Source organism: Barbus barbus (assembly GCF_936440315.1).
Source record: "Barbus barbus genome assembly, chromosome: 10".
In the NCBI taxonomy this organism is placed as follows: domain Eukaryota; kingdom Metazoa; phylum Chordata; class Actinopteri; order Cypriniformes; family Cyprinidae; genus Barbus; species Barbus barbus.
Genome location: NC_136738.1, coordinates 26,772,745 through 27,016,537, shown reverse-complemented (window position 1 = coordinate 27,016,537; position 243,793 = coordinate 26,772,745). Strand labels below are relative to the sequence as shown.

Genomic DNA, 243,793 nt, shown 5'->3' with positions numbered 1-243,793 from the left:
TGTGACCGAATAAAAAAAATAATATTTAGTCATACAAATATCCAATCTCATACCAATACTGTACTGGAGTCCGTGAACTTTTGACCAAAAGTCGGACAGTAAATAGATCTTTCTTTTGTCTTTTATTTAATTTATGGTTAATAATGATCACAATGAAAAATGCTAAGAAATTTTTATTATTATGATTGTTTTTAATAGCTTGTAATATTTGGCTCAAGTTTAGGGAAAGTTAATTAAACACTAATGTATTTTTTTTCTTCCATTTTAGAACCACCAACTTTCCACAAAGTGCCAACACTGCAATGCTCACCTTTTGCAACAATCTGGTAAATGGTAAAAGTATCAAAATAGTTAAAGCAAGATGTATATATTGATGATTGAGAGGTGGTCTCTTGGTTTAGCTTGTAATGTGATTGTGATGAAATGCCCACTCCTCCTTGGCACACATTATCAGTTCTTTCCTACTCTAACTGCAAGCTTATGTTAGCCTGATGCTAATGCTTTCAGTTTTCATTGCCTTCTGTGTCTCATCACCCAGCTTTATAATATAATCAGGTTTATTCATGTTTAAGGTTTAATAATCAGGCTGGATCATTGGCTTATCAGTATTTCACTATCATGGATAAATGAGGCCAGGTCAGGAAAATATAAAAGTTATATTGCTTTCTGCTTGCTTATTTACCCTGTTTTAATGAGCTACGTTTAGCATGAGAGTTATTCATATTGTAAAGACATGTATTTTAGAGTCAGCTATGATTAATTTATGTAAAAAAAATATTCTTAATATTCTGTTCCAGAATAGCATTAATATGCTAAGATAAAGATTAAAAGCCACCAATTGTTTTGGAACTGAAGACATAAAATATTTTAAAGTATAATGAGTAGCTTTTAGTGGTGTTGAATTTTACACTGAAAACAGTGGCTACAAACTCTTGTTGTTGCAAAAGCAGTGCATTTTAGAGCTTAAATGTACTTTTTTTCTTTAAACGTCAACAGGACCATTGAAACAAAGTTGTGAAATGTGATGTTTTGTTCATCAAGACTCCTGCAAATTTGGATGATTGTAACAAATTTCAAAAATAGTCAAGTTAGAAAGCATTCTGTAACCAGTATATCCGTCCCTTACAGTGGGGGTTGCCTTGCCCTTCCTTTGAGTGACAGGGACAGCCAGTCTCTCCTTTTGGTCATCAACAGGTTAATGCCTGCCATAAGGGTTTTCAGCATTGCATGTCATTGAATGGGGCATGAGCAAAATCATTTACTTGCATGAACAATGAATCCACAAACCCAATGTAGGAAAGAGACTCCAGAGTGAGACGTATATCAAGCTTGCATTAACTTCTCGGAGGGGGACCACTGAGTAACAGGTGGGAAGTTGCATAAAATGCATCGCTTTCCCATGATGCTTTGAGACCAATTGGGAGTGGCTTGGTAGTGATGATGCAGTCTATGCTCGAGGTATATAAACTAAAACAACTATGTTAGCAGTTCTGAGCAGTTGGAGCATTCCCAGCCTTGCCTCGGGTGTAGGGATTGCAAGGGAAAAGCAAAACTACATGGTCTAGACCCTGTGTAGTTTTGTTTTTTGGTTTATAACGGGGCCCAACCGTTCTCACCTTGGATTTTCTGGAAACATTTTGGATAAGAGGATTGTTGCTGAGGCACTAGCCACCTGGGCACAGTCCCATCAAGTGTAGGCAACCTTGTGATACAAGTAAGTGGCATTTACTCTGTAGAACACAGTCATTAAAGCAAGTCTTTTTATAAGCTACAATGATACATGCTTACACACCTTTTTAAAGCAAAATAAAAGTGCTGTTGCTTACAATGTGCTATTTGATTGATGTTTTACAAGTATGAGATAGTCAGTCAGTCATTCAGTCTGTCTGACTTTTATAAAACATAATAATGCTCAAGGTTAATAAATGGTGCAGTGATTTCAGAATAGCCAAGAATAGCCTGTGATAGCATTAGAGTGGTGTCCTAGCTGGGCCATGATGTCTTTTTAAGGGAATCAGCAGCAGAGATATCAGTTGCACCTCCAACTATGTGCCACATGGTGACTGTCAATCAAAGAAGAGACAGATTATTTTTGGAGACTGCCATTTCTGTCATAGTGAATATCAGCCTTCCCACATGATGCCATTTAGTCAGAATTAAATTTGTATTGGCATTTTTTTTAATCTATTGATATTTATTACACAAAGAGTTTGACTGTGTGATTGTGAGTCATGTTATGGACAATTCTTGTCGGCTCTCACCTGTTGGTTTCTTCCATATGGCTAATGATGCAGATGGTTTAACTACAAGTGAATTCTTTCTTTCTTTCTTTCTCTCTTTCTTTCTTTCTTTCTTTCTTTCTTTCTTTCTTTCTTTCTTTCTTTCTTTCTCTTTCTTTCTTTATTTGTTTTTTCTGTCTTTATTTCTATCTTTCTTTTTCTCTTTCTTTCTTTTTTTCTTCTCATTCTTTCTGTCTTTCTTTCTTTTAAAAAAGAAATATCTGTATGATACACATGTGAAGCCTTTTGTAATGCTGGTATGTTTTTTTTTTGTCCAGTGGAAACTTTGTGTCACTGAGATTAAGACCATTGTGGATTATTAAACTTTTGGAGTGAAGTGCTTGTAACCATGTCAAAATGCTCATTTTCAGGTTATTTTGGATACCCTAAACATTTTCAGTTATATCACTTTAAATTACATTACTGAGAAATGCATTTTTAAGATGACTAAATTATTTTATAGTACCAGTAATAATACAAACTATTTTGCTACTGAATTACTAACTTAGTTTTTGGGGGCTTCATCTGAAGCTCACATTTTGAGCACTATGTTCTTTTGTAAGCCACTGGACTTTTTAGTTAAGTTAGTTATGTGTTTAGGCGTTTCATAGCCTTATCTTAAAGCTCAACGTTGCTGTTCACACATTTCTAATGTTAAATTGGGTGCTTGACTTGACACTCAACAGCTCTGCCATTCACAGTTCTCACAAATGACAGGCTGCTGATGGCCAGGTGCGGGTGGGGGCAGGGAGTGTTAGTGATTAGTCAGTTCATTTCTTTTACAGCTAAAAATAGCCCACCTAGTTTGTCAAGTAACATACACTGTAATGCTGTTGTATTTATACTTGATTCAGTTGGCAATTATCTGGCTGTAATGTGGTATTCACTACATGATTCTTTTTTTTTCCTAGGGTGCCTTCTACCATGTCAACACAAGCGCCAACATTTACACAGCCGCTTCAGAGCGTTGTGGCACTTGAGGGTAGTGCTGCAACGTTCGAGGCTCAAGTTAGTGGTAAGGACAGAAGAAATAAGTACAATCATACTGCATTTTTTGCTATTGATATAGGGGTACCTGAGCTTTACTAATTGGGCTGTGGGGGTATATAAGACAAAGAGCTTGGAAAACACTGGTCTAAAATCGATTCCACTATTATTCCACTATTTTTTCTGTAGGTAATCCAGTTCCAGAGGTGAGCTGGTTTCGTGATGGCCAGGTTCTTACTGCTGCGGCTCTGCCCGGCGTTCAGATCTCGTTCAGCGATGGCCGCGCTGTTCTGATGATCCCCGCTGTGACAGCCGCACATAGTGGAAGATTTTCTGTGAGAGCCACCAATGGTGCTGGACAAGCCACTAGCACTGCTGAACTGCTGGTTACAGGTAAGCAGTCATAGAAACAGCTGTGTACATTTCTGTCATTTACTTTTTGTGCCAAACAAACACTTTTTTTTTTTTGCCTCAAAGCGGAAACTGCGCCACCAAACTTCATTCAGAGACTACAGAGTGTGACTGTTAGACAAGGAAGCCAAGTGAGACTGGATGTTCGAGTTGCAGGAATCCCTACACCTGTGGTGAAGTTCTACAGAGAGGGAGCTGAGATTCAGAGCTCAGCTGACTTTCAGATTGTTCAAGATGGAGACCTTTACAGTTTGTTGATTGCTGAGGCCTTCCCAGAAGATTCTGGAACTTATTCTGTCAGTGCTTCTAACAGCAGCGGACGTACTACCTCTACAGCTGAACTTCTGGTTCAAGGTTTGATTTGATTTCCAAATTAACTTTTTTGATATAGGGTAGGCCTATACTACGTACATATATATGTGTGTGTGTATGTATGTATGTTTATATATATATATATTTTTTTTTCATTTCAGGTGAGGAAGTGGCAGTGCCTGCAAAGAAGACCAAGACATTTGTTTCAACTTCTCAGATTTCACAGACTCGCCAGGCTAGATTTGAAAAGGTAGATAACATCCTGACAAAATCCCATCTGAAGCTAAAGAACGTTAACTCAGTGTTACATGTTCTTCACAGAGAATGGAGGCCTCCTTTGGGTCCGAAGCCATGTTGGAAATGCAAATAGAGGATGGTGATTTGGCTCACAAGGCACCACCCCGTGTGCCTCCTAAGCTGACCTCCAAGTCCCCAACTCCACCAACAGGAGTGTCAAAGATCGCAGCTACGCGCCATCAGTCACCTTCCCCTGTGAGGCCTGTTAAAGCCCCCATTCACACACCTCACAGGTGAAGTATATTTTCATCATCATTAGTACGTTTTAGTAGATGCCTATACACATACCAATACCTTGTATGAGTGCACATATTCCAAATATATTACCTAAGATCAATAGTGACATTTAATGTTCCATTACCCACACTTATGAAAAAGTAAATGCAATGATGATGTATTAAAATTTGTGTTCTGTGTAACCAATGTTAACATGTTTACAATACATTAAACCTCTTTCTTATGTAGCATTTGTCCTTTGTTAATTCCCCCCCTTGTATTATTTGTAGGCCTGCTTCCCCTTCAAGACTGTCCGTGTCCCCTATCAGACCAGTCAAGTCCCCAGTGACTACACTCAAACAAGTCGCACAGGCTGCAGATGTACTGCCTCCATGGAAGCAGGAGGGTTACGTAGGAGAATCCAGTTATACCAGCATGACTACTGGGGCCTCGTATGTCCAGACCTCCTCAACATTTGTCCACAAGGAGCAGCATTGGGAAGGTTCTTTTGCTATGCAACAACAAGCTGGTGGCGTTGCTGTCAAAGAAGTAGGTCTATTTTTTGCAACTATGACCTCTAGTGGGTAAAAAGTGGCATTTTGTCTTTGTGATCATATGAAAGGGAAAATATTCATTACTAGAAGTTTTTAAGTAATGAATAACTACATTTTAATTAAGAAATACAAAAATGCATTGAATAGAAATGTACCAAAAAACGTGACAATGCTGCATTGTGTGTGGTCACTGACAAAGTGTCATTTGAAGCTATTTCAGATCATTTGTCTTCTACTGCAAACAGATTGAGATTAAAAGGAGACCACACACAAATTATTAAGACTACTGTTAACCTGAAGTGTAAATGAAACCACGTCTGAGCCAGTGGGGGCAGGAACAATTGTTTTCACACCTCATTGTCACACTATAAATAGTCACGCTTCATTTTGCATGGTAGCCCAGCAAGTTCCACCAACTTGCCATTTTGTAGTTTTGTGCATCATCACAGATAGTATTTGCTCTATGTGCACCCTTTTAATTACAGCTTGATTAACAACTCTTGAAGTGGGAAAAATGTGTATGCCTACAGTTGTTTCTTTTCTTGGTTGGACAGAAGTCTGTGCCTAGAGTATATGTAGACTGAGGGTGTAAATTTAAGAGTTTCTGGAAGTTGATTAGTTGTATTTTTAGAAAATACAACTACAAATACAAATAGATTTAGTACTTACAGAATTTAATCAGTCATGGTTGTTTTGAATCTCCTGAATAGAGGCAGACATGAATAGTGACGATAATAAATAAATTACTGCACCAACCTATTTGTTTTTTTTTTTTTTTTATATTTTACCCCTTTGGGAAGTTTTAGCAAAAAAATGTGCATGAATGTGTAACTGATAACTGAAAATGTCCTGTTTTGTCAATAAAAGAATAGCAGCTAAAAGTGAGACTGATTTAACTGGTGTATTTAAGCTGACTGTGATGGCTGTGGACAGATGCTTAGCTCTAGAGATAGCTTGTGTCATGTCATGGTCTTATAATAGAATGATAATTTAAGGGTGCCAATAATCGGTCACTGTTTGCCTGCCATGAAACTATTTTTCCAGTGTACAAACTAAATATACTTTGACTTTAATCCTAGGATTCAACCTTACATTGATCATTTGTGTATATTTTATGTATTATTATTATTATTATTATTATTACTATTATTATAAATATTAATCAATTACAATTCAACTTTAAATATATATTTTAATTATGTATAACAGCATAGTTTATGGTAGTTGCAAAAAGATGCTGACACATTTAAAGGGGCATCGCACAAACTTATGCTGGTTTTTTGTGTAGATTCATGAAGTTAATCTGACTGAAATCACTCTGAATGAATGCAACTACAATATCGCCCCCTGCTTTTTGTCCATTGTAAACACAAGCTGTTCTGTACAGATCTCACCTGCTTCACTGAGGAATCATGCTCTTTCACCATCTTTTCTTTTTTATCCATCAATCACTGTCAAATAACTGTTATGTACTGCTGATTTGTATTTGCTCTTCTATTTCAACCCCACAAGCCTGAAAAGGCATAATAATAATACTTTAATAATTTATACATTCGATGATTTCTTTTTGCAATCCAGATTGTTGAGACTGCAGCAATCCCATCCCTCACAAAAGAGCAAGTGATGCCTCCAACTATTGTGGCTGTGAGTTAATGAGCACTCAGTAATTTTTCCTCATTAAAAACTTATGTACACATGAAAGTATTAAAGTGTAAGTCCAACATGACTACTACTTTGGCTAGTATAAATTATAGAGTACACCTTCAATTTAAGATATTTTAATGTGTCGAAGGTGTATTAATACACCTTCAATTTTAGATATTGTAATATGTGTCAGATATTTAATTCTGTTTTTACTTTGTCCAGGGTTTGAAGAATGTGACTGTCACAGAGGGAGAGTCTGTTACGCTGGAGTGCCAGATTTCAGGCCACCCTACTCCAGCCATTATGTGGTTCAGAGAGGATTACAGAATCGAGAACTCAATTGACTTCCAGATCACTTATGAAAACAGCTATGCCCGCTTGGTGATCCGTGAGGCCTTTGCTGAAGATAGTGGCCGCTTCACTTGCACTGCTACCAGTGAGGCTGGAACTATCAGCACCTCTTGCTACCTGCTTGTCAAAGGTAACAGATCATGAAATTTGACTTGTCTTAAAATTATATGACCTGTGTGATTGCAACCTGATTTTTACTGTTCAATTTTCATCTTCAGTGTCAGAAGACATTGAAAGTCGGGAGGATTTTTCTACTGTCTCTGAACACACTGAAATGTCTGCTCAGGAAAGACAGTAAGTTAGTGGAAGTCTTTGTGGTGTTGTACTATATAAAACAGTATAATATTTGCAGTCTGAATCCTTGGTGTTTAAAAACAGGGTTACAGTTGAAGCCAAAGAGGACACCATGTCTGAAATAAGTGCTGTCTCAGCGTCTGTGGAGGCTGGAGCAGGTGTTGCCCCATTCTTTGTGAAGAAACCCACAGTACAAAAGCTTGTGGAGGGAGACAGCATAGTCTTTGAGTGCCAAGTCGGAGGAAGCCCCAAACCTCATATTTACTGGAAGAAGAGTGGAATTCCACTTACTACTGGATACAGGTATGTTTTACACTGTACATATATACACTTTGTCATGTTAATATTTTGTAACTCATCTTTACCATGCTTTTTCATTTCTGTGAGTAAAAAAGACTTGTTTATAATAAGTGGATAAACATTGAGAAATGATATTATGTGCTAGTTTTATGTCTATTGTGACTAGGTTTTTATGTATTTTCTTCTGCTTTAATTCAGTTTCTATGAAGCAAATATGTTAATATGAAATAAACTCATGCATCCTCTAGGTACAGAGTGGCATACAATAAAGACACAGGAGCATGCAAGCTTGAGATCTCCATGACATTTGCTGATGATGCAGGAGAGTACACCATCTTTGCTAGAAACCCACTTGGAGAGATGTCTGCTTCAGCCATGCTGCTTGATGAAGGTTAGTTTTCTGGGTGGCTTTATTATAAATGGCAATAGTATGTTAGTTCCAATGTTAATAGTGATTTTCTGCATTATACAGAGGCATATGAGCTGTATATGAAGAAACAGGAAGAGACATTCAAGACCGAAGTAACTACTATAATAGAGGAACCAAAAGTGGCTGACATACCTGCTGTTGTTGAGACTGTAACCGAGAGAGAGCAGATGCTCATGCAGAGACGAATGGCTCAACAAACCCAGATGATGCAATCCTTCATTTCAGAGCAGGTATGAAAGATTGTAAACTGTTAAATCCTATTTTAAAATCATACCTCTTGAAAGCCAACTTCTGAATTCACAAAGTGTGAGAATGAATCTTACAATTACATTTTTTACAGGAGTTACAAATATCTACCTTGGAGCAGAGATTCATCCAAGAAATTGAGTTCCACCTGCTGAAGATTACTTACCAGGAGCTGGTGACTGAGGATGGGGAGCAGTTGGATATGAGTGTTTCTGAACATGATGCTATTTATCCAGTCTTTAATACTCCTGTTAAAAGCTACAGACTCAGGGAGGGAATGAGTGCAACCTTTCATTGCAGGATGACAGGAACCCCTCTCCCTAAGGTAAGATTAAATTGTTATCTTTAAACATATTCAATATTCATTCAACTAAGTAAAACTGCTATTGTACTGAATATCATCAATACGTGGCCTGTCGAAATAGAGGACTGGAATGAACTTTCGTATTATTTGAACTATAGATCGTCTGGTATAAAGATGGCAAGCGTATCACACATGGAGGCCGTTATCAAATGGAGGTTCTGCAGGATGGTAGAGCCAGTCTGCGCCTTCCTACGGTGCTGTCAGAAGATGAGGGCATTTATACTGCTTTGGTCAGTAACATAAAGGGTAATGCTGTCAGCTCTGGAAAGCTGTATGTGGAGCCAACTGGTATAGCACAAACACAGCTTCCTCAGCCAGGGGCAGTTCAAAGAATCAGGTAGGTTTTGACTTCACAGTTTGTAATATTACTACAGAAAATTACATGATATTACAATAAGAGTTCTTATCAGATATCAGGTATTAAAAATACTTAATTTTTCAGGTCCACATCACCACGCTCCACAAGTCGTTCTCCTGGTCGATCACCTGCTCGTAGACTTGATGAGACAGATGAGGCCCAGCTAGAAAGACTCTACAAGCCTGTGTTTGTACTGAAGCCATCATCCTTCAAGTGCTCTGAGGGACAGACTGCAAGATTTGATCTGAAAGTAGTTGGGAGACCCATGCCTGAAACTTACTGGTTCCACAATGGTTAGTGATAGCTGCATATTCCAGTTGTGTAGGAGTTTTTAAAACAATGGACAGTCTCTTATTACCATGGCATGACAACTGTACTTTTTCATCACAGGTCAACAAGTGGTCAATGACTATACCCACAAGATTGTGGTAAAGGAGGATGGAACTCAGTCAATGATTGTGGTTCCTGCCATGCCTCAGGACTCTGGAGAGTGGACAGTTGTTGCTCAGAACAGAGCTGGAAAGACAACCGTATCTATGACTCTCACTGTTGAAGGTACGATGCTACATACACTAGAGTTTCATCTAAAGAATGACTTTCTGTAAAACAGTCACTTCAGGCCAACTGCATTCTAAAGCATTCTAACGGCATTTCTTCAATTTTACATTTTTATCATGTTTAGCCAAGGAAAACTTGGTGAGACCACAATTTGTGGAAAAGCTAAGAAACATCAGTGTTAAAGAGGGTACTTTGGTTGAGTTAGCTGTTAAAGCTATTGGCAACCCCCTTCCTGACATTGTTTGGCTGAAGAACAGTGACATAGTCTCCCCACATAAACACCCACATATTAGGTAAGTTTTCAATACTGAAAATATACAGGTGTAAGTAATCAAAATGTTACTCTCTGTGATGATGTGTATGCTGTAAAAAATAAATTTCTGTATTACAGTTAACTGAATTTACTTGTTTATTAGGATTGAGGGTGGTAAAGGCGAAGCTCATTTCAAGATTCCATCATGTACAGGATCTGATAGCGCATGGTACACTGCTACTGCTATCAACAAAGCTGGCAGAGATACCACACGCTGCAAAGTTAACATTGAGGTAGATGCAGTAATGCCTCAGCCTGAGAAAAAGCTTGTCATTCCCAAGGGAACTTACAAGGCCAAAGAAATTGCTGCACCAGAGTTAGAGCCACTGCATCTTCGCTATGGTCAGGAACAGTGGGAAGATGGTGACCTCTATGATAAGGAGAAGCAACAGAAGCCTCACTTCAAAAAGAAGCTTACCTCAGTCAGGCTTAAGCGATTTGGACCTGCGCACTTTGAGTGTAGACTGACCCCTATTGGTGACCCGACCATGATTGTTGAGTGGCTGCATGATGGCAAGCCATTAGCAGCTGCTAACAGACTACGCATGGTCAATGAGTTTGGCTATTGCAGTCTTGACTACGAAGCTGCTTATTCCAGAGATAGCGGTGTCATTACTTGCAGAGCAACCAATAAGTTTGGAGTTGACCAGACCTCTGCTACACTAATTGTTAAAGATGAGAAAAGCCTTGTTGAGGAAACTCAGTTGCCAGAGGGAAGGCGAGGACAAAGAATAGATGAAATCGAGCGTATTGCACATGAGGGTGGCCCTTCTGGAGTTACTGGAGATGACAATCTTGAAAAGACTAAGCCAGAGATTGTGTTACTTCCAGAGCCAGTAAGAGTTTTGGAGGGAGAAACAGCTAAATTCCGCTGTAGGGTGACCGGCTACCCTACCCCAAAAGTTAACTGGTACCTCAATGGACTACTCATCCGCAAGAGTAAAAGATTCAGACTTCACTTTGATGGTATTCACTACTTGGAAATTGTAGATGCCAAGCCCTATGATTTAGGAGCTGTCAAAGTTTTGGCTGAAAACCCTGAAGGTGTTGCTGAGCATCTTGTAAAATTTGAGATTCAGCAGAAGGAGGACTTCAGGTCAATCTTGCGTCGTGCACCTGAGGTTAAGGCTCCTGCTCCTGTACCAACACAAGAGCATGGTAGAGTCTCGTTTGAGGTTGTCAAAGCTGAGAAACCATCTGAGACCACTAAAGAACCCAAGGAGGTGGTTAAACTGAGGAAAACTGAGAGAGTAATCCATGAGAAATTAACAGAAGAAACAGAGGAGCTCAGAAGCAAATTTAAGCGTAGGACCCAGGAGGGCTACTATGAAGCAATAACTGCCGTAGAACTGAAGTCCCGCAAGAGGAATGAGTCCTATGAGGATATGCTGAAGAAGAGGAAAGAAGAACTTCTTCATCATGCAAAAGAACTAGCGCTTGATGCTGAGAAGAAGAAAGAAGAGGAGAGTAAACTCACCATTCCCAAAGTCAAACCAGAGAAAATTGTGCTCTCTCCAAGCATGGAGGCTCCTAAGATCATAGAACGGATCCAGAGCCAGACAGTTTGCCTGGGAGATGAAGTACACTTCCGCTGTAGAGTCACCGGTAAACCAGATCCAGAATGTCAGTGGTTCAAGAATGGTGTCTTATTGGAGAAATCAGACCGGGTTTACTGGTATTGGCCAGAGGACCATGTCTGTGAATTAGTGATCAAAAATGTCTTAGCTGAGGACTCAGCAAGTATTATGATCAAAGCGATGAACATTGCTGGGGAGACCTCAAGCCATGCTTTCCTACTAGTTCAAGGTAAAACATTTTACCAACTTGTTGCTGTTTGCATGTTATCAATCCCATAAATGGTAAAGGTAATCTTCAGTCATTGTTCTTTGGCTTTGCTTTTAGGCAAACAAGTTGTTTCATTTACTCAACTTCTGGAAGATCAGAATGCTAAAGAGAAGGACACCATGGTGACATTTGAATGTGAGACGAACGAGCCATTTGTGAAGGTCAAATGGATGAAGAACAATGCAGAAATTTTCTCAGGTGACAAATACAGGATGCACTCTGACAGAAAGGTGCACTTCCTGTCAGTGCTGATGATTTCTATGAATGACGAAGCAGAGTACAGTTGTGTGGTTATTGACGATGACCACATAAGAACCAGTGCCTCACTTTATGTTGAAGGTCAGTACAACACAGTTTAATCTTCTTATACATCAGTGTTTAACAGTTTTGTGCAGTTAACTATTTGGTCAAATTAAAAATTTTATGTCTTACACAGGTGCACCACTTGAAATTGTAAAGAATCTTGAGAATACAGAAGTACCTGAGACATACTCTGGAGAGTTTGAGTGTGTTTTGTCCCGTGAGGATGCTGAAGGCACCTGGTATTTTGAGAACAAAGAAATCACTCCTAGCCTCAAATATGTTGTGTCTGCTCGTCGTGGCCGTCATAGTCTTTCTGTGAAAGATGTTAAGAAGGAGGACCAAGGAAAATACACTTTCAAAGTGGGAGATCTTAAGACAAGTGCCTCCCTTAAGATGAAATGTGAGTATGAGGCAACCAAGATTAAAGTATTTAAAAGCATTTTTAGGCTACCACATGTTCTAGCAATGAACATAGGACACATGCATGTTCACAGTTCTGTCTATGGTCATGTCTCTTTTCTGTATATTTTTATTTTTATTACTATTGTTATTCTTAATTATTGTATGTTCTCTTCATTAGTGTTCACCTTAATTATATGTTGTCTGCACTATGTTTGTACTTTCTGTACTGGAAGCTCATAACACCAAGACAAATTCCTTGTGTGTGCAAACACACTTGGCAATAAAGCTCTTTCTGATTCTGATTCTGAATATTTTTTGGTTCACTCTAGTGCGCCCTGTGACTCTGATGCAAGGTCTTTCTGACCTGACAATCTGTGAGGGTGATATTGCCCAACTTGAGGTGCGATTCTCTCAGGAAAATGTTGAGGGCTCATGGATGAAGAACGGCCAAGCCATTTCTGCTTCCGATAAGATTCACATGGTCATTGACAAAGTCACCCATAAGCTTCTCATTGAGGACGCTAGTAAGGATGATGCAGGAATGTACTCATTTGTTGTTCCTGCTCAGGACATTTCTACAAATGGAAAGCTAACAATTCAAAGTAAGCCACCTTTTAACTCTAAATTAATGTTCAATGGGTTCTCAAACATTGATTTCCACTTTCCTGAGGATAATGAGTGTTTTATTAATCATTTTGTTTTGCTCACAGCTATTGGCTTCTTGGCCCCACTAAAGGATGTCTCCACAGTGGAAGGCACTAAAGCTGTTCTTGAGGCTAAAATCTCTGCTACTGATATAACTTCAGTGAAATGGTTCCACAACGACAAGCTGGTGACAGCAAGTGATAGAGTCCAGATGGTTGTCAAAGGATCTAAACAGAGACTGGCTATTAACAGGAGCTATGCATCAGATGAAGGACAGTATAAACTAATTGCTGGCAAAGTAGACTCAACCTGTAAACTTTCTGTCCAGCGTGAGTGTCACTCAAAATTTGTTTTATTATGTATTAATTTTCTTGATTAAATTATTTTTTAAATAATTGGTAATGATGTCATTCTTCGTTGTGTTTTATAGCTGTATCCATTGTTAAGCACATGGAAGAGTGCGTTTGCACTGAGACCCAGAATGTCACCTTTGAAGTGGAGGTATCTCATCCTGGCATTGATGCTCTCTGGACTTTCAAGGGTCAACCTTTAAAGGCAGGTCCAAAGTACAAGATTGAGAGCAAAGGTACACACTATAGCCTCACTGTTTTGAATGCCATGAAGGATGAGGAAGGAGAGTACATGTTTATGGCTGGTGAGAAGGAATCTAGAGCAAGACTTATTGTATCAGGTATGTAGACTTTCCAAATTGCTTTTTTAAAAGTACATACTTTTTTTGCCACCACAATATAGGATTCATGTCAAGTGTCTTGTTGTGATGTTTTATTTTCTATCTCTCCACTAGGTGGTGCTATAAATAGGCCACTCCATGATGTGACTGTAGCAGAATCCCAGACTGCTGTGCTGGAGTGTGAAGTTGCTAATCCTACTACAGAAGGCAAATGGCTTAAAGATGGTCACCTTATTGACTTCAGCGATAATGTCATAAGTGAAAATAATGGTGCTGTCAGACAGCTTGTCATCGTCATCACCAGGCCACAGGATGTTGGAGAGTACACCTACCAGGTGGCAAACTCCAAGACATCTGGCAACTTGAAAGTTGAAGGTAAACTGTGTGTCACAGAATAGTTTATTGCACATTATGTTTTCTCATCTGTTATTATTTATATGCAATTTCTTTTTTTTTAATTCAAGCTGTTAAAATCAGGAAGACAATGAAGAACCAAACTGTTACTGAAACCCAGGAGGCAGTTTTCAGTATTGAACTCACCCATTTAGATGTGAAAGGATCCCAGTGGATCAAGAATGGTGTTGAGATTCATCCAAGTGATAAATTTGAGATAACTGTCCAAGGCATGGTTCACACCATGAAGATCAAGAACTGTAACACCCAAGATGAATCGGTCTATGGGTTCAAACTTGGAAAACTCTCTGCTAATGCCAGACTTAATGTTGAAAGTATGTTTTTTTTTTTTCTTAAATATCTTTCAAGTAATAATTAATTAAACCTGTCTGCTGTTGCTAGATGTATTTCAATACACTTTAACCTCTTTTTAGCCATCAAAATTGTGAAAAAACCAAAGGATGTGACGTCACTGCTGGATGCCACTGCTTCATTTGAGCTGAGTTTGTCCCATGATGACATTCCAGTTCAGTGGATGTTCAATAATCAGGAGCTTGCACCAAGTTCAAATATTAAAATACTGTCTGAGAGGAAAGCCCACAAACTTATCATTCAGAGTGTTGAAGGTCACATGGCAGGTGAATACATTGCTGTGGTCGGGCATCTGCAGTGCAGTGCACATCTTCAAGTTGAATGTAAGTGTTTTGAGATTTTTTTATTTTTTTAAAATAGTGTTCACCTTAACTGTGAAATTTGGCATTCTAAATATGTTTTGTCTTTCTTGTATGTATTCAGATTTGAGAGTCACCAAACCTTTGAAGAACCTTGAGGTTCCAGAGACCCATGTGGCAACATTTGAATGTGAGGTTTCTCATTTCAATGTTCCATCGATCTGGCTGAAAAATGGAGTTGAAATTGAGATGAGCGAGAAGTTTGGCATTGTGGTGCAAGGCAAACTTCATCAGCTGAAAGTCGTGAATGCCAGTCAGGAGGATGCTTCAGAATACACATTTGTGTGTGGAAATGACAAAGTGTCTGGTAACTTGACTGTAAAACGTGAGTAATACGTTGTTTGTAAACTTGAAATAAATATAAAATTACTATATACAGCATATTCACAAATGCATCTTAAAATCCTTCAGCAATTCTGATCACATCCATGCTTCAAGACCTCAATGCTAAGGAAAAAGACACTGTTACATTTGAGGTGACCGTCAACTATGAAGGCATCACCTACAAATGGCTGAAGAATGGAGTAGAAATCCGATCCAGTGATAGATGCCAAACTCGCTGCAAACAGTTCACTCACTCCCTCACTATTCGAAATGTTCACTTTGGGGATGGGGGAGACTACAAGTTTTTGGCTGGATCTACTGAAACATCTGCAAAACTCTTTGTTGATGGTTAGTTTTGTTGTTATATTTACAGCTGCCTTTATGTAACTTAACAGATTGGCTAACAAAAATATGTTTTCCAGCTCGCGTGATTGAATTCACCAAGCACATTAAAGATATCAAGGTAACTGAGAAGAAGAAGGCTATATTTGAATGTGAGCTCTCTGAACCCAGCGTCCCTGTGATGTGGATGAAGGATGGGCAGGAACTTGAGATGTCTGAGAGGTATATCTTCACTTTTAATGTCATATACACAGTAGATTTATAATTTATAAATTATAAAAAAGAAAAAAAAATGATTAATGCTTAAAATAAGAGATGTCTATGCAAGAAACATCTCATGGATGTACTGGGACGCATCCTCAGTGATGTCTCCCGGGATCATTGGGTGTTTCGGGTCTCGCAACATCATACAGTACACCCTCACCCAGGCGACCCAGCCAGGGTTGATCAAGCCCCGACTTGCGTCCCAGTAGCAGTCCACGGATCAGCCCTCTTAATCCAAAGCCACCTTGTGGCCTTCTCTGCGGCTTCGCTTGCGGATTGAATGGCCCTCTTCTTGGCCACCCCATCAGCTGTTTTCCCAGGTCAACCTGCAGCTGCCAGTCCGAGGCTTTATGGAGGAGGCCTGTTGTTAATTGTGGGTGTGGCCGGGGTTTGTCTCCAGCTTTGATGAAGAGAACTGCCTTCTTTGGAGCATGGGTTTTAGGCCAAGATTTATTTACCGCTTGCGCCAGGTTATCTGCATCAGATTATCATCTGCTCTGCTTCATCCCACGCTAATTTGCGCTGCTCTTGGTAGATCGTGTTGGTCATTCTGAAAATGATCTGTCTGTGTTCTTTAATTTGTGCATTGTCAGTAGATCAGCCGCAGAACTTTCCACTCCCCTCTACACTGTTATGAATTTGTGGTCTCATGCCAATTTGCCCTGTATTGTAATTCTGGCCTTTAGTATACTATGCACTTTTGATTCTTAAGTAAATTCTTGTTTTAAGGATATATCTATTGTTTCACTCCAAAAAAAAAAAGTGATTTTTTTTTTTTTGCAGTTTTAAGATGTCAATTCTGTCCATAACTTCCCTATTATTGTAGATTCAAAGCCACCACTGACAAATTCCTGCAGCGTTTGATGATCCAGACAGTGCGCATGTCTGATGCTGGAGAATACTCTGTGGTTGCTGGTGCAAGCGTTTCCAAGGCAAACCTCATAGTGGAGGGCAAGGATGTCCGCATCTCTGAGCCTGCTGAGAAGGATATCACTGTAACTATCCTTTGTCTTGTACAGTCAGTTGTTAAATATTATCTATGTTCCACTTTTTTTTCAAATTTTTCATGCTTTCCAGGTGGTTGAAAAACAGAGGGCTACATTTGAATTTGAAGTAAATGAGGATGACATTGAAGGCCGCTGGCTGAAAAATGGTGTTGAAATTCCATCTTTTGATGAGCGCTTCAACTATGTGACCGTTAGAAAGACGCATCGCTTGACAGTCACTGAAACTTACAGAAGTGATGCTGGAGAATACACTTTCATTGCAGGAAAGAACAGGAGCACAGTCAATCTGCATGTCCAGAGTGAGTGTACAGTTCAGATATCTATAAATATATATAAATAAATGTTCAGATTATTTATTATATGCGCTGCTGTTCAAAAGTTTGAGGTTGGTAACATTCTTCAAATCTTTTTGTTTTTGCATTTATTTAATCAGAAATACAATGAACATAAAGATTATGAAATATTAAATTTAAACTGTTTTCTATTTTAACATGTTTTAAAATGTATTTTATTAATGTGGATAGCAAAGCTATTTTCAGCCGTTACTCCAGCCTTCAGTGCTGCACGTTCCTTCAGAAATTATTCTAATATGTTGATTTAGTGCTCAAGTAACATTATCACAGTTGAAAACAGTTGTACTGCTTAATGCTTTTGTGGAAACCATCTTGCATATTTTCAAGATGCTTTGATAAATATGAAATTGTAAAGACATCTGTCTATAAAAAATTATCCAATAAAAAAAAACACATTGTAGTGATGGAAAAGGCTTTTATGTCACTTTTGATCATTTAAATGTACCCTGACCTCAAAACAAATTAATGGTAGTATGTACATAAAATACATAATCTGATATATGTCTTTAACTCCTTCTGTCAATGGCATACCAGTATATTCCAATTGCAATGTATCATTGTATCAAATTGGAGTTTTATTTATAGCCCATAAAATTTCAGCTGTGAAGTTAATTGATTTGGTCTAATATGTGTCTTAATTTAATTCAGTCCCCGAGCCTCCTCAGATCATCAGGGACATGGAGCCCCTGTCTGTCGAGGCTGGCAAACCTGCACGTTTCTCTGTGGAAGTGACAGGAATTCCTCAGCCTCAGGTATCCTGGTATAAGAACTCACAGGCACTGTCCTCTGGGTTCAAGTGTAAGTTCCTGAGGGAGGGAAATGAGCACATATTGTTGCTCATTGAGGTCTTCCCAGAGGATGCAGCTCAGTACAACTGTGAAGCTAAGAATGACTATGGAGTAGCCACAAGCTCTGCTTCACTTAATGTGGAAGGTGAGATCATTATCAAACTGTTGTTTAAAACCAGTATTAGGTGCTAGTTTACATTCTTTCATATTGCCAGCAGTTTAACACAAATATGATTTTTGCTAACAGTTTCAGAAGTGGTTTCTCCAGACACGGTGGCTCCAGTTTCTCCACCAGTAATTATTACCTCTTTGCAAGCGACCTCTGCTGAAGAGGGAGAATCAGCCAGATTCCAGTGCCGTGTCTCTGGAGATGGTAAGGCTCAACCCTGTGAATTAAACAATTATGGAAAATAGAATATATTGTGAAGTTAACAAGCTTTTGTTTGATTTATGCAGATCTGAAGATTACCTGGTACTTCAGAGATAAGGAAATTGTGCAGTCAGACAACTTCAGAATCTCTCAGTTTGGTGATAGCTGCCAGCTTGAGATCCCCAGAGCATATGTTGCAGATGCAGGAGAATACACATGTGTTGCACGCAATTCTGGGGGAATGGTCTCTTGCTCTGCTGTTTTGAACGTCAATGGTATGTGCAAACTTTTAGGTTCCTTCTCTCCAAACAATCTTTTTCTTGTTGAATAACCAGATTTGTTTCTTTCTTTAGTTTCTTTTTTTAGCATGTTCCATTGCTTAATGCGGGTTTTAGATTTCATGCATGATCAGGTCATTAACTTGAAATACACTTTGGACAAACCGTTTTTCATAGGGATTTCATTATCATTATGGATTTCACGAGACAGGTGTTTAGTTCCACTACCATCTATGATCTTACCAAGACCAGGACCCCATGATTCACTGTGCATGTCAAAGCCATTGTCTTCCATCAATATTCATCGACCATTCAACCACAATGTAGTTGTGTTAAAAGATAAAAACGGCCTCACCTCTCTTTCAATATAGAGAGAAATACCACAGACTATTAATAAAAAAGCTTTATTTTTCAATGAATAGGGTTTTTCCTCACAAAACGTTGATGTAAATAACAGTTTACATGGAAGCCTCATTTTGCTTGTCATCATCCTAATGAATTTTGAAAACTCATCTATGAAATTCTGCCATCTCTCACTCCCTTCCCCTACATTGATAATCTATTATTTTTAAACTTAAATGGCAATTTGACATTTACAAATGTCTAATGCTATTTTTTTTATCGCTCAGATCTCAGTGTGAGAACAGTAGATAGGCAAAGTGTTTCGAGCACTGGAATGACTCGTTCGGAGATGGTCACCTCCCAGACCATGAGTGAAACTTATTCTTCCACTATGCAAACTTTTGAAAGTGTCTCTACGATGATGTCCACAACGTCTGTTAAAAGCATTGAGGTCCAACAAGTTACCTCTGTGGAAGAATATTCTACAAGCCCCACTTTGACCCTGAAAATGAGTGATGTCATTGTCAATCTGGGTGATGTGGCTCAGTTCAACTGTTCTTTCAGTGGACAACCATTTACTGAAATTAAATGGGATCATAATGGAAGGACAATAACAAATACAGAAAGGGTGCGTTATGTACATCAAGGCGGGCTCATTTCTCTCATCATACTCAATGTCCATCTTGGGGACCAGGGAAGTTACTGCTGTACTGTTAAAAATAGAAATGGTGAAAATCGAACGTCTGCACAGCTCACAGTGGAAGGTGGATATAGATTTTTTTTGTCCTTGATGCTCATTTCATCCCATCTGCTTCCTGCTGGTGTTTTGTTATTCTAAAATATGTTTTATGTGATTATAACCAACTTAAATTTTTAATTAAATTTACAATGTAATATCCCATGTAATCAATTTTAATACTTTAAATAGTTTAATCCTTCACATGCTTGGCCTAACATCATCCTCCATCTTACTAACCTTTTTGTTCTTATTAATGCTAAAACATCCTGCTGAATTACTGAATAATCCCTAATAAATTTCCCTAACTTTATTCTCACTCAGCTAAAGAAGCGAACCCCAAAGAAACCCTCATACCCTCTGATTCTATCAGTAAATCTTCTAAAACTGAAAATGAGTCAAGTAAAAAGGCCACAGACCAAGAAAAGCAGGAGTCCTTACAGAATGTTGGAGCCCTAACAACAAAGTGGCAGATAAACCGACATTACAATCCTGATGTTATCCCTTTGTTGGAGCGTGACATTTATGATGCAATTCAGCCAGAGTTCCTTGTGAAACTGTCCCCAGAATTCCTTGCCAAACAAAGTGAGAGTGTTTCTCTTTATTATGAAATCAAAAGAAGCCCCTCTCCATTCGTTGTATGGCTACACAACCAGTTGAATGTTGAAGAGCCAAGGTCATACTCCTTGAAACATGATGGGCCCTTGTGCTGCTTAAATGTAAAGAATATTGGTTCTGAGCAAGGGGGCACACACTCTTGCAAAGTTATCAATGCTGCAGGAGACAAAACATGCAGCACTCATCTCAGAGTGAAGACAGGTTTGCATTTGCATGCTTTGGTCTTTACCACCTTTTATGTTAGCCCTGGGCGCACATTATTATTTTCTTTTACTCGTATATCCACTCTTTTAAGTAGATAGAGGAAAAAAAGAAAAGAATGTGACATCTCTCAAAAAAGGAAAAAAAAATCACAACATGCAAATGTTGTCTCTGTAGGAGACTGACAGTGACTGCAGTGGACACCTGTCATGGGTGTTCTACAAGGGAGATGTGGTCCATTTTCATTATGCTTGAAGGAGAAAATGGGTTTATAATAAGAATGCACAGATACTAAAATACTGCCCAGAAACCTTGCTGTCACATATGTAATATGTGTTTTTGTTTTTCCAGTGTCTAAAGTGGATGAGGAGGCCAGCTATGAAGAGGAAGCCAAAGGTAAATGAATAAATACGAATTATGATGACTTCTCTTTTGTTTAGTTCTTTTCATTTTATTGTGAGGCTTTTTTTCTGCATACATGTCTTTAAAAAATAATTTTCCATTATTATGAATCTACAGGTTTTTCAGTCATAAACAGAGTATCTTGATGTATAATATTTAGTATATATTATGCATTATGTATCGATTGTTATGATATTATGTTATTTATTGTATTGAACCATTGCATCATTTTTTTTATTTAGTGTTTTCTGCCTCGACTATATCAACTGAGGAGGATTCTTGTGCAACAAGTCTTCATCTAAAAGAAAAAAGCAAAACATTTGAACTCCAGCCAGAGTGTAAATTATTTTCAGAACCATTAGAGAAAAAGCCAGAAAAGCCAGTTTTTGTAACTAAATTCTCATCAGCAATTACAACTCTTGGTAACACAGCTAAGTTTACTGTGATAGTTTCTGGATTTCCTAGGCCAGTTATTCAGTGGTATCACAATGACCAATTGATACAGTCCTCATATTTTTATACATTTGTCCAAGAGAAGGAAGAACATAGTCTTGTCATAACTAACATTACCAAAGAGTTGGAAGGAGAGTACTCTTGCACTGCGAGCAACCGATTTGGCAAGTCAACATGTACATCGTATCTTCATGTAAAGGTGAAGGACATAAAGGAGCAAGAAAAGACATTTGGGCAGCCTCCATATTTCATAAAAGCAATTGAGCATGTGAAGTGTGCAGCCGGTAGCCATGCTCTCTTTGAATACACCGTAGGAGGGGTTCCACTTCCTGATGTTCAGTGGTACAGGGGTAGCAATCATATGCTGCCTAGTAAGTACTGCATCATTGTGAACAACACAGATGGGTCTGGCTACTTAAATATATTAGGCATTCAGCAAAGCGACAGTGGTCTTTACTCTTGTAGAGCATCTAATCATCTTGGAGAAACCTCTTGCAGTGCAGAACTCATTGTATTTTTGGAGACATCTTCTGAAGCCACCGAATCACGTTTGTATAGTGTCAGTCTTCCAGAACAAGTCAGGACTAGCCTTCAGCAGGGACACCAGATGGTTTATACCACTAGCACTGAAGACAGGCAAACTGTTACAAGTGAGCAGATCGATACCTTGCATGCTTTAGAAATATCTGCAGCCACTGTGCACATGGAGCAGGTAACTCGCCAAGCTACAGTGATTCAATCTCATGATGTGCAGGAGAGAGTAAAAGTTGCCCCTGCCCAGCCAAAGCCAGTGGTGGTAACTCCTCTGAAACAGCTGCATGTGGCTGCAATAACCTCTGCTGTTCAAGAAAAACAAGGCTTTACTGAGCAGCACTGTGATCAAATTGTTAGTCCAGAAGTACAAGAGCTTGAATTGAGTGTTGAGGAGCCCTCAAAATTGATGTCTGCCATTTCAGAAAGTTGTACACCTCTTAGCATAGTGAAAGCTGAGGATTTGATAAAAAGTGAAACAGAAAAGATACAAACAACTTCAGAGCCAAAGGTTATTGTTAGTGGTCCTCAAGTTGAAATTAAGTTACCAATTCTACAAGAGGAATGCACAAAAATTAAAAGTCCTGAAGAGGAGAAAAGCTACAGTGTTGCAGCAGGGGTTAAGTTATTGTATACAGCAATATCGTCAGAGAATGTAGCACTTACAGAAGGTCATATTTCAGAGATGGCAACTGTTGAGTCTATTGAATGTTTAGCTGAAAAAGAACAAGCCAAACCAGTGCTTGCATCAATCAGTGAGACTAAGCACACACTCTTAAAAGAAAACAAATTTGAAATGCATAGACCAGTCAAGGAAACCGCTCAGCTCTCTAAAGAACCAATGTTAAAATCAGCCCTGATTACTGAAGAAAAGAACAAGCTTCAAGCTGACAAAACCACTGGAATACCTATCCTGGAGCATCCGTTTTCAGTCCATTCCCAAAAAGAAGAGGATCAGGTGCTTCATTTACAGCTTATCAGTGATCAAGATACTCTTCTGTCTGAGGGCAGATTTACTACTGAGAAGCCAGGCTTCGAGCAGGCGGATGTTAAACAAATGCCAATTCTTTTGCACACAGTTTCTTCTGATGACCAGAAAACAGTTTTTTATGAACAGGCAACACAGTTAGCATCCAAGGATACCACAATTGTTGTAAAGCCTAGAGAAGAGGTTCCTGCCCGATTACATCTTCACTCAGTGCAGTTGAAAACCACTTTATGTAAAGAAGGGTTACTTTCAGTCGAAAAGCCAGATGAACAGAAAGTCATCCAGAGACAAGAAAAAGAACGTAAATTGGTTGCCACTAAAGAAGAACGTGTAGAACTAACTTCGGATTATGCCAAAAGTCTTGATGTGATGGTAGAAGGTCTTAAGATTGAGCACAAAACAGAACCCAGACCCTTGAGTGTTCTTCAGGTAGTCTCACAGACTGTTCCGCTTTCGAAGGAAAGGCCTCTGGTCAGTGAAGTCAAGCCTCATAGTGCAATTGTGCAGAAAGAGGATTGGTGGAATAACATGCACGCAGCATCTGTGTCAGAATCTCATTCAATAGAAGAGGGTCTCACAGACAGTTTCAAAGCAGTTGAGGAATTCACTTGTAAGACAGATGTAGAAACTAAAGTACCGGTTCAGTCTCTTCATGTAGAAGAAAAAGCCATATCAATAGAAACTTGTGTTTCTCTTGAGGCTGCAGAGGAAGACTTTGCAGTTCAGATTCAAGAAGGTCAGTCTGTAAGGCAGTCAATACTCATAGAGGAAAAACATACTCTGACAGCTGAAATGTCTCAGGGATTTACTAGTTCAGAGGCAACTAAAATAAACATTACAACTCAGCCTCTCGAACCTCTTTTAGTAAGTGAATCGCAGGAAAGCAAAACTCTTCCAAAGGAATTTACCTTTGTAATTCCTGTACCAAAATCACACAGCTTGGACATAAAACAACAGTTGGAAATGTCACTTCGATGTGCTGTGGCTTGTGAGCAGTCTTTGCTTTTTGCAGATGTAGTGAAAAAATTAGAAGTCATAGAAGTAAAGGAGGTCAAGGTGCGTATGGAACCGAAATACATGATGTTCACTTACCTTATAACAACAGCTGGTCCACCCATAGAAATTACAATTGCCTTCGAAGGTGAATATCCTCAGACAGCAACTCTTAAAAATGAGCTTCAAGCAGCTTTCTACTCTTTGCTTAATCAGGAGAAACCTGTCTTGACCTCTGAACAGTCAAACATCTTAAAACTTGATAAAACTGAGAGATTACAGGTTAGCAAAGCTTCTCCATATCCATTGTCCTCATCAGTTTTAACAGAAAATGTTGAAGTGTTTGCAACACCCAAAATTGAGTCTGCTGCTCTGCAAACAGAATCAGAAGTCTCTTTCCAGTCTGCAATGTCTCAAAAGAAAACTGCTATCCAGGAGTCAACGCACCATGTGACTCAGAAGACTGTTGAATCCAAAATGGACATTTATAGTTCCGCTGAGACTGAACACAGGGAAATTAAAACTGTTTCAGCTGAACATTATGAGAGAGATGTGTGTGTTTCAGATATTACAGTTGATGCCCCTCACAGGCAAGTCACTGTGGAAGAGCCTATGGATGTTCCTATTCAAGAAGACAAACGCGAGGAGGTTTTAACAGAGGACATTTTGACAAAGCATTTGACAGAAAAGCTCTTTTTTGAAATACCATTAAAAGACATTACTGCAGAGGAGAATTCCAAGGTTACATTGTCTGTGAGAGTAAAAGGTGTAAAATGTGTAAACTGGCTTTTCAATGGAGCATTGATCAAATCTGGCAAAGAGTTCAAATGTTTAAAGGATCATGACTCTTACACACTAGTAATCAACAAAGTTATCAAGATAAAACATGAAGGTGAATATACCTGTGAGGCTGTGAGTGAAGCTGGCAAGATCTCATCATCATCATCATCAAGGCTCACTGTTGTCTCAAGAGGTTGGATTGTGTGGATTTTGTCATTTTACAAGAGATACATCATTCTTAACAATTCAAATCAGACCATCACTAATTAACTAGTAGTCAGCTGCTACATCATCTTCCCATTAGTTCACCATTTCTTTAAGAATTCTTTTCAAGAATACATTGTGTGCTAAACATCTTTCCACCCTCTTTCAAAATAATGGCACATTTTTCATCTTCTGAGTTCTTCAAGCATGACCATGTCATGTGTGACTCTTCATCTCCCTTTTGCTAACGCTCACATCACTTTTTTTCATGTCATCCCAGGATTACTGTCATCCCTTCCTTTCCATCTGTTATATTGCTCAAATCAAACCAAAAATCAAATAATGTTGCCAATGTAGTAATATTTAGTACTTTTTTTCTCGTTGCATGTTTGCAGTGCCTCCAGTTTTCAAGAAGAAGATTTGTGACATGCAGATCAACATTGGCAGCCCAGTGAAGTTTGAATGTGAAATTGAAGAGACACCCAATGTGACCTTCAAGTGGTTCAAGTCTGGCTCAGAGATTAGACAGAGTGACAAATTAAGAATCATCAGCAGGCAAAGTACATCATCTCTAGAGATCCTCAACCCAACAAAGGATGACGTTGGTGAATACAGCTGTCGCGCTTCCAACAAGCACGGTAGTGACACCTGTTCTGCTAACCTGAACATCACCGGTGAGTAGCTGGTTTTGAATTTATATGCTTTGCTTTAGCTGCTGGCTGAAGGTTACTGAGTTTCGAGGTTTCAGAGTTTTTTTTCTCTATCCTTTAGATCCAATCTGCACTCTTCTGTATGGCAGAGTTGTGTACGTTTTGTAATGTTATATAAATATATGTTGCATCTTATATTGTGTGTAGTGATTATGAAATTACTGAAGACAGAAATGTCAAATCTTTTAAGAGATATATATATATATATATGTATGTCCTGTCAATGATTGTTAGATTTAGTTGGGTCTGTCCTAACTTGAGATCTGTAAAAATTTGTTCTGGGATCTGTGTATGGATCAAATCCAGTAATTGTTGTATTGACTGCCGTAACTTCTCTCTCTGGCTGGTCATAAATAAGGAAAAAGTCACATGTCTGAAAAAGATGAATAGGGTCACTATGACTAAGGGCAGAAGGAAGATTCATAACATAGTTGGCTTTCAAAAATGGCAAGACTAATCTAGAAGATAGTGAATCTGCTTTGCTTATAAGGTAGGGAGCAAACCACTATTCTTTGGTGACAGAATATGGTAAGTCCTTTTTAGAGAACGTGTCCTAAGTGATAAATGTTCTGTGTTACCTGATTTATGATGTGCTTTAGTGTATGTGTATGGGTACGGATGATAAAAATGCTGGTTATTCAGCACTTACCACCTACCCTCAAAAGTATGTCCACACACCTTGCATTTCTTAGAATTGTGATGGTTTGTTTATGAATTGTCAAGGTCTTTGGTTAAATGGTTAAAGCAGGCATATCTGTACAACCACGCTGCAATAATGTGCACTTATCTGTACAACTACACTATATATAAAGGAGGCATAGTGAGGGATGCCCCCCCCAAAAATAATATATATATTTCTATCAGACAGTGGAAATGAAGCTGGTCTAGTGTACCATTACTAGGTTGGCTAAGAAAGGTTGTTATGGTTATTGTTACCAAAACGATCAATACTATTGAGTTCATGACTATGGTTATGCTGAAATCCATTTAATTTTTATTCTCAGAAACCCCACCCATCACAAAAGAATTACCAATGCTGGATGTAGTGAAGGTGACCGGTGCTTTATTTGGGAGTGAGCTCATTGGTACTGTCCCATTTGAAATAAACTTGTTGAAGAATAAGAGACATGCCAATTCTGACACAAATATTTTTGAAGATTTAATTGAATATTTGGATACACATGCATTTGAAAGTTCAGATGTTGGGGAGTACCAATGTTGCTTATCAAACGAAGTTGGAAAAATCACCTCAAAATCAATTGGTATGATAAGAGGTTAGTATGCTTGAGAGAGACAAGAAAAGAATAATACCTGCAGGTTCCCAGCACTAACAGGTGTGTTACTAACAGGCAGCGTGGGCTACAATGGCTAGCTAAAACTGTTAACAATGCTTTCAAAATTAAGCAGTTGCTGTTGCCATGACTTATATGATTCAGTTCTAATCTTTCAAGGTTGACCTGCAATATCAACATTTTTAAAAGACTTTAATCAAAAAAAAAAAAACACCAGTGCAATACAATTACAGGTAAAAGTACAGTACAACTTCTACAATTTCTGAATTTTTACATAGCTTTACGTCGTATCAGGAAATACTGATCACTCATACAACCTTCAAGTTTATTCTTGAGAACACAAACACACCAAATAATATAATTAACTCTCACTAGTTTTATTAAACTTTTTTTTTATGTTCATAAAAATGGATGATCAAGAACTGACTGCATTAAGGTTTTTTTTTTTTTCACTGGATTATACGGGATTATTCTCTTCACTTCTTGATTGTTCTTATGGCTTTGAACTTCCTAAAAGACCGGTGGGTTTCCATACACCGATTCTTTGTCCTAGAATCCACTCTTTACATACCTTACGATGAGACCGTGTGTTGGTATTGAATTATGCTGGAATAATTGGTTGTTCCGCTTCTCTTATTGTTAAAATTTGTCAAAAGGATGCAGGATCTTGAGATAGTTGAACATGTTTTTTGCTATCTTTTAGATTGGACTGTGTTTTGCATACCTTTTCTATATTGGACAAAAATGCATTTTGAAGATCAAATTTTATATTTTTTGATCCATGTTTGCTGTTGTCGAGTGATAGTGCCTTCACATTTGCTGTGTTTGTTATATAATTGTAACTAAGGTTGTTTGGTTTGTTAGTTTTCTCTTCATCCGATGTATTTGCCCTGCTTCTTCATCTTGTTGTGGATGTCAGAAACTAAGGATTTTTTTTTACTGGTTAAAGCATAATGAATCTCTTGACAATGGTCGCTGGTAAAATTGAATGCAAAATCATCACTCTTGGAAAATGGTACAGCAACTCTGCATCGTCTTAAAATGTTCTTATTTGAATCAGAACCACATGCCTTTCTGAGGAATATACCCAATTTCTTTGAAAAGGTGGTTCAAGAGAAATCGTGTGTTTGGAATAAATTGAAAAAGGAGAGCAACTGCAACATTCTTCAAAAAGGACACATTCCATTCCATTTTTAGTCAATATTTAAAGGATGAACGAGTGAAGGACAATTTTTGGCATTTTTACTGGAATACTGAAATGTCTTGTTTCTTGGATTCTTGGATTTTGCAATGAAATAAGTAGTCTAATAACTCTTGTTGGTCCTCAGCGTTTTACCTCTTACATGGAATGCAGAATTATGCAACAATCAAATGGTTGAGGAATGGAAAACAATTTTTTCCTTTTTTTAGGAAAACTATTTTTGCTGAAAATTCCGCTGTCTTGCAATTTCTACAAGAACAATACAGATATGGATGTCAGTGTTCTTGCAAAAATGTGTGATTCTTTAAATCAGATGCTGTTTACTGTGCTCTATATGGATTTCAGTTATTACTGCTATAACTTAGAATCTTAGAACTTAGAACTGGAAATGACACTTCTCTAATATATAGGCCTATATATATATTATCTCGGACTAAAGCTTTTCAATCCTCTTCACCTCAGAGCCTGCCCGCTTTGTGAAGAAGTTGACAGACCTATCTATTCCAATGAGCAAAAAACTAAGACTTGAATGCACAATCACTGGAGCTCCAAAAATGTTTGTCACTTGGTACAAGGATGGCAAACAGCTCTATGCTTCATATCGATACAACACCAAAGTTACATCAAACTCTTGTATCCTGGAGTGCCTGCATGAGTGCAACAATGAGACCACAGGAAGATACTCATGTGAAGTTTCAAACGTTTATGGGACGGATATATGTCATGCACAAGTAGTAGCAGTTACAGGTTTGTTATTTTAATCGTCTCTTGCCTGCCCATTTTTCAAAGTTCCATACCCATGGATTTTGCCCATGGATATAAAAGGAATAGTTTGGTTTTGCATCTTTGGACCGCATGTCACCTGGAATGGTCTAATTTTTGTTCATTACGAAGTTTTTTTTTTTTTTTCCCCATTATTCTATTTGGGCTTTTCAGTTTAAATGAAAGATTCCAGTAACTGTAAATGCAGAACTGGAATAGGTACTTCTCTAATATAAAGGCCTATATATATGTACATTTCCTGGACTAAAGCTTTCCAGTCCTCTTCATCTCAGAACCTGCCTGCTTTGTGAAGATGTTGACAGAGCTCTTTATTCCAGTAATCAAAAAACTAAGACTTGAATACACATTTACTGGAGCTTCAAAAATGTTTGTCACTTGGTACAAGGATGGCAAACAGCTCAATGCTTCATATCGATGCAACACCAAGGTTACATCAAATTTCTGTATTCTGGAGTTTAGTGCAGCATGAGTGTAGCAATGAGACTACAGGAAAATACTCATGTGAAGTTTCAAACATTTATGGAATGGATTCATGCACAAGTAGTGGCAGTTACAGGTTTGTACAGGTACTGGAATCTTGCCTGCCTGTCTGCTAAAGTTCCATACCCAGGGATATAAACGAAACAGTTTGATATTGCAGCGTTGGACCGCATTTCAACTGGAATCGTGAAATCATGGTTTTTGGTCATGTTTTTATTAAAAATTTTTTGGTTGGCAACAATATGGTGTGCTGCTGTGACATTTTGCACGTTCATTGAAGTGACTCGAGCATCTTAAATGAAATCTATTTGGTTCTATATCAAGGATGCGATGGGAGCTGGCATGTTTTTGAGTCCTTGTTGTTGTGGGATATTGATCAACTTGAGTTTGCATCTGCAAGTTTCCTGAGGCACGCTTGGAAGATACTGCATACTTCAACAGATTTGAAGAGTTGTTTCTATAAGAACAGTCCGCATGTTTTTAAGGTTGTTGCCTAGATATGTTGCCTGTTTGTATAGTTTTTGTCGTTGATAAGAAAATCATTTAAATGGATCTGATGATGTTCTTCTTAGAGCCTGCCCGCTTTGTGAAGAGGTTGACAGACATGGCTATCCCACTCAGTCAGAAACTTAGACTTCAGTGTACATTCACTGGAGCACCGAAGATGTTTGTTACATGGTACAAAGATGGAAAGCAACTGTACGCCTCATACAGATACAACACAAGGATCGTTGAAAACACTTGCATCTTGGAATGCCTCCACAAATCTAATAATGAAACACCTGGAAAATACTCTTGTGAAGTATCAAATTCCTTTGGCACTGATATCTGTCATGCCCATATAACTACAGTTACAGGTTCGTATGCCATCCTAGTTGACTTAATTACAGACATTTTAAATGTTTAGGCAGACGTAGCTTAAAAATAATTTAATTAATTTCTTGTTCTCAGAACCTGCCCGTTTTGAACGGAAGCTCAAGGACAAAAAAGTTGCCATAAGCAAAAAACTGAAACTTGAGTGCACATTTACTGGAGCTCCTAAAATCTTTGTCACCTGGTACAAGGACGGCAAACAAATATATGCCTCTTACAGATACAATACTCAAGTTGTTGGAAACGCCTGCACTCTAGAATGTCTACATGAATGCACAAAAGACACTCCTGGTATATACTCCTGTGAGGTGTCCAATTCCTATGGAAGTGATATCTGTCATGCTGAAGTGACCACCGTTTCTGGTTAGTAAAGGCTCTTTTTCCTGAACTTAGTGTTGGATGGAATTCTAGTTGATTCTCTAGCTGAAGCCAGTGGTTTGCAAGCATATTGATGATGCTCATCCAGTATTGTTCCTCTTAGGACCTGCTCGTTTTGTGAAGATGCTCACAGACCAGACTGTTCAGTGGGGACAAAAGTTGAGACTTGAATGCTCCTTCACAGGAATTGAAAAACTGTTTGTCACATGGTACAAGGATGACAAACAGGTCTATGCTTCATATAGATGCAATACAAAAGTAATTGGAAACACTTGCATTTTGGAATATCTCCATGAGTGTGATGAGGATACTCCTGGAAAATATTCTTGTGAGGTTACAAATGAAGATGGATCAGATATTTGTCATGCGCTGGTCACCCTTGCGACAGGTTAGTTAAATGATGTAGCCAGCTAATTTGAGTGAATTTGCAGATCATCCAACATTTCCATTCTTTCCATACGTTCCATACTTTTTTTCTTTAATCTTAAAGAGATAATCTTTCTCTAGATAAACTGCTAGAATTCAACATGAAACACTGCCGGCATTTAAAAAGGAAATATCATTCCAAATTAACAACAAACAAACAAATAAAACAATTAGAATATTTATTTAAAAAAACACAAAAATAAGCTCAAACTTAAAATTCAACAGAGTACATAGCGACTTTTCAACAATAGCACTGGTGTAAAATAGCCAAATGCAAAATATTGTTGTTTTTTAATAGTGTTATTATTTGATTATAATGTTTAGCAATGTTCATAATTAGCTTTTATTTTTACTTTTTAATATTGATTTTAATTTTAGTAGTTTTTTTTTTTTTTTCTTTTAGTGTTTTGTGTTTGTTAGTTTTTGTTTATTTAAAAGTTATTTTAGACTGTTTTTAGGTTTACCTCTTATGTTCATAATTCAAATTTCATATAAGATTTATATTTTATTTTAGCTTGATTTCAATTAACAAAACTATTTTAATCATTGTAGTTTTGGTTAACAGTAACAACGCTAATGCAAGAAACATAGCAAAAATGCATTAAATACAGTTGTGGCTGCTTCATGTAGTACACAGCTTACACTTCAGGCTTAAATTACATGTCAACTCTATAATATCACATTTAACAGACCTTGAGTAGTCTAATAAAACACTTTAATCTCATATACTACTATAGAATTAATCTGCTTCTCTACTATACATTTAAATGGTATTTAGTATTGGATTAAAAGCTTTTTATTTCTAGAAGTTAGATTGGAAGGTTAGATTGGAAGTACCATGGCAGGGGCATTGCAGAAATGAATCGTTTGGTCAAAGGATTGAGAAGACTAATATGAGAGACTGCAAAATTGGAAGTGTGGAAAAAACTGCACGCCTAGCTATTCTGAAAGCCGAAAAGACAGATGCTTGTCTTGCCATGCAAACAAAGAACTTGATTTTTCTAAAAAGAAAACAGCAACACACGAGTTTCATTAAACCATTTATGATATGTATTTTGATTAAATATGTGACCTTGTGTGTGTGTAATGTGTTTTGTTTGCAGAGCGCAAAATTCCACCAACTTTCACTAAGAAACCCTCTGAGCACATTGACGATGCCGAGGGAAAATTGGTGAAGCTTGAGGGTCGAGTATCTGGGTCACAGCCTCTATCTGTAAGCTGGTATAAAGATAACAGAGAAATCAACACTTCTGACATCTATGACATTTCCTTCAAGAGCAACACGGCTGTGATGTGTCTCAAGAAAGCCACAGTCACAGACAGTGGGGTTTATGCATGCAGCGCTTCTAATGAAGCCGGGACTGCCTCCTTCCAGGTGGTGGTTAACATCGCAGGTAGTCAATATTATCTTACTGCATGATTTCTTGTTTCTCACTTCTTGTAAAATTCCCTTTTCTTCTTTGCATGTTAGATTCTGGTAATTCTGTTTCTGTGATGCGTATTACATTCCACTTTCTGTTGTACTGCATAAACATGACCTCCCCTACTTTTCACTGAAAAGCACAGGTAAAAATAATGTAATTGTTCACTTTTTTAATATCTAGAGCACAAAAGGCCACCGACTTTTGACATTCCCCTTAAACCAGTGACAGTGAGTGAGGGAGAAAGGCTAAACCTTAGCTGCCATGTCTCTGGGTCTTCACCAATGAAGATTCAATGGATGAAGGACAGAAGGGAGGTCACATCCTCTGCTAACACCAAGATGATATTTGTGGATGGCACAGCCACCCTGGAAATAAACCAGACATCCAAAACTGATGCAGGAGATTATCTGTGCAAGGCAACCAACAGTGCTGGTAGTGAATTCTCCAAGACCAAAGTCACAATCAAAGGTAATTAGAATACTATTGTAAATCTAACTTTTCTGTAATAATGATAGTCAGTGTATATTTCAATGCAGCTAAAATAAAAATGTAGCATGTGAAAACCAAACGTATTCTTGGTTTGAACTCACATTTAATTAGTTTCTTTGATTAATGTTCTGCTTTTGGGTGTAATATTTTTTTAGCTTTGCTAAGAGTATAAAGTAGAGTTTAAGCTAATGTCTGAATTTCTTATTTCATTTTCATGTGTTTCAACATCTTTACCATCTTGATGATTTCCACATCTTGTTTTGTTTGCTCCTTCCGTGTTTTTGATCCATCTGATCTTGCTGTTTCTTACAAAGTTTTACATTTTTCATAGCGCACCACTAAGCTGCAATGTTTTGCTGTGATCTTGATTGTATTTTAAAAACATTTGTTTTCACATGCATATTTATTCTTGATTCACCAAGGATCTTTTTAGACATGCATTTCATTTGAATAGCAAAGCTTAAGGCACCAATGCTTAGACCTACATAAATTGCTAACTAAGGTGCCCGAGTTTGACCTGTGAGCTTTATTATTTTTGTTAGTGCAGAGTTTTTGATAATCTAAAAGCATATGCACTAAATTTGTTAAAACGCTGAGATGTGCCTAGTATTCTTATCTAGATTTCAGTCTATTTTTATGTTACTTAATATGTTGTTACATTGTCGGTATTACTCAGATAAAGCAGGTGCAGCACCTGCAACAGCAGCAGCAGCCCCCACAGCACCTCAAACAGTTAAAAAACTGGATAACTTGTTATTCATTGAGGAGCCCAAGAGCATTCATGTTGTTGAGAGTAAGTTGATGCTTTCTGCTATATGTCTTTTTATGATTGGTGTTAAAATTACATGATGGAATCACATCATATTCTGGATTACAGAGGGTACAGCTACCTTCATTGCTAAAGTTGGTGGTGATCCCATTCCCAATGTGAAATGGATGAAGGGCAAATGGAGGCAGATGACCCATGGTGGTCGCGTCAACATTCAACAAAAAGGCCAAGAGGCCAAGTTGGAGATCAAAGAGGTGACCAAATCTGACTCTGGTCAGTACAGATGTGTTGCTTCAAACAAACATGGAGAAATTGAGTGCAGCACAGACTTGAATGTTGATGAGAAGAAAGAGTCCGGACCAGAGGTGGTCAAACTGAAGAAGTGAGTCAGAAATTGTGGTTTTCCTTGGCAGAAAAGCTCAAAATCACAATTCTGTCATGATTATAACCTTGCACTCTTTTTTGTTACGTTCAGGACTCCATCAAAGCAGAAAAGTCCTAAGGAAGACAAAGACATTGACATTGTTGAGTTGCTAAGAAATGTAGATCCAAAAGAGTATGAGAAATATGCTCGCATGTATGGAATCACAGACTTCCGTGGTCTCCTTCAAGCTATTGAGTTTCTGAAGAAGGAGAAGGGTGAAGAAAGTGGAAGACCGGTAGATAAATCTATATTGTTTTGTCTTAATAGCTGATCAAAGTATTACGTTTTCCTACACCTTATTGAGGTAGAAATCTACAACAAATAGCTTTAATCAGTGCCCTTGTTTTCTGAATCAGGAAGGTGAACATGAAAGAGAATATGATGAGGATTTGGCTAAGCTTGTGTCGGATTTGCAGAGGCGAATGGAACACAGTGAAGTATGTTCCTTCTTTGGGAAGCTGAAGAACCACTGCTTTAATTTTCAGACATATTTTCATTTTGATGCATATGCTAATCAGATGCATGTTGATGACCTAAATGTATGAATATTTTGTTTTTGCAGCCTGTAACCCTGCTTAAAGACATCACAGATCAGACAACGCAAGTTAACAAAGAGACAGTGTTTGAGTGTGAGATTAAAATCAACTATCCAGAAATTACACTGTCTTGGTATAAAGATACACAGAAGCTAGAAACTAGTGATAAATACGACATTAAACTCGTGGGCGACCGTCAGATATTGAAGATCAAGAACTGTCAGACCAGTGACCAGGGAAATTACCGTGTCGTTTGTGGGCCACATATATCCAGTGCCAGACTGACAGTGTTGGGTAAGTGGATTTTAAAGACCTTGTATTCTGCATTCAAATACCATTTTTGTGCCTATAATAAATTGCGGCACATTACCTCAATATTCTACAGAGAGTCAAGATCATGTGCAAAAACCATCACCTGGTAAGAGGGTAGAATTGCATTGTAGTGGAGTGCTTACTGACACATATTATTGATTTATGCCTTATACCATATTCACTTCAATTAAATGAACAGAATGAGAAGGAGGGCCACATAAATTGCCCAACCAAGGAAATCACTAACCTCTTCTTGTTTCTCTACCTACTTGCAAATGCTAAGCATCTTTTTATTTTTCCTCTTAGTTCTTTAAAATTGCTTGGCTATAGTAATGTTGATTGTGTACCAACAAAGTGTTGGATTAAACAAAAAGTGTGTGCGTTTGAAAGCACATTTACATTTATTTCTTTCCTCTTTTCCTTTTATTAATCATTTTTTATTTATTAATTTAGTTATTTTTATTTTATTTCAAAACTGACATTTTGAGAGAATTAACCATTTCAAAACTTGTTATTTCTAGCTGATCAAATTCAATTCACCAAGCGCATTCAAAATATCGTGGTGAATGAGCGTCAGTCTGCCACTTTTGAGTGCGAGTTGTCTTTTGACAATGCGGTCGTCACCTGGTATAAAGATGCTTGGGAGCTTAAAGAAAGCCTGAAATATACCTTCAGGTGTGAGGGACGAAGGCACTTTATGATCATCCGTAACGTAACATCTGATGATGAAGGTGTGTGCATTAATCCTAATGTACTGCATAGTGGCTCATTATAAATATCGAATTAAGCAGATTTAAACTAAATTAACTTCACTGGAAATCTTTTAGGCGTGTACTCTGTGATTGCGCGCCTGGAGCCTGTTGGTGAAACTAAAAGTACAGCTGAGCTTTATCTGTCAGGAAAAGGTAAAATCTACAGCAGCATCACTTTGTGGCTTGTTCACTAGAGTTTAGTTAACAGCAATTATATTTGACCTTTTTTTTTTGCAGAATTTGAAATAAGAACACGTTCTTTTGGTAAGTGGTTTGTTATGCACTAAATCATTTCTGAGAATTGACCATCTCTAATTTACTCCTCAGTCCCCTACCTCAACTAATTTCTTTACAAATTCTGCAAAATGTAAAAGAAAGGTTTATTCAATGAAACCATTAAATAATAATAAATTAATAAATAAAATTCATCTCAACCTGTCCAGATGTTCCAGATACATCGATACACGTGCCAGATGTGTCATCTGTGATTAGTTTTAAAGGTAAGACTAAAACAAGTAAAGAAATGTATAAATAGAATACCAAAATGTCCTATAGTTTCATTTTAACTTACCTGTTACCTTTTGATTAAAAGAAGAATCCTCAGAATTTCATTATGAAGAGAAGTTTGAAATAACAGGTACTATTTCAAATTAAAATTCATGTTTAATGTTTCTTAACATTTAATACATAAACGTGGTGAGTACATTAAAAACACTAAAAGACTAAACACTAAATGTTTTCATCATGTCAACCCCTGAATGCATCAGTTAACTAATATTACCATATCATTAGCACATTACCATTTAATCTCACCCTGGTATCATCTAAAGTGGATGTTTAATTAAAATACAGCTAATGTAATATGATCATGTTCTAAAGTTGATATTTCGGTCTTATTTTCTTTTTGTTGTCTTTGCATCTGCACTAACATCTGAGCTGAACGAGATTTTGTCCTTTTGTCACTGTTGTTACAGAATTGTATTTTTTTTTTATTAAAACATAAAACAATGTTATTATCTTATGGTAGAGTGTCAGAACTGGACAGTTCAAGAGGAGAGTGTTACTTATGAATTCTCTTCACTGCAAGGTACACTGTAGTTAACAGTCTTAGAGTCTTTAACTAAGAGCATAACACTTTGCTCGTCTTATTTCTACAGTATGTGTGTGGACTTTCTTTACTCATCTTCATGATAATTCTTTTTTTTACATATCATATTTTTCTCAAGTCCTTCATATGTATTCCTTGTCTTTTTAATATAACTGACTATTAAACATCATCCCTGCCTATCCCTTTCAATAATCATCACCTCCATCATTTTCAATTCAGCATCATTAACATTTTTAATCCACAGGTATTGTGCTGCAAACCTTGTGTGTATGTATGTTTGAAACTGAATTGGTGTCAATGTTCATGCCTAAGAATGTTCTTGTTTTTCATCAGAATCGAAGAAACCCGTTGAGGAGACTGTAACAAAACATGTAGTGGAAAGGAGAGAGGAGGTCCCTATGAAAGGTATTGGATGAAGAAAAATGCTTTGCTTATGGCTGTCCCTGATGATCTCTTAACATTTATACATGTAAAGCCAACCGCCTTTTTTATTTTATTTTATTTTTTACTCTAAGACTTACAACATGTCTATACTGAATCAAAGACATTTAACATTTTTGGTTCTTTTCTTGTCTGGGTGTTGTGTTTGTATATTATTATTATTATTATTATTATTATTACTGTCACTGTGCAGTTGTTCATTGTATAATTGCTTTTTATGATTGGTCTTGGTTGTACGTCCATGAATATGTTCTTCTAATGCTTGTGCAATCATGCTAAAAGCATGGACGCTTTGGCTACTTAAACTCTGCTTAAGCTTTGCAGTTGTATTTTAACAAAGCTGATGTCTTTTATGTACCTGAAGTTATGAAGCTACCAGAGGAGAAAACTGAAACATCCTTTGTACAGCCTCCAGTTCCTGAGAAAGGTATTATGTCTTTGCTTGAGTGTTATATTGTTATACTGATTCTTCCCTCTGTGTTCGTTTTTTTTCTACCAAAATTTAAACCAATTTCCTGTTTGTGAGATGTCTGTTTCTTACTGTATAAACAGTTTGTGTACTTACTGTATATGTAGCTCTTTGGTGTAAAGATTCATAATTTGCTAATTAATTTTATTTCTATGATGCCATGATATTTTTAAGAACCTGAAGTGAAGAAACCTGTTGAGGAAAAAGTCACATCTGTCAAGGTGACAGAGCAAAAAGAACAACCTACACGCAAAGGTATTACCAGCAGTATGTGTTTTCAGTGTGTATCCTATTTTATATATGTTCTGTGTATGTTGATTGTATGTATAAATGTTTCTTTTTTCAGTTTAAATTTATATATGTTATGTGTATATTTTGACGTGTGTAACTGTAATTTGCAGTTTCTTCTTGTCATTTTCTTATTATTATGTAAAGTATTCTTAATGTCTTGGGATTCAAAATATCTTACACACAGAAATTAAATATCTAAAGCTGCTGTTGTATAATTTCTGTTTGTGGTGTTAGTTTCCTTTGAGAATTTATAGCAATAGCAATATCAGTGTTACTTAAAGATGTTCTCAAACCTATACCCTCAGAGCCCACACCTCAGGTACCAGCAGAACCAAAGGCTACAGTGGCTGAACCAAAACCTGAGCCTAAGTCTGAGCCAAAAGCTCTACCAAAACCTGAGCCCAAGCCTGAGCCAAGAGCTCTACCAAAACCTGAGCCCAAGCCTGAGCCAAAAGCTCTACCAAAACCTGAGCCCAAGCCTGAGCCAAAAGCTCTACCAAAACCTGAGCCCAAGCCTGAGCCAAAAGCTCTACCAAAACCTGAGCCCAAGCCTGAGCCAAAAGCTCTACTAAAACCTGAGCCCAAGACTGAGCCAAAAGCTCTACTAAAACCTGAGCCCAAGACTGAGCCAAAAGCTCTACTAAAACCTGAGCCCAAGACTGAGCCAAAAGCTCTACTAAAACCTGAGCCCAAGCCTGAGCCAAAAGCTACACCTAAGCCTGCAGTTTCAAAGAAAGTTGAGGAACCTTCTGTCAAAGGTATTGTGTGTAAATGAATCATCTGTGCTATTGTGTGTGTGTGTGTTGTGAGTCAGCATGTCTGTCTGTGTCAAGTACTGTATGTACGAGTGCCTTACTAAATTTGTTGCATGTTCAGTCCTTAGAATCTTAGAATCAACCTCTTGTTCAACTTAAGAATATAAAGTTCTCTGCTCTGCTTTATATTTTTGGGTTTACAGTATGCTTCTTTGTTTTTGGTGTTCTTTTAAAGCACCCGAAGCTCCAAAAAAGCCAGAAGCTGCACCTCAACCATCCTTAGATATTAAAAAAGATGAGGCTTTAACTCCAAAGCCAGACACTACTCAAATAAAAGGTAACTTTAAAACTCAATAGCTAGGAAAATTACTGAGCATAAGTCTTGCAAGGGATCTTAAAACAATTCAATTTTTGTTTGTTGTCTGTACAAAACTTTGCCACCAAAAATGGTGCTCTTGGAATACATGTAAAACTCTTTATCTTGATCTTTTAATTGATTCTTTTCATTGTATGGGCTTCTGCATTCTAGTGTGAATGCCTGTCTTTTTGTTTTATGACACTGTTTAATACGTGTGTTCTTTTGAAGCTTTTGTAGAGATCAAGGAAATAGAAGCACCAAAAGTAAAGCTAGATAGAAAACCAGAGCCTGCACGTGCTGCCGCTGAGCCACCAAAGAAAGATGTTTCTACACTACTACCAGATGAATCTATCAAAGATCATTTGCCTGTTCACTCTGAGCCATCAAGTGTAGAGCCATCTAGTCAGCTTAAAACTACACAAAGCCAGCCTTCTGAACCAGTTAGAAAACAAGTAGTCACAGCTTCACCAGAAGTTATAGTTGAACAAACAAGAAAACAACCTCCCAAAGAAGTTTTCAAAGCAGAGCCAGAGTCTCCAGCCAAAACTTCAGAGCCACCTCAAACAGATCAAGCTAAAAAGCAAGTGCCATCAAAGAGTGAGCCAACCCCTAAAATCAGTGAGCCAGCACTTGCTCTCAAAAAGGAGGGTCGTCCACAGAAAGGTATTCTTAAGTCTTCATATTAAGCTCTTTATAATGTCTTGCATTAATGGGGTAGAAATCATTACAAACTCTCTTTAAAGGTGTCTTGTTATCTCATTTACTCTTCTTAATGTGCTGTTCTTTGTCTGGTATTATTTTTATATTTACAAAGTGGTTGAAGTAAAGGCTCCAGAACTGCCATCTGAGAAAAAGCCTGTGACTAAAGCTAAAATGGAGACTGAGATTCCCTCAGCCAAAGGTATCTCTGCATTAATAGATCTGTTTGTGATACAAAAACAGATCTCCCACTATTTATAGCATAACCATTATTAACATTTTTAATCATAGATAGCTGAAGAATTATTTGTAATATTATTAATATATTAATCTACTCTGGGTTAAATAAGTTTTACCTTCAATAACCCAAGCCAGAGAAAATATTGCATTCTGGCAATGCTGGCAAATTAAAGATTATCCCTACAGTCATGAACGCCACTACATAAGATGTTATTTTCACTTTTATTTTGCATTAACAAATTATCCTTTCTAGGTTAATGTGGGAAAACTTAGAGATTTAAATGTGGAATATACTTTTTGATGTTGGTATGCATGTTTTATTGAAAATTCTTCTGCCACCATTGCATGGTGCAATCTTGAAAATCTTTCATCTTTAAAGTCTTTGCAGCTTCTGAGACGAAAACTGACCAATTTCCTCATACAGTGGAAGTAACTCAGAAGATTTCCATGGAGGAAATGTTTTTGAATGAGGAAATTGTGGAAGAGAGTGAAAGCGTGCCTCATCAACCTGAGGAAATTTTGTCTTATCAAGAGCATATTATAAGGATGGATGTGAGTCATCACAGTAGAGAGTCAGCTGCTGAAGATGTGAAGATAATTAAAACAGAGGTTTCCCAGAGGCCAGAACCCTCTTTTGAGCTGAAAAAAACAAAGGAGATACCTGAGATGAAATGGTCAAAACAAGAAATGCACACTAAGAAAAAGGAAAGGAAATTAGATGTGTCCAATGTTGAAACATTTCCAGAAGCAGTGGTGGTACTTGGCATTGAGACACCTCAGAAAAGGCAAGACATTATGCCTGATAAAAAGAAAACATCTGAAGATATACCTCTACAAAAGAGAGATGACACCCCTAGAAAAGAGATGGCCATTCAGAGAGAAACAGATGTTCACAAGAAGGAGTCTATTCACTTACAGCAGTCTGTTCATGAAAACAAGACATCACATGAGGAAACCCATCAGAAATTACCAGAGACAACACCAATAGTAAAACCAGAAGAAAAGGGAACTATGTTAAAAGAAATGCGTAAAGCACTTGAAAGAGGTAAACCTTACAGTCTTCAGCAAATGCCTTGATTGGTATATTGCAATCTTTACTTGAATTTTTTGTCTTCAGGTATTTGCCGAAAAGGCAATTGTGATTTACTTTTCTTTGTCTTATATGTAATGTGCCTGCATGTTCCTCTTTAGTTTCTTGTATCTTGAATATGTTATAATTCTTAAATAGACAAGAAGACCCAGGCTGTTACAACTCTTGTGTCAGAAGTTGTTTCTCCTGCAAAAGGTACTCAATGGAAGGCTGGGAGATTTGGTGCTATTATTCTTCAGTTCTCAGTTTAGTGTGTGATAATGTGTCCATATGCTCATCTGTATATGCTCATGGTCTATATCTTCATTGGCTTACTTTTCATGGCTTACTTTTATTTAAAGAACCAGAATTAGTGAGGAAACCTGAACCAGAAGTCCTAAAGCCAATTGTGGCTCCAGCTGAACAGAAAATATCGCCTCCATCAAAAGGTATACAGCAAACCTGGAAGAACCATTTTCTGGTATAAAAGTCAGTCTTTGATATCATGTTTGTTTTGTATCTTCTGTTGTCATCATGTTTAGTCCAAATTCACTTTATTCCACATGTGGCTTTATTATTTTTAAATGTGATTATGGTATTGTTTTAATTAAAGAGCCAACTGTTGAAAGGAAAATATCACCTGAGGCACCAAAGCCAATTGTGGCCCCGGTTGAACAGAAAATATTGCCTCCTTCAAAAGGTATTCAAAGTCACATTGTGGTAGAATTCTTTTCTGGTCTGTTTGTTAGTCTTTTGTATGTGGTTGCTTGTTTTGTTAGTCTAATCTTTTTCTGTGTTCATTTCACATTTCTTTTTCTGTGTTAATTTTTCCAGGCAAATAATGTCTTGGTCACATTTTTTATTTGTTATTCTTGCTTGTGATTTATGGCATTGTTTTATTTAAAGAGCCAACTGTTGAAAAGAAACCAGTTCCTGAAGTACCAAAGCCAACTGTGGCTCCAGTAGAACAGAAAATTGTATCTCCTCCAAAAGGTATATAAAGCAAACATGTTTGGCTGGTCTATAGTCTTTGGAATTAAGTGTGATTGTTTGTTCTTATTTGTGTTCATCTTTAAATGTTCCATGTCCAGTCAAATTACATCTTTTTCCAGTTGTTCTTCCAAATAATGAGTTGTCCTCATTATTTTTGGTTGTGATTATGTATTGTTTTATTTAAAGAGCCAACTGTTGAAAAGAAACCGGTTCCTGAAGTACCAAAGCCAACTGTGGCTCCAGTAGAACAGAAAAGTGTATCTCCTCCAAAAGGTATATAAAGCAAACATTTTTTGCTGTTCTGTAGTCTTTGGAATGAAGTGTGATTGTTTGTTCTTATTTGTGTTCATCTTTAAATGTCCCATGTCCAGACAAATTACATCTTTTTCCACATTTGTCCTAATTATTTTTGGTTGTTATTATGGTATTGTTTTATTTAAAGAGCCAACTGTTGAAAAGAAACCAGTTCCTGAAGTACCAAAGCCAACTGTGGCTCCAGTAGAACAGAAAATTGTATCTCCTCCAAAAGGTATATAAAGCAAACATTTTTTGCTGGTCTGTAGTCTTTGGAATGAAGTGTGATTGTTTGTTCTTATTTGTGTTCTTCTTTAAATGTTTCTTGTCCAGTCAAATAACATCTTATTCCGCATTTTACACCACTATTTTTGGTTGTGATTATGGTATTGTTTTATTTAAAGAGCCAACTGTTGAAAAGACACCATCTCCTGTGGCACCAGAGCCAACAGCAACTCCAATTGAAAAGAAAGTCTCTCCTCCCACAGGTAGAGTCTCTGTTTTCATGTCTTCTGTGTCAGTTGTTATTGTTGGTGTTCCTTTTTGGGTTTTTAATGTGTCTGAGGTCTTGTGAATTCTACTTTTTAAAGTATCTTTTGAATCTTGTCATGTGATTTTCATGTTTGTCTTAAAATACTTACTAACCAGTTTGACATTGTTTTTATGTTTCTTAACCAAAATTATGGATGAGAGGTGTGTACTTTTGTATTACACTTTATTTAAACATTTACCTTTGGTTAGTATGCACATTCATAATGAGAAAATTATTTAAGCAAACATTCACACATTTTCTTAGCTTCATAGAATGTCTGAGCAACTTCTTTTATACAATGAGAGTGGACACAGACCAGGTACTTTACACCAAGGTGAAAAATGCAGTCTATATGTAGTCTATAGTCTATATTCAGAGTTTTATGAAGACCTATAATCTCAGGAACAGATTGAAATTTAAGTTAATTACTGCAAATTTAACAGCCATGGTCATCAGTCACTTTCACTGAATAAAAAAGAACAGCTTGGACATAATGCTATATAAAGCATTTTGAAGGATAAAAGGGGAGTAAATGATGACAAAAGTCAATTTTTAAGTGAATTCCATCTTACTTGTGTGTGTATTGGTACCTGTTTAATCTGAAATGATCTCTGAAACAGATGCAGAAAAGGGCCCTGTTACAGCTCCTGGACCTGCTGGCAAAGGTATGTTGATGTGCAAGTTACATGCCACAAATGATATTTGATTATTATACGTATTACAAATGAGTTATTCAGGCAACACATTTCACATGTCTGCTTGTTGTTCTGTTTGTTTTGTCTCATTTTTGTTCGCTTATTGTTTTGTTTTATTGTTCTTTTTTCTTTCTTTATTATTATTACAGTTCTGTTCACTACTATCGGGGGTTGAAGTTTATTTCACTTTTATTCCAACACAGATGACTTAGCTTCAACCCTGCTGTGTGATATGTGTCCAGGTGTCTTATGTCATGCTGCTGTACTGTCTGTGTTATGTGATATTGTGACCTTTATCACCTCAGAAACAACTAGCACCACACAAGCACTTCTTAAACAAAAGAGTAAAATTCACGTCAAGGAAGAGAAAAAACTGGACATGCCAACCGTAAAGAAAGTAACCAGAAGATCAAAAGAACATCAGGAAGATCATGAAGTTGTATCACTTAAGAAAGCTGGCAAGATTCTGTGTGAAGAACCACCAACAGAAGAGGGACCAGTTCTCCAGAAATTTGAGAAAACTGAAATAGGTGGAGAGGAGATGGTATATTCAAAGGCTGTTACTGAAATCAAACTCACCAGCAGCTATGAAGTCACAGAAGATACTTGGTCATATGAAACTGCTACAAAAACAGAGAAAATATCTAAAGGGGAGGAAAAGAAGACAGAACAATACAAGGATGTGAGGGAGAAGAAAGGGATTGTTCCTGAAATTGTTGGAAGAGAAGTAGAAAATAAGAGTAAACAAGGAAGTAAAACTCTAATGGAAGATGAACCTAAGATACCTCTGAAAAAGTCAATATCAACTGAGAAAGAACAGGAAACTGTAAAATTAAAACCTGTCGAGAAATTAGGCAAGGTTGTTGTAGATCCCCAGAAAGACAGCAACATAGAAAGGAGCAAAGATAGTATTGGTGTCCAAAAACATGAAAGGCTTATAATGGATGAACCTGTTTCAGAGAAGGAAATAAATGTGACGCCTACAGATAAAAAAACTAAAGAACCCATAATTCCAAAACCTGTTGTAGCTAAAGATGAACTCTCCAAAGAAGCTGAGAAATTTCCAAAGAAAGCAAAGAGAATTCTACCACATAATGAGAAGCCAGAAACTGTTACTCTGGAACCATTTTCCAAAGAATCTCATGCTGATGTAGCCGCTGACATGGTTCCTCAAGAGCAAACTGAGAAAAAGCCTGTAGACATTAAGCATCCAGAGAGACCGGAAACAACACATATCCTGAAGGAGCCTCACATCCAGGTAAAAGAACCAGGAAAAATGGAAAAAACATATGAAGAGGCTGAAAAGATCAAAAAGCTAGAGTCACCCCATGAGTATCAGCCTATGAAGAGTACTACTTCTCCAGAGAAGACACGGGAAGTTTCCAAAGAAGAGGGGAAGGGAATAACCAAAAAACATGGAATTATTCCAACGGATGAAATGAGAAAAGAAGAGATATCATTGAAACCTGTAGAAGGAAAAATAATTGCAAAGAAAGCTCCTTCACCAAAGGTAGATAAACCTAGTCCTCAAGTCACTCCACCGACTAAAAAGAGTCCAAAAGAGGAAGATAAACCAGCAATGGCAAAAACAATTGGTCTTTCACCAAAGGAAATGGAGAGAGAAGAGGAAATATCATTGAAGCCTATAGAACCTGCAGAGTTGAAAAAGACTCCTTCACCAAAAGTGGACATACAAAAACTTAAACCCACTGAATCCAGTCCAGTGGAAAGAAAGTCTAGTGCAAAATCACCCAAGAAGATTTCACCAAAAGATTCACTTGAGTCTGTGATTCTGAAGAAGGTCTCAAAGACAGTCTCCCCCAAAGAAGAAAAGACTAGTCTGGAACCTCCCTTAAAAACGACTGAAGACAAACTGCCAATGGTAAAGGAGTTGTCTCCTAGTGTTTTGCATCTACAAAAGATGCCTACACAGCAAGAGGAGGTAGTATATGAGCAAGAGCAGGAGGTGCTGGATGGTGAAGAAGAAGAAACTTGGGGATGGGAACTTGCTCCTAGGGAAAGTTATGGATCTGAAACCTTTGATGATACCTCGGAGGATGGAGCTGTTGAAACCCCAGGAATGGGTGACAAGAAAGGTGAGATGGTGGCACCTAAAGCTCACCGCTGGTATCTTGTGGCTCCCTACAATTGTTCTAAATAATATAAACTCAACTCAACTCATCATCCGTTTTTACCCCTTAACAAGTGTCTTAATTTTTAAGTGTTTAGTTGTCTTTAATGTTGTGTATCCTTCCTTTTGATTTATTAATTCTTTCATTCTTGGTTCATCAAACCCTCTTGATAAAATGTTGTGTGTCAGTGAAGTCCTGTTCTGTCATGTAACTGTTTGTCAATCTCATTGTCATTCTTCCGTCTATATTTGTCATTTTTGTTGTGGGTGTCATTTGTCCTGGGCTGTTTTTCAAACTTGTTTTATTGTCCTTGTCATCAGAATGCTCACATATGATATCCTGTGTATATAATTTATTAACCAATCATTTCAGGTCCTTTGCAGTTTTACCATTTCAAGCCTTGCTTAATAGTATAACAATATTTCAAACAGATGGAAAACCAAAGGAGGAGCCAGCTCCAGGCAGAGGCAGAGGACTAAGACGTACGTTCGTAATATACAGTACATGTGTAATATGCATTTATAATGATACAGTCCATATGTTCATTTTAAAGTTACAAACAAATCATTTAAAATGGTGAAACTTTTGTGTGATCAGAAATGTAACGTTTTTTCTTTTTTACTGTAGCAAGACAAACTCCATCTCCTGGTGACGCTGGAAGGGGTAGAGGGCTGAAACCTGGTGGTGGAGGTGACAAGCCTCCAGGAGAATCACCATTTGCTTTCCAGCTCAAAGCTGTCCCCTTGAAGTTTGTGAAGGAGCTCCAAGACATTGTATTACAGGAGGCTGAGTCCATTGGCTCCTCTGCTGTATTTGAGTGCCAGATCTCTCCATCTACTGCTATCACCACCTGGATGAAAGATGGAAGCAATCTAAGGGAGAGTCCAAAGCACAAATTCACATCTGATGGCAAAGACCGCAAACTGCAAATCATTGATGTACAGCTTTCAGACACTGGGGAGTACACATGTGTTGGAAAGCTTGGCAACAAGGAGAAGACCTCAACAGCAAAACTTGTTGTAGAAGGTATTCATGACTGCTCAAAGCATCCTTTCTATTCGTATAAATCGCCTCTAAAGACCATTAATATTAATGTTGGTACTAATAATGCATGAGTGATACAAGTGGCATTTCTTCTATTGTTTCATTTAGAATTACCTGTGAAATTCACAAAGAATCTGGAAGAAGAGACCTCTGTGATTAAGGGCCAGCCAATGTATTTGAACTGTGAGTTGAGCAAGGACAGAGATGTGGTCTGGAAGAAGAATGGACAAGAGATAAAGGAAATTCCTGGCAAAATTCAAATCAATATAATTGGGCTACAGCGTACCATCACAATCCAGGATGCGAACGATGATGATGCTGGTGTTTACACATGCGAGTGTGAAAACATCAAAACTCAAACTAATGTCAAGGTTATTGGTATGTATTTGATCTTTTTAACCATCACAGCTTCCTAAATAGTTTGATAGATGTTTCTGTCTTCTTTGGTGAATTTAGAGCCGGTGTGTGAATTTACCCATGTACGTATTCAACAGAAATTGTTAGAGACTGGTTAGTGAAACCTTTGCGGGACCAGCATGTGAAACCCAAGGCCACTGTTACATTCAAAGGCGAGCTCTTCAAGGACACCCCTAACTGGAAATGGTATAAGGGTAATGATGAAATCCCTAATGAGCCTACAGATAAGACTGAGGTGAAGAAGGAGGGTAAAGATATCACTCTTACAATTAAAAATGCCCAGCCTGATGACGTCGCTGAGTACGCTGTGGAAGTTGAAGGCCGCAGATATGCAGCAAAACTAACACTCGGAGGTTTGTTTAAAAACAGCATCGCCACCTGAGGACTGTTGATTTCTGCTTATATGACCATCTGAAAATGTGTATAAACAATTTAATCTCTATTCAGAGCGTGAAGCTGAGATCTTGAAGCCTCTTGCTAGTGTGGAGGTGGTTGAGAAAACGGAGGCCAACTTTGATACTGAAATTTCAGAGGATGATGTGCCTGGAGAATGGAAACTTGGAGGACAGGTTCTGACAAGATCACCGGTAAGAACCTATTCAAACCCCTCAGGTGTCCTAAAACATTAATCATTCTCAGTGTTGGGGAAGCAACTTTGAAACTGTGGCTTCCCAAGCTACAAACTAGTCATAATTTAAGTAGTTAAATAACCACTCTAACCATTTGGAGATCTAATTAAAAATAGCTATCCATTTAAAGCTATTTAAGAGGGTGATATCTTTTTAGATGATATTTAGATTAATTTTCAGTAACACTTTATTTTGATGGGTCCACGACCACGACATACAACATACTGACTATAAGAACTTTACAAGTATATGTCAACTTATTCTACTAACCCTAAACCTACCCTAACAGTCTACTCTGAGAGTTAGTTAACATGTAGTTGCAAATTAATGAGAATTAGTTGACATGTAGTTACAAATTTACTTCTAGTTAGTAGAATGTCTGAAGTGGACTATCAAAATAAAGTGTAACCCAGTTTTCTACTGAACAGTATTAATATCTCTATGTAATATATTTATACCACATCGTTCAAAAAAAAAACTTTGCTGATTCATAATTTTCTTCTATTTTAGACATGTGACATCAGATCTGAGGGAACAAAACGATTCCTTACTATCAAAAATGTTCAGCTTGATCAAGCTGGTGAAGTGACATACCAAGCTCTGAATGCTGTGACAAGTGCTATGCTAACGGTAAAAGGTAAGAGAAGAACGAATGTCTTTTCTTTTTAAAAGCATAAGAAAATGTAAATTCAAATCTATAAATGCAGATGAGTGACTATATGGACAATGTTCATTCATGCCTACCAGAGTTGGAAATGGAGTTCACAGTCCCTTTGAAGGACGTTACTGTGCATGAAAAGAAACAGGCAAAGTTTGAGTGCTCCATCAATAAGGATGTGCCTAAAGTGATTTGGTTTAAGGGTTCTGATATTGTTACACAAGGAAATAAGTATGAAATCATTGATGACGGAAAGAAACACATACTCATTATAAATAACTGTGGCTTTGAGGATGAGGGTGAATACAGTATTGAGGTCTTGGGCAAATCATCAAAAGCAAATCTGATTGTAGAGGGTAAGTCGGTTATTATCTTGGTTAGTTAAGTGTTGGTCAAAATACTTTCTGACAAAATTTAACAAGGTTGTTTATTAATGAGTAGTCTAACAAATAGCAAATAGAAAACAACACAGTTGCTAATAAATTAACTTTTTCTAATAAATTCACTGGTTTTCAAGTTTGTAGTATATTAATTTACTGCGCCCATAGTCATTTGTTATCCACTGAACAAATGTCATAGGTATGAGGCTGAACTTCACCTCAACATTAAAGGACCTAACTGTGAAGGAAGGTAAAACGGCTTTATTTGAGCTTGAACTCTCTCATGAGAATGTCGCCGTGACATGGTACAAAAATGAAATAAAAGTGCACCCGAGCAGAACCGTGTTCACCAGTGTGGTGGGAAGGAAACATACACTAGAAATTAAGGAAGTATCACTAGATGATACTTGCCTAATAAAAGCAGAGGCTAAAGGAATATCCACAATGGCTAAGCTGCTCGTAATAGGTAATTTTACCTTTATTTCACTGTTACATTTATTTGACCAGCTGCACCAATTCTTGTTTCCCCCCCTCATTGTCTCATGTTTGCATTACAACAAAACCTTTTATGCAGATTACTACTCATATTTTAGTTTCTGAATATTATTAACACAGCAACCTGTTTTTACAGAGGGTGATGCATTTTTCACCACCAAGTTACAAGATTACACCGCAGTTGAAAAAGATGAAGTCACATTTGACTGCGAGCTCAGTAGAGATGTTCCTGTGAAATGGTTCAAGAATGAAATTGAAATTAAAGCCTCAAAGATAGTGACCATTAAAGTTGAAGGCAAACGAAGAATCCTCAGTCTTAAGAAAGTTGAGACCAAAGACAAAGGATTATATGTTTGCGACTGTGGAACAGACAAAACTTCGGCCAACTTGAACATTGAAGGTCAGTAATAAAATGCAATAACATTTCAATATTTCAGGGGAGCAAGTGGGTTTTATTTGTTAATTTTTTTCTTAAAAAAATATTTTTATTTCCAGCTCGTGACATCAAAGTGGTGCGACCCATGTATGGCATTGAGCTCTTTGATGGTGAGACGGCTCGTTTTGAGGTGGAAATCTCTGAAGATGATGTCCATGGCCAATGGAAACTGAATGGCGAAGTCTTGACCTCTTCACCTGTGAGCACAGCTGCATCAGTATATTCAGTAAACATCTTGCATAAACGTAGCAACATAATTAATATTTTTTTTCTCATGTGTTTTTTTTTTGCTAACAGGATGTTGAGATTATTGAGGATGGTGCAAAACACACATTAACACTCTACAACTGCAAAGTTTCCCGATCTGGAGAGGTGGTCTTCCAGGGAGCGAATGCTAAGTGTTCTGCAAATCTTAAAGTGAAAGGTAGTTTAAAAAATAAATAAATAAATATATATTGGTGCTGTCAATCGATTATAAAAACTTAACTAATTAATCACACATTTTTCTAAAATTAATCGCAAACATTAAAGTTTTTAAATATACTTTTATATTGCAATAACTTCAAATTCAATCTACTCATCCGTGGTGATGCTAGTTGCATTATCGCTGTCATATCTGACGTTAATTGCGTTAAATATTTTTAGTTATATTAAACCATATTGGCCCAGTTTCACAGACAGGGCTTAGACTAAACCAGGATTAGGCCATTGTTCAATTAGGAAATTTAAGTAATTTTTATAAACATGCCTTAGAAAGAAACATTACTGGTGTGCATCTTGAGACAAAACATATGCACTGATATATTTTAAGATCAGTCAGTGCAAGTTTCTATCAGTTAAAACAGCTCAGACTTACACTTTAGTCTGGGACTAGGTTTAAGCCTTGTCTGTGAAACCGGGGGATATAGTTATACATATAACTATATATTTAGTTATATGTTAATCTGAAAAAATTAATCGCTAATTTTGACACTAATTTATATATATATATAAATAAACGTCAACGTTAACGTGTTAACACATGAGATTAATCTAATCTAAAAATTTTAACGCGTTAATATTTTTTTAACGCAAATTAATTGTTTGATAAGGTTTGATCCCAACTTCTTGCTGTCATCGCAGTGCGGAAGGTAATCTATCATTGCCTGCGTCCCAATGTGCACACTATCCATCCTAAATTCTGTGATTATTAGTAATTTTCAATACTATTTAGGGCAGATAGGGTGGATAGTATGCACATTGGGACGCAGGGATTGTGTAATTATGAGTCGCAGGGCTAGACGAAAGTGAAGCGAACGCGGAGAGAGAGAGCAACAGTGCTCGAGAGATATGTATACTCATATGTGACAAGGGTACAGTGAACCAGTGTTGCCAGGGTCGCGGTTTTCCCGCACAATTGGGCTATTTTAAAATACAGTCACAGGAAAAATTACAGAGCCGTGGGTTTCATTTTTTTGGGCTACTTTTATAATGTACCGCGGCCGCCCAAAGTGTATATATACACATGTGATCGCTAAAGGAAGTTTTTACAAAAACTCTCGACGGTGCTTTTAAAGTGAGTTCTGAGTAAAAGTGCACTATCAATCTCATAAGTTGTCTTATGTAGCATGATGCTAATGTTAGCCTCTAATAAAGTTTGTCATGCGTTTCTTTATTTCAACACATTTACAGGTAAATCCTAGTATTTTAAATTTGCGATTAATCGTGATTAATCACAGTTCATGATTAATTAACGCAATTAATTTTTTAATCGATTGATATATATAAAATCTATTAATGAAAAGTCATCAAGGTAATTCTTCCTGTCCAATCGATTCTTTCTGTTCACCTTTGTCATAGATTTGCCCATTTCTTTTGTCATGCCTTTGAACGATGCACAAGTCTATGAGAAAGATGATGCAAGATTTGAAATTGAACTGTCAAGAGAGGCTAAGGTCATCCGTTGGCTAAAGGGATCTCAGGAGTTGAAGGCTGATGAAAAGTTTGAAATCCTCACAGAAGGGAAAAGACACATTTTAGTGGTCAAATCTGCTGCCTACGAGGATGAGGCTAAGTACATGTTTGAGGCTGAGGACAAGAGGACATCTGCCAAACTTGTTATTCAGGGTAATGAAAAAATTTGTGATTGCACAGTAATCGCATTTGCTTCAGATTTTTTTTCTGATCAATTTTTTTCCGATCTGCATTAATTGTTCTATTTAGGTATCCGTCTCGAGTTTGTCAAACCCATTAAAGATGTCACCGTTAAAGAGCGTGAGACTGCAGAATTCAAGATTGAACTCTCTCATGAGAAGATTCAAGTCACCTGGTACAAGAATGATGTGCGTTTGCATCCAAGCAAAGTGGTGCACATGTCCGAGGATGGCAAGATCCATACTCTGTCCTTCAAAGAGGTGTCTATTGATGACACTTCTCTAATTAAAGCTGAGGCCCTTGGTAAAAGCTCTGAAGCAATGCTCACTGTACTTGGTAAGTGTTTAAAATGTTTTCTAATACATTTTATAATGACTTCATTATAATTTACTACTGTTCTTGACAGTACATTGGTGCTGCTTTCATGTTTGTGTCACTCTGCAGTCTCTCTGTTTTATACCAATACAAGTTACAATAGCTAATTGGTATCATCTAGTAACTTTATTTGTTCCAAAACTTCTATCAGGGTTCCTACGGGGTTTGGAAAAGTATGGAATTTGATTTTGAGTTTTTTTTAAGGGCTAGAAAAGTATAGAAAAAAAAGCATAGTTTTTAAAAAATATTTGTGTTTCCAGACTTTTGTTGCTATTTAGTTTTTTATTATAAAAAATTAAGAATTTAATGAAAATTAATTTATTTTACAAGAACGGAGATTTCATGGCAACTGTTTAGTGATTCTTTTGTGATTGTCAAATATGCACTTTTTGATTATACAAAACAGTTTATAAGCATTTTGGGTTTCTTCTCACAATATTCTTAGCACTGTATTACATAACCTTAAAAAATATATATATATACATATGACTTTTATTTGTGCACGAGAAACCATTAAACTTAGCATATAAAACAATGTGCAATATTTTGGGTACAATACTGTGCCACCTATTGTGCCATCAGCCCATTTCGCAGTGTGGTTTCTTGGCCTCTACAAAGTATGCGTTAAAGAGACCTAAGACCTTTTTATTTTAGGGACTTTGTGTGTTGTCACGAGAAAATCATTGGAAAAACCAAACAAACAGAAAAATATTTACAGATGACCGTACTATATACCAAATATAAATCTGAAAATAATGCTCTATGGACCATTTGTGTTAAATATTGTATGAAAATCTACTGAGAAATTTGAGTCTGGAAAAGTATTTAATTTTGAAATGGAAAATGGATAGGAACCATGTTCTACTTACGAACTTCTGTGAAAATTGCCATCTGAGTTTCAGAATTAATTTTATGGTGAGCATAAATAATTTGATAGATGACTAAATGCTCGAGAGTAAGAAAATGAAAACCTCACTCATTCATCCACTCAACAAGGAACAAGAAATATAAGGTGGATGACAGCTCTTTGAATAGAGGAAGCTAAATATATAGGCTAACTAGTCCACAGAGAAAATAACTTTGTGTCAAGGTCTTTATCACCCTATGTGGGTTCAATTTTTTTGTGTATTACATACAGGGCGTTTTGTGCAGGGGCGTAACTATCATCAGAAGTGACGGGGACAGAAATGCTATATATATATATATATATATATATATATATATATATATATATATATATATATATATATATATATGTATATATGTGTATATATATGTATATATGTATATATATACATGTGTGTATGTGTATATATATATGTGTGTATATGTGTATATATATATGTATATGTGTGTATATATATATATGTATGTATGTATATGTGCATGTATGTGTGTGTGTATATAATGTTTTTTTTTTATAAGTTTCTTCTGCTCACCAAGCCTGCATTTATTTAATCCAAAATACAGTTTTACTATGAACATCTGCTTTCTATTTGAATATATAGGAAAATGGAATTTATTTCTGTGATGCGCAGCTGAATATTCAGCATCATTGCTCCAGGCTTCAGGGTCACATGATCCTTCAGAAATCATTCTAACATGCTGATGTGCTGCTCAAGAAACCTTTTTTTTATTATTATTATTATTTAAAACAGTTGAGTAATTATTTTCAGGATTCTTTGATGAATAGAAAAATCCAAAGATCAGCATTTATCTGAAATAAAAAGCTTTTGTAACATTATACAGTATACCATTCAAAAGTGTGGAGTCAGTATTATTATTATTTTTATTTTATTTGGAAAATAAATGATAGAAATTAATAGTTTTATTTAGCAAGGATGGTTTAAATTGATCAAAATGATGATAAAGACATTTATAATGTTACAAAATAGTATTTCAGATAAATGTTGTTCTTCTGAACTTTCTATTCATCAAAGAAACCTGGAAAAAATTATTCTCAGCTGTCTTCAACATCATCATAATAATAAATGTTTTTTTTTAGCAGCAAATCAGAATATTAGAATGATTTCTGAAAGATCGTGTGACTGGAGTATTTTACATTTTTAAAATATATTCAAATAGAAAAGTTATTTTAAATAGTGAAAATATTTCAAAATTGTACTGTTTTGCTGAAGGCCTACTTTGGATCAAATAAATCCAGGCTTTCTGAGCAGAAGAGACTTCTTTAAAAAACATTAAAAATCTTAATGTTCAAAAACTTTTGACTGGGCTTAATGTTTTTCTCTTATTTCTAGCTTTTAATTGGCTTAGAAATCAGATACACTGCTGGACAATAACCAATAATAATAATTTGCTTATATAATAAATATATAAAATAGCAAATAGTCCCCCATGTAATCTATGCCCCTGGTTTTGTGGTAAATCTTGTTAAAAAACTTCATGTCCTCTATATCAACAGAGGGAGAAGCTTACTTCACCACCAAGTTACAGGACTACACTGCAGTTGAGAAGGATGAGGTTACCCTAATGTGTGAATTGAGCAAATCAGGTGCTCAGGTGAAATGGTTGAAAGACGGCATTGAAATCACTCCCTCTAAGAACGTCCTCATCAAGGCTGATGGAAAGAAACGTATCCTGACAGTGAAGAAGGCAGAGAAGGCCAACACTGGTGAATATGTTTGTGACTGTGGCTCTGACAAAACAGCAGCCAAGCTTAACATTGAAGGTATGTATTTTTTATGTATTTTGTTTCTTTTATTAATCCATATATAGATTAATAGATTCAAATTGATAAAATTATGAACTCCTGTAACTTTGCCTCTCCTCTCCTGTTCTTTGCAGAACGTGACATTAAGATTGTCCGTCCACTGTACAGTGTGGAGGTCACAGAGACAGAGACTGCTCGCTTTGAGACAGAAATCTCTGAGGAGGATGTTCATGGTCACTGGAAACTCAAAGGAGATGCCCTGCACCAGTCTGCCGTAAGGGTTTCCTGAAATTAATGTTTTCACTCACACACACACACACACACACACACACACACACACACATATATATATATATATATATATGAGTCATTCTATATTTAGGGGTACATTTCAGGTCAGCCAAGAAGTCGAAATTGAGTATTCTTTTTTGATAAATAAACTAGGTGGTTGAATAATATATCCCCTTAATGTGCTAAATTAATTATTTGGCAAGCTTAGCTCTAATGACTTTTTAAATATGTTAATGAAATTTAACGTTTTATTCATTATTTTGTCAACTGTGTTACGGACAAATTCTGTGTCAAATGAAACATGAAGTACCACATGATTGTTTGAAGGTTTTTGAGTCTATTCACCAGAGTTTTTGATGTTATCTGTCTAACTGATTTGAAAATATGAATTTGGGGCATCATAATGGGAGTTCTGTGAGGTGCTATCATGAAGGATGACACTTTCTTCAACATAAATCCAACGTATGCTGAAGTTAGCGTTATTCGCCATCCTTACCAAAGAAATCCATCTCCAGAGATATCCCCATCTTTTTGTCTGACGGTTTAGTTCACATTTTAACACAGTTGACAGGTATGAACTTAGTATCCATAAAGCAATTTAAACACACACACATTATAATAACTTACATTATAAAGTTAATGACTATATTACATTATTATAAAGTTAAATGAAGTTTTATAATGCATCATGACACTTCAAGTTGTAAGGACTTGTTAAATAACATCATAACACTTTATCAGTCATGACTATGTGGAAATTAGGGTGACAACACATGCCATTCTTCCCGGACATGTCCTGGCCAGGATTTCTATATTGCTTTGATTCAAAGAACCTCGAGAGCTTTTCAAAAACATAAGGAACCGATGTCATACACAACACGCAAACCTAGATATTTTAAGCAATGTCTGGGAAAAATGGCACGTATGGTCACCCTACAGAAACAGATATATGCCAAATCTATAATATTATATAGGTTTAAGTCAATCATGAGGAATTCTGAATGCTTTATAACCCTTGACAAATATGAATATAATGTGCATATAATATTATGGATAGGCCTACTGAGTTCATAGAAAGTGTGGCCGTGATTAGATCAGTTAAGTCTATCCATTGTAATGCAAATCAAGGCATTCCTATGTAATTTCCGTGTAATGACAATAGTTTGTGAATATTTTCTTTTTTTATCAACAGCACTCAGTGGGAGCATAAATTGACCAACAAAAGTTGTTTGCACCACACTCTTTCGTCGCTTGATATTTTGATTAGGTGCGTTGATCCATTAAATCACTTATTATACAAAACCATGATCCGCACTCACACGAAATAGTCTTTTCTTTTCGTTTTATTCTACATTTTATCACCAATAGGACAAGGACACATACGTTTAGGCTCAAAGGGCTTCCTCAGTGTGTATAAACTGCATAAATTGACCCTGAATTGCCAACAATGTCAACCGTGTTAATCCTTATCTACTGTATGTAACTGTGTTACAGCTGATGGGTAACACAGTTGACAGATAACACAGTCGACATTTCGGCCATTTTAGGGCCTTGTGCAAACTGCTGACCTTGGACTAGTTAGTACATGACCTTGATTAACTTATATTTATAAATATGTAGAGAAAGAATATAAAAACATAACGTGACGCAAGTTCACCAGAACATGTTGATAACACTGTTGACGGTCAATTAATCTACTCTACGTGTAGACAATAATATAGATAAAATATTGAAGAGGAGAAGTTATGACTTTCCACACCGTCTTCAAACTTCCCTCCAAAAAAGGAAAATACATCAAGTGATGTTGGACATGTGACTTTGGAACAAACCACTGCTGATTTATAGGGGGTTTTATAGTGAGTAACACAGTTGACACTGGTTTCTCGGATGTACACAAAATGGATGATTTAATGTAGATGCATGACCAAAATATTTTTTAAAACCCCTTTCTCATAATTTAATGATTATTTTGCACAAATAATTATAAGAAATATATGCAGAATTTATTTTAGAGCTAATCCGAAGAGCAAAACCTCACATTTACCTAATCGGACAGCAAAAAAACAGCAACTTCCAGTATAGAATAAACCATTTTTGCAAGCTAAAAGATGGATATTTGTTGGATTTTTGTATTAAATTAATTAGAAATGTCCCCTGATATAAAAGTGATCATTGTTTGAAGTGAAAAGTTAATAAAATGAGTAAAATTGATAATAGAGTCCATGGAAATGACCTATACCCCTAATTATAGAATCACTCATATACATACATGCATGCATACATACAGTCATGGCCAAAAATATTGGCACCCCTAGAAATTATGAACAAAATATCTCTGAAGTATACTCCCATTCATATTCACAATTTTGAGCACTTCAGGGTGATTATGAACATGAAATTATCCAGCCATGGCTTCCTGTTTCATAGAAATATAAATAGGAGAGAAGACAAAGCCCAAATTCCCTTAATCGTTTATCACAATGAGAAAAACCAAAGAATATATTTCTGATGTGCAGCAAAAGATAACTGAGCTTCACAAATTAGTGAAGTTGCTTTAAGAAAAGAGCTAGAGCAGTGAAAATTCCCATTTCCATCATCAGGGCAATAATTAAGAATTTCTAATCAACATAAAATGTTACAAAACTGCCTGGAAGAGGATGTGTGTCTATATCACCCTAATGCATGGTGAGGAGGAGAGTTTGAGTGGCCAAAGACTCTCCAAGGACCACAGATGGAGAATTACAGAAAATAGTCTAGGGGCCAGAAATCCTTTAAAAAAAATGGTCAAACAGCACCTACATCACCACATGTTGTTTGGGAGGGTTTCAAGAAAACTTCTCCTAGCTCATCCAAAAACAATCAGTTATCAGACACGACTGGCTTCTATGGTCAGATGAAACTAAAAAATTAGCTTTTTAGCAGCAAACACTCAAGATGGGTTTGGTGAACACAGGGATAAAAAGTACCCCATGTGTACAATGAAATATACTGCTGTATTTTTGATGATGTGGGCCTATATTTATGCTGGAGGTCCTGGACATTTTGTTTGGACACATGGCATCATGGATTCTATCAAATACCAACAGACAAAAAATCAATAAGTGACTGACTCTGTTAGATATCTTATAATGGGCCATGTTTGGATCTTCCAACCGTACAATAATCCAAACACAAACCTCAAAAACAACACAAAAATGGGTCACTGAGCACAAAACCAAGCTTCTGCTGGCCATTCCAGTCCTCTGACCTGAACCCTATAGAAATGAGTGAGGTGAACTGAAGAGAAGAAGCACCAACATGGAGCTGGAAATCTAAAGGGTCTGGAGTGATTCTGGATGAAGGAATGGTATCTAATCTCTTGTCAGGTGTTCTCTAAGATCATCAGACATTATAGGAGAAACTTTACAGCTGTTTAACTGGCAAAAAGTTAAACAGTATTGAATAAAAGGGTGCCGTTAATTGTGGCCAATGTGTAATAGAGAAAAACATTTATTTCATAATGATATTCACCCCATTTTAAATTCATATTATCCAATGAAAGGTTAGATTTTTGTGATTTGTTTTTTTTTTTTAAATAAAAGATCAAAAGGATTAACACGCAGATAATTTTCACAGACGCCTTTGATCATATTTACCAATGGCCATGACTGTATATAATAATAATTATTATTATTATTATTTTTATATTCTTTTCATATTATGGCAATATTTATAAATAAATAAATACAGTAAAATTTATATTTACCCCAAATAAATGTGTTGGTGTGTTTGTTTCACTCAGGACTGTGAAATTAAGGAGGAAGGCACCAAGCACATGCTTATCCTTTACAATGTTCACATGGCTATGGCTGGTGGTGTGGACTTCAGTGCTGCTAACGCTAAATCAACTGCTCAGCTCAGAGTTAAAGGTGAGAATCCTCATAAGTGAATAAAAAAAATAAGTATTAAGAGCCATTATTATTGTATGTAATCAATTAGTCTTTCACATACTTCATAACTTAGGCTTGTGATAGAGCATTTTTTTCAAAACAAAAATAACCTACTGAAAAAAAATGTTGGGTGACAGTAACAGATAACTTGGGATTAGTCAACAGCCAATCAGGGCTCAAGTCTATTTTAGAAGCCCCATACCTTATCAGGAGAGGGTGGGGGTTACTGGCAGAGCTGAAACATGCCTCCTAGTTTATCTGACCACAGGCAATGCATGGAATCTCAATATGCTAATGATATAGGATCCTGCCTGCCTTCAGATTGCAAATTGTGACCTAGTGATAGAGAACAATGACAAATTGCAGTAGTAGGACAGTCTCTTGTTATTATTAAGGATGTCAATTTCCTCTTCTAAAGCACGCACAATTGGCCTCCTGCGACCTCTGCGGGATGTCACTGTCACTGCTGGAGAGACTGCTACCTTTGACTGTGAGCTCTCATATGAAGATATTCCGGTTGAATGGTTCGTTGGCGCAACAAAAATGGAGCTAAGTGACCGGGTGAGATTCTTTGCTTTATATTTTGTTAGATTTAATTGTTAATTTAAGCATCATAAATTTGATTAAGTTTTGTTCCTGTCTGGATTTTTACTGATTTCATTGTGATTCACTATGATGCTATACTTTTACAACAGACTATTGGTCAACTATACAGTACACACACATAGTATGTATATTTTGTTGTCTTAGGGTGACAATTGCAAGTGAAAAGTCTTTATATATAAATATTTTCTGCATAAAAGGACTTCCAGCAGTACTTGCTCAAGGTTTTGAGATAACGCTGGGCCATTCTGCCCTGCAGGTGCCCTTCTGGTTATTTTTAACTGCTTCAAGAGTGTTGTTGAAGAGTTGGTATAGTGAACCTCATAATCATTTAGACATTTTATAAAATATATAGCTCTTTAATTGTAATGTTTGATTCAAAGAAAATATGCTCCTTATGCAACCCTCTACGGACACATTGGCAATTGAATCGCCTTTGGCTAGTAATTTTTTTTAGTTGACTTGCCAGACTGATAATACTAGGCCTATTATATATATATTACTGTATATGTTTGTAAAATGGTACAGCTTTTTAAATATCTGAAAGTACAGTCAAGCATTATAATATGACATTATGATAATCAAGTATTGTTTAATGATATAACTTTAGTAATTATAATTAAAACTTAGTAACCATGTATGAATGCATAGACATTTTAACTGAATTTAGGACTGGTGGCGCTTCTTTGGTCATTCAGTGTTTCTGTTAAAAAAAATGGGAAAAAACTAACAATAATACTTATAAGATGAAAATAATAATACGAATTCTGATCATAAGAACAGTATAAAACGCACTAAGGATTAACGAGCTGCTGGATTCATGAATATTAATCAGGTTGTGTGCGTTCACTCGAACTGATTCGCTGAAATCAAAACAGGGAGATAATAGGTGAGCGCCAGCCAATGAGATTAGTTCCGCCCACTACCGGAGAAACGGCAGTTCTTAAATGCTGAAAAAATACAATTCATCCATTCAGATGAACTGAAAAACAACTCTGAAGCGCTCAGTCAGTGTGTTCAGAGAGTGAAACTATATCTGTGCTAAACTCATACTCAGCCTCCAACTCACACACTGGCGAGTAAAATATGAGAATTTATTAGCCATTGGCTAATATTAGACATAATTTAGTCGCCCAGAGTGAAGATTAGTCGCATATGCGAGTGATTTACTCACATTGTAGAGGGTTATGTAATTATTTTTCACACACACACACACACATATATATATATATATATATATATAACTAAGAAAGAGGTTATTTTGTTTTATTATTTAAAGGCGCTTAATTATTTTTGTTGATTTTGCCATTTACTTCATTTTTCCTTTGCTTTCAGAGTTTATATAGTAGAAATGTGAAAATAAAGCATTTGATAAAAGCCTAAAAAACTATCCCACACTGTTTTATACAGGTGGTCACCAGAGCAGAAGGAAGACTGCATTCTCTTACTCTAAGAGATGTAAAGCTGGCCGAGGCTGGGGAAGTAAAACTTACTGCAAAGGACTTTGTGACCCAGGTCACGCTTACTGTGAACGGTATGTTTTTTATTTGTTTTGTTTTTTTATAAATAAATAAACACCCCATTGTTATTGTAGTATCATTGACATAATATTATATTTTTTATTAATATTTTGAATTAGTTTTTATTTTAATATTTTTCATTAAAAAAATTTGTTTTAGTCATTTTGTTGCGTATTCCCAGCTAGTTTTTAATTTGTCTATATAGTTTTTATGAAATATTATTGTAGTTTTAGTTATTTTTATAATTTTTTATATTTAATCTTATTTATATTAACATTCATTTTTATTTATTTTTATTTTTTTATGATTGTAGTTTAAGTGTACTGTAATAACCCTAGAACACCTGTATTCCTATCAAATAGAATATATAGGCATATATAGGGATTGCTTAGGATTTCACATTAACACATTACATATCACAGAGCCACCAGTTGAGTTCACCAAGCCCTTGGAGGACCAGACTGTTGAGGAGGAGGCCACAGCCATTCTGGAGTGTGAACTATCCAGGGAGAAGGCTGATGTGAAGTGGTTCAGAGACGGACAGGAAATCCGTAAAACCAAGAAGTACGAGATGGTGGCTGAGGGACGCATAAGGAGACTGATCATCAAGGACTGTAGCCTTGATGATTCCAAGACATATACCTGTGATGCAAAGGAGTTCAAGACATCTGCTTTCTTAAATGTTGAACGTAAGTTAAAAAACTTGAATAAGGCCAAATAAAGACATAAAATAACACAAATCATTTGTATAAAGCAAATGTATTTTTTTTTTTTTCAGCTCCATTTGTTGAATTCGCAAAGCCTCTTCATGATGTTGAGGTTAAGGAGAAGGAATCTGCTAAGTTTGAATGTGAAGTGTCCCGTGAAAGTGCCAAGGTATTTTTTTACAGTAACCGAGTTAAGAGTTTTTATAGAGTTTTACAGAGTCCAGAGGTCTGAGACTACTAGCGAAGCTGTGGATGATTTATATTTTAAATTGAATGCACTTGTTTTAATTACAAAATATATTATTAGCATAGCAATGTTAGTGAAAACTGAACTAAAATATTTGCATGATTTTCAGAATTTCGTAGTATTTAAAATGTCTTTCTTTTAAAAACAGTATGCACACAAATCTGACGAAAAAAGAGTGGATTGATTCATAACTGTTTGTTGCATAGGTTCGCTGGTTCAAAGATGGCGCTGAGATCAGAAAAGGCAAAAAGTACGAGATTATTGCCAAGGGATTACAGCGTATTCTCATCATCAGCAAGGCAGTATTTGATGATGAAGCAGAATATGAATGTGATGCAAGGACATCCAAATCCTCTGGAATGCTGACAGTTGTCGGTAAGTTTTGTTTCAGCCATTGTTCTAAAATCAAACTAAAAATAAAGACATTAATGATAATTCCTTTTGCCTTACAGAGGAGGAAGCTAGATTCACAAAGAACCTGTCCAATGTTGAGGGCACAGAAACCGACAGCATTAAGATGATTTGTGAGGTATCCAAACCCAGTGCAGAGGTTACATGGTACAAGGGTGACCAGGAGATCCCGGAGAGTGGTAGATATGAACATGTTGCAGATGGGAGAAAGAGAATTCTCATCATACAGGACCTCCGTATGGATGATGCTGGCGAGTACCAGTGCAAACTGCCTGCTTCGGAAACAAAAGGAACTCTAAAGATCAGTGGTAAGTTTAAAGCTTATGTTCTTTAAAAGAACACGCTGTTCTATTAAAGTCCTACTAGCTCGGGTCCCCATGATCATGTGAAACCTAGAAAAGCAAGAAATTTTAAAATTGTGATTTCCAGACCTGGAAAAATATATTTTTCTAGCTATTAAATATTTAGTTTGATCTTTGTGAGTGCAATTTCATTAAAATTGTTATCAAAAGTCCATATCCAGTAATCTCGAATGACTTGAAAAATCTATTTGTCAAAAGGTATTGATGGACTTAAAATTTACTTTCTTTATTGCTTTAGAATTGGCAGCTGAGTTCATTGCCAGGCCCCAAAACCAAGATGCTGTTGAGGGTGAAAAGGCTGAGTTTGTTTGCTCAGTGTCTAAGGAAAATTATGAAGTCAAATGGTTCAAAGGAGACAAAGAAATTACAACTGATGATAAGTATGAAATTGTTGTTGATGGCAAGAGGAGGGCACTCATTGTCAAAAACTGCGAGCTTAAAGATGAGGGTGCATTCATTGCACACATTGGCTCTGTAAAGGCATCAGCAGACTTGTCGGTGATTGGTAAGTTTTTCTTTATTTAGTCCATTTTGCTTTAATATGTTTGTGTAAAGGTCTGCAAATGTTTCATTTTGAATTGTTGTATTAAATTGGAGTAAAAATGGGTACCATTATTTGTCTCATTAGAAAAACTGAGGATAATCACTCCCATCAAGGATATCCAAGTAAAGGAAGGACAAGAGATTGTTCTTAACTGCGAGGTGAACTCAGAGGGAGCTAAAGCCAAATGGCTGAAGAACAATGAGACAATGTTTGAGAGCAGCAAGTTTGTCATGGTTCAGAGAGACAATGTGTTCTCTCTTAGAATAAAAGCTGCAGACAAGTCAGATGAAGCCAGCTACACCATTACACTGACTAACCAACGCGGAGAGCAGGCCAAGTGCTCTGCTAATGTCAATGTACTAGGTGCGTTGTTATTATATATCTGTTTTTTATACCTTGTGTATTGTGTATTGTGTTTTTTATACCATGTGTACAATGCTGAAAGATATTTTTTTGCATCTCAGAGGAAGCCCTCAAGATCATTGAGCCACTAGAGGACTGTGAAATAGAGGAAAAGAAGACCATGAGTTTCGCTTGCAAAGTGAACAGACCTAATGTGACAGTCCAGTGGATGAAGGCTGGTCAAGAGATCACTTTCAGCAAACACATTCTGTATCGAGTGGACAAGGACAAGCACACTCTGACCATTAAAGACTGCAGCCTTGCAGACGAGGGTGAATACAGTGTAGTTGCTGGCACGGATAAGTCCACAGCAGAACTGATCATCAGTGAGGCACCCACTGACTTCACCGCTCAGCTCAGAGACCAAACCATCACTGAATTTGAGGATGCCGAGTTCACTTGCAAATTATCTAAGGAAAAAGCCCATGCTAAATGGTACAGGAACGGACGTGAAATTAGAGAAGGACCAAGGTGAGTTTTGAACCATGAAACAAAGTACTCTGTAATAATGTAAAAAATGTTTGCTAATGATCATAATCTCTTTTTTTCAGATATCATATGGAAAAAGATGGAAAAGAATGCAAGCTTGTAATCAAAGAGTGCAGACCAGATGATGAATGTGAATATGCCTGTGGAGTGGAAGACAAAAGGACAAGGGCACGTCTCTTCGTTGAAGGTATTTTTTTCCCAGCCTGTTCCTGTTATTTTTATAGCCTGATAATTTGATTTGCTAATGTCGTCTTTCTTCTCTTCCTTCAACAGAGATTCCAGTGGAAATTGTCAGGCCACCCACAGATGTATTTGAGCCTCCGGGATCAGATATTGTGTTTGAGGCTGAACTAAATAAGGACAGAGTTGAGGTCAAATGGATGAGGAACAACATGATCATTGTCCAGGGTGACAAATACCAGATGATCAGTGAGGGCAAAGTTCATAGATTGCAGATCTGTGAGATCAGGCCCCGTGATCAGGGAGAATACAGAATTGTTGCCAAGGAGAAGGATGCCAGAGCCAAACTTGAGCTTGCAGGTATGATACAGTGTTTCCATACTATTACCGCAGCTTTGTTTTCGTATAAAGGGATATTTTTGTTAATGTCTTATACCTTTCTTTACAGCTATTCCAAAGATCAGGACTACAGATCAGAACCTTGTAACAGATGCTGGAAAGCCTTTTGTCATGACGGTACCTTATGATGCTTATCCTCGTGCTGAGGCAGAATGGTTTTACAATGACATCAGCCTACCTGGGCAAAACATTGACACATCCAATGAAAGGACAGAATACAGGCTAAAGGACCCTAAGAAGTCAGACCAGGGTCGTTACAAGATTGTCATCAAGAACAAACATGGAACAGGAGAGGCTTTCATTAATCTTGATGTCATTGGTAAGAAGGAAAACAAACTAGATGATTTACAGACAATTTAACTGTTCTAGATGTCTAATAAAAGTGTTGTTGTAGATGTTCCGGGACCTGTGAAGAACCTGCATGTTGTTGACACCGCTGATGGTGAGGTCAGCCTTGCTTGGGAAGAACCTGAAAGTGATGGTGGAAGCAAGATATTGGCTTATGTGGTTGAGAGACGAGATGTTAAACGCAAGACCTGGACAATGGCCACAGACCGTGCCGACATTCCAGAGTACTGTGTTGGTGGATTGCAGAGAGACAACATGTATTTCTTCCGTGTATGTGCTCGCAATAGAGTTGGAAATGGAGAACCCGTCACTACTGATGAGGCTGTTCAAGCCAAAAACAAATTTGGTGAGCTATGCTTCAGTTTATTGCTTTATTTTCTGGTACGAGTTGAGAATGTAACAACTAATTTTATATTGTCTTAAAAAATTGTTTTTATTATTCTTCTGCTTCTAACAGAGGTGCCCGATGCACCTCAGAAGGTTATGGTTGGAGTCGTCAATAGGTTTGGTGCCACAGTTTCCTGGGAACCACCACTTTTTGATGGAGGATCTGAGATCACATCTTATATCATTGAACTACGCGACAGAACCTCTGTGAAATGGGAGCCTGCTATGGTGGTCAAAGCTGAGGATCGCACAGCTACACTCAATGATGTTGTTGAAAACAAGGAGTACATCTTTAGGGTCAGAGCTGAGAACAAAGCTGGAATTGGCCAGCCAAGCGCTGCCACAGATCCAGTGAAGATCATGGATCCCATTGGTTAGTAGGGTTTATATTTTTCTCGCTGTATCTTGAAGTGTTGCAAAAGTCAGTGTCAAACATTCAATTTTGTCTCCTATTTCAGAGAGGCCAAGTCCACCTCTGAACTTCAACTACACAAATCAGGCCAAAGACTCAGTTCAGCTATCATGGGAAACGCCCATCAGCAATGGAGGCAGTATGATTACGGGCTACATCATTGAGAAGTGTGAGGACGGTTCAGATAAGTGGCTGAGATGTAACGCTAGGCTTTGCCCTGACCTTTACTACAGGGTATGTCATAGTGTTTAATTCTGTGTTTTGGATTTAACAAAATATATCATCTTATGAAAATATTATTTTGTTTTGTAATGTCTTTATGTATGTTTCCTACATTAAGGTTTCTGGACTGAAGTTTGGTCAGAAGTATCACTACAGAGTATGTGCAGAAAATGCTGCTGGCGTTTCTGATCCAGCTGATGCAATTGGGCCACTTTTGGCTGACGATCCTCATGGTAAGCCATTTTAAATTTTCCTTAAAGACAGGTAAAAATATGCACGCACATCATTTTTAATTTTTCCACCTTTAGTGGGTCCCACCATGGACCTCAGTGGGTTCAAGAATGGTCTGGAGGTCATTGTTCCCAATGCTCTTGTCATCCGAGTTCCCATTACGGGATATCCTGTGCCTAAACCCAAGTGGACATTTGGTGACAAAGAGCTCACTGCAGGTGACCGTGTTTCCATGCTTACAAAGCCTACATACACCGAACTGGTTGTTGCTCCAAGTGTACGTCCAGACAAAGGAACATACACATTACAATTGGAGAATGATGTGACATCTGTCTCTGGAGAGATCGAAGTCAATGTTATTGGTAGGCAAATTTTCTTTCTACTATTTTCTCCAACTATGTTGTTGTTTTTGCACTGCAATTAATGTACAACCCCATTTTTGCATCTTTCAGCATGTCCAAGTGCACCCAAAGACTTCAAAGTTGCAGAGGTGACAAGACAGCATGTGCATCTAATGTGGGAAGCACCAGATCATGATGGAGGCAGCCCAGTAAGTGGGTACAATATCGAAAAAAGAGAGGTTTCCCGCAAGACCTGGGTCAAGGTGAGTTGTTTTTAAGTTACTTGTTTACAGTAAATATACATTGTACATACTGAAACATTTAGGTTCCAACACATCTACTCTTCAGGTGATGTCAGGCGTACAGGACCTCGAGTACACTGTCACAGATGTCATTGAGGGCAAGGAGTACCTATTCAGTGTTATTGCTTGCAACAAATGTGGACCAGGAGAGCCAGCATACATTGATGAACCCGTGAATGTGTCCTCCCCAGCTAGTAAGTCTTAAAAAGTATTAAGTTCTTTTAGTTTGAGGGATATGAATAAAAAGAACAGTTTGACACTAAGTGAAACTTCTTTGAAATACAGCTGTGCCTGACCCTCCTGAGAACCTGAAATGGAGAGACAAATCAGCAAAGAGCATCTTCCTGCTCTGGGAACCTCCCAGATATGATGGTGGTGCTGCTGTCAAGGGCTACATTGTTGATAAATGCCAGCGTGGCACTGACAAATGGGAAGCCTGTGGAGATCCCATACCTGCGCTTAAGTGAGTGGTGTTTCTTCATGAGCATCCCTGTAATGGAACATAGTGTGTTTAATAATTATTCAGATATATCTTTAATCGGTATCATTATACGTATCCCAGGTTCCAGGTTACTGGTCTTACTGAAGGTCAGTGGTATGCCTACCGTGTAAGAGCAGTGAACAGACTTGGAGCCAGCCGACCATGCAAGGCTACAGATGAGATCCTGGCTGTGGATCCTAAAGGTTAGAGATCTAGGTCCACCAATATAATAGTTAAATAATAGTTAGAATTCACTATATATTAATGTTTTTATTATATTATAGAGCCACCAGAAATTCAGCTGGATGTAAAGCTTCTAGCAGGCTTAACGGCTAGGGCTGGCACTAAAATTGACCTGCCTGCTGATGTGCTTGGCAAGCCAGAGCCAAGAGTAAAATGGACAAAGGCTGACCTTGTCCTGAAACCAGATGATAGGATTACCATCGACACAAAACCTAGCCATTCAACACTTTCCATTGCAAAGACAACCAGATCTGACACAGCCACCTATATCATTGAGGCAGTCAACACTAGTGGCCGTGCCACTGCAACTGTTGATGTCAACATTCTTGGTATGGTGTTTTCTGTAATTTCGGCATAATCAAATTAAAGAAATCAGTGGTGATTATAAATATAATGTTAATGTCTTGTCATTGTTGAAAACCAGACAAACCTGGCCCTCCAGCTGCTTTTGATATCACTGAAATCACCAATGAATCCTGCTGTCTGGCCTGGAATGCCCCCAGAGATGATGGTGGCTCACCAGTAACCAATTATATTGTGGAGATGAGACCCACAGATAAAGAAGAGTGGCAGAAACTGTCTGCTACAATCAAACAAACTGCTTTCAAAGCCTCCAAACTCATTCCCATGAAGGAGTATGTCTTTAGAGTATCTGCTGAGAACCAGTATGGCATTGGGACACCTGCAGAGCATGTGCCTATTGTTGCAAAGTATTCATTTGGTAAGCATACAGCTCACTATATAATGTATGTATGTATGTATGTATGTACTTATTTACAAAATGTATTATCTTTCTCTGTCACTCAGATACTCCTGAGGCACCAACCAGGGTTCAGCCTTCTGATATCACAAAGGATGCTGTAACTCTGACTTGGTATGAGCCTGATGAAGACGGTGGAAGCCCCATCACTGGTTACTGGGTTGAGAGGTTTGATCCGGAGACTGACAAATGGATCCGGTGTAACAAGCTGCCAGTTAAGGACATAACGTTCAGGTAGGATTCTCCTTTTCATTGTGTCTGAATTTAAATGGTGACGGAAGTTCAAAACTCTAGAAAGTCTCAAATTAATGTCACCTTTTCAGGGTGAAAGGTTTGCCAACAAAGAAGAAGTACAGGTTCCGTGTTTTGGCTGAGAATCTTGCAGGACCAGGAAAGCCAAGTGCAGAGACTGACCCAGTTTTGATTAAAGACCCAATTGGTATGTTATGGTTTTATCTTTCAATGTTAAGGCAATTAAGTAATTCAAATTTGAAGTCATGAATCTCAATTGTTGTTATTTTAGATCCTCCTTGGGCTCCTGGGAAACCATTTATCAAAGACATTGCCAAGACTTCAGCAGACCTGCAGTGGACCAGACCTGAGCATGATGGCGGCGCTAAGATTGAGTCCTACATAATTGAGCTTCAAAAGAGCGGAACTGAGGAATGGGTTCGTGTAGCTGAGGATGTGCCAACAACAGAGCATTTATTGAAGGGTCTGATGGAGAAGCAGGAGTATTCTTTCAGAGTCAAGGCTGTCAATGTTGCTGGAGAGAGCGAACCCAGTGACCCAAGTGACCCTGTTGTCTGCAAAGAGAGACTCTGTGAGTGTTTACAGCAGATTCGATAAGTGATTTGTTTAATAATTATGGTCATTACAAGCAACTATTTTATATACAGTATATATATACATCTCAAGAGCATATCAAGAATGTATCTAGATATTAGTATCTAGATGTCAAAAAGCAAGACATTTAATTGTATTTATACGAACTGAAGCATGCAATTTTTTATAATGGTTTAACCAGAATACTATCATAAACCCCAATTTTTAACACATTCTCTGATTTTTATATTCAACCTGCAATGATCTGTAAACAATAATATTATTTTTGTTATTCTCATTCCAACAGATCCTCCAAATGCCCCACGCTGGCTTGAGGTGGTTAACATTACTAAAATCAACTGTGACCTGAAATGGACTGAACCAGACAGTGATGGTGGATCTCCAATTACCAACTATGTTGTTGAGAAGAGAGACGTCAGACGCAGAGCCTGGCAGGCTGTGGATACCACAGTGAAGGATACCAAGTATACTGTCACTCCACTGAATGAAGGCTCTCTTTATGTGTTCCGTGTTGCTGCTGAGAATGCATCTGGTGTAAGCGAGTTCTGTGAACTAGAGGACTCTGTTTTGGCCAAGGATACTTTCAGTAAGTTGAACATCTGTATCTTTAGCTATTTTATATATGTGTGTGTGTGTGTGTGTGTGTGTGTCTGTGAGAGAGAGAAAAGAGAGAGTTTTCATTAAAATACATTGTTGTCCTTTCTAGCAACCCCTGGACCACCCTACGCTTTGACTGTAGTTGAGGTGTCCAAGAGACATGTTGATCTGAAATGGGAGCCACCTAGCAGTGATGGTGGAAGACCCATAACCAAGTATGCACATTTTTATGTATAAAACACTTGTGTAAACTTCAAATAAAATAATGTGTACGCTTGTGGTGTTCAAGGCAAATAAAAAAAGTCTTATGAATAATTATTTTCATAGGTATGTTATCGAGAAAAAAGAGAAGGTAGGCACACGCTGGGTAAAGTCTGGAAAGACATCTGGCCCTGAATGCAAGTACAAGGTGACTGATGTTGATGAAGGCTCTGAGGTGCAGTTCCAGGTTCGTGCTGAGAATGAAGCTGGAGTTGGTGACCCAAGTGAACCTACTGTTATCATGACCATTGAGGATCCCATAAGTATGTTAATTTAATGCATAATTACATATCATGCAATTTACAACACTAACAATAGTGATAGAAGATTATGTGCACAGCATAATCTGGATTGATGCATGTGGATTTTTAGGTCCACCTTCTCCTCCGCTTGAAGTCAAGATTGTTGATGCCAGCAGAGAGCACATCAACATTACATGGAAAGCTCCAGAAAAGAATGGCGGAAATCCAGTCACAGGCTACCATATTGAACTGTCGGAAGCTGGAACTGAGAAGTGGATGAGGATTAATGCTCGTCCTGTCAAAGAGCTCAGATTTAAGGCTGAGGACGGCATCATTCCTGAGAAAAAATATGTCCTGAGAGTTCGTGCTATCAATGCTGTTGGAGTCAGTGATCCCTCTGAAATTTCAGATGGTGTCTTTGCCAAAGACCCTGACTGTAAGGACTATTCAGTTATTCATTGTGAATGAATGTATATAAGAATCTATCTATCTATCTATCTATCTATCTATCTATCTATCTCTCTCTCTCTCTCTCTCTCTCTCTCTCTCTCTCTATCTCTATCTCTATCTCTATCTCTATATATATATATATATATATCTATATATATATATATATATACATATATATATATATATATATATATATATATATATACATACATATATATATATATATATATATATATATATATATATATATAAGCTTTATTGTTCTAGTACTGGTATATATATATATATATATATATATTAGCTTTATTGTTTTAGTACTGGTATTTAATACATATTTCTATATTTACAGGTGCACCAACCATGGATCTCCAGACCCAAGACATTGTAATTGTTGAGGGTGAGAAGATGGACATAAAAATCCCATACAGAGCAATACCAAAACCATCAATGGTCTGGAAAAAGGGTGACACTGAATTAAAGACTGAAGACAGACTGACATTGACATGTGAACTCAATCGTGTTCACCTGGAGCTTCTCAAGTGTAAACCCGAAGATGCTGGTGTGTACACTGTTACTCTTGAGAACAGTCTGGGTTCAATAACTGGCACAATCAACGTAAAAGTGATCGGTAAGAAACTGTATAGTTAAACTGATTCCATTTGTCACACTTATAAAGCCTACTGCTCAAAAATACCTAAATGACTCATATTTTCCATTAAAAGGCCTGCCTGGACAATGTAAGGACATTTCTTCCAGTGAGGTCACCAAGAACTCTTGCAAGATCTCTTGGGAGCCTCCAGAAAGTGATGGTGGTAGCCCAATCTTGCACTATGTTCTAGAGCGCAGGGAAGCACAGAAGAAAACATTTTTGCCTGCGATGTCTGGAGACAATGTTTTAAGTTTTGTGGTCAAAGATCTTATGCTTAATGGTGAATACTACTTTAGAGTGAAGGCTGTTAACAAGATTGGTAGTGGTGAATTGCTTGAACTCCGTAATCCTGTCATAACAGAAGAACAAAAACGTGAGTAGAATTCATTTTTATTCAATATCTTTTATATATATTTTTATTTTCTATTATTATTATTATTATTATTAATTAATTAATTACAGAACACCCAGACCCACCAATTGAGGTTGAAGGGCACAATCCCACCTCAAATTCGATCATGGTTACTTGGATGGCACCACCATATGATGGTGGATGCCCAATCACAGGGTACATTCTTGAGAAGATTGAAAAAGATGGTGACAGATTTGAAAGATGCGTTCCAAATCTGGTACCTGGTTTCTCCTACACTGTCACTGGCTTGACAGAAGGAAAGGAATACCAGTTCCGTGTCCGTGCAGAGAACATTGCAGGAGCAAGTGACCCATCTCGCAGTACACCATTGATTAAGGCTGCTGATCCTGTTGGTATGTTAAAAAACAAAATCTATTACAGTTTCATTTCAAATATGCAAACTTTTTGAACTCTTCTGTGTCAAATAAAACATTATATATAACATTATACATTTTGTGGTTTTTGTTTGTTTGTTGTTGTTTTTTAATTCTACATTTTTTCTACTTTAGAACCACCAAAGGTATCACTCCATGCCCGTATTGCATCTGGCCTCAGTATCAAAAAGGGCGAAGAGATTAGATTGGATGCTTGCATATCTGGATCTCCCTACCCAACTGTTACATGGCTCAGAAATGATGAGAATGTGAAGCAGCCGCCAGCTAAGAAGAAACCAGAAATTGTAAAAAAGAAAAAGAAGTCCGTTCAGCCCGAACCTGAAGAAGAATTCCATCCACCACTTTTAGATCGCTTGTCATTCGACCAGAGCAAAACGAGTGAAACTGCTCTGATGGTGCGTGATGCCATCAGAACAGACCATGGAATGTTCACTATTAGAGTTGAGAATCCCCATGGTGTTGCAACAGCATCGTGTGAAGTCAATGTTCTTGGTGAGTTTCTTTTGGAACTTCTTGGGAACTTTGAAATCTTCCGAAGCATTTATTTAATGAAAAAATGTATGAACATTTCTGCTTGTTGTAACTTATAGATAAGCCTGGCCCCCCTGTTAACTTTGGATTTGATGAGATCAGGAACACCTCTGTTGTTTGCATGTGGGATGCACCTCTTGATGATGGTGGAAGTGAGATCATCAACTACATACTGGAAAAGAAGGACAATGCTACTGATGAGATTGGTTGGGTAACTGTGACCTCGACCCACAAGGGTTACAATTACCCTGTAACCAAGCTTATTGAAGGAAAGGAGTACATCTTCAGAGTCACAGCTGAAAACAAGTTTGGCTGTGGACATCCATGCTACTCTGAACCACTTATTGCAAAGAATCAATTTGGTAAAATTATATTTTATTTATACTTTGTACGTTAGTTGTCTTTATATTATGGTTTATTTTAAATTATTTGAAATATTGTTTTTCAGAACCACCTGATGCTCCCAACATGCCAAGAATTGGAGAGGTCACCTCCAGCACAGTTGCTCTCAGCTGGCATGAGCCAAAGGACAATGGTAGCCCTATCTTGGGCTATTGGGTTGAGAGACGTGAAGTCAACAGCAAATATTGGACCAGAGTGAACAACAATCTTCTTAATTCACTGTCGGTTAAGGCTGAGGGTCTTATGGAAGGCCTTGTTTACATCTTCAGGGTCTGTGCCGAAAATCTTGCTGGCCCGGGAGAATTCAGTCCACCAACTGACCCTCAGACTGCAATGGATGCAATCTGTAAGTGAAAAATGAAAACTAAACATTAAAAATATGGCTTTAAATTGGCTTAAATGTTTTTTGTTTGTTTTGTTTTGTTTTTTAATCAGTATAAAACTTATGGTAACACTTTAGTTTATTGAGGCAAAGGTTGTAGTTAATAGTTAGTTAATAGTGAGAAATGGTCCCCAAACTACAGTGTGACCAAACTAGATGTATACTAACTAGATCCAAATGATTTTATAATTTGATTAAATGTAACTATATTTGCAGTGCCTCCTGGTCCTCCTGTACCAAAAATTGTTGATGTCACAAATACAACTATCGATATCAGTTGGGTACCTCCATTGTACAATGGTGGTGGAGAAATTCTTGGATATCATGTTGAGCGCTGTCTGGTTGGAGAGAAGGACTGGGTCCGTTGTACTGAGTTTAGATGCAAAGACCGCAAATACACAGTGACTGGACTGACTGAGGGAGCTGACTATTACCTTCGTGTATACGCTGTAAATGAAGCAGGTCATGGAGCACCAGGCATGACTGAACCTGTTCAGGCCAAAGAGCCAGAAGGTATGTTAAAAAACTTGTGGCACTTTCGCCTTTCTACAAACAGTGAGTGCAACAGAGGACCTAAAACTATTTAAACAATAAGCCCGGTTTAGATGTGTATCAGCATTACTTTGCACCTATTAGAGAAATTATGATCAAATTTTAAATTTGTACTTGAATTTACAGAGGCCCCAGGGGTTGAGTTTGATGTCTCTGTAAGGAATGGAATCATCATTAGAGCTGGAGAAACATTGCGTCTCCCTGCTGTTGTTACTGGACGCCCTGTACCAGAAGTTAAGTGGACAAAAGATGATGCAGAGCCAGACAAGGAACACACAGTTATTGAGAAAGAAGGAAAAAACAGCACTTTAACCATCAAAAATGCTTTGAGAACTGACCATGGCATATACCAGATCACAGGCACCAACCCCAGCGGAACCAAGTCTGCCTCCGTTAAGGTGGATGTGATGGGTAAGTCAAATTATTTTCTTCAAATATTTTTTTTGCTATTAAAACATGAAATGTAACTTCTGATTGGGATGTTTCCTTGTTCTTTTTTTTGTACAAAAGATGTTCCCGGGCCGGTGGTTGATCTTAAGACAGTTCATGTGACCAAGAAAATGATTTCACTCACCTGGTCAGATCCTCTGGATAATGGTGGAAGTGACATCATGGGCTACGTTGTTGAAAGAAAAGATGCAAAAATGCACATTTACAGACAACCCTTAGAAGTTGCTGCTTGCAAATGTGACATTGTTGGTCTTCTTGATGGAGAAGAATATATGTTCCGTGTAGTTGCAAGGAACAAGTATGGCCTTGGTGCTCCTGTTGAACTTGGACCTGTTTTAGCAGTGGATCCTAAAGGTAAATAAAACTGAATAATACATTCACGAGAACGATTAATTTAATCTCATATATGAAATAGGGCTGGGCAAGTTAACAAGTTATGGCTTTAACACATTAATTGATTAACGCTGACAATTATTTTATCGTGCATTAACACAGTTTTTTTATTATTATGAAAGTCCATTGCTCACTGGCTCTGAATACGCATACAGACAAACCATGGGTCACAGGAGGGGTGGGATGTTGATCAGTACTGGTTTGGGATGGGCGTTATCACGCATCTCAACCAATGAGTGCATTTGGGGTGGGCCTAAGACTGCAGCACTGCTCACATAAAGCACTCACGACTTCATAAGTGGGAAAAAAGAAGTTTCCGATAGCATGAGAAGACAGCAGAGAAGCACTCTCACTCAGCACAGTGGAGTGCATAGTTTTGTTAACTTTGTGGTTTATTATTTTGAGCCGTTTGTGACGCAGTAACACACAACCCTCTCACAATATATTGCTTTACAGATCTATCACTTTAGCCGCTTAGAATTGTTAACGCAATTATGTTGCACGTATCAGTAGTTACACACTCCGACACTACATGCGTACCATGCCCCGGCCCAACTGAACGGCGCTTTGGCCCACCTCTTCCAACCGAGCCAGGGATGGCTAAACGAACTGCGCTCGAGCGCGGCAAGGAGCGATCACACTAGTCAAACGAACCGGGCTTTGGGGTCAAACGCGCTCGGGCATGAAAAGATTGCCTGGTGTGAGTACACCTTTATTCTCCAGCATCCCGCAAACACGAGTCTCTACTCGCCCGCACCCACATTAGCCCATCAAGTGTTGTCCAGCGCTGCACTCTGTTGCGTTGGGTCCCGCGATAGTGTAGGTCTCTACTCGGAAGGTGCCTGTTATAATGCTATGATCGAGGCTCTGGACTCTGTTTTTCTATAACAAACTATATAGCAGAAATTGTGTGCGCTCAGGAAAAACAAAATAAAGGTTCTCAGGTGCGTAGAACAAAAAAAAGCAAGTGTTTAGTCCAATAAATTTGTCCGCACACTGAAAAAAAACAATTGCAAATATCCAATTATTTATTTTTCATATGCAAAAGTGAAAAAGTGACAAAAGTGCAAAATGTATTAAAAACAGACCAGAGAGCAGACGTTTCAGCCCATGCTTTCTGAGCACTGAAGCAAGCATGGGCTGAAACGTCTGCTCTCTGGTCTGTTTTTAATACATTTTGCACTTTTGTCATTTTTCAGAAAAATAAATAAGTGGATTTTTGCTTGACCTTTTTTGGTCTTTTTTTTTTTTTTTTTTTTTTTTGCAGTGTACCGACAAATTTAGCTACCAATTGGTCTATAAAAAACTATAAAATATTTTCTATAAAAATGTTAATGCCCTGGCAGTTGCAAATAGCTTTGGTTTTATGTTTAATTTGATTACATTAATGTTATAAGTTGAGATTTACAAGAAATATTTGAACTGCTACTATGTAAAAGGAATACTGCTGTAAAAAAAAGCACCTTATTTGTTTAAAGTGTTTGCAAACCAAATGTTATTGCACTTTTGTTCATATAGCAGTACTTTTAAATGAAAAAAGTATTGATTATTGATTTTTGTGCATAATGTGATTAATCGCAGAAAATAATGCGATTTAATTGATTCAAAATTTAGTTTCGTTGCCCAGCACTAGAAACATTTGAATTATGTTCAGTTTATAATCTGCATTACTTGTTTTCATACAAAATCATAATCATAAACAATGTTGACTTTATTACAATTTTAGGAGTTCCATCTGCCCCAGAGAAATTGCACTATAAGGAAAGAACCAAGAGCACAATTACTTTGACTTGGGAACCTCCTCGTAGCGATGGTGGTTCTCCAATCGGAGGCTACTATGTTGAAAAGATGAGACAAGATAGCAATGAATATGATGTTGCCAATCGCCAAGTCTGCAAAGACCTCACCATCACTCTGGAAAATCTGTCTGAGAATATGATGTATGACTTCAGAGTCAAAGCTGTCAATGAGGTTGGCGATGGAGAACCATCCAAACCAATCAGTGTCAATATTCAGGATGATGAACGTATGTATCATTCCATATAACATAAATCACTGACAACTTTTTAACACATTTAGTATTAGTTTTTAATTAAATTGAAGCCTTACTATTTACATTTTTCCTCTATTTTAGTTATACCAACTGTTAAGTGGTTGAAATTCTTTAAGAGCGATGCTATTATTGTCAAGAAGGGAGCAGCTATTGAAATTCCTGCTGAAATTGTTGGCCTACCCTTGCCTACATTTGAGTGGACAAAGAATGGAGTAGTTATCGGCCAGCCTACTGAGACAATGACATTGGAATCAGAGGAGATTAACAGGCAAACTATCAATACCAAAATTGGTATTCCTGAAACTGTAAGAAAAGACACAGGCATTTACAAGTTAACTGCCACAAATACCCGTGGAGTAGGTCAACGCACAATTCGAGTGGATATCTTGGGTAAGTATTTGATTCAGTATTTGATTTTACTTAAGCTTTTAGAATTTTCACCAAATGGGAGTAGTATTGGGTGTTACAAGTTAAACAGTGTTTTTTCTTGTAATTAAATGATGTCAGACGTAACTATTTATTTTCAGCAATACTGCTACAAGATTACGTTTATCATGCATTGAGGGGATGTCCTAACTGTGGTGTTGTTGTTTCCCTAGATCGCCCATTGCCACCAAGAAACATTGTGGTGTCTGACATCAAAGCTGAGTCCTGTTCCCTTACCTGGGATGCTCCAGAGGACAATGGTGGAAGCGACCTCACTAACTACATCATTGAGAAGAGAGATGCTAGCAAAAAGAAGTCTGACTGGGAACAGTTGACATGCTGCATCATAGACAGACGTTATGGGGTTAATATATATTATTAATACATATTACTATGAGACAGTTCTTTTTAGAATGAGACTGTGATATGTGCTTTTAAATGCTCTAAATGTGTTTTAATCTTTCTGCAGGTGTACAAGTTGGAGGCCTATGGTACCTACCAGTTCCAGATCAAAGCTGAGAACAAGTACGGGGTCAGTGATGGTTGTGAATCAGAAAAGGTTGTACTCAAAGATCCATTTGGTCTTCCCGGGCCACCCCGGAGGCCAAGGATTATTAGTCACACTTGCTCATCCATGTTGGTCACTTGGGATCCTCCAAAAGACAATGGTGGCTCAACCATTCAAGGCTACTGGCTTGAAAAGAGAGAGAGAGGAGCTGTATACTGGAGTCGTGTTAATAGAGCTCCAGTAACAAAACCAGCAGTCAAAGGCCTGGAATACAATGTGCTCCACCTTATTGAGGGTTCCGAGTACCAGTTCCGTGTGATGGCTCAGAATGCAGCTGGCGTTGGACCTCCAAGTGAAGCAACAGAGTGTGTGCTTGCGATTGATCCAAGAAGTAAGTAATATTTCTTATGTTGATAGGATCATGAATTCCAGTTTCTAATGAATAAAATTTTGCATTTGTAAATGTTAATTGTAGAACCACCAAGTCAACCACCAGCACCTGAAGTAACAGACAAAACCACAAGCAGCGTGAGTCTTTCCTGGACCCCACCAGAAAAAGATGGAGGAAGTCCAATAAAGGGTTACATTGTTGAAGTTCAGGATGAAGGTTCACTTGAGTGGAGAAGGATCAATACACCAGATAAGCTGATCCTGACCAATTCATACACTGTGTCGGGGCTTAAAGAGAATAAGAAATGCAGGTTCAGGATTGTTGCTGTCAATGCTGCTGGTGAATCTGAGCCAAGTCCCAGAACTGCCGATACCATTGTGCAAGATATTCTGGGTAAACCTTATTTTGTATAGATGTGTTGCAATAATATAGAGTAATAGTTGATACATACATGTAGAAAGGCATCTATGATTAAAGATATGCGTCACTTGACATGTTCACAGAGGAACCTGTCATTACCATGGAGGTCACAGCTCATGAGCTTCTCAATTGTCGAGCTGGAACAACCATCAAGATTCCAGCCACCATCTCTGGCAAACCTATTCCGAATGTTACATGGGACTTTGATGGAACTGCCCCAACAGAGAAAAAGAATGAGCGTCATACTTTGCCAGAGGATTCAGAAGTAGGATTGCTTTTCCCCCAAAATACTCGGTTTGTTAAGTCCAAACAAACAGGCATTATTCAATTAATACATTTTACATTTAAACTTTGCAGATATCATCCAGTGATACAACATCAGTTGTGAAAATCCCTGAATGTAAATTAAACCATTCTGGGCGATACATCATCACTGCCAACAACCAGGCTGGCACCAAAATCGTTAAAGTGCAGGTGAATGTACTTGGTAAGCAACACGATCATCTAAAATACAAAACATCACAACCTGAAGCAGTAGTAGCTTCATTAAAATATAAGTTTAGATGTATGTATTATATCACATATATAATATCATATCTCATTATGTCATGTCTCTTTTGCCTAGATTTGCCTGGAGCTCCTAAAGATCTCAAAATCAGTGACATCACACGTGGAACATGTAGACTAAGCTGGAAGCCACCAGACTGTGATGGAGGTGACAGAATCAAGAGCTACTTTGTTGAGAAAAAGACTGTTGAAGGAAAGGCTTGGACAAAGGTCAACCCAGCTTGCGCAACACAGTCCTTAGTTGTGCCAGACCTCATTGAAGGACAAGAATACTTGTTCCGTGTAAGAGCTGAGAATCGATTTGGTTTGGGACCTCATATCACAACCATTCAGCGGACTAAAGCTAGAGATCCTATTCGTAAGTGTATTTTGTAAATGAGTCTGACTTTAGAAATGTTTAAATTAGTGCTGTCAAATAATTAATCGTGATTAATTGCATCCAAAATAAAAGTTTTGGTTTACATAATATATGTGTGTACTAAGGCTGGGCGATATGACGATATTATCGTATATCGACGATGTCTTGTAAGTATCACGATGTCGATGTCAACAGTCAGGTAAAAGACGATTATCGATTTTATTGAGAAAAAAAAAAAAGAAAAGACAAATGATAAACCTAGTAAAAAACTAAATTTTTACATTTTTACCCCATAGTCACCATAGGCCTTTTTGCATTCATGAATTAAATAATTTAGTAGGAGGATTGGGAATCGAAGCTGTTCCAATTTTTTTTAAATCAGATCAGATGGAAGGTCAGGAACCGAATTACTTGTTATAAAATTAAATTTCGATTCTGCTTCTCGATTCCTGTATGCACATATAGTTTTCTGTGCTGCGCACACACACGAAAGTCCACGCACAAAGGCCACCTCTTGTATACGCGAACACTGGACTCAGCTCTCTTTCTCGCATTCTTACACATTCGAATGGACAAATACACACAGAATTATATCAAAATATCCCATAAATACAATCGGTTATGTCTTAAGTGAACTTAAAGAGTTGAGAAAGAATACAAGTGTGTATGGACATGCATTGACAGCAGCCGCTGCCGCCAGTCATTAATGTTAATCAAAGAACAAAAGAAAAGAAAATCCCTCACTGATCTTGACTGAAACACTTTTGTAACCTCGGTTTATATTTTATTTGCCTGTTTTTCGGCGCTGACTACCATAATGGCAACGTGCATCTGTGTATGCGATTATTTTGGAGATGCGTTCCAATCCTATTCATCTTTATTTAGGGTATAGACCTGTTCTATTTTGATCTGCAGTTTAATAAAAGTTAAACAGAAAAAATAAAAATAGTAGCACTGCATGTGTTTCTGAATATTTCTTTAAACAGAATGTATAATGATGAAAAACCAAAAACATGACGGTTATAATTAAAATGCACAAATTCCTTCACAGCCTATTCATACAGCGCACATAGTGCCCTATTTTTACAGATTTTTTTAAACAGTGTATACAGTATAATTATGTTTAATTAAGCTGCGATATAGCACTATAAATTCTTAATTCGTTTGCAACAAAACTATAAAGTTTTGTAGCAAACAGATTAAGGCATTATAGTACTAGCCTAGGCCTATCTCAGCTCGCCCTTCAACATGCACGCGTTCGGAGTTTCGGCAGCCCAACACTGAAAATTATATTGTGGGCGTTGTATTTTGATTTAATAAAATAAAAACTATAAAAATTCAAATACAAAAAATGAAATTTAAATCATCCCGCTTCTAAATAAAAAGCAGTTATTTTTATTTAGTTAAAAACTGGCCAAAAGAGACTTCTGAACTAGGTTACCAGAAAAGAAAAAAAAAGTTTTTGCTCAGAATTCGTTTTTAATCCCTGCATTATTTTAGTCATACATGATAAATATCAAATAGCCTACGTTATAGCTTGACTACAAGTTTAAAAACAACGCAACAATTGTTATATTCAAGGAAATAACCATCATGAAATGTCTACACAGGCGATAATGCCAAAAAAGAAAGAGAAACATCGGAAAATAGATGTTTGAATAAAACATTTTATTCAAGATATTAAATGAATGAATGAGGCATTTATTAATGACATCAACATGCATTTATCATTCTTACAATCACCGCCAGAATGTATAACTTCACCATGATGAACTTAAAATTGGGTTCTATTATTTTTCCTCAACAGTTCTCCTCACAAAACGAAATTCATTTCAAACACAAATTTGATAAGAACAGAATGGAAATTATTAGCAACACCAACATAACAGTAAAGCCAATATTTTCTGTTAGTTTAAACACAAACTAAGAAAAAGTAAAACTGAAACTTTAATGTGGCAATAATTAGGACCAAACTGAACGTGTGTTCATGGTGCATGTCGGCAATGTTGTCTCGGACGGGGCGGGATAATCATAATCGCAAAACATTAAATATAATAATCGCAATATTTTTTACGCCGATTATCGATAAGATATTTTTTACATATCACTCAGCCCTAGTGTGTACTGTGTATATTTATTAGGTATATATAAATACAAACACATAGCATATCTTTCTTAAATATATACATGCATGCAGTGTTGGGGAAGCTACTCTGAAACTGTAGTTTGACAAGCTACAAGCTACTCGTAAGTTAAAGTAGTTAAACTACAGTCAAGCTACCCTTTTGGAAAAGTAGTTAGCTACACTACAAGTTACTATCAAAAAGTAGCTAGCTACATTGAAACTACTTTTGATTTTTTTGAACAACGTATATTATAAATAACTGAATAAGTGTCTGAGGAATGTTTTAAGTAAAATATTTAGTGTTTAAAACGATGCAATACAATTATGATTTCAAAGAGTATTGTTTTATTACACACAACACTCAAATATCTCAGACTGTTACAAAAAGTGTAACCTTTACTTGTCGTTTCTTTGAGAGACATGAACTTGGACAAATAAGGCCATGGGTAATTAACGTTAGTTGTTTCTCCATCCTCCAAATCTGCCGCCACGTCTTGCTCCATCATGGATAATATGGGTGTGTCAACCCACTTCTGTACGTCAGTGAACCGTTAGCCGCAAGATGCGTGATTAAACAACAGGTGGCGGTAATGGCAAAAAATGAGTTTGTAATCAAACAAGAAGAACATCCTTGCATCGCGCGCGCAGGCTCGACAAAACGCAATGTAGCTTTTGCTCGCGCTACACCGCTACTTGCTGCAAAAAGTAGTTAGCTACTGGAAAAGCTACACTGTTTAAAAAGCAACTGAGCTACTGCCAAGCTACTGAAAAATGTAGTTAAGTTAGTAGCGTCGCTACTTGTAGTTAACTACTCCCCAACACTGCATGCATGTTTATATATTAAATATATTTATATGTGATATAAATATGAATATAAATATATACATGTAAATACATGTTATTATTTTCAAAATATATGCTGTATGTGTGTGCATTTATATATACACAACACACACATATATTATGTAAACAAAAACTTTTATTTGGATGCGAATAATTGCGATTGCGATCGTATGGCAGCACTAGTTTAAATACAGATTATCCTGATTATTCAAAACATTAATTTTTTGCAGATCCTCCTGATCCTCCCACAAGAGTCAAAATCGTTGATGTGTCCAAGGGCATTGTGACTCTGACATGGAAGCCACCAAAGAATGATGGTGGTGCACCTGTAACTCACTACAATGTTGAGCGTCTATGGTGGGATAGCAGTGGAAACCAGCAAGAGTCCTGGAGACAGTGTAACCGCCGTGATATTGATACCACCATATTCAAAGTGGAGGATCTCCACCAGGGTGCTGAATATGAATTCCGTGTAAAGGCTGTGAATGAGGTTGGTGCCAGTAGACCATCCTCTACAGCAGGACCCATCATTATTAAGGACCAGAACAGTGCGTACAAAGCAGCACACAATAAAGGAATTCAATGAATTAGGGTTGCATGGTTTACAAATTCATCTTTCTTCCTTTCACTTTTAGGGTCACCTTCCATTGAGCTTCCAGAATTCATGGAGGTTGAACAGGGTGCAGATATTCATATTGTTGCTAAGATTAAGGGCTGTCCATTTCCAACACTCACATGGCAGAAGGCTCCTCCTCACAAAAGTGAAAACAAGGTTGATGTTGAGTATGATGAGCACATCAACAAACTTGTTTCTGATGATAGCTGCACACTGCTGATCCAGCAGGGCAAACGCTCAGATACTGGCCTCTACACTCTTACTGCCAGCAACAGCCTTGGCACCGTTTCCAAGGAAATGAGGCTTAATGTTCTAGGTAAATTTCAACAACATTTTTTTTCCCATATGAAGCGATGTAGGTGTTGTTGTTAGAAGTAACATAATTCTTCTTTTAAACAGGGCGTCCTGGTGCTCCATCTGCACCCATCAAATTTGAGGAAATTCATGCTGAACAGATAACGCTGTCATGGCTGCCTCCTAAGGATGATGGTGGATCCAAAATTACAAACTACACTATTGAGAGACGTGTTGCCAACAGGAAGAGTTGGATACCTGTCACTAGTGAACCCAAAGAGAGAATATTCACGGTCGAGAATCTAATGCCAGGCCATGAGTACATTTTCAGGATTAGGGCTCAAAACAAATATGGCGTTGGTGATCCTCTTGATAGTGAACCTGAAGTAGCCAGAGATGTGTTCAGTAAGTATTCATTCACATATTTAAAGTTTATCTAATTAGAGACATGTTGTATGTTTAGATTACATTTATTTCACTTTATAACACTAATGTTATTTTATGTCTATTTTTAGTGCCACCTGGCCAATGTGAGAAGCCAACACTTTCTAGCGTCACAATAGACTCCATGACTGTGAATTGGGAAGAGCCAGACTCAGATGGAGGCACTCCAATTACAGGCTACTGGCTTGAGCGTAAAGAAACCACATCTAAACGCTGGAGCAGAGTAACCCGTGATCCAGTCAGGCCCATGCCACTTGGTATATCACACAGAGTCACGGGTCTCATTGAGGGATCTCAGTATTTGTTCCGTGTGATAGCAATAAATGCAGCAGGATGTGGACCTCCAAGTGAGCCATCTGATCCAACATTTGCTAGAGATCCAATAGGTAGGAAAACAATACAGTGTGAGATACAATTTCATATCATTTTTTATTAATAGAGACTCAAACTATGACAAATCCATTTTCTTGTAGCTCCTCCTTCGCCACCAACCCCGAAAGTCACGGACTGGACTAAGACTACAGCAGACTTGGAATGGATTCCACCATTGAAGGATGGAGGTTCAAAGATAATGGGCTACCATGTTGAATACAAAGAGGAGGGCACAGAAGCATGGATCAAGGTTTGTATAAGATTTATGTATACCCAAATTTATGTAAACCTAAATATTTTAATTACAGCAAAACGTGTTCATACATTCTTTATACATTACAAAAAAATCTTCCTTCTGTTCCAGGCCAAAGACAAGGAAGTTAGAGGAACTAAATTTGTGGTCACTGGATTGAAAGAGAATGCATTTTATAAGTTTAGAGTTTTGGCATTCAATGCTGCAGGTCTGAGTGAACCAGGTGAAGTTGCTGATGCTCTTGAAATGAAGGACCGGATAAGTAAGTCTCAGTGATTCTACATTCTCCATGGGGGGGGATTTATGTGCTGTATGAATTTAATGAAAAATTGTTTTGCCATTTCAGTTTTGCCAGTCCTTGAGCTGGACATTTCAGTTAAGGAGAAGATGGTTATTCATGCAGGAGGTGTTATTCGTATCATCGCGTATGTGTCTGGCCAACCTCCACCTGTGATAACATGGAGCAGAGATGGGTATCCAGTCCCATCAGAAGCTGTTATTGAAACCACATCAATCAGCTGTTCCATGGTAATTAAAGATTGCACTAGGGCTCAACGTGGTGTTTATACAATAACAGCCAAGAATGATGGAGGAGAAGTGAAGAAGTCTGTTATTGTTGATGTTCTTGGTAAGTGAGAATTGTCAGGCACAAATAATATACACATCACTATAAAATGGCTACATTAGGGAAAATACGGTTTCTTATCTTATTTTGTTACTTCAGATATCCCTGGTCCAGTGGGGGCACCATTTACAGCAGAAAACCTTACAAGTGATTCATGCAAACTGAACTGGTTTTTCCCTGATGATGATGGTGGATCTGCCATCTCCAACTACATAATTGAGAAACGTGAACTTGATCGCAAGGCTTGGACATCTTGCTCCTATACAGCTGGCAGACAAAATGCTATAGTAAATAATCTGGTGCTTAGAAAGGCATATTTTTTCAGAGTTGCAGCTGAAAATGCAATTGGAGTAGGTCCTTTCTGCCAAACAGCATGTGAAATTGTGATTAAAGATCGTATTAGTAAGTATTTTTCTTTTTTCCTGCTTTAAAAATAGCTTGAAACTGTTAAATGCAACTATAAAATAAAATTCTGTATTGATGGTAGCTAATCATCATTTGACCTCATTTTTACTAGATGTTCCAGACCGTCCAGAAGATCTTGAGGTGACTGCCATCACCAAAGACTATATCAGTGTGACTTGGAAGCCACCTAAGTATGATGGAGGGTCTGAAGTGATATCCTACATTCTTGAGGCTCGCATGATTGGTAAAGACAAGTTTGTCAGACTGACCAAAGAGACACTGATGGATAGGAAATACACTTACGATGGTCTTCGTGAAGGCGACACATATGAATTCCGTGTCAGTGCAGTGAATGAAGTTGGTCCAGGCAAACCATCCTTCTCCACTAAGCCAATTACATGTAAAGATGAACTTGGTGAGTGTTTTTTAGCTCTTCAAACTGTTCTTCATTTGGTACACCACATTACACTATTATCTAAGTGTTAATGATGTGATTTATTTTTATTTTTTCTTTATCCCATTTTAGAGCCCCCTACAATTGAGCTGGACTTCCGTGATAAGGTTGTCGTTCGTGTTGGTGAAAGCTTTGCACTCCAGGGACGGTATACTGGAAAACCAGCACCATCTGTCACCTGGTCAAGAGATGACAAGGAACTAAAAGCAGATGACCACATCAAGTTCAAAAACACTACTACCACAATGTGCCTGGGTATCATTAAAGCTCAGCGTGGACACAGTGGCAAATACTGTGTGACAATTGAAAACTGTAATGGTTCTCGTAAAGGCATTTGTAATGTCACAGTTGCAGGTAAGTCTCATGAAACAAGACAAAAGTTCACCAAATATAAATTGATACATGAATATAAATACATCTTTTGGACCCATCTTACATATGTATATTTTGTGCACTTTTAGATCGACCATCGCCTCCAGAGGGCCCAGTTGTTTTTGAGGAAGTTCACAGAGATCATATGGTTATTTCCTGGAAGCCCCCTCTTGATGATGGTGGATGTGAAATTTCTAACTACATCATTGAGAAAAGAGATGTAAACAGGGACATGTGGACAACTGTAACATCTGCCACTACAAAAACCCACTGCAAAGTACCTAAACTTGTAGAGGGTCGTGAATACATCATGAGAATTAGTGCTGAGAACATGTATGGCATAAGTGACCCACTGGAATCAGAGGAGATGAAAGCTAAAGATCTATTCAGTATGTAAAAACACAAAAAATATTGTCCATTAAAGCTGTAAAAATTGTATGTTTTGTTCCTGATATCGTTCACACCTTATTACAGGGGTACCTGAGGCACCTGAGCCACCCACTGTAAAAGACGTCTTCCATGATTCAGCACTGGTACTTTGGAACCGTCCTCGTGATGGTGGGAAGCCCATCACAAACTATATTTTGGAGAGGAAGGAGCCCTCAGCTAAGAGATGGTCTCGTGCAACCAGAGATCCAATCTACCCTGCTACACAGTATAGGGTACAAGATCTTGTTGAAGGCTGTGAATATGAATTCCGTGTAATGGCAGAAAATGAAATTGGCACTGGAGATCCTAGCCTTCCTAGTAAACCTATTCTTGCTAAGGATCCCATTGGTAAGCCTTAATGATTTGATGGATTCTTTTTCTTAATGCATATCAAGAAATGCATTTGATAATTCTTTATTCACTTATTCTTTAATAGTTAAGCCAAGCCCACCTGTTTTACCTGAAGCTGTTGACAAGACTAAAGATTCTGTAAGTCTGTCATGGCGTGTTCCTCGCCATGATGGTAAAGGAAAAATATTTGGTTACTTGATTGAGTATCAGAAGCCTGGTGCAATCGAATGGATCCAGGCAAATGAAGCTCCTGAATCATGCCCAGACACCAAGTTTGTTGTGACAAATCTGCCAGAAGGTGGAGACTTTCTATTCAGAATTATGGCTGTGAATGCAGCTGGAAAATCTGAGCCTGCTTATGTCAAGGAACCAGTAAAGGTTCATGACAGACTTGGTAATTTCTTCCTTTTTTCTTTACATATTCAGAAAACAGTAGTGTTGAATGGTTGCTGTTGTTTTATCATTAAACTTATTTAACTGAAGGTATGTTATTCACATATTGGAAGGTAAAATAATGTTAGTAATTGCTATCCTTCTAATCTCAATTCTCACGCAGAGGAGCCAGAGTTGCTGTTAGATGCCAATATGGCACGTGACCACCTTGCCATGGTTGGGACAAATATCACACTTAGTGCCAAATTTAAGGGCATGCCAATTCCCACTGTCTCTTGGAAAAAGAATGATGGTGAAGTTCCTGCTCATTGTCTTATTGAGGTCACAGCAAGTGGAAGCAAACTTCACATTAAGAAGTGTACCCGTGCTGACTGTGGCAATTATACCATCACTGTTCAAAATGCAGCTGGAACGAAATCTGCTACATGCACTGTTCTTACTCTTGGTATGAATGTTTTAAGAACAACAGTAAACACATTGTATATAATCAACTAGTTATCTAGATAAACATATATATATATATATATACATATACAATTATTTTATATTTTATTTTTCATTCAGATAAACCTGGACCACCAAGGAATTTTAAAATCTCTGAAGTCACAAGTGAGTCAGCTTACCTGACATGGCAAAAGCCAGAAGATGATGGTGGTGCCGTGATCTCCCACTATATTGTGCAAAAGAAAGACGTAGCAGCTGAGAATTGGGTTCCAGTTTCTGCTGCATCTAAAAAGCTTAGCCTAATGGCTCAATATCTGATGGAGGGAATTCAGTATCTCTTCAGAGTTGCAGCTGAGAATCAGTTTGGCAGGAGTGCATTTGTTGAAACCACCAAGCCCATCAAGGCAGTTGATCCACTTTGTAAGTATTAAATACTGTATAATGTTACTTTTAAAAGCTTGACTATTTTATGCCAGTTTGTTAAGTTAATTTGTATATTTTTACCTAAAGATCCTCCTGGTCCACCCAAGAATCTGCATCATGTGGATGCAGACAAAACTGAAGTATGGCTTCAATGGGAGTGGCCTGATCGCACAGGTGGAAGTGAGATCACTGGATTCATTGTTGAGCATCAAGAAGAAGGCTCCACCGACTGGGTGGCATACAAGACTGTCAGCAATCCTCAGTGCCATGTTACTGGACTTGTGGAGGGCAAAACATACAGATTCCGTGTAAAATCACAAAATGCAATTGGCATTAGCCGACCAGACACCAGTGTGCCAATTACTTGCCAGGAAAAAACCTGTAAGGCTTACACAATATATTATATTATATTATATAAAAAAAGACTGACAACATATTACATTTTATTATGCTCAATGTTAATTAAAATATTTTTTTCAGTGGCTCCAACAATTGAAGTTGATGTGAAGCTTATTGAGGGTCTTGTTGTGAAAGCTGGCACTACAATTGTCCTCCCAGCGGTCATGCAAGGAATTCCAACTCCAACAGCCAAGTGGCAAAGTGAAGGAAATGAGCTTAAAACTGAGGGCAAATTTAAGATCGTTACTGAAGGAAATTCAACTTCCTTGACTATTAGTGAATGTGTCAGATCTGACAGCGGAGAGTATGGTCTTACTGTGGCAAACCCTGCTGGAAGCAAGTCTGTTGCTCTACATGTTACAGTCCTCGATGTTCCATCTGCTCCAGTTGGTCCCGTAAATATCCTTGAGGTTACCCCTGATCATATGATAATCCAGTGGCGTCCACCAAAAGATGATGGTGGCACACCTTTGATGAACTATATTGTAGAGAAGAAGGATGTCAAGAAGCCTTGGGAGCCGTGGTCAGTTGTGAGTTCTGGAAGCACAAGCACAAAGGCCAAAATCCCACGTTTGGAGAAGGGACGTGAATATATTGTACGTGTACGTGCTGAGAATAAAATTGGCTTTGGTGCTGGCCTTGAAAGTCCTCCCACTGTTGCCAAGCATATGTTTGATCCACCAGGTCCTCCTGGCCAACCAACATGTTCTGACATAACAGAAAATGCTGTAACAGTGTCATGGACTGAACCAGAAACTGATGGTGGAAGCCCTGTGAGTGGCTACATTGTTGAGCGCAGGGAGATGACTGGTAAATGGATTCGTGTCAATAAAACACCCGTCTTGGATGTAAGATACAGGGCCTGTGGTTTGTTTGAGGGTAATAGCTATGAATTCAGAATCTTTGCTGAAAATGTTGCTGGAGTAAGTGAACCTTCATATCCATCAGACCCAGTGAAGGCTAAACGTCCAATTACTCCTCCGGGGCCTCCAAGTAACATTAAGCTGAAGGACTGGAGCAAGTCATATGCAGATTTAGTATGGACCAAACCTTCCAGAGATGGTGGCAGCCCCATCCTTGGCTATGTTGTTGAATGCCAGAAATCAGGTTCTGCACAGTGGGATAGAATAAACAAGGATCTAATCAAGTTTTGTGTATTTAGAGTGCCTGGACTTAGTGAAGGCACAGAGTACAGATTTCGTATTAGAGCCTCAAACAAGGTTGGAGATGGTGAGCCAAGAGAACTCACAGAAACTGTGCTTGCCAAAGACATTCTTGTTCCCCCTGATGTAACCGTTGATGTTGCTTGCCGTGACCTCCTAACAGTTAGAGCAGGGCAAATCATTAACCTTGTAACCCGTGTTAAGGGCAGACCGGACCCTGAAATCACTTGGACTAAAGATGCAAGAGTTTTAGGGAGAGATAAACGCACTGAGATGAACAATAACTTCCCTCTTGTTGAGCTGGTAATTCAGGAAGCTGTTAGAGCTGATTATGGAAAATATGCAATTCAAGCAAAGAATAGCAGTGGTCAAGCACAAGCTACAATTATTGTCAATGTACTTGATATTCCAGGAGCTTGTCAGAATTTGAAGGTTGCTTATGTGACTAAAGACTCGTGTATGGTTTCTTGGGAAAATCCAGAGGATAACGGTGGCACTGAAATTACTAATTATATAATTGAGTGCAGACAACCAAGTCAAAGAGGATGGACAGTTGTTTCTTCTGACTGCACCAAACGACTTTTCAAAGCTCCACTTGTTGCGAATTGTGAATATTTCTTCCGTGTGAGTGCAGAGAATAAAATTGGAGCTGGACCACAAACAGAAACAAAAGCACCAGTCCTTGCTGTTGATCCAGTTGAGAAACCTGGTGAGCCAGAGAACTTCCAAATCGCTGAAATAGGCAAGACATTTGTCTTTCTCAAGTGGAAGAAACCAGATTATGATGGTGGTAGTCGTAACCTTGCTTACCATATTGAAAAGAAGCCTAAAGAGGCAGATGAATGGGAACGATTACACAAAGGTGCTATAAAGGAAACCTATTTCATGGCTGACAGATGCATTGAGAACCAAATTTATCAATTTAGAGTTCAAACAAAGAATGAGGGAGGAGAGAGTAACTGGGTGACAACAGCTGAAGTTCTTGTAAAGGAGGAACTTGTACAGCCACAGCTCAAAGTCAAACTGGTGGGTGTTCTTGTTGTTAAAGCTGGAGATGCCATTGCAATTGAGGCAGAGCTCATAGGTAAACCTCAGCCTGATGTAAAATGGTCTAAAGAAGGTGACACTGCAGATATCACCAAAAGCCCAAGGATACAAGTTGAAACTTGTACTAACTTCACAAAATTCCTGCTCACAAATTCAAGGCGTGGAGATACTGGAAAATACATAATTACTGCAACAAATACGGCTGGAACCTGCTCTGCTGAGGCCAAGGTGAATGTTCTTGACAGACCAGGTCCTATTAGGGACCTGAAAGTGTCAGACATTTCTGTGGACAGATGTAAGCTTACATGGGAGATACCAGAAGATGATGGTGGTTGTGAGATTTATAACTACATCATAGAAAAATGTGAGACAAAGAGAGGGGTATGGTCAATACATTCAGCAGCTATTATTACCAATTCAGCTAAAGTTACTCGCCTTATCGAAGGAAATGAATACATCTTCCGAGTGAGAGCTGAGAACAAGATGGGTGCTGGCCCTGCTGTTGAAACTGAATCCATTGTTGCAAGAACCCAATTCAGCAGACCAGGTGCACCTGATGCTCCAGAAGTTACCAAAATTACAAAAAATGAAATGGTTGTTATGTGGTGCTCTCCTGATAATGATGGTGGAAAACCAATAACTGGTTATATTCTTGAGAAAAAAGAAGAGCATGCCATTCGCTGGGCCCCTGTTGTTAAATCCCCAATTGCAGGGACACAGATGACTGTTACAGGCTTACTGCCTAATCATGAATACCAGTTCCGTGTCAGGGCTGAAAATGAAATTGGAGTTGGAGATGCAAGCAAGGCATCCAGATCATTCACTGCAAGAGATCCAGTTGGTATGTCCAGTTACAGTAAAATAATTGGTAAAATGTTTGTTGGTGTATTTACAGCAAAATTTGTTTTTCAATTTGCAGAGCCTCCTGGTCCTGTTAGTAGCTTAAAGGTGGCTGACAGCTCAAAGACATCAATTACTCTTGCATGGACAAAGCCTACATATGATGGAGGTGCTCCTCTTATTGGATACGTCGTTGAGCTAAGATGCAAGGGAACAGGCAAGAAGGGGGATGAAGGCTGGAAAAGGTGCAATGTTGCTGCCCAGTTGATCGGTACAGAATTCACAGTCTCAAGCCTAGATGAGAAGCTTGAATATGAATTCCGCGTTTCTGCCCAAAATCAGGTTGGCTTGAGTCAGCCAACTAATCTAGGGGAAGCTGTGACACCGAGAGAAGTCTTGGGTGAGTTTCCAAAGACTACTATTAAACTTTATCAGCAACATTCCTTCCGAATTCCTTGTGTTTTTATCAATTTTTTTCACAATCTTCAGAGGCCCCTGAGATTGATTTGGATGCAGAACTGAAGAAAGGCGTGACTGTTAGAGCTGGCTGCCCAATTAGATTAGTTGCCACAATCAGAGGCAGACCCGCTCCCAAGGTCTTATGGAGAAGAATGGGAAAAGATAATGTTGTTCAGAAGGGCCATGTTGATCTCATTGACACTATGACATTCCTTGTTATCTCTGAAACCACTCGTGATGATTCAGGCAAATATTCATTGACTGTGTCCAGTCCAGCTGGAGAGAAGGCAGTGTTTGTGAATGTCAAAGTACTTGGTAAGTACAAAAAAAAAACAACCTCACATTTTTTTTCATCTGTTTCAGTCACATGATTTTACCTGCTCATCTGCCATATTTTTAAATATGGCAAATGAGTGGGAAAAAAAAAATCACATGACTGAAACTGAAAATATATTAATGTATCAAAATACATACATTATCTAACTTTTCAATCAAATATATATAAATGTATATTTTTATTTTCAAAACAGATACACCTGGACCTGTTGTTGGTCTTGAAGTTGCTGACATCACAATGTCATCTTGCAACCTCACATGGTCTCCACCTGAAATTGATGGTGGCAGTAACGTCACTCATTACATTGTAGAAAAACGAGAAATCGATCGCAAGACTTGGGCAACAGTGAAAGCTAATGTTGATAACACCACATTTAAAGTTACCAATCTCGTCCCAGGAATAGAGTATTACTTCAGGATCATTGCTGTAAATGAGTATGGTTCTGGGGTCCCAAGGGTTACAGCAAAATCCTATCTGGCCTCAGATCCTATCAGTAAGTTTATTCTTAGTTAGAACAATTTTAAAGGCTTTTAGAATTCTTGTTAAAAGGGTATTACTATAACGATTGTGTCTTTTTCCCTCAAGGCAAGCCTGACCCACCACAAAAGATTGATGTTCTGGAGATTACCAAGAACAGTGCAACTGTGGGATGGGTGAAACCAATGCGTGATGGTGGGGCTAAAATTGATGGCTACATTATTGATTATCTTGAGCTTCCAATGCCTAAACCTCCCAAGATACCAGTGGTGGCTGAAGGTGAGGTGGAGCCTGGTGTAGAGCCAGTAGCTCCACCCCCACCTGAACCTGTGGTGGAGGAAGAGAAGGAGGAGAAAAAGGAGGAATGGACGCAGTATACAGTCGTAAAAGATTTAAGCATCTCTGTTGCTGGATTAAAGGAGGGAAGAAAATATCGCTTCAGAGTGGCAGCAAGAAATGCCATGGGATCCAGTCTTCCCACAGAGACCAGAGAAGCTTATGAGATCAAGGAGCAGATGTGTAAGTTATTAAATCGTATATTACTCAAACATATTTTGAACTACACTTCCACTAAAAACCTGTTCAATCTTATTATTTCTTCCCAGTGGAGCCCAAAATCATCATGCCTGAGCTTGTCACTGCAAAGGCAGGAGCAAAACTGAGGGTTGAGGCTCTTGTATCTGGAAAGCCAGCACCAGCGTGCCAATGGAAACGGGGAGAAAATAATGTAGTCTCATCAAGTCGTCTTGCTGTGCACAAATCTCAGAACATGTGTGTGCTCATCATTAAGGATGTTTCAAGACAAGACAGTGGTGAATACACCCTTGTTGCTGAGAACAGCACTGGAAAAGTTGACCAGACTTTGAAAATCATCATCAGAGGTTAGAACTTGTCATTTTCACCATGACCACCTTCAGTAATAATGCGCTATGTGAACATGCAGTTAATTTTTCTACAAACATTCTTATGTCTCAGATATTCCTGGACCACCTGAGCCACCATTTGAGATCAGTGACATAGATTCTGATGCCTGCACACTCTCTTGGAACAAACCAACTGAAGATGGTGGTAGTAATATCACTAATTATGTGGTTGAGAAGTGTGATGTAAGCAGAGGTGACTGGGTTACAGCTCTTTCCAGCTGTGGCAAAGCTGGATGCAGAATCGGAAAGCTTATTCCTGGAAAGGAATATGTTTTCCGTGTTCGTGCTGAGAACAGATTTGGTATTTCAGACCCCCTTACATCTGAAAGGATGGTTGCTAAGTTTCCCTTCGGTGAGTTGAAACAAGCATTGGCATCAGCATCATTTGTCAACATGCAACGGATGATAAAATGATGGGGCCTATTTGTTAGTGTTTAACAATTTAATCTTTTTTTAGATGTTCCTGGTGAACCTTTGAACTGCCGCATCAACAAGGTGAACAAGGACTGCATGTTTGTGGCATGGGATAAGCCTGAGTCTGATGGTGGCAGTCCAGTTACTGGATACTACATTGAACGCAAAGAGAGGAACAGTCTTCTTTGGGTTAAGGCTAATGATTCTGTTGTTCGCACAACTGAATATCCTTGTGCTGGCCTAATTGAGGGTTTGGAATACACTTTCAGAGTGTCAGCTATAAACCGAGCTGGTCAGGGCAAACCAAGCAAGAAAACTGATTTTATAACAGCAAGAACATCTGTTGGTATGTGCATCTAAAATTAAATGAATTCTTAGATATAAATGTCTGCATATTAGATGATTATGCACCATGTTTTTTTGTTATTGTATTTTTATTTTATTCTAGATGCTCCTGGAAAACCAGAGGTGCTTGACGTTACTAAGAACTCAGTTACATTGGTTTGGACCAAACCAAAGAATGATGGTGGAAGCAAGATAATTGGATACTATGTTGAAGCGACAAGGCTTCCAGGAGACACTTGGGTGCGTTGCAATACAAGTAGTCAAAATGTGCCTCGTGAGGAGTACACTACAACTGGGTTAGAAGAGGGTGCTAAGTATCAGTTTAGGGTAATTGCCAAGACTGCAATTAACATTAGCAGGCCGTCTGAAATCACTGACCCCATTCTGGTGTCTGCAGAAAATGGTAAGCATTTTTATGTTTTTAATGTTTTCTAAATGGCTGTCAATTGCTATTTGTCTTATTGATTTTCTCTCATGTTTGTTTATCCATAGTACCACCAAGAATAGAGCTTTCAATACAAATGAAAAAGATGTTGCCAGTAAAGGCTGGATCAGATGTTTGCCTTGAAGCAGAAGTTTTTGGCAAACCAATGCCCAAGGTTACATGGAGCAAGAATGGAGAAGTATTGAAAGCTGACAAAGAATTCAAGATCTCTCAAAAGAGACACCTCTTTTCTCTGAGCCTTGACGCAGTTACTAAACTTCAAACGGGAAGTTATGGAATTCTTGCAGTAAATGCAAGTGGTTCTACAACTGCAGAAATACAACTCAAAGTTTTAGGTGAGTAAAATTATCATTTTATTCCTTAGCTAAATTGTCACTAAGATGAGATATAGCATATTTGTGTCTCCTTTTGGCAAAATAATAATCATATATTCCCCTTACACAGATATACCTGGCCCACCAGCCTCTATGAAGTTTGATGAGGTACTTTCAGAGAAGATCAAGTTGAGCTGGGAGGCTCCACTTGCAGATGGTGGTTCTCCAATTACAAATTATGTTGTTGATAAACGTGAGACAAGCAGGGCTAACTGGGCCCAAGTTTCTGCTAAAATCAGTGGTGATACAAAAGAATGTTTAGTGGAGAAACTGATTGAGGGGCACGAATATCAGTTCCGCATTCGTGCCGAGAACCGCTATGGTACTGGTGATGGCATCGTATCGGACCCTGTTGTTGCAAGGAATCCTTTCAGTAAGACCTTGCTATTGGTCTATGTATTTTATTTCTTGGATATACTGTAAATACTGTAAAGCTGCTTTGACAAAATCTGCATTGTAAAAAGAAGTATATAAATAATGGTGACTTGACTTAACATAATTTCAGTGTTGTGATGTACTGTTGTAATGTGCTTGTCATTTACAGCTGTTCCTGGAGCATGTGACCCACCGGTACTTACAAACATCACAAAGGAGCGTATTACTGTAAGCTGGAAGGAACCATCTGATGATGGAAAATCCCCTATCCTTGGATACATGGTTGAGAAACGTGAGACCAAGGAAATTAACTGGACCAAACTGAACAGAAAACCCTTGCTGGAGAGAACACTTCAGGTTGGAGGTCTCTCTGAGGGAGCTCAGTATGAGTTTAGAGTCATTGCTGTTAATAAAGCTGGCCTTGGAAAACCCAGTGAACCATCTAATGCCGCCTCTGCTCTTGATCCTTTGTGTGAGTATCAGAAGCTGCTTCCAGTACAGTATCTTGTATATCTAGGAATATGCGCAAGCATATATGAATCCCTCTTAATATTTATTTACAGATCCTCCAGGCCCACCCATTTCTCCCAAAGTTATAGACACGACCAACAGCTCAATTAGACTAACTTGGACTAAGCCTGCAAATGATGGTGGTAGTGAAATTTTGGGATACCTTGTCGAATGCAAGAGAACTAATACAACAGACTGGATAAGATGCAACGTGCCCAAGAACCTTCAGGATACAAATTATGTTGTGACTGGAGTCTTAGAGAACTCAGAGTACCAACTACGTGTTACTGCTGTAAATAAAGTTGGATTCAGCCAGCCTTGTGAAGTTCCTGAAAAACATGTTGCCAAGGATGTTTTTGGTAAAAATAATTTACTAACTTTTAAATCATTAATTATTGTGTAAGAAATGCCTGCAATATATAAATGTATTTTTTTCTGTTATTCTAGCTGCTCCTGAGGCTGAGCTTGATGCAGAGCTGAAGGACACAGTGGTGCTCATGGCTGGCAGTAAAATGAAACTTCATGCAACAATTAAGGGTCGACCAATCCCCAGGGTGACCTGGGCCAAGATGAACACCAACATTAAGGACAGACATGGAATCATAATCAAGACAACAGACACTGATACATTGGTTTATGTTGATAAAGTCAATAGATATGATGCAGGGAAATACATTCTGAATCTTGATAGTGTAAGCGGGATGAAGATGTACACTGTTATTGTCAAGGTCCTTGGTGAGTCCTAAGAGGTTTATATATATATATATATATATATATATATATATATATATATATATATATATATATATATATATATATATATATTAGTTTAATATTTATTTACTATAGTTTCTAGTATTCATATTTTATATTAACTAAAGTAATTGTATCTCTTTTAACACTAAACAGATACTCCCGGACCTCCACTGAATCTGATGGTAAAAGAGACATCAAAGGACAGTGCCTCCATCCTATGGGATACACCTCTAATTGATGGTGGAAGTGAGATTACAGGTTACATTGTTGACAAAAGAGATGCAGAAAGGAAAGCATGGTCAAATGTTTCAACCACTTGTACTAAAACATCTTTCAAGATTGATGGTTTAGAGGCTGGAAGATCTTATTGTTTCAGGGTTCTGGCTCAAAATCAGTATGGCATTGGTGAGCCATGTGAAACTGTGGATGCTGTTAGAGCTTCTGGTGAGTGAAGATCATTTTTGATTTTGTAATCTTAAACTGCAGAAATAATTTCAATGTATATTTTATAATTACAATGCTAATATTTATTGTTGAATAAACTTAATATATTCCAGAACAACCTGGACCAGTTATGGACTTTAAGACCTTGCTGGTAACCAAGGAGTCTTGTACACTTTCCTGGAAAAAGCCCATCAGTGATGGCGGAAGCCGCATAATTGCATATGTGCTAGAGGTCCTTAATGGTGAAGACAAATGGAAGGAACTTCTTAGATCAAAGAACATGCAATATAGTGCAAAGGACCTTATTGAAGGAAGGGAATACAAATACAGAGTTAAAGCAACAAATGATTCTGGTGATGGTCCTGTGAAAGAACTCTCTGTGATTGCTAAAGATGTCAATGGTGAGATTTCTAATTTTGCATTTGTATAAAATACCCTTGAGCTGTATATTGTGTTTTAAATCTGTTCCTTGTTAATTATTTTTCTATATTATTATAGTTTCTCCAAGCTGTGACTTGCGAGAGTTGCCTAACTTGAACTATATTGCAAAAGAAGGAAGTACCGTTCGTCTCAAGATTCCTATTAGTGGAAAGCCTGTCCCTGTTGTCACATGGAAGAAGGGAGAGGATGAAAATCTCACAGACACAGGAAGAGTGTGTGTAGAATCAACGGCAGTAAACACAACTCTTATGATACGTGACTGCCAAAGGACAGATGCCTCAAAATACACCATCACTCTTCGCAATGCTGCTGGAACAAAAGAGTCCACAATTTTTGTCAGAGTTGTTGGCAAACCAGGAATTCCAGCTGCACCAGTAAAGTTCAAGGAAGTGACTGCTGATGGTGCAACCTTAAAATGGGGTGTTCCTAAAGATGATGGTGGATCAGAAATTACCAACTACATTCTTGAGAAACGTGATTCCATTACTAACATGTGGGTTACTGTGTCTTCATCTGTGGACACAAACACTTTCAGGGTGACTGGTCTCCATGAGGGAACTGAGTACATCTTTAGGGTTAGTGCAGAAAACAAATATGGCATTGGTGAGGGCCTCAAATCAGAACCTATGGTTGCCAAGCATCCATTCAGTGAGTGGATTTTTAATCATTTATTGTCAATATAGTTTAGATGCTATAGGCAATATCAAAGTGTGAAAATCTCACTTTCTTACTCATGATTACGTCATCAGATGTTCCAGATTCACCTCCACCCCCTAAAGTCATGAGTATGTGTCATGATTCAGCAACACTTACATGGTTTGATCCAAGGAAAACCGGAGGCTCACCAATCACAGGTACAGAAATAATTACATAATAAAATATAAGACAATAACCTTTTCATCAAGACAATGCTTTTTCATTGAAATATAGTTAGGAGTGAAAAAATACCACAATTGGATATCAAAATTATTTTCATTTATTTATTTTCATCATTTATTATTATTATTATCAATATTATTATTTTATTTGTTTATTTTTTTGGTTACAGGTTATCATGTTGAATTCAAGGAAAGAAACAGCATGTTATGGAAAAGAGCAAACCCAGCTGCTTTGAAGATGAGAGATTTCAAAGTTACAGGCTTCACGGAGGGGCTAGAATATGAGTTCAGAGTTATGGCTATTAATCTGGCTGGTGTTGGTAGACCAAGTCCTGCCACTGAACCAATGGTTGCCTTGGATGCAATTGGTAAGTAAAGCTTATTTCAAATGCTTGAGTCCTATATAATCCCCCATTATACACCCTTCTTTGAGTAAAGTTAATTTTTAATAAATGAACATTGTTCATTATAGATGCACCTGGCAAACCCGATGTTATTAGCATCACTAGAAGCACTGTAACACTTCAGTGGACTGAGCCTCAGTATGATGGTGGACACAGGCTTACAGGCTACATTGTTGAGAGACGTGATCTCCCAGCCAAGGTCTGGGTAAAAGCTAATACAATAAATGTTGTGGACTGTGCATATACTGTAGCAGACTTGCAGGAGGGTTGCAAGTATGAATTCAGAATCAGGGCAAAGAATGCAGCGGGAGCAATAAGTCCACCCTCTGAACAAACTGATACCCTTGTGTGCATGGATGAATATGGTAAGACTAAATTACTCTTTCTAGTTAATACATCTTGATTAAATGATGTACCATGTCATCTAACCTAGGAAATTGTTGTGCTGATTAGTTTGTTATTATTTTGCAGCGGCACCAACCATTATAATTGATCCAACGGTCAAGGAGGGGCTAACTGTCAAAGCTGGAGATATTATTGTAATTACTGCAACAAGCATTCTGGGCAAACCTCAGCCAACCTCTGTGTGGTCAAAGGGTGGAAAGTATTTCAAGCCATCAGATGTGTGCCAAATAGAAACTACACCTTCTTCTTCTACTCTTTATATCAAGTATGCAAGTAGGAAGGATTCAGGAGAGTACACAATTACAGCAAGTAACCCATTTGGTGTGAAAGAAGAAAATGTGAAAGTAACAATTTTAGATGTTCCTGGTCCACCAGGGCCAGTTGAAGCAAGTGGAATTTCATCTGAAAAGGTCACTTTGACATGGACACCACCTCATGAGGATGGGGGATCTCCAATTAAATACTACACTTTGGAGAAAAGAGAAACAAGCCGTCTCCTTTGGACCATTCTTGCTGAAAAGGTTATTGACTGCCACTTTGTTGCCAATAAGCTTATCCAGGGAAATGAGTACATCTTCAGAGTTTCTGCTGTCAACAGTTCTGGAACTGGTGATGCTTCTCTTTCTGAACCAGTGAAAATGGTGGATAGCTATGGTATGTTAAAAAAAAAAACTCACTCTCTCATATTATTTCCATAATGTTCTTTTGTGTGATGCTGCATAGCTGGATATGTATATGCAATAAGATTCTCAAGAGACATACTACTTATTTCAGGTCCCCCTGGTCCGCCAGCTAAACCAGAAGTTGAAAATGTTGGAGGAAATTCTGTTACCATTGCTTGGAAAAGACCAGCTGATGATGGTGGAAGTGATATAATAGGCTACATGGTTGAGAGGAAAGAAAAGAAGGGCATGAGATGGACACGAGCATCAAAGAAAACAATTGCTGAACTCCATTTTGAAGTGAAAGGGCTAAAAGAGGGAGTTGAATATGAATTCAGAGTAACTGCTGAGAATAAGGCTGGTTTTGGTGAGCCAAGTGAACCTTCAATGCCAGTGAGGACAAAGCTTGTTGCAGGTAAGTAAAGTGATTATTTAATATTTGATATGATCGCAAAGATGGTCCTAACATATATGTTAACAATTTTCAGATGTACCTAGTCCTCCAGTCAACCCAAGAGTCACTGACACAACAAAAACCACAGCTGAATTGCGCTGGGGCAAACCACTTAGTGATGGTGGCATGGAAGTCACAGGATACCTTGTTGAGCACAAAAAGGAGGGAGAAGAAGAATGGGTGAAAGATACAGCTACACCTTTGAGGATCACTGAATTTGTTGTCCCCAATTTACAAGCTGGAGTGAAGTATCATTTCAGAATTTGTGCAATGAATGCAATGGGTGTTAGTGAACCAGCACAAACAGAGGATCTTGTTGAAATTGTGGAACGTGAAGAAATCCCTGATTTAGAGCTAGATGTAGAACTCAGAAGAACATTAGTTGTTAGGGCGGGTGCCTCTATTCGTATATTTATTCCTGTTAAAGGACGCCCAACCCCTACAGTAACTTGGACAATAGAGGACTCGCCATTGAAAACTCACGCAATCATCGACAATACGGAATCCTATACCCTGTTGGTCATTCCTGACTGTAATAGACGCGATGCAGGGAAATATGATTTAACATTAGAGAATCCTGCTGGAAAGAAGACTGCTTCTGTGGTTGTAAGGGTTTTGGACTCTCCAGGTCCTCCTCTTAATCTTAAACCCAAAGCAATTGACAAAGAGAGCATCACATTGGAATGGGAAATGCCTCTTATTGATGGAGGTGCTAAAATTACTAATTATATTATTGAGAAAAGAGAGTCTACTCGCAAGGCATATGCTGCTGTGATCACACAATGTGATACATGCGCCGTCAAAGTTTCTGATCTGGGAGAGGGTTTGGAATATTATTTCAGAGTTTCTGCTGAAAATGAGTATGGCATTGGTGAAGCAGTTGAAACCCCAGACCCAATAAGAGTATCTCAAGCACCAACTCCACCAGAAAATGTCACTTTTACTGATGTCACAAAGAACTCCGTTAGTCTTGCATGGACTAAACCAAAACATGATGGTGGAAGTAGGGTTACTGGGTATGTAATTGAAGCACAAAAGAAAGGAACAGACCAGTGGGCCCATGTGACAACTGTGAAAACTTTGGACTTTACTGTTAAAAATCTTAATGAAAACGAAGAGTACATATTCCGTATAATGGCAGTGAACAGTTCTGGGCGAAGTCCTCCTCGTGTAAGCAAGCCTGTAGTTATCAAAGAACAAAGTTCAGAACCAGAATTTGATCTCCGTGGTGTGTGTCAGAAGACTGTTATTGCCAAGGCTGGCGATGATATAAAGGTTGAGGTGCCCATTTCTGGACGTCCTAAGCCTACAGTTTCTTGGCAGAAAGACAATCAAGCCATCAAATTAACACAAAGGACAATGATTGAAAATACCTCTACCTCAACTATCTTGATCATAAATGAATGTTTAAGGAGTGACCGTGGAATATACTCAATGACAGGAAAGAACATCGTTGGCTCGGTTACAGATAGCATCACAGTAAAAGTGCATGATGTGCCTGGACCACCAAAAGGACCAATTAAACTGGACAAAATATCTCGTACTTTTATTGAGTTCTCATGGGAAGCTCCTGAAAATGATGGAGGTGTACCAATCAATAACTATATAGTAGAAATAAGGGAAACTACTAGCCAGACATGGGTAGAACTCTCCTCACTGATTATTCGTACAACATTTAAAGCAACTCGTTTAACAACAGGAACTGAATATCAATTCCGTGTCAAGGCCAAAAACAGATATGGGACAGGGCCTCCATTAACATCAGAGGCAGTGGTTGCTGCATATCCATTTAAGGTACCTGGGCCACCTGGAACACCCAAAGTTGTCACTTTCACTAAGGATACAATGACAATTGGTTGGAATGAGCCTGTTTCTGATGGTGGAAGCGAGGTCATTGGTTACCATGTTGAAAGGAAAGAGAGGAGCAGTATTATTTGGCACAGAAATAGCAAGGCACTTGTGGTCGGAAATCTGTTCAAATCCACAGGACTAGAGGGTGGTTCGGCATATGAGTTCCGTGTGATTGCTGAAAACATAGCTGGAATTGGAAAACCAAGCAAAGCTTCTGAACCAATGCTTGCTCTTGATCCAGTGGATCCACCTGGTCAACCAGTCCCAATCCATGTGTCCAAAAATGCCATCACTATTCACTGGACAAAGCCAGAGTATGATGGTGGATTCAAGATTACTGGCTATACTGTGGAAAAGAGAGATCTTCAAGCTGGGCGCTGGATAAGAGCTAACTTTACAAATATCATTGAAACCACATTCACTATCAGTGGTCTAACTCAAGATGAATCTTATGAATTCCGTGTACTTGCAAGAAATTCAGCTGGTGCTGTTAGTAACCCATCAGACCCATCAGATCCAATTATTTGCAAAGATGACATTGAAGAACCAAGGATTATGGTTGATGCTAAATTTAAAGATACTGTCCTTGTCAAAGCTGGAGAGGTGTTCAAACTTGAAGCAGATGTTGCAGGCCAGCCATTACCATCAATGGTTTGGACAAAAGATGGAAAAGATGTTGAAAACACATCCAAACTACAGATCAAATTGACAGAACTTACAGCAGTCTTGATCAACAAGGATTCTGTCAGAAGGGATGGTGGTGAAATAATTTTGACAGCAACAAATATTGGTGGCTTTGCTAAGCATGTTTTCAATGTAAAGGTTCTTGATAGACCAGGACCACCTAAGGGACCTTTGGCAGTTTCTGATATTACAGCTGAAAAATGTGTGCTAACATGGAATCCACCTGCAGATGATGGCGGTGCAAACATCGAACATTACATTATTGAAAAACGTGAGTCAAGCAGACTTGCTTGGACAAATGTGGCATCGGAATTGCTGGTTAATCAGTACCAAGTGACAAAGTTGCTCAAAGGAAATGAATACATTTTCAGAGTAATGGCTGTTAACAAGTATGGTGTTGGAGAACCTCTGGAGTCTGAAGCAACTATTGCAGAAAATCCATATGTACGACCAGATCCTCCACAAACACCTGAGATAACAGCGGTCACTAAGGATTCAGCAGTCCTCTGTTGGGGTGCACCTGCTAGCAATGGTGGAAGTGAAATCACCAACTATCGTATTGAGAAAAGAGACAGGATTAGTTTGCGTTGGGTAAAATGCAATAAGAGGAATGTTACTGACTTGCATTTCAAGGTTACTGCTCTTGTTCCAGGCCATGAATATGAGTTCAGGGTTTTTGCTGAAAATGCAGCAGGAACAAGTGAACCAAGTTCTTCATCACCATTTGTCAAGGCCACAGATACACTTTTCAAACCAGGTCCCCCTGGCAACCCAAGAATCCTGGACACAACAAATTCTTCAATCACGCTTGCATGGAACAAACCAGTGTATGATGGTGGTTCTGAAATTACTGGCTATATTCTTGAGACTTGTCTCCCTGGAACTGAAGAGGAAGAATGGACAATTGTCTCCCCTAAAGATGGTGTAAAGAGGACATCATTTACAATTACAAATCTTAAAGAAAATCAGGAATACAAAATTAATGTGTCAGCTGTAAATTGCGAGGGTATTGGAGAAGCAGTACCTGTGCCAGGTTCACCTAAAGCAGAGGAACGACTCATACCACCAGAGGCTGACCTTGATGCTGAACTTCGTAAGATTGTGAACATCAGAGCATGCAATACACTAAGACTTTTTGTGCCAATTAGAGGTAGACCAACACCAGAGGTCAAATGGTCAAGAGAGAATGATGAACCTATAGACAGAGCTACAATTGAAACAACTTCATCTTTTACATCACTGGTTATTGCCAATGTGAATAGATTTGACAGTGGCAAATACAATTTGACTGTAGAAAACAGCTCTGGAACAAAGACGGTCTCTGTAATAGTTAGAGTTCTAGATACACCTGGAGCACCACAAAACTTAAAAATAAGCCAGATCACTAAAGAATCTGTTTCACTTGTTTGGGATCCTCCACTTAATGATGGTGGCACACAAATTAAGAATTATATTGTTGAGAAGCGTGAGGCTACAAGAAAGGCATATGCTACAGTAAAAGCCAACTGTCACAAAACTTCTTACACAGTTGACCAGCTCCAAGAAGGATGCAACTACTATTTCAGAGTTCTGGCAGAAAATGAATATGGCATTGGTCTCCCTATGGAGACTGGTGAATCCGTTAAAGTGTCTGAGAAGCCACTTCCCCCTGGCAAGATTACACTTCAGGATGTCACAAAGACAAGTGTGACATTATCATGGGAAAAGCCTGAACATGATGGAGGAAGCAGAGTGGTTGCATATGTTGTAGAGATGCAGAGCAAAGGAATTGAAAAATGGACACAAGCTGTGATTGTCAAGGTACCTGAAGCAGTTATTACTGGGCTTGTACCTGGTGAAGAGTATATGTTCCGTGTTTCTGCAAGGAATGAAAAGGGAACCAGTGATCCTCGTCAAATTGGTGTACCTGTGATTGCCAAGGACCTTGTAATTGCTCCATCTGTTAAGATGTTGTTCTCCACATTCAGCGTCCTGGCAGGAGAAGATTTGACAATTGATATTCCATATAATGCTCGCCCCAAATCTACCATTTCATGGCTAAAGGAAGCAGTTCCACTTAAACGAACAACCAGAGTTAACTTTTCCTCTACAGATACACAGCTGAATTTAGTAATCAAAGAGGCCTGTAGAGATGATGTTGGTCAGTATAGTATTAAACTGTCAAATACAGCTGGTGAGACAAAAGTAGACATTAGAATTGTTGTTCTTGACAAACCTGGTCCACCAACAGGCCCTGTTAAAATAGATGAAGTAACATCTGACAGTGTTACCATTTCTTGGAAGCCACCAGAGTATGATGGAGGCTGCACCATTAATAACTATATAGTAGAAAAGAGGGACACATCCACAACTAATTGGCAGATTGTAGCAGCAAATCTAGCAAGAACTCAAATTAAAGCAGGAAGACTGAAGACAGGCTCTGAATATCAATTCAGAATTGCATCAGAGAACAGATATGGCAAAAGCCCTCTGCTTTTGTCTGAATGTGTGGTTGCACAGTACCCGTACAAACTACCAGGCCCTCCTGGAACACCTTTCTTGCAATCTTCCACAAAAGATAGTATGGTGATAGTGTGGAATGAACCTGTCATCGATGGTGGAAGCACAATTGTAGGGTATCACCTTGAGCGAAAAGAGAGAAATAGCATTCTTTGGATGAAACTAAACAAAAGCATAATCCAAGACACAACTTTCAAGACGACAGGTCTTGATGAAGGCATGGAATATGAATTCAGAGTTTATGCTGAAAACATTGTTGGCATTGGGAAGGCAAGTAAGATCTCAGAGGGCTATACTGCCAGAGATCCTTGTGATCCTCCTGGAACACCAGAGGCAGTTAGAATCACAAAGAATTCTATTACAATTGCATGGACTAAGCCAGAGTATGATGGTGGAAGCAAAGTCACTGGATATATTGTAGAAAAGAAGGAATTGCCTGCAGGACGCTGGATGAAAGTAAACTTCACCAACATAATAGAGACTGAGTATACTGCAACAGGTCTTACTGAGGATGAGAAATATGAGTTCCGTGTCATTGCAAGAAATGCTGCTGGAGTTTTCAGTGATCCTTCATATAGTACTGGACCTATTGCGGCAAAGGATGAGATTGAACCACCACGTATCAGCATAGATCCAGAGTACACACAAACAATTGTTGTAAATGCAGGGGACAACTTCAAGATTGATGCAGATATTCATGGAAAACCAACACCATCAATCTGTTGGATGAAGGGTGAGCAGGAACTTGGAAACACCATATCTCGTGAAATTAAATGCACCGATAGCTATACCTGTTTGACTGTAAAAGAGGCCAAACTTGCTGATGGAGGTCAATATACTCTACTGTTGCAAAATCCAGGAGGCGAGAAGACTGTTCAAGTCAATATTTGTGTCCTTGATAAGCCTGGGCCACCAGAGGGACCCATCTCTATTACAGGTGTAACCAGTGAACAATGCTGCCTTTCTTGGAAACCACCTAAACAAGACGGTGGCAGCAAGATCACTCATTATATTGTTGAAAAAAGAGAGACTAGCAGACTACTTTGGACAGTTGTTGAAGCCAAAGTCCAAGATGTAAACCTTAAAATAATGAAACTATTAGAAGGAAATGAATATATTTTCAGAGTTTTACCAGTAAACAAATTTGGTGTTGGTGAGCCCCTCCAATCAAGTGCAGTTGTTATCAAGAATCCGTTTACACCTCCTGATGCACCAAAAGGAGTGGAAGTCTCTAATGTCAAGAAAGATTCAATGGTCATAACCTGGGAGGCCCCAACAAATGATGGAGGTACTCCTATCACTGGATATATTATTGAGAAACATGACAAGGAAGGCATTAGATGGACCAGATGCAACATGAAAACAGTTACTAACATCACTTTTAAAGTTACTGGACTCCTGGAGAACCACCTCTACGAATTCAGAGTTTCTGCTGAGAATGCTGCTGGAGTTAGTGAGGCAAGTTCTGCAACTGTATTCTATAAAGCCCTGGATCCTGTATTCAAGCCTGGTCCACCACATAATCCAAAAGTGTTAGACATGACCAAATCATCTGTTGTACTTGCATGGGGAAAGCCTATTTATGATGGTGGCTGTGAGATCCAAGGATATATTGTTGAAGCATGTGAAACAAAAGCAGCCATAGAGGAGATACAGACTCCAGGAGAAGAAGGAAAGGCAGCTGCAGATGAATGGACAATCTGCACTCCACCAACAGGTGTTAAACTGACACGATTTAATGTGGAAAATCTGAAAGAAAAGCAGCAATATACATTCAGGGTTTGTGCAGTTAACAAGGTTGGTGTTGGGGAGCATGCTGATGTTGCAGGGACCATACTGCCAGAGGACAAAACTGAGGAACCGGATCTTGATATTGATGCTGAATTTAGAAAGCTTGTACGTATTAAAGCTGGAGGTTCTCTTAGAATGTTTGTCCCTTTCAAAGGAAGACCAACACCACAAATCAAATGGGAAAAAGATGGTGGACAGATTAAGGAAACAGCACAGACTGAGACCACCAGCAGTCACACTTCTCTTGTGATTGATAAAGTCAATAGGGCAGACAGTGGTAAATATACTGTAACTGCAGAAAACTCTGCTGGTGCAAAATCTGAAACAATTATTGTGAAAGTCCTTGACACACCAAGCGCTCCTCTCAACTTCAAAGTTAAAGAAATTACAAAAGAATCTGTTACTCTTACATGGGAGCCTCCAATTTTAGATGGTGGAGCAAAGATCAAAAATTACATTGTTGAAAAACGTGAGAGCACAAGAAAAACATTCTCTGCTGTTGTCACAAACTGCCACAAACTCTCTTGGAAAGTTGAACCACTCCAAGAAGGCTGTAGTTACTATTTTAGAGTGCTTGCAGAAAATGAACATGGTATTGGGCTACCTGCTGATATCATAGATCCTTTGAAGGTTTCAGAGGTGCCACAATGTCCTGGAAAATTAAGTGTTGTAGATGTTACTAAAACAAGTGTGTCTCTTTCTTGGGAAAAGCCAATTCACGATGGTGGCAGTAGAATTATTCAATACCTTGTTGAAATGCAGGTCAAGGGTAATGATAAATGGTCTGGATGTGCCAATGTAAAAACACTGGAAGCTGTAATCAGTAATTTGAACCCTGGTGAAGAGTACACTTTCAGAGTAATTGCTATCAATGAAAAAGGAAAGAGTGACCCAAGAACACTTGCTGTCCCTGTGCAAGCAAAGGACCTTGTCTTTGGGCCTGACGTAAGACCTGTATTTAGCAACTACAGTGTTCTTGTTGGAAAGGACCTTCAGGTTGAAATCCCAGTTTCTGGTCGTCCAAAGCCAAAGGTTACATGGACAAAGGATGGTGCAGCCCTCAAGTTCACAACAAGGGTTAACATTTCTAATACAGCACACAGCACTGTTCTTAGCATCAAAGAAGCAGCAAGAGAAGATGGTGGAATGTATGGAATAAACGTGTCCAATGTTGTTGGACAAAAGGATGCAACCATTGAAATCATCACTCTTGATAAGCCTGGCCCACCAACTGGCCCTGTGCGATTTGATGAGATAACTGTTTCAAGTGTTACATTGTCTTGGGATCCTCCAAAGTATACTGGTGGTTGCCCAATTTCAAATTATATTGTGCAAAAGAGAGATACAACTTCTACAACATGGGAGAATGTTGCAATTTCATTAGCAAGAACAACACTTAAAGTCTTACGACTGAAGACCGGTGCTGAATATCAATTCAGAATCATTGCTCAGAACAGGTATGGCAAGAGCTATGCTCTGGACTCTTCAAGTGTTGTTGCTCAGTATCCATATAGAGAACCAGGACCACCAGGAACTCCATTTGTGTCATGTCTATCTAAGGACCATATGGTTGTTGAGTGGAATGAGCCAGTTTCAGATGGAGGCAGCGCAATTATAGGATATCATCTCGAAAGGAAGGAGAGAAACAGCATTCTTTGGACAAAGATAAATAAGACACTGATTCAAGAAACAAGATTCAAAACCAGTCCTTTAGAGGAAGGTGTTGAATATGAGTTTAGAGTATATGCTGAAAATATCGTTGGCATTGGAAGATGCAGCAAAATCTCAGAGGGCTTTGTTGCTCGTGATCAATGTGATCCTCCTGGAACCCCAGAAGCTGTCCATGTGACTAAAAATTCAATAACTATCGAGTGGCTAAAGCCAGAGTATGATGGTGGAAGTGTTATCACTGGTTATACTGTTGAGAAACGTGATCTTCCTGAAGGACGCTGGATGAAAGCAAGTTTCACAAATGTTATTGAAACCAGTTTTACTGTCACTGGGCTGACAGAAGGTGCCAAGTATGACTTCAGGGTAATTGCAAAAAATGCAGTTGGCACTATCAGCAAACCATCATACAACAGTGGACCTATTGCTGCATTGGATGAGGTAGAGCCACCAAAGTTCTCTATTGATCCAGAATACACTCAGACTCTGATTGTGAATGCAGGAGATACATTCAAACTTGATGCTGATGTTCATGGTAAGCCACTTCCTGCAATCCAGTGGTTTAAAAATGACAAGGAGCTTGAAAACACAATTAGATGTGACATCAAGAACACTGACAACAGAGCATTGATTATAGTAAAAGATGCAGTCAGACAAGATGGTGGAAACTACACTCTTCAGCTCACTAATGTTGCTGGATCTCAGACCGTTCAATTCCATGTGAAAGTACTTGATAAACCAGGTCCACCAGAAGGCCCTCTTTATGTCACAGGCGTGTCCAGTGATAAATGTACACTGATATGGCGTGCTCCACTAGATGATGGAGGAAACACTATCACTCATTACATTATTGAGAGACGTGAGACAAGTCGACTTGCTTGGACTGTGGTCTGTAATGATTGCAAAACTACAACATACAAAGTGACAAAGCTCCTGGAAGGTAACGAATATATATTCCGTGTCATGGCTGCGAACAGTTACGGTGTTGGTGAGCCAATTGAAGCACCATCCGTAATAATGAAAGATCCATTTAGTCACCCTGGATCACCACAAATTATCGAGGTAACAAATATTGCAAAGGACTCTATGACTATTTGCTGGAGTGCACCATATACTGATGGTGGAAGTGAAATTCTTGGTTACATCATTGAGAAGAGAGACAGATCTGGAATTAGATGGACAAGGTGCAACAGACAAAAAGTAACTGATGTATGCTTCAGAGTGCATGGCCTAATTGAGGATCATGAGTATGAATTCAGAGTGTCAGCTGAAAATGCAGCTGGAACTGGAGAACCAAGCTTGCCAACTTCATACTACAAGGCTTGTGATCCCAAATACAAACCTGGCCCTCCCATGCATGTACATGTTGTTGATACCACCAATACGTCAATTACAGTGGCATGGGGAAAACCCCTTAATGATGGAGGATGTGCAATTCAAGGATATATTGTAGAGATCTGCAAAGCAGAAGAGGAAGAATGGACTATGTGCACTCCCCCTACTGGCTTACGTGTCAACAAATTTGAAATCACTAAGCTAACAGAACAACAAGAATATAAGATTCAAATATGTGCCATCAATAAATTAGGTGTTGGAGAACCTGCAGTTATTCCAGGAACTGCCAAGCCTGAGGACAAGCTGGAGACCCCTGAAATTCACCTCGATTCAGAGCTAAGGAAAGGCATTGTTGTTCGTGCAGGAGGATCAGTAAGAATCAATGTACCATTCAGAGGTAGACCAATACCAGATATCAAATGGACTAAAGACGAAGGTGTACTGTCAGAAAAAACAGTGCTTGAAAAGGGTCTTAACTTCACCCAGCTTTCAATTGACTCCTGTGATAGAAGAGACTCTGGAAAATACACTGTGACTCTACAGAACAGCAGTGGCTCTGTATCTGAATTTGTGGCCGTTAAAGTGTTAGATACACCTGGAGCACCACTAAACCTCGTAGTTAAGGATATCAAGAAGGACTCTGTTACACTTGTTTGGGAACCACCAATTATTGATGGAGGTGCTAAGATCAAGAATTATATTGTTGACAAGCGTGAATCCACAAGAAAAGCTTATGCAAATATAACAACCAAGTGCAGCAAAACAACTTATAAGGTGGAAAATCTTGCAGAGGGGGCCATGTATTATTTCAGAGTTATGGCTGAAAATGAATATGGTGTTGGTTTGCCGGTTGAAACAAAAAATGCTTCAAAGGCATCTGAAGTACCTCAGCCAGTTGGAAAGGTGATGCTGACTGATGTGACAAAAGTAAGTGCATCTCTGGCCTGGGAAAAGCCAGAGCATGATGGCGGTAGTAGGATTGCGGGCTACTTGATTGAAATGCAGCCAAAAGGAACTGACAAATGGGGTGTAGCAGCAAATGTAAAAACATGTGAAGGAACAGTCACTGGACTGACTGGCGGTCAGGAATATTTGTTCCGTGTTTTGGCATACAATGAGAAAGGTAAAAGTGAGCCAAAGCCCCTTGCTGCTCCAGTTATTGCCAACGACCTCACAATTGAACCAAGTCTAAAATTGCAATTCAATACATATAGTGTCAAATCTGGAAAGGATTTCAAACTTGAAATACCTATTTTTGGACGTCCAAAACCAAAGATCACTTGGTCAAAGGATGGACAGTCACTTAAAGTAACATCCAGAGTCTCTACTTCCTTCACACCAACATCCACAATCCTTCAGATTACTGAAGCCTGTAAAGATGACTTTGGAAAGTATACAGTTACCGCAACAAACAGTGTTTGTGCAGTTACAGAAGATATCAGTATCATAATCCTGGATAAACCTGGTCCACCCACAGGACCAATAAAAGTGAATGAAGTGAGCAACAATTCCGTTTCCATCTCATGGGAACCTCCGGAGTATACAGGAGGCTGCCAAGTAAAGCATTATATTGTTGAAAAGCGAGATACCACTGAAACTACTTGGCAAGTTGTTGCTGGATCAGTTGCCAGGACATCCCTCAAAATTACCAAGCTGAAAAAAGGTGCTGAGTATCAGTTTAGAGTCGTTGCTGAGAACAGATACGGTAAGGGTGCTCCTTTGGATTCAAAGTCCATTGTTGTGCAGTATCCTTACAAACCACCTGGTCCACCTGGTACTCCATATGTGAAATCTGCCACCAAGGATCAAATGATAATTGAGTGGAATGAACCAGTCATTGATGGTGGCAGTTCAGTGATTGGATACCACCTCGAGAGCAAAGAAAGAACAAGTATTCTATGGACAAAACTAAACAAAACACTTATTACTGATACTGTTTTCAAAATATGCAATCTTGAAGAAGGCATTGGTTATGAATTCAGGGTATATGCTGAAAACATTGTTGGTATTGGCAGAGCAAGCAAAGTTTCAGAGAGTTTCGTTGCCCGTGACCCATGTGATCCACCTGGAACGCCTGAGGCTGTTGCAATATCAAAGGACCACATTAAGATTCAGTGGACAAAGCCTCAATATGATGGTGGCAGCAAAGTAACTGGATATATTGTTGAGAGAAGAGATTTGCCTGAAGGTCGATGGATGAGGGCAAATTTTACCAATGTAATTGAGACTGAATTTACAATCACAGGCTTAACGGTAAACAATCAATATGAATTTAGAGTAATTGCAAGAAATGCAGTGGGTGTCTTCAGTGAGCCTTCAGACAGCACTGGACCAATTACTGCTACAGATGAAATTGAACCTCCTAGTGTTTCAATGGATCCCAAGTACAAGGATGTCATTGTTGTCAATGCTGGAGACAACATAGTTTTGGATGCAGATATACACGGTAAACCAACACCTGATATTCAGTGGCTAAAAGAAGGAAAGGAAATGGATAAGAAATTGCGTATTGAAGTAAGAAGTACACAAAAATATGCTTCTATTACAATAAAAGATTGTACAAGATTGGATGGTGGACACTATGACCTTGTATTAAGTAACAGTGGTGGAACAAAAACAATTCCAATAACAGTAAAAGTTCTTGACAGACCAGGTCCACCAGCTGGACCACTACGAGTGACTGGCATCATGTCTGACAAATGTCATCTGTCCTGGTCTGAGCCCTTGCAGAATGGTGGAGCTAATATTTCTCATTATATCCTTGAGAAAAGGGAAACTAGCAGACTATCATGGAGTGTTGTTGATTCTAACATACCTAGTGTAAATTATAAAGTGACCAAGCTCCTGCCAGGTGATGAGTACATCTTTAGAGTTATGGCTGTCAACAAATATGGCATTGGTGAACCTCTAGAATCTGAGGCGATTATTGCCCGCAATCCATACAAGCCACCAAGTGCGCCATCAACACCAGAAGCAAGTGAGATAACAAAGGATTCAATAACTCTATCATGGAATGCGCCAGAGAGTGATGGTGGAGCAGAAATTAAGTGTTATCACTTAGAGAAGCGTGACAAAGATGGTGTAAGGTGGACAAAATGCAACCGACAGAAGCTGGCCGATCTGCATTTCAAAGTAACTGGTCTGTCCGATGGACATTTCTATGAGTTCCGTGTGTCTGCTGAAAATGAAGCTGGTGTGGGAGAATTTAGTGACCTATCTCTGTTTTATAGAGCAATAAATGCCACAACTCCCCCAGGTCCACCTCATCATCCCAAAGTGACAGATCACACAAGCTCATCTGTCTCTCTGTCTTGGGGAAAACCTGCTACTGATGGTGGTGCATATATTAAAGGTTATATTGTTGAGATGAAAGAGGTTTCTTCAGAGGAATGGATCATATGCACACCCCCAGCTGGTATTCAAGCAACACGGCTCACAGTTGAAAAACTGAAGGAAAATGCTGAATATAACTTCCGTGTTTGTGCAATTAACTCTGAAGGAGTTGGCGAGCCTGCTGATGTTCATGGATCGGTGACTGCATCTGAAAAGATTGACGCACCTGAGATTGAACTTGATGCTGACCTCAGGAAAGTTGTCTCTGTTCGTGCAGGAGGATCCCTTCGTCTTTTCATTACAATTAGAGGTCGACCTGAGCCATCCATCAAATGGGAAAAGGAGGATGGGACTCTAACTGAGCGTGCTCAGATTGAGTCCACCAGTTCATACACCATGCTTGTAATTGACAATGTCAATAGATTTGACAGTGGAAAATATAACTTGACTCTTGAGAACAAGAGCGGAATAAAATCTGCATTTGTGAATGTGAGGGTGCTTGATACACCAAGTTCTCCTCAGAAGTTTGAAGTGAAAGATGTAAAGAAAGATTCAGTAACTCTCTGTTGGGACCCACCCCTTACAGATGGTGGGGCTAAAATAACCAATTATGTGGTTGAGAAGCGAGAATCTACAAGAAAAGCTTATACAACTGTCACAAGCAACTGCACACAGACTTCCTTTAAAGTTGATGAACTTCAGGAAGGAGGAATTTTCTACTTCCGTGCATGTGCTGTCAATGAGTATGGCTTTGGTGTGATGGCAGAAACAAAGAATCCTATTAAGGTTGCACAGGTACCTATGCCTCCAGGAAAAGTAACTCTTCTGGATGTCACAAAGAATAGTGTGACACTTACTTGGGTTAAGCCTGTCCACGATGGAGGGAGCAAAATCATCTGCTACAATCTAGAGATGCAACCCAAGAGTAGTGACAAATGGGGTGTAAGCTGCACAGTTAAAGTTCCAGAGGCTACTGTGAGCAACCTCACGCCTGGTGAAACATATTCATTCAGGGTTATTGCATTGAATGAGAAGGGCAAGAGTGAGCCTCAAGAACTTGGTGTACCTGTTGTAGCTAAAGATATTGAGATTGAACCCTCTGTTCACCTGCTGTTCAATACATACAATGTTAAGGCTGGAGGTGATCTTACTGTGGAAGTCCCTGTGAGAGGCAGGCCTAAGCCAGTTGTCTCTTGGAAGAAGGATGGCCTTCCTTTGAGACAAACAACCTCTCTTTCAATTGTCAACACAATGGTGTCAAGCAAAATCGTCATCAAAGAAGCTGCTATTGAGCATGTTGGTAAATATGAAATCACTCTTGCTAATACAGCAGGCACCAAGTCCACAGACATTGGCATTGTTGTTCTTGATAAACCTGGGCCACCAGCTTCAGTGAAGGTTGATGCTGTGACTTCTGACAGTATTACATTGTCATGGGCCCCTCCAGAATATGATGGTGGATGCTCCATAAACAATTACATTGTTGAGAAGAGAGATACTAACACAACAGAGTGGCAGATTGTTTCAACAAATGTTGCCAGAACCTCAGTCAAAGTACCTCGATTGACACAGGGTTCTGAGTACCAGTTTCGCATCTATGCAGTGAATCGTTATGGAAAGGGTAAGCCAATTGACTCTCCTGGAATTACAGCAGAGTACACATTTAAACAGCCTGGCCCACCTTCTACGCCTCGTGTTGCTCATGCCACCAAGGTTTTCATGCTCGTCACATGGAATGAGCCAGTTAATGATGGTGGTAGCACAGTCCTTGGCTATCATTTAGAACGCAAGGAGAGAAGCAGTATTCTTTGGACAAAGGTGAACAGGACAATAATCAAGGATACTGAATTCAAAGTAACTGGTATTGAGGAAGGTATGATGTATGAATTCCGTGTCTATGCTGAAAATATTGCTGGAATTGGCAAAGCAAGCAAAGCCAGTGAACCCATAGCTGCACGAGATCCCTGTGATTCTCCTGGTCAGCCTGTGGTAACTAGCATTACCAAATCCTCTGTATCTCTTTCTTGGACCAAGCCTGAGTATGATGGTGGAGCCAAAGTTACTGGCTACATAATTGAACGTAGAGATCTCCCAGAGGGTCGCTGGATAAGATGCAATTTTACCAATGTTGTAGAGACTTATTTTGATGTTACTAGCCTAACATTGGATGAGAAATATGATTTCCGTGTTATCGCAAAGAATGCTGCTGGACTATTCAGTGAGCCATCCGACAACACTGGTCCTATTACAGTTAAAGATAATGTAGATCCACCACGCATTATGATAGATGTCAAGTTCAAGGATGTTGTGGTAGTGAAAGCTGGGGAAACCCTGAAGATTAATGCTGACATTGCAGGGCGCCCTCTTCCAGTTGCATCTTGGTCAAAGGATGGACATGAAATTGAACAGAAGGCAAGAATTCAGATAACTGGAACAGATACTAGTACTATGATAGTTGTTAAAGACTGCAAAAGGAGTGATTCTGGACAATACACTTTGACTTTAAAGAATGTTGCAGGAACTGTCACAACACCAGTAAACTGTGTTATTATGGATAAACCAGGACCTTCAGCAGGACCACTATCAGTAACAGGCCTCACAGCAGAGGAGTGCAGATTGTCATGGGGACCGCCACAAGAAATTGGTGGCTCTGAAATAACACATTATGTTGTTCAGAAACGAGAGACCAGTCGATTGGCATGGACACTTGTACATGGAGAGGTCAAAACTACAACATTCAAGGTCATTAAGCTCCTAAAAGGAAATGAGTACATATTCAGAGTATTAGCTGTCAACAAGTTTGGACTTGGTGAAGCCCTTGAAAGTGAAATGGTCAAGGTTACTGAACCATACACTATCCCAGGAGCTCCAACAAATGTTGAAATTACAAGTGTGACCAGTGAGGAAATGAGGCTAATTTGGGCAAAACCTGCATCTGATGGAGGCAGCGAGATCCTTGGATATATAATTGAAAGGCGAGAGAAATCTGGTCTTCACTGGGTCCGTGTGAACAGGGACCTTGTGAAAGACCTAACAGCTGTAATATCAAAAGTAAGAAGAGGATGCGAGTATGAGTTTAGGGTTTATGCTGAAAATTCAGCAGGCTTGAGTCCAGCCAGTGACCCATCTCCTTCAGCAAGGGCAGAGGATGAACTTTTGGTACCATCCCCACCAACTAAACCTAAGATTCTGGATCATACAAAGAATTCTATTACTATTGCATGGAAAAAGCCATTATCTGATGGTGGTGCACAGATCATTGGATACAGTGTAGAATATAAGAAATCTGAGGATGAAGAATGGATTGTGGCTATTCAAATGGCAAAAAGCAATGAATTCACAGTTTCTGGTCTTACAACTGATGTGGAGTATGTATTTGCTGTTAAAGCAATCAACAAAGTTGGAGTCAGTGAACATTCGCCTGTCTCTGAGGCACAGTCAGCAACGGAGAGAAAGGAGGAACCTGTATTTGACATTGACATTGAGATGCGAAAAACTTTAATTGTCAAGCATGGCAATTCATTTACTTTGATGTCTTCATTTAAAGGAAAGCCAGTACCTTCAGTTACATGGAATAAAGAGGATGTCGATCTCAGAGCAAGGGCAAGCATAGAAACAACAGAAACATGCACATCTGTTACTATTGAGAAAGCAACACGAAATGACTCTGGACAATACGTTGTTACTTTGGACAATGGTGTTGGAACAGCATCTTTGCCAATGATGGTCAAAGTCCTTGATACCCCTGGACCACCAACTAGTGTGAAAATTACTGAAGTCACAAACGATTCTGCTACAGTTACTTGGGAACCTCCAGAGAATGATGGAGGAGATGCTGTTAAGGCTTATCATGTTGAGAAACGTGAAGCAAGCAAAAAGGCCTGGGTATGCGTAACAAGCAACTGTCACAGTCTGATATACAGGGTTGAAGACTTACAAGAAGGTGCGATCTACTACTTTAGAGTCACTGGAGAAAATGAGTTTGGAATAGGAGTCCCTGCTGAAACTAAAGACGGAACCAAGATAACAGGTACAATCATATCCATGGTTATTTGTCTGAAAATTAGAAAATAATAGGCTTCAGAAAAACATTATTCATTTTGTGTTTTAAATATGATTTCAACTTTGCACCAACAGAAAAACCAAGTCCACCTGCTAGGCTTGGCGTTACTGCAGTAACAAAGAATAGCGTCACCATTGCATGGTCAAAACCAGAGTATGATGGTGGAAGCCGAATTACCAGCTACCTCATTGATGCCCTTGAAAAGGGCCAACAGAAGTGGGTTAAATGTGCCACTGTTAAAGCCAACACCCACATTATTAAGAACCTAAGGGAAAATGCAGAATACTTTTTCAGAGTTCGTGCTGAGAATCACGCTGGACTTAGTGAAGCAAAAGAAATGATTATTCCTGTGGTTGTGAAAGATCAACTTGGTGAGTCTTAATTCATTCAATTCATTCCATGTTTATCTTAGTTAAATAATATATTAATGTTCTACATCCATTTCTTTTGACTGTTATTTACAGATGCACCAGAGTTTGATATGAAGAATTTCCCACATAACACTGTTTATGTGAGAGCAGGATCAAATCTTAAATTTGAGCTTCCTCTCTCGGGTAAACCAATGCCAAAAGTCTCTATGTCAAGAGGCAATGCTCCAGTTAAGTGCGGCAAGAGATTTAGCTTTGAAGTAACCCCTGAAAGTCTTAATATCAACCTCAAGGAAAGTATTGCAAGTGATGCTGGAAGATATGACATTGTTGCCTCAAACACAAGTGGAACCACCAAGATGTTTGTAAACATACTGGTCCTGGATAGACCAGGTCCTCCAGTCGGTCCTGTTGAAGTTAGTGATGTGAGGGAGACAAGCTTGTGTCTCAAATGGCTCCCACCTGTGTATGATGGTGGCTGTCCTGTTACAAACTATGTTGTTCTTAAACGTGAAACAAGTACTCCAGCCTGGACAGAAGTGTCATCCACAATTGCAAGAAGCACTGTTAAAGTCACCAAACTTACAAAGGGAGAAGCATACCAGTTCAGGGTTAAAGCTGAGAATCGCTTTGGCATCAGTGATCACATTGATTCTCAGTCAGTTACAGTGAAGCTTCCTTACAGTGAGTACCTAGATAATGTACATTTGCAATTGTTTCTAGTTATATCTGAATTTCTGTTAAACCCCTGCTGGTTAATTGTATTTTTAGCTATCCCTGGACCACCATCAACACCTTGGCTGGGTTATGTGTCAAGGGAGAGCCTCACTGTTTGCTGGAATGAGCCAGTAGTAGATGGAGGAAGCCCAGTGGTTGGATACCATGTCCAAATGAAAGAAAGAAGCAGCATTCTTTGGCAGACAGTGAACAAAACAGCGATCCCTGCGACTCAAATTAGAGTGACAAATATATGTCCTGGAATGATTTACGAATTCAAGGTAGCTGCAGAAAATGCAGCTGGTATTGGAAAGCTCAGCAAGACATCAGAAGAAGTGCTAGCAATTGATGCTTGTGGTAAGCTTTAATATAAAAAAAATAATAATATATAAATTAAGTTGCTACATTGTCAAGTTTATCTGAATTTCTTTGCCAAATAACAAATCATTGTTTTGTTTTAGAACCACCAGCAAATGTGAGGATTTCTGAGGTTACAAAAAATTCAGTTAGCCTTGTATGGCAGAAGCCTCCATTTGATGGTGGAAGCAAAATCACTGGCTACATGGTTGAGCGAAGAGATGCTCCAAATGGCAGATGGACGAAGGCAAACTTTACCAATGTCATTGATACTAACTTCACTGTATCAGGCTTGACTCAGGATCAGGCATATGAATTCAGGATTTTTGCCAAGAATACAGTTGGCTCGATTAGCAATCCATCTCTAATTGCAGGACCAGTAACTTGTGTCGACATTTCTGGTAAGTTTATTGCTGCTACTTTGCTGGTTATCTCATGTTATCATGCCCAGCAATACTATTCACACTTAATTACACACTTTTCTGTTTCCTCACATTCCTAGGTGCGCCAGTAATTGACCTACCCCCAGAGTATTTGGATGTTGTGCAATACAAAGCTGGTACATCATTCAAAATCAAAGTGGGAATATTTGCTAAACCCTTGCCAACTATTGAATGGCTTAAAGACGAAAAAGAACTAGTGTCAAGTGCACAGCTGTCAGTTGAGAACACAACTGACTCATCTGCCATCCTCATTAAGGATACTACTCGTCATAATACTGGAACCTATGAGCTCAAAATCAAAAATGCGTTTGGCACAGCATCTGCTTCTATCAGAATACAGATTTTGGGTATGTAATCATTTGTGTCAAAAAATGTATAAATGTCATTTCAATGTCTTTTTCACCTCTTTATTTCCTCGTTGTAAATTTATAAACATTTTCATTCTGTAAATAGACAAACCTGGACCTCCAGCTGGACACATTGAATTCAAATCAGTCTCTGCTGACAAGATAATAATTGCATGGGAATCAGTGGCTGATGAAGGAGGTGCCAAAGTAACCCATTACATTGTAGAAAAACGAGAGACAAGTAGAGTAGTGTGGTCTCCAGTTTCTGAAGCAATGGAAGCACGTACTGTCACTGTCCAAAAGTTGGCCAGAGGAAATGAATATGTATTCCGTGTCAGAGGTGTTAACAAATTTGGAGCTGGAGATCCTCTGGAGTCTGAGCCTGTAATTGCCAAAAATACATTCGGTAAGGAGACATAACTGAAAATCTAAATTATTAAATTCTATAATGTATAGTTTTGGTAAACCAGATAATATTACAAATACACTATTTATTAAGTCAATTATTACTATTATTTTTAGTTACTCCTGGACAGACTTCTACACCTGAAGCAACGGATATCACCAGAACAACAATGCAGGTTGTTTGGGATAAACCTAGTGTGGATGGTGGTAGCATGGTTACAGGATACTATCTGGAGAGACGTGACAAGAAGAGCCTGCGCTGGGTAAAAGTGTACAAGGACCCCATTGGTGACACCAAAGCAAAGGTCCATCATCTCACAGAAGGAAATGAATATCAGTATCGTGTATGTGCAATCAATAAAGCTGGGGAAGGTCCATACTCTGACGTTTCTGACTTATACAAAGCTGCTGATCCAGTTGGTATGTATTACTGCATCATTTTACTAAATTCAGAATCTAACTGCCTTGACAAAGTTCTAACCAAGTTTTGTAAATTCTCCTAAGACCCACCATGTGAACCAACTAAGCTCAAGTTAGTGGACTCAACTAAAACATCAATCACACTTGGATGGTCAAAGCCAGAGTATGATGGAGGCAGTGAGATCACCAGCTATGTTGTAGAAAAAAGAGTTGGTGAGGAAGGGGAGTGGACAGTGATTAGCCATAAGGGAGAAGTGAGAACCACAGAGTATGTTGCTTCAGATCTTAAACCAGATATTGACTACTACTTCCGTGTATCTGCTGTTAATTGTGCTGGACGTGGAGACCCAATAGAAATGGAAGAGCCAGTACAAGCCAAGGATATTCTTGGTATGTACTCATGTTGAAATGCTTGTTATATGAATGCATTGTGAATTTCATAAAAATATTATCTGCTTGTAACAACAGCATAAATAATTTGAATTATTATTTTGCAGAGGAAGCCCAGGTTGATACGGATGTTGCAATGAGAACTCACTACATTGTGAAAGCTGGTAAAGATGTTGAAATCATGGTGCCCCTGAAAGGCAGACCTGCTCCAAGTGTCTCTTGGAAGAAGGAAGACCAAAACATTGACAGTGATCCTAAATATGACATTCACAACACAGACACGTCATCGTGTCTCATAATTACACAAGTAACACGAAATGACACTGGTAGATACACCATTAATATATCAAATGGTGTAGGAGAACCAAAGTCCTTAACTGTGTCTGTTAAAGTACAGGACACTCCAGCTGCTTGTAGGAATTTGATTTTGAAAGATGTCACTCGTGGGAAAGTTACACTTTGCTGGGAGCCTCCTCTACTGGATGGTGGCGCTGAAATTACCAATTATGTTGTTGAGAAAAGAGACTCTTCTAAGCGTACATATGCCTGTGTAACAAATAAGTGCAAGGAAACCACATGCGTAATTGAAGAACTCTCTGAGAAAGCATCATTCTTCTTCCGTGTATTAGCAGAAAATGAGAATGGAGTTGGAGATCCATGCGAAATAGCAGATCCAGTTAAAGCCACAGAGACACCAGGACCAGTCAAAGACCTTTCTATGAAAGACTCCACAAAGACTTCAGTAACACTACAATGGAACAAACCAGATTATGATGGTGGTAGCATTATTACAGATTATATAATTGAAAAGAAACTCCAAGGTCAAGAAGAATGGGCCCCTGCTGGCACAAATAAGCACTGTGAACATGAAGTTACAAAGCTTAAGGAACTCACTGAAATGTTTTTCAGAGTTTGTTCCAAGAATGAAAAGGGTACTAGTGACTTCACTGAAATCGGACCAGTTAAAGTAAAGGACTACATTATCCCACCAGAAGCAAACCTTGAAGAGTATCCTGATGGACAAATAAATGTACGTTTGGGACACAATGTCCACATTGAATTGCCATACAAGGGTAAACCAAGACCAACCATTCTTTGGTTAAAGGACAATTTACCACTGAAAGAGAGTGAAAGAATACGCTTTAAGAAGACTGAAAACAAAGCCACCCTTATGATAAAAAATGTGGAGAAAGAGAATGGAGGCAAATACACACTTACTCTTGACAACTCATTCTTCAGAAAATCTTTTCATATACAGGTTATTACCCTTGGACCACCCTCTAAACCTGTTGGACCCATCCGCTTGGATGAGGTCAGAGCAGAAAGTATAGCTATATCTTGGGATGAGCCAAATGATAATGGAGGTGGAGAAATCACTTGTTACACTGTTGAGAAACGTGACACCTCTCAGACAGACTGGAAAATGGCTTGTTCAAGTGTGATTGGAACATCATTTAAGGTACCCAATCTGATCAAGGGAATTCAATATCAGTTCAGAGTCTGTGCAGAGAATAGATATGGTGCAAGTGAACCTTTAATTTCACAAAATGTCATTGCCAAGCATGAGTTCAGACCACCTGGCCCACCAGGCATGCCAATTGTTTACAATGTTACAAATGATGGCATGTCTATTCAGTGGGATGCACCTATTTTTGATGGAGGTTGTCCAATCCTTGGTTTCCATGTTGAAAAGAAGGAGAAGAACAGCATAATGTGGCAAAAGGTCAACATAGTCTTGGTCAAAGAAAGGGAGTATAGGATTATTGGTCTTATTGAAGGCTTGGAATATCAGTTCAGAGTCTACGCCCAGAATGATGCTGGGTACAGTCGCATGAGTGATGCAAGCAAACCTGTTATGGCTGTTTCTCCAGTTGGTAAGTTAAACTTTTAGGCTTATTTTTTCACATAGATAAGTGTCAACTGTAATATATTTAACATATGAAATGTCTAAATAGTAAATAACATATGTATTTTAATTTCAGATCCTCCTGGTACCCCTGACTACGTTGATGTAACAAGTGAATCAGTTAAACTGAAATGGGAAGCACCCAAGCGTGATGGTGGAAGCAAAATTGTTGCCTATAATGTGGAGAAACGACAGGGCAAGGGACGGTGGTTAAAGACCAATTTTTCAAATGTGATTGACACAGAATTTACGGTGACTGGTCTTGCTTGCGGTGAACGCTATGAATTTAGAGTCATAGCAAGAAATGCTATCGGCACAGTGAGCCCACCTTCTCAGTCTTCTGGATATGTCTTAATCAGAGATGAGAGCTGTAAGTACATTCAGATTATATTGTGTTTGTTGTTGTTCAGTGGTCAGCATTTTTTATATGGAATTTTTATGCTGGTCTATATATGTTAAATTCATAATCTTATCTCTTTCAGTTCCTCCAAACATTGAGTTTGGACAGGAATACTTTGAGGGAGTCTCTATTAAAGCTGGAGAAAACATCAGGCTAAAAGTAACAATCATAGGAAGACCAACACCAAAGGTTACCTGGTACAGAGATAATATTGAATTAACCAAGAAAATGGTTGATATCACAACAATTTCTGGATCAAGTACCCTTTTTATCAGAGATGCTGACCGTAGTCATCGCGGTCTTTATACTGTAGAAGCCATAAATCCCTCAGGATCTAAAAAGGAATCAGTGAAAGTTGAAGTCTTTGGTATGAATAATTTTTGTACCTTATCCCTCTTATTTATTCATTCCACTCTTTAATCACCATATTTTCTTAAGATTCACATTTTTAACCTATATGCTTCTATAATTTCTATCTTTTAGATACACCTGGTGAACCTGTTGGACCAATCACATTCTCAAATATCTCTGAGGGCAAAGCAACACTTTCATGGAATCCACCTGAGAATGATGGTTGTTCTGAGGTCACTCATTACATTGTTGAGAAACGTGAAACCTCTAAAATTTCATGGGCACTTGTTACGGACGAGTGCTTGGAAAGCACATACAATGCCACCAAACTGATCAAGACAAATGAGTATCAGTTCCGTGTTTCTGCAGTCAATAGGTTTGGTGTTAGCAGACCACTGGATTCAGTTCCCGTGATTGCACAGATGCAATACAGTAAGATAATAAAAATCTTATATTGAAATATATATTTTTCTCAAAGTTTATGTAAACACCATAAAATATCTTTCTGTAATTTCTTCCTTTTTCATCCCTGCAGCTGTCCCAGATTCTCCTGGAACTCCAGATGCAACAGATGTTGACGGAGAGAGTATCACAATCAACTGGGCTCCACCAACACATGATGGTGGAAACCCAATAAAATATTACATTGTGGAAAGACGTGAAAAGAAGTCTGGTCGCTGGCTGAAAGTCCTAACAAGGAAACCCATTGTAGAGGCTGCACACAGAGTGACTCATCTCACTGAGAATGTGGAGTATGAATTCCGTGTGTATGCTGTAAATGATGCTGGAATTGGAGCACCAAGCAACATTTCAATGCCAATTAAATGTGCAGAGCCAACGGAAGAACCTGATGCCCCATCTATTGTCAATGTGACTGACACTACCAATACATCTGTCAGCTTGGAATGGACCAGACCTGCCTATGATGGTGGTATGGAAATCCATGGCTACATTATTGAGATGTGCAAGGGATCTGAAGCGGAATGGCACAGAGTCAATGAGGATTTTTGTGCTGTTACAAGATACAATGTCACTGGTTTGGAAACTGGTTCAGAGTACAAGTTCCGTATTTGTGCAGTCAATTCTGTTGGAAAGGGCAAAGCCAAAGAAATACCCGAGTCTGCACAGGCAGTAGACAGGCTCTTGGCACCAGAAATTGACATAGATGCATCCTTCAAACAGACACATATTGTGAAAAATGGTGGAAGTGTATGTATACGTATTGCATTTAAGGGAAAGCCAACACCTACAGCTTCCTGGACAAAAGTAGATGGAGAACTTAGTGTTATGACAGACATCACCACCACTGAGACATTCACAGCCTTGGCACTGGAAAACTGCACTAGAAATGATACTGGAAAATATACTCTCACTCTTGAGAACAGTAGTGGCAATAAATCTATCACTGTTGCAGTCAAAGTGTTGGACACACCTGGTGTACCAGGGGCTCTCTCCATCAAGGAAGTCACAAGAGGAGCTCTCACAATTGCTTGGGAACCTCCTACCAATGATGGTGGTGCACGTGTTCATCATTACATTGTTGAGAAGCGTGAGGCAAGCCGTCGTACATGGACAGAGGCAGCACCCAAGACCACTCAAACAAGTTTGAGAGTTTCTGATCTCCTGGAAGGTGTACCTTATTTCTTCAGAGTTATGGCTGAGAATCAGTATGGTCTTGGTGAAGCAAATGAAATGCCTGATCCAGTTATTGCCACAGCTGAACCTGCTCCACCAAAGAGAGTTGATATCATTGATACAACTGACACATCAGCAACCCTGGCCTGGCTCAAGCCAGAGCATGATGGAGGAAGCCGTATCACAGGCTATTGTGTGGAATCCAAGGCAAAAGATGCAGATAAATGGGTTGTTTGTGGTACAACAAAAAACCTAAGCCTTGTAATTGAAGGACTTATAGAGAATAGTGAGTATGAGTTCCGTGTCAAGGCAAAGAATGATTCTGGGTTCAGTGTACCAAGAGAAACTTTCTCCTCAGTCATCATTAAAGAGCCACGAATCGAACCTACTGCTGATATCAGTGGTATCACCAACCAACTCATTACTAGCAGGATTGGAGAATCTTTTGAGATTGATGTTCCAATTAGTGGAAGACCAGCTCCGAAGGTATCCTGGAAGCTTGAGGAAATGAGACTGAAAGAAACTGACAGGGTTTCAATTAAGACTACCAAAAACAGGACCACTCTCATAGTTAAAGACTGCATGAGAGGTGATGGAGGCAGATATTTCCTCACCCTTGAGAATGTCACTGGGTCAAAGACTTTTACTGTCACTGTCAATGTTATTGGCAGACCAAGTCCTCCAGAGGGCCCCATTGAGATTTCCTCAATTACATCAGAGTCATGTGTACTGTCATGGAATCCACCTGAGGATGACGGTGGAACAGACATCACAAACTACATTGTTGAGAAGCGTGAATCTGGCTCCACTGCTTGGCAGCTTATTAATTCAAGTGTAAAACATACTTCTTTCCATGTTTCGCATCTAACTAAATACATGCAGTATACTTTCCGTATCTGTGCTGAAAACCGTTTTGGTGTAAGCAAATCAACAGAATCTGAGACAATTGTTGCAGAGCATCCATTTGGTATGTAATAGCTAATAAGAAATTATAATTTTTGATATACTGTATAAATGATCAAATATCAAATATTTAATTACATGTTTTCATTTTCACAGTTCCTCCAGGCCCTCCAACAAGGCCAGAAGTGTTTGCTGTAACTGCCAACAGCATGAGCATTCGTTGGGAGGAACCGTACCATGATGGTGGCAGCAAAGTTTCTGGATACTGGATTGAAAAGAAGGAGCGTAACATAATTCTCTGGGTGAGAGAAAACAAGATTCCCTGCTTTGATTGCTACTACAAGGTGGAAGGTCTTGTTGAGGGTCTTGAGTACCAGTTCAGAGTGTATGCAATGAATAGCGCTGGCCTCAGCAAAGGAAGTGAAGCATCAAAGAGAGCTGTGGCACAAAATCCAGTTGGTAAGTACATCACAATCAAAAAGTAATTAATTCCAGTCTAGATCACCAAAAACAATACTTATATGTATTCTTTGATGATACAAATTTATAGATCCTCCAGGAAAACCAGAAGTTACAAATGTATCAAGATCAACAGTCTCAATCAAATGGTCTGTGCCCCGAAACGATGGTGGAAGCCCAATCACAGGCTACATTGTTGAGCGCAAGCCATATACTGTCACTGGAGAAGGTCGCTGGCTTAAGTGTAACTACACTAATGTTACTGACACAAATTTCACTATCACTGCACTGGGAGAAGGAGAAGAATATGAATTCCGTGTAATTGCCAAAAATGCAAATGGAGTGTTGAGCCTGCCATCAGTTTCAACAGGACCAGTGACCTGCAAAGCAGAATACAGTATGTATCATACATAGTTCTTTCACTAAACATGTAAGACTAATACTTTTTATTAAGGAGAACCAAAATACTCATGACACATAAATTATTTTGCAGTTCCTCCTAAAGCAGAGCTGGACAGCAAACTCCTTGTGGACACAGTTGTAATTAGAGCTGGATCTGATCTGGTGCTGGATGCTGCTGTTGGTGGTAAACCTGAGCCTAAAGTCAGCTGGGCCAAGGGTACAAAAGAGCTAGAGCTTTGTGAAAAATATGCTCTCCAGTATTCAAGTACTCGTGCTCTGGCAATCATCAAGTTCTGTGACAGAGATGACACTGGGAAGTATGTTCTGACAGTTAAAAATGCAAGTGGAACAAAAACCGCTGAGGTCAATGTTAAAGTGCTTGGTAAGTGTGCTAAACATACAGCAATAACATATATGAATGGCACCTTCAAGTCCCAAATAAATGGTATCTCCAGTCCCAGATATGTTGTCACTTCATTCATACGATAATCTTTCTTCTTTTCCAAGATACACCTGGTCCCTGTCAGGAGATTACAGTCAGCAATGTATCTGAGGAAAAATGCACAGTGTCTTGGAAAGAGACACTGGAGGATGGTGGTGACCCCATCACACATTACATTGTTGAAAGAAGGGATACCAATAGGCTTAACTGGGTTATCATGGAGGCTGAATGCAAAGCCCTAACTTGTGAAATTAAAAGACTTTTCAAGAACAACGAATATATCTTCCGTGTGAGAGGTGTGAACAAGTATGGATCTGGTGTGGCAGTACAGTCTACCCCTATCTTTGCCCGAAACTCATTCAGTAAGTGCCATGATTAATATAAAAAACATTAGCTTAGGTATTATGTAGTGTTGAAAGTTACAATATTCCACTTTCATTTCCAATTACAGCTGTTCCATCACCTCCTGGAGCTCCAGAAATCCTTGCAGTTGGAAAAGACTATGCAACAATCGAGTGGCTGAAGCCTGAGAGCGATGGTGGCAGTGAAGTCACAAACTACTTGATTGAGTTCCGTGAAAGAAAGAGTGTTCGATGGATCAAGGTTAATAGAGATTCTGTTCTCAAGGACACATCCTTCAAAGTCACTGGCCTACATGAAGGCAACATTTACCAGTTCCGCGTTACAGCCATGAATGCAGCTGGTGATAGTGAACCTAGTGAAATGTCAATGTATGCAGTATGTAGGGTACCAACAGGTATGTTTTTCTGAAACAATCTGATTGTTAACATTTAAATGTGTATTTTACTATTGTAACAACTGCTTACCTTATTATGCTAAATCCCCCATTTTAGGCACTCCAGATCCACCTTCAATTCCACGGGTTACAGACACACACAAAGATAGTATTTGCCTAGCTTGGACACGACCAGTTGAAGATGGAGGTGCTGATGTTATTGGTTACGTTCTTGAGATGCAAGAAGCTGGGGCAGAGGAATGGACAAAAGTGCATGAAAAGAATCTTAGGGTGACAGAACACACAGTTACAGGTCTTTCTGCTGGCAAAAAATACTGTTTCAGAGTTGCAGCGGTCAATGTAAATGGAATGGGTGACTTCAGTGATCCTTGTGCAGAGACTGAGCCTGTGGAAAGAATTGGTACGTTCACACAAATTTAAAATTTTTGTATGCTGTCAATTTTTGATATGTACAAATGAAAGAAAGAAGTAATGTCCAATATCTTTGTAAATATCTTCTCTACTAAACTCTCTTGTTTTGTTTATTCTTTATCCCAGAAATTCCTGACCTTGAGCTGCCTGATGAGCTGACAAAGACAATTTGTCTGAGAGCAGGAAGTTCTCTTCGCCTCCATGTTGCTGTTACTGGTAGACCAATCCCAACTGTAACCTGGACCAAACCTGGCACAGACCTTCAAAATCGTGGCTTTATTGAAGTAACCAATACTGCTACAACTCTCATCATTGACAAGGTGCACCGCTATGATGCTGGTAGATATACAATTGAAGCTTCAAATTCAGCTGGGAAGAAGGATGCAAGCATTCTTGTGAAAATCTATGGTATATATTTATTTATTTATTTTTCTTATATTACATCATGGAAATTATATATAGTGCATATATTAACATACCGTGAAATGATGTCTAACCAGTATGTTTGTGAATTCTTTCTCAGATACACCTGGTCCGACTGGTCCAATTAAGATGAAAGAGCTTACAAAAGATTCTGCTCATATTACTTGGGATGCTCCTGAGGTTGATGGTGGAGCACCTGTCAATAATTACATCATTGAAAGACGAGAGGCATCAATGAGAGCATACAAAACTGTCACATCCAAATGCAGCAAGACATCATACAAAATAACTGGTCTGACAGAAGGAATGCTATATTATTTCAGAGTCTTACCAGAGAATATCTATGGTGTTGGTGAACCCTGTGAGACAGGCGATGTTGTATTAGTGTGTGAAGTTCCACTGCCACCAGCCAAGTTTGAAGTTGTAGATGTAACCAAATCTAGTGTGTCACTTGCCTGGGAGAAACCTTTACATGATGGAGGCAGCAGAATCACCGGCTACATTGTTGAAGCTTGTAAAGCTGGTACAGACAAGTGGATGAAGGTGGCAACTTTGAAACTTACAGACTTTGAGTTCACTATCACGTCACTTAATGAGAATGAGCAGTACCTCTTCAGGGTGCGTGCTGTCAACAGCAGAGGAGCTGGTGAGCCAAAAGAAATTGTAACCGCTGTGACAGTTCAAGAACAAAGAGGTATGTATTAGGATAATTACAAAAATAACAAGATGCTGTCATTTGTTTGTCATGTCTCTCTGTTATTGCTTTTTTTTCCTCTTTCAGTTTTGCCAAAGATTGATCTAACAGCTATTCCACAGAAGACAATAAGTGTTTTGTCAGGCAAACCCCTTGAGCTTGACTTGCCAATTATAGGACGACCACCACCAGTTTGTTCTTGGTTCTTTAATGACAGTAGGGTAAAGATTATGGAGCGTGTGAAGATAAAGTCAACTGGAAAATTCTCTAAATTAACTATTCTTGACACTACCATTGATGACAGTGGTGTGTATACACTTGAGGTGAAAAACATAACTGGAGTAACGACTGAAAACATCAAAGTCATCATTCTTTGTAAGTACCGGCCCCCTGCATGAAAACAGATATTTTAAAATGGTTGAGTTTCAATATTAATCATAAACCTCTTCTCTCTCTGTAGCCAAACCTGATGAGCCTCAAGGACCTATCCGATTTGATGAAATTGATGCAACATCAGTCACAATAAGCTGGGATCCACCTACGAGAGATGGTGGTGCACCAATTAGCAACTATGTGGTTGAACAACGTGATGCTCATCGCCCAGGATGGGTATCTGTGTCGGAATCAGTTTCTAGACCAACATTCAAATTTGACAGATTGACGGAGGGCGATGAATATGTGTTCCGTGTTGCAGCAACCAATCGTTATGGCACTGGGGATTACTTGCAGTCAGAAATCGTAATGTGCAAAAGCTCCAAATGTAAGAAAAACAGGTTTAAAAAAATACCATATGTATGAAATTTTTGATATAGGTATATATTCTAGACCTACTTGATCACAATTTCGTATTGTTGTTACAGCCATTCCCGGACCGCCTGGAAGACCCATTGTATTTGATGCATCACGTGATGGCATGACTGTTGCATGGGAGCCACCTGATGAGGATGGAGGCTTAGATGTGTCTGGCTACATTATTGAACGCAAGGAGGTCAGATCAGATAGATGGATCCGTGCTAATAAAAATCCAGTGACAATGACAAGATACAGATCCACTGGATTAATTGAAGGCCTGGAATATGAACACAGAGTGACAGCCATCAATGCTCGTGGTGTTGGCAAACCTAGCCTTCTTTCTAAACCGGCAGTAGCAACTGATCCTGTTGGTAAGCAAATTTTCAGTATTAATACATTTGTGTGTGTACAAACTGACACACAATTTTGGTAAATTAAATTATCGCTTATTAAACAATTTCATAACCCCTACAGATCCACCTGGGTCACCTCAAAACCCACGAGTCACAGATACCACAAAATCTTCTGTGTCTTTGGCCTGGAGTCCCCCAGATGAGGAGGGTGGTGCTAAGGTTACAGGCTATCTAATTGAGATGCAAAAGGTTGGTTCAGTAACCTGGATGAAGTGTAATGCTACACCTTCACTGATCTGTGAATATACTTTGACACAAATGCCACAAGGAGAAGAATTCAAATTCCGTATTATGGCTTGCAATGCTGGTGGACCAGGTGAACCAGCTGAAGTACCAGGAGTTGTGACTATAATAGAGATGCTTGGTAAGATCTTATGACCCTGTCATTAACTCCCTGTAGTTATATGTGTGAAATGTTTTGTCCAGAATAATATAATCATTTGAAATGTGCTGTTTCAGATCCTCCAAGTTATGATCTTGAGGCAAAATACAAAGATGTCCTTGTGGTCAGATCCAGAGGAGTAATCAAACTTTCAGTGCCCATCAAGGGCAAACCTACTCCCACCTGCAAATGGACCAAGGATGGATCAGAGGTGACCAACCGTGCAATGATTGCCTCCAGTGAAGACGTATCAGAGCTTGTAATCAAATTAGCTGAAAGGTCAGATTCTGGCGTTTACTATCTACATCTGGAAAACAAGTGTGGCAAAAAGATGCTTCCTATAAAGGTCAAGGTTATTGGCCGCCCATCTGCACCTGAAGGCCCTCTTAGATTTGATGATATACAAGCACATTCTGTAAAAGTTAGCTGGAAACCACCAACAGAAGATGGTGGTTCTGATATTGTTGGCTACATTGTGGAGAGACGTGAAGTAACAAAAGCAGCTTGGTACACGGTTGATTCGCGAGTGGTTGACACATCCCTTGTGGTTAAGGGATTACAAGAAAATGTTGAATACCACTTCAAGGTGACAGCAGAGAACCAGTTTGGAATAAGCAACTCCCTGAAATCAGAGACAACTGTTGTACCAAAGACTCCCATTTGTAAGTGCTCATCAGTGATCTAATTTCTAGGCAATGGGTGCTTGTTATTAAACATAAAAACATTTTCTTTCTTTTTATGTTATTAATATTTAGGTGTCCCAGAGGCTTCAGGCACTCCACCAGAAATTATGGATGTTACTAAGAATTCTGCTGCTTTGGCTTGGTCTAAACCCAAAGATGATGGTGGATCTCGCATTACTGGTTACTTCATTGAGTACAAAGAAGTGTCGTCTGATAAGTGGATTCGTCATGAGACAAAGATTACCTCAACAATGTATACTCTTAGTCAGCTCACTACTGATTCCGAGTATCAGTTCCGTGTTATTGCTGTGAATGACATTGGAGAGAGTGAACCAGGACCTGCATCAGATTCAGTAATATCCAAAGATCCATTTGGTATGACCTCATTCTTAATTTGCCTGGTTATTCATAACGGTCCTCTGTTCATTAATTGATTCAAAATTGTCTTGATTTAATTTTAAAAAAATAACAACATTTTATTGCACTCTTGATTTATTTAGATAAACCAAGCCAGCCTGGAGAAATTGACACTATGACTGTTACCAAAGACTACATTACAATTAAATGGGAAGCTCCAGCATGTGACGGTGGAAAACCAGTCCTTGGCTACTGGATTGAATACCGAAAGTCTGGAGAGAGTGCTTGGAAGAAATGCAATAAGGAGCGCACAAAGGACAAACAGTACACTCAGGGTGGTCTACAAGAGGCAACTGAATATGAATTCAGATTATTTGCAGAAAATGAAACCGGAATTAGCAGACCACGCAGAACAGCAACTGGCATCAAAACTAAACTGGGTGGTAAGTATGGTTTGAAATTGTTGTATGCAAGTATGTATGTTAGTTATAACAGTAATATTATCAAATATTTATTCCAATGCATTTTTAGAGGAGAAATTGATTTGACTAAAAATAAATATTTTATTTATTTTAGTTGGAAATAAACCAGCTCTCAGGAAAGAGATGGATGAAGTCACTGCCAAACTAGGACAAACTGCAACTCTCAAATGTCAAATTATTGGAAGACCTGTTCCAGAAATTAAATGGTACAAGGGTGGAAAGGAAATCAAAGAAGGTCATAAATATGCAGCGACTTCTGATGGCCGCAATCATACACTGACCATTTCAACCGATCAACAGGAAGATGAGGGTCTGTACACATGCAAGGCTGTGAATGAAGCTGGGGAGTGTGAGACCAGTGGATCTCTGGTCCTTGAAGCATTACCACAGTTCCCAGTGCCACTGAAAGACAAATTCTTTGCGACATGTGGTAGCACAGTGCGCATACATGTTGTTTACATTGGTCGACCCCAGCCTAAGATCATGTGGCTTTATGGAGCCAAGGCTTTGGAGCCCTCTGAGAATGTAGTAATTGAAAATACAGAGCACTATACTCATTTGATTCTCAAAAACGTACAGCGCAGAGTAAATGGAGGAAAATACAGAATCAGGATCAACAACCATTTCGGGGCTGCAGATACTGTAACTCAAGTTGAAATCTTAGGTATATGCTTAATAATCCTTAATAAATTGTTTTAAAAATGTTCTGGGTATTAATGGAAATAAGACCAATTAACATTTTCTTTTGTGTTTTCAGATAAACCTGCTATGCCAGAAGGTCCTCTTGTTCTTGATGCACTATTGAAGAATTCTGTGATTATTAGCTGGAAAGCACCAAAAGATGATGGAGGATCTATGATCACAAATTATATTGTGGAAAAGCGTGAAGACAAGGAAGGAGCAGAGTGGGAACTTGTATCTTCATCTATCACTGGCACTTCATGCAGAATTCCTAACCTTGTTGAAAATGAGGGATACTACTTCCGTGTTTCAGCACAAAATCGTTACGGCAATAGTGAATCACTGGAGACTCCTTCTGCTATCCTCATCAAGAGTCAGTTAGGTAAGTAATAACGAAACATGATTAAAGAAGTAACTACAAATTTGACGTTAATTTTTTACTGTTACTCAAATTAAAATGTCTGTTTTACAGAGAGACCAGGAGCACCATTAAAACCAGTTGCTTCTGCACTTACCAAAAACTCCTGTGTTGTGTCTTGGAAGCCACCTCTCAGTGATGGAGGCTCTAAAATTAAGAACTACTGTCTTGAAAAACAAGATAAGAAGAAAGGTGAATGGGTTGCAGTTACAACAGATGAAATCCACCAGACTGTTTATTCTGTCAAGGGTCTGACAGAAGGTGTTGAGTATGAATTCCGGGTGAAATGTGAAAACCTTGGTGGAGAAAGTGATTACAGTGAAGTATCCGACCCTGCCATTCCAAAGACTGATGTTGAAGTGCGTGCTCCTGCCTTCAAGGAAGACCTTAGAAACATGAGTGTAAAATTCAAAAGCAATGCAACATTTGTCTGCAAGATAACAGGACAGCCCAAGCCAGTAATAAAATGGTTTAAGCGTGGTAAGGAAATTCAAGCTGATGGCACCAAAATCAAGATCCAAGAATTCAAGGGAGGCTACCATCAGCTTGTCATTGCTGACTGTGATGCAGAAGACTCAACTGTATATCAGATCAGAGCAACAAACCAGGGTGGATCCATTTCTGCTACTGTTTCTCTAGATGTTGAAGGTAAGCTTTAAAATATTTTATATACGTTATCTGACTATACATACAATTCTGTCTGTAGGAAAACGTGATGCATTAAATTTGTTTTTTCTTTTTTTCAGTCCCTGCTAAGATTCATCTACCTAAGAATCTGCAAGGAAAGGAAGCTATCCCTGCCCTTCGTGGTGAAATGGTTAACATCAAAATTCCATTCAGTGGAAAACCAGATCCAGTTATCACTTGGCAGAAGGGACAAGACCTTCTTGATAATAATGGACACTATCAAGTCATTGTCACACGATCCTTCACATCTCTTGTATTCCAGAATGGAGTAGAAAGGAATGACGCTGGTTTCTATATTGTATGTGCCAAAAACAGATTTGGAATTGACCAGCAAACAGTTGAGCTTGATGTTGCAGATGTGCCTGATCCACCACGTGGCATCAAAGCCAGTGATGTTTCGAGAGATTCTGTAACACTCCACTGGGTAGCACCTGCCAATGATGGTGGAAGTAGAGTCACAAACTATATCATAGAAAAGTGTGCCACCACAGCAGAAAGATGGATTCGTGTTGGCCAGTCTCGTGACACTCACTATACTGTTGTCAATCTGTTTGGAAAGACAAGTTACCAATTCCGTGTCATTGCTGAAAATAAATTTGGTCAGAGTGCACCGTCTGAGACAAGTGGACCTGTTGTAACGAAGGAAGACAAATCAAGAGTTCTCAACTATGATGAAGAGGTTGATGACGACAGGCCAGTTTACAAAACCAAAGCTCCTCATTCAGAGGCTAAGAATGTTCACAACAAGTACATGATTGCTGAAGAGCTTGGCCGTGGACAGTTTGGTATTGTTCACCGGTGCATTGAAACCAGCTCTGAGAAAACTTACATGGCTAAATTTGTCAAAGTTAGAGGTGCAGATCAGGCACTAGTGAAGAAAGAAATTGCAACACTGAATCTGGCACGCCACAAGAACTTCCTGTTACTGCATGAGTCATTTGACTGTCCTGAAGAACTTGTCATGATTTATGAGTTCATTTCTGGTGTGGACATATTTGAGCGCCTTGGTACAGCCCATTTTGAGCTCAATGAGCGTGAAATTGTTAACTATATCAGACAAGTATGTGAAGCTCTTGAATTCCTTCACAGCAAGAGTTATGGCCACTTTGATATCAGGCCTGAAAATATAGTGTACACCACAAGAAAGGGAACTAATGTCAAGATCATTGAGCTTGGACAGTCTAGACACCTTACACCTGGGGAACAATTTAAGATTCAGTACACGACAGCTGAGTTTGCGGCACCAGAAATTCATCAAAATGAGATGGTTAGCACTGTGACAGATATGTGGTCTGTCGGTGTCCTTGTGTATGTTCTTCTCAGTGGACTTAATCCATTTGCCGCTGAAACTAATCAGCAAATGATTGAGAGCATTTGCAATGCTGAGTACAGTTTTGATGATGAAGCCTTCAAGCATGTAAGTGTTGAGGCATTAGACTTTGTGGACCGGCTACTAACCAAAGAGCGCAAACATCGTATGACCGCTGCTGAGGCTTTGAATCATCCTTGGCTGACAATGAACTCAGAGCAGCTAAGCACTAGGTCGATCAAGATTACTCGCCATAAGAGATATTACCAAGCCATGGTTAAGAAAGAATGGAACACTGTTGTCTCATCTGCTCGTGTTGCCAGTGGTGGTGCTATCAGAAGTCAGCGGGGAGTAACAGTCTCTAAAGTGAAGATTGCACCATTTGAACATGGACCAGTTGCAGGACAAATTAAACACAGTGTTGCTGATGAAGGTGATGTTATCAAGCTCATTTGCAACATTGATAACTACGATAGCAGCACCGAAGTAACATGGTACTGTGGAGTAAGACAACTAGAAGAAGGTGCTAAATGTGAAATTACTTATGAAGATGGGCTTGCTACCATAACTATCAAGGGAATCACAAGAACTGATGATGGAACATATAGATGTAAAGTTGTCAATGAGTATGGTGAGGACAGTGCCTATTCTGAGCTCTTTGTCAAAGGAGTAAGATCCTATCGTGAGTTCTACACTACACGTGTTGTAAAGAAAGTAAAACGCAGAGTTGACACAGCAAGACTACTCCAAAGACCTCCTGAATTTACTTTGCCATTGTGTAACCGCACTGCTTACATTGGCGAGGATGTGCGCTTTGGTGTCACAATCACAGTGCATCCTGAACCACGTGTAATGTGGTTGAAAACTGGTCAAAAGATTATGCCAGGAGATGATGACAAGAAATACACTTTTATTAGTGATAAGGGCCTGTATCAGTTAGTTATTCACCATCTTGACCCAGATGATGATGCGGAATACTCTGTTGTGGCACGGAACAGATTTGGTGATGACAGTTGCAAGGCTCGTCTCGCAGTGATCCCTCGTCCTGCTCCTGCTGATACCACCTTGAGACCGATGTTCAAACGTGTTCTTGCTAACATGGAATGCAGAGAAGGCCAGAGTGTACGTTTTGAAATGAGAGTGTCAGGGCATCCTTCATTGAAATGGGAGAAAGATGGCATGCCTTTGGCATTTGGTCCTCAAATTGAAGTTGTGCATGAAGGCTTAGATTACTATGTCTTACATGTAAGAGATACTCTTGCAGAGGATTCTGGCATATACAGAGTCATTGCAACTAACTCAGCTGGGTCTGCAAGTTGCCAAGCCACACTCAAGGTTGAACGTGTGACACGCATCAAGAAGGAAGAGAGTGAGGAAGTAAAGAAGAAGAAACATGATCTTGATCAGGAAGAGATGGACAAGAAAGTAAGACTAAATCAGATACTAGCAGGTGCAGATCTTACCCCACTTACTCCAGTCGCACAGCAAGCACTAAGAGAAGCTGCAACTATGTTCAAGCCAGCAGTCACTACCAAGAAAGTCAAGAGTGAAGCTGAGGAAGCCAAAGAAAAAGAGGAGAAAAAGAAGAGAGCAGAAGAAAAGAGGCTGAGAATGCCATATGTTATTCCTCCACCTCGTGTTGTTGCTCCTACTGCTCTTGAGGAGGATATGGAAATCAAACACTTTGTGCCTTTCTCTGATATGAAGTGGTACAAGAAACTCCGTGATCAATATGAGTTCCCAGAGCCAATGGAAAAGTTCCCCCAGAAAAGACTTAAGCGCATCCGGCTGTCAAGATGGGATCAGTTCTATGAAGTACCCCTGCCAAGAATTAAAGACCAATACAAGCCAAAATGGCATATTCCTGTTTCACAGGATGACCTTGAGACTGTAAGGCCTGCAAGACACCGCACACCTTCTCCAGAGATGGAGGCTTACTACAGAATCAGGAGACGCTCTCTTGGTGATCTTTCTGATGAGGAACTGCTTCTGCCTGTTAGAGAATACTTGTCAATGAAGAGAACAGAAGAAGAAAGACTTAAACTTGAGGATGAACTTGAGTTAGGCTATTCTGCTTCTCCACCAAGTCTTAGCCCTGTACGCTTTGAACTCTCTGCACTGCGTCACCCATCACCTAAGAGAGCTCCATATGATGAGGAGGAAGGGGAGGAAGTTCCTACATATGACTCCTACCGTATTCCATCTAAATATGAGGCTGGTCCAAGCTATATTGACTTACGTCAGCGTCACGATAGGGCAACATACAGACCTCCAAGGCAAAAGCAAAGGTTATATGAGGAAAAAGAGGATCAGGAAGTGCTTAGGTCAGTAACGACAACCACAAAATTAAGTTCCTACAAGAGCCAACTGCAGCGCATTGAGTTTGAGGAGAAAACAAAGGTCAAAAGAAAGGAGAAAACACGAGTTTCTGTGTCAGCAGTAACTGAGGCAGCAGTCATAACTGATATATCTACAACATCATTCTCTCCTGGTTATACTACAGTAACTCGTCCTAAGAAACCTTCTGCAGCTTTGGCAGAAAAAGAAGAGGTTAGAAAAACTTCACCTGAAAAGACACGCCCACGTTCCCCCAGCCTAGATTCTACTGAGAAAGCAGACACTACACCAGACTTATCAACAAAAATTGATTATATGTCAAGGTATGAGTCAAGAAAGAAAGCCTTGAAAACTGAGAGGAAGTTTGAAATTGTGACCCAGCAGCCTTTTACCCTCGACCATGCACCCAGAGTGACTGTAAGAATGCGCTCTCACCGGGTCCCAATTGGTCAAAACACTAAATTCACACTGAATGTCCAATCTAAGCCAGAAGCACAGATTAAATGGTACCACAATGGACTGCAGATTGAAGAAAGCAGAAAATACCGTATGTTTAACATGAGTGGCGTTTTGTCTCTTCAAATCATTGATTGTCAGGAAGAGGACAGTGGCACCTACCGTGTGGTCTGCACAAATGTAAAGGGAGAGGCCTCTGATTATGCCACTCTCGATGTTGCTGGTGGAGGATTTTCTGCATATGCCTCACAACGTAAGGATGAGGAGCCACCAACTCCCTTTGTCCCTGAGATGACAAAAACGGATGTTTATCACATTTCATCTACAAAAGCAGCATCTGTATCAGAAACACACATGGAAGTATCCGAAACTAAAAGACAATTGATAGAAGAGACAATTGAGACTGTTGTTCAGGAGGAGAAGGTGAAATCTGAAATCAAACTTGAAACTATGGAAGTGACAGCAATTGAGGAAGTTGTGGTTGAGAAAACTTCAGAGACTAAACTTGAAGCTACAGAAGTGACAACAGTAGTGGAAGTGGTTGAGGAAAAGAAGCCAACTCTACCAGCTACAATTCTGTCTAAGCCACAGTCACTCACAGTATCTGAGGGAGAATCTGTTAAATTCACATGTGATGTTGATGGTGAGCCTGCACCCACTGTAACATGGATGCGAGAGGCACAAGTAATTGTGTCATCTCATCGTCACCATATTACCTCAATTGAATATAAATCTACCTTTGAGATAACCCAAGTAGAAACGTCAGATGGAGGTAATTACACTGTAGTAGTGGAGAACTCTGAAGGTAAACAGGAGGCACAGTTCAGTCTAACGGTTCGTAAACCAACACCTGTACAGAAAGTTGTTGCTTCTCCTCCAAGAGTGAAATCTCCAGAGTCCCCCCGTATAAAGTCACCATTTGGAATTAGGTCTCCACAGAGAATTAAATCACCTGAACCAATTAAATCTCCACCAAGAGTTAAATCCCCACCCATGGTAAAATCACCTACTCCTAAAGAAAAAACATACAAGCCAACGTTCTCAGCAGAGCTAAAAGACATCTCAGCCTCTGCAGATACTATTATTAAGCTTACAGTGAAAGTGTCCGGTGAGCCTAAGCCATCGATCTCTTGGATGAAGGATAGAAAAGTAAGAGATTTTGTTTGTTTTACTTTTAATTAAAAATATATATATTATAATGAATGGATTTACTAAATTGAATTTTGACATTTTTCTCACAGACCCTCTCTCAAGGTGGAAAATATGAAATCTTTGAAGAACATGGTTCAGCACATCTTGAAATCTACGAAGCTGATGTCTCTGATAGTGGAGTATACACATGTACAGCCAAAAACAATGCTGGATCTGTTACTACAAACTGCACTGTTACCGTTCAAGGTATTGTAATGCTCAATTTAGCACTCAAAATACATTATGATTTTAGTAAGTATAATTTTGTGTAATTTTGCACATACAGTTGTACTTTAATAAAAATGAACTACTCTTTCTGCTACAGCACGGACAACGACAGTTGCCGTGGAGCAGAAAGCAGAGATGACAGAGCAATTAGTGAAAAAGGAGATTGCCTATGAGGAAGTGCAGTCATTTACAGAAATCAAAGCATCAAAAACCCAAATGACGATGAGTCAAGGTCAGACTGTTACACTGCGAGCAAACATCCCTGAAGCCTCTGATGTGAAATGGATCCTGAATGGAGCCCACCTATCAAATTCAGAGAACTACAGATACGGTGTATCAGGAAATGATCACACCCTGACAATTAAAAGCATCAGCCACCATGACCAGGGAATTCTCACATGTGAGGCCAAAACTGAACATGGTGTAGTCAAGTGCCAGTTTGACATGACTGTCAGTGCAATGCGCTCAAATGCACCAAGTTTCCTTGTGCAACCACACTCAATGAATGTAAATGAGGGACAAAATGTCACATTTACATGCGAAATCACTGGCGAACCTTCTCCTGAAATTGAGTGGCTCAAGGATAATTCAGTAGTGAGTAGCTTGTCATTATATTTCTGGGGAAGAAAAAAAAAACCTGTTTATTTGTGTTTTCCCTCATAGCAGTCTGTTAACGTTATTTGAATTTCCCTTCATATTTGCAGATATCTATTACATCGAACATGAAATTGAGCCGGTCTAAGAATGAGTACACACTTGAGATTCACAACGCTACCATTGAAGACAGCGGAAAATACACAGTGAAAGCAAAGAACAAATTTGGACAGTGCTCTGCAACAGCATCACTGAATGTACTCAGTAAGTGATCTCTTTCTGAAAAAAAAAACTAACACTCTATAGTAACCTAGTATGAGCATCCTGTCCATTGCATAACATGCATCATCAAAACAAACATGTATGTCCATGAAGAACACGCATCTAATTATAACCGATTATCACTGCTCACCACTCAAGCTAACAAAATCTAACAATTCCTTCTACAAATGGGACTATGTTCTTTTGATCTCTTTGATCTTTGTTGGACTGCATTTTGACCTACTGAATTTAATTACCACAGTACAAAATAAAAAGGCACCAAATAACAAATTAAGTTGTAGTTGGCATAGTGATAACATGTTAACAGCATGAATTTACAATGATATAAATATCCAAACCATTTTTACCACCCATTAGCCATGCATCACATAGTTTGATCCATTTAACAAAAATGTTTGAGAATGAAGTCAAAATAATCAAAAGACTGTATTTTTTTTTATTTGTATTACCAAATGAATTTCCTTAAAGGTACGATCTGGAAGTGGTGCAACTGGAGCATTATTTATTTTAGTAATACCAATGCTCAAAAATGTTCCAGTATACCATACATTAAATATGCCCAAATGTTTCAAACTGGAAACAGAGACCAGTTGCACCATTTGAATTGCCTCTTGCACCTTTTTATGAAATAAAATGCATCAGTGACATGGTATGTGCTGTACTCTCACAGCTCTGGTTGAGGAACCTGCCAAAATGATAATTGTGGAGAAAGCCTCTGATGCTACGAGCATGCAGGGCAGTTATTCTGCCAAGCATGTGGTTTCACAAATGCAAGAGACATCCATCAGCAGTTCCAGCATGGCAGAGGTTAAATTTGAGAGCATGTCAGCGTCTAGCATGAGCTCCATGACTTCTGAAAGAATGATAGCTATGAGCTCCAGCAGTATGATGGCAATGTCCAGTCACTCGCATGTCGAGGGGTCATCCATCAAAGCCATTTCTCATGGCCGCAAAGGTGAGATGGAAAGTCTGTGCATCTTCGCCAAAAAACATTTACAGTTCAAACAAACCCAATATCAGCAGAGCTATATCAGCATAATAACAGATTCATTTGTTTGTCCTCTCACCAGGTATACCACCAAAGATTGAGGCTGCTCCTCAAGATATCAGTATTGAGTCAGGGAAGGTCCTGACTGTAGCCTGTGCTTTTACTGGAGACCCAAGCCCTTGCATAGAATGGTCACATTCAGGGAAGACACTGTCCAGCAAGGAGGAGAGTGGACGATTGCAGATTGAGACTTCTCAAGATGTCACCACTCTTGTTATAAGTGGAGTGAAAGAGACTGACGCTGGTGCCTACACCTTAAAACTTTTTAACGAGTTTGGATTTGATACCACTACTGTCAATGTCAGCATTCGATCGATGTAAAAACAAACAAACAAAAAAAAATCATTATATAATAGCAATACAATCCTCACCCCATTTCCCTCATTCAAACCCTTATTTATAGAATGAGAAAAAAAATACTCTGTTCTTGATAAAGACCTGGATTTCTGTTCTTGTAAATATGAACGTTTTTTTTTTTTTACCAAACTTGACATTAATTTATGCCAAACTAGACTAAAGTCTAAAATTGTTATAAAATGTGCCATATTGGATAATTATGATCAGAAGTTCAGCACCATTTTGTGACATGTACATAATGTATATAGCCGAATTTACCGGTTATGGAAAATGTATGAATTGTTATTTATGACAATATTAACAAATGGAACTAAATGTTTAACAGGAGAAAGTTTCACATGGAACGAATACCCTGTTAAACCTGAAACTAAACAAAACTATGTGCCTCAACAATAAGTTGAAGTCTTAAGATTGCCTCAGCAGGTAGAGAGGCTCCCTGTTGACGTTAACTAAAATCAGAGAGACAAAGTTATGCACTGTACAATTGTGCATGCAGTAATGCAGTACACACGAATTTATGACTTAAACATAAGACCTTGAGTGCTGTTTGCATTACCCTCATGTAAGCAGGGCGACTAGGCCTTGTGTTCAGACTGAAGAAGTCATACCGCCATTATAATGACAAGCTCAATGTGCGAGCGGCCTGGACAATGAGTTAATGATAATGTTTGTGCACAGTTTCTGGCAACGGACTGTTTGAATTTTGATTTTATGAAAGTAACATCACCTGGCCATTAATTGTAAAATCAATTCAAATGCTTCTTTGCAGAAGCTGTGCCAACTCTTGGAGGATTGCTAGGTTATATTTTGTGTGTTTGTGTGTGTGTGTTAGGATTAGAATCTCACTTTGTCAACAGCCAGGGTATCCATCAAGTAATGTACCACAGAGACTTCATGTGCTGTGCAAAGAAAAGAAAATATACATGGATTTAATACCCTGCACATTGATTTATTAGAACTAATTTATGTAGTTTTACCCATATATTCAGCCTCCTTGAGTTTTATGAATTACTGATTTAATAAAGCATGTTTTCAGCAACATAAAATGTTTGTTTGTTTTCCATAAATTAATGCTATTTCATTTCATATTTGATGTATGCATTATGGTTACTCGGTCTTTGAATAATATCTTCATGTCTTCATAGTTGATTTAAACAACAAATTTTGTTTTCATTGAAAGCAGGTTCAGTTTTATCTGATTTCAGGAAATATTGTTGAAGAGGACAACCTGCTTGAATCAGTAACATATTATTCGTTCTGATTTGAAATAGAAGAGCAGCATCACTGCCAAGTTTCATGCACTCTTTAAAATGCATTTTAAAGGGTAAATAAACCCATAAAATAATGTTCACCTGATGTCTAGCAACAACTAAAGGGAATTTATCTTTCTCTTATTTTACCCTTCACACAAAATACTTGTAAAATTGACATCCTGCAGCATAACAGCTCTATTTAAAACAACATCTTATGTCATGATTATTCCTACAGTAATTCTAGAATTGCTATAATTCCTACTTGCTGTGAGGCGACTGATTATATATACACATACCATTTGTACAGTTTAGCCTTCATCCATCTGAATCTATTCTAAATCTAGAAATATATCTATCTGATAGATAGAAATAGATTCATTTCTGATCACAATTTTCTTTTCAAATGTTTCTTCCTCAAAAGTAGGGTAGAGTGGGGGAAAATGCCCCCCTATTGTTCTAAAATAAAATAACCTCTAGATGAAGTCAGGATACCTTTCTATGGACTACGTTGACAAAAGTGATGAAGTATTCAATACGCGACGTGCACACTGGCAACGTACCTATAAGAGAAAAGAATATCAAGTTAAGTGATCTCATTAACAGCAATACGAAAAAAAAAAAAGTTTTAAAGCTTATTGTTTTGCAGAACTTCATAATTATGTATTATATGAGTATAGTTTAAAGTTAAGAAAAATGTAATTATATTTTCAGAATGACATTTAATTTTTTTCAAAACTAGTCTGTGGGGTAAAATGCCCCCCAGCCACTTGGGGTAAAATATGCGCATGGAGCATTGCTTCCCCGTGTAGTTTACCATGTTCTGAACATCATATCCTTTGTTTTCCATAAAAACATAATCTAACAAGGTGGTTCAATAAATATATTTGGACTTTGGACAAGCACCAACTATTTAGTTAACTAGCCAGTTGGCATCAGCTAAAAATAGGCTGATTTTCAGCATGCTTCATTAATAAATATTCATAACTATCTACTGCTTTTACTGTTATTTTAGCTTGTCTTGTTCATTTTAAACTGCTTGTAACACTCCCTTGGTACAAATATGTTTAAAAATCTAATAACATGAACTAAATATTTTTCATAATTGCTTTATAATTTATGCCATTGTCACAAAAACCAGGATAGTTAACTATTCTAGACACATTTAACTTTTGTTTCACAAAAATTATACAGTCCCTTGTAAATATGCAAATTTAGGGTGTTTGCCCTACCTTGTAATGTAGTACCTTTTTTTTTTTTTTGGTCTAATTGACAGGTTTTATTTATCTTATCTGTTACATTTATTTGTCTAAGAAGTCAAATACACTGCTGGACAATAACTAATATTTTTTTTTTAATAATGTTTATATCATCAATTTTCTATAATGTTTATAATATAATGTCAATTTTATGATTTATATGATTTTATGACTAACACTTTTTTTCACAAAAGGCGGCAGAAGATATATTTTATAGTTTCTATAAGCTACTGTAAGAAATTATGTCAATTAGCACTGCATTATTCATATATTACCTGGAGATGACTAGAAACACACATAAACAAAGGAAAGGAAAGGAAAGGAAAGGAAAGGGAAGTGGTGTGTGGCCAAGCATGGTGACCCATACTCGGAATTTGTGCTTTACATTTAACCCATCCAAGTGTACACACAGTAGTGAACATACACCCGGAGCAGTGGGCAGCCAATGATGCGGTGTCAGGGAAGCAGTTGGGGGTTCGCTGCCTTGTGCGAAATTTGAGTCCTGGGCGGCCCTGCCGCGTCAGCTGTCCGGCCCCCTTCGCCACGCCGACAGATGTGCAAAATGGCCCAGCGGTTTACATTTTACTTTTGTTTGATTTTGTCTCTGCAAACCTTCATCGTAGTGATTCGGGCAAATGAATCAAATCAAGATGTTAAAATTGAGGTTACGTTTCTACCAGAAAACTGCAGCCAGAAAGCCAAGAGAGGAGACATGCTAAATGCTCATTATGATGGGTATCTAGCTAAAGATGGATCTCAGTTCTATTGCAGGTAAGCGCATTTTTACGAATGAAGTTGTTGTATTCAACAACAAATAGGCTGTTTAATGCAGGTTATATTTATCTTCTCTGAGTTGTAAATAGTGTATTTAGTACTTAATCGCGTTGTAGATACAAACTGAAGTTCTTTTATTTCCAGTCAATGCCAAGTAAAGCTGTTCGTATTCATTTTCTAGTCGTTCGACAAACACGGGTTACCCACACTGGTTTGTGTTAGGCGTTGGAGAAGTCATTAAGGGCCTCGATTTAGGGCTGGACGGCATGTGTCCCGGTGAGAAGAGAAAAGTCACAGTTCCTCCATCCCTGGCATATGGCGAGAAAGGAAAAGGTATGCGTTTTCGCTTCAAACACGTAGAGAAAATAATACCTACAACAGGTGGCGCTGTTTTGCTTTTTTGTTTTTTAATTTGAGCAATGTTTGTTGTTGGTATTGTTTTTAATTCCATTGATTTGGATAATATTTTAAATAAATGTTCTTGTTTTGTTTTTTTCCCTATAAATGGAATTATTTTTTAAGATTATATATTAAAAGTTTGAATAAAATTATTTGTCATCGTGCTAATAAATTACGTCCTAGATAATTAACATCACATTGCATTATGCTTAACAGTAAAATATTTTTTTTCTACCCAATATTATAGGATATTACAATAACAATTAAGTTTTTAACAATTGTCAATTAATTTCACATTTACTTGTTTAAAGGTGATTCCAAAGGAGCTTAATGAAAATATCACCACACAACAATACAACATTAAAAAAAAGAAAGAAAATAAAGTTTTCTCTTCCACAGATCCATAATTTAAATCTCAGTAAATTCAAAAAAGAAGTTTTAAGATTTAAACCATTAACAAATCACCTTTCTGTGATGGAATAGGTCCTGTACCACCTAATTCAACAGTGATCTTTGAGGTGGAGCTGTTGCACATAACCAGAGGACCACGCAGCATAGAAGCCTTCAAAGAAATTGACATTGACAACGACAAGGCCCTGACAAAAGAAGAGGTAATAGACATCAGTTAATTGTTGTATAAGGAATTTTCTTCTGCATACCTAATTTTTAATTTATTCATTATTATTATTATTTTTTTAATTTACATATTGTCATTTTGGATTTACAGATTAAGGAATACTTGAAAATGGAAGCAAAGAAGTTAAATACACAGAAAGATGAATCCTATTTTGATGATGTTGTGGCAGATGTGTTCCATAAGAATGATCACAATGCTGATGGGACCTTATCACTAAAGGAGTACAATGTTTATGGCCATGATGAACTATAAACACTAATAGAAAGACATATTTATGCAGCAGGTGCATTGGATATTGTCTATACAAGACTTCAAATTGTAGTTGATAAAGGATTTTGCTTTGATGAACACCACTAAATTTTGAATAAAGTTGACTTAAATACTAACTTGTACTAATGCAAAAAAAAAAAAAAAACTTTTTTCAAAATGCTAAAATGTTCTTTTAAGAACTGTTCAAAGATAGGTTCTTTGGGGGACCAAAAATGGGTTTTCTATGACATCTACTTTATTTTGAAGAGTGTAAGCAACCTTGTTTTTTGAACACAGCACACAGTGGTAAACTTTACACACATTTGCAATTATTAATAGACCGATATAATCCATATCGGTCATTTGAAATCAAGGATTGCATTTACAGCTCTGTTTAAATCATTATCTTATTAAATGCTGCCTTTACATTGTATAATGTTGAAAAATACTACTTAATTACTTGAACAGAATTTTCGAAACAAAACAAACACGGCATTTGCCATGTGTTTGCCTAAGTAAAAATATAGTCACCCGTTGTGAAATAATAAAGAAGGTTACATGACACATGGTTCACATGATTCCTTAAAATTGGAAATTAGTTTAACCATAGCCATTCAAATCTTGCTATACCCATTAAGAACACCAGGTGGCTCTCTAATACAACTTTTTAAAGTGGTTGAATGCAATTTTCTTAAACCTACTTTAAAAAATTAGATGTGATTTAGTTTAATACAGATTTAAAAAAAACAAATAAAAAGAAGTGGACTGATTTTTTTGATTGGTGAACTTGTAATAGAAATAAGGAAGAATCAATAGGGTGGGGAGAATTACAGTGTTTTATGATTTATAGGCAAACATTATATGCTAAGAACATGTACAGTAAGCATGCATTTGAACCATTACACATGCATTTCCCAAACAACCAGAGATCAAAAAAAGTATTAAATGAGACTCTATCATGCAGAGAGCTGACATTTTTGAGCACAGACTCAAAACTTGGTTTTCGTGTAAAACTCTTGACTCCCTCAACTCCCCCGCATGCCAAAAGTGACGTAAACCATGTCCGTGCCAATATTCAGAGCAGATCCAGACAGTGGAGGGAGAGGTTGAAATGACTGTTTTACTTTCAATGTAAATTGTACAATTTCAGGCAAGTCATAGCGGTTTTGCCCAAGCGTTCAAACAAATCACCACTGGAGCATGCATTGAATTTTAGCTAAAATCTGAAGAGAGAAAAAAGAACAACTCATCCTTTCCTGAAACAGCAGTTTCAACACTGGCATTCTAGTATTCTTTATGCCTTTGACTGTTAAAGTTGGGCTTTGACAGACAGATGTCTTATGTGACGTAAGTACTAGCTAGGCTTAGAATGGGATGGATGTCCAGTGGTTTTGCCTTTAGGGCTTGGTGATTACAGGTCTACCAGAAGGAGTGCTGTTTACAGACCACTAGGTGTGTTACACTGTACTTGTCCCATGTCAAGTTCCTATCACTTTGTTAGCTGATGGTTGATTGCTGCAAGAGTTTATATCATCGCTATACATTTAATTCTGTGTATATGTGTCTGCAGTGCCTGACTTCTGACTTATAAATTATCCCACAAAATGGCAATAAAATGACTGTTGCATGAATTTTAACAAAGCTCCTTTGTCTGAAACTGAAATGCATTTATTGTGCTCTTGATAAAGCAGTCTCAGCATTAAGAGAAAATGAAGCTCTTTATGAAATCTGATGCTTGTCCCTGCCCTCCTATATACGAAAAAAAAAAAAAAAAAAAACATGAGGGCATTTTCCCATGATGAAATCAATGGTGGACAATGGTGGACTCCCTTACATCCCCAGTCATTTATAATATTAAAACACTGCATAAGTTACACAATATTATAGGATATCATGGATCAACAAGGGTACTAAAACATAAATGAACAAAGTCTGTTGTGAAGGCTGTTTTGCTCCCCTTTATTGGAAAAAAGAAACAGAAGGTGAGTTATTGCTGCAAATCATCCCCCATTCTGTATGCATTTAATTAATTATTATTATTTTTAATTTTTTTTATTGTCAGCCTATGCGACAACCAAAAAAAAAAAAGTTCCAAAAATCCAGAGAGCAACTGACAGACACATATAATGTTTTTGTGCAGAAGTGTGATCACAAAAGAGAAATAAAATGCTGAAAAAGCTCGAACATAGAACATAGAGTTGAATTGGGAATAAGAAGGCAAAGCATACGGAATAGGAAGAGAAACAGTGACACAACAGCACAAACAACATCTGCATAAAGTCAAGCCAAATTCCAATCCCAAGAGTTCACATACTGCAGCACTCTTGAACAGCAAATGGCAATACCACAACACTGAAGAGAACATTTAATCCATTCAGCCTCTTCAGAATGTATAATACACCATAAATCCATTTCCAACTTTTTCTAGTAACTGGTTCAATCTCCATCTGTCCTCTATGTTTGCTGTGTTTATTCTGGTCTTAAAGCATTTCTCTCCTTTTTTGGCACGTTCAGTTTCGATCACCAAAGTTGTTCTACAACAATGTTATAGCATGCGCTCAAGATTTGTCTGCATCCTGTTGTTTCCATAAACAACAGCAGCATGTTTGATAGTTTACGCGTGTTTTATTTTTACACATGTAAGCCGTATATCAAGTCGGCACATTTAGACTTGACAGGTCTGCATTTTATGAGGATGGCAACAGAAAGAACCCCTGAATAAACACCTAACCAGACATGTTTACATGGGAGGACGGCCTAGAGAGATGTAAGATGATCTGAATAATTATAACATTTTGTTCTGCAGTGATACAAATGTGTCTCCTCTTTCATTATCCTTGTTTGTTATGGGTAAATATAATTGGAGAGTGAAAATATAAATTATTTGAAAATGATTCATTATAAATGTTGGAAATATTTTTACAAGTCCTGTAAAGAAATCCTCTATGTATTTTCGCATGCAAAACAGCATTTCAATTACATACATTCCTCTGTGGAGATTTCACAGAATGGAAGTCAAACGAGGTTTGGAACATGACCTCAATCTGTATTGTTAAAAGCGCTATATAAATAAAGGGGACTTGACTTGACATGAGAATTCTATTTCAGAATGACACAGAATTGTTTTTTTTGTTTTTTTAACTAATCTTATAACATTTCTAAAAAGCTTAAAACAAAATCTATCCACATCACATAGGTGCAAAACGACTACTTTAAGATATATATACATATATACAGTCATGGCCAAAAATATCGGCACCCTTGGTAAATATGATCAAAGAAGGCTGTGAAAATTAATCTGCATTGTTAATCCTTTTGATTTTATATTTAAAAAAATTCACAAAAATTTAACCTTTCATTGGATAATAAGAATTTAAAATGGGGGAAAATATCATTATGAAATAAATGTTTTTTTCAAATACACGTTGGACACAATTATTGGCACCCTTAGAAATTCTGAAGTATATTCCATTCATAATCACAATTTTTGAGCACTCCAGGGTGATTATGAACATGAAATTATCCATCCTTGACTTCCTGTTTCACAGAAATATAAATAGGAGGGAAAACAAAGCCCTAAATTCCCTTAATCATCCATCACAATGAGAAAAACCAAAGAATATATTTCTGATGTGCAGCAAAAGCTTCACACATTAGTGAAGTGGCTTTAAGAAAAGAGCTAGAGCAGTGAAAATTCCCATTTCCACCATCAGGGCAATAATTAAGAATTTCCAATCAACATAAACTGTTACAATCTGCCTGGAAGAGGACGTGTGTCTATATCGTCCTAATGCACGGTGAGGAGGAGAGTTTGACTGGCTAAAGACTCTCTAAAGACCACAGCTGGAGAATTGCAGAAAATAGATGCGTTTCGGGGTCAGAAAACCTTTAAAAAAAAATGTCAAACTGCGCCTACATCAACACTTGTTGTTTGGGAGGGTTTCAAGAAAAATTCTCCTGTGTCATCCAAAAACAAACTCCAGCATATTCAGTTATTAGACACGACTGGAACTTCAAATGGGACTGGCTTCTATGTTCAGATGAAACTAAGATGGGTTTGGGGAACACAGGGATAAAAAGCACCCCATGTGTACAATGAAATATACTGCTATATTTTTTATGTTGTGGCCATTCCAGTCTTCTGACCTGAATCCTATAGAAAATGAGTGGGTTGAACTGAAGAGAAGAAGAACCAACATGGAGCTGTGAATCTGAAGGATCCAGTGAGATTCTGGATGAAGGAATGGTCTCTGATCTCTTGTCAGGTGTTCTCTAACCTCATCAGGTATTATAGGAGAAATATAGAGCTGATAAACTGGCAAATGGAGGTTTCAAAAAGTATTGAATAAAAGGGTGCCGTTAATTGTGGCCAATGTGTATTAGAGAAAAACATTTACTTCATGATGATATTTAACTCATTTTAAATTCTTATTATCCAATGAAAGGTTAGATTTTTGAGAATTTTTTTAATAAAATATCAAAAGGATTAACAACGCAGATTCATTTTCACAGCCTTCTTTGACCATATTTGCCAAGGGTGCCGATATTTTTGGCCATGACTGTATGTCTGATTTAGCATTTAAACAGCATTCTCAAGCCAACAGCAAGTCCTCACTTCTTCTAGAAAACAGTTCAATTAGACAAGCAGCACATAGCCAATGTGGAGAACAGATCTGAGCACTGAGGTCATACATATCCTATTCATCATGGCTTTAGAATTTCCCTTTCACACACAAAAGCCCCAACTCCCTTTACAGCAACCCCCCAGAGTCACTGCTTTACATCTGCATTTCTCACTTTGCTTCTCAAACCATGAAAAAACAGTTGCTTGATTTGTATAAAAAGCTTCAAGATCCTTCAAAAAGAAAAGGATGCAAAACAAATATATTTTGTGAACACTGAACAAGTACTTGACATGAGGATGGGATATTTTGAGTAGATTTTGTTACTTTAGTGAAGAAAATGAACTTGTGCCAAGTACAGGCAGTTTTGAGAGAAACTAGAAACATGTGTCTCTTCTCAATTTTGCAATGGTTTCCACTAACCAATGGTGCTTTTTATTGGAGGAGGAGCAGGAGGAGGAGGAGAAGGAGAGCAATACATGATCCCAGTATTAGAAATGGCGGCTTAGATCCATAAACACAAACATTGAAACATGTAATTTCTTGATATGCCACGTAACAACTTTTCTCTCATGAAAGTTAATTGAATTGTGAGGGAGTAAAGCAAAAAGAAGAAATGCAAATGTATGTTATTTTATATGCAATGAAGTTAGACATTTCCAGGCTCCCTGAATTGAGGGAACATAACATGCAGAGCTGCAAGTAGCAACACACATATGCTAACAGCGGGCCAAAAAAATAAAAATAATAATGCTATGCTTGGCTGTGATTACTCAGCTAACAGCTATTTGAAAGAAAACTTGCTTGGGGCTATCTTTTATCCTCGTTCTGCCATCAATCAGCCACATAAAGAATAATATACACACATTTTTGAATGAATCAACTTTCTCTGCAGAGACATGCAATGTGTTTAAGCATGCAATCATCAATTTCAAGAGCTGTAATAAAAAAATCAGCTGTCAGAATAACGTAGTGTAACATCAGACTGACATCAACATTTTCCCCAACAATCTATTGTTTAAAGATGTCAAAATTCTTTTCTTTTTTTTCTCCATGTGCGTTTTCTTAAGATAAAACGGCAAATGCCAGTGTTCACCCAGGAATGTTTACATAAGGCTATCATAGGTTTTGTGCTTTTTAAGTTTTTAGCAGCACTGAAGTTATCAATCACACCCCCACAATGGGACAGGCAAGAGACCATCTACACTAACCACACATTCCTGTGACGGAGGTGGGGGTGGGGGTGGAGTTGGGAGGAGGGGGGTGGGTGGTGAACACTGGTACAAGTCTTTTAACATGACATCAGCAGCATGACTAGGAGTTTTATAAAAGATTTAATTTTTTGACCGTTTGTCTGTAGCAATGTGACCCTGAAATCTGAATCTCACCTTGTCGGGTGTTTAATTTTGTTCAAATGCCATTGTTTAGTTTTTACAAAAATCTGAGCCCAGGATTTTCTCAAAACAAAAAAAGGAAAGTAAAAATACGAATTGCTTTATGTACTGCATATAACACATTTTTGGAAACATAAAACAAGAATAATCACAGCATACATTTATTGTAAAAGCCAAGCTGATTTATTCCGTCACAAAATTATTTTATCATTGGAAACTCTTTGTTCTATAAAATGATTACATAAAATTATAACAGTAAATCAAGTAAAATAATTAAATATCCTCAAGATAATAGACCGCTTTTAAATAAAGCTTTGGCTTGGTGACCTTTTTGGTAGGTCCACATGGAAATGCCATAAATTACTTTTGCTCATGAGCAAACCAGCAAACTCAGGTTCAGAAAATATGGTTTATGCTCTGAGACTGACCTGTTAGTCATAACTCTTGTGAGCATTTAAGTGCACTAAATGCTATTTTGACATACTATTTTGTCTACCTTGAAAAGCATGCATACTTCCAAAACCACCTGTGTGCACTTCTATTATTGACCTAGATAAACCTGCAGGAAGGCACAATGTGAATTTGAATATTGTTCATTTGAGTCTTTCATCCCCCCAGGAGAATTTCTATACTAAAACCATTTTGAAGCATCACCCCTGACTTTTGCGCTCCCCTGTTTTACGAAGCTCTGGAATATCATGCTCTCCATAGTGGTCCCCTTTTGGAGCCTCCAGCCAAACTGTCTGGAAAGTAAACAAATGTTTCAGCTCCACATTCAAGTAGATGACCACCATCCTCCCCCCCAAGATATCCCAGCAGTGAGTCATATATCCAGCCGTCTTGCATTTGCTAACATTTTCCAGTAGGTGCAAATAATTTCCCCTGACCAAGAAAAAACAATTTCATTTGTGGTTCCTGAGTTAGAAGCACAAACCTCAAAAGAGTCCTCCCCCTATTTTTCCTTTCTAATAGCACTGCATGTCTACAACAAAAAGTATGGGTACCTTATGTTTTACCAAATTTATTCTACAGCTTTTTCACTTTAAGTGACTTTTAATTTTTAGTTATCGTTGACAATCCAAACTAGGTTAATTAATAACACCCTGTAGCTGACTTTAGCTTATCCTTGTTTTATTGAAGACAACTTTTGTTAGATATCTATTTAAGGCCCACATGTTTTAGTGCAGTGGTAATTTGTTCTGGAGGTAGTCATCATTAAAACATGGCTGAAGGGCAAAAGCAAATGGAGGGAGCAAGATGGTCAAGACTGATACAGCTTTGGGTTGGGCAGGCATATCATGCTTAAAGATATTATTTGACTTTATTCTATCTGAGGCTGTAGGCCTATGTGTAATATATGTCCTCTCACATTTATGAACTCCAAAACATTATAATGTGGAAGAATCAAGATTAATCTGACAGTCCATAGATGAGTTCACCCACAAAATGAACATGCTAGAAATGTACTCACCCTCAGGCATCCAAGATGTAGAGTTTGTTACTTCATCAGAACAGATTTGGAGAAAATTAGCATTACATCACTTGCTCATCAATGGATCCTATGCAGAGATTTTTTTATTTTTTTGTACACACATGACTTCAGTCAATAAATGTCTTGTCAAGTCAAAATCTGTTTGTGTAAGAAAAAAAACTTAATTGAGGCATAAAAGTGATTTAGAGTGTGCTGAGCACTATTGGTTTAAACACTTATCCACTAACTTTTATATCAGCCCAAAAAGAAGTGTATTTTGGGGGGATTGACTTTGAAAAAACACCCTTTTCATATTAAGTGTGTAATTAATTTGTTACTGTTTTACATTCATTCAGGTTTTGAAGATATCTTGAATTTTTTAAAGAGCAGTTTATTGTAAGCACTTTATGGTGTAATTGTTTTTTGTATTTATGTTTGTAAATGTTATTTACAAGCATTAAAACTTTGGACTGGATCACCAAAGATGCATCTAACACCATGTTAGAGTAAGTGTTTATATACTGTATACACAGTTGCTGTATTTTCTATAAATGCTAAAAAAAAAACTTCAGTTTAGAGGAATAAACTGAAGAATACATTATGTGAATTATACATACACAAGACATTAAAGGCCACTCTACGTGGAAACCTTCTCACATGCCATGCAGAAAGTTCATCAATGGAAAATACAGACAACCATATATAACAGGAACTTCCTCAACTACATGTGGTGGCAACATGTTTCTGGAAACAAACTGTCCCAGGAGACCTGGCAGACTGCAGATCATAGGATCAAAGTTATCAGTTATTTAGTAATCAGTAATGAGACCAATGTCATGAAATTTGCCTTTTCGTGACCTATTCAAAAATGTTTTGTACTTAAATTGTACAAATCTACAAATTCATGATTTTTTTTTTTTTGTCCATAAAACATGTTTGGTAAGCATTTGTACCTTGAATGGACAATCTGCATGTTTTGTGTTTCCGTTGCTTACTTGTGTTTTGATTGGATGCAGACCTATCTAGTGAAGAAGATTTTAGCAGGAAAACATGGCTCAAGGTTTAACATTGTAAGGATCATCACAGCTTTGCCTGGGGATCTCCACCATGTGCAGAAATAGTTAGTGCTGGCTAGCAGAGCATCGTATGTGGGAGGTTTTAAGCAGGAAGAAGTCTTTGTTCAACTTATATTTCAGTTGCAGAGATCCTCTGACAATAGTGCATTCCCCCTGCTTGGGTAAAAGCGATTGGTACAAATCAGAAAAACATATCCAAGCAAAGAAAGGGAAAATTAGAAATGGGCATTAAGGTTAGGGCTTTGTTCAGTCCTTAAATGTAAGCAATTTATGTCAGAAAGTCCAAAAAAAAAAAAGAGATTATTTATATAACGTATGATTAAATGATACAGAGTGTGTTTTCCTTTGAATTATTTATCTTAATTTCTTTCTTTCTTTTGTACACAAATACTTTCATGAGAAAACTATGGAGGTTTTGGGAAATATGAGATGTGGTGCAGCAGTCTAAGAAGACAACTTCATTTTATACTGGAGTATAAGCACTGGCTGGAAAATTTGTTTATAGCTGTATTTGGCAGCTGTTTCCTTGGAGATCTAAACCATACTAATTATTTCCATTCTCTGTGATCCTTTGCAGTGGGTCAAAAGCTACCTTGATTAAAGTTGATCAAACAGCACCACCAGCATGTGTCTGCAAGCTTATGTTATTTTATTTCATGTGCATTAACATTTTGAAAACAAAAATCTGGAAAGCTGATTTTTATTCTATCATATTCTTCTTCACAAGCCTTAATTTTCCCTCATAGAACAACATACCAATATCACATTCAGTGCTTCTATGTTCTATCTATTTACTTGAGGAAAGTGAACACAAAAACAAGCCAGTACAAGTCAGTATCTGGCCATTCTCCAGACAAGACATTCCTTTGAATAAATCAGTCATTGTATTTGAGTGGGTGGTGCAATAAAGAGTTCAGCATTTGTCACCATTTCAATGCCTTTCATCACAGTCACTAAAGCATGCATGTATACTACCATTCAAAAGTTTGAGGTTTCTTATTTAAATGTCTCCAATGCTCACCAAAGCTGCATGCATTTGACCAAAAATACGGTAAAAACAGTAATACTGTGAAATATTATCACAAATTAAAATAAGTGTTTTCTATTTTAATGTATTTTAAAATGTAATATATTCCTGTGTTGGCAGCTATATTTTCAGCAGTCATTACTCCAGTCTTCAATGTAGGGCTGCAACTAACGATTATTTTGATAATCGATTAGTTGGCCGATTATTCTTTCGATTAATCGGATTAAAAAATATTGCCCAAAAAAAAACACTTCCACATTCTGCCCAATGTTCTACAAACAAACGTGACAACTGAATGCTATGAAAACATACCGTGCTTAATTTATTAGACCACTTATCATAATAAAGAGAAAACATATTTTAGAAATTTGTCAAAAATTTGTTTAAATTTAAAAATGTTATTGTAATTTATTGGACATAATAAAAAATGGCCTCATAAAACAGCTTGCATTCTTGCTGGTATTGTTTATGTACTTTTTGACTGCAATTGGGTATCGCGAAAAAAAAATACTCAAATAAAAAAATAAATAAATAATAAGTGCTCTGGTTTTCTTTCATAGATAACAGCAATAATGATATTATAGCATTAAAAATAGCCTACTACTGTTACTAAAGAGCTTACACATATTGGAGTACTAACCAGTACAGAAAGCCGAAAAATGATTTTGGTTATCACCAATACTGTTACTTTAGAGCAGCAGTGGCACAAACCTTACATAAACACATTGTTAAACTTACATAAATTTGTTAAACATTGTAAAAATTGAATATAGTTTAAACCTCTATTAAAAATTTAAATAATAAAGATAATAATAAAGACGAATAAAAACACAAACTCAGTGTTAACCAACAGGTAAGAGTAATGTTCTGCAGGAACTACTTTGATCACAGTCACCTCGTCATTTCTTTATCCTGTAAAAGGCCGTTATGGAGCGTCTCATGTTTATATTCAGACAGACAATTACACGCTGTTATCCCTTTAAAGTTCCTACTCTCATAAAATATTCGCACTGCATGTTGACTTTTAAACCTTAAATTAACTTTCAACAACAGATAATTCAGCACAGTGGATATGTTTGCGCTGAAAAGCCTATTAATTGGCTCCCTCTCTACTGTGTTCTGTCCGTCTGACGCGCGTGCGCGCTCATTCGGTATTTTAAACTTAACACAGACTGTCAGGACGGACCTTTATGCAAAAATGGAAATGCTCGCGTGAATTTGTGGCATTTATAGATAAGGATATGACCGTAAACTGAACGTTTTTGCGCTGAGGACGCACACGCATCTGTCAAAGCGCCTGACAGGGCAAGCCATTACTCTTATGCATTAACTTAAAGCTTAAAATAAAGAATTATCATGTTTTGGGCAGCATGGATCACGTGCTTCTCCGGCAGAATCTCATTCTGTTTCCTCCACTATTTTTAGACGCATTTTGTCCATAGAAATGCATTATTCAGTGCCGTAATTTGACTAACCAGCTGAAGTTGGACGTGCACTGTGGGCAGACCCGATTAATCGATAATGAGAATCGTTGTCGATGATTTTCATAATCGATAATAATCGATTTTATCGATTAGTTGTTGCAGCCCTACTTCAATCCACATGATCCTTCAGAAATCATTCTAATATAGCAATTTGGTGCTCAAGAAAAAAATTATTAATGTTCTAAAATGTGAAAAGCAGTTGTGCTGCTTAATATTGTTGTTTATAGATTTTTTTCAGCATTTTGATGAATAGAAAGTTCAAACATTTATTTGAAATAGTATATTGAGACAAGTATCTTGCCAGACATGAGCACAAGCAAGCAATGAAAGCACTATAACTCATTGCAATGTCTGCCCTACAGCTTTTACCTTCCTCTGGGCTACATTCTCTTATGACCCAATACTTGGCGGCCTATTGTAACAGTGTGGAAAAAGGCCTCCCATTCCTGTTTTTGGTACTGCTTCTTGCAAGCAATGTTACAGTGGTTTGGAAAGGCTATTGGCCACTCCATTAGGCTGGGCTACATGAGGAGAGCTGCCTTGCGACTCAGTGCCGTACAAGCATTGGAGACGGAGAGTAAATCAAGTGCCTGAAGAACATGGCTCACAGTTGTTTCCTCCCCTTTCCCTCAGAAGTTCTTAAAAGACTGAAGAGGATTCAAACACAACATTAGTCAAGCATTATTTTGAATACCTTAAGTCCTCTGGTTCACCTTATGCGAGATATTCTCATATTTAGAGTATCAGAGCTGATTTTTCTCCCAAAAGGTGGAACATATTTCCAGTACACATGAACAGCTTTTGTTTTACATCAAGAAAACCTTTCAAGTTGGATTTTCATTGCAAACCACTTGACATTTAGAATCAATTTCCTCATGAATGCTAGTTAGCTAGAAGCTTAGTTTGGCAATGAGTTCAAATTAGTCATAACATGACTAATTCAAATACAACTTCAACTGCGTCCCAGAACTGCACCGTCTGCCAAAATGGCTCAGATGAGACGAGGGAGTCAAAATAAGGAGCTAATCAGTAGTTAAAACACTTATTTTTTCATAAAATGCATTTCAGCAAATTACTGTCTGCTTTTCTGACAACTTGAAATAATAGGCATTTTTAGTAAATAGCCATAGTTTATCGCAAATAGCGCTAGCATATCCATGTTTATGCATGATCCATATATACCAGGTATACAGTACCTGAATATTTGATATTTGTATATAGTGGGAACTTGCTATCGTGATAGTTGTAAGCAATTTCAGCTGTCTTGCTAACTTCCTCTAGAATTAGACCACCGTACCCCAATCCCACACGCCTCTTCACTAAAACCCTGCCCTCCAAAGACATGTCAGCCAACCCGACGTCAGACCAGTAAAAAGCAGAGTGAATTTTCTGATTGGCTAAAATGCACATGCCACTTATCTGACACCTGTTGTAGTCTAAAGGTGTCACAGCTACAGGTGAGATTCCTCAGGACATCTAAATCAGTGACATCTCCAGGTAGTAGAGACCATTTAAAACACTTTAAGAACATTCAAGTTGATGAATTACAATATATAAAGCATGGCTACAGAAATTGCCAATTGTGGCACGAAGCAGTAAATAAATTAATTCATACTTTAACTTACATTTATTATAGCTCTTCACATTGTGACACAATTTAATCAAATACCCCCAGACAACCTTAAGTAGTACATTATACTAAAAATGACAGTTTTGTTTCTACTTTATAGCACTTTATACAATTTTATTGAATTTAGAATCAAATAAAATACTTTTTTTCTTGCAATAATTACAGAACAGAGCAAAACCTGACACTATACAGACAAATAAAAGGATTCAGCCAAACCACATGTAAGATCTTGATCATCTTTTACATAAATGTTTGTGTTCATGAGGGAATTCATAGTAACATACCCATGTGTGGAGCATGTGAAATATGTTTGAAAACTGAAACTGGACAAGTCAGTGGAACTGGAAGATTTCTGACCAGCAATTGGAATGTGTAGCTTGTCCCATTGTCTAGTATTTACCACTGAACAGGCAACAATGAATTTAAACTCCTTCAGAACAGCAGAAAATTAGTTGCTCTTTAACCAAAGTATACCCTTCACCATTGTCTTTCCTTCTTGTTTTCCTACTAGGGGTTTAAATCTGTCATCTGCAACCCAAGACAAATGGGACACAAACTCTTTTCTTGTTCCCTTGTAAAAAAGAGCCTATGAACAACAGCAGTAAAGTCAGTGCAGTTAAGACTGTCATAAAGCCAGTTTACCGTCCTTGTTAGCAACTAAACCAAGCCAAACAGACTTTATCAGTGAATGATAACCAAAAACAAAGAATTACTGTCACAATATACAATATTAGCAAAGAACAAACTATCTTTAAAGAATAGTAATGAAGAACATGCAGTGTAATTCAACAGAGCCATAGTGGATGCTTCTAAGAGAGCACCGACAAAAGGGGGAGGAAAATTAGGGTTGGCAGCATTCTTCTTTCTTAAGGCAGTTAAAAAAAAAAGAGGCAGCAGAGAGTGGGGCTGGGTCTGATTGCTGCTCTGAGCAGGAAAACCCTCAGTCTGTCTTCATGGTGAAGCGATAACCTGGACTCTTGTTTCCCTTCTCTTCCCGGTTACTTTGCACACAAGAACAGCTCATGTCTTTGATATGGGCATGATGATCTTTCAGCCTTATAGGACTGTCCTTTTTCTGGCTTTATCTGTGACTTTTTTACAATTTGTGAAATGCCAAGACGAAGGTGGTAAGTTGCTGTTTATTCATGAAGCTAATTGTTCTGATGCTAAAGCTGATGCTTTTGATGTTGAGGGAAAGACTTGTCCTATTATTATTATTGTTGTTATTTTTAACAAAGAGGTTTACTTAGGTTTACTAAAGATGATTTGAAAGGCTTGAATATAAAAATGTAAAGTTAATTGTAAAAAATTGGAGCTTAATTGGAGCTTAATTTTAAAGGATGTTGCATGCATCTGTATGAGAATTGGTTGTACTTTTGACCAGAAAGTATATCTAATTATGCCATAAGTTTGGGACTTGACTGTACTTTTTACCAGCAAGTTTTTACTAGTTATGCCATGTGGTAACCATACTGTGACATGATTAACGCTGATGTCACTTGGAGGTTTGTGGCATATGAGTATGGTCAAAGGGCACAGTTTAACTCTTCAACATGCATGATTAGATTTGTTGTCTACCTACATCAGTATCCTCCTCTCACATCTGCTGAATCGATTTCAACTCTAGCACTGCACTCACATGTCTCTAAAGGAACACATCTTGCATTTTAATGCAGAGCAGATGTTTGAGGATATTATGAGGGAGGCATTGACTCTGAACATGCAGGGAAAGGGGAAAAAAAACACCCTGCCGCGAAAACACCTGAGTGCTATTAACTCAGTCATTCCCCGGTTTAGATCATTTCAAACATGTGATGTAATTTTTTCCCTAAATGATGTCACCAGACAAAACAATCCTGGGGGGTGTTCGCTCAAGTTCTGTTGATCTTAATGTTTAGCAGATTTTGATATATGCATATCTGAACATGTTTTACGTGTGCCTCTTGGATTCAAAGCCCATTGTTGAGGTTTTACAGAGAGTGCGCCACCTTGCGGTAAATGATCTTTACAACTGAAAAATAAAAAAATAATAATTGTTGTATCTTCCTTCATAATAGAGCAAAAAATATACAATTATAATATTTCTCCATTATAAAGAGATTTCTTTCTTTTCTCACTCCAGTCTGTGCACTTTTGCAAGGAGTAATAATGTTCTTTAGGTGAAAATTACTTTATAACTTTATTCTCTTTTGGAAGTATTTCTCTTAAACTATGTATTTTGGGAGGCATTATCACATTCCCATTGCCTGCTGAACTGCATGTTCACATTTGAATAGGCCCTATAAACAAGTCATAACTTATCTCATTAATATGATAATCAATACACTGAAAGTATAATTAATACGTTTTGCAGAATTTTTTTTTTTGACCAAATCCAGATTGTGTGCTATTTCTCACTTGAAGAAAATGGCTGATGTTAAATTGGTTTGGTTTCAAGCTAGTTGAAGTCAATAACTGAAAGCAGCTGCTTCTTTCTAAATAGTTTAGTTACAATGGTAATATTTATGCAACGTAAAGAGAAAATTACTCTAGAAAAACAAAACATCAAAAAAAGTTAAATGTGCTTTTGGGCAAAATTGGTTAGGTTGGTAGTATTTAATACGTAATGCAAAAACAAAACAAAAAAAAGCTGCATTTTTTTTTCTCTCTCTGTCCTTTCACACAAACATATGCCAGTAAGCACCACATAAAGTCCAAATTAAGTTGTTCTGTTCTTCATCTGCTCCATGTGACGCATCTTTTCATCTGAACATTGTCACATGGAACAGTTTAAATACCCATAATCTTTTGAATAATGTGTAATTTTACGTTAACTTTGTTAAACAAGCCAACAGAAATTACTTCTCACAGCAACGTGAGAAACACTGTAATTTCTTTCTGGGTTAAACAGAAGATTGTCTTTCTAACATTAAACCGTTAGTTGTATTTTTTATTATTACGTTGTGGAGCCTCTATACTAGACCTATTCCACTCTTTTTTAGACTGAATGGTATTTTTTTGTTTAAAAACTGGTTTCAGTCATTGTTGCCACAAAAATTATATTACAACAAATAGGGTGTTTTCACTTTACAGCTAAATTTCCAAATATGTGCATTCGACCAAGTCCACAGCTTATGTGCTGATGGAAAACATGTGCTGCATTTTTGAGCTATGACTCGATTACATGCCTCTTTGGTCCTGAAAGAGGGAGGGAAAAGAGAATAAGAAAGGGGGACAAGGAGAGAGAGAGAGAGAGAGAGAGAGAGAGAGAATCCTATTCTTTGACACCAACTATATAACCTTTACTGTACAGTCCATAGCATCTTTGATCACTGAGCGTCTCTATGGAATAAACAATTTAGAGGATGGGGTTTTAATGATGAGCACGCTCTCGAGCCTCCTTCATGGGAACTACTTATAAAGTAAATTATGGCAGTCAGCAAATGCAAGCCCGGAGGATGACTTCCAGATGTTAAACTGGTTGCTTTGGCAGTATTTGTAAAATATTAAAACAAATGCTGGCTAAAACGTGGTTGCGGAGGAAGTCATGTAGCTGAGGTCAAGAACACAGTGTCTTCGAACAGCAAAGGCTGGAGGACAATTGGGGTTGGAAAATGTGAGCAAATGCATAGAAGGCATTTTACCACTATATAGCTCAGCAAAGTGCAATGTGCAAACTAAAAAAAACATCCACTAAAAGCAAGCCTTCAACCTCATGTACAGCAGACGTAGTGAATAACATTAAAATATTATTTTGGCAGTCTTACAGGATCAGGAAGCAAGGAGGATGAGACGTATGCCAAACATGACTGTGTAGAGAATGCAGAGGTTGGCAGTGGAGAAAATGACAAGAACTCCCCTCGGAGACGGTTTATAAGCTTTATAAGTTTACACAGCTGTTCAAAATAGTCTGGAGATCATCTGGATTTGGCCTATATAAAATTTTAGTCCTATCTGTTTGTCTGTGCTACACTGGTCCCCAAAGCCCCATCTTGATGGATTATAGTAGAAGCTGAGTTTTGTATCGATTAACCCGTTTAGAGCAGTGTCAATAGGGTTAATGGATTATTCACCTAAAAATGAAAATTATGTCATTTACTCACACTCTTGTCTTTCCAAATCTGTACGACTTTCTAGTTTCTGTGGAACACAAATGAAGAAACATTTGTGAAAATGTTTGTGCACATTTGTGAAAATGTTTGTGCACATTTGTGAAAATACGCAAGTTGCCAATAAATCATTCAAACTGGTTTTGAGAACAGAATCTAACTATCAAAAATTTCTTGAAAAGATCTCAAAAGAATGATTTATCACAAATTAGACTTGCAAATTCTCTCATAAACTCTTAGGGAAACAAAAATAATGTATCATTTAAATTTCTTTAGAAATCATATTGTTGTAGTACTTTTACAATGTAGTTTTTTCCTTACTAAAAATTTTGGAGCTAGGCATTCCCACTTCTCATTCACCTTCCTTACTCTATATGGCCAGAATAAACTTTAAAAAAAAATCACCCTTTGTGTGAGTAAATGGGGTGTCTAACCGGTCTCATTTTTATTAGCTCACCCTGCCAATGGCCTCCCACCAGTCAGAGACAGGTATCTGGAAAAATTCAACCCAATTCTCTGCAATACTAAAAGAGTGACTAAATATTAACAAACCTCAATTTCTCGACTGGTTAACTATAACATATAGGCACACCATTGACAAGATTCTCATGTTCTACATCAAATCGAACAGTATCTGGTGCTGTTAATACTGATACTTAAAACATTTGTACATAAAGTCCTCTGTGGCTGGCCAGCTTGAAAATACATCATGAGCAATTTTGGATTTCATGAGGAAAATGTGGGTTTCTGGTCTATTAGAGCTCTTTTGTGTCCAGGGTCCAGGCAGGATAGTTAATATTGTTCTCAAGAAACCAAAGCCTGTAAGAAGAATGCGATGGCATGTAGACTTCAATATAACGACAAGATGAAATGATACAGGTTTTGGATTCAGTCCATCAGATCCATGCAAAGTAGAACAAACTATTCAATATAAATATTCCACATTACTTTTGACTTTTGCCAGTGACTAATAGAACACAGTTCTATAATTATAACTACAGTGCATTGAAAATGAAACAGATGTCATAAAGTCTAGAAAAGGGATTGAGGGCTAAGCCCGTTTTCAATTCAAATGGAGTTTGAATGTATATCAACATATTTGTGGGATATGAGTTTTTTTCTGAATAGTTTTTTGTTTGAGAGATCCCTAACAAATCCACATTTACTAATATGTGTATTGCAGTATTTTTTATTCCGCTTCAGTTGTGTAAAACTGCATCTTGATACAACTGATCCCACAACTCACAACATGAGAACACGCTGTACTTTTCAACACAAGCAACTATCCTGCAATTCACACACTCTAGCATATATCATAACTAGGACATCTGGTTTATATGGAAACATCTGCACAGTTTATTGAGTCATGGACGCAGCAATATTAGATTCTAGTAGCGTGTGAGAAAGACACTGGGATCCTGAGATGCCATGTGGCAGTCACATTTCAGTTTCTAAATGCCAAGGATCTATTAGAAAATTTGTCTTTATTTATTTGTTTGGAATATCCATTAGTTACAAAAGAATAATTGGAGTTTGACGTAGGCTAGTTCTCAAAATGAGAATCAAGGGCCAAATTACTGTTCCGGAGTTTGGTACATTACTTCATCTATTACTTGCTAAGCCATTTATATATCCAGTGTACACTAAATTATTATAAATAATAGGCCATTTACTCCCTCATGCTATCTATTTATTCAAGATATATCTGCACTTTTTACATTAAAAAGATGTTAAACATCGTCCATGGTATTGAACTATAGCAATAAACTTTATTTAACCAATAGATCGGTACTGCTGAAACATTTCAAATATCAAACTAAAGAAAATGTGATCCAGGCACAAAACTCCACTCTGGCAGGAGCTTTAAAAACACATTCACGAGAGAGACATTTTTCCACCTTGTAAGTCAGTTCATTTTCGTATCTTCACAGCAGGAACTCTCTCACACTGGCATTTCCTCTGGAGAGAACGCTGAGTAATGTCTAATTAAGAATTCAAGGTGACATATAATGAAAATCAGACTTTTTCCACCTTTAAGCGCTATAATCAGGTCCCCGGGTGCATTTACCAACCCAGAAAACGTGAAAAAGAACAACCCACCATTTATTTTAAATTTTTTAAGCCTGTCAGAGCAAGCTTGTGAAAAAATTAGCTGCTCAGATTTCGCTCCCCCTGTGACGTAGAAAGGGGATCTTTATAATATTATAATATATTGCCGTTGAATCTGCAAGTTTCCTCTTACGGCACTGCCATTGTGTTTTTGCAAGCGACAACGGTGTACCAGTTCTAAAGCCATGGCGAAGATTCGAGCAAAGCATGCTAACGGTTCTGTCTTTGGCTGCACTGATGAGCACAGAACACTATTTAGAGTACCAGCCTCAGTGGAAACAAGAAAGCAGTATTGATTTATTTACTGTTATTTACTATTTTTGATTGCTTACATTGTCCTCTTTTGTAAGTCGCTTTGGATAAAAGTGTCTGGTAAATTACTATATTACGCTGCTGCCACACAGATCTAATATAAACATGAAACATCTTTCCCAGCTGCTTACCTTCACAAACACAACTTTGTACCTGTTACAATTGTTTTTGTAACCCGTGTTTTTAACATAAACTTGTGTGTATTTGACAGCTTAAGCGCAATAAGACTTGAAAGAGAATTTAGTTTAGTACTCACATGCCATGTGACATCCGTTTTCTGTGCATGTGTGTCAGTTGTGTGCACATTCTGGAAAAGGGGGCGGGGAGCAGCAGCTAATTTGCATTTAAAGAGACATGCACAAAAACAGCGTGTTCTGCTTCTCAAAATAGGCATTTTCAAAATGAAATAATAGATGATCTATGGGGCTTTTTTTGAGCTGAAACTTCACAGATTCATTCTGTAGACACCTGAGACTCATTATATTACATATTGTAAAAAGGGGCATAATAGGTCTCCTTTAAATATGATTTTGTGTTGTATTTCTCGGTACAGTAAATTACCAGTCAAATGATTAGGAGTACTGAAATTACTGTGATGATAATCCCTTAGATTCAGACCAGTGTTCTCACAAAACACTGCAGTCAAACCAGCTGCTGATGACTCATCAGACATTTTCAAAACCTTTAAGGAGAAGAACCGTATACATCCGGAACTCAGCCAAATCATGAAAAAGAGATACAGTATTGACTCTCCCATCTATTTCTCATCTAATCAATGATGAGTCTATTGTTTGCTATTTGATCATTTGAGTTTGGAAATATTAATTTTGTTTCTCTGTTTGTTTTCTTTAATTTATAAAGCCAGACAAGTAAAATCTATTTTCATAATGGAGTATGTTATAGAACACTAGTCAGGAACTGTGTATCACTATTATTTGTTTGATATTATTGCACATGCTGGATGAGTTTGCAATACATTATCAAGTACATATGTTAAAGCTCTATAATACACAACCAAGAGTCAGTAAGATTTATCACCTTTGGAAGAACTGACCTTTAAACTGACCTTTTGACCATTATAAATGTCATGCATTAAGAAGATATAAGGCTCTATAAACTTAAAAGGTTTTCTCAGAACAAGAAGGACGTTTTCTAGGGGAACAGGCTGAAGTCTTGCAAGATTATGTCCATTACAACTGATTTAAAGAATCTAAAACAGACATATGTGGATTTATTCATCTGAAGAAAGGTTTTTTTTTTTTTTTTTTGGTTCTCGATTTTATACCCATAAAGAAACTTTAAAATGAAGGATAGAAAAAGAGAAAAACGCAAGAGGATAATCTGAAATGTATCACAGTGTGGGGTCACATGAAGTAAATGTTTATATAAATCCTCTCCGCTCATGCCTCAAGGTTCTCCATCCAAAATAGTGTAATATAAGATAGAATCATGACAGACCAGCTGTGGAAGCTCTGCAAGCTCTCACAACATCCAAACAAAGCAAAAGAGGAGGAAACACGCTACAAAGAGAAACATAAGGGAGGGATGTTTCCAATCCCTGGAAAGAGTGAGTGGGGTTGTTCCACAGGATGCAGATAAAAAAAAAAAAAAAAAAAGTTAAGATCCACAGCCTGAAAAAATAAATAAATAAATAAAATAAATAAATAAATATATGTTTTTTTTCAGCATTCCTACGAGATAATGTATATGTGTGTATATATATATATATATATATATATATATATATATATATATATATTTATTTATTATGTTATCTCGTAGGAATGCTGAATCATTAATATCTTCCATTTACTTTTTGTTACAAGTTAAAATTTAATTTATGTTTTAGCTGAAGATGTTTTCCTCCTGAATATCCATGAAAGGAGGTCGGGAAAGCAATGAGTAGACCTATGTCAGGTCATGAGGTTTTGTTGATCTTAGCCAAGAATGTAACTGGAAATGACCTGCATATCTTGCCTGACACTCACACAGAGAAACATTTACCTGTCAACATCTAAATGCATGTTAAGTTTGTATAAAAGTGCAGGAGTTCAAGTTATGTAAATATTAAAAAGCAAGCAAATTAATTCTGGAACATCACTTTGTTAAGGATAGACAGCTGTCTACATGATAAACAGAATTCTAAAAATAACATTTACAGTTTAAATTGTTTAAAGAGATATTGGAAGTACATGTGAATGGGAAAAAAACACATTAAGCATGCATTAAGCATGCATTTGAAGTTCTTGTTTTAATTCTGCACACCCACCTATATATACATAGATGTGGTAGACACTAGCTGTGCCTTATTACATATGTCTGAACATATCTAAATGCAAACACAGAACTATTACTAAAGATGGCTTTTTCTTTCCTTTTTTTAGCTAAATAACACAATATGGCATTTTGACACCACAGGCCGCCATACTAAAAACACAAAGTTCTCTGTCTAGCCAAGTGTATTATAGCACCATGAATTAAATGATATCTCAGACATGTGGTGAAAGATTTGTTTAAAGGGGGGGTACAATGCTGTTTCATGCATTCAGAGTTGTTTACACTGTTAAAGAGTTGGATTCTCATGCTAAGCATGGACAAAGTTTCAAAAAACAATTTGGACAGAGTATTTCTGTGCCAAAAATACAAGTACAAGTTTCGGAGAGTTTTTTCGATCTTGGCTCTTGCTGACGTAAAAACGGTGGAACTCCTTATATGGGCATTTTTCCCGGAAGAACGCGCCCGTGCACTCATAGACCAGAGCAAGATAGGCAAGAGTGCGCCCATCAATGAGCTTCATTCGGCTGCACTGCACAGGACTCGCTCAGGAAGAATATCTGAAGAAGTGTGTTTTTGGTTGTGAGGGAAAGAGAACCTTGTTCAGCTTCCCAAAAGTTACGTGAACAGTGGATACAGTTTGTATTTCCGGGGAGTTTCTCAAGTGTTTTGTTGACAAACGTTTTATAAACAAGGCCCAGTTCGATGCTGGATTTGCACATCGTTTAATACTGAAAGATGGAGCAATCCCAGCTATAAAAGATCACGGTCATGATCAGGAGCTGCAGATAGTAGTAAGTGAAACGGTATCAAATGTCTCTGTTTTGTTGGCGATCGGCGAAAGTGCTCGTCACTCTTTAGCTCCGCCGACACGGCACGCCTGATAGAACTAATATGATCAAACTAAAGACTTTTTGGAGATATGAAGGATGCGGTACTACTCTATAGGTACTCAAGGTTAACATGAGATTGGGTAAAACTGTGTGTGTTAGGTCCCCTTTTTAAAAAAAAGTTTAAAAAGACTTGTAAATAATGTGCACATTCAAGCATTTCTTTTTGCAATTGATCTAGGAAAACTTTTTAAAGATGGTTTTCGATAGCTTTTAGAATTATAAATGTAAGAATATGTCTACTTAGAAATCGTGTTAATCAAGCATACAACTATAGATTAGTCAGGTTATTCAGTTGTATATAGTCAGGTTAAGTATTAAAAAAAGTTGATTAAGAACTGGTGGAAAGAGATTTAGAGCAGTGTGATGAATAAAATTACGCAGTCTAAAAAAACCCCCACGTTTTTTTTTAACCAAGTTTTCAACACACATCATCGAAAGCACAAAATATGAAACAAGGGACATATCCAAACCAGAGGAAAATATGTTTCCTTGTACAAACTAAGTCATTTTCCCTTGACCGAAATCAGTGTGACTCTTCATTTGAAGATCCTCATTTGTGTCTCAGCAAAGAGTAGCCACAAGGACATCGAGGAGAGTCAAGGCTTGAATAATCATAGGTTTCAGAGTCACTTTGAGGTCTGTTTGTCTGGAGTGACAGTCTGAATTACAATGTGGACATCCCATTTTCACACAGATTCACAAGAGGGAGTTGTTTGTGAACTGTGGAGAACTCTATCAGTTAATTACAAGAGAGGTCAGAGGTCTGTGAGACACATGATTTATTTGTGTCCTTGACTTTTAAAAAGCAAGACTGGAGCCCCTTTTAAAGTTTCCCTGGAGTTTGAATGCAACTTATCGTGTTTAACTCTAAAACCAGATGCTTCGTTTATGGATTTTTTCCCCCTATATAGTGTGTGATTCCTGGATATCAGCAATAAGCAATAAAGTTCTCAAAATATATAGATAGATATAAGATAAATATAAGATATAATCAAATGAGCATTTCACATTGTTTGGTGTTCAGATGAAAATCTTACATTTATTGAATTACAGGCTACTCTCTCACACACAAACACATATACTTCATGTTGGAAAGACAGACTCAGATGAGTCACTGTTTCCATAAGGCCATTTTCTAACCCATACAGCCTTGTTCCAACAACAAAGTCCCTGAACACAGCAAGTTATGAGTATTTCCACATAAACCAAAGGAAAATACGTGTGATTTACATTACAGTTAATCTCCCACAATGCAGCATCTTAGTGGAGATGTAAATTGTAGACCGTTATCCTATATTGCTATCCTAGACCGTTCCTACAGAAGTCTGAGCATTTGGGAGGGAACCACAGACTTTAGCTGACATGGAGTAATGCTGAGCATGTTCAGTGTGGTCAGCTCAGGCCAGACTGGAAGACTGGTGGAAAATGTACGTCAGAAGTCCACAAAGGACCATGCTTTTGCTATCATCATCACTAGGGGATTTGAACCGTTGCTGTAAAAAGTGCCGAGTCTGCAATGAATTAGCAAACTGAGGGAAAGAGTGAGCTTTCTCTTCACCTTTAATGGTAAGGTTTTCATGGGTGGCTTGCGAACGATAGTTCCCCTCCCATAAATTTATAATGGCTCATACACATTCTCTATTATTCAAGGGAACAGACAGTTCCAGTTGTATTGTCTAAAATTCTGACCACTGACCCATTTTATTACCCCACATGTGAATTCTATCTGGATTACATCTGTTTATGCATGTGTTGTAGTTTCATTTGTTTTCTGTAAATTGCACAGAATACTATGGACTGTGGAAAATGAAAGTGTTTTTTTATATATATATATTGCTAGCATATGCTGCTGTAACTATTCACACCAACAGCACAAACGCGAGTATAACATTGCTTTTATGCAACAAATCTATAAATAAGATATGCATGTTGACATGCATTTCAAATAAAAATTGGCCAGCTAGGGGGAAAAAAGCCAAAGCATGAAAGCTTGCATCATGCCTCATTTAAACAGGAACATAACTGTAAAATCAAGTCCCCTCCCATGTTCAATGCGTTCAGTAGCTAATTATTTCACTTCTGCTCCACTCCAGATTTTCCCGATTCTCATTTGTTCATCATTAGCTAGTGAGAGAAACCCTATTCGGAACAAACTAAAAGAAAAAAAACATTTGTCCAACTTTCAGAAATTCTGTTCCTTGCTCAATAAAAAAAAAGGAGATAACAAAGTGAAATGTAGGCTACTAAATATAAACAATCCTGAAAAAGCTATTATACTTGCATGTTTGCTGGTGTTCTCTGAGGTCGTCAGCAACCATGTGTTCAGGAAAAGATCTCTCTTTTCTTTGGCATCCTTCCCTGACACATTCATTCCATCAGGTCAAAAAGCCAAACAATTTCCAATCAACACCCTCTTAATGCACCCGTTTCATTAATTTATGCCATATTTATTAATTAGCTTGAATACTCAGAATTTAATGGTTGTATCTCCCCGTTTGCTATAAGGTGTAGCCACATTTGATCTGCATCCCAGAATCAATGGGTGATGAACATTCCTTATGAGCACAGTGCAAAAAAATGCTATGAGGGGCCAATGTTTAGATCTTTACCTACTGTGTTGCTCTTTTCCTGCGTTGTTGCTAGTGCTGCTAAGTGTTAGACTTTCTCAAATAGACGGGTACAAAAACATCCTTTTCAGGGTGAACATTTCAGGTGAGCACAAAAACCACAAGGTTTCACTTGAAGGCAGCCGGATGAAGCTCAAGGGTGCCATCTGGTGTACTGGTACTACAGGAGCGAACCATATTGTTGAGACATGAACATTTGAATGTTTGTCACAGCTGTTCATTATTCTGCAAAGTTCTTGTACGTCATAGCTTGACAATGTTATTAAGAAATATTTTATTATAAATAGTTTAACTTTGTTTTAAAGATGGACTGAATAGCACATTACAGTAGAGGTCTGTTGGAAACAATCTGTATGAATCAGACTTCCTGAAGAGCATTAGCTCATGTCTTCCCACCAGAGCCTTTCCAAAAGGCAAGGGATCACCATTTCCAGTAATTCTCAGCCACTTTCTCAGGGTATACCAGCACTTTTGCACATCTGTCTTGCCTTCCGGTCTAGTTGCAAGGCATGACACACATAATCGGGTGACTCCATGAGTGCTTTTTCCATTTTTAAAAGTAAGATTTAAAAAAAATTATCAAATAAAGAATGAAAAATATGAAGAATAAATATAAAAGAATAAATATGGGGGGGGGGGGGGGGGGGGCATTTAAAGGGATAGTTCATCAAAAAAAAAAAAAAATGGTCTATTTAAAATAAAGAAGTTATTGTATTGTATGTTATTGAAGAATGTGGGTAACCAAATAGTTACTGGCCCCTATTAACTTTTGTGGTATGGAAAAAATATGGAAGTCAATGGGGACCAGAAACTTAATACAACTTGTAATGCAGTTACTGTATTTTGTGTCTGTATTTTAATATTTTGTTGATGCATTTAGAAAAATACCTATACTAATACATGTTAAATCTATTTAAATTAATTGTTTACCCATATGCTTATGATACCTTTTTCATTCAGTGGTCAAAAGTGCCTTTTTTATGCAATGGTCTAATCACGACCAACACCACAAACACACCCACTTACAGCACAACTATATAGGACAGTTTTTTTATTAACAAGGAGTTGTTGATAAAAAAAAATGTGTGTATATGTGCATGTGTGTGTACACAATATTTATATGGCATTTGCCTTTTTTTGCCCATAGAGGATGAGTTGAGCTGTTCAGAGAACGGACAGGTGTACACAAACAGAGATATCTGGAAACCTGAGCCATGCAGGATCTGTGTTTGTGACAGCGGGACCATCTTGTGCGATGAGGTGCAATGCGATGAAGTGTCTAACTGTGCAAAGGTAGTAATCCCAGAAGGAGAGTGCTGTCCTGTTTGCCAGAGTGACACAACACACAGCAGTGGCAATGGCAGACCAGGTGAGGATGAGCACCACAAAAATCTTCAAAAAGAAATTCAGATTTATCTTAATGCAAAACTGTAGTTTTTTTTAATTTTAGATTGGATAAACAGCAAATATTTTGTCTATTTCTTTTTTATTCTCAGAGGCCAGAATTGCCAAGGTATGCTATAAAGTTACACTCAGTACTGCCAATATGTAGTTACTTAATATAAATGTAAATAAATAAATACATTTGTTAGTCCAGTGACTTCTGCTCTGTGTTTTACTCTTCTTGCTTTCAGGGTCAGAAAGGAGAACCTGGAGATGTCCCAACTGTATGTTTTAATGAACATGAATCTTGCATTTGAAGATAAGAATGGATATATAATAATATTTGTACAGTTTGAAAATAATACAAAAATTCCATCTTAATTTTAGGTTATTGGAATAAGAGGTCGTCCTGGACCAATGGTGAGATTTTTTTATTTACTTTCATAGGGACCTGATCAGTATAAATAAACAGATTTATTATATGGTTCCAATTATACAACTGAACATATAATAAAATAAGTTAACTTTTTCATGCTCTGCTTTGTGCAGTTTAGCATTTCTATCACATATACAGTATCTAGTAGATCCTGATATCTGGACACTAGATGGGGACAGAGCACAGCTCAATTTATATGCCTTAAGCTAGTTTGGTCTTTATTTGAACTTTTCATGTAACCATGCTAGTAAAATATTTTGAAACTTTCTACACTGGCAATTCATAAATTATTCAGTCTTCTTGCAACTAGCCCTTTGTGTGAAAACTATGACAATGACTTTATCAGACTAATGCAATATTGCTAATGCTATATCATGCTTTTAATTTACCTTAAGTTTTATGTGATTTTATGCGTATTATACAGGGGCCTCCAGGAGCTGCGGGGTACAGAGGAGACAGCGGACCCAAAGGTCGACCTGTAAGGAACAGCAAATTAATTTCAAAATGTGATTAAAGATGTGAAATATTGTGTAATATTATTGTAATATTATTTTAGCCTGATTTTAATGTCTCTTGTAGGGTCTCAGGGGTCCCCCAGGATATGACGGAGAGCCCGGTGTTCCAGGACAGCCAGGAGAGCCAGGGCCCCCAGGACATACCCCAGGAGTGAGTTTAGAGTTTATAGCTTTGTTAATCGTAACAGGCCCTTTCAAAGTAGGACTACAAGACAGAATATAAAAAACAGTGTCGAAGGGGAAAAAAAACAGTTATAATATATATAGTTCCATTTAATAAAGCCCTATGTGCTCTCTTACTTAGGGTGAGTTGTCTTCACATATGGCTGGAGGATTTGCTGACAAAACAGGAGCCCAGCATGCCATGATGCCTGGAGTTCGGGTAAGTGGAGATTCTGTAATTTTAAACAAAACTATAAGCCACACATTCACACATTCAATCACCTCTGTGATTATTCTAGTAACAAAGCTATTTTTCAATAGGGAGAGGCAGGAACAAGGGGACCGCCTGGGCCAAATGGAGCACCAGTAAGTATTTATTTGATAAGAAATCTTTGTTAAATATATCAGGTCAAAAGAATATGGCTTCCAGCAGTAGCATGTTTTTTCAATTTCCTTTAGGGGGTGCCAGGACAACAAGGACCTCCTGGTGATGTAGGAGATCCAGGGCCAATGGTGAGGAAACATGATTAATTGTCTACCTTCTCTGAAGACTTCATAATTTACTGGGGAAGTCTGCCCCACACTCTTTATTTTAAAGCAAACATCAGCCAGGATAAACTCAAAAAGTGCTTGCTGTATAAATATCGCAGGCAATTTTCATGGCTCATTTATTAAAGGCAACCACAACTTTGGCTATTCTCAAAAAAAAAAAAAAAAAAAAAAAAAAAAGGTAATTGTTGCAGTGGTTTTATACATGTACTTAGCATTCTTTTCCTACCATTCATTGGTGAAATTTATCTAGTTATCATATGCAACTTGAAACTGTAACCTTTGGGAATACTGGTACATTTTACAATAAGGTTGTTAACTACAGTAGTTAACATGAAAACAATGTACAACACTTCTATAGCATTTATTAATCTTAGTTAACATTCATCTCAGCATACAATAACAATTTATACTTTAATATTTTATACTTTATTGTAAAGTGTTACTAGAAAACATTTCTTTTTATCACAAAACCAGCAAATGATCTGATGTTACATATGCTTATGAGTCACAGAATATGGCAGGATCTGTTAGCAAATTCTTTTTAAGTGACTTATTAGACAGGTGTTATAGTTTGAGAATTAAATATACAACAGTACTTTAAGGGTGTGAGATTGACTAATAGCTGAATTACCCCTTTCAGTTCTGCAGAATCAGCCTTTCTAATAAATTCCATGATCATGCTACTTAAGTCATATATTCTGGTAGTAACGCATTGTTTTGTTACTAAATGAGCACTCCATGTGTACAATGTACCATTTTTATGTTTAATCAACTTTTAGTAATTACTGTTCTGCATTGTATAGGGTGGAGCTGGCCAGAGAGGACCAGAGGGTCCTCCGGGGAAGCCTGGTGAAGATGTGAGTACTCTATGCTGTCATCACAACAATGTGGAAAAATTAAACAGGATCTGAAATGGAATTCTTTTGCTGCCATAGGGAGAATCAGGGACTTCAGGAAGTGCAGGAGAAATGGGATTTCCAGGATCTATGGTAAAAATTGTCATTCATTATTCATTAATTATTTGCAGCTTTTATAATTGGATGGTGTTTGCTTGCATTTAGATTTATGTTTGAATAACTTTTCTGCTCAGGGAGCAAGAGGGTTTCCAGGGACACCAGGGCTACCAGGCATAAAGGGCCTCAGAGTGAGTAAACTCTTAATCTCTAGGCCTCGTTTCAGATTTACACATGCATACAGTGTTTTCCAAAAGTCTGAGACTATACTGAAAATCCTTCAAAGACAGTATGACTAAGACATTTTGAATAAGAAATATTTACGATTCTGCAGGTCACTGATCAAATAAGTTAATTTGTGACATTGACCTTGTGAACTCACTTTGCTTTGAATTTCAATACAAAGTAGAAGCATTGTCAGTCACCTTGGATTTTTGAACTTCACTGTTTTATATGCTCTCTCGATGTTACCTTCCACATTTGTCAAGTGTGAGAATTTCATTCTCTTGGTCTGGGGTTCTTTTCAATGTGCTATTTTCATGGTATTGAGAGCACTTCAATTTTCAAAGCACCATTGTTTTGGAATTACTTACAGATCACCCACCAGGCCACCAGTTTTGTCTAGAATGCATCACAATTCACCATATAAAATACCTGTAAGCCAGAGAAGAAGCCAAGTCAGACTTCACACACAAAATATAAAAGAACAAAATATACAATCGTCATGTTTGACAATAATAATTGCAGTTTATTTTGCACAAGCACAAACCATATTCAGCAGTAAGTTATCTTGGTTGAATATTCAATTTATATGAATACTAGAATTGAATGTTCAATGTACACAAATGATTTTCAAGTTACTAGTGCAAAATTGCATTCTTATGGATATGTTTAGGTTTCTAGATGGAGTCTACCAAAATAATAATCCTGTTATGTGCTTTTATAATTCAGGGTCACCAAGGTCCAGCTGGTCTTAAAGGAGAACACGGAGCTGTGGGATCAAAGGTTCATCTTTTGCAAATTTACTTCGTTATTAAGTAGCTACTCACTATAAACCCTAACTACACTGAACAAAATTATAAATGCAACACTTTTGTTTTTGCCCCCATTTTTCATGAGTTGAACCCAAAAATCTAAGACTTTTTCTATGTACACAAAAGGACTATTTCTCTCAAATATTGTTCACAAATCTGTCTAAATCGGTGTTAGTGAGCACTTCTCCTTTGCCGAGATATGCCACACCTGTGAGGTGGATGGATTATCAAGATGCTGATTAGACAGCATGATTATTGCACAGGTGTGCCTTAAGCTGGTCACAATAAAAGGCCACTCTAAAATGTGCAGTTTTATCACACAACACAATGCCACAGAAAGTCTTGAGGGAGCATGCAATTGGCATGCTGACTGCAGGAATGTCCACCAGAGCTGTTGCCCGTGAAATGAATGTTCATTTCTCTACCACATGCCGTCTCCAAAGGCGTTTCAGAGAATATGGCAGTACATCCAACCAGCTTCACAACCGCAGACCACATGTAATCACACCAGCCCAGGACCTCCACATCCAGCATCTTCACCTCCAAGATCGTCTGAGACCAGCCACCAAGACAGCTGCTGCAACAATCAGTTTGCGTAACCAAAGAATTTCTGCACAAACTGTCAGAAACTGTCTCAGGGAAGCTCATCTGCGTGCTCGTGATCCTCATCGGGTTCTCGACCTGACTGCAGTTCGTCGTCATAACTGACTTGAGTGGGGCAAATACTCACATTCGATGGCGTCTGGCACTTTGGACAGGTGTTCTCTTCACGGATGAATCCCGGTTTTCACTGTACAGGGCAGATGGCAGACAGCGTGTATGGCGTCATGTGGGTGGCGGTTTTCTGATGTCAAAGTTGTGGATCGAGTGGCCCATGGTGGCGGTGGGGTTATGGTATGGGCAGGTGTATGTTATGGACAACGAACACAGGTGCATTTTACTGATGTCATTTTGAATGCAAAGAGATACCGTGACGAGATCCCGAGGCCCATTGTTGTGCCATTCATCCACGACCATCACCTCATGTTGCAGCATCATAATGCAAGGCCCCATGTTGCAAGAATCTGTACACAATTCCTGGAAGCTGAAAACATCCCAGTTCTTGCATGGCCAACATACTCACCAGACATGTCACCCATTGAGCATGTTTGGGATGCTCTGGATCGGCGTATACAACAGCGTGTTCCAGTTCCTGCCAATATCCAGCAACTTCGCACAGCCATTGAAGAGGAGTGGATAACCTGATCAACTCTATGCGAAGGAGATGTGTTGCACTGCGTGAGGAAAATGGTGGTCACATCAGATACTGACTGGCTTTCGGACACCCCCCGGACACCCCCATTACAGTAAAACTGCACATTTTAGAGTGGCCTTTTATTGTGGCCAGCCTAAGGCACACCTGTGCAATAATCATGCTGTCTAATCAGCATCTTGATATGCCACACCTGTGAGGTGGATGGATTATCTCGGCAAAGGAGACGTGCTCACTAACACAGATTTAAACAGATTTGTGAACAATATTTGAGAGAAATAGGCCTTTTGTGTAGAAAAAGTCTTAGATCTTTGAGTTCAGCTCATGAAAAATAGGGGCAAAAACAAAAGTGTTGCGTTTATAATTTTGGTCAGTGTATTTATATTGACATTATATTGAAGCTGTAAGACTTCATATTTGTTTGTTTGTATATACACATAATAATTTCATGTTTCTAAGTATATTTGCATCATATATTATTTATTATTTTAGGGTGAGTCTGGTGGACCTGGTGCAATGGGTGCCCCTGGTCCTATGGTAAGAAGACCACATCCCAATACATTGCAAACTTCGATTAAAATAGTATTACTGATGTGAATCCCATGAATAAAAACAGATGCTCATCATGCTTACACTGCCACAAATGCTTCTAGCCTTATTTCCAATGAAATTAAATTGGCCTGTTGCTAAATGCAGGGTCCCAGGGGAATGCCAGGAGAAAGAGGACGCCCAGGACCGAGTGGCACACCGGTGAGAGCAAAAATAAATAAGAGTGATAGCATTGTTCTGATAACTTTAATAAGAGCTTTTGAGTAGAAGATGATTCATTTATTTATTTATTTTGTATTTCAGGGCATGCGTGGTGCTCAAGGAAATGTTGGAAAACCAGGTCCAATGGTAAGGAATTTTAATAAACCAAAGAATAATATGTAACATACGAAGCAACTACAAATGACATGATGCCAATCTCTAATGGTTTAATTGTTTTAAGGGTCCTTTGGGAATTAATGGTGCCCCAGGGTATCCTGGAGCCCCAGGCATGAAGGTGGGTAATGATAACAAGAATTTATTCATAGGTTTTGTATCATTTTTCGCTATATAGCTATTAATTCTATATATCATAATAGTTCAGCTGAACCTTCACTACCTTAAATCGTTGTTACATCTAGTAATAAAAAGGAATTTTACTTTACAGGGTCAACCAGGACCTACAGGTGTGAGGGGTCCAGAGGGACCACAGGGACAAAGAGGAGAGACAGGCCATCAAGGCAGATCTGGACCACAAGGACAACAAGTACGTTTGTAATTGTCATTTTGTACAGTAGAACATGATTGCAAATACTAAGTCAATTATTTATTAATCTGTGATGCAAACTGAGCGTCATTCCGAATTTTTCAGGGGCCTATGGGCACTGACGGCGGTCCAGGTTCCAAAGGCCCAGTGGTATGTTAAAGAAAAAATAATTATGCAATACATTAATGAAAGAGTTAGCAAAAACATTAGGAGTTTTTATTACGCAGATATTGGCAACTAATACAACATCATTTTCTCCAGGGAGCTCCTGGTCCTCAGGGCCCTGTTGGTCTGCTGGGCCCAAATGGCCCACCAGGACCTCAGGGAAGCACTGGACAGCCTGGGATCAAAGGTCAAGGGGTAAGGCATTCGTTGCTCACGTTGTGGCGTATGCATTTATGGACTGAACATTTGTTGTGTTCATGTGATGTAAAATAGCGTACAATATATGTACTATTGTGCCTGAAAATGTGACAACAACGAACAATTAAGAACACTGAATCTCAAACCAGTCTTGTTGCGTTTAGGGAGATGTAGGCGTTCCTGGATTTAAAGGAGAGGCTGGACCTAAAGGAGAACTTGTAAGTTTTGATCGAATAATACTGTAGGCCTATATTTTTTTTTCTCAAAGGTGAAGCATGCGATTTTTATACCACGTCATCAGACAAATTTACAGAATTAGTAACTGTTTTCTAACAGGTAAAAAACTATTAGAAGACAAAGAACACACAAATTACCTTTAAGTGTAATGTATTTCTTTGTCATAGGGTCCACCAGGATCACAGGGAGTAATTGGACCTCAGGGAGAAGAGGGAAAACGCGGGCCCAGAGGAGATCCAGGTTCTGTTGGCCCACACGGACCTGTTGGTGAGAGAGTGAGTCTAGTTGTCCTTTTATTGCCTTTACAAACGCAGACTGGCAGGAATGTAATTATGAAAAAAAAAAAACAACTTTCATGGGGTTTTTATTGTCTGATATAGGGAACACCTGGAAACAGAGGCTTCCCTGGTCAAGATGGCTTACCGGGTCCAAAGGTAATAAAAGAGTTCAGTTAAATCCAAAGTATTAACAAGTTGAATATAATTAGCTGAATACTGAAATAATACTTTTGTTTATAATTATCTAAGGGTGCACAAGGTGACCGTGGAATTACAGGAACTCATGGTCCTAAAGGCTCGACTGGAGATCCAGGGAGAACAGGGGAACCAGGTCTTCCAGGCGCAAGAGTAAGTGAAATTATTCATGCGTTGTGTCTTTATAACAGAAAAGTCAGAGCAACAATGCACCAACTCCTTCAAAAACTTCACTAATTAATTTTTGCATCCTCTTTTTCTCAGGGTTTGACAGGTACACCTGGAGTTCAGGGTGCTGAAGGAAAGCCAGGACCACTGGTACATATATCTGATGTTTTACATTCATGACTGGAATAAAATATCCACATTTTTCAACAGAAAATAAAGAAATGTTACTATTCACCTTCTACAGGGTGCTCCAGGTGAGGACGGGCGCCCAGGGCCTGCGGGGTCAACTGGAACAAAAGGCCCTCCTGGAACTATGGGATCATTAGGCCCAAAGGGTTTTAGTGTGAGTGGAATTTTTATTCATTTATTCATTTATTCTCTGTAAGTATGTGACTTATCATTTGAACAATAATTTAGGGGGATCCAGGAAAGGCAGGTGAGCAGGGATCTGCAGGAGTTTCTGGGCAAAGGGTGAGTAACAGCATTTAAATATATTAACTACTTTTGACACAAAACACCAGAGCATAACTGCATAGCAACATGCCAAAAAAAAAAAACAACTTTGAACATCTGAGCAACCATATTGTGATGCCCTGATTGCAACATCGTGGCACTTAGTTCTTATGTTCAAGCTCAATAACATTTTCTTCAGAGAATATAAATCTTGTTCTAAATGGAAATGAACTGTACCCTTCAACTTTGACTTTCTCATAGGGCTCACCAGGCAAAGATGGAGAAGTAGGCCCAGCTGGTCCACCAGGTCCACATGTAAGTGTGCCATTTTGGTTCTGTATTACCCAACCACCTGCTTTTGCTATTGTGTTGTATGGCTATTAAACTCACAATTAGACAAGTGTATTTAGAGTACAATCTATGATTTTATTTCTTGATTTTTAGGGTGCAGCCGGTGAGAGAGGCGAACAGGGACCTCCTGGAATGCATGGCTTCCAGGTGCTTGATTTATGACTATTTAATAATTCAAAATGATTTATTTTCTTTGTTGTTATCTGGCTCTTTAATAAGATCAATCTTCTTATCTGTTTCTCAGGGTTTGCCGGGACCAGCAGGTGCTCCTGGAGAGGCAGGAAAACCTGGTGATCAGGTAAATACAGTACATCGCTAATTCCTGGGAAAATGGATGAAAAAGAAGGGACAAATGGCAAAATTGAAGGGACAAAACAATGCTAATCAGACATTTGTCTCTCTCTCAAGGGTATTCATGGTGAAGGCGGCCCAATAGGCCAAATTGGACCAAGGGTGAGTTCTAGTTTTACATTAAAATGCTTCTGTAAACACATGTTGTTGAGGTCAAGACATGCCCTTATTGGTCAGTCATTTCATTGAACAGGGTGAACGTGGAATCCCAGGAGAAAGAGGAGAGCTTGGATCTCCTGGCTTGCATGGAGCCAAAGGTATCCCAGGGGCACCTGGTCCTGATGGCCCAAAGGTAAAATTAAGTATCTATTATTGGTACTGAGACACAGGAATAATGTTTTAAATTATTTCAAAATTTCATTTTACTGTAGATTGAGCACAGAATACACTCCGAAATAAGCACACTGCCTCAGTTTCACTATGCAGCTACTTCATAATCCTGACATATTTAGTGAAGTGTTGTAATTAATGCTTTTATAATGTTAATTTATCATTCTACTGAATTATTTGTAGGGTAGCCCTGGGCCTCCTGGTACGGTAGGTGATCTAGGCCCTCCCGGTCTGCAGGGAATGCCAGGTGAAAGAGGGATCTCTGGCCCATCTGGTCCAAAAGGAGAGAGAGTGAGTAGCAATGCAATTAGATTTACAGTGTTCACATAGATATTTGTACATTTTTAGTTCTATAATTAACCTTTTCTCGCATTCAGGGAGCTATTGGTGAGAAGGGGTCAGAGGGCACTCCTGGAAGTGACGGTGCAAGGGTAAGTATTTGTATTTTTAAAACATCTTAACTGAATGGTTATCAACTGGTGCATTGCAAATCATTCTGAGAGTGCCAATGACAAAAATGAAAATGAAATAAATAATATAACACTATTTGTGTTTTTGTTTTGATTTGAACTTAGATTTGAAAGAAGCATTTCAAATTGGCAATAGTTGAGAGAAAGTAATCTTAATATCAAGCATAAACAAATATAACAGACATGTTATTAATAAAACAGAGGGTGCCGGTGAACTATACAAGACTAGTTCAAGCAGGCCCGATCATAGATGTGCACAAAAGTCTCTGTAGATGATGCTTAATATGCATGAAAAAAAGAATCTCATGCTGATTATTGTCTTTCACATGTAGGGTTTGACAGGCCCAATTGGCCCTGCAGGACCCGCTGGTCCAAGTGGTGAAAAAGTACACCCACATAACATATTATTATCTATATTTTACTTTAATACTGTTTTCTTTTACAACATACTTCTAACGCAGTGTTTTAACAGGGAGAACCAGGCCCCAAAGGACCACCTGGACCTCCAGGATCAAGAGCAATGCCAGTGAGTTAATATTTCACACTCAAATACAAAATGCAACAATGTTTCAAATTAGTTAAATGTTTTGATTTAATAACAAATATTTGTGTTAAAACCAAGGGATCCCGTGGTGAACCTGGGCCAATAGGTGCTGTAGGCTTTGTTGGACCAGCTGTAAGTATAATTTTTTTAATCTGAATGAAAACTCATTGTTGTTTGATATTGTACGCATTACATGCAAAAGGTTTGTGTCAGAACATTGAGTAAACCAATTCTGAATCTGGAACACTTTCAAAATCACAGGGTGTTGATGGTCAGCCTGGTGTGAAAGGACCACCAGGGGAGCCTGGACAAAAGGGTGATGCTGGATCTCCTGGCCCTCAAGGGTTGGCTGGTCCTCCAGGGCCACAAGTAATAAAACATTTGCATAAAAATGGTTTTCAAAAGGTCCTGTGAAAATGCTAGTGAATTAATGATCCCTTTCTTAATATGTGTGACTACAGGGTAATATTGGTGTGGCTGGACCAAAGGGTGGTAGAGGAACACAGGGGGCACCTGTAAGTATAGATGTGATCACAAATACTGTATCATGCAGTTTGAATGGCTAGTCACTTAACATACCTCAATGTTTAGGGCCCAACAGGTTTCCCTGGATCTGCTGGAAGAGTTGGCCCACCTGGTCCGACGGTATGTTGCATGGACTACAGAGGTTCACAATCAAAAATCAGAAATGATGACAATTCAAAACATTTTTTCAAACCTGTAGGAATTTATTTTCTTAGGGTCCTATTGGTGAGCCAGGTCCAATTGGTCTTCCTGGGAAAGAGGGTCCTCCTGGTCTTCGAGGAGATCATGGACCGCCAGGGCGCCAAGGAGAGAGAGGTCCCCCAGGGCCTGCTGGAAGCTCTGGAGACAAAGGAGATTCTGGAGAAGATGGACCACCAGTAAGTGCGCCAGATGTTTCTCAGGTGAAACACAGTGTAAAAACTGAATCTTAACGGTTATTTCCTTTAGGGACCTGATGGTCCACCAGGTCCTGCTGGAACAACAGGGCAAAGAGGAATTGTAGGCCTTCCTGGTCAAAGAGGAGAACGTGGAATGCCGGGACTCCCTGGGCCAGCTGTTAGTATTGTTGTTACATGATAAAATATTAAAATAGAGTCTAAGAGAACTTTTTTATAAGACCTCTGCTAATATGATTCTTCATGATGGTCTCATGTAGGGTCCTCCAGGAAAACAGGGTACATCAGGAGCCCCAGGAGACAAAGGACCTCCTGGCCCAGTTGGGATGCCTGGTGCTAATGGACCTCGGGGGGATTCTGGACCTGATGTAAAATATATTTAATATAATTGTTACATTACATTTGTACTGACTAGAGTTACTTAGCACAATAAATAAATATGTAATTTTTGGTTGTGATTATTAGGGACCTGCTGGATCTGATGGTTCACCAGGAAAGGAAGGTGTCATAGGAGCCCAGGTGAGACCCAAAAACATTAAAATGTCCAAATCATAATTTCAAGCTGTGCCAATCTTACAAAGCAATTTCATTTTTAAAGGGTGATCGAGGAGATCCAGGCCCAGAGGGTGCAACTGGGTCTACAGGACCACCTGGATCCCCCGGTCCTGTTGGTGCAACTGGAGGAATTGGAAGGAGAGGAGAGCCTGTAAGTCTCACATTTTCTTATTTAATATATAGTAGAATGCCATTTCTAAAGCATTTTGGCTCACTTTGTCCTCACACTGTCTTTCTTGGCAGGGTTCAAAAGGACCCTCTGGCCCTCCAGGTCCTGCTGGAAAACGAGGACTCATAGTAGGAAACCTATGACATAACGCAATATGGAATTATTAGAATGGCTCCAATTACCTTAAAGTTGCAAATAAGTAAAACTAAACAACTGCTCCATTCCTAACTATCTATTTAAGGGACCACAAGGACCAAGAGGAGATAAGGGAGATGTGGGTGACCATGGAGAGAGAGGACAGAAAGGTCATAGAGGATTTGCAGGCTTACAAGGTCTTCCTGGACCACCTGTAAGTTATAACAAAGATCCTCGCTCGATTCAAAGAGAAAGGATATTCCAAAGCCTACATAATTCACTTGAGTCGCATAATTAATTAAATATTGTCAAGCAATATATTATCAGTGAAGCATTTTTTCATCATAACATTTTACATTCACTTCATTTTTAGGGCACAACTGGAGAACAGGGAGCTCCAGGCATCTTTGGTCCAAGTGGACAAAGGGTATGCATTTAACTTGTTAAATGTGAATGATTTACAATTAGACAAATGGTGACTGACATGAAATAAATAATTTGTCTCACAGGGACCTCCTGGGCCCTTTGGACCACCAGGAAAGGAAGGGTACATTGGACAGCCTGGACCTATGGGTCCTCCTGGTTCAAGAGGAGTTAGTGGCGATATTGGACCAGAGGCAAGTTAAACTTTCCTACCACTTCACATAGCATTTCAACTTAAGACACCCACTAATTTGTGTCTCATCATGATTAGGGACCTCCTGGAGAACCTGGCCCACCTGGCCCTCCCGGATCTCCTGGACCTCCCACTGCAGCTATGGAAGATATGTTTGGTGGGCCTCAAGATTATGATGCTGGTCCTCCTCCCCCAGAGTTCAGTGAGGATGAGGCTCTTCCCAATAGTAACTCAACAAGCATGTTCCAGGCTGATCCTGGAGTTCAGGCAACTTTGAAAGCTCTGAGCAGCCAGATTGATAGCATGCGTAGCCCTGATGGTAGTAGAAAGCATCCTGCCAGAACTTGTGAGGACTTGAAACAATGCTACCCTCAAAAAAAGAGTGGTAAGTTAATTTTGGAGTATTTTACAAGCAGGTGAATCAATATGACCAACTTTTCTAAGTAGGCCATTGACTTGCTATATCAGTATCCTACATATACCAACTCAGGCTCATTGGAAAAACGTGCCTGTGGCAACATGAAAAATTATATTACAATAATATCTTGCAAGTTTTGTGACAATTTTAAAGTGCAAAGTCCAGTGAGTGGATCCAAATCACATGAACAGAGACTTCTGAAATGAAATCTCTGGGGAGTGGCACTAAAAGGTTAATGAAATAACATACCACTTCTATAATCCTTACCCTAAACCTTAACCAATAGTGTTGCAACTGCATTCCAAGTTCAGTGTACCTGCTGAGCTACTAAGCAAGTTTACTACATCAAAAAAGCCATACATACGGAGCTTATTTAATGCAAACATGAAAATGTATTAGTTTACAACTCATGCACTATGGTAAATTAATTCTGAGGTCATAACATAACATTGTGCAAGAATACAACTAATCAGAATTTGTTAACAGGATTAAAAGTTGTTTTACTAGTCATTTCAGCTGGAAACTGCAATGCAGTATATGGGTACTTGGAGTTTTGCAAAACAATCTAGGTAGAGGAACGGCTTTTCAATGAGCTCAGGTTGACATACAATCAGACATATTGAATTACACTTATACACTTACAGTTGAGGTCAAAAGTTTACATCCCCCTTTCAGAATCATAATTAAAGTTAATTATTTTACCAAAGTAAGAGGGATCATACAAAATGCATGCTATTGTTTATTTAGTACTGACCTAAGATATTTCACATAAAAGAGGTTTACATATAGTCCACAAGAGAAAAGAATAGTTGAATTTATAAAAATGAACCGGTTCAAAAGTTTACACCCCCTTGATTCTTAATACTGTGTTGTTACCTGAATGATCCACAGCTGTGGTTTTTTTTTTGTTTAGTGATATTTTCTCATGAGTCCCTTGTTTGTGCTGGACAGTTAAACTACCCACTGTTTTTCAGAAAAATCTTTCAGGTCCCTCAAATTCTTTGGTTTTCCAGCATTTTTGTGTATTTGAACTCTTTCCAACAATGACTGTATGATTTTGAGATCCATCTTTTCTCACTGAGGACAACTGAGGGACTCGTATGCAACTATTACAGAGGGTTCAAACGCTCACTGATGCTCCAGAAGGAAAAACCATGCATTAAGAGCTTGGGGTGAAAACTTTTGAACAGAATGGAGGTGTACATTTTTCTTATTTTGCCCGAATATCATATTTTTTTCATTTAGATAGTTAGATAGATAGTTACATGTTTCCCCAGAAGACAAAATAAGTTAAATTTACCCTGATCTTCAAATTGAAAAAGTTTTCACCCCTGGCCTTTAATAGTGTTTCCTTCTGGAGAATCAGTGAGCATTTGAACATTCTGTAATAGTTACATATGACTATGAGTCCCTCAGTTATCCTCAGTGTGAAAAGATGGATCTCAAAATCATACAGTCATTGCTGGAAAGAGTTCAAATAAACAAAAATGCTGGAAAACCAAAGAATTTGTGGGAGCTGAAGGATTTTTCTGAAGAACAGCCAGTTTAACTGTTCAGAACAAACAAGGGACTCATAAACAAAAAAACAAAACAAACAAAAAAAACAGCTGTGGAACATTTAGGTAACATCACAGTATTAAGAATCAAGGGGATGTCAACTTTTGAACCTGTTCAATTTGATAAATTCAACTATTATTTTCTGCTGTGGACTATTTGTAAACATCTTTTATGTGAAATATCTTACTCAGGTCAGTATGAATCCTCTTCTTTCTGTAAAATAATTAACATTTTTGAAAGGGGGTACGTAAACTTTTGTCCTCAACTGTGTGCGTGTGTATAGAGAGAGAGAGAGAGAGAGGACACAAATACTAAACAGCAGTTTTTACAATATGCTTACAGTATTACTAATCTAAAATTGTCATTGTAAATTTGCACCTTAGTACCTCTGTAGCTGCTATTTTTTAATAAGAAATAAAACTATTTTCCATAATTACCAGAATATTAACAGTTGAAACTAAACTAACTTAAATGTTTCATCCCTACATCGTAGGTGAATACTGGGTGGATCCAAACCAGGGCAGTGCAGAGGATGCCATTAAAGTTGATTGCAATATGGACACCGGAGAGACCTGCATCTCCGCAATACCTGCAAGCATCCCCAAGAAGTCATGGTGGAGCTCCCCAGGAACTAAACCTGTGTGGTTTGGAGCCAATATGAATAGAGGAACATATGTAAGCATGTTGAGCCACTCTTACGAAAATTATTTTATATTTTATTCAATCGTGTAAATTGTGTGAGCTCAGTTACTACTGTACTTAGAATACAAAATAACTTAGTATTGCATGACTTATCTATCATATAAAACTATGTGCCTATTATTTACCTCTTTTTATGTCTTTATGAAGTTCACTTATGGGAATAAAGACCAGCCGGCCAACACTGTCACAGTTCAGATGACTTTCATCCGTCTGCTCTCCAAAGAGGCATCACAAACCATCACTTACCACTGCAAGAACACTGTGGGCTACAAGGATGAATCGACTGGAAATCTCAAGAAAGCAGTCATCCTCAAAGCTTCAAATGATCTAGAGCTCAAAGCTGAGGGAAATAACCGCTTTAGATACACTGTCCTTGAGGACAGCTGCTCAGTAAGTACCCTGCAGTACATCATTTATATAAAGGCACAAGCCTTGTTTCAGACGCTAGTGATCTGTCTTGCTTTCTACTACTGCCTACATTTTATAAGGCAGCCTAACTCAGAATAGAACCTTGCAAGTGAAGATAGGATTTGGAACACTCTGCATGGAAAGCAACCTTGTGCATCAACACAAATAGCACTAGTTTATTTTAGCATGTTGTTAAGCTAACAAAAATGACTATGGATAAAAATACACAGTTCATTCTTTTGTGATTCAACAAATTATATTTATTATCTATGCATTAGTGGCATCTCAGAGTGATTCGGCTTACCTTCTGGAACAACCTTCATATGGGAGTGCACATTTGATGCAGTGCAGACGGCTACTTTTAGAACATAGCTAAATGGGGGAAATATGAGTTGGATTTAACAAACATACACATACAGTATCAGTAGTCCATAAGACATCACAACCGCCCCATACAAACCTAAATGAATGTCTTTTTCTTCACAGCGAGCAAATGGTAAGTGGGGCAAGACGGTGTTTGAATACAGAACCCAAAAAACAGCAAGACTACCTATTGTGGATATTGCACCTGTGGACATTGGAGGTTCAGATCAGGAGTTTGGCATTGATGTTGGGCCTGTGTGCTTCTTGTGAATCAAGGAGTAGAGATGCATTGAAGAGATTTCCCGAGACTCTTAAAGTGACTGCTGACAAGATCAGCCTTGTACATACAGAGCACTGGACTTTTCTGGCCCTGTAGCGAGATATTTATTGTGCCTTCCAAGCGTTTCAAGAAAACAACCGCTCCATACGATTTTTACAGATTGTTCCCTTGAAATTAGAAATTCAAATTAACTGAAGTTTTATTCTACAAGACTATTCATCAACTGCTGTTTTAAATTGAGATTGCCATTGCAAATAATACAGTAATGATGCTACACACTGTATCAACACTAGTTGCAATTAAAACAATTTGGATTTGCCTGTTTTCATTACAGTATGTTTTTTTTTTGTATTATTTTTACACAAAAAATGGTGCTATAAAGGAAGTTTGCATTCAGTTGAGTGTATTTTGACTCCTAAAACTGTAATCTTGTACATTCACCTTGTAATTACTTTCAAAACCAACTTACAATTAAAGATGAAAACGGTGATTCATTAGTGCAAGCTACCTCGTTTCTATAAACCGGCAAAAACTGACCACAGATTTGCTGTACATGAATTCTGTACAACTGGTTATATTTCTATTATCAAAAGGTACAATGCAGGGTAAGGAAATGCAAATAAAATGAAATGCATCTCTCTAACAGCTAAAAGGTGCATTATTATTTCTCTTCCCCATAGCCTATTGAAAACCAAGTACACCTATAACAAGTGCAATGCAAGAGATATTTTTAGCCCATTAGTTTGATACTTTTAAAGCTTTTGTAAAGGCAAGAGGCACAATGTAGTAAAATGCTGGTCCAGTTAAATTGGAAGCAGGATTGAAAAATTTTACGATGTCATATTTTCTAAAGCATGCAGATACACTTTTTCTTTTTATTATTTTATTCAATTTTAGAACTTTTTACAGCCATTTGGTATATGGATTTGAAGCTAATCTCATGTATTTGCTTTGCAAATTAAACATATGTTCAGTACCAGTTATCATTTTATTGAATCAAATCAACAATATTTCTCCCTTTTTCTTGACTTTTAAAGATGCTTGTTTCTTTCCTCATCTTTTAAGCATGAAAATATATTCCTAATTAATAAAATTGTAAGATATCGCTTTGCTGCATTATATCCTCTGTAAGTTGCTAGAGTGATTTCTGCAATTTTGTCATAACCTGTCAGAATGTTGTTGCTGTTGTTATTTTTTATTAATATTCTTGCTTTGAGTAAATAGTAAGAAATGGCAGGGATAATACTAGTCTAACATATTTTTGATATTAAAACATTGTCATTTTCCTGTATGTTAAAACTATTTGATTAAAATAATTGTCAGAACTGTAAATGCCTATAGCGAGGACTGCTCGTTATATTAGCAATATTTGGGAGGAGCATAAATATGGGTATTTACTGAACAGGAAAGGTTTGAATGTGATATTCCTCAGACAGGCTTTCTACAAGTTTCTACAACAATTGCACTGATTGAACTATGACGCATCTTGGTGCAGCACTACTATGAACGGAAAAACACTTTTGTTGAACATACAAAGGATGGGAAAGAGCAGCTTACCAGAGCAACGATGTGAGAAGAATGATGTGGTGCTCTTCAGAAAGACACACTTATGAACAGTAGTCTACACAGATTACAAGACTGAGCAAAATTACATTCTGAACCATCATCATGAATTATAGCGTGAAAAACTAACATTTTAAGCTTTTATACTAATATTAAGAGAGTACATTTAAAACACTTCAAATTCAATGACAAATTAAGGGTACTAAAGTACATAATGATCATTTGACTGTACTATTACTATTTCTTTACATTGTATTTTAAATGCATTATCTGCAACTTGAAATAAATTACTTAAAAACTACAGAATGTGGGTGAAGATTTGTTGAGCCAAAAAAAAATTAAAAATCATGCAAGTAAAGTTCTAATAAAAACAAGTTACAAAACATAACTTACACAGAGAAACGAGAATATGTACCGTTTTCTTTTAATGACTACAACAGCAAAGGCTAAAATAATGCTTATAAACTGAATTAACAATAATACATGGACAGAGCTCTTTCAAAGTGCTTCCTTGTGCAAGAGTATACTAAAATATATAATATAAAATTAAAATGCAATATAAGTACATGTTAATGTGGAAATAGTCCAGTCCTGTAATTTATGGCAATGCTGCTCAGTTAAAAAATACTGTATTTTAATGGATACATTGCTATTAACAAAAACAATATCACCATTTTACATGTGATCTGATACAAAAGGAATGCGATTATGATGTATGGTAAGTATTAAGTGTTAAAAATAGTTAAAAAATAATGTCAAGGGAACTCTTCATAATGATAATAACATTGTATGCGTTTATGAATTGTAATATGCCACACAGATTAAAAACATCATTTTGTTTGTGTAACACAAGCTTAAAGAATTTGTATTTGATAATATTAATGAAACGTTCACAGACTGTGCATTTGGACATACTTTCTACATCCTTCATTACCTGTACAAGCAAGGGGTGTTAAAACTACATAACTAGTTGTTTTTTTTTCTTCTTACAAAAATAGTGATCTACTGCTTCTGATTTCTCAATATACTTTTTGTAAACCAAATTCAAAATGCAAATACATAAAAAAAACATAAGGTAAGACATTGACATCTTGACTGTAAACCCGAGTTTGGCACTTTAATACAAATGGTTTAACATGAAAGTGACAAAACTTTCTTCTTGGCATCAACAGCGACCTTCGAGTGGATCAAGGGAAAAGACAGTGCACTCTACTGTTAGTCCCATTTTGAACCCCTCCTGGAAAATAAAAATAAAATACAAACTCTATTAGAATTAACCCTTTAAACAGTAAAATACATGTACGTTTATTTAAAATACGCAACTGCATTATACATTTATAATGTGATTAAAGTGTGTAAATAATTGATCTTAGAGACATTTACAGGGATAGATCACCTAAAAATGAAAATTGTATCCTCATTTACTCACCCTCATGTTGTCCCATGGAACACAAATGGAGACATTTAGCATAATGTTGAGACTGCCTTTTTTTTTTTTGGCCACACAATGAATGGTGACCAAGTTATAGTGACAAATATTCTAAGTTATATGAGATAACAGATTGAAATTGAACCCATCCTTCAGAGGAAATAATTTGCCATAGCTCTCAAATCTCTTTTGAGCGATCTGAACACATGCATATTTACATATCATGACAACTGATTCAATAATTTGGTTTGTACCTCAAATTAAACTACTGTATGGCTTTAAAAGACTTGAAATATTGCGCAGAAGTCTATGCACTGTTCAACAGAAACCAGTCACCATTTCATTTCAATGTATTGATATAAAAGAATTGAAAACATGAAGAAAAGGCAAAAATGAGAGAGAATTTTCATTTTTGGATGAATTATCCCTATAAAACAGTTAAACATTCCAAATTAGACCATCTGAAAAAACTTCAAATTGTCTTAAAATACAAACCATCTCTGCCGCTGCAAGCAGAAAGAGAGCAAAAAGATGGAAAATTGAGGTTGTTAGTTGAGCAAAACTGGCAAATGATATGAATGTTTCATGTAACTGCTCTGTATGCAAGATTTACTCTATGTTAGTCTATTTTCATCGGGTTCAAAGCATACTTAAAAAGCAAACTTAGCAGTTTTCTTGAAAGTTTTCCATCTACAAACAGAATAGCACTCCCAAGACAAATCCGAAATGAACATAAAACCAAATATAATCATCATATTATTCCCTTGTGCACCGAGAGTGCCTTCACAGCTGCAGCAGTGCCTACCGTCAGCTCCATTAGCTGCTCATTTACACCAGTCCATTTGCTAATAATTCACAGACATGCAGTCACCTGCATCTCATCCAGCTTGGACTGGATGTCGGGAGGAAAGTCAGCTGCGCCGCAGGTGAAAGGGTCAAATGGTTCTGCACCAAACAGGTCTCTCCCTGAAGAAGAAAATGACATTATTTTCCCCCTTCATTTTACAGGCCACTGAAGTTAACATCCATAATATATGAACATATGCAACCTGATCTTTTGGCCAAATGAGTCATTTCTTTTGGTAAAGAAAAGGGGGAAAGAGTCAACTTACTAATCTCTGTAGGCCTTGCTGGCGGTGGAGGGGCCGAGCCATTACTTGCTGGTAATGGAACCAATGGGGTCATGGGAGAAAATGGAACCATGTCAAACATGTCAGTGGGCATCTTCGAGGACATGCTGTTTCCCTGCAAATGTGAACAATGCGTGAAGTACATAAGCAATCTGAGGAATCACTCATCTGAAAACCATTCTCATCAATAATTACATCTGTATCTTAATCAGTGAGTCATATGTATATACATTTCATTTACATTTATTCATTTAGCTGACGCTTTTATCCAAAGCGACTTACAATTGCTATATATATGTCAGAGGTCGCACGCCTCTGGAGCAACTAGGGGTTAAGTGTCTTGCTCAGGGACACATTGGTGTCTCACAGTGGATTCGAACCCGGGTCTCTCACACCAAAGGCATGTGTCTTATCCACTGCGCCATCACCACCCACTATATACTAGTCAACATTTGAAGTGGATCAAAACCTTTCATCAAAGTTGTCCTAAAACCTAATACCAAAATGCGTTCTTGTCTTAGGACAACTTTGATTAACTTTTTTTGATCCACTTCAAATATATATTTATTTATAATTTGCTATTAAAAGTCAAAGCAAATTTACTATTTCGCTGATTCAAAGAAACCCTCTAATTTTTTCACTCATCATGATCCAATCAATTTCCAAGTGATAAAAAGCCCCACCTTTTAACCTCGCAAATTAGCACAATTTAATTTGGAAATATTTCAAATTAAAGAAGTAAAATGGATCTTAGTCAGAATTTATGACCACTTATTGCTGGTTCACACCACCCCAAACAAATACCACCAGGGTAAACACACCGATCCAACAAAACCCAACGACCGCCAGAATCTAGTGTAGGCGTTTGTTGGCCCATGTGAATCAGCCTTTAAAATCGGAGGGTAACACTTAGCAAATCAACTGAAACCAACAACCAAGACTACAAAGATTGAAAGAGTAAACAGAAAGGTGCTTAACAGGAGGGTGAGGAACGCTGGCTCCACTGGGAGGCTTTGACAAAGCTGGTTTAGCAGGTGGAGGAGTCAGAAGACCAGAAGAAAGGTTAGAGTCAGGTGAGCTCATTGGCGTTAGTGTAACAGAAGAGATTTCGAGGCAAGAGAACGAGGTCACGTTGTGACACCAGAAGAGAGATGAGGGTCTCTGAAGCATATAGGCCTCATTAGAAGAGTTAATGTGAAGAAGCTGCGGAAAGATCAGATCTAGTCAGCACTAGTTTTACGGCAGTGTTTTTTCTCAAAAAAGGAAAAGCTCATCAGTTTAGAAGAGGTTTTTAAGCATAGCAGATGTCTGTTTTGTATGCAGCTAATTAACAGAATGGTGAATGACAATTATGTGCAGTCCATTGACAGGAAGTCCACGCAGTGCTTACAGGAGGAACTTGAGCAATCATCAGCTGTTCCTCCAAAACTTGCAAATGCTTCTTCAACTCAGAATTTTCAGCTTCAAGATCTTGAATCTATAAAGACAGATATCGATTTGTCAAAAAAACGTTATTTCCTAATTGAGACATTGCATTGCACATTGTGTTTTCTAACTGTACATGATGCTCACTCTTTTCTGTAGGCCACCTATCTGTTTCCTCGTCTCTACGTCTTTTCCCCCGGACTCCAAAAACTTCTTGTATGCCAAGTCAAATGCTTGGCCGATGGTCAAAGTTATCTCTTCTGCCTGGAATCAACAGATACAAGATGGATAATTTTCCTAGTAACATCATCAGCAGTCTTTTGTTTGGCCATTTGTCTTCTGAACCATATTTAATTTACAAGTTCTATCACAACATGCAAGCGTGACAAATCAGTTCTTCAAAAACATTAGGACAACTAATATGCATATTATCTGTTGTCTTACACATTTTTCACTGTCAAACACATAGCAGAGATGTTTGTTGGATTCTGAATCTTTACAAATGAATGTGAATATCCTTTTGTCTGTCTTATCATCTGCACAGAAGGATATCCGGTGCAACTGACAGTTGTACTGCACTTCCTGTGAAGAAGAAAACAAGATAAGAGACAGTATAGACAAAATATAGGGCCTTTAGATAGACACCAAAAAGTGCTTGGGCACAGTTAATATTTTTAGATTAAACAACAAAATACCTTGTTGTAATTTTTGGCAAATGTATAAAGTCGGTTCCCCTCAGGCTCACACAGGTGTAATAAATCATATTAACTACAAACAGGTCGAACAACCAGAAACTGTCCAAATAATTTTTATAGGGACATTATAGTGCCTCATTTAGCTTCTACTTAAACAACATGGCTCATGTGAGACACAAATGGTTTCATAAATCTGTTTGTTAGGCTATATGCACATACTTTTGATTTAGGATCTAATATTTTCACTCCGTAGATGGAGATCTGTAATTCCACTTTTGGGATCTTCTGTCCCTCTGACTTCTTAATGTGTTTCTGAAACTTTAGACAGAGAAAGACCACAATCAGGTTAAAAGAGATCAGATATGTTTAAGATCAGTTTTTGAAAAAGTCCTATGTTAATTTACCAAAATATTGTGTTGTATTCATGCAATACATTCATATAACAATAACAATAACATACGGAAGTTCTAAGCAGCCATGCATTATTATAATTTATAGTTATTATTATTTAAATATGACCTTCTTCAATTGATGTAGCATTTCCTATTTCACCAAAACCCCTTATAAGTGATAATGCAATACTGAGAGTGGAGGGTTCATAAAATTAAATGCTCTATGCATCATTAAACAGAGAAACTGTGATCCACCACTGAAGGTCTGAAACAGCTGGAGTGTATTACACCCTCTCAAGAGAAACACCACTTCCTGTTTCCAGCCCCTACTGTCTGCAGCAATGTACAACTACAGTAACTTACCTTGAGCTTTCTGACGGCATCTTTCACCACCTCTGTACCTTTGGGTTGATCCACTTCTGTGTGCCCCAGAAACTGTGGGAGAAACATGAAAATCATGTCTTATGGAACAATCTATTTTTTTTGTATAATAAAATAAAATAAAAAAATCTGTCAATTAATGATAAGGAAAGTACTTAAGGACATTAATTTAAATTAACCACTAAGCAAACCCCATCTCTGCTTCCGTATATTGTACAAACCCTCACAGTTATGGTGGGCTCAACTATAATGTTAATTTTATTAAAAGGCTTTGATGATTTCTAAGAACATTCTCCAAATTTAATCTGGAACAGATTAAAGCTAGTTTGTTATGAAAAGAAAATCATCAGGAGCATGAACAACACTACATTTAGCATCCAACAGATGGAGCTATTAACCTTTACCCAGTCCTTGTGGTCAAGCGTCTGTCTAGATGCTGTTCTGGCTGATTTAATAATGGTTTTTAAGACACCTTGCCATGACTTCTCTAGTCTAATGGCTACTCTATTGAAATGAATAAATAAATAATAATTTGACAGTAACCACAAATATTTCCACACTATACTTATGTGCTTTTCTCGTCTGACCCATTTTCACTCATCAAATAATCATTTCTTATATTCATGTTACTCTCTGATGAGGCTATAAATAGAATCGTGAAAAGGTCCTTCTACCTTACTCATTACTGGTCTGCCTCTTTCCAAGAATGCTCTGAAAGTAATGGGATTCATGATTAGACTCAATCTTTATACAGACAGCTTACATACTATTTTTTTTATTTATTTTTTTAATCAGAGAAACTCTTTTGGGATATAAGAACTGCATTATTCTCCAAAGACTCCATAAACGTGTCTGCAGCACGTAGTAAAAATGGATGCCATCCACACTCAAGGGCAAGTGAGCACGGTAGGACAGGAAGCGAGGCAGGAGTGATAGATACACTACATTACACTGGGTGGAGAGTTTCTTGTTCCTGACGACTGTTCCCTGCTGGTCTGTTCGAAGGTGTTTTTTTGCCAAAGACATCCAGTCTTCGCTCATCTATCACCTGCTACACTGGCAGAATACCATTTTTTCCCTCTTTAATTTACTTTCTTTCAGACACTGTCTATTCTCTTCTCATCTTCAAAGTCAGACAACACAGATGAAACTTCGGCAGCTATGAGAATCAAAACGGTTTTGTTTTTGAGAAGAATTCAGTAAGACATCTTAGATGCACTGCTCGGGAGTAGACAGCTTCTCAGCCCTGAACAGAAGACGAGTCTTTGGTGAAACGGAGCGTAAAACAGCACTGACAGTGTATATGAGATCTTCTTGCCCACAAGATGTTTGATGAATAGCGAAAGAGACAAACAAATTCATTGTTTTGTGAAAAGACTGTGCAAAAGTAGACTGTGAAAATTGATATAGCATTTGCATTTATCCATCCATTTAAGCTGTGTCGGTTTAGACCTCCGGATATTTGTTGCGGTATTTTGTTTTAGATGTACAGTTGATGTATTTATGCCAACAAGCATTGAAATCAACATGAAATCAAAATCGACCCAATTTAACTTCTTTATACACATTCTTGTTTTTTCCCCCTGCAAGATACATAGTTATTTTCAATAAAGTCAAGTTATTTATTCTCATACTACAATAGTATTTGTTGTACTCCATTAGACTCGTTCATTAAATAAGCATAAGTAAATTATGTTACAAGAGACCTACAACGCCATTCAAAAGTTTAAAAAAAGTAAGCAAATGTATGTATGTATGTATGTATGTATGTATGCATGTATGTATATAAATATAAATAATACAAAAGATCAGCAAAACAGTAAAGAGAAATGAATTCTGTAAAAAAGAGGTTCATAACACATACCTTGACATTGTAGGCTATAAAATGCTTGGCCAGTGCTTCTGGAGTGTGCATCCATGATTTATCTAGAAAGAGATGGAACAATATTAACCTAACAAGGTTCTTTATGAAGTATGCAATATCTTGATGATACCCTTAATGTTTTAGACAAACAGTATATAAATGAGTAGGCCTTTAAATCAACAGCTGTTCAAACCTCTTTGCAGTGAAAACTCGTTCAAATGTGTATAAACAACAAACTAATTACTATAAATTATTATTCATTAATCAGCTGCGGTTCAAACCTCTTAGCAGTGCAGCTCATGTAAATGTGTTTTAAACAAACCATATGATTGAAAATAATTATTTTTTCTTTTACAGTCCTTGCGTAACTGTTAAATAAAGCAATTTTCAAAGATTGTCAAAGATGAAAAGCCAAATGCCTTTTAGAAGAAGGATTTCAGCTAAATCTGCAGTGTAGATCAAACTGGCTTGTCAGAAGGTGAATTACTGAGATTGGCCTCAAAAGGAATGCAGACAGGGGGTCAGATGTGACAGACAGGAGACACCACCGTGCCTGTGCTTGTGTGACAGCTTAGAGGAAACTGCAAGGCCTAACTGTGACAAACAAGCCGCAGGAGTCACAAGATTCAGCGCGTCTGCCGATCTGCTCGGCATCAACACCCTGAGTTCATTAACAGAGCTAGCCACACCATTGCATGTCCAAAATCACTTCCTATTCCCTATATAGTACATATGGGGGGTGTCAGGCATTTGGCAATGCACATTTCCAACATTTGTAACTCTTAGCACCCTTTTTTACCCCTGCAATTCCTTCTTTAAACTTTGCTTTAATGTACTACAATTGAGAGGATGTTATGCAACGGTATTCTGGACAATTGCCATACAGCCATTTACAGGGAAACAACGACCAATTAATCTCCCATTAGCTAAGTATAACTCAAGCAGATCGAAACAAAAGATCCCTGAGGACTCAGAACCTCTTTTGGTATTTCAAGAAAGCAATGATCGATTTTAATTAGCAGTTAAATGTAAATCATCAGAAAAAGAAAAACTTTGGATGACTCTTGGATAAACGGCTTTCAGAGCAATTGGTGTTTAAATCTGGTGCGTTATATATATAACATGTCATCGTACATGAACTTTAAAGATAATTATAAAGATTCAAACCAAGTTGTATATTCTGATCTCAAACTGATCCTCATAAATCCATTGCTTATTGAAAATCTGCCAGTTTTTCTTCTTCCACAGACTGTCAGGATACAGTGTTTGCCCGCTGAGATTCCTCATAGAGTGGGTGTGATTTATAGGTCAATGAAGAGCGCACACCTCAAAATGTCACAGTGTTCTTGTGTACATCTGTGTGTAAGAATGGTAGGTCCTTCATAGAGATCACTGTGATGGCGACGCTGATGACAACGTGTCTGGAGAAATGCATTGCTTTCAGTAGAGAAAACAATATAAATGGAGAATGGGTGAAAATCTGTTAAAAGGTCAAATCATAAAGCATTGAAATGTGTTTGTGTCAAAAGTGGTTGAGTCTGTTGTGCCATCAAAGCATTTCTCTGCATATTTGAGCATCTCGACTACCTATTTGTCTGGCTATTAGCAGGCTGAAGGAGTATTTCGCATTCATTTTAATGAATTGTATAATGGGAAAAGCGGCCAAATATTGATGTTTCCCAAACTAATATTTAAAGATCATTGACTGAATATTAAGTCTGTGAAATCTGAACATCTTGGCATATTCTTAGCAGGATTTCCCTGCAAGGGCTTTAGAGGAGCGTAAGAGCCTTGATAGTCTCCGCATCTAATTTTACAACTCACTGCTTTGATTCATGGAGCTCTGAATGGCAATAAGAAGAGGTTATGGCAGAAGTAAGACAGGAATGATCTAATACAATAGTAATGCTTCTATATGCCACTCCAACAAATACTAAAGAAATGCCCTGGGCACTAAGCCTTTGTACTGTATGTCAGTTGAAACAGATTAAGTATTGAATATGCATTTTGATACATGGTCTGGGCCACAAGTTCCTGTAAGCACATGGGCAATTTTTCATTAAAGAAAGATAATGTTTTATCCATAATCACAGGATATTTCTGTCATCTCCCGCTATGCACTATGAAAGCCTGGAGGTATTAGCAATGCGATGATGACATATTCAGAAATTTTTTTAAACGTTTTGTAGGGGGGGAAAAAAATAAAGAAAAAGAAAAAGATGGCACAACCACTACTGTAATGTATGTAATTAGGTAGTGGAACTGTGCATAATTTAGCTAAGGTTATTTATGGGATACTGGGAATACTAGATTGCTACTAATTAACCAGCCGCAGTCACCAAACGCAATCATTTCTGAGAGCATGAAAAAAAAAAAAAAATGCACAAATCACATTAGAGATTGTGTTATATCATTACTCAAAGTTTCACGACTGAGAAATCTTTTGTGATGTTGAGGCTATTCAAGCTGATCATGTGTGGGTTCAAACTTGATTTTATTATGCTCTAGATAACAGACACTGTTGCTATTTCATGTTCTGTGTCTGGTAATTGGATGCATAAGTCTGGAAAGAATCTGGGTCCAATTATTTCTTTGTCATCACACAAACAGCATTTCTGCCTTTGGGTTTGTGGATTACCAGCCATTTAATTCAGAAACTAACAGTCTATACCTGTTGAGTATGTGAACAGTAATTTAACTTGTCGCTTTATATTTAATTCCTCTATATTTCAATCCTTAATCCTGAAGAACCATAACATTATTTGACAGCTTGACATAGTTAACATATTTGATAAAATTACAGTTTATACAACAGCCTGGATGCATTGTGCTTTTTGTCCTATAGATGACCATCCATCCAGTCTTAAAACTATACAGATAAGGCCTATAACATCTTGACAAACTTTCTGTTCGTACTTCGTAGTTGAATTTATTAGGCTGAGTCTTCTGAGACAAATGATCACCCATTAATTCTGAATAATAATTTATGACCATATAACATATTTACGCTACCTTACTGACCAATGACGAATCACCCATTTAATTTCAATGCAAGACAGCATCTCTGTGAATCTTCTGTAAAGTCACATCACCACTCACACCCGACACTGCTGCTAATGAATGCATAGCCATAAAATGATTACTGTCTCTCTCTGGTAAATGTCACTATTGTTAATAAGTGGCTTGGATAGACCTTTTTGTGTTCGTTGGAGAATTTAATGCTGTCCTTCAGACAGATGGGCTATTGGTGTTCTCCACAGTCCAACAGCACTGTCCTGCGCGCCAGAAAGGAGGCAATTTTGACAGCGGGAACATCCGTGCAAGGCAGTGGAGGGAAATGTGTTATGGCCGAAAGAGCTTTGCTCTTTTCAGTGCCGAAATAATTACTTTCTTATGCCTAACCTCTTTATGAAATCAGATTACAACTTCTTCTGGGTAAATGAGCAAATTGTAAGTGAATTTGCAATGTAGTACACGAGAGATACTGCCATATGCATTGATGCAATACAATGATGAACAGGTTTGTTTGCATATTGAAATGAAAAACAAAAATTCCACGGCCTTGGTTATCAGCTATTGTGTCCTGGTACTTTATGCTTTTAATATTAGATAACAGTTCATTAAAAAAATAAGAAAAGCTACCCTTGAATCATAATGTACTTATAAAAACACAGTTATAGGTAAAGGCAGAGAGTACTTGTACGTCAAAAATGATATTCGGCATACTTTTACTATAATCTCTCATTCATATAAAAACCATATGCGTTACATTTACCAGAGAGCATATCTCTAAACATCCCATCATTTGCCATCCTGAGGGACTCAGCACTGGACACTACTTGCGATTATAATCTATATCTTCAAAGCAAACCAGACAGGCCAACAGGAGCTCCTAACACAGAAATATTACCAATGCATTCTCTGCCATCTGGGATCTAAGACTGGCCAGTAGGGTTTATCACATCAAAGATCCATTAATTCATTTTGGAAAGAAGGGTGGGACAGGTGGTTGTAAATACATAGAGGAAAAAAACAGACCTCTGGAGGCAGACAGGTTGTCTGCTCCAAGCCACTGAGAAATGACAGAAAGCGAGGAGAGACTAGGTGAGGAACAAAGAGAGCTAGAGATAGACAGAGATGCAGGCAGACAGATCGGAGTACGGAAAGGGAGAGTCTGAACAAGAGAGTTTTATAAGGGTTTCGGTTAGGACTGTCAATTTCAACATGGTAATTTAATGTGAATAACTATAACAAAAATAATGCAATACAAATGCAATGTATAAAATAATGTAAAATAAAGAACATGAAGTAATTAATCTCTGATCTGTACTCAATTCTGCAGTGCAATGTACAGTTAAATGCTTTCACATACACACACACTTTGAATGACTTTAATTTTTATTGTTTTCATCAAATATAGATGTATGCAAAAAATAATTGCTATTAATTAAACAATGCAATGCTATTCATATTCTTACATGATTTTCAAATCGTTTGACAGTCCTCTAGGTTCTGAGCTGAATGGATAGACAGAGGAAAGAGTGCAAAGCAAGACAAAAACTGGTAGAAACATACCTTTTTTTCTGTTAAATGCCCGGTTCATGCTTGAAAACGTTCCGTCTCAGCTGCGCTTTCCTGGAATGTGCCACCTCTACCTGGTGGGATGAGAGCGCATGTGGAAATTTAGTCTGAGAAATAGCACTACATGCTTCAAAAACAAAATCCTGTGAATTTGCCTCTAAGCTTAAGTCTCCTAGGGTGTGTTATTGCACAACATGTTACTGGGTTAAAAGTTATTGGGTTCACAAGAAATAACCCCCTTTAAAAGCAAATATCTCCGCACAAATTTATTTTAGGGGGGATAAACCAAAAGTACTACAGCAGGTAGGAGGGTTAAAAGTCAAAACTATAAATAGCATGTGTAAATATGGCCTTTATGCATGGGTAAAATATTTGAATGTGTATTTGTGAAGGATGGTAGATGCAGTGCGTTTTCGTGTGTTTTATTAAACTCAGTGACAGATAAATTAAAGGTGCCATAAAACTTTTTTGTTTTTAAATAACATGCTGAACACAACTGAAATTGTTTAAGATGTTAATTTAATAAAATTAGACATGCGTGGTTTTTAGTTTATATGAATTTTTATCTAGTGAAATATTTTCTTGAATAAAAAGCTCCCTTCCTTCAATGTCACGAGGTGAAAATGAAGCGTATTGGCTCTTGAACAAATAAGGGAGAGAGAGGTAAGTACCACTCAAAGCATCCTGTTTCAATGCGAAAAACAATGTGACAGGACAGAAAACAGCCCTCATTTCATTTGGGTCTTTAAGCCTGGTACTACAGAGAGAAAAAAAATAAAACGATAAAGAGGTCCTATAGAATTTCATTTCGCTGCATGATAGTTCCTACGCTTCTCCCTCTCAGGCATTGTCAAACATCAGGAGATAAGCTTAGCCAATGACTTATAGAGGCTATGAAACAAACGAACCCAATGGGCAGACAGATTACAATAGTATTGTCGGCTCGCAAGAACTCCCCAAGGGGTCCATGCGCGCATTACTGATTTCCCTGATGCAGGGAAGACAAAAGCTTTTCATAGAGGCTCTTCAGACAAATATGTCTTTAACTTGTAAGTTCATCACTCCCACTGCCTGTCTGTGAATTATCAGTCTTGTTAACTTGAACAAAATACGGAACAACTTTCCTTGGCATGTTTATCATTGTTATTTTTAACAATTCATTTTTACAATTCATTTTTATTGAGCCACTATGAAATTGTAGTATAGCAAAAATGTTCTCTCTTCTCAAACATTATGGTCAACATAGCAATGAAAGGTTGAAAAACAGATTATGTGCTATTCCAAGAGGAAATGCTGAGCTCCATTTAGAGCCTATTGTATGAAATGCTATTTCATTATAACCGTGCATACTTTGAACAAGTCCTTTCACACAATGTCTAGCAAAGCAAGCAATGTAAGCAGTGATGCCTATGCTTTTTACAGTGTGTTTTCACGTGAAGGGTGTGGTGCTTCATTGGAGGGAAGCAGTAAATTATAGTATTTTGGGATGACATCTTGGCACAGAAGAATGTGATTTAAGGTTTCATGACAAAACAATGCATTTCTGCTTTCTTTAAACCTTAAACATATCATTCATGCCACTTTGTACAATTTACATGATGATGACAATATGCAAGCTGCTTACTGGTTTGTGCCAATGAGGCATAAAGCCGCAATTACAGGATTTTGTCTTAAGAATTATTTTGTCTAATGACAGATGGGCCATAACATATCTGAATTATTTCAAGACCCCTGAGAAGAGCCCTCAAAGTTTTAGTCAGAAAATATTAATATACATACAGTATACATCAATATTTATATTCACACACGCATTTTTAATATATTTTCTAATATATAATATAACAGACAATTATACAAATTAAGATAGAAAATGATTGATTAATTAAATATATAATTTTTATTATTTTTGTATTTATTATACATAATGAAATTTAAAAAATGATTTAAAAATAAAAAAGAAAATGAAAGAAATAATCCACCCTTTAGATAGTCAGAGTCCCATGAGAGCAATGCAAACAGGCTTCAGCATGACAGACTGCCAACTTTAAAAGCAAAGGGGCTGAACAGGAAGGCAGGTACTTGCATTTTTTTATTCATAGGCAATTGAGCTGCCATAAAGAGCAATGGAGAGTCAAATGTACAAGGAGCAGGTAAAGTCACAAGCTTTGAATCACCTCTGCCAGCAGCCTAAAGAGACCAAGAACTGGAACAACTTTTTAAGAATTCATAAATCATTAGGAGTTCTGTCACACCTTGTGAAAAAGGGCTGACATATATAAACTGAGTCATATTTAGGGTCAACATTGCACAGGTTTCCTAACCTATTAACAGATTTGCTCCACAGAGTAAAAACTGCCCAGGCCATTTCATTACAACATTCCACACAGAGTGAAAAAATCTCTCTGGGTACAATGCCCACTCTTTCCCAGTTATTCCACTAAGCAATATTATCTGCTGCCCGGTCACACCTGGGCAAACACCTGGCTGTTCTGTCTGCCTGCCTGACTGACAGCAGCTGTGTTTGTTCTCCGTTTATCACTTCCTCTCTGGTCACACTGTCCCACAGGGGAGACCTTAAGACCTTCCTTTATGCTGAGCTGCAAAGTTCTGCTGATAATATTTAGTATTTTCAAAGTTAACTCCAGCTTAGGCACATCTGAGAGAACCCAAAGCAATTTATAACTGTTGGGTGGAGAAGCTATATGGTAGCTCAGATTTGAGATCTGACTGAGACTGCCTTGCTGGATTTAAAGTGAAAATATAGTTTCAAAGAGCAGTAATTGTTCATATTATAAAACAATAACTACTGTCATTTTACCGACATATTCCATTCAGGAATTAACGCACTTTTAGTGAAATAGTCCATTTTGACAAAAGCCCTCTGGACTACAATGTTCTGAAGTCTGTCAAATGCAAACCACATACAGAACTTGATTTTGAAAAAAAATGTAATATGCTGGAAAAAAAGATATATTCAGAGACAAATTTGGGTAAAAGATATCTAAAAAATGAGACAATAAATCCCTGAATATAAAAAAACCCCAAGTATCCCTGATGCTTCAATATAAAACACAACATTTCACATTTTTAGATTTATAATAGCACCAGTATTCCAACTCACAACTTCTGAGATCTGGCTTGAATTTAGGCCTTCATGGCAAATTGAACATTTCTACCATTTATAGTTTGCACATTCCATTTTAGGGGAGATAAAGGTGTAATAATAATTCTGACAATAATAATATCAGCACTTCACACTTGCAACCCTAAAAATGGCTTCAGAGAAAATCAAAAAACATGTTTTACCCCATGCACGCTTTAACATGCACTTTACATATGTCATTTATAAGGGTATCCAAACTAAATATTTCTTACAATCATTGAAAGTGGAAGCTACAAGATAATCATTTCTTGAAGAAAAGAAAAAAAAAGTAAAAAAAAAAAAAGAAAAACTTGAAATGACTGAAAATGGGAATTCTTTGAATATTGTAATCTACTATCAAAACACTTGATAAAATATTTTTTAAAGATTATAGTTATATCTAAAATGTATATTTTCAGAAATGCTTCCTAAAATATTCCTTAACAAAGAACTGAAAGTAAGAAGGACACTAATCATTCAAATAATCAGACTATTGTTCTCTTAAGAATTTCTGTTATTATGTTAAAAAAAAAAATCCAAACTTTTCAAATTCTCAAAATGCATGGAGCTTTGGAGGAACAGAAAAATGTAAACACTAAGTCATAAAAAAAAAAAAAAAAAAAGTTAAGGCCTTTCAAAGCTGATGAGCATTCCACTGATATGACCCATATCTGAGTTAACACTGCCAGCATTTACAACAAAACTATGCTTCACCACCACAACTACACTGAGGAAAAACAGAATGAAATAAAACTGTCCTTTGTTCCCAACAGAACCCTATTCACTAAGCTCAAATAGCAACCATTCTAAAACAATGTTTATTAATTCAACCCTCTGCATTCCTTACATGGATCAGTTATTATGCTCTGCTGAGCTCGGAGCCATACTCCAAACACTCTTGTCCTTTCTGTCGGACCTCTCCACATAAAAACGCCAAAATTCTTACCAATAATGAGAGGAGATTTCCAAAGCACCAGCCAGTGTTTTCTGCCAAAGATGAACCAAATGAGAAAACCAGTGGAGAGAGCCTTTAGACAAAAGCGAAAAGATGGGTGAACTGTAGAGCCGGGCGACTTATTCGCTTTCACACAAGCTGGGATTCTAAGGAGGAAGTTCCAGCAGTGCTTAATAGTTTTCAGCTGTGGGCCAGATGTGGTTATGTGAAGTACTAAAGTAAGAGGAGCGGTGGGTTTGCAAGCAAAACGAGGTGTCTCATGAGTGTGAGAGAACCTCTTGAAAGAAAGAACAAGAGAAAAAGAGACGGGAAGAGAGAATGACAGAAACAAGCAGTGCTGTGTAGGGGGAAAATATTTAGATTTATATCTCTGGAAAACTTGGTTCCGATTGGCCAATCACAGAGATGAAGAGCCAAAATATCTCTGTATGATAAACGCTAAACTGCACATTTGACTGCTGTTCAAGATGCTTTCTTTTCATTTAGATTTTTTTCTTTTCAATATTAGAATACACAACTGACACCATCTTATAAGAATACTTCCAAAACCTCCAAAAAGAAGTATCAGTGTTAGCAGGGCTTCTGTGTTAGTAACTTGCTGAACACATGAAAACAAAAGTTTCCACCATAGAAAAAAAACATCAACCACAAAAATTCTGGTTCATACTTCAGCCACAGAGCAACTTGAGTGCAAGACAGTGGACTTTGGCAGCTAACGGTGTTACGCGCACTGAAATCTGACACCTATGCCTTATTCAATGTCACAACTGTTATAGATGACCAAGACACTAGACAGACAGAAGACATGGAAATGTACAGCTCATATAGATGGTGAAAAGTACAGACAATCTCTCTTCTCGTCTCCAAGAAGAAATAAAGTGGGGTGGGGCTGTATTACTCTTGGCATCAGCAGGTCTGAAAATATTTTTAAGGATTCTTTTCCTTTATTATCCTAAAATTTGTTTTCCTTTCCATCATCTCGCCCCCTCCTCCTTGTGGGGACAGATGTGGGGAGGGGAAAGTAATGCGTTTAAGACTTTGGCTTTTTCCATTTCGTGAGGTAAAAGAACTTAGTTTAGACCATATGTTTTAAGAAGTGCAGCAGTAGTCATAATCTCACAAGCACCTGGTCGACATTAGCAAGAAGAGTTGACTATTAAATGCGTGTCTTTAGGATATCTGATAACACTTTCAGATGGGCAAAGGAAAAACAACAAACATAAGCAACATCAACAATGTGACCTGAAACTATAATAATGAATGCAGAAACACACAAATGTGATAAAAAAAAGGTCAACTGTTAATTTGGTGAATCAATTCCAAACCCTTACTCAACTGTGCTACCATTACCAAAAAAAAAAAAAAAATTCACAGAAGTGTGGGTTTCTGCATTCCAGACAAACTGTTTTTTGTTATTGACTCATTTAACCAGTAGGTGGTGACAAGTGACTACTTTATGAGTGAGTCAGTGAATCATTTACTCAACCAATTCTTTCAAAAACACTGAATCACTTAGTGTTCTTGGAAATCTGAAATACTATGCCTTTGTTTGAAATGGTTTTCACGAGTGGAGCAAACTTTATTATTGTCTAAAATGTAATTTTAGTATAAAATATAAAAAACAGATTTATAGATATTGAGATGCATTTTAAATAACTTGCCCAAACCTGCTAACTCAAATGTGAACAGAGACTGAGAGAGTTTATGTACTGTATGTAGATACATTGACTCAGTGCCTTGCAGAAGATGAAAAGAAACGGAGTGGGTGAGGAGATCTTGGCTGGGAGAAAGAGGAGCACAATCTTGTTAAGGTCGGAAGTTAGGTGAAGTAAAAGTCTTTGCATTTCTATTTTTGCTTTACCCCAGTCTTCCTTTGCCAAGAATGTACTTGCATCTGTATCTGATCAGAGCACAAAAAAGGTATTCAAAAAGCAGCACTATTCCAAAATTCCTAGTGAGCTGCCTACGTAGAGAGCATTTTAAGGCATCACTTAGTTCTTAACTTGTTTTTGAGGGGGCACCAGTGGTAGTTCTGGCTCAGTTGGCTCCCGCTTGCCTGCTTAATTTTAACAGCAAAATAATTTGAGCACTATTTGCTGCCTAAAGCATTTCAAATCAGCCACTTGTGATGTTCAAGTGGTTTTCTTCATTAATTGGGATAAACAGGTCTTGATGAGCTATAAATAGAGAAGAACACTTCAAGACAAACACTACCATCAACTAATAGCACAACACCAAGGTCGAGCAACAGAGAATTTTTCAATAGGTCAGCTGTTGACATTTCTCTCTAATTCAAGAAGCAGAGGCAACCAACGCAGAAACAATTACAATAAATATACCAGAGCTTGTTGTCATTCGATAGGTGAAATGAGCAAAGAAAAGATGGTCTACACTTTTAAATAATTTAAGTTAGTTCACCAGAATTTATTCAGAACAGCTTGAAAGGCCAGTCTACTGATCTCTCTTGATATGTTTCTATAATGACTAGTGCTGCTTCACATAAAAGAAGACTAAAAACGACAAAGGAACAATGAATAAGTCATTTAAGAAATTCAGAGCCATTTTGCTGCAGAAACGTTTGAGTGCTTTATAATTAGAAGGTATCTATAGATGAATATCAAACTGTAGGTGAGGAATCCCAATCTCACGAGTGCAAGTTCCAAAGTTAACATTTTACCACAGCTAATAATGGTGAGTGAACTGAAAAAAATTACCAGTTATCAATTTCCTATCTGCTTTTTGGTTTTGTCCTTGCACATATGTTGAAAAACAGTAACGGTGATTTGTTTTCTCTTGCAGCACCAAGTCCCTCTTTCTTTCTGTGAAACTGCATCTCTCAAAAAAGTAAATCCGTGAAGTTCAGACTACCTTGCTTATAATTCAATTTAAGCCCCTTTTTTTTAAAATTGCTGTCCCAATTATTACTTGTGTTTGGCACTTGAACATCTTACTTTTGTATCCTGCTTCAGAAATCCACATGAACACAACACTTCAGATATATGCTCAGTGCTAGATGAGCTAGAGTGCTTATGTTTACACAGAAGTATTGCTGTAGGGGTCATTTGGACTATCTTTTCCCCCACATCCTTAGGTCATTCACCTAAACCAACAAAGCATGGCTTTCTAGAGTAACCACATGATGATCTTTTAGCAAAAGCCTCAGCTGTACTTCAAGACAGAACACGTGTTTACAACCACCAGTAGATCTTGAGCAGGAAATGTGGGATTCGGTCTCAATGATACACTTACAAATCGTTGCAGCTGAGAGCTGAGAAAATTGAGCTGACCTATCTGCCCATTTCGACTATATAGCTGGAAATGAAGTCCTTATCCACTCAATTCAAATAGCATATACTCAATGCAATATATATGTTTGCTTTGAACTGCTGACAATGATGTGGCTTCTTTAAGAAAACATTTAGGCTTTTAAAGTCGCCTGTGTGTGCAAATGCAACAGGCAGACAAGAGAAAGAAGAGTAAAAAGTGCTAAAGTACTTTGCTTAACTGATTATATTTGAGAAATTATACAGCACTTAGATAAACTAATTATATTGTATAGAGTATAGTTTTGAACAGAAGCAATGATACACTAAATTGACTGAAGTGACAGTAAATGTTACAAAAAAAAATCTATTTTGAATGAATGCTGTTAATTTGAACTTTATTCATCAAATAATCCTGAAAAATCTGTTTGGTTGAAACTATTTCTTAAGCACCAAATCAATTTCTGAAGACTTGTGTAATGGCTGCTAGAAATTCAGCTTGGCAACCATGGGAATAAAATATACTTATAAATATATTAAGATTTGACTGTATTTTTGACCAGATAAATGTAGCCTTAGTAAGCATTTGAGACCTCTTTAAAAAATATATACAGGTCCTTTTCAAAAAATTAGCATATTGTGATAAAGTTCATTATTTTCTGTAATGTACTGATAAACATTAGACTTTCATATATTTTAGATTCATTACAACACAACTGAAGTAGTTCAAGCCTTTTATTGTTTTAATATTGATGATTTTGGCATACAGATCATGAAAACCCAAAATTCCTATCTCAAAAAATTAGCATATTTCATCCGACCAATAAAAGAAAAGTGTTTTTAATACAAAAAAAAAGTCAACCTTCAAATAATTATGTTCAGTTATGCACTCAATACTTGGTCGGGAATCCTTTTGCAGAAATGACTGCTTCAATGCGGCGTGGCATGGAGGCAATCAGCCTGTGGCACTGCTGAGGTGTTATGGAGGCCCAGGATGCTTCGATAGCGGCCTTAAGCTCATCCAGAGTGTCGGGTCTTGCGTCTCTCAACTTTCTCTTCACAATATCCCACAGATTCTCTATGGGGTTCAGGTCAGGAGAGTTGGCAGGCCAATTGAGCACAGTAATACCATGGTCAGTAAACCATTTACCAGTGGTTTTGGCACTGTGAGCAGGTGCCAGGTCGTGCTGAAAAATGAAATCTTCATCTCCATAAAGCTTTTCAGCAGATGGAAGCATGAAGTGCTCCAAAATCTCCTGATAGCTAGCTGCATTGACCCTGCCCTTGATAAAACACAGTGGACCAACACCAGCATCACTGACTGTGGGTACTTGACACTGGACTTCAGGCATTTTGGCATTTCCCTCTCCCCAGTCTTCCTCCAGACTCTGGCACCTTGATTTCCGAATGACATGCAAAATTTGCTTTCATCCGAAAAAAGTACTTGGACCACTGAGCAACAGTCCAGTGCTGCTTCTCTGTAGCCCAGGTCAGGCGCTTCTGCCGCAGTTTCTGGTTCAAAAGTGGCTTGACCTGGGGAATGCGGCACCTGTAGCCCATTTCCTGCACACGCCTGTACACGGTGGCTCTGGATGTTTCTACTCCAGACTCAGTCCACTGCTTCCGCAGGTCCCCCAAGGTCTGGAATCGGTCCTTCTCCACAATCTTCCTCAGGGTCCGGTCACCTCTTCTCGTTGTGCTGCGTTTTCTGCCACACTTTTTCCTTCCCACAGACTTCCCACTGAGGTGCCTTGATACAGCACTCTGGGAACAGCCTATTCGTTCAGAAATTTCTTTCTGTGTCTTACCCTCTTGCTTGAGGGTGTCAATGATGGCCTTCTGGACAGCAGTCAGGTCGGCAGTCTTACCCATGATTGCGGTTTTGAGTAATGAACCAGGCTGGGAGTTTTTAAAAGCCTCAGGAATCTTTTGCAGGTGTTTAGAGTTAATTAGTTGATTCAGATGATTAGGTTAATAGCTCGTTTAGAGAACCTTTTCATGATATGCTAATTTTTTGAGATAGGAATTTTGGGTTTTCATGAGCTGTATGCCAAAATCATCAATATTAAAACAATAAAAGGTTTGAACTACTTCAGTTGTGTTGTAATGAATCTAAAATATATGAAAGTCTAATGTTTATCAATACATTACAGAAAATAATGAACTTTATCACAATATGCTAATTTTTTGAAAAGGACCTGTATATAAAAAAAATACTATACACATCTATACTGCAGTTAATTATATACTAAATTTCATAAAAGTATTTTAAAAAACAAACAAACACATCAGAATAAAAGAATGTTTCCTCTATCCTGCATATAGTCTGACAGCCTTCAAAATGTAGCCTCTTACATCCCATGATTACCTCTCTCTGCCCTGCAAGGTCGCATAACGTGGTCCATCAGCGAGAGAATCAGAGGCTCCTGCTCTATATCTGTAAAAACTGAATTACAGCCAGCTCACTCTGTCAAAGCCAATGTACCCATGGCTACAGAGCCAATGGATCATGATCAAGTGAAACTAGAGCACTGAAAAACCCACCAATGTCTAGCCCTCTTTCTCCCTTACACACACCTCTGTCTAGACCACAGATGGGAATATGCAGCATTTCACTTTCAAACAGTTAACACTAATGAGAGAGGAATATAGATCTGTAAACACTGCAATGAGGAGACCTAATTGCCAATTAGAGTTAGTTTGCAGTGGAACTAACTGAAGCTACTCTGCAAACACGAGAAGGACCTTTCAACATATGAAATGCCATTTTTGATCATCTCTGTGGGCATCTGATTTATCATAGACCATTGCCCTTACTGAAATCGGTGTTACTTTTATACATACGTATGTACAGGTGAAACTGACACTAAATACAATATCAGTGTCAAAACTGGAAGTCTTGAGTGTCACCAGTTTTGTTACTGACAGTGGAGTTGGCAGATATAGGTCAAAACTCACATTTCATGACTCACATTTCCTATATGAGACAAATATGCAGAACATGATTCCACTTCAGATTCCATGTCACTGGAACAATCCAAAAAACATAAAATCAAACTAGTCTACAACCAGTTCTACTACTGTCCTAGCCACCACGGACAAGACCTGGTAAAATTGTGAAACTTTGCATCACTTCAGCAAAGTAATGAAAACTAACTTATAATGCTCTTATTAATGCAACGAAGTAGCTCTTAAACAACACCACTTGAGACACACACGCAAAAGAAAATCAAATATTGCAGCTGTTGTGCAGAGAAACATTGCCAACTACAAACTAGCTCAGTGTTCATCCCAAAGGGTCCTGAAAAAGAAATCACAGGCAAAGAGAATACTAAAAAATGACCAATCCTTCACTAAGCAATGCGAAGCCAAATATCTCTGGGCCTACGTGCATGAAACCTACAAACAACATAAAGCAGAGTAAACAGTTCTCATCTAAGCAAGATCACAATCATCTGCAAGTCAGCAAATAATTGCTTTGATCGAAAGCAGCATGATTGGAAACCATGGGCGGTAAAGATGCTGTGTGACTACCAGAAGCTGCACTCAAAAAGTACATTACCACAAAGAATACAGAAGATTTCATCAGCTAATAAAGCGTGAGATGGGATTTCATGGTCTTGAGAGCAAAGCAGGCAACTTGCACCTCTTCTGAGAAAAACATTTCCATATATTTTTCCATAAGCGATTCACAACTCTCCGTAGCCTTAGTCAGCAACAAATGCCACAGTATTCCAGACGAAAAGCACCACATTGCTGTATGCAAACAGGAAATGAGATCTGCTGCTGCTGATTCTGTTAAAACACTTGAAGGTGGTCAACATTAGACTGTATTTGAAAGCAAGAAGCTAGAATCCTTTTTTGCTTCCACACATTTCAATCCTTGGAACATTCTCCTCAGGAGTTGCACCAATTCATTTTTTTTTTTCGTACAATTTGGTTTAAACATTTTCCTTAGACAGACTGTACTGCCAGTTACAGCAAACCTAGTCTTAAATTTAGCATTCATCCCAAATATTAAGTAAAAAACACTGTACATGCTGTGAGAACCCAGAGGAATGTGAAAAGGCCATTTTGACTTCCTGCCCACAGAAACCCAATGTTCCCCCCACATCTGGCGAAACCATACACATTCACATCAAATGCAGAAAAACCTCCAGGCAGGGGGCAGAATATTTTATAGACAGAAAAACCGGATGGCCTTGAGCATGGTCAACATCAAATAGAGCCAATAGAAGCTGAAACGTAACCTTGAGCTAATTTACTTTACACAAAGGTGGCAGTAGAGAATCACCATTGTGATTTGTGAAGCTTCGTGTTAAGGTTAACCACAGTCCTAAATATAAAATATGTGCATCTAAGGCCAAAGGCTATTACCCAAGGCCACTGGGATAAAGACGAGCAAGTGAAATGTCAGCAAAAAGAAAAGGCGTTTCTGTGCAAATTATTCACAAGTCCCTTCTTGAATGGAGAATGTTTTGCACAGAAATTTGTTTTGCTAGGGCCTGTATGAAAAATGTATGAAAAAGATTCTTCAGATAAGTCAAGAAGGTGCAAAAACCGAAAGGAGTGAAGGCTGAGAGTATGAATCAAGCACAGGTCCTCAACTATGACACAGGTGCCGTCCTGAGGACTGTTTCAGATAGATTGATCTTTCTGCTGTTGTCAGCAAAAAAGACCCACAGGATATGACAGGCAGTTTGTCTTCATTTGCTTCCCATTAAGTAGTCTGAGGTCTTCACAAACGCACCAGCAGAATATTCAAGAGCTTTTTAATACTACTTGAAGATGTCAGCACATCAAAATTTCTATACTTACGGAGGGTAGGGAAATGTGACTGACATTTAGGACAGAGGGAAATTGTCCTTCAGTCCTTTTCAATGGACAAGGCTTCCTGCAAACACTGAAAGGAAACTAATGGATTCAGTGAATGATGGCGTCACCATATGCTTCTTTTTTTTAAAAGCAGTGATGTGAAGACATGTCAAACTTGCACCATGCTTGGAAAACAAGGTTAAAGAAATGGGCAAAGGGTTTGTTAGAATCCTCCATAATTTTACAAGATTTTAAATGGAAAACGTCCTTATTCTAACAGTGTTCTGACTTTTTATTATTCTTATTTCCATGTTATTATTGATTTTAATGTCTATTTCACTTTCTTTTATGTAAAGCACTTTGAATTACCACTGTGTATGAAATGTGCTATATAAATAAACTTGCCTTGCCTTGCCTTGCCTAACAGTGTTCTGACTCTAAAGGGATGCTGGCCGAGGTAAAGCCCTTTAACCCTACTAAGTGCTCCAAGCCACATTCTGCCACAGCCTCAATGCCAATGTTCTGCCATGGGCAGATAAGAGCCTCAAAACCAGCCACAGAAATCGCAACAGAATGAATTTTGGGAGCTGTTGGAGACAAGCTTCCAAGAACCAGACACAACCTTTCCATCTATTAAACCAGTTACAAATGCTCATTTAAATTGAGGTCAGCAGAGCCAAACAACCATACCCCACTGGGCTACCTTTGGGAGCACAATACGGAGGATTCTGACTGTAAACGGTTTCAAAGATTCAGCCTGAGAAGGAAACAAATCAGCCTGAACCTTAATATTCCAAGAGGCCCTATTCCATTATTGTTGTTTTAAAGCCAAAGCTAATAAGTCTAGAGTGCTGAGAAAGAGGGAGGATAGAAACAGAGGTAGGGGCTACATTACTGCCTGACCCAGTTAGAATAACTGATTTCATGTGTCAACTGAATCAAGTTAAGTTGAGCAGTAATTCCAAGCAAGCAGAATGGAATTAATCAGGCTTCAACCCTGAACTGCAGACAGGGAGTCCTCTGGATGAGAATTCCACCGGCACAAAGACAGGGGGCATATTCACGTTATCGATTACACCATACTTAACTTTCAGTATTTCAACTAGATGAGTTTATCACAACCAAGTCCATCTTAGAGTTTAGAATTTATTACATCAAAAACAAGACAAGACATGGCCACATACAAAATAAATAAATAGATAAATAAATAAACAATTTCCCAAACAGTAGTTTTGATTAAATTATCCATTTTAAAGCAAATTATGCACAAGTCAAGTTGTATCAAATTAGGTACAATTTTCGTATTTTTTCCCCTGACATTTTATTTTCAATCTAGAATAGACTACTCATGAAACCTCAATATTTGTTACAGTTTTTTACAATCATTTTTGCACTAATAACAGAACCTTCATGTAATTTTTCAAAACTCTAGACGCATAATTCACAACCGATGATCAAAATGCATTTTTCAAAACACAACACTTTTTACAAATGCTTGGATAAAATACACATGAGCCAAAGATCTTTTGGTCATTGAGCTAAAATCACCGGTTCAAATTGACAACATCAAAGTATTACTATTTCAAAATACAACTTGCACATTACATCTGAATTGAGTGTTTAATGATTTCATTGCAATTATCTAACTATCAATTGATACAACTGCTCAAAGTGCTATGTAACTGTTGCATTGCTCTTATGGGAAATTATGAACATTACAAAAGTGAAGCAACTGAGGACTGAGTATGTTCAGGTATGATCAGTTTCAAGCCTGTTGTTGGGAGAAAAGAAATGCCAAAAATTCTATATCATTGTTATCAGTATTTGTTTTTCCTACAGTCTTTTTAGAGGTTGATAGAGCTGGAAGCTGATGAAAACCATTCATATTTTTGAATGAGGCAGGCCATGACATGGATGAAAAGTTGAGAGCCCAGCGGTTGAGAGGGGCCCAGAACGATGTTCGCTGGGGGCCTAACCACCCCACTCTTAATGTGATTTTCAGGGGAGCCATAGCAAAATCAATGCAATGGGCCCAGAATTCCTAGCGACGGCACTGAGAGCAATCATGGTTTCAGGCCCATCCACAGTTTATCACCTTGTATTTACCCCATATTCCCCTTTCCTTACTGTAACCCGACTGAGGAGTTTTTCTCCACATGGAGGTGGAAGGTTCACAATAGACCTCAAAAACAAGTCCCTCTTCTCCAAGCCAAAGTTGATACGTGCAATGATATCAAATGAGACCGATGTCAGGCCTGTATTTGCCATACCAGAAGATTTTTTTCAAGATGTTTACATAACTAATGAAAACATCCATTATGACGTGGATGAGAACCTGTGGCCAAATCCACAAGACAGGGTTGATAAAAACAGTGCAGTGAGGGACACTCCAGTTGACATTTTACTGTAGGCCTAATGTTCGTTTTTTCTTATCTTTTTTTTTTCTTATTTAAAGTTTTTTGAAAAACCTGTTGTGTTATGTCATAAATCATTTTCAAATTTAGTTGAATGATTCCAGTGTCTGTACTTTTCTGTCTAGTCTATTACAATGATGCATGAATGTGTAGAACCATAATGAAAGCTGCATCATGTGTTTTGAACAACTATATTTAATGATTGTACTGACAACTAAACAGTGAAACTATGGGTATCTTGTGTGTGGGTGATCTAAAGTAATGTTCCTATGATAATTCATAATAAATTAGTATTTTGAACCAATGCTTCTGCAAATGCAAGGCCTCTTTAAAGATATGGACGCAATATGCAAAGTTTTGAATATTGGATAGCCTGTGATACAAATAATGACTGTTTTGAGTTTTGTGTCTAGAGTTTTGGAAAATGACATCAAGGTTCCATTATTAGTGCAACAATGATTGTTAAAAACTGTAGGCTAATATACAAAGTGTTGTTTTGTTGCACCTTTGCTGCTAGTAGCATTTATAATTTACCTGGCTCAAAAATAAAAACTGTTTGAACGGGCATGATGCTTCTGTAGAAGCAAATTCCACAGTGTATATTTGAATAGCACAAAACAAGAAATAACTCAATATGAGGTCTATACTGGTTCCAGAGTATATTTGAATAGCACAAAAAAGGAAATGATTCAATATGAGGTCTCTACTGATGAGCCTAACTGGACTTCAGCAGTATGTCTGTCTGCTTGTTCACAGCAGGAGATTCAGTGAAAAACAAGAAAAAAGCATTCAGCTTCATTTTGCAATGATTCCAAAACTACTCCAGCCTCTAAAAAGTATGCTAAATTAACAGTACAAACACTAAGCAAGAACAGGCTATATTTTCAAAAGCGATTGGGCCATTCAAACTGAAAAGCCATTTAAATGCATCTATCAATCACTGTCTGCAGTCCTCCCTCCATTCCTTTTGATGTGAGCAGAACATTATCCAACTAGAAAATAGGTCTATTATTAATCATAGTCTAAAAAAGCTGAAATTAGAGCTATTTCTCACATATACTGGACTGGAGACCCAATATATTAACTGGTGTAAATTGATCACTCAGACGTGTACAGCTATAATATTTTTTTTGTTTTACATGCTCATCAGCCACGTATACATTTTCTTAGCTTAGATGTTTGTGCTCTCAATGGGAGCTGGTGATTAGAATCGGGGAAAAAAAGAGTTGCTACCCTTCAAGACTGTAGCCATGGGTGCTTTATCTTGTATACAGCATGTCACAGAATACATGGAGAAAAACCATTACTGCTATTTTCTGTGGCTTGTGATATTAAAGCTCTCATATATATATATATATATACAGATAGATGGATAGATAGATATTAAAATGACCACATTACGAAAGACAGTCTTGACACAAACTCATAACTATATCCATAGATGAAAGTAATCCTATTGTCAGAGGAAAAACCTGGAATATATCGCATTATAAAAGCCCTTTGATGTATTTTCTGCTAGGGGCTCTTTTATAAAACCGATTTTCTAAGGAGATGAATTGCACAAATAACATGTAATATCTCACAAATTGAATACCAATTTAGTTAGAAAAGCTGTATTTCCTTGAGGAAATTAATTGTTGTGATTAAATTTAGATTAATAAGAGCGGTAATTAGATTAATTATAGACTATGCCTAGTGAAAAATAATTACAATCTTGATAAACTTCTGTTGAAGGCTTTATGCATGTATACATTGTGCACACACTGGAAGTCAATGCTAAGCTGGTAACTGAAAGGTTGTAGATTCAAACCCCAAAAGGGACAATCAATAAACTGTCTTCACTGTGCCCTTGAGAAAGACACTTAACCCAAGGCTGCTGTCTATGTACTGCAAGACACTTTAGATAAAAGTGCCAATTAAATGACAAAGTAGTAAACAACAGTAACGGCAGTCAAAAAGAGCAGAACTGACAACATATCCCATATATTGATTTTAATAGATGAAATTACTGCTTACAAACAAACGCTCGACAGGGATGCTTCAATACCCCAGAGAAAAGCGGTTTTAGATTAGTGTTGGGAAGTTTTTTTTGTGTCCCTAAACTGCACCCTCAAAGCAGTGCCACACCCCTCTTAGCCTGTTCAGTTTCTTGTTAGCCCCAAGCTCCACCCACCCCATCTAAAGCCAATGAGAATCATCTCACAGACTTTATTAGCTGCACCCGTGTCCACAGCTTGCCCTTTCTTGCTGCATGTGTTTATACAGTAGAGAGGAATGAGTTTTACTCGTGTTTTTCCTGCGTGTGCGGAAACTGAAACTGAAAATGACTGTTTTTAATAATCCAATTGATATTATATGGCATTACGATAATTTCATCTGCGCAGAGCCTCCCACTTTTTCTCCAAAGGGTCTACATTTGGGGTGAGATACAGGATTAAGGCTTAACAACAAACATGGAAGATGGGCACTCTATTCATTATAATGTATTCTTCAAAATCCTCAGGCATAAACTACAAAGACAAGCAAGAACAGACTGCATGAAACTGAAATCAATACATAAAATGAGACAGAAATGAAAGCCAAAGAGACTGAGACAGACAGAAATAATGGAAACCCTCTCAGCGTTGAAGATTTGATTGCACAATAGTTGCTTGTGTATACTCAATTAGCCCTTAAGTAGATTTCCATGTATGTCATAAAGTGGTGTACAAAATGTTTTGAGCCTTGCTAAGCAATTAGAAAAAAGGATATATAATTTTAAGGATATATATATACACATTTTGACATTTACATAACATGACCAGCACCAAATATGTCTTTTCTGACATGGTAAACTTGCTTGTTAACTACTAAGTACAGCATTGCATTTATATGGAGCACTTGGGTGCAAGACCTGTGAAACATGAGTTACGATAAAACCTCTCAAAGACTTGTATAAGACTAGCTAAAATTGCATGGTTGCATCATGAAACTGCATTTTTATTTCAGGTTTGTTAAAGGGACAGTTCACCCAAAAATGAAAATTCTGTCATTTACTCACCCTCAAGTAGTTCCAAACCTGTATGAATGTCTTTGTTCTGCTGAAGTTTTAAGTACAATTCACTGGACATTTCACTTTGAAAGAGTTGCAAAAGGAGCAAGAAGCTATGTTAAATAATTTAGCAGAAATGTCATCACAGGCACATTTTTACAGTGGGCCTGGATTGCAATACACCAAAACCATACAAAAAACAAGGAATGAACACATGCCATGTTGCTAGACTAGCAAGGTCACATGAACAGAATGATTATCATCAATCACAGTCTTTTATCCCAAACAGCGGTAGAGCTCTGACAGATGAAGAGGGTAGTAATGAGGCACATAGCCCTGTCTGGCAATAAGGGAAAAGAAGACCACAGCTTATAAAGTACATGATAAAACCAGGCTGCCAAGATGTCTTACAGCTGTTCACAGCTCATAGTTTCCACAGGAGCTGCAGAAAACAACCAAGGTCAAAACATGAGTGTGCAAAAGACCTACAACCGAGGAGTCATTGCATATTAGATGCATTAGTCATGGTTTAAACATAAGCACACACAATTTTTGCCTGTGATTTCAAACGATTTGATGTTTTGCTGTCCCAAATCTTGGTTAAGTAGGGAGCAACTTCCCAAATGAAGGTAGTTCAAAAAAGTAGGCACTAGGCAGCATTTTCTGCTTTCTAATATTCTTTCTTTTAGGCTAATAGCTCATTCCCTTGGGGGATAAAGCTATCTCATAATGCATTGCAACTAGCTAAGAAATGTATATATAAAAAAATATGATGATTGTAAATATAATTCAGATGTAAATATAATTCAATATGAAAAAAGTATCAACAATAAATTGTTCCAACTAATTAAAATAGTTTAGTCAATATTTGTGTGTGCCAGTTTTACTTTATTTAGCAACATGGTAGCAATGTGAATCAATTGTGAGCACTATTTACTAGATTATGGATTCTGAGCTTTCAAAAGCAATCACTAAGAAGGTTTCATTCAGTTAGTATCCTGTCTTAGAGGGCAGTTGCCCAAGTAGACAGTAAGACATTAAGACAACTCACTAAGTTTTGGAATGGATTCAAAGTGTACACAATAAATAACAGAAAACAGTGCTCAGCCAGCGTGAACTACATATTGTATATCTTTTACTTCCTTTCATTTGCTGTAACTCAGACACTCAATGTTAGCCAGCTAACAAGAAGCAGTTTTTCCCTGAAGAAAAAAAAAGGAATGTAGCTTTAGAAGTAAAATCTAATAACAGTATTGAAAAGCACAAATGCACACATTGATATGCTTACCTTGTGCACACATTTTTCATGCAAATGTAAACGACAAAAGGCTATTTAGAAAGTTAGTATACACACTAGATAAACTAATTTTGGAAGAATGAAATCCACAAGAAGAAACAATCTATCACACTATTAGGTTGAATAATAGGGTTTATCTGAGAACGGCATTGATTGAACTACATTTGGGTTTATTGTGCACCTCTGAGAATACAGAGGCTTTTATCACATAACCGTATCATGGCATGACTCCGATCTATTGACTGAAACATGATGAATCTCTCAAGATTCAAGCTTTGACTTTATCAGAACTTCACTTTAAGATAAAAGAAAACAAATGAACTGTACTAAATAAGAAATCACTAAAATATAATTCTAGAAATTACATCACAGCCATCTCATATAGGCCTAACCTTCACAGGATCACATGATGAAAATTAATGCTGAGAAAATTCACACAATTTTCTGATTAAGGTGGATGTTTTACATGAAACAAATGTTATTATGCAGCCCCTTTTTTTCAGTTTCCTGAGACCACACTAATGTTTTTCTCCCGCTTCCTGTGGCTAGTGTCATATGCTCACACTAATTAACACTCCTTATCCAGCATAAAACAGCAGACCCTAAATGCAACTGCCTCCTGGAAACTGATCCTGCCAACAACATATGCTTGTTCAAAACTTAAATCACAATGGTCTTAAGTTCACATGGTCAGTACAGTAACTGCTAATTGTGACATAGCTACATTTTAAAATCTATTCACAGTCCCAATAAAAATGTGATGCGTATAAATTTAAACCTCAGAGTGCATCTTTCATAAAAAAAAAACACAAGAACGAGCATATTAAAAATATTCTGCTATTCATAACTCCAAATATATATTTCTTTTTGATCATTACTGATACTACTTTTAGAGAATTGAGACAAATTGAATATCTGGAAGCAAAAGGCTTAATTTAATACGGTGCTGGAATGAGACATAAAAATAAAGATTTCAACCATAAAATCCATTTTCCAAGCTCCCTCAGCACGATCCTCAAATGGAATAGAAGAGAAATCCCTTTCTGCGGTTATAAAATTAAACATGTATGATCCAAGAGTACATGCACTATGCATGTGTCAAATCAAATTAATGGATTTTAAATCCAAACGCGCAGCAATGTATGTACACCCTGTCCAGCTGTCTTCATAAAGGGCAACAAAGGTAAAACAAAACGCCCTGGCTCACAGAACAAAAGAAGAGAGAGCAAGCCAGGCCAGCTAGAGGGAGCATGGGGCCAGAAGTGAGATGAAAGGCTAGAAACATAAAGCAGCAGTGGGTGGTGATGGCTTTCTTTATCTTGACTCTGCCATAAAGAAACAGCAATGCCATAAGTGATCTGCTTTTCTGACAGAATACTTGTTGGGTCAATGGCGGTAAAAGGCCACGCTGTACTAAACACCCTAGCTTTGAGAAAACGGTCTAGTAACAGGGCTGATTACTGTCGGATAGCAGGTGTCAAATGCACAGGTCTCGTGGTTCAACTCTATTCTGCTGATGGACTAGTGCATAGAACGTTCCAGCAGACAAAAAGTGTTTGTAAGGTCTTTCTGAACAGCCTCTCTTTCTCTGTATGTGTCTGCACTTTCATGTAAAGGTGAAGTGTGTAATTTCTGTGCCACCTGCATCAACAAACTAAACTGAAAATTTCAAAATTGCTATTGGTCTGACAAACAGATTCCACCCTAAACCAAACCATTGCTGTGTCAAGCTGGTGAGAATGTTAAAAAAAAAATGGACAAGCAAAAAAGCTAAGGCTAGCTTAAGATTTTTTTTTTGGTACAATCATGTCTGCATATTAATTTGAGTAAGGAGAAAGCACTGTAACATCAAGTATTGTAAATTGAACACATCACCTTGACAGATTAAGGATCCCCTGAAGGTGAAATATGGCACATCTGATAAAACTTTTAGGATAGCTGCAGGATTCTTGTCCAATTTCTCGAAGGTCAAACACTAAGTGAAACAGAGGGTATTCACACAGTGCATAAACACTGGGATTATGCATTACGCAGGTTTTCCCACACTGTGTGTATCCTTGATTATACCATAGCTCAGAAAAGCAGATGCAAAAAGCCATCTAACTGACATACTAGGTTAACAAAACAAGGATTTTGTCATGATCACTCTTGAATGAACTTGGCTGAAATTTCCATAAATGCTATGCCACTGAAAACTTCCACTGAAAAAAAAATTCGTATGCACACTAGTAGGTAAGATCTTTAAACCTCACCAAGGCTGCATTTATTTGATCAAAAATACTGCAAATACAAAAGTATTGAGAAATATTATTAATTTTGAGCAACGTTTAAGTGTCAACATTTAAGGGAACATTTAGTTATTGTAACGTATAATAATTCACATAAAATCTAAATCTTCAAAGCAATACTTCGGCCACACAAAAAAAGTATTCAGGCTGAAATCTCATTTAAGTTTATTTACCATTAATCTATCAATACAGTCAGTGCCTCGGGTAAGCATCATGGATATCCTAATACGATTACATTTCAGAAACAGCACCATGGTCCAACTCACTCCACATCAACTGAATCATGTGGCAGGCATGACTTAAAGCCTCTTGGGAAACACTTTGAAGGTAAATACAGCTCAATTTCAGGGTTGAATGATTCTAATAACTTTGAGTTTTTAGTGATGTGAGACTCTCTTGCCTTGAGTTAAGATATGAACCTGAAAAGACATTACAGCTCCAGTTTAGACTGCTAACCCTCTGTACACATGAAGCACATTTTACACTAGTGGCTTGTCAGCTAAATTTGGGCCTGACAGGGTTAAGTTTTTGGCTACTTAATAAGGGTAAAACGTGAGCACATCAAAAATACCCATGAACTGGTCTCGAAAAGCAAATGCATTGCAAAGACATGGCATTTGATGTAAAGCTTTAATCTTTTGATTTTTGCACATTTTAGCATAAGAAAAAAATTCTGGTTGAAAACCTTCAGTGGTTTCTATCAGCCAAATCGGATGATTTGTTATGCTAGATATTTTAGATTAGATATTGATTTTTTCCCCCCTCATTTCTTGAGGAACAATATACAAACACGCACAACAACATTTATTCTGATGACATTTGCCTGTAGCCATGATTTTGATTTCATTTCTTGGTATACTTCAGGTGTTTTCTCTATTTTGTAGACTCCTTTTCAACCTTGATGATGCTGGTTTAAAGGAATACTTCACACCGAAAATTAAAAAGTTTTTCATTACCTACTCACCTTCATGTTATTCCAAACTTGTATATGCTATTATTCTTTCTGTGGAACACAAAAGGGGAAATGACATGCTCCCATTTCCCATTCAACAACAGTTCTCATGTCTGTCAATATATATATCAAAATATAAAAAATAGATGTAGTGCTTTTCCATTTGAGCTATAGCATGTGTGGGAAAACTGAAATTCTGTCATTATTTTGCTGCTAATCCTGACTCCAATGTCAAAGACAGAATCAATGAGTAGAACTCACAAACTGGATCAGCTCGATTTGTGACTCACCGACTCATTTATCCAGTCTCAGCAGTTCTCAAAGTTAACAGCTCACTGGAGGAGAAAGTTATCAGAGAATAAAATGGCTTAAATTGCAGTCTGTTCCTCACACAAAGCCAACCCAAGCTCATTGGAAAAACGTGCCTGTGGCGACAATTACACTGTTTCTTGCACGTTTCACAACACTTTCAAGTGAAACATCCAGTGAGTTATACTAAAAACACTTAGTGTTTCATCCGAAAAGATGATTGTGAATCTGCCGAATTTGATCATGGTGGTTATTAACAGTAGTTTGGAAATGAAATGCCTGGTAAGTGGTGCTAAAATGTTAATGCTCTATTGCAAAAATAATACAATGCCTACACTAAACGAATAGTGTTAACAAAAGTAAACATGAGAAAAAAAATGCATTTGCTGAAGCAACCATGCTGTTTTAGTCAGCTTTGGTCTCTGTTATTGTGATGCATTTCACAGGACTCATACCGTATCGCAAATGCAATGCTGTACCATGCGGAACTGATTTTGTGATGCAAACATATTAGTTTACAGGTCATGCACTATGTTATAAGTTCATAACGTAGTGTTGGGCAAGGAACTGAGCATCTTTATTAACCAATATTGCAGCGAATTGTATATTTTTGGAGTTTCACAGAAATTTAAAGGTATGTTTTTCCAATGCTGCAAAAAGCTATTATCCTTTAGAAGTTTTTAGCACACAAGTTGTATGAATGACTTTTCACTGCGTTTTCTTCCTAAGGTATGACTATCACTGTATGGAAAAGAGCAGTGTGAAGACACTTCAAAAACTTTCCCTTCATGTTCAACAGAAAATAACAAAGGCTTTGAGGGTGAGTAAACAGTCACAGAAGTTTTATTTCTAGGGTCCTTTAAGTTATTCATTCTATTATATATACTATTTTCGTTCATTCCTTCATTCTAACCTGCCACTCCAGGTGCAGGCTTAAGTAAAGAATACCTAAAGCACTGGATCAAACACACTTGCTGACTGGCATACACTAAGTCTAAGCCATACCTGTCACTGAAGAATAGTGTCCTGTGGGAGAGGTTTTCAATAATCCATCACCTGAGGTCACACATTCTCCTCACACACCAGTTCTCCCTTTTTCTTTTCTCTCCATGAGTCGCTCCAGCATCTTACACTTCCCATGTTGCACAAGCTTGCACAATCCATACACCCTTTGCAGATTATATTTAATTTCTTCTCTCTTCAACTTGACCTTAATCAACTCTGCACTAAAACAGTGTGTCTGCTCATGCTAAAGGCGCAATTTAGTTTGCAAATAACTCAGCGATGCTTTTATAGAACCTGGCCTTTTATTGCAAAAGTGTGACATTAGACATGATAACGGCTTCACTGGTTGGGGAATTATGTGGCACCAAACAGGCACTCAGATGAAATCTACAGTCAGGTTAAGAGTGGTGAAAAATTACTGGAAATCACATGTTCATCACAGGTGCTAATATTGCGATTTGTGACATTTTAAGAAGCTTTGGCAAGCACTTGCCTTGTGAAGAATATGACTGGACACAGTAAAAGATGCTGTAAAATTAAATAGTCCAGACTTTGGCCTATGCCTTGAAACAACCACAATCAATAAAGAACATAAAAATTGGATGGACTAAGCTGTCCGGCAGCACAACAACTGCTTCTGTAGGTGCGCCCATCATCTCTTTATCGCATTAGGATAGAGAAGGTAAATTGCTTTGTGTTGACATCTCAAGACTGGGCATCAACAGCTGCATAAAATCAGGGCAAAGCCCATTCCAGCACAATTGTCAATGGAGACAAGCCTTGTAATGAAGAAAAATAAATCTCATTGGGTTTCTTGTGAATGATTTTTATGGGTCTAGCTGGGGAAGAACTTGGCACATACTGATTAGGGCACCCACATAAATAACTTCAAATCAAATTATATAGGCCTAGCAGAATATTTAAGATACAAACTGTTTGTTCTTTTTAAACAATTTAGCTTCAGTTGGCTGATAGATTTAAAATCTAATGGGAGCTTAAGTAATGAGATGGTATGAGATGGCAAAAAGCATGATGCAAAAGAATTTCTTTAAAAAAATGCTTTCAGATACTTATGCAAAATAATGAAGACTGGAATTAATTAACTTGATTTTAAACAACTAAAAGATAATTGTATACACAAAAGAACAGACAGAGCAGGGACATTACACACTGCTTAAAAACACACATCTTAACATCTTTAAAACAAGAAGCAAATTGCATAACAGTATTCCAGAGGACATATTTTGCTGTAAAGTTTCATTAAATTTCAAGCATAAATCTGTGAACCTAACCCAATTTAGAGAAGCAAGTCATTTGTTGCTTGCAAAATTGCTAATTATAAGAAACGTGTATTAAGATAAAACTGCTGAAAGATATTTTCAGTCCTAAAACAGTTTTTTTCTGAATTAATCTTCTGGAAAATATTTTTAAAATGGAAAACAAAAGATTCCAATTAAGAAAATGATTTTTGAGGTACAAGAACCTGTCTTTTCAATCACATCTATAAGGTCATTGACAAATTGTTGGTGAATGCTTTGGAAAATGTCAGCAAACATGTCACTTGCCATTTCAAGTGGAAAATGCAAGTGAGAAAAGTTTCCAAACTCATTGATAAACTACCTGAAAATAACATTATTTCTGAAACTTAAGCTTTTATTCATACAAACTGCACATGAATGTGTATCAAACTAATTTAAAAGTCACCGTAGACACAGTAGGCCTATATCAAGGGACAATAATGAGCTGCAGAATAAATTTCCCCATGTAGTCAGCAACCTCAAAGATGTATACATCCTGAAATTCCAAATAGTGGCTATGCCTAGAAGCAACCAATGGAATAAGATTTATCTCCCATGAGCTATGTCTTATGCCCTCCCAAAGTTGTGCTTGAGAGTCAGAAGTATAACCAAGTGCTGTGGGCCATGAACTTCAAACCTTCACAGTCATTTGGTAAAAGCCACAACAATAAGTTATGATTAGAACACTTCAGCGACCGTAACGTGCACCAGAGCATAAATATATAAATCTTTTCCTCAGGGGACCATTTCCTCTGGGGTCAACAAAGGTAACAACCTAATTATGCTGAAAAATGCTGTGTAAACAAATGTTTGTCACTGACTGGGCATGAGGAATTCCATAAAAGACCAAGGGTCTGTGGAAAACAAAAAGAAAAATCACTGGTAAAATGATTTTCCTCATATTTAGTGGGAAATCATGAAATAATAATTAATTCAAAATAAAAATGTTATCATAAACAACACAAAAGGTGAACTTCTGAAGAACATCCTGGGTTCTCTTCTACTGTCAGCCTCCAAAATGAAAATGAAAAGCAAGTACTAGTAGCTTCATTTAAAAGTAAGACTTAAGTCATACAATACCTTCATATGGCAAACACAAAGTTGAAAAGTCATTGACGTCAAATCATCCAAAGCACCTTATTTTAAAGCTTTTTTTGCCATTATCACCAAACGCAAATGCAAAGATAATGATTGTTTTCAAACAATCCCACTCCAATGCATGCTTCTGATTGAGCCAATAAAAAAATAATGAAGTGAAGTCGTGACGTATTGTCAAGTATGGTGACCCATACTCGAAATTGGTGCTCTGCGTTTAACCCATCCAAGTGCACACACACAGCAGTGAGTAGTGAACAAATGCACACACACACAGTGAACACACACCCGGAGCAGTGGGCAGCCATGCTGCGGCGCCCGGGGAGCAGTTGGGGGTTCGGTGCCTTGCTCAAGGGCACCTCAGTCGTGGTATTGAGGGTGGAGAGAGCGCTGGACATTCCCTCCCCCCACCTACAATTCCTGCCAGCCGGGGGCTCGAACTCGCAACCTTTCGATTACGAGTCCGACTCTCTAACCATTAGGCCACGACTTCCCCTATATATATATAATAAGAATTCCCCTATATATATAATAATAATAATAATAAAATTCTAAGTCGACAAAGACCAAATTTTTTTTTTTTAAGTTTCAAGTTAGGATTATTTCAATCAATCATGAATTGCACTTACAAATTCTAAAAGTTTTCCTCGAATCTGAACTTTAACCACAAATGAAGCAATTTTAGTTGTAAAAAAAATTATAAAGTAATGAAGTAAAAAATTCATGCCGTTCATGACAGAGCCATTATATTCAGACAATTCACTGTCTGTACCAGTAATGAGGTCACTGGATGTTTGCCTCATCCTTTTCTATGTATGCCCTCATTTGCAATTTGGTACTTTCAAAAATACATCTGGCAGATGAAAGATTCTGATCATTATTTTTTTCACATTTAGTAACGCCAAAAACTGGAGCTGATTGTACTGTTAAAACTGCTCTCTGACAAGAAGTTTACTATACATGAGTACGAAGAGAAAAAAAAAAGTTTAAACCAAGAAGTCAAGAACAGAATCGTGTCAGAATCAGAATCAGAATCAGAATGAGCTTTATTGGCCAAGTATGTTTACACATACAAGGAATTTGTTGTAGTGACAGAAGCTCCACAGTGCAACAGAAAGACAGTAACAGGACAGGACACAGGTAATGAAACAAAATAACAGGAAATAGCCAATAACCAATGTACAAAGCAGCAAAAAAAATAAAAAATACACAATATATAATATATAATATAGGCGACTATGTATGTACAGGTGAAGTATGTGCAAATTAGAAATGAGAAAATAAAATAAGTGAGTGTGGTGAATGGATAATGTATTAGTTGTGTGTTCTACGTTTATTTATTGAGTGTTCATGAGATGTATTGACTGAGGGAAGAAACTGTTCCTGTGTCTGGTCGTTCTGGTGCTCAGAGCTCTGTAGCGTCGACCAGATGGTAACAGTTCAAAGAGGTTGTGTGCTGGATGTGAGGGGTCCAGAGTGATTTTACCAGCCCTTTTGCTCACTCTGGATAAGTACAGTTCTTGGAGAGTGGGGAGGGTTGTACCAATGATTCGCTCAGCAGTCCGGACTACCCTCCGTAGTCTTCTGAGGTCAGATTTGGTAGCTGAGCTGAACCAGACAGTTATTGAGGTGCAGAGGATGGATTCAATGATGGCAGAGTAGAACTGTTTCAGTAAGTCCTGTGGCAGGTTGAACTTCCTCAGCTGGCGAAGAAAGTACAGCCTCTGCTGGGCCTTCCTGACAATGGAGTCAATGTGAATATCCCACTTTAGGTCCTGAGAGATGGTGGTGCCCAAGAATCTGAATGACTCCACTGCAGTCACGGTGCTGTTCATGATGGTAAGTGGGGGGAGAGCAGGGGGGTTTCTCCTGAAGTCCACGATCATCTCCACAGTTTTGAGCGTGTTAAGCTCCAGGTTGTTGAGACTGCACCAGACAGCCAGCTCCTTAACCTCCTGTCTGTAAGCAGACTCGTCACCGTCCTGGATGAGGCCGATCAGTGTGGTGTCGTCTGCAAACTTCAGGAGCTTGACAGAGGGGTCTTTAGATGTGCAGTCGTTGGTGTAGAGGGAGAAGAGCAGTGGGGAGAGTACGCAGCCCTGAGGAGCTCCAGTGCTGATGGTTCGAGTGCTGGATGAGAATTTGCCAAGCTTTACTAACTGCTGTCTGTCTGTCAGGAAGCTGTTGATCCACTGGCAGACGGAGGTGGGGACGGAGAGCTGAGTTAGTTTATTTTGAAGGGTTTCCGGGATAATGGTGTTAAAAGCAGAGCTGAAGTCCACAAACAGGATCCTCACATAAGTCCCTGGTCTGTCCAGATGCTGCAGGATGAAGTGCAGTCCCATGTTGACTGCATCATCCACAGACCTGTTTGCTCTGTAGGCAAACTGCAGGGGGTCCAGTAAGGGTCCAGTGATGTCCTTCAGATGAGCCAGAACCAGTCTTTCAAATGATTTCATGGCTACAGACGTTAGGGCCACAGGTCTGTAGTCATTTAGTCCAGTAATTTTGTGTTTCTTTGGGACGGGGATGATGGTGGAGCGTTTGAAGCATGAGGGGACTTCACACAGCTCCAGTGATCTATTGAAGATCTGTGTGAAGATGGGGGCCAGCTGCTCAGCACAGATTTTTAGGCAGGCTGGTGACACACCATCTGGACCAGGTGCTTTCCTTCTTTTGTTTTTCCTGAAGACCTGGCACACATCGTCTTCGCTGATTTGAATTGTAGGTGTGGGGGAGAGAGGGGTTGCTGGAGGTGTGAATGGTTGTGTGGAGGGGTGTTCTGGGCGGGTGTGGGGTGATCGTTCAAAACGACAAAAGAACTCGTTTAAGTCGTCTGCCAGGTGTTGATTCTCCAGAGTGCTGGGGGGTGGTGTTTTGTAGCTGGTGATGTCCTTTAATCCAAGCCACACTGAAGCCGGATCGCTGGAAGAGAATTTGTTCCTGAGCTTGTCAGAATAATTCCTCTTTGCCACTCTGATCTCCTTTTCCAGTGTGTATTTGGCCTGTTTGTACAAGACTTTATCCCCCTTTCTGTGAGCATCTTCTTTGGCCTGACGGAGCTGTCTGAGTTTGGCAGTGAACCATGGTTTGTCATTGTTGTAGAATAGATGAGTCCTGGTAGGAATGCACATGTCCTCACAGAAACTGATATATGATGTTACAGTCTCTGTGAGCTCGTCCAGGTCATTTGCTGCAGCTTCAAAAACAGACCAATCAGTCAGGTCGAAACAGGCTTGTAAATCCCGCTCTGTTTCGTTAGTCCATCTTTTAACAGATCTTAATACAGGCTTCGCAGACTTAAGTTTCTGCCTGTAGGATGGAATAAGATGAACCAAACAGTGATCAGAGAGTCCTAAAGCTGCTCGTGGAACCGAGTGATATGCGTCCTTTATTGTTGTGTAACAGTGATCCAATATATTACTGTCTCTGGTGGGACATGTAACATGCTGTCTGTATTTTGGCAGTTCACGGGAGAGATTTGCTTTATTAAAGTCCCCGAGAATGATTAAAACAGAGTCCGGGTGTTGTTGTTCACTCTCTGTGATCAGATCAGCGAGTTTCTGTAGAGCTGTGCTCACGTGCGCTTGCGGTGGAATGTAAACACTCACGAGAATGAACGAGCAGAACTCCCGCGGCGAATAGAACGGCTTGCAGTTAATGAAGAGCGTTTCTAGATCTGAGCAGCACATCTTCTTTAAAACAGTTACATCTGTACACCACCTCTCATTGATGTAAAAGCATGTCCCGCCGCCGCGCGATTTCCCCGTTGATTCTGTGTCCCGATCTGCTCTTATCAGCTGGTAATTAGGCAGATGGATCGCTCTGTCCGGTATGTCGCCATTCAACCAGGTTTCCGTGAAACATAGAGCAGCAGAGTTAGAAAAGTCCTTGTTTGTCCGGGAGAGCAGAAGGAGTTCGTCCGTTTTGTTGGGTAGAGAGCGGAGATTCGCCAGATGGATGCTAGGCAACGCCGTTCTAAATCCGCGCTGACGAAGTTTCACGAGCGCGCCGGCTCTCTTTCCCCGTCTGCGCCTCCTGAAGCGTTTGACCAGAGCTACAGCTCCGCCAACTACAATGTCCAGCAAAACGTCCGAAAAATCAAAAACCGGTAGAAGATTTTGTGGTGTGTTCTGCCGAATGTTCAGTAGATCATCCCTGGTAAAGCTGATCTTATTTGAAAAACAAAAAACAGGAAAAACAAACAAAAACAATACAAACACCGAGGAGCAACGCACAATAGCTGCCATCAGCGGCGCCATTTTGTTTGTTAATGGTTTAAAAAAAAAAAAAAAAAAAATTAATACCACTGAGCATAAAAAGCGAAATACTCTTTATTCAAGTATAGTATTTATGCTAAAAGGATGGCAGAATAGGAGATCTGAACACCCCTGAAATAATCAATGTGTATAGTGCAATTACAGTTATGCATTTTAAGATGTGCTAGGCCTATTAACAGATTGTTAATTAGATTTTTCCTTTCTTCAAGGTTTCTAAAGGACTAATGTATGCCAAAGAATGCACATCTAATATATGTTTATGTGGATTTACTTAGCTACACTTTGGGGACACATTTGTCCTCAGAAGTGAGCTCAATCTGACAAAACCTTCCTTTGGGATATCCAGGGATGCCCCCAATTTGAAATATTAATAATGCGCACATATACATACATATATATATATATATTATTAAACTGCAAACGTTTCTACTTAGGGGTTAAGGTTAGTCGGTAGTATTTATAATTAGCTTTATATAAAAACAGTAAAGTCTCTGGCTTGTCCTCATTTAGATAAGCTACGTTAACGTGTGTATAGCACCACAGAACCTTCACTTCTTTGGAGCTATGAAAACTGCAAATCAGCATATCACCGAAAAGGAACACCTTGCACATTTATTAACTTCCCAGATCGGAAGCAATTTAAAAACAGTATTTTCAAACATTAAAAAAACTCCCCACTTCTTTCATAAATTGTATATCAAAAGGAAAGTCTCTCTTGAATAATCAACTACATTGGGCATTTGTAATTAAAAAGAGCTTTGGAGTTTCGTGTTTGACAAAAACAGATAATAAAAATATGCTTTTAGATCAGTAATGCATCTATGCAATCTATGAAAAAAGCTAATATGCTTTAGACAGAAAGAAAACATGTCATTAAATATAAAAGCAGGACAGCCAACCTTGCAAAGTTTTTGGATACAGTGATAATGTTCTCCATCAGAATAACAAAGGCCTACATACAGTAGTAAAGTTACACACACAAACCTAGAAAGCCAGCCATAACTAAGAACATCAAAATGTTCATACGGTGTGATATTTTTCCTCTGTTCAAAGGAATAAATTCAAGGAAAATGAAAAACTAACCTTAATTTACCCCTTTTTGTTACAAGAAAAGTTTATCCAGCCATAAAAAAAAACATCAAAAAGTGCTCATATTCAAGGTCTTTTAAAGCTGTTTTGTGTAAGGAACAGATCAAATATAAGTTCCCTATCTGTCGGTTACTAGGAGTTATGTAGTGATGACATTAGGGAATTTACCTGGGAGCCCCGATCACCTCTGATAAGAGAAAACGCCAATGAAATTGGCTAGTGGAGTTTGCATACCTGAGCCACTCCCCATGCATATGGGTATAAAAGGGCGACAGGTGCATCCACTCATCAGATTTTTGCTTCGGAGCAGAGTGGATGAGAAGAGTGCTGATCTCCATAAAGCCTTTCCACCTCTTTATTTTGTTCCCGGTTGGCGTTACGGTGCGATCAGCGGAGTCCCTCACAGCAGCGATTCCCCTGGGCACTTCAACTGAAAGAGCAAATTCTAAAAGAGCAAATCACGGACGGCTCGCATCTTTTTCAAGATGCCGTTCCGTCCGTGTCCTCTTGGTTGAGGTCGTCACCTGTCTGCGGATACCGGACACGATCGTTGTCTTCAGTGTCTGGGCATCCAACACACTGGCGTTGCGTTCGTGGATGAGTCATGCACCTGTTTTGGGCGTATGAACATGACGGCGCTGCGATCTTGCCTTTCTTTTCTGAAAAGATTAGCACCCTCTGCCGCCACCTGCCCCGGTCTTTCTGACTCGAGCAGAGGACCGTTGGCTGGTGCTCTGGGAGATTTGCGGGTCACAGTAAGAGCTTCTCCGCCGAGTACGTCCCCACGAACCTCCAGCATTTCATTCGGCGCGCCGCCCGAGGATCAGATGTCGATCGCAGCATCAGGGATGAAGGTTTGGCAGGGCTGCCCCCCTCGGGTGTGGTCGTCACTACCGAATCGGACCTGGAGTTGACGGCCATGCTTGCCCGGGCAGCCGCAGGGATCGGGCTGAAGGTCAACAGACCGCCCAGTCCCGAGCCCTCGCGACTGGATGATTGGTTTATCGGTGCGGAACGTGGCTCACATCCGCCCTCTGCCCCGGTGCCTTTCTTCCCAGAGGTGCATGAGGAGCTGACGAAGTCGTGGACGGCCCCTTTCAAGGCCAGAAGCCGCTCGTCTGCCTCCTCCGTCCCCACTACCCTCGATGGTGGGGCAGCCAGGGGGTACGAGGACATTCCCCAAGTGGAGAGAGCGATTGTGGTGCACTTGTGCCTGCAAAACGCCGCCACTTGGCAAATGTACGAGGGTAGTCCCGACCCGGGGTTGATGCAGGAGCTGCGCACGGTGACTGACTTTGCCCTACGGGCGACGAAAGTCACGGCTTGGTCCCTCGGGAAGGTGATGTCTACCATAGTGGTCCAAGAGCGCCATCTCTGGCTCAACCTGGCAGCGATGAAGGACGTTGACAAGGTATGCTGTCTCGATGCTCCCATCTCTCAGGCTGGGCTGTTCGGCGACACTGTCGTGGGCTATGCCCAGCAGTTCTCGGCAGTGCAAAAGCAGACTGAGGCGATCCAGCACATCAGCCACCGCTGCCCCGAGGGCCAGACCTCAGTCTGCTTGTCGCCATGGACGCCCTCCTGCGTCCTCCAGAGCTGCTCCGCCCCGTGCTGAATCGAGGCTCTCGCAGGAGTGCGGCGCCCTCCGCATCCCAGCCGGCCCCCAAGTCCTCCAGGAAGTCGACGAGGCGGCCCTGACGCGGGCAACCCGGAGATGTGGAATTTTGCTCTTTCCCAGGAGACGATGAGGACAGCGTTGCTCCTTCCCCCGGAGGAGGGCCGGGCGGAGAATCCTGTGTTTCTTTTTGATTCTGTTTTGCCGCTGGCTCAAGGGTTTCCCTTCGGGTAATCCCATATGTGTATTCTTCCATGGTAAGGTTTCCCTCTCTGTAAACCCGTGTCTTCCCTTTGACAGAGTACTCTGTCAGGCTCTGCTGGCAGCCCTCCTCCCTACGCCTAGGTAGGCTCTACCACAGAGTCCAGTCATATGTAGTACTGCCCCAGGCCTGGGTCAGTCTATATCAGTCTCTCCACATGTCACCTCCCTACGGGCAGGATGTGGCCTCCGTAGCGCCCTTCTCTGGAAGGCCCGCTTCCCCGTCGTTACTGCCAAGCTGTAACAACAAATAGGAAATACTTGAAGCTATCTTGCATTGAAGGCCCTTCTGATTTCTGTGGGGAAAGGAACAGTGGCTTGGCCATCTCCAGCAGTGATGTACTCACCTCTGGTCCCTGCGGGTACCAAGGTCAGCAAATTTGCGCTGGGGCAATGGGAAGGTTGCGACCTTTTGCATGGCATTTGTCTGGCACGCGCTAGCTTGTCAACATCTGCATGCCACAAGGTTGTGACACGGTTCAGGTTGTGGCGCTTTCCATAGACCCCTAATGTCGTCACGACATAACTCGTAGTGACCGACAGATAGGGAACGTCTCGGTTACGTACGTAACCCTCGTTCCCTGATGGAGGGAACGGAGACGTTATGTCCCCATGCCACAATCTTGAATCATCGCTGGTTGCCAGGGTCATGTTCTCGGCTCCTCACCTGATGAGAGGATGCACCTGTCGCCCATTTATACCCGTATGCAAAATCCACTAGCCAATTTCATTGGCGTTTTCTCTTATCAGAAGTGATCGGGGCTCCCAGGTAAATCCCCTAATGTCGTCACGACATAACGTCTCCATTCCCTCCATCAGGGAACGAGGGTTATGTAGGTAACCGAGACGTTATATATAACAGTTATACATAAGCTATTCACTGCAAATCTTCCCCTCGGCTCTTAAAATCTTAAAAATTTTAAATTCATTTAAAACACATGCAAAAACATTAATTTATTCTAAATTTCAAAGGGGCCATTTTTTAAAAGTCATGACTTGTGTTTTGCATTGTAACTATTCAAACAATTTTTATTTTGTTAAAAGTTTTGAACAGTTTTTTTAAATATATTCAAATTAAATATATTTTGAGCACTAGTCCAGCGTATATTTTTCATTTCTTTTTATTAACAAAGCGTATACATTAAGTTTTTATTATCCATTTTCATAATAAATACTCCCATTTTCTAGTCTACACTGTAAAAAAAATTCCTTAAAGTTTATCGTGAAAAAAAAGCAGCTGTGGTTGCCAGAATTTTTCTGTAAAAATAGGGTAGCTACATTTTAAGTTTTTACGGATTTAACTTAAATACCATAATTCCATTAACTGATATAATGTTAATATACCAACCTATTGAAGTACTGAAATCTGTTTTGTACCTTTGTAATACACTGATAACCACCAAAAGCAGGCGGTGATGATAAAGTCACACGATGAACCAGCTCATCACAAGCAGCTTTTAAATATTAACATATATAGAAGGTAAACAGTGTCATTCACACAAACACTAAACACCATCAGTAAACTGAAATAATCCAATAAATATTATTTTAACGACATTAGATGTAACATACAACCTTAATGTACACAACTGATAAGAAAAAAACAAGAAGAAACAAGCCTAGTTATTTCAACACACACACACAAAAAAACCCAGTCAAATTTGAAGTGTAAAACAGGGAATTCTGGGAATGTCAATTATGGTTATTCACAGTAAATTATACATTCTTTTTCACTTCCAAAAACGGTATACTACAGTAAAATTACATGTAATGTCCAATATTTTCACCATATTTGTAAATTGGGGAACTTACCATTAACCATTTAACAGGTTTTTACTGTAGCATTTTTACAGTGTTTTACTGTTAAATTCTCAGCCATTTTTTTACAGTGTATCCTACGGTGCAAAAAGAAACTGAATAAGCCTAATTTTCACGTATTGCTCACAAAAAATATACACATCATAGGGATTTTAAAACTACTGGAGAAAAAAAAACCTAGCTGTTCCAAAGCCTTGCAGTCTTTTTCTTTTTCTTTTTTCATTAAACACACTGACCTAAAACAAATATTACAAAGTCATGCACTTGCACCTCATGCTGCGCAACTGACTAAATGCAGAGAATGGATGGCAAGAAGAATTCATTCAAGTCTCCTTACTGGCAGAATATTTGCTATAGCAGAATGGTGGACTTCTTAAGATTCAGTGATCAGTTTGCCTTTCTCAGAGGGGGACTGTAAATTCAGTAAATCTGACTGGCTCACACTGAAGGAAAAGGTACTGTCATGCAGATTACAGCCTGGAAATGGCCTCTAGAGGTATCCATGGACAGACCTTGCCTGTCCTTTCCAGGGGCACTACATGGCCAAAAAGGAGTTTTAACTACTGAAAGAAAAAAAAAAAACTGAAGTAGGATGAAACCCTTGTGCAAGCTATAGAAAATGTAACTTAACATGATCATGATATGTCTATGCATAAAATACATAACATGATATACAAATAGACAGCCAAAAAAACCCATTGTATTTTGAATATGACAGATAAGCAAATGAACGGATAGAAAGACAATTAAACAGACAGATAAGTAAACAGATATGAAAACAGGTAAATGGATAGATACACAAGGCAGCCACACAAAATGCAGATTGACAGACAAATAAACAGAAAGACAAGAAGACAGTATCTCCAGCACCTATCAGACGAGAAACAAACAGCTAGACAGATGAAAGCAAACAGCTCAGACAGCTAGACAGACAAATTAGCAGATGTATAGACAGCTAGACAAATAAAAAGACAAACAGACAAATAAACATACAGACTTTGGCAAGTACAGTGCAAACAGGTGAAGTGGAGAACTGTCTGATAAACCGGCTGCTAAATATATTTTCCATCACACAATACAGAGAGAAAAAAAAGAGAATATTATATGTAAAAACGTATCTCTCATTTTACCATTCACCTAAAAGAAGGACAGATTTTAACCCATTAATTAATCGCGTCAATATACTATAAGCATCCATCTGAAAACAAACACTGATCAGCTGTCAGGCGCATCAGTAACCTGCACTTTTCTGCTAATTAAAAACCAAAGCAAAGCTTAAAGAGATGCAACATCTATGTCCAGCAACAAATACCCAACTAACGTTACTCCATAAAATCCACTTGTCAGTTTGAAGATCACAGTTAAGAGGCATAAGATCCCGCTTGCTGGCGCTCGTGCATCCGTGTTACAGAAGGAACCTGCTCGAGCGCATTCCATCCTTACCAATTCCTGCAGGATACAGCTTTAAACAAACCAATGTTTACTTCATCTGACGAACAGAATGGAAAAGAAAGTTTTACACACGTTCTCTACAAGCGCTGACTCACTTTCCAGGACTTCAAGTTTCTTTTTTAAGAGATGCGACGTACAAACACAATCCACGTTCCCGAAACGCTTACTTTCCAAAGCAAAAGTACGATCCACTCACCGAAAAACACGAATCCTTCGCGCGTTCTGAGCAGAGCAGTGCACGCACACGCTGTCTTCTACACACACACTCACTCCCTCATCTTCCACACACACACACATACGCGTGAGCGCGCGTACACACACACATACACACACCCCGCTGGAAAGTTTAGTGACGTCACCCACTCAGTTAAATGCCACCGCAGGAGTCTCGCCAACCAGCTGGAGGTTTAAAGGGCCAGAAGAGAGGTGATGAGTGCTGCTTGGATGCAGACAAACACTCCATGTCTCATTACTGTTGTACATTTTAGATATAGTAGCTTACTTTATAAAGATATGGCGTGAACACATTTTAAGCTTAAAATGCACATATTTTCAGGCCTATTGTTTTGTAGGAAGAGCATATTTTGAGAGAATAAACTGTAAATACAGATACAATTTATTTACACACAGTATGTTGATCACATTATATGCATCACGTGGTCTCGGTATAAAATAAATAAATATAAATAAAAACTGCCACTAAACAATATATGCGGCTATATGCTTTTGTAGTAAATATGAACTACAAATTATTAACAGAACAGCAACATATTAAAAGGTCATTTTATATATATAAAATTGTTTTAGGCTATAGCATTATAGCATTTATATTGTTTACAATGCCTTTGCCCTGAGAACATACTTTGTTTTAAATTAAAACATATAATAATATAAAACAATTATTGTTTCAGTTGTTCACCCAGCAGATATATCGGCTGTTGCAAAACTTCAGAATTCAAAAATGTATTCTAATTAAAGAGGGGTTTCAAATGGGTATTAAAAAAACAACATGCAAAACTTATTTTAAAGAAAGTTTGAACAACCCCAAGTCTCCCCTTTATTTAACACATGAGCAGGTCTTTTATCTGACATTGCAATTTTTGAGTTTGTCTTTAAATATTTTTTTAATGTACTGTTTTTTTTTTTTTTTTGCTTTTTTTGATTGCTGTAGTTTTGTATCTAAATTATCATTATAAATTTAATACAAAAATATGAAAGGAATGAAATTAAGAATTGTCACAACCCATATACAGTGCCCTCCAAAAGTATTGTAACAGTAAAGACAAAATTGCTCTGTTGGCTGTGGAGTCAAGACATTTGCAAATATGATTAAAAGATGAATATGAGACAAAACTACAGAATGTCACATTTTATTATTGGGTGATTCAACACATACATGTTTTACCAGCTAAGAAGTTCAGCACTTTTAGAGTTTCATCCCTCTATCTGATGTGAGCATAAGTATTGGAACAGTTGCCTCACAGGTCTTTCTAAGAGATCAGCTGTGCCCTGTTGCATTAATTTTTCAGATATTAAAAGCAGGTCGTATCAGTTATATCCATTACTTCTGTATTCTGAATCTTGCATTCGATGATGACACACACAAACCAGAAGATGAGGGAGCTGACTTTGAGAGAAAAGCAAGCAATTTGGATGCTAAAAGAAAAGAGGAAGTTAATTAGAGCTCTATAACAAAAACAAAGGGCATGGAGAAATCAAGAGTTTGGAAACCACAAGCAACCAACAACTACCTGATCGGCTGGGAAAACAACAGTAGTTGATGACAGACAAATCATAAAAGCTGTGAAAATGAATCCTAAAAGACATGTCTGTAAAATCACCAACAGCTTCCAGAAAGCTAGGGCGATGCTCTGACAATCTACTGTCCTCAGGAGACTTTGACACAGAATTACAGATGCTACACAGCAAGATGCAAACCTTTGACCAGCACCAGAAATAGAAAAGCAAGATTAGTTTGCAAAAAAGCCCGAAGAGCCAGAAGAGTTTTGGAACTGTGTTTATGGACCAATGAGACAAAGATTAACCTTTATCTAAGTGATGGGAAAGCAAAAAAGTGGAGAAAAAAAGGGAACTGCAAATGATCCCAAGCATACAGCCTCATCTGTAAAGCATGGTGGAGGTGGTGTCATGGCATGGGCATGCATGGCTGCCTCTGGAGCAGGCCCTCTCAACTTTACAGATGACTTAATGTATGATGACAGTAGCAGAATGAATTTGGAAGGGTACAAAACCATCTTGCCTACCACTATTCAAGAAAAATGCCACCAGATTCATTGGGAAGTGCTTCATATTGCATCGGGACAATGACCCAAAACACCCTGCCAGTTCAGTCAAGGAATTTATAACGGCAAAAAAATGGAAAGTCTTTGATTGCCCAAATCAATCTCCAGATTTAAATCTGATTGAACATGAATTTCACCAGCTGAAGAGGAGAGTAAAGGCAGAAACTCCACAAAACAAGCAACAATTGGAACTGGCTGCATTAAAGGCTGGGAAAAGTATTTCAAAGGATGAGACCAAGAGTCTGGTGATGTCTATGGGTCACAGACTCACTGCTGTGATTGTGGATCTGCAACTAAATAATAGCTTTTAATCTTTTATATCTGCCTTATGTTCAACTGTCCCAATATTATGCTCACATCAATGAGTGGGATAAACTCTAAATGTGCTGTTCTTTTTATTTGGTAAAACATGTATGCGTTGAAACGGCTAATAATAAAGTGTGACATTCTGTAGTTTTGTCTCATATTCATCTTTTAATCATATTTGTAAATGTCTTGACTCCACAACCAACAGAGTAATTTTGTCTTTACTGTTCCAATACTTTTGGATATATAATCCAATCATATGATAAATAATAAAAAATAGGCATTAACGTAGCGTTAATGCAATAAATGCAACCCTGGCAAAATTCCGGCACCAAATTATTTATCTGAACATGAAATGAGGCATGACGCCACACAATCAATCTCAAAACAGCCAATCAGAACCGTTCTCTAGGCTTACACGCTCCCTCACACTCACAAATCGCAAAGTAACTCTATTGTAACTGAGCACATGCCTCGTATTTTCTTGAGGCTTCAACAGAATGATTGTTTTTCATGGAGTTGTTGAACGAAAAGCAATAATAATTGATTCCCTCACCAACAATTTTTTTTTATTGCTATAGCTTTCCCATTAAGTTGTAAATATGTTATTTCTGAATGTTCAA

The 243,793-nt window shown here is 38.2% G+C and overlaps 4 protein-coding genes across 13 annotated transcripts; 3 read left to right on the top strand and 1 right to left on the bottom strand.

Moving 5' to 3' along the window:
- The first annotated feature begins 1,489 nt into the window (after window positions 1–1,489).
- LOC306876339 (titin-like) lies at window positions 1,490–144,855 on the top strand. The gene is made up of 210 exons (XM_079427428.1): window positions 1,490–1,714; window positions 3,191–3,294; window positions 3,456–3,659; window positions 3,744–4,031; window positions 4,151–4,239; window positions 4,311–4,519; window positions 4,793–5,051; window positions 6,635–6,700; window positions 6,923–7,181; window positions 7,270–7,345; window positions 7,430–7,648; window positions 7,894–8,036; window positions 8,118–8,305; window positions 8,416–8,646; window positions 8,784–9,022; window positions 9,128–9,336; window positions 9,434–9,598; window positions 9,726–9,894; window positions 10,018–11,720; window positions 11,817–12,098; window positions 12,196–12,462; window positions 12,794–13,066; window positions 13,175–13,438; window positions 13,540–13,800; window positions 13,915–14,175; window positions 14,265–14,528; window positions 14,628–14,888; window positions 14,989–15,249; window positions 15,336–15,596; window positions 15,671–15,812; window positions 16,681–16,849; window positions 16,932–17,160; window positions 17,863–18,147; window positions 18,250–18,375; window positions 18,459–18,647; window positions 19,280–19,756; window positions 20,053–20,547; window positions 20,899–20,943; window positions 21,192–24,887; window positions 25,294–25,572; window positions 32,145–32,435; window positions 32,646–32,933; window positions 33,631–33,747; window positions 33,832–34,105; window positions 34,199–34,382; window positions 34,504–34,584; window positions 34,710–34,977; window positions 35,069–35,101; window positions 35,517–35,726; window positions 35,823–35,900; window positions 35,985–36,011; window positions 36,191–36,247; window positions 36,340–36,384; window positions 36,775–36,834; window positions 37,189–37,260; window positions 37,661–37,723; window positions 37,940–38,020; window positions 38,362–38,814; window positions 39,047–39,148; window positions 39,398–39,832; window positions 39,984–40,070; window positions 40,488–41,153; window positions 41,337–41,393; window positions 41,540–41,626; window positions 41,791–41,877; window positions 42,084–42,170; window positions 42,357–42,443; window positions 42,613–42,699; window positions 42,869–42,952; window positions 43,617–43,661; window positions 43,997–45,787; window positions 46,255–46,305; window positions 46,451–46,849; window positions 46,976–47,245; window positions 47,362–47,637; window positions 47,732–47,871; window positions 48,424–48,550; window positions 48,661–48,927; window positions 49,151–49,417; window positions 49,583–49,846; window positions 49,942–50,081; window positions 50,180–50,306; window positions 51,722–51,988; window positions 52,085–52,351; window positions 54,813–55,079; window positions 55,196–55,335; window positions 59,134–59,260; window positions 59,700–59,842; window positions 61,295–61,418; window positions 61,827–62,093; window positions 62,183–62,280; window positions 62,565–62,733; window positions 62,811–63,077; window positions 63,370–63,636; window positions 63,760–64,038; window positions 64,140–64,548; window positions 64,629–64,753; window positions 64,840–65,106; window positions 65,195–65,464; window positions 65,540–65,839; window positions 65,951–66,253; window positions 66,339–66,526; window positions 66,633–66,747; window positions 66,823–67,107; window positions 67,198–67,349; window positions 67,435–67,582; window positions 67,674–67,851; window positions 67,951–68,072; window positions 68,154–68,441; window positions 68,537–68,833; window positions 68,920–69,106; window positions 69,196–69,311; window positions 69,396–69,695; window positions 70,005–70,304; window positions 70,425–70,530; window positions 70,643–70,839; window positions 70,949–71,254; window positions 71,618–71,896; window positions 71,991–72,290; window positions 72,380–72,682; window positions 72,839–73,216; window positions 73,315–73,617; window positions 73,704–74,003; window positions 74,256–74,552; window positions 74,718–75,002; window positions 75,102–75,395; window positions 77,161–77,460; window positions 77,569–77,877; window positions 78,087–78,277; window positions 78,383–78,812; window positions 78,897–79,205; window positions 79,316–79,497; window positions 79,590–79,719; window positions 79,858–80,157; window positions 83,356–83,673; window positions 83,761–84,057; window positions 84,141–84,440; window positions 84,551–84,865; window positions 84,953–85,101; window positions 85,216–85,366; window positions 85,451–85,732; window positions 85,829–86,131; window positions 86,247–86,549; window positions 86,661–86,942; window positions 87,050–87,349; window positions 87,435–87,737; window positions 87,826–88,134; window positions 88,297–88,578; window positions 88,698–88,997; window positions 89,088–89,381; window positions 89,481–92,450; window positions 92,529–92,849; window positions 92,939–93,223; window positions 93,439–93,738; window positions 93,831–94,241; window positions 94,328–94,603; window positions 94,698–94,997; window positions 95,103–95,405; window positions 95,508–95,807; window positions 95,897–96,184; window positions 96,294–96,596; window positions 96,768–97,070; window positions 97,162–97,467; window positions 97,556–97,843; window positions 98,018–98,308; window positions 98,422–98,709; window positions 98,807–99,397; window positions 99,499–99,603; window positions 99,798–99,995; window positions 100,100–100,396; window positions 100,503–101,090; window positions 101,211–101,513; window positions 101,587–118,743; window positions 118,851–119,147; window positions 119,241–119,828; window positions 119,916–120,218; window positions 120,323–120,619; window positions 120,721–121,008; window positions 121,115–121,414; window positions 121,531–121,833; window positions 121,918–122,223; window positions 122,331–124,097; window positions 124,206–124,499; window positions 124,612–124,896; window positions 125,013–125,312; window positions 125,416–127,482; window positions 127,575–127,877; window positions 127,969–128,274; window positions 128,371–128,661; window positions 128,787–129,083; window positions 129,173–129,478; window positions 129,576–129,878; window positions 130,016–130,297; window positions 130,413–131,006; window positions 131,094–131,381; window positions 131,467–131,766; window positions 131,867–132,169; window positions 132,273–132,575; window positions 132,671–133,255; window positions 133,349–133,651; window positions 133,777–134,076; window positions 134,210–134,779; window positions 134,873–135,178; window positions 135,269–135,862; window positions 135,961–141,152; window positions 141,245–141,401; window positions 141,520–142,016; window positions 142,127–142,280; window positions 142,969–143,253; window positions 143,369–144,855. Exons 2-210 carry the CDS (start codon window positions 3,204–3,206, stop codon window positions 143,665–143,667), a joined length of 86,610 nt encoding a protein of 28,869 aa, XP_079283554.1. The 5' UTR covers window positions 1,490–1,714; window positions 3,191–3,203; the 3' UTR covers window positions 143,668–144,855.
- A 1,654-nt stretch (window positions 144,856–146,509) lies between these two features.
- On the top strand, window positions 146,510–149,906 carry LOC306876051 (peptidyl-prolyl cis-trans isomerase FKBP7-like). Its single transcript, XM_079426949.1, has 4 exons — window positions 146,510–146,983; window positions 147,168–147,319; window positions 147,869–147,996; window positions 148,113–149,906. The coding sequence occupies exons 1-4, from the start codon at window positions 146,766–146,768 to the stop codon at window positions 148,272–148,274; spliced, it is 660 nt and encodes a 219-aa protein (XP_079283075.1). The 5' UTR covers window positions 146,510–146,765; the 3' UTR covers window positions 148,275–149,906.
- Window positions 149,907–161,848: 11,942 nt separating this feature from the next.
- Window positions 161,849–192,578, top strand: LOC306876428 (uncharacterized protein). Its single transcript, XM_079427574.1, has 54 exons — window positions 161,849–162,102; window positions 174,426–174,647; window positions 174,775–174,791; window positions 174,913–174,945; window positions 175,049–175,081; window positions 175,522–175,575; window positions 175,677–175,763; window positions 175,917–175,994; window positions 176,096–176,140; window positions 176,234–176,287; window positions 177,130–177,183; window positions 177,262–177,315; window positions 177,417–177,470; window positions 178,231–178,284; window positions 180,058–180,102; window positions 180,262–180,315; window positions 180,418–180,462; window positions 180,557–180,610; window positions 180,761–180,859; window positions 180,965–181,009; window positions 181,121–181,219; window positions 181,387–181,440; window positions 181,627–181,734; window positions 181,840–181,893; window positions 181,987–182,085; window positions 182,197–182,250; window positions 182,345–182,443; window positions 182,518–182,571; window positions 182,815–182,868; window positions 182,998–183,051; window positions 183,149–183,202; window positions 183,313–183,357; window positions 183,449–183,547; window positions 183,769–183,876; window positions 183,963–184,016; window positions 184,388–184,441; window positions 184,528–184,581; window positions 184,678–184,731; window positions 184,861–184,968; window positions 185,061–185,114; window positions 185,191–185,244; window positions 185,340–185,501; window positions 185,572–185,679; window positions 185,780–185,887; window positions 185,985–186,038; window positions 186,118–186,225; window positions 186,318–186,371; window positions 186,485–186,592; window positions 186,752–186,805; window positions 186,888–186,995; window positions 187,073–187,379; window positions 189,463–189,644; window positions 189,819–190,061; window positions 190,566–192,578. The coding sequence occupies exons 1-54, from the start codon at window positions 162,009–162,011 to the stop codon at window positions 190,710–190,712; spliced, it is 4,485 nt and encodes a 1,494-aa protein (XP_079283700.1). The 5' UTR covers window positions 161,849–162,008; the 3' UTR covers window positions 190,713–192,578.
- On the bottom strand, window positions 192,478–240,924 carry gulp1a (GULP PTB domain containing engulfment adaptor 1a). 10 transcript variants are annotated; one of them, XM_079427581.1, is made up of 12 exons: window positions 240,758–240,897; window positions 204,177–204,256; window positions 199,602–199,663; window positions 198,412–198,448; window positions 197,720–197,791; window positions 197,184–197,282; window positions 196,714–196,851; window positions 196,417–196,533; window positions 196,235–196,321; window positions 194,827–194,959; window positions 194,586–194,680; window positions 192,478–193,522 (listed from the first exon to the last, which is right to left on the bottom strand). In XM_079427581.1, exons 3-12 carry the CDS (start codon window positions 199,607–199,609, stop codon window positions 193,451–193,453), a joined length of 858 nt encoding a protein of 285 aa, XP_079283707.1. In that variant the 5' UTR covers window positions 199,610–199,663; window positions 204,177–204,256; window positions 240,758–240,897; the 3' UTR covers window positions 192,478–193,450. The 10 variants fall into 10 exon arrangements, with proteins under 10 accessions (XP_079283707.1, XP_079283710.1, XP_079283709.1 ...); XM_079427584.1 differs by lacking the exon at window positions 240,758–240,897 and adding an exon at window positions 240,657–240,755; XM_079427583.1 differs by lacking the exon at window positions 240,758–240,897 and adding an exon at window positions 240,634–240,686.
- Window positions 240,925–243,793: the final 2,869 nt, after the last annotated feature.

What these genes read in the sequence shown, in the direction of transcription:
- LOC306876339 (XM_079427428.1), top strand. Translation starts at nt 3,204, where the DNA reads ATGTCAACACAAGCGCCAACATTTACACAGCCGCTTCAGAGCGTTGTG. An exon ending in TAAAGCTAGAGATCCTATTC is followed by an intron (nt 80,158 to 83,355) that starts GTAAGTGTATTT and finishes AATTTTTTGCAG; the next exon opens with ATCCTCCTGATCCTCCCACA. An exon ending in TCTTGCTAAGGATCCCATTG is followed by an intron (nt 87,738 to 87,825) that starts GTAAGCCTTAAT and finishes ATTCTTTAATAG; the next exon opens with TTAAGCCAAGCCCACCTGTT.
- LOC306876051 (XM_079426949.1), top strand. Translation starts at nt 146,766, where the DNA reads ATGTGCAAAATGGCCCAGCGGTTTACATTTTACTTTTGTTTGATTTTG. An exon ending in ATATGGCGAGAAAGGAAAAG is followed by an intron (nt 147,320 to 147,868) that starts GTATGCGTTTTC and finishes GTGATGGAATAG; the next exon opens with GTCCTGTACCACCTAATTCA. An exon ending in AGGCCCTGACAAAAGAAGAG is followed by an intron (nt 147,997 to 148,112) that starts GTAATAGACATC and finishes TTGGATTTACAG; the next exon opens with ATTAAGGAATACTTGAAAAT.
- LOC306876428 (XM_079427574.1), top strand. Translation starts at nt 162,009, where the DNA reads ATGGGCATGATGATCTTTCAGCCTTATAGGACTGTCCTTTTTCTGGCT. An exon ending in ACGGAGCTGTGGGATCAAAG is followed by an intron (nt 178,285 to 180,057) that starts GTTCATCTTTTG and finishes TTATTATTTTAG; the next exon opens with GGTGAGTCTGGTGGACCTGG. An exon ending in TCCTTGAGGACAGCTGCTCA is followed by an intron (nt 190,062 to 190,565) that starts GTAAGTACCCTG and finishes TTTTCTTCACAG; the next exon opens with CGAGCAAATGGTAAGTGGGG.
- gulp1a (XM_079427576.1), bottom strand. Translation starts at nt 204,204, where the DNA reads ATGAACCGGGCATTTAACAGAAAAAAAG. An exon ending in GGCATTTAACAGAAAAAAAG is followed by an intron (nt 199,664 to 204,176) that starts GTATGTTTCTAC and finishes ATCTCTTTCTAG; the next exon opens with ATAAATCATGGATGCACACT. An exon ending in TATTAGATCCTAAATCAAAA is followed by an intron (nt 196,852 to 197,183) that starts GTATGTGCATAT and finishes TCTTCTTCACAG; the next exon opens with GAAGTGCAGTACAACTGTCA.